This window comes from Thalassophryne amazonica, chromosome 16 (genome assembly GCF_902500255.1).
Source record: "Thalassophryne amazonica chromosome 16, fThaAma1.1, whole genome shotgun sequence".
NCBI classification, from domain to species: Eukaryota; Metazoa; Chordata; class Actinopteri; order Batrachoidiformes; family Batrachoididae; genus Thalassophryne; species Thalassophryne amazonica.
The window spans coordinates 19,033,312-19,321,669 of record NC_047118.1 but is presented as its reverse complement, the minus strand read 5'-3'; the positions used below and the strand labels follow the sequence as shown (position 1 = coordinate 19,321,669).

The following is a 288,358-nucleotide window of genomic DNA, read 5'->3' as shown; positions in this document are numbered from 1 at the left end:
AGTGTGCCCAAGCATGAAAGAGTGGTGATAGGAGCCGACTTCATGGGCATGTTGGTGAAGGGAACAGAGGTTGATGAGGAAGTAATGGGTAGATATGGTATAAAGGATAGGAATGGGGAAGGACAGATGGTAGTTGATTTTGCAAAAAGGATGGAAATGGCTGTGGTGAATACCTACTTTAAGAAAAGGGAGGAGCACAGGGTAACATATAAGAGTGGAGGAAGGTGCGCACAGGTGGACTACAGTCTTTATAGGAGATGCAAGCTAAAAGAAATCACAGACTGTAAGGTGGTAGCAGGAGAGAGTGTCACTAGACAGCACAGGATGGTTGTTTGTAGGATGACTTTAGAGGTAAAGAAGAAGAAGAGAGTGAGAGCTCAACAAAGGATCAGATGGTGGAAGCTGAAGGAGGAAGACTGTTGTGTGAAATTTAAAGAGCAGGTGAGAGAAGCACTGGTTGGAGGGGAAGCAATTTTGGACAACTGGAAAAGTACTGCAGATGTGGTGAGGGAGACAGCTAGGACAGTACTGGGTATGACATCTGGACAGTGGAAGGAAGACAAGGAGACTTGGTGGTGGAATGAAGAGGTCCAGGAAAGCATAAGGAGAAAGAGGTTGGCGAAAACGTTTTGGGATAGTCGGAGAGATGACGAAAGTAGACAGGAGTACAAGGAGATGCGGTGTAAGGCGAAAAGAGAAGTGGCAAAAGCAAAGGAAAAGGCATATTGCGAGCTGTACAAGAAGTTGAATAGTAAGGAAGGAGAAAAGGACTTGTACCGATTGGCCAGACAAAGGGACAGAGCTGGAAAGGATGTGCAGCAGGTTAGGGTGGTAAAAGATGCACATGGTAATGTGCTGACAAGTGAGGAGTGTGTGCTGAGAAGGTGGAGGGAATATTTTGAAGAGTTGATGAATAAAGAAAATGAGAGAAAAGGCTGGATGATGTGGTGAGAGTAAATCAAGAAGTACAAGAGATTAGTAAGGAAGAAGTGAGGGCTGCTATGAAGAGGATGAAGAGTGGAAAGGCAGTCGGTCCAGATGACATTCCAGTGGAGGCATGGAAATGTCTAGGAGAGATGGCAGTAGAGTTTCTAACCAGATTGTTTAATAAAATCTTGGAAAGTGAGAGCATGCCTGAGGAGTGGAGACGAAGTGTGCTGGTTCCTATTTTCAAGAACAAGGGTGATGTGCAGAGCTGCAGTAACTACAGAGGCATAAAGCTGATCAGCCACAGCATGAAGTTATGGGAAAGAGTAGTAGAAGCTAGGCTTAGAAAACAGGCGAAGATCTGTGAGCAGCAATATGGTTTCATGCCGAAAAAGAGCACTACAGATGCAATGTTTGCTCTGAGAATACTGTTGGAAAAGTACAGAGAAGGAGAGAAAGAGTTACATTGTGTGTTTGTGGACTTAGAAAAAGCTTATGATAGGGTGCCAAGAGAAGAGTTGTGGTATTGTATGAGGAAGTCTGGAGTGGCAGAGAACTATGTTAGGGTAGTGCAGGACATGTACAAGAATAGTGTGACAGCGGTGAGATGTGCAGTCGGAATGACAGACTCATTCAAGGTGGAGGTGGGATTACACCAAGGATCAGCTCTGAGTCCTTTCTTGTTTGCAGTGGTGATGGACAGGTTGACGGATGAGATCAGACAGGAGTCCCCATGGACTATGATGTTTACAGATGACATTGTGATCTGTAGTGAGAGTAGAGAGCAAGTTGAGTCTAGTCTGGAGAAGTGGAGATATGCTTTGGAGAGAAGGGGAATGAAAGTCAGTAGAAGCAAGACTGAGTACATGTGTGTGAATGAGAGGAAGCCCAGTGGAATAGTGCAGTTACAAGGAGTAGAAGTGGTGAAAGTAGATGAGTTTAAATATTGGGGTCACTGTTCAAAGTAATGGAGAGTGTGGTAGAGAGGTGAAGAAGAGAGTGCAGGCAGGGTGGAGTGGGTGGAGAAAGGTGGCAGGAGTGATTTGTGACCGAAGAATATCAGCAAGGGTGAAGGGGAAAGTTTACAAAACAGTAGTGAGACCAGCTATGTTGTATGGTTTAGAGACAGTGGCACTAACAAAAAGACAGGTGGCAGAGCTGAAGATGTTGAGATTCTCTTTGGGAGTGACAAGAATGGACAAGATTAGGAATGAACATATCAGAGGGACAGCTCAGGTGGGACGGTTTGGAGACAAAGTCAGAGAGGTGAGATTGAGATGGTTCGGACATGTGCAGAGGAGGGACCCAGGGTATATAGGGAGAAGGATGCTGAGGATGGAGCCACCAGGCAGGAAGAGAAGAGGGAGACCAAAGAGGAGGTTCATGGATGTGCTGAGGGAGGACATGCAGGTGGTTGGTGTGACAGAGGAAGATACAGAGGACAGGGTGAGATGGAAACGATTGATCTGCTGTGGCGACCCCTCACGGGAACAGTCGAAAGACAAAGAAGAAGAAGAAGAAGAAGAAATAAATAAATAAATAAAAGTAAATAAATACTGCATTCACTGACTCCACAAAGATCAGAGCTTTATCCACAAAGTTGAGGACTGTGAACCATTCCTCTCTAAAAGGACCTAAGCAGCTGGTCTTCAAAACCCCACCCAACACAAAGTCCATAAGTTAAAACAAAAACATACTTGGATAACAGGTTTAAGAACAATCATCCCTCAACTGAAAGTACCTTTGATGAACCAAAAAGCAAAATATCACAATATTTTGGTAAATTAAATGTAGAAATGCTTCTTTTTTGCTCCATGTCAAATTACCAGACATCTCAGAAGGAGAAGTGACAGCTCCGTGGTGGAACATGTATAATGCCCAGACAAGAGTTTTACATCTGAAAGGCATAAATGTAATCAAAAAGCATGGTGAAGAAATCGTGATTTGCTTGTGTTGTTATTCATGTTGTCGCTGTTATGTTTTGGTGTTGTTTTGTTTGGTTTGTCCATGAACAGGACTTACAGATTTGATGGTTAGGTAGCAAGAGGTTCCTCTAATGGAATATTACACCAGTCCTTCCTCAATGGCCACAATAAAAACAAAGCAGATCGCTTTTCCACCACTCAGATTACGTCATCTCTAAGACGGACTACAATCACCCATCATGCTCTTGGCTAAGAATCACAATACTAGTACACAGGACAAAACCTCTAATCAGAGCGTCATGGTCATTGGAGCTGGCAGTTAGAGACTGAGCAACAAAACTAAACAATACGGGATGTGAATGAGTCAAAGTCTGGAAATTCCGGTTGGATTTAATTCCTTGAGGAGCAGTAGGAACAGCATTGACGTTGTGACAAGAGCAACAATGGAGCTCCTGAGCCTGCAAAAAATGTCCTTTACAAGTTGGCAGAAGTCTTTCATGTTTTGCCAGATGATCCAGAAACTCTTTGCAGATGATGACTTCCTCCAACTGACCCACTCCAAATCAGCACGAGATCGCTGACAGAGCAGAGTCACCGGGACTGTTTTGACTACATTAGGATTAATCTCTCCCCTCGGATCACAGATCAACTCTAATACGTCCAGTCACATGTAACAACGTTGAAGGCCGCCGCCTTTTATTAATCAATTTTAATCTGTCTTCTGAAGAGGTGTTTCTGCTCATTTTGAGTCATGATTCATACATTTTTATCACTACTTCTATTCAGGATCAGGATAGGATGGGATTTTAATGCCAGCAACTGATGAATGGACCATAATGTTTAAGGTGACCAGGAGTCAGACTGAGACACTGTATGAGCCAGCTTTCGCAAAGGTTCTGTAAACCCTGTGCAGAGCAGGAGCAGAATCGTGGGTGTCTTACCAGTGAATTCTGGCATTCATCAGGGATGTATTCTGCCAGTAATGGCATGGACTGGATGTTGGGGTGCGTTGTGGAAACCACTGGGTTAGGTGCCTTTGTTGGTAGGAAAAGTTTATAGACCTTGATTTTGTGGGTGATGCTGTGCAATGCTGCGATCTCTGCAGAATCAGTGGATACCCTGATTGCAACACTGAAGAAGCAGCGTGAGGAGTCAGAGTGTCTGGGTTTGTGATTGTGCTGGATCAAGATTAAGCTCCAGTCTGTCAATGACTCCTTCGACTTGGATATCAGAAGTAAATCTGTATGTCGGGAAAATGTCAAACTTGTAGAAAGATATACTTTATATATATATATATATAAAGTATATGAATATGATATATAAATCATATATAAATCATATATAAATATGATCAATCTCTCTTTATTAGTTGGCTATGTACCACAGGCTTTTAAGGTGGCAGTAATTAAACCATTACTTAAAAAGCCATCACTTGACCCAGCTATCTTAGCTAATTATAGGCCAATCTCCAACCTTCCTTTTCTCTCAAAAATTCTTGAAAGGGTAGTTGTAAAACAGCTAACTGATCATCTGCAGAGGAATGGTCTATTTGAAGAGTTTCAGTCAGGTTTTAGAATTCATCATAGTACAGAAACAGTTCTTTTCTCCATGTAATGTGGAGTTGCGTCAGGAAGGGCATCCGGCGTAAAACTTGTGCCAATTCAACATGCAGATCCACCTTGGATTTGCTGTGGCGACCCCAAGTACAAACAAGGGAGCAGCCGAAGGGACTTACTTACTTACAGAAACAGCATTAGTGAAGGTTACAAATGATCTTCTTATGGCCTCAGACAGTGGACTCATCTCTGTGCTTGTTCTGTTAGACCTCAGTGCTGCTTTTGATACTGTTGACCATAAAATTTTATTACACAGATTAGAGCATGCCATAGGTATTAAAGGCACTGCGCTGCGGTGGTTTGAATCATATTTATCTAATAGATTACAATTTGTTCATGTAAATGGGGAATCTTCTTCACAGACTAAGGTTAATTATGGAGTTCCACAAGGTTCTGTGCTAGGACCCAATTTTATTCACTTTATACATGTTCCCTTAGGCAGTATTATTAGACGGCATTGCTTAAATTTTCATTGTTACGCAGATGATACACAGCTTTATCTATCCATGAAGCAGAGGACACACACCAATTAGCTAAACTGCAGGATTGTCTTACAGACATAAAGGACATGGATGACCTCTAATTTCCTGCTTTTAAACTCAGATAAAACTGAAGTTATTGTACTTGGCCCCACAAATCTTAGAAACATGTGTCTAACCAGATCCTTACTCTGGATGGCATTACCCTGACCTCTAGTAATACTGTGAGAAATCTTGGAGTCATTTTTGATCAGGATATGTCATTCAATGCGCATATTAAACAAATATGTAGGACTGTTTTTTTGCATTTGCGCAATATCTCTAAATTAGAAAGGTCTTGTCTCAGAGTGATGCTGAAAAACTAATTCATGCATTTATTTCCTCTAGCTGGACTATTGTAATTCTTTATTATCAGGTTGTCCTAAAAGTTCCCTGAAAAGCCTTCAGTTAATTCAAATGCTGCAGCTAGAGTGCTAACAGGGACTAGAAGGAGAGAGCATATCTCAACCCATATGGCCTCTCTTCATTGACTTCCTGTTAATTCTAGAATAGAATTTAAAATTCTTCTCTTACTTAAAGGTTTTGAATAATCAGGTCCCATCTTATCTTAGGGACCTCATAGTACCATATCACCCCAATAGAGCATTTCGCTGTTAGACTGCAGGCTTACTTGTAGTTCCTAGGGTTTGTAAGAGTAGAATGGGAGGCAGAGCCTTCAGCTTTCAGGCTCCTCTCCTGTGGAACCAGCTCCCAATTCAGATCAGGGAGACAGACACCCTCTCTACTTTTAAGATTAGGCTTAAAACTTTCCTTTTTGCTAAAGCTTATAGTTAGGGCTGGATCAGGTGACCCTGAACAATCCCTTAGTTATGCTGCTATAGACTTAGACTGCTGGGGGGTTCCCATGATGTACTGAGTGTTTCTTTCTCTTTTTGCTCTGTATGCACCACTCTGCATTTAATCATTAGTGATTGATCTCTGCTCCCCTCCACAGCATGTCTTTTTCCTGATTCTCTCCCTCAGCCCAACCAGTCCCAGCAGAAGACTGCCCCTCCTGAGCCTGGTTCTGCTGGAGGTTTCTTCCTGTTATAAAGGGAGTTTTTCCTTCCCACTGTTGCCAAGTGCTTGCTCACAGGGGGTCGTTTTGACCGTTGGGGTTTTTCTGTAATTATTGTATGGCCTTGCCTTACAATATAAGGCGCCTTGGGGCAACTGTTTGTTGTGATTTGGCGCTATATAAATAAAATTGAAAATTGAAATTGACTTTCTGTCCCTCACTCTGGGTTGTTGGCTTTTGAGATCAAGACATGCCTGGTAAGAGCTTATGGAGTCATGAGGTCTCTGGACATGTGGGAGACCACACCCCACTCTGCACTGACAGCGCTGAGGTCACCCAGGTCCATTCTTACAAATACCTGGGTGTTTACATTGATTCTAGCCTCCTGTGCGACATCCATGTGACTTCAGTCTGCAGCCGGGTTCAACAAAGATTGTACTTCCCACGCAGACTGAGAGTGTTTGGTGTTGAACAGAAAATTATGTTTATTTTTTCTCAGGCTGTTGTTGAAAGTGTTATTAGGTATGGAATGTCTGCGTTGTTCGGTAATCTGTCAGTCAAAACTAAATCAGAACTGATGCGGCTGGTGCGCATGGCACATAAAGTGATGGGAGTAAGAGAGTATCCATCATTACAGCAGATATTTGAGGAGGCTGTTATTAAACAGGCGAGGAAAATAACCCCTGACTCCTCCCATGTTCTTTACCCTCAATATGAGCTGCTTCCATCTGGACGCCGCTACCGAGTTCCATCTAAAAACAAAAAGAGATACCTAAACAGGTATAAAAACTCATTCCTCTCTATATCATTGAACCTCCTGAACTCAAACCAAAGAGCAGGTTGCTAATGTGTCACTGTGATTGTATTGTATTGTCTGGGTCTGTCTTGTCATGTCTGTACTTGGTTATTGTATTTTATGTGGCTGCCTGTGTGTCCAAGACAAATTTCCCCTTGGGGACAAATAAAAGAATCTTGAATCCTGAATCTTCCCAGGCCTCACATGGTTACTATAGTTATGATGACATTCCTCCTGGTCAGCTGACCACTGACTTTGGGTGAGTACGAAAAGTCAAAATTATTTTGAATGGTTATTAATTTCTGTTTGAAGATACACCTATGGTTCCTCTGAAACACTACATGAAATCATGTATAAAGCAGGCAAAATAAGCACTGAACATGCAACCATTTTTCTCAGTAAATATATTTCTAAAGGTGCTGTTGATATAAGATTTTCACCAGATCTTGGTAACAACCCAACTAATCCACACATGCAAAGAAACCAAACCATCGATGTCCATAAATTAAGTTATGTGTAATAATGGGAAATGACACAGGGAAAAGTATTGAACACCTGAAGAAAGGGAGGCGTAAAAAGGCATGGAAAGCCAAGGTACCAGCTGAAATCTATCAGTAATAAGAACGCAATTCTGCCCCTTGTCAGTGCAAATTAATATCAGCTGGTTCAGTCCCAAATGGCCTATAAAAAGGTTTCTTTTTTCCAAGGTGTCACACAAGAAACATCTCATGATGAGTCAAAGAAAGAGCTCTCTCAATATCTTCACAACCTCATTGTTGCAAAACATACTGATGGCACTGGTTACAGAAGGATTCTTAAACTACTGTATGTTCCAGTGACCACTATTGAGACCATAATCTGAAAGTGGAAAGAACATCATTTCACCATAAACTGGCCATGACCAGGTGCTCCTCACAAGATTACAGACAGAGGACTGAAAAAGAATGATCAGAGGAGTTGTCCAAGAGCCAAGAACCGCTTCAAAAAGACCTGAAATTAGCAGGTACAATCGTTTCAAAGAAAACAATAAGTAATGCATTCAACCACCATGGCCTGTATGCACGCTCACCATGCAAGACTCCACTGCTGAAGAAAAGGATGCTGAAGCTTGTTTCAAGTTTGCTGCACAACATTTAGACAAGCCTGTGAAATACTGGGAGAATACAGTCTGGTTAGATGAGGCCAAAATTGAACTCTTAGGATGCCAAAATACACACACCATAAATGACACTGCACAGCCCAAAACACCAACCCAACAGTGAAGTCTGGAGAAGGGAACGTCATGGTGTGGGGCTGTTTTTCAGCATCCGGCTCTTTCAAAAGTCATATAACACTTAGTGGGGAGGTGACATGTTCTGTTATTTTTATGTTCTTTTTTTATGTGTTGTTTTAAAATTTTATTTTATATGTGTTTTATTTTGTAAATTTGTGTTTTTAATGTTAAGCACTTTGGACACCAGTCGGTGCTGTAAAGCGCTTTATAAATAAATGTTGATTGATTGATTGATATGTATTATTGAAGGAAGGATGAATGTAAAAATGTACTGAGACATTCTTCATAAAAATCTGCTGCCATCCACCAGGATGATGAAGATGAAATGAGGGAGAACATTTCAACAAGACAATGACCCCAAGCACACAGTTAAGGAAACTCTCAAGTGGTTTCACAGAATGAAAATAAAGCTGCTAGAATGCCCCAGCCAATCACATCACTTGAATCCATGAGAAAATCTATGGAAAGAACTAAAGATCAGAGTTCATGGAAGAGGTCCACAGATCCTTCAAGATTTGAAGACTGTTTGTGTGGAATAATGCACCAAAATCACACCTGAGCAATGCATGCGACTACTTTCTCCATACAGGAGGTGTCTTGAAGGTATCATTACCAACAAAGACTTTTGCATGATTAGTCAATGAATTTCAAGAACCATGTTCAGTATTTTTCACTGTGTCATTCTATTTTATTCCACATGATTTAATTTCTGTTCTTATTTCTTTTTTCTTTTTTTTGTATGTATGGATTACCTGGGTTCTTACCAACATCTGGTGGAATTTTCATGTCAGTAACATTTTAAAAAATATTTACTGACAAAAATGGTGAAGTATTCAATACTTATTTTACCTGCAGTATCACCTTTCTATATGTCACATGACCTTCTGAATTAGAATGACCCTGCATGATCAAACACAAGGTCATAAGTGATTAACTCAAACACTTTAGAGCCAATATGGTGAAAAAGTTCTGTTTTGATCAAGGTTTATTTTAAATAAAACTGAACAAACGCCACAGAAGCAGAGGTAAACAAGCATGGGGAAATCCAGACGCGGCAGCACAGCACCACACTTCTGGAGCGAGGAGGAAACCGAGTACTTCATTAGTATTGTGAAAGACATGAATATAATGTCTTTTATTGATGGTAGAAAGTACAGAGGTAGCAACATTTACATGAAGGTGGCCAAAAAGTTACGTGAAGCAGGATTTGCATTAATGCCAGACCAAATCAAGCACCAGTGAAAGACGTGCGTCGCTGTTTAGATGGGGATATTCAAAATGATACCAATAACCATGTATACAGGAGTAACTCTGTCTGCTTAAGCATGTAAACGGGTTATTCCTAATGATTCAGAAACCGGAATATTGACCTTATCCCGAATATTAACAGCATGTAAACGCAGCCACTGTCACACTGCCCTCATTAAAACACAAGCATGACACAGAGGTGTACAACAGTGGTATGAGAGTTCTTACTTGACTGTAACTTTTGTTTTCCTTTAATTAGTAAACAGGTCTTTCATTCATGCCTGGACACCCGATTTCTCATTTTCCCAAATCCAACTCCCCCCTTTGACCTTCAGCATCCTTCACTGGGCCTTGGCATCTCCCTGAACATTCAGGACACGCAGCCTCCCCCCACCCGTGCAGACACACACACACACGCACATGCACACACACACATTTGAATGTGATTGACAGCGCCTTTGTTCCATTGTGCAGAGCTGTCGCCTCTGATGAAGACACATACACAGAGCGGTGGCACCGTGCACTGCACACAAACTACATGTCTGCAACCAGTTGCACCAAACAGCCTGGTGAGCACAACCAGCCTGGCTGAGGCAAAGAAGAAGACAGGATGGGTGCCTGCAGATGATGCAAACTCCACCTAAGCTGTCCAGGGTAGATTGCAGCCCTGTCCCTCAGTGGAGCGTGGAGTCCGGGGCCAATGGGCTAAAGAGGCCAGTTGGAGAGGGATGTGTCTGAGGAGGCCGTCATTAGTGCTCACCCCTCCTCAGGGATGGGAACCAGGTCACATTCTCTCACACAACACAAAGCAGGGTGTGTGTGTGTGAGGGACAAGGGGGGTCTGAGGGAGGGGCTTTGATGGGGAGAGGGCCATGACCTCTTTATATCCATCAACAGATCACTAACTTGGTCCACAGACATGCACATGCAAATGTGAGTGCATATGCAAGGGCGTGCAGACTCACAATTATACATACGTAAATTGTCCATAATGCTGATACACGCAGGCAGTATTGGGCTTTATTAACTGTACTGCAGTAAGCACGTCTCATTCTGAGAACATGAAAAGTCACAAATACATTTTAACTATATAGGGTAGAAACAAATCCTATTCAATACTCAAACAGGTGTTAGAAGAGAGGGGGAATTCCTTCACAGTGCAACTGCAGCTCTGCTCTGAGGAGCAACAATGAAACACTGCCCCCTATTGGTACACAGGGTAAAGAGTCTAAACCTCTTGCAGAGTTGTCAGTATTCAGGATACGGCAATCTGATGTTTGACCACACTTATCTGGATCTTCACCCAAATGACTGACCTCTGGCTGGCCTTGCCAGGTGAGTTCTGGAATCCGCCTAAGTGTGGGCTCCATTTGGTCCAAAACAGGTTGAAAATCAAATGTTTTGACCTTGAGCTTTGCCCAAATGAATTCTTAAAGAACAATTTTGGGGTCAACCTTTATTGACTCAAAACGATTGGTAGAATTCAGCAAAAGGATCTGGGATGAGTACAATAATAATAATAAAAACAATGACGCATTGGATGAAGTCAATTCAATTATGTGCAGGATTTCCATCTGATAAACTCAAAGCACATACATGCCAGATAATTTAATTTAGTTGGGACTACATATATTAGATGGAAATCCAATCCAATGAGTCAGTTTTTTGAGTGCAGGCCAACAAATAGGCACCCCACCTGCGTATGTGTGCCCTCTTTGGTGCAAATCAGACTGAAAATTTTGACTTTTGACTTGAATGATTGACCTTTGGCAAAGCTGACCTCTCCTGGGCAATTACCCATTTCCATATTTTTCCAAGTTTGGTGGACATCAGAGTAAATATTATAATTTGACCTTTGATCCCTGTAAAAAATTTTTTACACGTTTGGTGGGAATCAGTCAAAGTACCTGGAGAACAAACAGACTGATAAACCAAAACTTTGATCTCTGACCCAAATGACCTTTACCTTTCCCAAAACAAACCCCTTCATGGAAATTCTGGGTAGCACAGTTGTTGTGTGGGCCGCCCGAAGAGGAGGTACTGCTGGCCCAACGCCAAAGGGCGCCCTGCCTGAAGGCGGGCTTCAGGCACCAGAGGGCGCAGCCACCGCCAGGAACTTGAGTTGACAGCTGTCACTTATCACCTCATCACACCTCACCCATAAAAGCCTGGAGAAGACACCACATCTTTGCCGAGAAATCGTCAAACCGTTCAGGTAGACACTCAGCCGTTGTGTAATTCAGCTAAGTTGTGACCTATTTTGCATCTGAGCTGGTAGCTGTTGAACTGTGCTTTTGAGTTTGCAGCTCTTTCCACTGTCTGCCGAGTTGGAGGGAGTTGGTAAGAGTTGGCGTTCCCGCTCTACACTCTTACACTCGTTGAGTGGAGGCTGCACGTGTAACTCAAGGAAGTAGTGAGATCAGGAGGTGGTGTTTTCTCCAAAAGGATTTACCTGCTGACTGTTTTACTGGGTGTGTACACACACACCCACTATTAACTGTTTCTGTTTCCTGCCAGCAGTACCCGATCTGACAGCTGGAGACGGTGGCCACCTGGGGACTCAGGACTTGGCGGCTCCGGGGTGTTCCAGATCCATTGGCGGTGGAAATCGTGTGGGTCCCGACTCTTCTCTGGACGAGCGTCTCCTATCCTCGAGCCTGCCAACACGACACCAACTTCATAATTGACTGTAGTATTGAGTGGTATCTGTATCCGTTGTGCACTTTTCACATTAAATTGTTACTTTGTATTTCCATTGAGCATTCATTTACGCCCCCTGTTGTGGGTCCGTGTCATCACACTTTTCACAACAACAGTGGCTTAGTGGTTAGCACTGTTGCTTCACAGAAAGAAGGTCATGGGTTTTATTCCCACCTGTGGTCTTTCTGAGTGGAGTTTGCATGTTCTCCCCATGTTTGTGTGGGTTTCCTCCGGGTGCTTCCGCTTCCTCCCACATACTGACACATGCAGGTTAGGTGGATTGTAAACTTTACAATTGTCCAGGTCCCCCTTGCAAAAGAGATCTTGATCTCAGTGGGACTGACCTGGTTAAATAAAGGTTAAAAAAAAAAAAATTCTGGGGTAAACTTACATGCACACAGCAAGTGTGGTGACAAATGGCCAAAGAACAGAGGGGTCATGGAACAAACAAAAATACAATGGTTTCTCAAATTATAGTACGATGATTTGTTGCATTTTTCCAAAAACTGATATTTTATTTTTGATATATCCTTAAAAGGAAAACATCTCATTGTAACTTAGAAATTACTTTATTTCTAAATCAACTTGTTAGAATCCAAAAAGAAAAGTCTGACATACTCCACAAACCTTTAAAACCAAATATTCAGTTCAAGAAAGAAAAGAAATCAAAGTATGATTTAACAGCAGTTATGACAATGAGAACACTGTGGTAAGGCACACATTCAAAAAAGGGCATCTTTTTGATTCATGTTCTAAACCCTGTGAGCCTGACCGCATATTGTACTTAAATAAGCTACAAATTACACTTTCTCTGTGATTCTACTCTCTGTAACTGAGTTAATTTTTTTGTGCTTGTCGTCTGTCCGTTGGGACTCAAACATTATCTTCTCATAAACATCTATCCACTTCCAGTTCAATTCCACCCTAGATAAGCAAAAAACAAAACAAAAACAACAAAATGAACACTAAGGCACGGCCTTCTCGGTAAGACACGTTATGTACACCACCACCAGGCGTGTGTGCAACCCTGCATGCAACATCTCCGTGACAACCCTGTGCAATCGTGCAAGTTGCCGGGCAAAGCTTATCATGGCAGTGTCTCTGAATTTAAAGACAGTTCCTCGCTGCAGGCTCTCGTCTACTTGCTTCGCCCACAGCCGCAGTGACAGATGTAAGGAGCGGGTGGTGTTGGCAAAGGGAGGAAAGAGGCGGGCGAGCGCCCCGTTCAGTTGGGTGAGATGGTGCGTCTACGCAGGCAGCTGCACGTCAGACACTTGAGGATGCTCATGGCGATGTGCATTAGAGGCCCGAAGTTGAAGAGAAGGTTGTAGAAGGTGTTGACAGACAGGCCGCCAGTCTCGTCTGCGTATTTTAAGGCCACGATGGGTGTGTACAGGCTGTTGGTCAGGTTTCTGAAACGAGGGCTGCTTGATTCAATAACCTTTTTTGTGCACTGTGGGGAGGAAAAGAATAATAATGATTGAGTTCAGTGAAATAGATGCAAACTAAGCAATGAGTCCTTACATTAAATAGGTCCATATTAAACACCTATTAGGTAAAACAGTAAGTCCCTGCAGCTGCTCTCTTGTTTTCACCACAGAAGATGAGGTGGATCTGCATGTTGATTTGGCACAAGTTTTACACCAGATGCCCTTCTTGACACAACTCCAAATTACATGGAGTGAGGGGTGGGGTATGAACTGGGAGACTTCCACACTAAAAACAAGCGCAGTTAACCGCATGACAGACACTGACAAAGACAATCTGTCCTAAAATCAACCCATTTTAAAATCTTTTAAGATAAACCTTTCACTTCATGTCACCTTCAATGGAAAGGCGCTGCTGCAGACAGAAACAGAGAGTTCCCTCATAAGAGTTGCAACATGAGACTAGTAGTCAGAATTTGAGCATAAATATGTAAATGTTTCTGGAACAAGCTAAATTTTTCAGGGGAGATTCAGAAATATGGCAAATGGACTGCATTTATAGAGCGCTTTTCCATCTGCATCAGAAGCTCAAAGCACTTTCCAATTATGCCTCACATTCACATAGACATACTCATACAACAATGTCAGGGTGGTGCCATGGAAAGAGCTCACTACACACTGGGAGCACCTAGGCCAATGGTGTCCAAAGTATTCCAGAAAGGGCCAAGAGAGTGTGTTTTCTGACTCCAGCAGGTGATTTCAATGATGAACTCATCCCATGTGCTCAAAGTGATGTTAATCAGTGAAATCACCTGCTAGAGGCAGTGGTTGCAAAGAAAACCTGCACCCTCTTGGCCCTTTCTGTAATACTTTTGAAACCATTGACCTAGGGGATTAAGGATCTCGCCCAAGGTGATTTTTCGGTCTAGCTGGGTTTTGAACCGAGGTTCTTCTGGTCTGAAGCCCGATGCTTAATCACTAGACCATGTCCTCCCCGAAATATGTGTAGAATCACATACTAAAAGTCCTCAAAAAGGCTCCTTGTCTTTTTTTGCTAGATCCAAGATGGCATCCAAAATGGACACCATTTCACTTTTTGGATAATGTTTGTATCTTTGCTTTTGAAAAAGGTTAAAGGGCTAATCTGAGTGTTTAAATGTCTGCATTAAGGCATGTTTACAGTGATTATCCAGACGTTTTAAGTATTGGAAATGTCTGAAAGTAAGACGGTGGCCATATTGGAATCCAAAATGGCTGCAGTGTTAGTTTTTTAATGAATTTGTCAATGTTTGAAACACAGCCATTGAGGATACATTTCTACAACACACACCACATATTAAATTTCCTTCACTCTTCATCAGTGCATCCTCGTAAGATTGTGCTAAGCCATTGAGGATACATTTCTACAACACACACCACATATTAAATTTCCTTCACTCTTCATCAGTGCATCCTCGTAAGATTGTGCTACAAGTGTTGCATTTCATTGTTGACTGTTGTTTCTGCAACGCTTGTGTTTGCAGAAAGTGCCTGCATGTTTTGTCCCACAATTGTGTGCACTTTGGTGGACAAACCCCAAATTGCATATTCATGACAGCAAATGCACTAAATTGACAAAATGTATTGGTGGATTTGCAAGTGCAATGGTGTTTATGCATGTTTTAACACATGCAAACCTTTAGTAAATCAGACACTAATACTCCCATCACACATACACCGATTGAGGCCGAATTGCCTCAGAATGACACATCCGGCCACAATGAGGAAATATTGAGGTGCGGTTTGAAGGCCAACAGACGGCAGTCTGTGAGCATCTACATATTTGGTCCCATTCGCTCGACTGTCCCGAGTGTATTGCACTTGTTCAAAACACTCTTGGCACCACTGAGATATGACGCACATCTGACGGCGGTCTACATGCAGTTTTTGTGTCATCTGATTGCAGTCTACATATTCTGACAGTATCAAAACAGCATTTGAAATAATCTGATCACGGTTGATTGAGCTCTGAGATTGATCGGTCACAGCAAAGCCTGCCGACATGTTGTGCCACGGATGTACATCTCGACTGGACCCCGGCCAGGGAGGGCAAAGGAAATGTTGGTATGTAATATCGTATGTGGCACACATTCATCACATACAGTGTGTGTCAGGCACGGAGCTGAACGGATCTGACCGCTGTAATATACATATTATTACCTGATCACCATCTAAACTCTGAAGGAGGTGTGACGTGGCACTATATTGTTAGGCCATGGCAACATTATTAAACATGAAACTCACCTCCAGCACGAAACCAGGACAGCGCAGAGCGCACGGTGCACAGGATCCAAACCCTAGCCTGTGGTGAAAAGCCTCTCACCCGGCTGCTGTGTGCTGCAAATAACCACGCAAAAATTAAATCCCATGTGATAATCCAACCGACATCACGGTGTACAGACTTGCGTTGTGCTCCTGAAATAAGCAACAAAAGAAAAAAGAAACTAAAGTTTGCTGGAAAGGCTGCGTCTGACGCATGGTGTGACTGCTGCAAACTTTCAGCAAAGGTGTCCACACGTGTGCTGTGCACTCGCACGCAGGTGCTGGAATGATCACTCAGCTGTGTGTGTGTGTGTTCATAGCGGCTGCATGAGCCACTAAGCGTGCGTGTGGAGTGTATGTGCATGCATGCCACTGGACACCTTTGCTGAAAGTTTGTGGGCAGTGGGCCAAGCAGTCACACCATGTATCAAACGCAGCTTTGACACATATGGCGTGAGTCCGGGCCATATGTTGGCTGTACTCTGATGTTCAGTACCGGCAGGGACTGTGCAAAGTTAGGAACACAGCGCTCCCTCCCACTCCGGTCCCATGTTTGCCATCCAGATGTTTGGACATCAGGCAGTCTTCAGTGCCATCTGACAGCAGTCTGTGTCATCTAACTGTTGTCTACATACGCTTTGGATGCCATCGTGCAGGTGTAGACGATGGAGTCCGGCTGCGTTCTGACACGGATGACAAGCCTGTTTCCCTCCCGACTGTGTCCGATTATGGCAATTTTTGCCATTTCGGCCTGGTTCCTGCACATTCTTGCTATGTGTGACGGGGGCTTAAGAGTTCCTGCAAACATTGTCAGTGGGTGTGTCTTACAGGGTGACCTGTATCACCCATCACAGGACTGTAAAATGAGACCTTTCAGAACCAGTGAAGCTTCCGTGTACACAGATGCAGACGAGAAGTTTGAAGATGTTTAAAAATCCATATGAATAAATCATATTTAACCGTAAAAGGAAAATGATCACAGATTTTGCCAAACATGACCCCTTTAATTAGGACAGCATTCATTCACCTTGGCTATATCCTCCGGTGTCTGTCCCATAGCTTCAAATATGTCGATGGAGGATGGCAGGTATACGTCTTTGAAATAACGAACGGTGTCTGCGTCCGCTCCTGGATACTCCATCTTAGCCACATTGTCCATCATCTTTGTCTCAAACTCAGTGTGCACTGGGCCGGGTTCAATCATGGACAACCTGAGAGGCGGGGACACATGGACTGAGAAGGACTGAGAATAATCAAATGTAAACACGGATTTGAAGTTTTGTTAAAATTCAAATTTATTAAAATATCATATTTGAGTCCAACAGACACCTTCACTTCATTTATTTGATGTACAAGGTACTGTAATGCTGTAATGGCAAATATTGATCCATTTGCCTTCCCCAACATGTCTTGGTCAACCAAGGAAAAGACATTTTACCTGGAGGCCTATTTCAGCAACAAATAATACCATTTGGAGCATAATTTTGAAAGAACGTGACCTTTATGCAAAATGACCAAGATAACTGAAACTTTGGGAAATGATCGTACACAGACTGAAGTTTATGTCCTACAAAATTTAAGTCCTACAAAGGATTTATTACAATTTTTATGGGATCTGTTTTTTTATTGGGGGGGGTCACTCTGTGTGTTTAATGAATTAAACGGGCAATTAACCCTATAATGCCTGACCCACAAAATGTATGTCTCAAACATGACACATACAGGGTCACATATAGGGTAGAATAAATTAATAACACAAAACATTGTATGCTAATCTACACTATTTTAATGTTGCTGTTGGACAACATGAGACATCTATCAAATTTAATACATTGTTGTAGATATTATCATTACTCTGTTTATAATAGTAGAACAATCAAACACAATAAATGTTTTAGGACTTTTGATATTCATTGCACCTCCACAGGCCGCAACTGGCCATCAAATTAAATTATACTTGTTTACATGTACATTCTTGCTTTTGTCTCAGTGAGGGGAAGTAATGTCAGTAGTTAGGTAGCTCATGGTGCATTTGTCTCAGTCACTTGTATGTGACTGACTGTGCGGCATGTGTGTTTTTATTTGTGTGTGAACTCTTGCCCAACTATGCCTCTGGTTGGCTACCATGAAACGTTACTCTTCTTAAGGCCCCCTGACACTTGCACAAATTTGATCCGTGCACTTGCATGCATGTCGTCGTGACGATCCCACCCGCTGTGTTCCCAGTTGGATGCCGTGCTTTGTTCCAGTGCGCTGGACGCTGTATATATAAAATAATTATTCCGTAGCGGATTAATCATTTTCTCTGCCAGTTGGTTGTTGAAAACAGCTCTAATCGCTTCCTGAATCAAAGAGGACCGCTCCAGCAGCAGCTGTTCGTACGCGCATGCTGAATGAGCTGGAGAAAGTATTTGGAGCCATCTAAAAAGGTAATTATTTGTCATGTTTACATTGTCATGGCTTGGTAAAACAGTTGTATGTTCTTTCCTTCTTGTGTGCAGCTGTTAAAGTATGTTTATGATGGATTTAACATCTCATTATAATCCTTCAGATGAGCTGCGCTCTGATGCGGTGCAGTGACGCAACTACTCACACTGTTCACTTCTTCTTTACTCAACTTGGCGAGCTGTATGTAGTGTTGGCGAACAGATGGTGCAATGTTGCATGACATTTATGCGTGAAAGATTTTTTTTGAACATTTCAAAATTCTCTTTGGCAATTGCACACCCCGGCACCCCTCTCATGATCAGCCTATACCCGTTAAAGACGAGTATGCTCTCCTGCACGAGGCAGTGCGTACAAGTGTGTGCATCAAAGTCGTGCAAGTGTCAGGGGACCTTTAGCCAATCACCATCACTTATGTGGTTGTCTCGCCCCGTCCCTCCCCACCCCCCTCACCAAAGAAAAGAACAAACAAACAAATAAACAAAACAAATAAAAAACTGCGGATGAAAACGGCTTCAATGATCTTAATTATATAGTGTATAGTCATGCACTGCATATTATTGTCAGTAAGGGCCAACGGCATTGTAACGATGGAAACAGTAATTAGTTAGTTACCTGTTACAAAAAAAAATGCCGTTGGTGATGCAGTTGATTTTAATTCTGTTATTCCCATCAGTGGTTGGGACGGACCGGTAGTCTGCCTGGGTAGATCCCACCCAGGACAGTATGCAATATCTTATAACAACGTCCCATAAAAAATGGATGAAAGTTGATTTTTATGGGGTTGTTTTCTGCCGTTGGAGTGGCACCGCCAACATTTACAATTTCACACTTAAGGCCCACAAATCCAGTCACAAAATCAATCTGAAATGTTAGAAAAACTAATTAAAAATTATCAAAAAATTCTAAATAAAAAAAATCCAACATCTGCATGTTTATTTAGTTAGATTTGAAACATTTTCAATAATTTTATTGCAAACAACCAAGCAAACAAGCAACACGACAGCAGAGGGAAAACCCACCTGATGTTGAATTTCATCAGTTGCACAGCCATACTCTCACAGAATCCTTCCATGGCAAACTTCGATGCAGTGTAAACGTCATTGAATACGACTCCTAAAGTAAGAAGAGAAAAGCAAACATTTCACTGCGTTAAAGACCAATTAACTGTAATAAACTAACAACTGGTCAATGCATGATTTACTGCACACATAACGGTTTAAGATACCATGTAACAGATAGATTACCTCTCACCTCAGAAACTGTAGTTGACCTGTCTGTGACTAGCTTATTAAATACTGTTCAACTTGTACTATTTAGCCCCACCCACCTAACACTTCAAACAAACACATAAATCTTTGTAACTTCAGATATAGTAGGCTGAAGACTGCAAAAATAAATAAACAAATAAATAAAATCAGTCTTATTCATATACTATTAGAAATACTATTCTCATCAGCACAGTTGAGCATAGGGGGGCCCTATGCTGTGATTTAACCAGCATAGGGGGGCTTTTCTGTTTTTGTTTTTTTTAAAGGACATGTTGCACATAATTTAACATCCCACTTAGCAACGCAGTGTTTCTCAAAATGCAGGAAATAGTGTTTCAAAGAAACCTAAAAAAAAAAATAAATAAATAAAAAAACTGGGGGGGCAGACCCTCCTACAATACACTTGCTATGCTCCTTGCACAGCTATGCCCCACTAAGTTCCCCCCTATGCTGTGAGAAAATCCTGGTGAGAACCCCGTATTTTTGCATTGTGTCACAAATGCTGCTTTGTGATGTCACGCTCTCTGGTGACGGTGAAAGAGAAGAGAACATTGGACAAACTGCTGGACATTATGGACAATGCCAGTCATCCTTTGCACACCGTCATCAGCAACCAGAGGAGCATCTTCAGCCACAGACTGCTCCTTCCCAAGTGCAGGGAAGAAACATCAGTAAAGAATCTCATTCATCCGGGTAAATGATATTTAACAGAGTAGTTCGTTGGTGTAGAAAATTGGTGAAAAGCCTGGACCTGCAGGACAACCACCTCCAACACAGGCAGGGACGTAAACTATGATAGAATATAGAGAAGACACGATCATCCGAAGACCATGATCTAGCATAGTCTTTTGCACCAGTATGGACTCCCAAAATATCCCAAAATTTCCTGTATAGTCTATTGTGTCAGTAGCATGGCCCAAGCAGATGGTCACCTCTTTGAGTCTGGTCTGCTTGAGGTTTCTTCCTCAAATCATCAGAGGGAGTTTTTCCTTATCACTGACACCTGTGTGCTTGCTCTAGGGGTTGGGTTAGACCTTACTTGTGTCAAGCACCTTGAAGCAACTTTGTTGTGATTTGGTGCCATATAAATTAAATAAACTGAAAAAAAAAAAACCAACAGACTGAAAAATTCCTTTGGCTGTACAACTCCTCACTTGGGGGGAGGAGGAATAACAGGAAGACAGGGGACAGGAATGAGAGAAGCAGTTGTATTCAGTAGACCAGTAGTTCTGGTATTTATATTTGTATTTACTTTTTGCAAATTGTTTCTTATCTCTACTTTTGATACTCTGTGTGCTTATAACCCTGTGTGCTGCTGTCCAATGCTGTTGGAACCTCAATTTCCCTGAGACAGTCTTCCCAAGGGATTAATAAAGTTCCATCTAATCTAATCTAATATTTTACAAATGCTAAAACCAGGCATGCTGCAGGGTTTACAGCTTACACGTGGTGATTTTCAGAGTTTTTAGAGAGTCTGTACTTTGTTACTTGTGTGAGTGTACAATCCTCTGCTTTTTTGAAGTGACACGAGCCAAATCCGAAGAAACAGTGGTCTAAATGCTTAGATACAGTTTGCAGGTTGGCAACATACCCTGAAGACCCATGACGCTGCTCATGACGATAATGTGTCCCGAGCGCCGTTTCTTCATGTCCGGCATCACCTCTTTAATCATGCGGACCACGCCAAAGAAGTTGGTTTCAAATACTCTTTTCATCTCGTCTATCGTGATGCTTTCCACAGGTCCGAGCAAGCCCACGCCGGCGTTGTTGACTGAAACACAGCGGCAGAGACACAGCACTGTTTAAAGAACCACAAACATGATTATATAAAAACATGAGGTGTCTGTCGTCAATCTGACAAAATGACCCCCCCCCCCCCGCGGTAGTAAATCATTTGTGATGGAACACCTGAATTAGCAAACTGGTCAAACTCAGAAAACTTAATTTACAAATACAATATAATGTATGTTAAAGATGCAGCAAAAATCTAATTATCTCCTATTTCAGGCATCAGACTGGAATTATTTTCCCACATGTGCATGGTCACATGGCGTGATATTAGTGTGTGAAATTTCATCAAAATCCTTGATATGTTGTGCTACCACTGTGTGAAATTTAACTGAACTTCACAAACTGATTTAGGAGGAGTTCCAGATACAATGTCAATATAATTATATGGTGCATTAATTAAACACAAAACTCCAATTATCTCCCCTTGAACAGATCGGACCTGAATTATTTTCCTTCATAGGCCATTGGCCAGCATAGTCCTGCATGCACCCACCCCACCCCCCCACCCCCCTATCAATTTGGTATCATTAGAAAGCTTAGGATGTCAAGATTACAAAAAAAAAAAACTAAAAAAAAAAAACAACTGGTAACAGTCAAAATACTGGACCTCACTGTGACATATAAGCACTTTTATTGACCTACCCTCACTAAATGATCATGTCCCATTATGACATTTGTTATTTTCTTTCTGCACAACATTAAGAGTTACCACGTCATCATGTTTTAAGCAAATGGGACAGATAAGACACCAAATGAAAGTTGTCTTTATAAAGATTTGACTACATTTTGAATTATGTGCACAGCTTTCTTGTTCAGATCAGAGGGTTTGCATTCATACAAACCCCCATGTTGAAAGTTGTAATGACATACTCTTGACCTACTTCATGTGTGGCCTCTTCTGCTACTTGCAGGCATCCTTTGACAGTTTTGCATTCTGTAATACGGTCCTTAATGACAGGGTAGTAATCCAATGATGTCATAGTGAGTCCTAGTAATTTACTGCCACCACTTATTTTTGTAATCTAGACATCCTAAACTTTGTAATGATACCAAATTCATAGGGTTGTGGGGGGTAGCACATGGGACCATGCAGGCCCATTGCCTATCAAGCATATCTTTATGTGGTGTGCTACCATTATGTAACATTTCACTGATATCCATAAAACAGTTTAGGAGAAGTTATGCGTATGACGTCAGTATTATATTATCAATTAAATCAGTTACATTAAATAAAATAAATCATCAGTTAAAGATAAAGGTCTGATTTCATTGGTGCTCCAGCACCAATGGGTTGTGGTACCCATTGGTGCCTGTGCTTATCTCTGGTTTCCTTAGCATGACTCCACATAGATGTGATGCCAGTCTGGTGCGGGTTACTTCACCAGTCAAGGCAAGACACCATTTTACAGCAGATAAGCTGTCTTATCCAAGAAGAAAGACGAGTAGCATGACCAGGATTCAAATTCGGTGCTACATGTTGGTAGCCCAACGCCTGATCCAACTGATGCCTTGACTCTTCAAGAAGTAAATCCAACAAGTAAGGAAGATGTCAGAAAATAATTATTATCATTCATTCACATCTTCATATGGTGTGAAATTCCACTGAAATCCACTCAATAACTTGGGGATGAATGGCAGTTACAAGACTCGTGGACACATGAACAGACAGACGGTTGGACAGCATGTTTCCTATATACTCGGGGGGGGGGGGGGGGGTATGACAGTCTCAAAATGGTACAAAGTGAAAACCACTGTTCTCACTTGTTTGGAATCTTTTTTACACAAACAGAAGTCAAAGTGTACAGATGTATTACTTCCTGTTGCCACCAGATGGCAGGACATGACAATAATAGAGATGTGTGACATACCAAAGGGTCTGGAACATAATGGTGAAGAGGAATGTGATGCTGGATTTAGATTAAAAACATTTATCAAGATTTAACATTTATATACACAAGTCACCTCTTCATGAGTTATTAAATCAACACTGCAAATGTGACAAATGCAAATGAAGCAAAAGGGGATCATAAAACATATATTGGGATTCATGACCTACAAAACACATTTATTTTTTTAATTTAATTTTTTTTTTAATCAAACTGCGAGGATTTGTTAATTTATCTTCAGACTGCAGGTTTAATGCCACGACTTTATGCTCCAAATAGAACAAACAGACAAACGTGTCAGTGCTACAGGCTTCAGCGAACCACCGTCTGTTTTGCTCTCCAGTCTGTCTGTAGCACAAATGATCTCCTCGTTGGAATTTCAAGACTTTTCTAATCTTCTTCTCCCACTTACACTCATTATCAGAGTAGAATGTGAAACGGTGGAGGACAATGCTGCAGCAGAGCCACGTGATTGCAGCCCTTTACAATGTGATGTACTGCTGAATGCGGGCACTTTTCGTCAATGTGTGAAATTACTGTTTAATGTCAGTTTACAGCTAACTGGAGCTCAAGAGCTTTTGGGTGAGTGTAAAGGCTTCGAGGACAGGCATGAAAAATTCTAAATATTTTGTTTTAATATTTTTTCACATGGAGAAATCTGAAGCATTAAGCTCAGAGAACTGGTGATAAATTAAACAAGGATAAATCTAAAATAATCAGTATAGAATTATGACCTTGGACAGTGAAGATTTTGCAGTGTTATTTTCCCGCCGGTTCTTTCTGTAACAGTGCCCTTCACAAAGTACAAACTCAAACTATTCTGCACTTTTAAACTTATTCAAAGTCACAGTGAAAAAGAATATCAGGCCTGGATTCTGCAGAACTTCTCTCACAGACGAGATCTGCCCTTACAGAATCCTGAACAATGGACACAAACAGTTTTAAAACATTTCATAGGTGTGACATAGGCAGACCTTATTTTGGAAATTCCTTTCCTTATTGGCCCCCGTGGGCACTCGAGGGAGGTCCAAACCCCTGCCCGAGACCCGCGCAGTAACAGAACATATATGATTTATAATGTAACCTAACTCTCTTTGCCCTAAATGGTAAAAAACATTAAATTCGGTTTGACATGCACATACCAACAGAGAGAACAAAGGAAAGTAAGAATACATTCCTAAGTAAGATAACTTCGTTAATACCAAAACAAGCACAGAAAACAAATAAAGAAAGCATAATTGAACACACAAATACGAGGTCTGTTAGAAAAGTATCAGACCTTTTTATTTTTTGCAAAAACTATATGGATTTGAATCATGTGCACTTACATCAGCCAAGCTTGAACCTTCGTGCACATGCGTGAGTTTTTTCACGCCTGTCAGTTGCGTCATTCGCCTGTGGGCAGGCTTTGAGTGACCACTGGTCCACCCCTGTCTTCGGATTTTCATTGTCAGGAAAATGTCTGAACGGCTGGAGCAGCGCTGCTTCAAATTTTTCAAGAAACTGTGTGAGACAGCCAGGTGGAAACCATTCGGAAAATTCAGATGGCTTTCAGTGAAAATCCTATGGGCATCACACAGATGAAGGAGCATTACAACCGGATTAAAGATGGCCCACAGCGGCTGAGGGCATGCCGCGCTCCGGGCAGCCATCAACAGGCTGAAATGACCAGATCATTTCCAAAGTGAAGGCTGTGTTGATCCGTGACGTCGTGTGACTACCAGAGAAATGGCAGAAAAGGTGGACATCAGCCATTTTTCGTCAGATTCCACTGTTACAGGAGATTTTGTAATGAAAGACGTGCGGAGGCATTCGCGCGTCGGGACAAAGCCGCAATGGCGGAGAACAAAAGCAAGTCTGTGTTGGAAGTCTCACGGGACATGTTGTGACATGCCCAGCTCTCCACAATTTCTCAGATACTCACTCGACTGAAGCCACCAAAAGCCACCAAAAGCCGTCTGAATCTTCTGAATGGTGGTAGACCTAACGGCATTGCGGCTTCGTCCCGACGCGCAAATGCCTCTGCATGTCTTTCATTACAAAAGCTCCTGTAACAGTGGAATCTGACGAAAAATGGCTGATGTCCACCTTTTCTGCCATTTCTCTGGTAGTCACACGACGTCCCGGATCAACACAGCCTTCACTTTGGAAATGATCTGGTCATTTCAGCCTGTCAATGGCCGCTCGAAGCGCGGCACCTGTGTGATGCCCATAGGATTTTCACTGACAGCCATCTGAATTTTCCAAATGGTTTCCACCTGGCTGTCTCACACAGTTTCTTGAAAAATTGTGATGCAGCGCTGCTCCAGCCGTTCAGACATTTTCCTGACAATGAAAATCCGATGAGAGGGGTGGACCAGTGCTCACTCAAAGCCTGCCCACAGGCGAATGATGCAACCGACAGGCGTGAAAAAACTCACGCATGCGCACGAAGGTTCAAGCTTGGCTGATGCAAGCGCACATGATTCAAATTCATATAGTTTTTGCAAAAAATAAAAAGGTCTGTTACTTTTCTAACAGACCTCGTATATCTAACACACAGGTTCTCTCCAGGTGTTATGGGTCCCTCACACTTCCAAAGATGTACAGGTTAACCTCCAGTCACACAGCACTAATGAAGGACAATGAAACCAAAACGAAACAAGAAATCTGGACTTTCGTTCACCTTTGGAGGCATCATTTAACTTTCGTCCAGCTTCGTTCCTGCAGCTTGTGCTTCGTCAGAATTTTTAAAGTGTTGAAAAATTTGAACAAATACCAATGACAACCTCAATTCGCCCGTATTTCTTTTTGTGTTCGTTCTTGACAGTTTCTTATAGTTTCCTTAGTTTTTCGTCCAACTTCGTTCAACCTTTCAAGTCCGACGTACTGAATGAAGGTTGACAATATCTGAACGAATCAACAACTAAAGCTTCGATGAACTGAATGAAACATCCTTGTATCGCTAATGAATCGTCCATGTCTGGGATGAAAAAGCAGTATTTTCATAGAGAAACAATAGCGTTAAGTTTTATCAACTACTTTAACTATTTACACATGTTCCAGCCATTTGTGGCTGGCCCGCATGTGCACACACGTTGTTGATGTGAAGACAAACAAAACTGCTCACCTGTTGTCAAGACAACCAAATCCCGCACCTGCAAGTACTGCGGACATGAGGACAAGGTTGGCTGCTCTCGGTTTTCTACTCACTTTCGGTCACATCATCGCGAATGTTTTGTTTTGATTTTGTTTAAAGTGTCGAGGTTGACGTTCGCTTCATTTTTCTTTGTTAGTTTCAGTTTTGTTTTGTTCCTTTCTTCGCTATTGATTTGTAGGCTTTTCGGTGATGGAAAAGATGCAGGATCTTTCGACTTTTTATCCTTCATCTAGCTATCGTTGTGACCGGGCCCTTTTAAGTGAACTGACGACTTTAAATTGACTGTGAGTGTGAATGTGTTTGTCTGTCTTTTTATATGTGTCGGCCCTGTGATAGAATGGCAGCCTGTCCAGGGTGTCGCTCTCACCCAGTGACTGCTGGGAAAGGCTCCAGCACCCCGGTGACCCATAACTAGCTTCAGAAAATGGATGGATGGATAGTATACTATAGGTACCCTGACACGAGCATGTTTTCGATTCACGACACAGGTCGTGATGTGTCATGCTGGAGAGTAAACTCATCATTAACTGGCGCAGACAGGATGCCAGAGGGGCGCCGGTGCGTGCTACTGCGCAGAGAGAATTTTGAAATGTTCAAAAGAAACCTTTCACTGACAATTGTCGTGCTATGTGGTGCAATCTAATCTCCAGCACGATGTGCAGCTTGTCAAGTGGAGTGAACAAGAAGTGAAAAGAGCGAGTGGTGATGTCAGTGGACTTGGACTGGCTGCACACAAGAAGGAAAGAACACGCAACTGTTTTATCAAGCCATGACAATGTAAACAAGTCAAATAATTACCTTTTGAGACAGCTCAAAATGCTTTCTGCGGCTTGTTAGCACAAACGCAAAGCACAAACGGCTCCAGCTGCAGCCTCCTCTGTGATTCAGGAAGTGATTAGAGCCATTTTCAACGGCCAATTTGCAGAAAAAAAAAGATTAATCCACCATGAAATAATTATTTTATATATGCAGCGTCTAGTGCAGTGTGCGTGGCAGCCGGTAGAACAAAGAACAACGTCTAGCTGTGAACACAGCGGGTGGGATCGTCACGACACAGGTGGTGCTGTTGCATGAATCAAAAACATGCTTGTGTCAGGGCACCTTATGTTCAGCATGAGATGTGCTTTCAGAAAGGTGCTGTCAGATGACTGCTGGTAACAACCCCCCCTCACACACACACACACACACACACGCAACCTCCCCCCAGCCGATTCGTACCCTGTTAAAATCACTTCCAGAAAACACTTCAAAGAAGAATGACTGTGGAGGAAAGCTATGATCAAAGACAAATGATGTGGAAACATTGAGCTGGCAACAGCAATAATGCAACAGAAACTCAGCTCAAATGTTCCCCAATATGCGCCTGAAAACTGCTGCAGCCCAGCTACCACATGCACACAATGCAGCTGATGTACTGCGGTCAATCGGGTAAATTATTTTTCCACAAAGCATGCGGCTTTGGTCAGTCCAGTTTGGTCAAGCGTGCACTCAGTGTACGTGCTGCACACGTTTATTGTCTTCGGCGCGTTTATTCAGATTAGATGTTATCAGCTTGGTTGTGGAAAATAATCACATTTACAAGATGTTTTGGTGCACGCTGACAAGCATGTTGTTCAGGGAACAGCAGAGTCAGTTTACTTACATTAGTTACATTATGTGTAAATCTGATTCAATCCACCAAATCTTCAAAACTATCAAAAGGTACAAACATCCTGTACGGATTCAAGCATGTCTGTCCACACGGAAGACGGCTCAGGTTCGCACTCACTCAGGATATCAATGTGTCGGTCCTTCACGCTGTTGACACACTGCTTCACCGACTCGTCACTGCACACGTCTAGCTGAAGCAACATCAGTGTTTTCCCGTATGCATCTCCGGCTGCCTCCACAAGCTTGTCCTTCTTCTTCAGGTCACGCATGGTGGCAATGACTGTTGGGTAAGAAAGACAAAAAAAAAAAATAGAAGTGAAAAAGCATCGCTTTCACAAAATGACTCATCAGTGCAATGGTTTGTGTAGCAGCACAGTGGCGGCGCCAGGAAATTTTTGTTGGGGGGGGCTGAGGTAAACATTGGAGGGGCTCCACAAAATGTTGTCGAAATGAACAATATATAGTAAATTGCTTTATAAATACCAAGGTATATGTTTTAGTCACCCGTGCTCCTCTAAAATGTGGTATCAATGCACACATCACTTAGAATGATTGCAAGTTCAGTAATCTTGCACATTCATGTACAAACTGAATTCATTGAAATGGTGCTCAAGACAATGCATGGAATCAACCTTACACAAATCATCTATATCAAAGATTTATTGCCAATGTAACACTGAGGTTTTGGCCGAACAACGATATACAGCTTCTGTATATTCTGTGTTAGTGCGCGGCTGCGGCCGACATGCTTGATGAATTCCTGCACAAAAAGTAGTTCCCAGATAATTGTGATATATTCCTGTGAGATAATAAGTATATCTCATCTAAATCAATTCTAAAATTTACCACTAATAAAATTATAAAGGTAAGTGAAGTTTTAAGAGTGGCCGTAATAAATATTTAGGAAACCTAAATTTTTGGAGTATGGAGTTAAACTTGTGTCATTAATACTTACAAATGCACAGAGGGTGATTTACAAATATCCTTTGATTTGTACACGTGCTTTGTGATCCACAAACACAAATTTCTGATTTGTAACTTGTGTGTGGGTTTTTACAAATAAATGTTTATTTGCAAAACTGAAAATTCTGTTTGTGAAGGGTGATTCAGCATTGGTGGATCACCGAACACACACATTCATCACTCAGCTCAGTTACGCAATATTGAGACATTCTCAGTGCAAAACTGCAGTTGAGATCCACGAATACGTCAGTCGCTATTCACATTATTGGGGGGGGGGGGGGGGGCCCTTGGCTCATTATTGGGGGAGCTTAAGCCCCCCTGGCGCCACACACTGTAGCAGCAATATAAACTACTTCTCCACAAACTATCAAAAAGTAAAAAAACACTCAAAGAAAACACAGAGAGATGAGAGTACAGGGGAGGATTTGTTTTTTATAAGAAAATGCAAAATTTCAGCTGCACTTTGCCAGAAAGCAAATGGGAAATCCAAGCCTACATTTGATCTGTTTTACAGTCTCTCTCTATTAAACTCCAACATGAATTTGTTAATGAAGATGCAACAGGAAAATGTTGAACCATTCCTAGATTCACAGAAGCCTATAATTCTCTCACAGCTTTCATGGGTGTCTTAGTGGCTTCGTTCACTAGTCTCCTTCCAGCATGGTCACTGAGGTTTAGAAAACTGCCTACTTATCACAGATTTACTGTTCAGTACCATATTGTTTGTATTTCTTAACGACTGATGTAAATGAAGTCTATATTCTGTGAGACTTGGAAATCTTCATGTATCCATCCACTGAACTGTCTCAAGAAAACTGCCCATCCCAACTTTTTTGGGAATGTGTCGCAGGCCTTAAAGGCAGGAATGGATGTATATTTACGTCCCCCGAGGATGTAACAAAATCATCCATGTTTATTTATTTGTCTGTCTGTCTGTTAGCAGGATTGCATCAAAACTACTGCAAGGATTTTGATGAAATTTTCACCACAGATAGATAATAGGCCATGGAAGACTCCACTGAATTTTGGAGGTGATCTGGATCCAGATTCTGGATCACGATTTCAATTTGTACGCTTCCCTTTGTCGGATTTTGAGTATTACGTCAAAACTACTTAATGGATTTTCACCAAATTTTCACCACACACTGGTGTTAAGTCCCGGTCACACGGCACTAACGAAGGACACCAAAGCCAAAACAAAACAAGAAATCTGGACTTACGTTGACATCGCTTAACAGTCATCCAGCATTGTTCCTGTAGCTGCGTTTCCTCAGGATTTTTAAAGTGTTAAAAAATACGAACGAATCCTAGCATTTTGCTTTCTGTCTTGATGGTTCCTTGACAGTTGCGTAGTTTCCGTAAAGTCAGCATTCCATTTGACTGTCGTCCAACTTCGTCCAACCTCCCAAGTCCGACGTCTTACACGAATGCTGATGATATCTGCATGCGGTAACAACATTTTATCAACTACTGGAACTATTTACACCCGTTCCAGCTGTTTGTGGCTGGCCTGCACACCTTGTTGTCAAGCCAACCAAACCTCGCACCTGCAAGTGCTGTGGACATGAGGACAGGGCTGGCTGTGCTCAGTCTGAAACGCGCTGTCAGTCACATCTTCATAAATGTTTGGTTTTGATTTCATTTAAAGCATCAAGGTCAACGTTCACTTCATTTTCCTTTTATTAGTTTCAGTTTTGTTACGTTCCTTTTTCTGCTCTTGATTTGCACGCTTTTCAGTGATGAGAAAAGTACAGGATCATTCATCCACCTTTCCTCGACGATTTGTGACTTTGTAACTTTTTTCCTTTGTTCAGCTTTCTTCGTGTGCCATGTGACCGGCCTTGGAAGACTCCATTAAATTTTGGAGGTGATCTGGGTCCGTAACCGGATTCTGGATGAAGAATTCACTTTGTAGACTTTTAAAGATTATGCCAAAACTACTTCACCTGAACCATCCCTTAGTTATGCTGCTATAGACTTAGACTGCTGGGGGGTTCCCATGATGCACTGAGTGTTTCTTTTTATTCACCTCTTTTTGCTCTGTATGCACCACTCTGCATTTAATCATTAGTGATCGATCTCTGCTCCCCTCCACAGCATGTCTTTTTCCTGGTTCTCTCCCTCAGCCCCAACCAGTCCCAGCAGAAGACTGCCCCTCCCTGAGCCTAGTTCTGCTGGAGGTTTCTTCCTGTTAAAAGGGAGTTTTTCCTTCCCACTGTCGCCAAGTGCTTGCTCATAGGGGGTCATTTTGATTGTTGGGGTTTTTCTGTAATTCATCATCATCATCATCAAACTTTATTTCAGACACAAGGTCCATAGTAACACAAAAGAACATACAAAAAAAACAAACAACAACAATAAAAAGACCAATTTCATCCATGGCCATATAAACTGATACGCCAATGTTTCCACAGCCTAGAAGAAAACCTGACCGAGCTCTGTACAGGACTGGTCAGGATATGAATGATACTGTTTACACAATCTGTAAATCTGCACATACATCTGTACATGAAGTTTCTAAGCACAGCAGCGCAAGTTGGAACACTAACATTTACAAACATTTGACTGGCACTACTCCATCTCGGCACCTTAAGCAGTATACTCATGCCATCATTGTATGCAACCTGACGTTTGTGCATACTGCTTTGTTTGAAATGCCGCCACAAATGGGCACTGTACACTGAAGTGCAATATGCTTTAAAGAGTGAAATTTTAACAGATACAGAGCACATAGAGAACTTACGAGCAAGTTGGGGCAACTGTTTGTTGTGATTTGGCGCTATATAAATAAAATTGATTTGATTTGATTTGATACGACATCACAATGTAAAACAAAGAGCAGGAAGACACTATCTTGTTTCAGCTTGTGAATTACATATCAGATTGCACCATCTTGATCAATCAGACTATTCTGGATCAGTGTGCAATTACTGTTGTGGAATCCAGATCCAGGTAAAGTCCGGGTCACGATGTGAATCACATATCTTGTCAATCCTTGGCGGACATCAGAAATCTCTGTTTGCTCTTGTTCCAAATTAAATGAAGTTGGCCACACAAAACATCAAATATCTTGGAATCAGACTGTCTTTTTTATTTTTTGTTGGATTTCATATCTATCCATCCATTTTCTATACCGGGTTACTGGTGCTGGAGCCTCTCCCAGCAGTCATAGGACGTTTTTTTAAATTTGTGGTTGTACATCGGTTGAGGGGTCTGTGTATTGATGAAGATGTACATATTACCTTTAAACTGATTTTCAATTCATATTGGTTGTTACATCCCTGAAGAGCTACATAAACTAAAAAAAATAATGCAGTGACCATTTTTCTGTACATTATTTTAAAGAAAATGCCTACCGATGGAGTATACAGCATTGTTCTGTTCATCTGGATCTATGAGATAACTGTTGAATAACTTCCTTAATGCAGAGTTGTGACAGAATCACACAAATGACCACGCCTGTCAGAGCTGGTTTCCTTTGAACTGTGCGGGCTGAGTGCCCTGACACTTGCACGACTTCGATCCGCGCACTTGCACGCACATCGTCCCACCCACGTCCTGAGCCTCTGATAGCGACTGTCGGCTCATCGTTGGCTCGTCTTGGTTGCGTTCTTCTACACTGTGCGTTGTGTTTATTTGGCGAGGTGGTGTTATCTTCCACAGAACAGAAACCGACTGTTGCACAATGGCAGTAAACAGACACTTATTCACACGTTCATCTGAATCTACATCAGGCTTGACAGAAAAAGAAAGACAAATGTTCACCTGACTGCTGCATTGGATACGGAATATTAAAAAAGCCGCTAAGGCCGGCCGTTTGAAACATTGTTTCACTACAGTCAAATTAATGGCATTAATTAAATGCCATTAATTCTAATTGTGTTTACTCTCATGACTGGAGACTACGTGTCCACAAAGCAACTTAGAGATTTACGTTTTGGAAGAGGATGGAACAAGTGAGCCATTGTTGTTTGGGCTCCTGCAGGAATTACTCTTGGGCAGCTTAGACATTCTTGAATGAACTGCACTGCAGAACACAGTGATCTTGTTTTAATGTTGAGCTTATTTCTTTTTTTTCCTTCTGCAGTGCTGCTAATGTAAGGACAAAACAATATTAGTCTCCATTGGATTTCCTTAAGTATTCAGAAATACAGCATATCAGCTCCATTTCTCACAGTTGGCCTCTTTGAAAGCAGGTTAACCGGCGCTAAGTGAGCAGAAAAGCACTTTAGTTTTGCTCATCTATTTCACATTCCCAACAGATCCCACTGACCCCTAAAAGAACACTTTAACGAACCACTTCACCGTGTATTCCATTGTGCCAAAAGGCTTTAAAGGCATCCTCGGAAACATTACCAGTAATGATTTTGCTTTTTTAACGTTCAAATAAACAGCTTCCAACTGACTGCTAGCAACCCGAGTCTGCATTTAGGCCTATTTAAAGCTACAGTGTGTAGAATTTAAGGTCATTTATTGGCAAAGTAGAAAATAGCATTCATAATCATGCCCTCACCACAATGTTTTTTTTTGCAGCACACTCAGTTCATATTCAAATATGAATGCTTCCACACAATGAATAATTTCTTGAAGCAGTTTTGTTATTTAGGGTTTCGAGTGTTTCAAAATGGACTGTCGTTTTCAAAACCAACAAATAGCCACTTTACCATCAGTGCGGTTTTATCATTTCAAAGCAATGAACTATTTTCCAAAACATTTTATTTATTTAGCCTTTCAAACAATTTAAAACAGTATTTTTTTTCAGACCCAACTGTGCATTTTAAAAAATATATATTTTTTGAAACATGAAATTATTTTCATGAAGCAACTGTTTCACTTAATGTTTCAAGCATTGCATAACAGTGGGCGTTCCTGTCTTTTCTGGAGGATTAAACATTTCAAAACACTGAATAATATTCAAAAGCAATAATTTAATTTAGCAGGTTTGAGTACTTTGAAGCACTGAAGCATTTTAAAAATATGCTTGTTTCATTTAGTGTTAGTAGTGTTTCAAAACAGTGAATCATTTATGATGCAAATCTTGTTTTTGGGCATTTCAAAACTGCATTGCTTTCTAAAGGAATTATTTCATTGACCGCTTTGCACAATTCAAAACAGTTGCTTGATTTCTACAAGTGGGTTTTTTTTTTAAAGCTTTTCAAGACACTAAATTGCTTTCAAAAGGAACCTTTTCATTTAGGTTAAAAAAAAAACATGAAAAAAATCATTTTAAAATCATTTTTCCATAAGCACTTAAGCTTATTCAAAACAGTGAATCATTTTCTTAAACAATTGTTGTTAGTTTTCATGCATTTCAAAACAGTATTTTTCTGAAATAATTGGTTCATTTAGAATTTCAAAACACTGAATAAATTTCCGAAGGAACTGTTTCATATACTTTTTGAACATTTAAAACAATTAATTACTTTCTAATACAGCCCAACTGAAGTATTGTTTGACTGACAATATCAGTCAATATGAGCCTTTCACAAAAATATTGGTAATGGTGTAACGTTTGCTGATAAGAAAACATTTATTTAACTAAATAAACACAGCAGAAAAGCACTTGGGCTGTTGGAAATGGTGTCATTACTTAGTTTGCCCAGCAAAGGGCACTCTAACAGCATTGCTTACAAAGCTCTCAACCATGGCTGGGACCCCATCACCCCTTGGTCACACTAGTTACAAGAGACAGAGGCAAAGAGACCAGCTGCTGTTCATTTTAAAACAAAGTGGCCATTTTACAGTGACAAGAGGCAAGTGGTCATTATGCCGTTAGTTAGGTGGGGCCAAAACAGGCAAGAAGTCTGTTTCATGTAAATGCTGAGCGATCAAGACACGATGACTGCCAATTTGAGTGGAGGCAGTGTGACGGTAGTATGATGCACTTTGGTTAGTTGCTGGTGATATTTATAGTTATTTATAATATAGTTTATGTTTAGACTCCAAAAAAAGAACAACAACAACAAAAATGATATTCTTTGTCACAAGGGGTTGATAATGAAATGTGAAGAATCATTGATATTTTCAATGTTCCTTGTTCTCAAGACCAGGCACCTAAGTGGCTCTACTCTACTCTTTTCTACTCTCCTATTTTACTCTTCCTTTTTAGATATACCTTTGTATACTGGCATAGTTCCACCTTAGAACTGGAGTATAATATATAAGATATACCTTACTGAATTTTCATATATATAATATATTTTTACTCCTGAATATTGGTTTTGTATTGGCCGCCAAAATTCCATATTGGTCAGGCTCTACTTTCTAAAGTGATAACATTAGTTGATTATCCGGTTATCACCAAACTTGGTGTAGGTATAATACATAGTGCTCCTAAGGAGCCCATTTTCTTTGAGGCCAAAAGGCCAAATTCACTGGAACCCTTTGTAAAACCTGGTAAATGCAATAACTTATTTTCTTATTGCCTGAATGCCACTAAACTTACTATGTGTGCTCGGCATGGTGACCCTAAGAAGCACACTGATTTTGAGGTCAATATCACTGAACTGTACTTTGTATAAGCCTTCTGTTGCAAAGCATCACGTGGCAACTGCATAAGCTTATCAATGTTTGCCCAGGGCACTGTGGGTTAGAGCAGACTGTGTTTTATTAAGTGCTTCAAGTGTTTCAAAACAGTGAATCATTTTCTCAAGCAACTGGCACATTGGGTTCAAAGTATCAAAAAAAACAACACTAATTTATAGAGAATCCTGACCCAAAAGTCACCTCTCTAGCCACATCTGTGCCATCACATGAATGTTTGTCATACAAATTTCACTAAGATGTGTGAATAAGTGTTGATAAGTGAATGAGTGAGTGTTGAGAATGTGGAGACAGAGAATCCGGAGTCGTGCCATGAATGATGTCAGAGGGGACAGACAGTGTCAGAGTTGGACACCAAAACTCTACTAAGCACAGACAAAGCTTCCAAACAAGGCCCTCGCTTCAGAGTACACCCCGGCTTGTACAGGTCTCAAACTTTGTCCCCCTTTCAGTGCTCGCTCCAGTGAGGGGACTAAAGCCGCATTAGACACGGCGCTGAACCGGCGCAGGCGGGTAACAGAAGGCGCTTTGTGCTCCAGAAGTCACTTGAAAGAGGACTGACGAGGCTCTTTTTAGGCAAAACGACATCCTCTCCCGCAAACAGCGCTTTCATGATAATATCTGAACTGGAGGAGCGACTGGATCCCGATCGTCTCTCTCTCTCTCTCTCTCTCTCACACACACACACACACACACACACACACACACACACACACACACACACACACACACACACACACACACACACACACACACACACACACACACACACACACACACACACACACAAGCTACGGATCCGCTATCGTAGCGTTTAGCAGTTTGAGTGCGCACTGCGCCAAAACACGCAGAGCTGCGCAGGAAACTCAACCAAACTTTGTGCGTAAAAAAGGACGATCGGCGCTTTGTAAACAAGGCGCAAAGAACCTGAGTGATCAAACAAAGTGCAGACAGAACGAGAGACGAGGGGAGAGACCGTGGAGTTTACCGTGGTACCGCTTCTTTTCATCTTTGGCCAGCGTGACGGCGATACGCAGTCCGATCCCGGATGAGCAGCCGGTGATCAGCACGACTCTCTGCCCGCCGTTCGCCATGGCGCTGTGCTGTTCGGAGGTCCTCCTGCGCTGCGGATGGTGGCTGCTGCCGAGGGGACCCACCGATCAGCAGACTTTAAAACCGAAAAGCCATGTGAGCGTCGAATTCGGTCACATGTTCCATAAAAAGCGAAAGACGTGGCACGGCGGGCACCCGCTGCAGACGTGATTAGAAAAAAAAGATCAGTCCGGCAAAATCAAATTTACTGTGCATATAAAACAAACAAAAAACCATGCGTGCCGACGTGCACGCACGCACGTGCGTGTGGCAGAAGGGGCAGTGCTTATATATGTTGTTGAAGTAGTATATCATGTTATATAACATGTGCACACTGAAAAAAAAAAAGCTGGGGAACCAAATTATGAAATCTATGTAGATTCTACAACCTATTATTTTGGCTTTGATATTTTTATTTCATTTTTATAATTTCCTAAAGATTTCTTTTTGTCTGAATTTAAAGAGGATGATTTTAGAAATTTTAACACAGGGCACCCTGTGTATATATATATATATATATATATACACACACACACACACACTAGCTGTCTCTTTCCACAATGCAACTAAAATCGATTTAAGTGTTTTAATTGGAAAGTAAAATTTCAAACGTCACAACTAATTAGTGCACTCCTCAGTTAATTAATTCTCACAGTTTTTTGTTTGAATAGAAAGATTTTACTTATACTTATTAATACTACTGCTGCTGCTACTACTACTACAATGATTATTATTGTATTGTATTGTGAGTAATAGCATTGATGCTGTCCATTAACTGAAAGGTTGTTGGATTGAATCCACGATATCCTGATTGCTGAAAAGTCGTCGAGCAAGGCACTTTACCCCAAAATGGTCAACTTTGGGGTTCATCAGCTGCACACAGAGGTCTTTAAAATAGAGAAAGAACAAGACTATTATGGGTTCTTTCTATTTCCAAGTCCCCAAACACGTGTTTAAAAACGTGTTTATATGTTAAAGTGATGTTGAATTGTTTCTGAGGCAGTTTGTATATGACGTCATGTTAAAAGTACTTTAATACACTACATAATACCGCCATCTGGTGGTAAGAAAAATTGTAGCAGGCATAACGACCAAGACTAATGCAATTACAATGTTTCTGTAAAACACACACACACACACACACATATCTATAAATTGCACATTTAAAATCTACATATTAAAAATGTAAATTCAAAGAGTTTGTGTGTCTGTTTAGTGTCTCCAGCATGCTGTCAACACGAGACTTCTCCATGACTTCATGTGTTAATTAACAAACCCTGCTCTGGTTCCTAAAGGGTCAAAGTACCTCTGATAAGATCTCAGAACTGACTTGCTTCTTTTTCTTTGGCCAAAGGTCACAGTCCTACAGTCAGTGTGTGTCGTGTCAGGACCTGCATTTGTGTCGCAACCACATCCAAACTGGAAAGTGGATGAGACGACTGTACGTTTCTGCCTGTAAAACGATCAGCAGATGACTTTAAAACACAGTTAATCATTAAAGGATCTGTTGGGGTTGTGACATACACTCATCTCCGTTAACGTTTATCATTTTTGAGTCCGTATTACAGTAAAACCTGTCAGATTCTTACATCCTACACTGAAAAAATAAAGAGAATTACATTCAAAAATTCTTTTGAACGTGCTTGAGGAATGTGATTCCATTCAACTAGTCACACCACAGTTAAAGGGGAACTATGGAACTTTTCAAGGTTGTATTTTTCGACATTTTAGGGTTCATCTTTTCACTCAGGACAAAAACGATATTAATGGGCATATTATTGATGATCCGGCACGCAAACAACATCAAGGGCTCAGTCGCTAATTAATGTAAGGTCACAGGGCAAGCTAAAAATACTACTTCTTGTTATTACTGAACAGGTGAAAAATGTCAATAGAACTGTCTGGTAGCATGGAGAGGATACCTACAGAGTTAAACATGGGTGTGGCTGTCTCAATAAATGAAAAAAAAAAAAAATTAAGATGACAGATTCTACAGTAAGCTAATTTCTTTAATTAGCCTCCTATGGGTCATGGGTTTGATTCCCACCTGTGGCCTTTCTGTGTGGAGTTTGCATGTTCTCCCTGTGTTTGCGTGGGTTTCCTCCCACATTTTAAGACATGCAGGTTAGATGAATTGGAAACTTTATAACTGTCCAGGTCTCCCTTGCAAAAGAGGTCTCGATCTCAGTGGGGCTAAACTGGTTAAATAAAGGTGTAAATAAATACATAAATAAACAAGTCGAATACCGATGAGGGGGATGGGTCTTACAGAACAAATTCCTGTGTGTCTAGTGATGACAAAAAGCAGCCCACTGAGAGTGTGTTTAGCTTGCTATGTGTCATTATAATAATTACCTCATTAGCCTGTGACGGCGCCTACGTTCTAAATAAATAATGTGTTGATTAATTTCCTTTTTATACCAAGTGAAAAGATGACTCCCAAAATGTCTAAAAATAGAACCTAGCATGTAATATGTTGAAATACACCTTTAATTCTTAAGAAGATGGAATTTATTATTTTATACTAAACTGTGTTTTCATCAAGTAAAATACAGCAATTATCCAACTTAGTTTTTTGGGTTAAAGAAAAAGTTTTTGTATTAGATGTACACCGATCAGCCATAACATTGTGACCACTAACAGGTAAAGTAAATAACATCTCGTTACAGTGGTGGTCTGTGAGTGGGATACTTTAGATTAGATTAGATTAAGTTAGCTAGAACTTTAAAGATCCCTTGGGAAGACTCCCTCGGGAAATTGAGTTTCCAGCAGCACTGTATTGCAGCACACAGGGTAAGAAGTGCACCGAGTATCAAAAGTAAAAGTAAAAAAGGAAACTGGGAAAAATGGGAATTGAGTGATTTTTACAAGATCCAAACTGTGATGGTATGACGACTGGGCCAAGGCATCCCCAAAAGCTGCAGCTCTTGTGGGATGTTCTCGGTCTATAGTGGTCAGTACCTACCAAAAGTGGTCCAAGGAAGGAAAATCAAGCTTCTGTGGGATGTGCTAGACAAACAAGTTCAATCTAGTTGCTTGGATTTTACAATTTTTGACAACCAGTGCATGGACATGACAAGAGAAAATGTGCAGTCAGAGGATAGCCTCTAGCTGTAAACTTACCTTAGCCCAAACTTCATCTCAGGGTGATATGAGGTCACATCATCTCTGTTCATCTCTGTCACAACATTAAAAGAAGAGATTCTTCTGCAGATATGATATACATATTTTAAGAAGACCCCCGATATGATGTAAAAAAAAAAAAAAAAGGGTCAATATTTAGCCAGCAGGAAGGTGTCAGAGATAGATTTAGCCTTGGTGACCCACATTTCACCAAGTTTGAGCCACATCAGATCAGAATGCTTTGAGATATTTTGTTTACACAGATATGTCTTTTTTCTAAAATTGTATCACTGTATCATTATTGTTACTATTAGCATTATTGTTGTTGCTATTATTATTATTATTATTAAGTTTCGACTTCTTCTCACTCCTTTTTGAACTAACTTTAATTTTATGTTGTCTGTTGTTTATTTTTTCTTTTGTTATGTTCAATATAAATCTTCTTCAATTCAATTCAATCCATTTAAATACAGATCCAAAAACAATATTCCCCACCTGCACTGCCATGTGCACAAAGTAAGTCCTATACAGGCCAGTGCTGTACCTATGAAGGCCCTGATGCTCATCGGGCTGGTGCGTGTCCCCAGATGAGAGTAAACAACTTGCACTGGATGGGATGCCACCCCATCACAGGTCACTTCCCCAGTCACATTCTGGTATCCATTTACAGCTGGGTGGAAAGAAACAATACAGACTAAGTGTCTTGTTCAAAGACATAGGTAGTGTAGAATCAAAGATAGTTAGCTTGTGTAGAACATCCTTCAGCTATGACCCATTTATTCACTGGAGAAATAAAGTCATAATTTTCATTGTCACTATGATACAACTTTTTACAGTTTTGGCTTTCATCTTCATATTCAAAATGCATGATGGAACTTCGTTATATCTGTTCATCTTACAAGAGAATAAAATTTAGTCAAGATCAACTTGTTAAGCACTTATCTTGCATTTATTTTATTAGCCAAATGATAATGTGGCCCCCAGCTAAACCACTCTATCTCTGGATGATATGGTGCAGTGGAATAAGGTGAAGGCCGTTCCTGGTGTGCTTCACGTGGATAGTGTGGATAGAAATGAGACGGAGTGCAGGTCAGGCAGTGGTCATGGCATGTGGCTTCCCACCTACTGCTGTGGAATTTCAAAAGATTGAAGCTTAAGAGTAGACATGAAGAGAGAGGAGGGGATACAAGCCTGTGCATGCTTTTTCATGCCATGTTTTAGCTGTAAATACTCCTCTTTTTTTGCTTTCTCTACGCTTCCTTTACCCTGATGAACTTCCTCCACAGAACTTTCACCTGTTTCCCCTGGCACCTCATCACATTCTCCAGCTGTGTCCTGGTTCCAAATCATTCCATAAGCTGTATGGAAAACCAAGTTCACAAAAGCTGCTCACCGACAGCTGACACCGCCATCGCACTTCTGCAGCTTAATGCTTAATTTCCCGTGTACTTACTGTAAAGATTCATGAACTGATACTCGTCGAACTTTCCCCCTGATTTTCTAAACCATTCGGTATGTGTTTATAATTAAAAATGGAGCACATAATTTGATAGATATTCTGTTCAAGATGTACATCATGCATGAGATTATTTGGTATTGCAAAAAAAAAAAAAAGTTGAAAGTTTCAAACAGCTTGTATCACATTTCTCATTGCTTTGAAATATATAATTTTTAAAATTCAGTTATCTTTATATTGTGTTAGTTATGTATTCAGTTAACTTTGTTAGCTTCAGTTAGCTTTGTATGTACGTTTTGGATTCAGTTCAGTTAGTTTTATGTTCTGTAAACCATAGATTGCTATAAGCTAGTTTTATACTCATGGACTTTGTAGTCATTTAGTGTTAGCTTTATGCTTTGTATTTAGTAATTTTAATATTAATGTAGCTTTAGGTTCCGTTAGTTTTATGTTTTGTTAACTATTAAGCTAGCTTTACACTTCATGGACTTTCTATTCATTTAGTGTTAGCTTGACACTTTGTATTTAGTTATTTTAGTATTAATTTAGTTTTATGTTCAGTTAGTTTTATGTTGTGATAACTTTACACTTCATGGACTTTGTAATCATTTCATGTTAGCTTTATGCTTTGTACTTAGTTATTTAAACATTAAATCAGTTTTAAGTTCAGTTAGTGTTATGCTTTGTAAACTATATTAAGCTAGGTTTACACTTCATGGACTGCAGTAATTTAGTGTTAGCTTGATACTTGGTATTTGGTTATTTTAGTATTTATTTAGCTTTATGTTCAGTTAGTTTTATGTTCTGATAACTTTACACTTCATGGACTTTTTTTTGTAATTTCATGTTAGCTTTATGCATTGTATTTAGTTATTTAAACATTAAATTTGTTTACGTTCAGTTAGTTTTATGCTTTGTAAGCGATATTAAGGTAGTTTTACACTTCATGGACTTTGCAGTAATTTAGTGTTAGCTTGATACTTGGTATTTGGTTATTTTAGTATTTATTTAGCTTTAAGTTCAGTTAGTTTTATGTTCTGATAACTTTACACTTCATGGACTTTTTATAGTAATTTCATGTTAGCTTTATGCGTTGTATTTAGTTATTTAATCATTAAATTAGTTTTAAGTTCAGTTAGTTTTCTGTTTTGTAAACTATATTAAGCTAGTTTTACACTTCATGGACTTTGCAGTAACTTAGTGTTAGCTTGATACTTGGTATTTCATTATTTTAATATTTATTTAGCTTTATGTTCATTTAGTTTTATGTTCTGATAACTTTACACTTCATGGACTTTTTATAGTAATTTCATGTTAGCTTTATGCATTGTATTTAGTTATTTAATCATTAAATGAGTTTTAAGTTCAGTTAGTTTTCTGTTTTGTAAACTATATTAAGCTAGGTTTACACTTCATGGACTTTGCAGTAACTTAGTGTTAGCTTGATACTTGGTATTTCGTTATTTTAATATTTATTTAGCTTTATGTTCAGTTAGTTTTACGTTCTGATACCTTTACACTTCATGGACTTTGAAGTCATTTAGTTTTAGCTTGATGCTTTATATTTAGTTACTTTAGTATTAATTTAGCTTTATGTTCAGTTAGTTTTATATTCAGTTACACAGCTTTATGTTCAGTGAGTTTTATATTCTAATAACATTACACTTCATGGATTGTATAATCATTTAGTGTTAGCTTGATACTTTGTATTTAGATATTTTAGTATTAATTTAGCTTTATGTTCAGCTAGGTTTATGTTCTGATAACGTTACACTCAATGGAATTTGTAGTCATTTAGTGTTAGCTTGATGCTTTTTAAAATTTAGCTTTATATTTAGTTTTATATTCAATTTGTATCAGGTTAGCTTTATGCTTAATTAATTTTCTATTCAGTTGACGCTAGTTTCAGCTAGCTTTATATTCAGTTAGGTTTATGTTCATTTAACAGTTTTAAGTTAGCTTTGTGCTTTATTAACTTTTTACTCAAATAATCCTCGCATGAATTAGTTTTATATTCAGTTACACAGTTTTATGTTTAGTTAGCAGAATTCTGAGTTTTACATTCGGTTGTACAGGCACTTAGCTTTAAATTTTAAAATAATTTGTTTTAGCTAACGTTACCTTCAGTTAGTCCAGTTGTATTCACTTAGTTTTATATGAGTTATTGAACCAGTTAGTGTCATTCATTCATTTTCTACACACACGTATAAGGGTCACTTTGCTGGAGCCTGTCCCACTGATCATTGGGGTTAGTGTTAGGTTGGACGCTGCCATAGACTTTACATAATCTGCATGTCTTTGGAACTGGGAGGAAGCTGGAGCACCCGGAAGGACACCACGCAAACACAGGGGGAACATGCAAACTCCATACAGAAAGGACCAGGTTGGAAGCAAACCTGGGACCTTCTTACTGTGAGTCAACAATGCTAACCACTAAACCACTGTGCTGCCCCAGTGAGCATTATATTTAGTTCATTTTAGACTTAGTTCGCCTTGTATTTGTTGTTTAATCTTAGATCAGTTAATGTTATATTAGCTTTATATTCCATTATATTTATGTTAATGCAGCTTTATGATCAAATAACATTATAATCAGGTACTTTTAGATTCAGTTAGCCATTGACTTGGTTGCGGCCACGTCACTGCCAGTTTACTTCTGCGTCTGGTGTGAAAATACGCGGCTGTCGACGTGTTTTATCATGGAGACACATTGTCTATTTGGGAGTGGTACTTACTCTTGAATTCCAGATTTAAGTGATTATTTGTTTGAATTTAGTTATATTTCTGTTGTTGGGACCTTAGTGTGGCCTTCAACTATTCAGAGGGCTTGGATAATATCACCTGGGAGTGATATAAAACCAAATTAGCAGCAGCAGGACTGGGATCTTGTCTGTAACAACTCTAAGATGGATGATGGAAAAACGATCCTACACAATGGCTGGATGTTCAATATCCTGGTATTTACTCCTACCTCATAAACACTTCCAGGTATTTTTGTATTTTATATCATTTATGTCATGTATGCATTGTGAATTGCTGCTCTGCTCCAGGAGGGACCATGCTGCTGATTATTTTCCCCAAAGTAACACGCTACTGATCAATGTGATGCATAATCCTTTTGGTGTCTCGTGATGGATTTGAATTTTCTTTTTCGCTTTGTTGGTACAATCCACTGCCTCGCATTGCCCAGGCATTAAAGAAAAACAAATAACTAGTGAAAATGAAAAAACTGGCAACAACTTACACCCCAGGCCAGCCAGCATTGATAAGTACGCTGCTAAGAGCCCAGACGGATGTGCGACCTAGTCAATACAAATTTAATTAATGCCAAAATGTCATTTCCATAGGCCTACACATACACCTCGATCTGATCATGTAATAAATGCCAGTGTAAATTTGAATAACTTTCCTTTTATATTTTCAATCTAAAAACATTTAAATTGTATTCTTCCAATTTTTGCATTATATTTTAACCCAAAGCAGATACAGATAATAAAAAGAAAAGCAAATAAGAGAAAACATTTAAAGATAAGGAAAAATATTCTAAACTTAGAATAAATAACTGTAAAATTCTACAGCATGGGGCTAATCTGACTGATGCCACTGGAGGACTCAGGCTGTGTGAATGTCTGAATGTGTGCTACAGGAGGGGTGCTTTCTGCGCTTTTGCGTGTAGTCTGCAAAGAAGGCGTGGAATGCAAACTTCATGAGAACAGATGCCAAGAAAGGAATGAAGGGAAAGGGTAGCTGGAGGTCGGTAGGTGTGAGAGAGACTTAAAATCAGAAAGAATGGATCTGAACATTACACAAGGAGTGTGCTGGGAAAGTGCTGAGGCAGGGTTCTGAGGCCAACAGAGAACATCAAGTGAGAGAACAACAACAAGAACAGTAAGTGAGAGACATTGTGCAACAAGAAGGCCACACACACTGTTTCATAAAGAAGACTAAAACTGCACATGTTAAAAATGACGATGCAGCATTTCAGAGCTTAAGTACATGAGTTTCGATGTGAATTATTTATCATGGCAAAAATGAAAGTGTGATATTTCTTCTTTCAGCTGCTTCAATTAGCGGTCATCATCTGTCTCCATCTTACCGTATCCTCTGCGTCATTTCTCTCACACCAACCTGCCTCTCCTGACTCACCACATCCATAAACCTCCTCTATGGCCTCCTTCTTCCTGCCTCCTCAGCATCCTTCTCCCTGTATACCCTGGGTTCCTCCCCTGAACATCTCCAAAACATCTCAATCTCACCTCTCTGACTTTTTCTCCAAGCTGTCCTATTTACACTGTCCCGCTGATGTTTGTTCCTAATCCTGTCCATCCTTGTCACAAAAAAAATCACAGGATCTTCAGCTACACCTCCTCTCTTTTTGTTAGTGCCTCTGCCTCGAAGCCATACAGCATAGATGATCTCAATATTGCCTTGTAAACTTTCCCCTTCACTCTTGCAGATATCCTTCTATCACAAATCCTGCCACTCTTCTCCACCCACCCTGCACTGTCTTCTTCACCTCTCTACCACACTCTCCATTACTCTGAACAGTTGATCCCAAATTCTTAAACTCAACTTTACTCGTGCATCCTCACTATTCCATCGTGTATTCATGTTGCATCATTATGAAATGAGTGGCCGGCTTCACTCAACACAAAATAACCATATTCTCACCCAGGCCCACCAAGGAAAACCTTGTGGAGCCGCCACTGATTATTCTGCAGAACATCTATCTATATGTTTCGCTTTCACGTCACTGTGAAGAGCATTTATAAACTTAATTGTACTGCTACTTAGAGATCAAAATACAATTGTGTTTTGTGCTGAAATTATGCAGACAAATCACACAGCAGAGTAAGTGTGAGTTTGATCAAAGGTTGTGTTTACTCACTTATTTAGGCAGTTTATTTACCTGACGTGGGCCTTAGATGTTAATTAGTTTAGCCCCCCTTCATCTCTAATGATGATAATTACCACCAGACTGGCAGCCCCAGCTTTACTGGCCCCTAGTTAGGAAATTTAATTACCGCAGCTGCAAGTTGCTATTTGATAAAACATGCACCCACACAGACACGCACCAGCATCCAGCTCAGATCTGGTTTTAAGGGCTAATTTGCTTGTTTACATCGAAACATCACCACATAGTGACGACGAGAGACTTAGTAAATCCATGTGCAGATGCATTCTTGTAAGACAGAGATGTTGAGGAGAAGTGATGATGAAACAGCTCCATGGTTCTGCAACCATGTTAATACTAATACTGCAAGATGCATTTTAAATTGGTGTAACAACAGTATTGTCTGCAGATACTCAAGCAAAAGTCTCCACTTTTTCAGCGACTGTTTTATTTCCCCTTTAGGACTGTATCGTTGATCAGGATGTCAGTGGGGCGAGGTGGTGCAGAGGAAAACTGCGACACTGAAGGATGATTCACGTGATTCAAGAAGATTAATCATATTCCACAACCCTGAAGATAGTTAGATTTTTAAGATTGCTTTAGGCTTTAGGTGAATTTACTACACAGAGAAGCATAACAAATGTTCAATAAATGAAAGAAATTGATTGGTTTTCTGACCCCCCAAACCCCCCAATAAAGCAAAACTGCACATTTTAGAGTGGCCTTTTATTGTGGCCAGCCTAAGGCACACCAGTGCAATAATCATGCTGCCTAATCAGCATCTTGACATGCTACACCTGTGAGGTGGGATGGACAGCCCAGTCTCACGTTTTTTTTTTTCGTCTTCCTGTTACAAAATTATTCAAATTTTCATGACGGGTTTTTTCTTTAAACTCACTATTACTAGCCCTACTCCTACCCCCAACCCTAACCTTAACCATAAACTAACCCTACTCCTTCCCCTAACCCTAATCATAACCTCCCCGACCCCCCCGCCGCACTTTTAATTACGTGCAGCCGTCACAGAATGAATTAGAATGAATTTGTGCTGCCAAGACAAACATTTTGCACTTTTATATGATGAACCAATTCATTAATGTATATTTCGTGCTGCTGAATCACGACAATCCGTGAGACTGGGTTGGGGATGGATTATCTTGGCAAAGGAGAAGTGCTCACTAACACAGATTTAGATTTGTCAACAATATTTGAGAGAAATAGGTCTCTTGTGCATATAGATCTTTGAGTTTAGCTCATGAAAAATGGGAACAAACACAAAAGTGTTGCATTTATATTTTTGTTCAGTGTATGTTTTTCCGCGACTCTGACATTTGATGAGTTGTGTCCAAAATGACACCATCTTATCCTTGACAGTCACATAACACTTCCATCATGGTTCATTCATAGTGGCTCCAATTTTTATTTTTAGTTTTTGTTAAACACCATATGCATGTGACGTTTGGTGCAAATCAGAATGAAACGCTTAAATTTTGACCTTTGCTAAATTTGATCTCACCAAAAGCAATTCTGCTAGGAGACTCAAGGGGTTAAGGAAAAAAAGTCAGTACAGAGTTGTAAATTTGGTTTGGCGTTAGTCCCTGGACGTGGCAGTGAAATGAGCTGAGATTGGTGGCAGCAGGGCGGCGGAGGGAGCATCGGCCAAAGAACTGAAAACAACAGCGAGAAGTGAGTGAGACATTGAAGGTTTAAAAGGACATGCATGCATCCTATTGGTTTGTGGTGATAATTAATGGTGGCATCTGTTTAGGAATAGATGCTTGCCTGGAGACAATTAGCTGATTGAGCGAGAGACTGAAATGTGAGTCTTCTGGTAAAATTTTCACTGTGCTGCATTTCCAGAACCCATCTCCATATGTGTGCCGAGTTTGGCGCAAACTGGAGTGAAAAACCTAGATTTTGACCTTTGACACCAATGACTTTTGGTAGGTTTGGCTTCAGAACCTGTCTCCATGTTTTTACCACATTTGGACATCAGAGTGAAAAATCTAAGTCTGACCTTTGACCCAATTACCTTAAGCTTTGCTAAAATAAACCCTTTAAAGGAAGTGTCCTTCAATCACATACTAAGTTTGGTGGAAATCAGGCCAAAGACCTGGGAGGAGTACGGACAGACAGTCAGAGAGACAGTCAGACAGACATACAAGCAGACAGACAGTTAGAGAGACAGACAAGCACAGTCGGTGGTGACACAGCGCCCCTGCTGGTACTTTTGTGCAGTAACAGACAGACAAACAAGCTTGTTGGATCTTGGCAAAGGATATTATTTTGCTCATGTAGTTGTGGGAAGACAATAATGAAAAAAATTTCTCAACCAATGTTTAAATTCATACATAAGTTATTATTATTATTATTATTATTATTATTATTATGTAGTTAGTCGTATCTTCTTTTCTAAACACAAGTTATTATTATTATTATTATTATTATTATTATTATTTTGTAGTTAGTCATATCTTCTTTTCTAAACATAACTTATTATTATTATTATGATGATTTTGTAGTTAGTCGTATCTTCTTTTCTAAACATAAGTTATTATTATTATTATGATTTTGTAGTTAGCCGTATCTTCTTTTCTAAACATAAGTTATTATTATTATTATGATGATTTTGTAGTTAGTCGTATCTTCTTTTCTAAACATAAGTTATTATTATTATTATGATGATTTTGTAGTTAGTCGTATCTTCTTTTCTAAACATAAGTTATTATTATTATTATGATTTTGTAGTTAGTCGTATCTTCTTTTTTAAACATAAGTTATTATTATTATTATTATTATGATTTTGTAGTTAGCCGTATCTTCTTTTCTAAACATAAGTTATTATTATTATTATTATGATTTTGTAGTTAGTCGTATCTTCTTTTTTAAACATAAGTTATTATTATTATTATTATGATTTTGTAGTTAGTCGTATCTTCTTTTCTAAACATCAGATGCCTATTTCCTATCAGTTGTCATGTCCTGACATATTTAACAGCATAAAAAGATGATCAGGTCATCTCTAAATCTTTGTGTTCATCAGGTCCTCTTAAAGATTAATAAGGCTTCATTATGTTTCACCGGGCCTACAATAAGGTAATGACAGATTACTTCGCTCAGCCTCCTCCTGCTTCTATGGCTAAACGATAAGAACTCTCCACTGTCATTAATCCCTGCCTGACCTGAAGCAGGACGGCGAGATACTTAGTTTGGAACATTTAACATATCTGTCAAAAAACGTCAATCTCCGAAACCATCAGTGTGATTTATGTCAGTCCAGGGAAGTAGTAAATAAATAAATAAATAAGAGTGAGATGAGAAATTAAAGCCATAAAAACACAAACTAAGCCGTCTTCATCCCGAACAGCAAAAACATTTTGTTTTTTCTATCGAAACACTCAAATGGATGACATTTTCCAAGCAATATGAGATTGGAGTCATATTTATATCCCACGAGTGAGATTAAATTAATAAATAAACACACTAAATGCTTGCAGACTTGACCCCAAAGCCAAACCAGCGACTGAGGTGCTGTTGTTGGTGGAGGAAAGGTTTATTGTCCTTGACTTCGCGAACAATTCTGTGACCTTTGTGGAAATGATGGATACTCTGATTGCAGCACTTGAGAAGCTGAATGAGGAGTCAGAGTGTCTGGATTTGAGATTATCCCGAATCAACACAAAGATCCAGGCTTTTGATGACTTCCTGGACTCGGCCATCAGAAGTGTATCTGTACGTGGTGAAAGAGTTGAACTTATAGAGACGCTCACTCACCTCTGCAGTGACATTCTGGATTCCATTCTGCCATTTGAGCACTTCATTATAACATGAAAGATTATTCCCTCTCATAATCATTATCTCCTGAAAACCCGAATAAAAGCTGACAAACTGATCAGAGCTGACTGACTTTGGAATCTGTTCTCAGTGGAAATAATGTCATAATGTCATTTATGTTCTTGAGTTGTTCAAAGTGTGTGCCTGTGTAGATTGTTTCAGGTTTTTGTCCTTGATGGAAAACCCATCATTCCACATTAATATATGCAATTACATTTTTTTATATTAATTGAGTGGTATAAATATTAATGAAACATTGACTTTCTTAAGGTTCTGTGAATAGACGTGAAAATATTTCTCACCCAGAGCTCAGAATATTCACTGGACTCTTAACAACTAGCTGCTAAAAGCTGTAAGGAATGTGGCCCGACTCAGGCTGGCTAAGGTGGTACTGAGAACAGAGATGGGGTCAGGAGGTCAACGCTTATCTACAGAATCAACGTCAGACAGTACAGTTATCTCAGGCTTCATGTCAAACCATTTTCTGGCTGTATCTCCTTTCTTTCTTTGGAAAATCTTTACAAGAATGGTTAAATTATTGCAGGAAGTGTGATTTTTTTATTTTTATTTTGTAGGATTCGTTCTCAAAGCATTTGTGGCTCGTGTTTTTTTTTTTGTGGCTCATGTTTTTTTATGGCTGAAGCATCACAAAATAAAAGCGATCTGAGATTTCTGACATCTGCCAAGCGTTGACAAGAACTCAAAATAAAAGATATGTGATTCAAATCATGATCCGGAGCTTGCCCGGATCCGGATTCCACAACAAAATGCAATAATTGCACACTGATCCAGAATGATCCGACTGAGCAAGATGTTGCAATCTGATATTTTAATTCACAAGCTGAAACAAAATAGTGTCTTCCTGATTTTGGTTTTACATTATGATGTATCACTGAAGTAGTTTTGATGTAATCCTTAAAAGTCTACAAAGTGAAATCCTGATCCAGAATCCAGATCCAGATCCATATCACCTCCAAATTTTAGTGGAGTCTTTCCAAGCCTAACACCAATGTGTGGTGAAAATTTGGTGAAAATCCGTTAAGTCTGTTTTTTTTTTTTTTTAATAATCAAAAAATCTGACAGTGAAGCATACAAATTGAAATCCTGATCCAGAATCCAGACCCAGATCACCTCCAAAATTCAGTGGAGTCTTCAATGGCCTAATATCTGTCTGTGGAGAAACTTTGGTGAGAATCTGTGAAGTAGTTTTGATATAGGCCTTCAAAGCTTATATAAAGTATTATTATTATTATTATTAAGTATTATTAGACGGTATTGCTTAAATTTTCATTGTTACGCAGATGATACCCAGCTTTATCTATCCATGAAGCCAGAGGATACGCACCAATTAGCTAAACTGCAGGATTGTCTTACAGACATAAAGACATGGATGACCTCTAATTTCCTGCTTTTAAACTCAGATAAAACTGAAGTTATTGTACTTGGCCCCACAAATCTTAGAAGCATGGTGTCTAACCAAATCGTTACTCTGGATGGCATTTCCCTGATCTCTAGTAATACTGTGAGAAATCTTGGAGTTATTTTTGATCAGGATATGTCATTCAAAGCGCATATTAAACAAATATGTAGGACTGCTTTTTTGCATTTACGCAATATCTCTAAAATCAGAAAGGTCTTGTCTCAGAGTGATGCTGAAAAACTAATTCATGCATTTGTTTCCTCTAGGCTGGACTATTGTAATTCATTATTATCAGGTTGTCCTAAAAGTTCCCTAAAAAGCCTTCAGTTGGTTCAGAATGCTGCAGCTAGAGTACTGACGGGGACTAGCAGGAGAGAGCATATCTCACCCGTGTTGGCCTCCCTTCATTGGCTTCCTGTTAATGCTAGAATAGAATTTAAAATTCTTCTTCTTACTTATAAGGTTTTGAATAATCAGGTCCCATCTTATCTTAGGGACCTCGTAGTACCATATTACCCCATTAGAGCGCTTCGCTCTCAGACTGCGGGCTTACTTGTAGTTCCTAGGGTTTGTAAGAGTAGAATGGGAGGCAGAGCCTTCAGCTTTCAGGCTCCTCTCCTGTGGAACCAGCTCCCAATTCAGATCAGGGAGACAGATACCCTCTCTACTTTTAAGATTAGGCTTAAAACTTTCCTTTTCGCTAAGGCTTATAGTTAGGGCTGGATCGGGTGACCCTGGACCATCCCTTGGTTATGTTGCTTTAGACGTAGACTGTGTTTCATAATTATTGTATGGCCTTGCCTTGCAATGTGGAGCGCCTTGGGGCAACTGTTTGTTGTGATTTGGCGCTATACAAGAAAAAAGTTGATTGAAGTTGATTGATAAAGTGAAATCTTGATCAGGAATCCGGATCCAGATCACCTCCAAAATTTTATGGTGTCTTCCATGACATAATATCTATGTGTGGTGAAAATTTTGTCAAAATTCATACAGTAATTTTGACGTAATCCTGCTAACAGACAATGATTTTATTACATCCTTGGTGGATGCAACAAAAGTAAGCATTTTTAAAGCTACAGTGTGCAGAATTTAGTGTCATTTTAGTAGTGAAGTTGCAGATTGCATTATACTCACTTCTTTGGCTGCTGGGATTCGAGCTCCTGATAAGCAATATCACTCAAAAAACTGACTCATTAGATTGGATTTTCATCAAATAAATATATGTAGTTCCAACTAAATGAAATGAAATTATTTTGCATGGATGTGCTTTTTTGAGTTGGGGCTAGATATATTTATTAGATGGAAATCCTGCACTTAATTGAATTGCGTTCATCCAATGAGTCATTTTGTTGACTGTACATATGATTCTCCATTTCACAAAAAATGAAGACTCTAAAACTTGTTAACCTGCACTCACATCCAGTAGACAGTGTAAAGTGAGCAACCAGTGATTCCTCTTCTTTTTATTTTAGTCTTCCGGCCGTGCTGCAAACATAGACTGTGTATCCATCAGACGAAGCCTCCGTGACGTCACCTGTAGGTCTTCTAAAGAGAAGGTTTGAAGCTCAAACAGGGCGGCTCTTGGATTCGCCATGTTGGCATTGCTTACTCCACCCACATACTGGCCAAGACAAAAATGGGTGAAGAGGTGGCGCATGGGCACGACCTGATGTAACCTGGGCGGGATGAATGAAGCTTCAACATTTACCCATCTGAGAGTTACCGAATAAGTTAAAACAGATTAAGATTGGTTCAGGTGTTTTATTAAAACATGTTTTTGCAGACTGGGCAGTGGTTTTCATGACGGGTGGCTTGGGTTTGGATAGTAAAAACTATAACTGGCTTATTACCTCAGTAAACATACAGCAAGTGTGAAGTTTATGTCACCAAGTTACCAAGACTTGCTAACAGCGCTAACAGTGCTAACATAAAAATTAAATGACATAAGAATTTCACTTGACAGAAATACTCAACAGAAATACTGGAGAACAGATAATTAACTATCTACAGAGACCAAAACCCCTTTTTGGAAACATTTATTTCTGCTCTGAGTTGGACATTTTAACATGGACGTCTATGGAAATAGCCACAATTGGCCAGTCAAGGAACTGCAACACCCCCCCCCCCCCCCCCCCCCCCCCCCACACACACACACAGAGTTTTCATTGAGGGAAACTAGCTGTGGAAAACCACAGCCGTGTCACAAAGGGTACTACAGTGGAGTGGGCCTCACCCCACTTAAGTGCAGTACATTCATCAGCCACCAGAGGGCCGCAGCTCACACTTTGGGATTCACTGCTCAAGAAACCATTGATAATTACTCCAATTAATCAAAGTATTCACAAGTGGTATTTAAAAGCGTTGCTCAGATGGAAGCTGCCATAGAATAAATTTGACTTTGGCATATTTGACAGTCAGTAAAAAAAAAGCAAAACACCTGTGACAGCTGTTCAACAAAATATTATGAAGGTCGGCAAATTAGCAGACTGTTTCTAATTTCTGCTGTTTCCGTTTTGCTCCCGGCAACTGTTTTATAATTAATTGTGCAGAGATAAATAACAGGTTTAGTCCGGTGTGCTGATCTCTGAACTAACTACGGTAACTAGTCTTGTCCTATCAGCAGACTGTGACCTTTCACCTGAGGTGATTCAGCTTCCAGCCTCTCAGTGGATGAGATGCAGTTTGAAGAAGTGCATGCAAAACTGGGCTGATCTCACAGATAACCCCCCCCCCCCCCGTAATCTGACTCCTGAAACTGAGCGGGTCTGAGGCCTTACTATCGATCACTGTGAAGTTCAAGACTCTGTTTTTTTTTTGTCCTCTTCAGGTGCAAATAAATCAACCAAAGCTGCCATCCTGACGGGTAAAATTCAACAGAACCTAAAAAACATGTGCAATTCATCGAGGTATGTCTTCTATATACATTCCAATTCTAAGGTAGAACTCTACTAGCGTACACGAAAGTATATCTAAATATTTAAAAAAAAAAGAGTACGAGGTCTGTGAGAAAAGTATCGTACCTTTTTATTTTTTTCAAAAACTATATGGATTTGATTCATATGTTTTTACGTCAGCCAAGCTTGAATCTTCGTGCGCATGCGTGAGTTTTTCCACGCCTGTCGGTTGCGTCATTCACCTGTGAGCACGCCTTGTGGGAGGAGTGGTCCACCCCTCTCGTCGTTGTTTCATTGCGAGGAAATGGCGGAATGATTTGGGCTTTTTTTCCATCAAAATTTTTTCAGAAACTGTTAGAGACAAGCAGCTGGAAACCATTCGAAAAATTTATCTGGCTTTCGGTGAAAATTTTACGGGCTTCACAGAGAATAAGGACTGTTACTACAGCTTTAAGGATAGTAGAACCACTTAGGTGCCTGGTTTTGAGAACGAGGGATGGTAGGTTTTCTTGTGCATCACTAATTTGTCATTTTGGTGATTTATTTATTTATTTTTTTGGTGAAACGTTTCATTCAAAGATTTTGAGCTATTGCAGCTTCTATAATACAGGTCTCTCACATTTCAGCTACAGGACCAGGACCCAAGAGTGTTTAACTCAGTTTCATGTATTGTATTGTGAGATTTTCTTTTTCAAAAGGGAAAATGCTAAATACAGTCTATCCTGCCCTTATTTATTTTGGACTTAGCCTGCTTGGCCATTTGAATGTGTCAGAAATATATTTTTTCATAATATTGTCCTCTTCGACGATCACAGGGCAGTTGTTTTTTGCCCAGTAACATGAAGTTAAAAGACAAACAACCCCCTGTATTTTCTGCACTATAAGTTACACTTGAATAGTTGCACCTGTCAAAAACAAAAACAAAACCAAAAAGCCCTTGGGCTTTATTTTTAGATGTGAGATCCATGTTTGTCTGCTCAGTATTTTATTAAAAACACCTGAAATAATACGGATTGTTGTGTGGTGAACATCTTAACAGCTCATAAGACGTCCCTGCTACAGTATTTGAGCTGAGTGAAATTCACGTCTGATTTAATGTTGTATGCTAATGCCGTTAGCACTTTTAGCAGCTGTAGGTAGCCTCATCCATTAAGCTTCATTAATACACGGCCACTGACAAAATATGCGGCTTATAACTTTTAACCCACACCAAAGAGAACTGTATGTGGCCTCTATGTATGTGTATGCATGCATGCATGCATGCATGCATGCATGCGTGCGTGCACTTTCAAACACGGAGAAACTGGGGAGAGCTGACATTAACCGTTTGGTATGCTTATGTATGTTGGGTCAAGGATGAACGGCCCTAAAACAGGACGTTGATAGGATTAATATTTTTGTAGAAACTACAGATATTACATAACAACAGTGAACAATGGACATTGATAATTACATTCTGGACTCACACGCCATTCCAAATCATTATAGAAACTTTACATAATTTATTGTACCCTATATATATATATATATATATATATATATATATATATATATATATATATATATATATATATATATATACGAGGTCTGTCAATAAAGTATAGGTCCTTTTAATTTTTTTCAAAAACTATATGGATTTCATTCATATGTTTTTATGTCAGACATGCTTGAACCCTCGTGCGCATGCGTGAGTTTTTCCACGCCTGTCGGTGACGTCATTCGCCTGTGAGCACTCCTTGTGGGAGGACTCGTCCAGCCCCTCGTCGGAATTCCTTTGTCTGAGAAGTTGCTGAGAGACTGGCGCTTTGTTTGATCAAAATTTTTTCTCAACCTGTGAGACACATCGAAGTGGACACGGTTCGAAAAATTAAGCTGGTTTTCGGTGAAAATTTTAACGGCTGATGAGAGATTTTGAGGTGATACTGTCGCTTTAAGGACTTCCCACGGTACGAGACGTCGCGCAGCGCTCTCAGGTGCCGTCGTCAGCCTGTTTCAAGTTGAAAACCTCCACATTTCAGGCTCTATTGATCCAGGACGTCGTGAGAGAACAGAGAAGTTTCAGAAGAAGTCGGTTTCAGCATTTTATCCGGATATTCCACTGTTAAAGGAGATTTTTTTAATGAAAGACGTGCGGCCGGATTGCAGCGTCGGCTCGCAGCCGCTGCGACGCTCCGCCACAGGAAAAACACCTCTGTTGGAAGCCTTAAGGACAAGTTGGAACATGTCCAGCTGTTAAACAATTTCTCATATACTCACTCCACTGAAAGCCATCAAAAGCTGCCTGGATTTTAACAAATGGTTATCAACACGGAGGTGTTTTTCCTGTGCCGCCGCACCGCGCCGGCTGCGTCCCAACGCGCGGACCCGCCCGCACGTCTTTCATTAAAAAAATCTCCTTTAACACTGGAATATCCGGATAAAATGCTGAAACCGACTTCTTCTGAAACTTCTCTGTTCTCTCACAACGTCCTGGATCAATAGAGCCTGAAATGTGGAGGTTTTCAGCTTGAAACAGGCTGACGACGGCACCTGAGAGCGCTGCGCGACGTCTTGCACCGTGGGAAGTCCTTAAAGCGACAGTATCACCTCAAAATCTATCATCAGCCGTTACAATTTTCACCGAAAACCAGCTTAATTTTTCGAACCATGTCCACTTCGATGTGTCTCACAGGTTTAGAAAAAATTTTGATCAAACAAAGCGCCAGTCTCTCAGCAACTTCTCAGACAAAGGAATTCCAACGAGGGGCTGGACGACTCCTCCCACAAGGAGTGCTCACAGGCGAATGACGTCACCGACAGGCGTGGAAAAACTCACGCATGCGCACGAGGGTTCAAGCATGTCTGACGTAAAAACATATGAATGAAATCCATATAGTTTTTGAAAAAAATAAAAAGGACCTATACTTTATTGACAGACCTCGTATATATATATATATATATATATATATATATATATATATATATATATATATATATATATATATATATATATATATATATATATATATATATATATATATATATATATATATATATATATACATTTGTGACTTGGCGGAGGTGTACCCTCTACTAGATGTTTCTGAGTGCTCATTTTTATCAAGTTTGTGACCAATGCTGACAAAAGCATTGGTCAAGACAGATCATTTAGGAATGATTGATTTTCATTGAGACTAAAATAAAAGAAGTGAGATTTGGGGAACTCCTGATATAAAGGTGATTTATAAGGGTGGTTTCCAGGACTCGGTCCTCCTCAATATGGGAGTGAAGAGGAGGAGGAGGAGGAGAGAGGGAGGGAGTGATGGTGAGAGGGAGAAATTGAATGAGGGGGGACGGAGCGACCATGAGAGGAGCCTTCACACTAAACTTGGTGGAAGGAAAGACTGAGTTCTGCTCCTTCTTTCTAAGCATGGCAGCTTAAAGTTCCTGCAGACGGAGACACGGAGGCGCAAACGCGTGGAAAGATGGATAGTTTAAGGAGCAGGACGTGCACGAGGACGCAACTGTTTCTTTTAATGCTGTTGCACTTCAGCACGACGCAGGCTGGTAAAGTAGATGAACACATGCTGCCATATAATAATAATAATAATAATAGTAATGATAGTAAAGATTTGCGTGGGGCGTGACTGTGAAGCTGAAACGCAAATAGCTTCAGTGATGCGCTTATATTTTTCATATGTTCACCTTCAGAGTGTCAGATCTGTCGTGATCATCGTGAAAGTGCACTTTTTAAACTCTGTTAAATCTTGTTTCTGTGATACCGCTGCTTGCACCCACGAGTGGCTTCAGGCGTAAAACATCTGCACTTATGTAACCTACACGCATTCATTATCCTTATATGCACGCGGAACGCGTTTTGATTGACTGTTTCCGGCGTCGGATCGCATTTTACCTACTTTTTTTTAATCCCTATATGGATGCGCTTCGTGCGTCAGGACGCACCAAAGCCTTTCGGAAGGTTGTGACGTCACGCTTGCGTTTGCTTGTGAGCAGCGTCGGTTTGCTGTGAAGTGGTTTGATGTTGGTTTGAGAACGCCTGAACTAGTAGATTAAAATTCCTGTCATACATCAACGCTTTTGTGCACACACATAAGTGCCAGTGCTGTTTTTTTTTTTTTTTTTTTTTTTTAAAGAAAATCATGATCATGTTGGCACCTGTTTTATTTTATTGGAGGCTGTTGGTGACCCTGCCATGCTGATTTGTGCTGGATTTGTAGCTGTTTGTTAGTTAATGCACTCCAGCACATTTTGCAGTCATTTGAAGACTTTGTGGCAACAGTGTGCACTGCTGGTGGAAAAATGTAACATGCTGGAAAAAAATAAATGAGGAGTCATATTGTGCACAATATATCTTTCATAATTGCAGGATGAGTTCACTTATTCGAACACTTAACAACCAAGCCTCTGAGTTACTCATCTTTTGCGAGAAAACCTTTAAAAAATGTTTGTTTTAGGGAAGGAATGAATGACCGCGAATGGGGCAAACTTCACTGGTAAAAGTAAGTCCCTTTGGCTGTTCTCTTGTTTTCACCCAGAGTCGCCGCTGCAGATCCGCAGTGGATGTACATGTTGATTTGGCACAAGTTTTACAGCAGATGCAACTCCAAATTACATGAAGAACAGGCTGGGGTGGCCTTGAATCACCTTCCACATTGGAAAAAAGCACATTTAACCACTTGGCCACCACCTACGGAACCCTTTACGGGAGTTACAACAACAACAACAATAATAAATTACTTCCAACATAGCAATAAAATAATGTTATCAACCAGCTTTGTAACATCTTAATAAATCCAGCCAGCTCGATGTATTTTTTCCATGTATAGAGGTTTATAACAACACTGCAGCCGTCTTAGAATTTAGCTCCGTTCTGTTTGTTTACCACGAATGTGACACCAAGTAAATAGTTCTGATAAAAATTTAATGTAACCAGCAAAAGCCAAGATAAGTCAGTGGTTCTTAATCATTTTTTTCTGAGGGCACCCCCCACCCCCACACACAGCTTGCTCATTCAAGTGCACTCAAACACATGCACGTAAGCAACCCCCAATGAATAAAGTGATTCATTCCGAAACATAAAAAAGGACATGATACTCCATGCCCCCCCCCCCCCCCCCTTTTTTCCTGTTTGGCTTATCCAAAGGAAAAAAATGATTGTCAAGTAAGTGTGTTGTTCTGACTGTTTAACACATTAAACCTCTAATTTTGACAACTTCAAAGTCCACAAAACCTCCTGCACCCCCTGTGAGCTTTGGCACTGCCCCAAGGTGAGGCGTCGGGTGGGGTGGTGTGGGGGTGGGGATGGGGAGCTCAGCCAGCAGGTTGTGAACTGCAGTCTGTGGTTGGGAATCAGGGCCATATGTAATCTCAAAAGCAAGAACATATTAATAACTATACCAAATAATTTTCAGATTTGAAAGCACTTGATTTTAGTTCATTTATGGTAGTAAATGGACTGCATTTATATAGCGCTTTTCCATCTGCATCAGACGCTCAAAGTGCTTTACAATTATGCCTCACATTCACCCCGATGTCAGGGTGCTGCCATACAAGGCGCCGACTACACACCGGGAGCAATAGGGGATTAAAGGCCTTGCCCAAGGGCCCTGAGTGATTTTCCAGTCAGGCGGGGATTTGAACCCATGATCTTCTGGATTTGAGCCCAACACCTTAACCACTAGACCATCACCTCCCCTACTAGGGGAGGTAGTACTGCAAGTTCCTCTTTTACACTCATGTAGTTCCTCTAAAATGACGGAAGGTGCCCTTTTGCCAGATTTGAGGATTCACAATAAACATCCTCAACATCCGCAAACTTGGCAGCACGGTGGCTTAGTGGTTAGCACTGTTGCCTCACAGGAAGAAGGTCATGGGAGTGATTCCCACCTGTATATATATATATATATATATATATATCAGGTTTTTTTCATCGCTCTTGCTTTAAGTGTATATATATATATATATATCAGGTTTTTTTCATCGCTCTTGCTTTAAGTGGAAATAAGCTGCTGCTTGAAATGCACTGTCAGAAGGTGTGTCGCAGAGTACAAATCAGCCCAGTGGCTCTGTAATTTTAAATTTAACTTAAACAGTGAAGCATGGTGGTGCAAGCATCATGATATGGGCATGTTTCTCCTACTATGGTGTTGGGCCTATATATCGCATACCAGGTATCATGGATCAGTTTGGGTGTCAAAATACTTGAAGAGGTCATGTTGCCTTATGGTGAAGAGGACATGCCCTTGACATGCCAGTTGAGACTTTTCAAAGCAAACTTAAGACTAACCTATATCACCTCTGAGGGTTGTGAGGTATGTTTTGTTTCATGTTTTGGTGTCCTCCTTTGTAATTTTTCTGATCTTAAGTGTTATGTTTCGGACGCGGTCGGAGCACCGACCCAGCATTTGAAAGGACCCAGCATAAAATAAGCAGAGCACGGTTCAAAAGGTAACAGAATTTAATAAACATAACAGTGAGTGAAGTGCTAAACAACTAAAAAGTCCACGGTCTGGTGAGGTGGAAACACGGCGCCGCTCTCAACAGCGCAAACGGTCCGGAGCCACAGCAGTTCGGACCCAGGGACCCCGCCGACACCCCCCAGGTGGCCGCGACAAACCAAGTCTGTGAAGAAAGAAAACATGGAGGTGAGTCCAACTCCACACAAAGAGACACAACTCAAAGGTGCACGCAATCAGCAAACACTTCCTGGCTTAAATTTATACATCAGCTTCTCACCCTGCAGGCACGGAACAACTCAGTTCAAATCTCCACTGCAGCAGAAGCTGATTAGACAATTAGCATAACATGACAGCTCGATACAACAAGGTGTGAGGGACACCAAATCCACTGTCATTACTTCATAAAAGTCACCAAAACCAAATTACCTCAGGAAGTGTGCTGAAGAGAGTGAGACCTCACCCAATCCTCCTTCACAGACTGTGGCGTCAAACCTGGAGTGGTCTCTGCGTCCGTGATGGTGAGATTGTTCTCCTGACGTCGATCTCACACGTCTGCTCACAAGGTCGAGTCTCTGGCAATCACACACTGTGCATTCAAGGTTTAAATGCAGCAATCTCTGATCAAGACCGAATACACCACAGCTGTGAGTCCTGATGACCTGCACGTGAAAACAAGCCTCAGGTGTTCAGGGTGAGGTCCTAATGCTCAGCCACTCAGTCCTGAATGCGTACCACCTGGTGGGAGAAACAGAAAACAAAAACCAAGCCAGCCAAACACCCCAGCCCACAACATTAAGTTTTTATCTTTTATGTTGTGTATTATTATATGGTTTTAACATTTTATGGGCTGTGTTGTAGACTGAAAAAAAAAATGATGCTTTGGATCAACTTTAAAAAAATTGATGTAATTTGTTACAGCTAATTTTTTTAGTTTTTCACAATGTATATTTATGATTTGGTAAAGTGATTCTAGCAGATTTAAACTGGAAACCACAATTTTCCGTTAGATCAATGTAAATATGTACTTTGAATGAAGTGCACTGATGTTTCACTTTTTTCAGTGTACAGCACTTTGAAAGAAATTTATAACTGAATTATTATTATTATTATGTACTCTAACAACAGGACCAAGAAATGTCATGGGCTCATTTTCCATTCTGTTGTGTAATTGGCTATGTTTACATGCCGTTAATATTCGGGATAAGGTCAATATTCCGGTTTCTGAATCATTAGGAATAACCCGTTTACATGCTTAAGCAGACAGAGTTACTCCTGTGTACATGGTCATTGGTATCATTTGGAATATCCCCATCTAAACAGTGATGAATGTCTTCCACCGGTGCTTGATTTGGTCTGGCGTTCGTGCAAATCCTCCTTCGCGTAACTTTTCGGCCACCTTCTTGTAAATGTTACTCTCTCGGTACTTTCTACCATCAATAAAAGACATTATATTCATGTCTTTCACGATACTAATTAAGTGCTCCATGCTGCCGCGTCTGGATTTCCCCATGCTTGTTTACCTCTGTATCTGTGGTGTCCAGTGGGTTGCGCACGCCGCATACAAGTAGTTGCCGTACTCAAAAGACCAAGATTCCTTGCGGATAGGACATGTGAAGAACACAAAATAATGTTCCTTTCTATGGGGATATTCCGTTGCGCGTTTATATGACCTGATATTCGGGTTAGAAAAGGAGTAACCCAGGGGTCATATTCGGGTTTTTAAAAAAAATGGAATATGAGCATATTCGGGTTTTTGCGGGTGTTTACATGGCCGTGTGCAACCTGGTTATTGCTAATATTCCGGTTATGAAAGGGTTATGAAAGGGTTATTGGCTGCATGTATAGTCATTCACAAAAACCTGAAATATATTGCCCCAAGTGATGAAACACAGTGACCTCTCTAATGTGAAGTGTGAAGATGAGATGATTTAATAGTCTCTGAAATGTGCTGGAGCCAATACGTCAGTAAGAGATATTTGAGCATGTGTTTATCTGAGCCCGCGATGGCTTGTGTGCATGTGTGCCGCGTGTGTTCCATTGACAGAGTATTTCCTCACATGCTTTTTATGTGTCTATGTGGAAGAGATGAGAGAGGACTTTGTCGTGATGTTTTCTGTCAGGAAGTGAGATATTTTCTGCACACGTCTACACTTTTAGTTTCAGTTTGGGTTCCTCTATTCTTTTACTTCAGCAGTTTTTTAAAATTCCCCTTCTTTATCTGGTTCAATCAAAGGTTGAGAAATGGGGGAGTGTGTGTGTCTTTTATTTATCTTTTCTCTTTATTTACATCAGCACCCTCCCCTTCCTTCTACCTCATCTGTGACTGAGGAAATGGTGTGTTCAGCCCCCTTGCCGTGTTCCGTTTGATCCAGCCTCCTTGCCAGTCCTATACCAGACTCCCAACGGATGACAAAAAGTCTTGTTCTCCTTTGATCTTCTAAAAAAATTAGTGGCAAATGTAAGTAAATGAAAAAATGGAGCTGAATTTAGCAGGGCATAGAACAGGAGAAGAGGCTTTTTTTTTTTTTTTTTTTTTGCATATTGCAGCTCTCGTAGATTCCTCAGTTGCAGGAATTGAAGTTTCTGTCCTCACACTAAGGACCAGAGCTCTTGATGTCGGCCTCTGGCTTGGCAATGCTGATCATGTGTTCTCCACATTTGTTGATTTAAAATGTTGGGGATTAAGCCAAATCTATAATACGCAGAACTGTATGCTTGAACGCTTTCACAGTTCAGTCAGACAACTCACATTTAAAGAATATTTACTGCAGCAGCAAACCATAGTTTGAGTTCGGTGTCTCGGATCCGAAGTCATCTCTCCCCACAGATGCTTGTTTGCGATATCGGAAAGTTATGAATAGATACATTTCCACAGGTGGATGTTGGGGTGTAGGTGGGGCTGAGCAGCAGTGATGTGGATGCAGCAGTGGCAGCCTTTGATAGGAAGAAGGGGAGTTGGGAAATTTGCATCTTAAATAGCCCGCCCAATTTGGAGGGAGTGTTTAGTGCATTGTGTAGACAGTAGGAAGTATGTTGTAATGATGTGGTAATTATGTGGCGTGAGGCATGTGAGTGTTCGCAGAGCAGCTTGAGTTGTTCACCTGAACCGGCTCACAGGCTTGTACTATTTCAGCAGCACACATCTGGCTTGCAGGAACTCCCTTCCTTCCCATCCCTTCCCCTCAGGGTTCTCTGTATTAGTGTTTTTGAACATTGGATGCTTCCAACAGCTGAGTGTGGGAGGAGTTGGAGATGTTTCCTGTGGAATTGTAATGAGCAGACATCAGAGGAGCTGACTTATTATTGTATCCCACTCAGAAAAGTTTTAGTCACAGCTAAGAGGACACAGTAACTAGTTTCCCACCAAAAACATCTGCATTGTTGAAATCCGCAGTGCACAGCAGAACTTTTGTCTCTCTTTGTTCACATTGTGTAATTCTGCCCACTTGCACTCATAACAATTGGCTAATAGTTAGAAGGTACTGATCTTTGTTTTGTGGTACATCAAGTGTGTAATTTCTCCCGGCTCTTTATGTAATTTACTGCCTCTTTCCAAGAACCAAACCATTGTAGTCCTCATTTTGGATTTATTAAAGGTCACAATGAAAACCGGACCAGGACCCTCACAGACAATGTTCATCTTGTGAAAGGCCCCTAAAATGAGTCATACAACACTTTTTATACCATGTGGACGTCACAGTGGGTGTGGTTTAGTCTCACATTTCTAATGTTACTGGCTCTCACCAACAGGGGGAGCTCTCCCTGTATCTGACACTTGCACATGCGTGTTGAAAGTGAAACTTAACTCTGTTTCAATTTCAATTTCAATTTCAATTTTATTTGTATAGCGCCAAATCACAACAGTTGCCCCAAGGTGCTTTATATTGCAAGGCAAAAGCCATACAGTAATCACAGAAAAACCCCAACGGTCAAAACGACCCCCCTATGAGCAAGCACTTGGCGACAGTGGGAAGGAAAAACTCCCTTTTAACAGGAAGAAACCTCCAGCAGAACCAGGCTCAGGGAGGGGCAGTCTTCTGCTGGGACTGGTTGGGGCTGAGGGAGAGAACCAGGAAAAAGACATGCTGTGGAGGGGAGCAGAGATCAATCACTAATGATTAAAAGCAGAGTGGTGCATACTGAGCAAAAAGAGGTGAATAAAAAGAAACACTGGGTGCATCATGGGAAACCCCCCAGCAGTCTAAGTCTATAGCAGCATAACTAAGGGATGGTTCAGCGTCACCTGATCCAGCCCTAACTATAAGCTTTAGCAAAAAGGAAAGTTTTAAGCCTAGTGGTGGTGGCCAAGTGGTTAATGCACTTGGTTTCAGTGCAGAAGGTTCCAGGTTCAAATCCCACCCCTGCCACATTTCTCCATATAATGTGGAGTTGCGTCAGGAAGGGCATCCGGCGTAAAACCTGTGCCAATTCAACATGCAGATCCACCTTGGATTTGCTGTGGTGACCCCGAGTGAAAACAAGGGAGCAGCTGAAGGGACTACTACTTAAAAGTAGAGAGGGTGTCTGTCTCCCTGATCCGAATTGGGAGCTGGTTCCAAAGGAGAGGAGCCTGAAAGCTGAAGCTGTTGAAACGTTAAACCAGGTCTAACAACCTTTCAAACAGATAGCACAGACAAACACTTTTTTTTGTGCTCCCGTCACGAAATAAGTCAAATTTTCGTCTTTTTTTTAAATTCACTATTATTAACCCTGCTCCTACCCCCAACCCTAACCTTAACCATAACCTAACCCTACTCCTTCCTCCAACTCTTACCATAACCACTGACCCCCCCCCCCCCCCGCTGCACTTTTAATTTTGTGCAGTCATCACAGAATGAATTAGAATGAATTCGTCATCACAATATAACAAACCAATAGATTAATGTATATTTCATGCTGATGAATCACGACTTGCTGTGAGACTAGGTTGCACAGATTACACAAATTGTGATTAAAGTCTCCATTTGAGGCATAAAGGAGCAATTAGTATGTGCATATTACACATCTGTAGCAAATCTTTGATTAAATTCTGATCATTCTGGTGTCACACACTATAATGTTTTTTTGACTTAAAATTTATCTTGTGTCCTAAGAGTACATACCTCTGTCAAGGTCTAACAGACTTGGTTTTAATCGATCTTAAAGCCCCCATCACACATAGCAAGAATGTGCAAGAAACAGCCTGACAAATACTGCCATAATCGGACGCAGTCGGGAGGGAAAGAGGCGTGGTCAGCAGTGTCAGAACACATCCAGACAACATCATCCACATCTGCATGATGGCATCCAAAGTGTATGTAGACAACAGGTAGATGACACAGACTGCTGTCAGACGGCCATAAACGGTGCTGAAGACTACTTGATGTCCAAATGTCGAGATGGCAAACACGGGACTGGAGTGGGAGGGAATGCCATGCCCTTTGCACAGTCCCTGCCAGTACTGAACATCGGAGTACAACCAACGTATGGACCAGACTCACACCATATGTGTCCAAGCCGGCATCTGTGCGGTCACTCACTCATGCAATCACACCTCCGCTCGTACTCTTCTTTCTAGCGCTACTGATCATAGTAGCGCTAGTACTGATCATGCATGCATAGAGCAGAGGTGCTGGACTGACAACATGATCGCTGTGTGTGTGTTCATAACGGCTTAATTGGCCACTATGCATGCGCGTGTGTGCGTGGTGCGCACCCTTGTCAGCTATACTGGACACTGCTGGCAGTGAGCCATGCTATCCCATGCGTCAGACGCAGCCTTTCCAGGGAACTTTAATTTCTTTTTTTGTGTTTTGGCTCACCTCAGCAGCACAATGCAACTCTGTACACCGCGATGGTTGGATTATCACATGGGATTTATTTTTGCGTGGTTGATACAGCACACAGCACCAGAGTGAGAGGATTTTAACCACAGGTTGTGGTCCCGGTCCATGCCCACCCTGTGCTGTCAAACACTCCTGGGCCATTGTTGGAGGTGAGATTCATGTTTATTAATGTTGTCATGGCCTGGCAAAATAGTTCCATGTATATCTCCTACAGAGTTAGAAGGTGATCAAGTAATAATATGTATATTACAGCAGTGAGATCCATTCAGCTCCAAGCCTGATGCATGCAATGACGCATTACTGCGTATGAGATCACGGACAGGTGCAGCTGCCCGTGGTATATACAGATATGATGGACAAAATATGTCACATTATTTGCATCGATTTTGTGAAACTTTTTTTTTAATACACATTTTTTTTCTCGTCTGTATCGGTTTTGTGTTTATTTATCTGATTGCTCTTGTTTACTTGTGAGGATTTCTGCAACAGATAATTGGACCAGATGTTTTTAATTTGCTTGATTGTCTTCAGCTGGGAGCAATCAATGATTTTGGCAATATTTAGACAGGTGCGTGGCACCGAATATACAGTCTGACCAAGGGCACTTGCCCGAAACATTACTTGATTTTTTCTGCTTAATAAAATTTTTTCTGACTGAGAGCGCTGTGGCTGTGCAGCTCATTTTGATTTTTTTACATTATTTGCATCACCCATGGGAAGGAATGGACATTTATCTGTACTGTAAGGTCTATTATGGGTATAACAGCCTGTTCAGATTTGCAGCGGTGTGCACCGCGCAGTGGCACACAGTGCTTTTGGTTTGATTGCATGCTGTTCACACTCACTGTACATGATGAATGCATGCCACATACATGTTTTTACATATCAACATTTCCTTTGGCCTCCCTGGCTGGGGTCCATTGGATGTGAACATACGTGGTACACCATGTCGGCAGGCTTTGCTGTGACTGATCAATCTCAGAGCTCAATCAACCATTTTCAGATCATTTCCGATGCTGTTTTGATGCCGTCAGAATATGTAGACTGCGATCAGATGATGCAAAAACTGCACATAGACCACTGTCAGATGTGCGTTCCATCTTGATAGCGCCAAGAGTGTTTTGAACATGTGCAATACACTTGGGACAGCCGACCAAATATGTAGACTGCTCAGAGACTGCTGTCTGCTGGTCTTCAGGCCACACCTCAATACGTCCCGATTGTGGCCGGATGTGTCATTCTGACTCCATTCGGCCTCAATTAGCATATGTGTAATGCGGATATAACTGTTCTGAAATATTTTGGTGGCAATGCTTTTCCATAGTACTACACAGACACTCATCATCCGCTTAGTCCAATTAAGGATCGTAGGGGCCTGGAACCTATCCCAGCAGTCATAGAGCATGAGGCAGGGTACACCCAGGACAGGACGCCAGTTTAGGAAAAAAAAAAACCTTCGATCTTATCAAATTCTGACATTTGAGAGTGGGGTTAATTCTATGTTGTACAGAGGATTGGCTTTTGTAAATGATTGTAGTCAACAGTGTGCATTGCCTGCCCAGTTCAGCGTCTTGAGGGGCAGATGTTCCCTCCAAGGGCCAAGCAGCAATTGGCCAGTTGATCCATCATGCTGTAAACAAACTTAAACAGAACAAATTGTGGAGACTTGGAAAAAAAAAGTGGTCCTCGTGAGAACTGGACAGAAATGCATAACTAGATCCAACCAGATCCTGCAGATGGGATGAACTTCAATACCAAAAGCATAAGTCACAGTGACCCTAAGCCAATGAAAAAGGACACCACTACTAACCCATCTTCACTCTGGACATGCTCAGCCATGCTGACAGCTGCAGGGTCCAGCTTTGTCAATGTTTTTCAATAGCAGACACTAAAATAATTGAAATGAGATCATCAGTACAAGTCTTAAAATGTGAGATGAACACGCAAAGTACATAACACGTGCACAAGAGGTTCATATCCATAAAAATGTATATTAGCAGTAAATTAGAAGTTTACAAGAATTACATATGGTGTGCTGCATAGAAGATGTACATAACATATTCACAAGATCCACACAAAATGTACACAAGATGTACTGTACATATGTTGATTATAAGAGGTGCGAAAGACATACATAAGATGGTCATAAGATGTCACACTGCCATATCTGAATTAGTTTGTGAGATATGTACATTAATGTATTTTAGACAATGGCCTCTGATTTGACCTTGTCTTTGGACCAATGACCTTGGCATGACGTGTGTTACGAGAGGGTGGTCCATAGTGTTTATCCAAGTATGATTGAAAACGCTGTTGAAAAACTGACATCCATGTCCAAAGTAGAGGTTTTTCATCTACCCCATGCAAGGATGCTCTCGCACCACATGTACAGTGTGTAAACTATTGTGTGGCACTGTAATAGAGGGCAGCTACACCCATATATGAGAAACCAAAGCCCTATGAAGAACAAGGATGGCTGAAAAGTAGGAGATCATATAGAGCCCCCATTCGTCATGCAGTGGTGGGCACAGTTCCGCTAATCTGCTAACCATCGAAGCTAATGTTTTCATTATCAGATTAGCTTTTCAGGTAACTTTGGAAACCATCATCAGACTAATTATCTTCCAATAAGTTTTGGTCAAATAATTTTTAGACTGTTAACATATTTTTGGAGGTGTATTGAATAAAGCTTTACAGTTACAAACATTTATTAAGTTTAAAATCAGTTGAGTACCAGCCTGTTAAATGTTTTGTAGTAGATGTGCAGTTCTATACTCTGCAAACAGAGGAAAGCTGGTTCCAGAAGAAGCTGCTCTATTCTCTGTAGGCAAAGGAGAACTGGTCACAGAAAACAAAAACAAACAAACAATCATTTCTTTTTACCCCATACTGATACACTGGCAATATCACTCAGTAGAGCTGCGTGTCGTCAGTAGAGCTGCGTGTCGTCAGAGCGAGTGGCAAAAAGTTTGTACCTGAGTTTTCTGAGGTGGTGTTTGTAGTTGCCATCTGCCACGCCGGTGTTTGCCAACCCGGACAGTGGGAATACCACCTCAACCGGCAACTTAGCCCCGCGACTGGACAGCAACAACGTCCGAGGCCTGCCCAACGTGGTGAATTCACTGAGGCCGCGCGCTGCGTCATTAAAGCCGCGCGTCACGAGTGCCGCTTCCCCGAGGCCTCGTGCAGCCACCGCGGATCCATCAGCGCGGAAACACCGAGGCCGCGCGGCACCAGCGCAGTGCAGATCCATCCTGGTGACAAACAACGCAGGCTGTTAACATCGGCGATCGTCAAGCTGCTCATAAGCCGACCATGGGGCCTAAGAAGGTTCTGACAGCGGAGGAAGGTGACGATATTAAAAAATCTCTGGACTTTCTATCAGAGGAGATTTCTGTTGTGAAGCAGCAACAGAAATCAATCATGGATCTGGTGGAGGAGGTGAAGGCATTACGGCTCCAGAACGCCGAGAAAGACCGGCATCTGGTGCAGCTGGAAAATAGAGTGGCTGAATTGGAGCAGTACACCAGAATCAACGACGTCATCATCACAGGTCTTCACATCAAACCACGGTCCTACGCACGGGCGGTAAAAGATGAGAGCGGAGGGGAGCCCAGTGAACAGGAGGTCAGCTCTGTGGAAAAACAGGTTACTGATTTCCTCCTATCTAAAGGTATAGAAATGGATTTCAATAACATTGAAGCGTGCCACCCTCTGCCCCGGAGAAATGACAGTGATAAACGAACCGTCATCATGAGATTCATCAACAGAAAACACAAGACAGCACTGTTAAAACAAGGAAGAAAACTGAAAGGGACAAACATATTCATCAATGAACATCTCACCAAACGGAATGCCGACATCGCCAGGAAAGCACGCTTCTTAAAGAAACAGGGAAAAATCCAGCACATATGGACTTCAAACTGTAAAATATTCATCAAACTGAATGGATCACCAGAACAAGCAAAAGTCATGGCAATAAGGAACATCGAGGAGCTGGACAAATATGAACAATAGGTATGAGGACTCAAACACACACACACCAGTTTTATTTGTTATTATCTATCGTCCACCTGGTCGTTACTGTGAGTTTCTCTGTGCATTTTCAGACCTTTTGTCTGACTTAGTGCTTAGCTCAGATAAGATAATTATAGTGGGCGATTTTAACATCCACACAGATGCTGAGAATGACAGCCTCAACACTTCATTTAATCTATTATTAGACTCTATTGGCTTTGCTCAAAAAGTAAATGAGTCCACCCACCACTTTAATCATATCTTAGATCTTGTTCTGACTTATGGTATGGAAATAGAAGACTTAACAGTATTCCCTGAAAACTCCCTTCTGTCTGATCATTTCTTAATAACATTTACATTTACTCTGATGGACTACCCAGCAGTGGGGAATAAGTTTCATTACACTAGAAGTCTTTCAGAAAGCGCTGTAACTAGGTTTAAGGATATGATTCCTTCTTTATGTTCTCTAATGCCTTATACCAACACAGTGCAGAGTAGCTACCTAAACTCTGTAAGGGAGATAGAGTATCTCGTCAATAGTTTTACATCCTCATTGAAGACAACTTTGGATGCTGTAGCTCCTCTGAAAAAGAGAGCTTTAAATCAGAAGTGTCTGACTCCGTGGTATAACTCACAAACTCGTAGCTTAAAGCAGATAACCCGTAAGTTGGAGAGGAAATGGCGTCTCACTAATTTAGAAGATCTTCACTTAGCCTGGAAAAAGAGTCTGTTGCTCTATAAAAAAGCCCTCCGTAAAGCTAGGACATCTTTCTACTCATCACTAATTGAAGAAAATAAGAACAACCCCAGGTTTCTTTTCAGCACTGTAGCCAGGCTGACAAAGAGTCAGAGCTCTATTGAACTGAGTATTCCATTAACTTTAACTAGTAATGACTTCATGACTTTCTTTGCTAACAAAATTTTAACTATTAGAGGAAAAATTACTCATAACCATCCCAAAGACGTATCGTTATCTTTGGCTGCTTTCAGTGATGCCGGTATTTGGTTAGCCTCTTTCTCTCCGATTGTTCTGTCTGAGTTATTCTCATTAGTTACTTCATCCAAACCATCAACATGTTTATTAGACCCCATTCCTACCAGGCTGCTCAAGGAAGCCCTACCATTATTTAATGTTTCGATCTTAAATATGATCAATCTATCTTTGTTAGTTGGCTATGTACCACAGGCTTTTAAGGTGGCAGTAATTAAACCATTACTTAAAAAGCCATCACTTGACCCAGCTATCTTAGCTAATTATAGGCCAATCTCCAACCTTCCTTTTCTCTCAAAAATTCTTGAAAGGGTAGTTGTAAAACAGCTAACTGATCATCTGCAGAGGAATGGTCTATTTGAAGAGTTTCAGTCAGGTTTTAGAATTCATCATAGTACAGAAACAGCATTAGTGAAGGTTACAAATGATCTTCTTATGGCCTCGGACAGTGGACTCATCTCTGTGCTTGTTCTGTTAGACCTCAGTGCTGCTTTTGATACTGTTGACCATAAAATTGTATTACAGAGATTAGAGCATGCCATAGGTATTAAAGGCACTGTGCTGCGGTGGTTTGAATCATATTTGTCTAATAGATTACAATTTGTTCATGTAAATGGGGAATCTTCTTCACAGACTAAAGTTAATTATGGAGTTCCACAAGGTTCTGTGCTAGGACCAATTTTATTCACTTTATACATGCTTCCCTTAGGCAGTATTATTAGACGGTATTGCTTAAATTTTCATTGTTACGCAGATGATACCCAGCTTTATCTATCCATGAAGCCAGAGGACACACACCAATTAGCTAAACTGCAGGACTGTCTTACAGACATAAAGACATGGATGACCTCTAATTTCCTGCTTTTAAACTCAGATAAAACTGAAGTTATTGTACTTGGCCCCACAAATCTTAGAAACATGGTGTCTAACCAGATCCTTACTCTGGATGGCATTACCCTGACCTCTAGTAATACTGTGAGAAATCTTGGAGTCATTTTTGATCAGGATATGTCATTCAAAGCGCATATTAAACAAATATGTAGGACTGCTTTTTTGCATTTACGCAATATCTCTAAAATCAGAAAGGTCTTGTCTCAGAGTGATGCTGAAAAACTAATTCATGCATTTATTTCCTCTAGGCTGGACTATTGTAATTCATTATTATCAGGTTGTCCTAAAAGTTCCCTAAAAAGCCTTCAGTTAATTCAAAATGCTGCAGCTAGAGTACTGACGGGGACTAGAAGGAGAGAGCATATCTCACCCATATTGGCCTCTCTTCATTGGCTTCCTGTTAATTCTAGAATAGAATTTAAAATTCTTCTTCTTACTTATAAGGTTTTGAATAATCAGGTCCCATCTTATCTTAGGGACCTCGTAGTACCAAGTAAGCCTGCAGTCTGAGAGCGAAGCGCTCTAATGGGGTAATATGATAAGTCCACTGTCCAAAGCCATAAGAAGATCATTTGTAACCTTCACTAATGCTGTTTCTGTACTATGATGAATTCTAAAACCTGACTGAAACTCTTCAAATAGACCATTCCTCTGCAGGTGATCAGTTAGCTGTTTTACAACTACCCTCTCAAGAATCTTTGAGAGAAAAGGAAGGTTGGAGATTGGCCTATAATTAGCTAAGATAGCTGGGTCAAGTGATGGCTTTTTAAGTAATGGTTTAATTACTGCCACCTTAAAAGCCTGTGGTACATAGCCAACTAACAAAGATAGATTGATCATATTTAAGATTGAAGCATTAAATAATGGTAGGACTTCCTTGAGCAGCCTGGCAGGAATGGGGTCTAATAAACATGTTGATAGTTTGGATGAAGTAACTAATGAAAATAACTCAGACAGAACAATCGGAGAGAAAGAGTCTAACCAAATACCGGCATCACTGAAAGCAGCCAAAGATAACGATACATCTTTGGGATGGTTATGAGTAATTTTTTCTCTAATAGTCAAAATTGTGTTAGCAAAGAAAGTCATGAAGTCATTACTAGTTAAAGTTAATGGAATACTCAGCTCAATAGAGCTCTGACTCTTTGTCAGCCTGGCTACAGTGCTGAAAAGAAACCTGGGGTTGTTCTTATTTTCTTCAATTAGTGATGAGTAGAAAGATGTCCTAGCTTTACGGAGGGCTTTTTTATAGAGCAACAAACTCTTTTTCCAGGCTAAGTGAAGATCTTCTAAATTAGTGAGACGCCATTTCCTCTCCAGCTTACGGGTTATCTGCTTTAAGCTACGAGTTTGTGAGTTATACCACGGAGTCAGACACTTCTGATTTAAAGCTCTCTTTTTCAGAGGAGCTACAGCATCCAAAGTTGTCTTCAATGAGGATGTAAAACTATTGACGAGATACTCTAACTCCCTTACAGAGTTTAGGTAGCTACTCTGCTCTGTGTTGGTATATGACATTAGAGAACATAAAGAAGGAATCATATCCTTAAACCTAGTTACAGCGCTTTCTGAAAGACTTCTAGTGTAATGAAACTTATTCCCCACTGCAGGGTAGTCCATCAGAGTAAATGTAAATGTTATTAAGAAATGATCAGACAGAAGGGAGTTTTCAGGGAATACTGTTAAGTCTTCTATTTCCATACCATAAGTCAGAACAAGATCTAAGATATGATTAAAGTGGTGGGTGGACTCATTTACTTTTTGAGCAAAGCCAATAGAGTCTAATAATAGATTAAATGCAGTGTTGAGGCTGTCATTCTCAGCATCTGTGTGGATGTTAAAATCGCCCACTATAATTATCTTATCTGAGCTAAGCACTAAGTCAGACAAAAGGTCTGAAAATTCACAGAGAAACTCACAGTAACGACCAGGTGGACGAAAGATAATAACAAATAAAACTGGTTTTTGGGACTTCCAATTTGGATGGACAAGACTAAGAGACAAGCTTTCAAATGAATTAAAGCTCTGTCTAGGTTTTTGATTAATTAATAAGCTGGAATGGAAGATTGCTGCTAATCCTCCGCCCCGGCCCGTGCTACGAGCATTCTGACAGTTAGTGTGACTCGGGGGTGTTGACTCATTTAAACTAACATATTCATCCTGCTGTAACCAGGTTTCTGTTAGGCAGAATAAATCAATACGTTGATCAATTATTATATCATTTACCAACAGGGACTTAGAAGAGAGAGACCTAATGTTTAATAGACCACATTTAACTGTTTTAGTCTGTGGTGCAGTTGAAGGAGCTATATTATTTTTTCTTTTTGAATTTTTATACTTAAATAGATTTTTGCTGGTTATTGGTGGTCTGGGAGCAGGCACCGTCTCTACGGGGATGGGGTAATGAGGGGATGGCAGGGGGAGAGAAGCTGCAGAGAGGTGTATAAGACCACAGCTCTGCCTCCTGGTCCCAACGCTAGACAGTCACAGTTTGGAGGATCCAAGAAAATTGGCCAGATTTCTAGAAATGAGAGCTGCTCCATCCAAAGTGGGATGGATGCCGTCTCTCCTAACAAGACCAGGTTTTCCCCAGAAGCTTTGCCAATTATCTATGAAGCCCACCTCATTTTTTGGACACCACTCAGACAGCCAGCAATTCAAGGAGAACATGCGGCTAAACATGTCACTCCCGGTCTGATTGGGGAGGGGCCCAGAGAAAACAACAGAGTCCGACATTGTTTTTGCAAAGTTACACACCGATTTAATGTTAATTTTAGTGACCTCCGATTGGCGTAACCGAGTGTCATTACTGCCGACGTGAATTACAATCTTACCAAATTTACGCTTAGCCTTAGCCAGCAATTTCAAATGTCCTTCGATGTCGCCTGCTCTGGCCCCCGGAAGACAATTGACAAAGGTTGCTGGTGTCGCTAACTTCACATTTCTCAAAACAGAGTCGCCAATAACCAGAGTTTGATCCTCGGCGAGTGTATCGTCGAGTGGGGAAAAACTGTTAGAGATGTGAACGGGTTGGCGGTGTACACGGGGCTTCTGTTTAGGGCTAGAACTCCGCCAGTATCAGTGATATCAGTGATCAGTTGCCAGTTTTCTCAGTCTTTGCATTGGTGGGTTGTTGTATGTATCGAAGCAATATCAAATTCATGAGTAGAAAAGTAACACCTGAAACAATTGATAATTTAAGGGAGGATTTATCAAGTCAGAATAGGTCAGATGTTTTTGTTGATGATGTTGACAGGTCATATGATGCTTTCATTTCCATTTTTTCCAGTTTGTATAATAAACACTGTCCATTTGTTGACAAAATATATAGAAATCAATATAGCAACAAACCATGGATAACTAAGGGGCTTCAGAGGGCATGTAAAAAGAAAAATGTATTATATAAACAATTCATAAAACTACGAACTAAGGAAGCTGAAAGTAAGTATAAAACATATAAGAATAAGTTAATCAATATCATGAGACTCAGTAAAAAATACATTATAATGAGTTACTTTTCAAAAATAGAAATAACATCAAAAACACATGGAACATATTAAATGAAATAGTAAAAAAGAATAGATTAACTAGAGATTATCCTTCATTTTTTCAGAGTAACAACTACATCATGATTGATAACGATGAGTCTATTGCTGAACACTTTAATGAATACTTCGTTAATGTGGGTAAAAATCTTGCCAGTAAAATTGACTCATCAACTAATAACCTCTGGGTAAATAATTCAACGTTTAACAAATCTGTTTCAATGTTCATTGGTGGTACTCATGAAAGGGAAATACTTGATCTGGTTCATGGTTCAAAAAGTAAGAAATCGACTGATTTTAATAATTTGGATATGGCTTTATTAAAAAAAGTTATTGATTGTATAGTAAAACCGTTCAATTATATTTGCAATATGTCACTAAGTACTGGTAAATTTCCTTCTCAAATGAAAATAGCCAAAGTAATTCCTCTGTTTAAAACTGGTGACAAACACACATTTTCTAATTATAGACCTATATCACTCCTGCCACAATTTTCCAAAATTTTGGAAAAAATATTTGCTAAAAGATGAAATGATTATTTACTGAAGCATAACATCATTTGTGAAGAACAATATGGATTCAGAAGGTCTCAAACTACATCACATGCTTTGATGGACTTTGTGGAAAGTATAGCAACTGCAATTGACAATAAACAATACACAATAGGTGTTTTTTTTTTTATTTACAGAAAGCGTTTGACACAATTAACCATGGAATACTATTCATTAAACTGCAGAAATATGGAATCAGAGGTCTGGCATATGAATGGATAGCTAGTTATTTACAAGGCAGATTTCAGTATGTTCAATTCATTAATACAAATTCTGAACTCAGGGATGTCACATGTGGGGTGCCGCAGGGCTCAGTGCTGGGTCCTTTGTTGTTTATAATCTATATAAATGATATAAGTTGGGTGTCGAGTTCACTGAGATGTGTCCTTTTTGCGGATGATACAACTGTGTTCTGTAGCGGTGAATATCTGGAACAGCTTCTGGACATAGTGGAGAAAGAACTGGAAACATTTAAGGTTTGGTTTGACGCTAATAAGTTGTCACTCAACCTTGGGAAAACTAAATGTATTATATTTGGAAATAAACAGGCACCCAAATGTAAAAATTTAACTATAAACAATAAGGAAATTGAGTTAGTAACAGAGAATAAATTTTTAGGTGTTATAATTGATAATAAACTTAGCTGGAAACCACATATAAATTATGTGAAATCAAAATTGTCAAAAACTATAGCCATTTTGTATAAGGCCAAAGACCTACTGCCGCAAGAAGGATTACTTACTTTATATCATTCTCTGATGGTACCATATATGACATATTGTGTTGAGTCATGGGGAAACACTTACAAATCAAATACCAATCCAATATTCCTTTTGCAAAAACGAGCCATACGAATCATCTGCAATAAACAATATCGTGAACCAACTCATTCTCTATTTGTGTCTTTAAATTTATTAAAATTCATAGATTTGGTCGATTACATTACAATTCAAACTTTATTTCGAGCGAAAAACCAAGCCTTACCGAGACATGTCCAGAGTCTGTTCCGATTGAGGGAATCCAGATATAGTTTAAGAGGTTGTGCAATTTTTATGAAACCACCAGTAAGAACAAATGTAAAGGGTTTTTGTGTGTCTGTGATTGGGGTGAGGAAATGGAACAAATGGAACAAACAGAGGTTAGAATGAGTAGTACCTTAGTAAGATTTAAGAAACTACTCAAAAAGAACATTATGTCTAAGTATCATAAAGAAGCAAATATAATTTGATTTATATGGAATGTTCAATTTATAAGTGGGACTTATTGTATATTTGAATGTGTGGGTATGTATATGCGTATGTAGATATATAGATATGGGTAGATGTATATGTATATGTATATAAGTGACTGTGTATATGTATGTATATATTTATGTTTGTAAAGTATATACGTATGTATATAGGTATATATGGCACAGCCCAAGCAGAGGGTCACCCCCAAGAGCCTGGTCTGCTTGAGGTTTCTTCCTTATAGGGAGTTTTTTCCTCACCACAGTTGCCTAGTGCTTGCTCTGGGGGTTGGTAAGGTTAGTCCTTACTGGCGTAAAGTGCCTTGATTCGACTTTCTTGTGATCTGGTACTATATAAATATAATTATAAGTGAATAGTATATTGATGTGTATGTCTGTGTGTCGACATGTAGTAGTGAATTTGTATTTATGTAAATATGACTGTTTAGAATTGTTGGACTTGTACTAGCAGGGGTGGGCGCTAATAAGCTTTGCTTCAGCCCACACCCTTTCGGACTCACTAGTTTTGTCTGTGTTTGTTTGTGGAATTGTTCATTTTTTTCTATTTGAATATTTTGTGTGCCGAATAAAAAAAACTTTGTCACTTTGTCACTTTGTCACCCAAGTCATCCAGAGGCATACCGTTTTAATTTATGGTTAAAATTTTAATCAAACTAATTTCGGACAAGTTATTTAAATTAACATCATGTCTGAAGGTTTATAAAGTGAAAATATCAGCTATGTGTTTTAGTTTTAAAGTAATGCACTAATTTTGAAGGTTGTAGTGTGGACATGCTGCGTCCAGGTGCATTATGGGTAATCTCACAACAATCACGACAGGAGAAATGCATTTCAGATGCTCTGATCAGGCTCCACACGGACAACAGCATTAAACTCCTTGTATATTGTGCCTAAAACACTCGTGAATATATTCTCTGGGTTTATAGACATTGTTATTGTGTTTCTTTTATGTAAAAACGCCAGAAGAAGCCCAGGTTGCTTCTCCATTATTTTCAATTGGAATCATTGCAGTCGATTCCTGTTTGCTGTTTAGAGTTATGCTTATGTCAAACACTATCTTTCGTCTTTGTTCCAGAGTAATATATATAAGATGTCTGAAATTCAGTTTGCGTTTACGAAATTCCATGCATCTTAAATGTAGCAGACACGGATTATCTGGAATTTTGTTTTGGCAAGTTTTCGCGGCCTCTTCTGCCATCTACTGGCTGGCAGTGTTCATGGCAGTATGAGCGTCTGGACGCCAGTAGATGGCAGTGCTCTATTTATTTTGACCCCAGTTATATCAGAAGGTTGTCACATAACAACTTGACTTTTTGGCTTTTTTCAAATAGCTTTTTTTTTGCAAATAAAAAGGGCATATTTTACAAAAGCACATTTATATGTAAACACCAACACATACCTCACATTAACGTGTTGGTTTTTACATAGAATGAATGAGTCAACCTATCAGTGTTAGCGAAGGCACATTTTACCCATAATCCCTTTGGTATCTGTCTGTGTTTGTTACAAAACTTCAGAATTAGTGCATTATTTAAAATTAAAAGATATATGTTATATTGTAACTTTGTACAAATGACAGACTTGACATTAATGGAGTTATTCTAGCTGTATTAATTTTATTTATAAATCAAAACCATAGGTCAGCACTGCTTTATTTTCCAAGACCTCCGCCTCACAGCGACACTGCTATTGAGTTGAGAGCTGAGCTTTGCTGCTCCTCTCAGTTGCTGCACCGTTGGAAGCTATGTAGTAAACAGGAGCACTCAAAGACAGAAGTGTTGGCTCATTGTTTGCGTATGTGGTCGCCTTTAATGCTACCAGAAGTGATCGTGGTGTTAAAACTCAAAATCAGCTTGTTAGTAGTTGCAAGTGTACCGGAGACAATACTGGAAGTTATCGGTTAGGTGTAGCTTCCAATAAATTTTTGGGTGGTTTATTGGTTTAGCTTTATAAAAGATAACTTTTCAGTTAGCTGATTATCTGTTATCAAAGCTAACTTTTTGGTTAGCTGTGCCCACCACTGTGGTCATGTAGACCAGCTCTACTCCCTATGATTATAGATTTACTTGACATGGCTTATCAAGAAACTGTTGAAGAGGAGCTAATGAGGAAGAGCTTCAAGGGGGTTTCAGTTACTATAATGAGCTTCTGGAATATTGAGAAAAGTAGTAGTTTGTCTTTAGACTGACAGTACAAATCAAATCAAATCAAATCAATTTTATTTATATAGCACCAAATCACAACAAACAGTTGCCCCAAGGCGCTTTATATTGTAAGGCAAGGCCATACAATAATTACGGAAAAACCCCAATGGTCAAAACAACCCCCTGTGAGCAAGCACTTGGCAACAGTGGGAAGGAAAAACTCCCTTTTAACAGGAAGAAACCTCCAGCAGAACCAGGCTCAGGGAGGGGCAGTCTTCTGCTGGGACTGGTTGGGGCTGAGGGAGAGAACCAGGAAAAAGACATGCTGTGGAGGGGAGCAGAGATCAATCACTAATGATTAAATACAGAGTGGTGCATACAGAGCAAAAAGAGAAAGAAACACTCAGTGCATCATGGGAACCCCCCAGCAGTCTAAGTCTGTAGCAGCATAACTAAGGGATGGTTCAGGGTCACCTGATCCAGCCCTAACTATAAGCTTTAGCAAAAAGGAAAGTTTTAAGCCTAATCTTAAAAGTAGAGAGGGTGTCTGTCTCCCTGATCTGAATTGGGAGCTGGTTCCACAGGAGAGGAGCCTGAAAGCTGAAGGCTCTGCCTCCCATTCTACTCTTACAAACCCTAGGAACTACAAGTAAGCCTGCAGTCTGAGAGCGAAGCGCTCTATTGGGGTGATATGGTACTATGAGGTCCCTAAGATAAGATGGGACCTGATTATTCAAAACCTTATAAGTAAGAAGAATTTTAAATTCTATTCTAGAATTAACAGGAAGCCAATGAAGAGAGGCCAATATGGGTGAGATATGCTCTCTCCTTCTAGTCCCTGTCAGTACTCTAGCTGCAGCATTTTGAATTAACTGAAGGCTTTTCAGGGAACTTTTAGGACAACCTGATAATAATGAATTACAATAGTCCAGCCTAGAGGAAATAAATGCATGAATTAGTTTTTCAGCATCACTCTGAGACAAGACCTTTCTAATTTTAGAGATATTGCGCAAATGCAAAAAAGCAGTCCTACATATTTGTTTAATATGCGCATTGAATGACATATCCTGATCAAAAATGACTCCAAGATTTCTCACAGTATTACTAGAGGTCAGGGTAATGCCATCCAGAGTAAGGATCTGGTTAGACACCATGTTTCTAAGATTTGTGGGGCCAAGTACAATAACTTCAGTTTTATCTGAGTTTAAAAGCAGGAAATTAGAGGTCATCCATGTCTTTATGTCTGTAAGACAATCCTGCAGTTTAGCTAATTGGTGTGTGTCCTCTGGCTTCATGGATAGATAAAGCTGGGTATCATCTGCGTAACAATGAAAATTTAAGCAATGCCGTCTAATAATACTGCCTAAGGGAAACATGTATAAAGTGAATAAAATTGGTCCTAGCACAGAACCTTGTGGAACTCCATAATTAACCTTAGTCTGTGAAGAAGAAGATTCCCCATTTACATGAACAAATTGTAATCTATTAGATAAATATGATTCAAACCACCGCAGCGCAGTGCCTTTAATGCCTATGGCAGTACACCTAGGAGCTGTTGAAAGAGTTGAAGGCATTGAGGGTGGTGTTTTCCTCACATGATGTAAAACTTGTATTTGTACATTTGCAAATGTTTTGATTAATTTCACAGGCCAAAATTGCATGAAAAATGTGTTTGTTTGCTTCTCTATGTTGAATAGTTCAGAACATATGAACACTTGCAGTCTATATCCCAGGCCTGGGGAAAACTGAAAATAACTACCAAATGAACCCCATGGGACATTTTGTGACAATGGGAACATCCATAATTTTTAATTAGAGTCCTTCAGTAACCACAGTTGCATCAGCATTGCTGCCGGATGTCAGCCCCACCTTCATCCCAACATCCACCTGTGGGGCTCCGACTGGGGGAAATGTGTATATCTAATCTAATCATCACTCCTCAGTATAGTGAATAATAATCTCCAGGAAGTGAGGCTGGAGTCCAGACTCTTGACTCAAACTATGTGCTGCTGACTGTTGCAATAAATACTTTCAAATGTGAGTTGTCTCACTGAAATAGATTCTGTCCTTCAAAATATGTTAAAAAGTCATTCCTAGGAAGCTTCTTCATACAAGAGACTAAATTCTTGACACAACTGAAAGCAGACCTAACCACATTAAATACTGTATCTCACTTTGAATGCTTCAAGCCCAACAAATACCGCTGTTCCCTTTTCCACTTTATTTTTGAAGTCCTGTCTGGTGTGTTTCTCCTTTGTTTTATTAAACTGTTCCAACGTAGGGGAGTGCACTGTTTGACAGATGAAATGATACAATGATTCAATGAGAAGGCAGAGACAGAAAGTGCTGTGGCTAGAATTACTGAGCTACAGTTCCTGTTTTAAGGGTCTGTGCATGTATTCATGTGCTTATCTTATTTGATTGCTGATTAATTTTAGTTGTCCTTGTCAGTTCAGTCCTCACCTCATTGATTTCTTTTCCATGCACAGCGATGACCCAGACAAAAGTTCACACTATGACTAATTGGATTAAAACTGTTCTCTGTGAAGCCTGGACCAGACTGTGTCTGGCTTTATTCTGCCACTTTCAATTAATCTGTCATCAGTTTCTCATCATTAATTCATTTACGTTTATGTGTACAGCGCCAAATCACAACGTAAGTCACCCCAAGGTGCTACACACAAGCCAGGTTTAAACCACTGAGCCAGCACAAAGGCAACAGTGTTAATTAAAGAAAAAACTCCCTCAGGTGTAAATTCATTCATCATTCATTCATTTCCTACTGCATATCTAGGTCCACATCATGGCTTGATTGATATTAGGATGACCAGACTCCGGGAGGTGACCATCTGCTTTGGCTATACTGACAAGAACAAAACACAAGTACAATATAGTGCAGCAGATAAGTGAAACAATCACACAAATGGTGATAAAAGCATCAAATTCGGCAGAAATACTCCTTAGACACTCCTCTTTTGAAAAAAAAACGATTGGCCACTTGACTTTTCAGTCGGTGGTCAGGTAGGGGTCAATTGAAGAATTACACAGAGGTCAAAATTAAAAGATGCTCCAATCATATTGAAAAATATTCCACATTATTTGCCTGATCATAAAGATTCCAAAAAGGTATAGTTTGGACTATCTGTGACTGAATTCTATGGAGTTACGGGATAAAAACAGCAAGAATGGTGACAAAGGTCAGTGTCATTTTGTACAGGTGTCAAAAGTTAAAGTTGCTCCAATTTTGGTAAAAAGTGATGCAAATTATTTGTTGAGCTAATAGGATTAATAAATGGAATAGTTTTGACAGTGTTGAATGCTTGGTCTCCAAAGTAAAGGTCAAACAAGGTCTACATCTATTGGATTCTATGACATGTGACATATGTTACCCCATAATGTGATAAGTAAGAATGATACATGGTTCAAACGATTCCTTTTTAAAACTGTGTTAACTCAACTAGTAATTTGCATCACCTTTTACCAAAATGCAGGATTCCCCTCTAAATATTCTCTTTTCCAGTGCACTAATAAGGAATTCTCAAAGGCAGAGACACAAATGTTACAACGAAGCAACTACACTCAACAAAAATATAAACGCAACACTTTTGGTTTTGCTCCCATTTTGTATGAGATGAACTCAAAGACCTAAATCTTTTTCCACATACACAATATCACCATTTCCCTCAAATATTGTTCACAAACCAGTCTAAATCTTTGATAGTGAGCACTTCTCCTTTGCTGAGATAATCCATCCCACCTCACAGGTGTGCCATACCAAGATGCTGATTAGACACCATGATTAGTGCACAGGTGTGCCTTAGACTGGCCACAATAAAAGGCCACTCTGAAAGGTGCAGTTTTATCACACAGCACAATGCCACAGATGTCGCAAGATTTGAAGGAGCGTGCAGTTGGCATGCTAACAGCAGGAATGTCAACCAGAGCTGTTGCTCGTGTATTGAATGTTCATGTCTCTACCATAAGCCGTCTCCAAAGGCGTTTCAGAGAATTTGGCAGTACATCCAACCAGCCTCACAACCGCAGACCACGTGTAACCACACCAGCCCAGGACCTCCACATCCAGCATGTTCACCTCCAAGATCGTCTGAGACCAGCCACTCGGACAGCTGCTGAAACAATCGGTTTGCATAACCAAAGAATTTCTGAGTGGACACTATTCGAGTGGACACTATTCGATAAATTAAGATGGTTTTCGGTGAAAAGTTTAACGGCTGATGAGAGATTATGGGGTGTTTCTGTCGCAGTAAGGACTTCCCACGGAGCGGGACGTCGCTTCAGAGAAGATTCAGAACAGGCCAGCATGAGGACTTTATGCGGACATTCCACTGTTTAAGGACATTTTTTAATGAAAGATGTGCGCGCAAATTCGCCGAGTCGTCTCGGAAACGACTGTGTGCACCGCGACAGGAAAAACACCTCCGTGTTGAAAACCATTTGTAAAATTCAGGTGGCTTTTGATGGCTTTCAACAAGTGAGTAACTGAGAAATTGTTTAACAGCTTGGGCATGTTCCAACTTACCCGTTAAGGTTTCCAACGGAGGTGTTTTTCCTGTCGCGACCCCCCGCGGTCGGGTCCGGCCCGACATGCGACTCTGCCCGCACGTTCTTTCATTACAAAATGTCCGTTAAGAATGGAATGTCCGAATAAACTCCTCATGCCAGCTTCTTCTGAAAGTTCTCTGTTCTCTGACGACTTCCTGGGTCAACAGAGCCTGAAATGTGAAAGTTTTCAACTTGAAACGGCGAGACGCTGCCGCCTCGAAGCGCAGATCGCCGTCAGGTACCGTGGGCCATCCTTACGGCGACACTACCAGACCAAAATCTCTCATCAGCCGTTAAAATTTTTACCGAAAACCAGCTGAATTTATCGAATGGTGTCCACTCAGTTGTGCCTTACAGTTTTTGAAAAAATTTTTATCAAACAAAGCAGCAGTCTCTGAGCCATTCCTAAACAATGAAAAAACAACGAGAGGGTGGGCCACTCCTCACTCAAAGACTGCCCACAGGCGAATGACGTAACCGACAGGCGTGAAAAAACTCTCGCATACCCACGAGGGTTCAAGCATGTCTGATGCAATCACACATGATTCAAATCCATATGGTTTTTGAAAAAAATAATAAGGTCCGTTACTTTTATCACAGACCTCGTATATGTAATATATTCATATTAACGGTACAAGTAGTTAAGTTATCAGCACCACACAATAGAAAAACATCATTGACCTTTTCATTTAGGCTAAAAGATAATGTTAGCCAGGGGCTGTGAGCATGGACCGGGCCGCCGGGCCACCCGCCCTTGACCGCCACCCAATCCTCTCTGCACCTGACCCCCATGGCCCCCTCTGCAGGTGGTGAACCCACAGGAGGGCGGGCCCACGTTGCTCTTTCGTTCATTATTTTATGGACAGAATTTCTAGGTGCAGCCAGGGTGTAGAGGGGGTCTGGTTTGGGAACCACAGAATCTCGTCTCTGCTGTTTGCGGACAATGTGGTTCTGTTGGCTTTGTCAAAACAGGACCTTCAGTGTGCACTGGGGCGGTTTGCAGCCGAGTGTGAAGCATCCGGGATGAAAATCAGCACCTCCAAATCCGAGGCCATGATTCTCGACCGGAAAAAGGTGCTTTGCCCTCTTCAGGTCAGTGGAGTGTCCTTGCCTCAAGTGGAGGAGTTTAAGTATCTCGGGGTCTTGTTCACGAGTGAGGGACGGATGGAGCATGAGATCGATAGATGGATCGGTGCAGCATCTGCAGTGATGTGGTCGCTGTATCAGACCGTCGTGGTGAAGAGAGAACTGAGTAGGGGGGCAAAGCTCTCGATTTACCGATCGATCTACGTTCCGATCCTCACCTATGGTCATGAGATTTGGCTCATGACCGAAAGAACGAGATCACGAGTACGAGCGGCCGAGATGAGTTTCCTCCGCAGGGTGGCTGGGTGCTCCCTTCGAGATAGGGTGAGGAGGTCGGTCACTCGGGAGGAGCTTGGAGTCGAGCTGCTGCTCCTCCATGTCGAAAGGAGTCAGTTGAGGTGGCTCGGGCATCTTTTCCGGATGCCCCCTGGACGCCTCGCTGGAGAGGTGTTCCGGGCACATCCCATTGGGAGGAGGCCCCGGGGAAGACCCAGGACACGCTGGAGGGACTACATCTCTCGGCTGGCTTGGGAACACCTTGGGGTTCCCCCAGAGGAGCTGGGGGAGGTATGTGTGGATCGGGAGGTCTGGGCGTCTTTGCTTGAGCTGCGGCCCCCACGACCCGACTCCGGATAAAGCGGAAGAAAATGGATGGATGGATGGATGGATAATGTTAGCCAAGTTCTATTGTTTTATAGCCTAAGCAGTTGATCAAACTATAAAAACATATTTGCAGAGCTCTATGAAGTAATCGCATGAATACACTTTTTCCAGAAGTACGATTCTGAATGTTCAAAGCTTCTGAATGCACCATTAGTTTTGACTTGTTTTTTGGCTCCAAAACCCTGAAAAACAGAACTAAAGAGCTTAAAATTTAATATGTAGTACCATAAACATGAGCAGCACGGTGGGTTAGTAGTTAGCACTGTTGCCTCACAGCAAGAAGGTCATGAGATCGATTCCCACCTGTGGCCTTTCTGTGTGGAGCTTGCATGTTCTCCTCGTGTTTGCATGGGTTCTGTCCGGATGCTCCGGCTTCCTCCCACATCCAAGACACGCAGGTGGATTGGAAACTTTAAATTGTCCATAGGTGTGTGCGTGGGTGTGGATGTGTTTCTTTGTCTGTATGTGGCCCTGTGACAGACTGACATCCTGTCCGGGGTGTACTCCACCTCACACCCTGTGACTGTGGGGATAGGCTCCAGCCCCCCATGACCCTTAGTTGGCGTAAGTGGTTGAAGATGTGTGTGTGTGTGTGTATTCATGCATTTACTCTAGCTTGACCTCTTGCTTCTCAATGTGATACAGGGCATCTGGAAAGTATTCACAGCACTTCACTTTTTTCCACATTTTGTTATGTTACAGCCTTTATCCAAAATGGAGGACATTCATTCCCCCCTCCCCCTTTAAATTCTACTCACAACACTCCATAATGTCAACATGAAAAAGATTTTCTGAACTGCTTGCAAAGGCACATGTCATTCTGCCTGCAGTTTGCCAAAATGCACCTGAAGGACTGTCAGGCTATGAAAAACAAAATTCTCTGGTCTGATGAGAGAAAGATTGAACTCTTTGACGTGAATCTCAGGCGTCATGTTTGGAGGAAACCAGGCACCATCCCTACAGTGAAGCATGGTGGTGGCAGCATCATGCTGTGGGGATGTTTTTCAGTGGCAGGAACTGGGAGACTAGTCAGGATTGAGGGAAAGATGAATGCAGCAATGTATAGAGACATTCTGTATGAAAACCTGCTCCAGAGCGCTCTTGACCTCAGACTGGGCTGACGGTTCATCTTTCAGCAGGACAATGGCCCTAAACACACAGCCAAGACATCAAAGGAGTGGCTCCAGGACAACTCTGTCAATGTCCTTGTGTGGTCCACCCAGAACCCAGACCTGAATCCGATTGAACATCTCTAGAGAGATCTAAATATGGCTCTGCACGACGCTCCCCATCCAACCTGATGGAGCTTGAGAAGAGCTGCAAGAGGAATGGACAAAACTGCCCCAAGATAGGTGCACCAAGCTTGTGGCATGATATTCAAGAAGACTTGAGGCTGTAATTGCTGCCAAAGGTGCATCAACAAAGTAAGGGTTTGTGCTCTGATGTGCACTGTCAACTGTGGGACCTTATATGCAGACAGATGTGTGTGTCTTTCCAAATCATGTCCAATCAACTGAATTTACCCCAGGTGGACTCCAATTAAGCTGAAGAAACATCTCTAGGATAATCAGTGGAAACAGGATGCACCTGAGCTTAATTATGAGCTTCATGGCAAAGGCTGTGAATACCTATGTAAATAAGGCTGTAACATAACAAAATGTGTAAAAAAGTGAAGTGTTGTGAATATTTTATGGATGCACTGTACTCGTTGTCTTCACTCCATGTGTCAGTTTCTCTTAACATATAAGCTCCAACAGGAACAAATGTATGATTTATAGTTTAAAAGTGTTGTTGATTGTTAAACTTTATAAAAAAAAATTGTTAGCTGATTTAAACTTCATTCATTCATTTTCTATATACATTTATTTAATGTAGCTAAGTTTAGTGGAAGCTAGTTGGTCTGCCAATGTTAAATTCAAATGTTAATCCACAAACTGTTTGCTTTGCTAATTAGCTGTTGGCTGAACTGTGCCCAACACTGACAGGAAAATCCAGTAGCCTCACATAGACTCAACTCATCCCAGTCCTTGATGGATCTTGAATGGATAGATGGATGGACGGATCCCTCAGACCTGCCACTGACCAGCACAGACTCCCAAAAGGCACCTGTGTTCCCCTGCAACTCTTCTGCTCGTTAAAGGTGGGCAATACCAGGAATTTTGGTATACCAAGTAAATACAGGCCCAGTGTCGCTGATATCGATACCGCTACTTTTTTATATTTAAGATTCTTAGATCCAAAGGGTCCAAAAGACCTAGGATAGAATTTCGCCAAACATTGTACGTGACAACAAAATACTTTATCACAATCAACATTTTTGTTTAAAAAAATATCACTTAACACAACTTAAAACAAAATCTAATGAGGTAGAGGGCTGACAAACCACAATACAAGGGTACGCTGCTCCGTGTTGTGTGACACAGCGCAGTGCTGCTCTTACAGAGAGTAGGCTTTGATGAATCTGTGTGCGCAGCAGTCAGTGCGTGCAGGAGAGAAAAAAAGCTTGAGTATCGATCTTTTTACATGAGGATTGTTCAATATCAATACCAGCGTTGGTATCGATATTATCGATAATAGGATCGATCTGCCCACCTCTACTGCTCGTGCCTCAAACGCAGTGAGAAGAATGTCCTGCAGGTGGTGCCTCATCAGATTTGCATAAAAGAAAACATCATTCTTTGGAAAAGCTTCCTCCGAAATGGAGAAAGGATGAGATGCTTTCTGGATGTATGTATGTTTGATGAACACATGGCCAGCATGTGCGAATCCATCTTCATCTCATTTACTGATATGCCATCTGATTAGTTTTTTGAATGTCAGTTGAATTCCTCCAAACTTCTCCAGGCGTGGTCCACAAAACGATGGGAAATTCTGTTTGCCCAGATTCATTTTGGCTTAATTTGTTGTTAAAATTCCCCGTTTCCCATGCATAATAGCTTCTGACAGTGTGGTATTGTGTGTGTGTGTGTGTGTGTGTGTGTGTGTGTGTGTGTGTGTGTGTGTGTGTGTGTGTGTGTGTGTGTGTGTGTGTGTGTGTGTGTGTGTGTGTGTGTGTGTGGTATTTACAGGCTGTAATGGAAGTGTAGGTGGTGTGAGTCATAAAAATGGTCTTCAGAGACATTTGCTGTAGAAAAACAGAGAACACATTATGCCCATGGATGACCGATGTGGTGCTGCGCGGGACAGCCGCGGGGCATGCAGCATGTCACAGAGCTCAGGAAAATACAGATGGAGGCTGTTTGCTGGCATTTCCACTGGATAGTACATAATCTGGGAGTGGGGTGGTCTGCTGCTGATGGCCTTTCTGTCAGGGAGACTGTGGACAGGACTGCTGTGGAGCAGACGTGGTTGTTTTCCTGAGGAAATTGCAAAAACGTTACAGATCTATGCATGGTGTGTATGTTTATAGCTCATTTGTTTATATGTGTAGTTCTGAGGGAAACAAAGTCAGCCACAGAGATCTCCTGGGCCCGCTCCCACACATAAACAAGAATGTCAAAGGCCATCGCTGTATGAAGTCCATCATCAGCATTCCAAAGCCGGCTTTGTTTACCATTGGGGGAATTACATCACTTGCTATTACATTCCTTTTCTATGGGTGACGCTAGTTGACAAGCAATAAAGAAAATGGTATCGACAGGTGGAGCAATAATCTTAAACTGTAAATACATTGAATAAACCCTCTATGACATCATCCATAGGTTTTCTGAAGAACGATTGTAAAGCTCAAATGAGGCAGTTCCAAATGTCGTCCCCTTGGCAGTGCCTGACTCTGCCTACTTCCCAAACACCCCATAAATGGGTCAAGAGATGGAGTGCTGGTAACACCGGCATGATGAATGCAGCCTGAACAAGCCTCTATCTCATATATACCAAACACGCTCAAGCTAACAGGCTAATCTCGCTGTGGGTGTCTTGATGAACCCATGCTTTTGTGGACTGGGTAGTGGTTTTCACACAGGGTGGCTTGGCTATTAAAAATTATGACAACACTATTGCCCCAGTACCTGTGAAGTAACAGTAGTGCTAATTTAACCTATTTGTGCAGTCGTGGTAAACGGTGCTAGCATAGAAAGTAAATATTGCTAAAATTTCACTCAACAGAAATACTGGAGCACTGACTTCTTTGATGATCCATTAGTTGAATCAACCACAAAATAAGCCATATTATCTTAGATATTTTTAATAAAATACACAGAAAGGATAAACGTTGATGAGTCCACAGCAGGTAGCAGCCACTGTTAGCATGGCGTTGGACTCCAAATGTTGTCACTCAAACCCTAGCTATTTATATATAACTTTAGTACTAAACACAGCTTAACCAGATTTTGTACACGTACAAGCAAACACACACACACACACAGCAGGTAAAGTAAGTACTGAACATGCCACCATTTTTCTCAGTAAATATATTTCTAAAGATGCTATTGACATGAACATTTCACCAGATGTCTGTAACAACCAACTTAATCCACATCTACCAAGAAACCAAAACAAATAATGACACAGGGAAAAGTATTGAACCCCCCCCCCCCCCCCCTTTTTTTAAATTTATTTAATTCTTTGTACAAAAGCCTTTGTTGGTAATGAAGCTTCAAGACACCTCTTGTGTGAAGAAACTAGTCAGGTGTGATTTTGGTCCATTCTTCCACACAAACAGTCTTCAAATCTTGAAGGTTCTGCGGACCTCTTGTATGAGCTCTGATCTTTAGTTCTTTCCATAAATTTTCTGTTGGATTCAAGTCAGGTGATTGGCTGGGACATTCTAGCAGCTTTGTTTTCATTCTCTGAAACCACCTGAGAGTTTCCTTGGCTGTGTTTGGGATCATTGTCTTGGTGAAATGTTCTCCCTCATTTCATTTTCATCATCCTGTTAGATGCAGCAGATTTTTATCAAGAATGTGCATTTTTCCATTCAGCCTGTCTCAATAATACATATGAAATTTGCTAGTGACAACTGCTGAAAAACAGCCCCCAACACCATGATGTTCCCACCTCCAGACTTTACTGTTGGTATGGTGTTTTTGAGGGAACGTGGAGTGCCATTTGACCTCCTGTTTTTTTATGGCATCCAAAGAGTTCAATTTTGGTCTCATCTGATTAGACTATATTTTCCCAGTATTTCACAGGCTTGTGTAAATGTTGTGCAGCAAACTTTAAAAAGCTTTTTCTTCAGCAATGGAGTCTTGTGTGGTGAGCGTGCATACAGGTCAAGGTGGTGATCACATTACTTATTGATTTCTTTGCTAATTCCAGGTCTTTCTGAAGCCCTCCACAAGTGGCCGTTGGCTCTTGGACAACTGTTCTGATGATTGTTTTTGCTCCTCTGTCAGAAATCTTGCAAGTGGCACCTGGCCCTTTACAGTGAAATGATGTTCTTCCCACTTTCAGATTATGGCCCCAACAGTGCTCACCGGAACATTCACAAGTTTAGAAATCCTTCTGTAACAAATGCCATCAGCATGTTTGGCAACAAGGTTGCACAGATCTTAAGAGAGCGCTTTGCTTTTACCCATCATGAGATGTTTCTTATGCAATACCTGAGACACCTTTTTACAGGCCATCAGTTGAGACTGAACCACCTGATATTAATTTTCACTGACAAGGGGCAGGACTGCTTTCTAATTACTTATAGATTTCAGCTGGTGTCTTGGCATTCAATATATTTTTGCACCTCCCTTTCTTCAGGTGTTCAATACTTATTTCCTGTGTCGTTTCACATTATTACACATAAATTCATTTATGGACATCTATAGTTTGCTTTGTTTGCATCTATGGATTACTTGGGTTGTTACCGACAAGTGGTGAAAATTTCATGTCAGTAGTACCTTTAGAAATATATTTACTGAGAAAAATGGTGACGTGTTCAACACTTATTTTTTTCCGCTGGATTATGAATCAATCAATCAATCAATTTTATTTATATAGTGCCAAATCACAACAAAAAGTTGCCCCAAGGCGCCTTATATTGTAAGGCAAGGCCATACAATAATTACGTAAAAACCCCAACGGTCAAAACGACCCCCTGTGAGCAAGCACTTGGCGACAGTGGGAAGGAAAAACTCCCTTTTAACAGGAAGAAACCTCCAGCAGAACCAGGCTCAGGGAGGGGCAGTCTTCTGCTGGGACTGGTTGGGGCTGAGGGAGAGAACCAGGAAAAAGACATGCTGTGGAGGGGAGCAGAGATCAATCACTAATGATTAAATGCAGAGTGGTGCATACAGAGCAAAAAGAGAAAGAAACACTCAGTGCATCATGGGAACCCCCCAGCAGTCTAAGTCTATAGCAGCATAACTAAGGGATGGTTCAGGGTCACCTGATCCAGCCCTAACTATAAGCTTTAGCAAAAAGGAAAGTTTTAAGCCTAATCTTAAAAGTAGAGAGGGTGTCTGTCTCCCTGATCTGAATTGGGAGCTGGTTCCACAGGAGAGGAGCCTGAAAGCTGAAGGCTCTGCCTCCCATTCTACTCTTACAAACCCTAGGAACTACAAGTAAGCCTAAGATTTGTGGGGCCAAGTACAATAGCTTCAGTTTTATCTGAGTTTAAAAGCAGGAAATTAGAGGTCATCCATGTCTTTATGTCTGTAAGACAATCCTGCAGTTTAGCTAATTGGTGTGTGTCCTCTGGCTTCATGGATAGATAAAGCTGGGTATCATCTGCGTAACAATGAAAATTTAAGCAATGCCGTCTAATAATACTGCCTAAGGGAAGCATGTATAAAGTGAATAAAATTGGTCCTAGCACAGAACCTTGTGGAACTCCATAATTAACCTTAGTCTGTGAAGAAGATTCCCCATTTACATGAACAAATTGTAATCTATTAGATAAATAGGAGGCTGTGCAAGACGGCGCTCCTTTTCATCTGAGACCGCTGCAACGTGTTGAGTGAGAGGTGGAGGTGGCATTCCCACCATTGTTACTGGGTGCTCACACACCCACCCTTTGACTGTCTGCTTTCTGCCAGCAGTACCAGATCCGACACGCCGGGAAGGTGGCCACCTGGGGGACTCCGGGACTTGGTGGCTCCAGTATTCCTCAGGTTCAGGTGGCGGTGGAAATCGTGTGGTTCCGGTTCGTTCCCAGACGGGCGTCTCCTATCGTCGAGCCTGCCCACACGACACCTTTATTAATTGACTGTTGCACATTCTGAATCTGCTGTGTTTGATTGATTGTGACATTCACAACAGTAAAGTGTTATAATTTGTCTCCTTCCATTGTCCGTTCATTTACGCCCCCTGTTGTGGGTCCGTGTCACTACACTTTCCCAACAAAGAGTCAAGCTTTCAAATTAATTAAAGCTCTGTCTGGGTTTTTGATTAATTAATAAGCTGGAATGGAAGATTGTTGCTAATCCTCCGCCTCGGCCCGTGCTACGAGCATTCTGGCAGTTAGTGTGACTCGGGGGTGTTGACTCATTTAAACTAACATATTCATCCTGCTGTAACCAGGTTTCTGTAAGGCAGAATAAATAAATATGTTGATCAATTATTATATCATTTACTAACAGGGACTTAGAAGAGAGAGACCTAATGTTTAATAGACCACATTTAACTGTTTTAGTCTGTGGTGCAGTTGAAGGTGCTATATTATTTTTTGTTTTTTAATTTTTATGCTTCAATAGATTTTTGCTGGTTATTGGTGGTCTGGGAGCAGGCACCGTCTCTACAGGGATGGGGTAATGAGGGGATGGCAGGGGGAGAGCTGCAGAGAGGTGTGTAAGACTACAACTCTGCTTCCTGGTCCCAACCCTGGATAGTCACGGTTGACTTGCACAAATGCATGATTCTTTTGGTATACGAGTATAAGTTGCACCTGAGTATAACTCAAGTTTTACAAGTCTGGGAGGCCCTGTGACTTATACTCAGGTGTGATTTATATTCTGAAAAATCGCCAATTTGTTATTCATAATAACCATGATAGTAACTATGTATACAGGTCTTTCACAGGAGTAAAAGCACTAAACAAAATAAACTCCAATAATAAATGAATAAATTCCAATAATAAAAAGTACACTGCAACAATGCACAAAAATCCCAAATTATTGAGCTGATAATACAGAGAAAAGGTGCGACTTATACTCCAGTGTGACTTACAGTTGTATGTAAAAGTTTGGGCACCCCTGATTATTTCCATGATTTTCCTTTATAAATCATTAGTTGTTTGGATCAACAATTTCAGTTAAATATATCACATAGCAGACAAACAGTGATATTTGAGAAGTGAAATGAAGTTTATAGGATTTACAGAAAGTGTGCAATTATTTTTTAAACAAAATTAGGCAGGTGCATAAATTTGGGCACCCCAACAGAAAAAAATACATCAATATTTAGTAGATCCTGCTTTTGCAGAAATAACAGCCTCTAAAAGCTTCCTATAGCTTGCAATGAGACTCTGGATTCTGGTTGAAGGTACTTTGGACCATTCTTCTTTACAAAACATCTCAGGTTTGTTGGTTTCTGCGCATGGACAGCCCGCTTAAAATCACGCCACAGATTTTCAATAATATTCAGGTCGGGGACTGAGATGGCCATTCTAGAACATTGTACTTGTTCCTCTGCATGAATGCCTTAGTAGATTTTGAGCAGAGTTTTGGGTCATTGTCTTGTTGAAAGATGCAGCCCCGGCGCAACTTCAACTTTGTCACTGATTCTTGAACATTGTTCTCAAGAATCTGCTGATATTGACTGGAATCCATGTGACCCTCAGCTTTAACAAGATTCCCAGTACCTGCACTGGCAACACAGCCCCACAACATGATGGAACCACCTCCAAATTTTACTGTCGGTAGCAAGCGTTTTTCTTGAAATGTTGTGTTCTTTTTCAGTCATGCATACCGCCCCTTGTTATGTCCAAATAACTCAATTTTAGTTTCATCAGTCCACAGCACCTTATTTCAAAATGAAGCTGGCTTGTCCAAATGTGCTTTGGCATACCTCAAGCGACTCTGTTTGTGGCGTGTACGCAGAAAAGGCTTCCTCTGCATTACAGCATCTCCTTGTGCAAAGTGCGTTGTATAGTTGAACGATGCACAGAGACACTATCTGCAGTAAGATCATGTTGTAGGTCTTTGGAGCAGGTCTGTGGGTTGGCTATGACTGTTCTCACCATCCTTTGGTTCACCTTATCTGAGATTTTTCTTGGCCTGCCACTTCGGGCCTTAGCTAGTACTGTGCCTGCGGTCTTCCATTTCCTCACTATGTTCCTCACAGTGGAAATTGACAGTTGAAATCTCTGAGATAGCTTTTTGTATCCTTCCCCTAAACCATGATGTTGAACAATCTTTGTTTTCAGGTCATTTGAGAGTGTTTAAAGGCTCCCATGTTGCCACTCATTAGAAGAAATGAAAAGAGGAGAAACATATGCAAATGGCCACCTTAAATACCTTTTCTCATGATTGGATTCACCTGTGTAAGGAGGTCAAGGGTCAGTGAGCTTACCAAACCAATTTTGTGTTCCAATCATTAGTGCTAAATGTATTCAAATCAATAAACTGACAAGGGTACCCAAATGTATGCACCTGCCTAATATTGTTTAAATAATTATTGCACACTTTCTGTAAATACTAGAAACATCATTTCACTTCTCAAATATCACTGTGTTTGTCTGCTATATGATATATTTAACTGAAATTTCTGATCCAGACAACCAATGATTTATAAAGGAAATCATGATCATGAAAATTATCAGGGGTGCCCAAACTTTTCCATACAACTGTATATATGGGTTTTCCACTTCAACAGGCCCTTTTTCTTGACAGGTGCAACTTATACTCTGGAAAATATGGTATATATAAAATTGTTGTAAGATCAGTTCAATGGCCTTACAGGATCAGTGCTAAATATTTCTACCACTGCTTTGCCAGACTTTACTAACTTTTGCCAATTTCGAAATTCTGTGTGCTATCCCAAATATGATGTCCTTTCACCTTCGAGAGGACAGAGGACATATGCTGGCAAAGTAACACCATAAGTTCTGAGACATGCCTTCAGCAAGAAGTTGATCCACTTTCACGCTTTTGTCTGGAAGTAAAATATTTTGACAGGTGAGGTGTGAACATTAAGGCAGAGCTTAATGAGATACAAGCAAAACCTGCTCAGGACACTCAGTACTACAGGACAGGCAGAAGAAGCAGCAAAAATTGGCACTGCTCGACATGACGGAAATAAATCCAAAGCAGAAAATAAATATCTTCTTTATTGATTGCTGCATAGTTCCATACTTCATGTGGCAACCTGCCATTATTCAGTGTTTTTTATTACTTTATTGTAATATTTTATTTGGCTCTTTCTTTCTGTCCACCCAGTTTTGTGATTTTGAGGTAATGTTTCATACTTTAACCCAGTACAGAGTTTCCTAGTGCCTGCCTTGGTAACAAGTTGTCAGTTATTTTGCACACATGGGTGTGGGATCCACTGTACTGTTCATTGCGAAAACAGTTTATTTTTGGAGGAATTTCTGCTGTTTGACTCAGATTTCTCTCTGAGGCACTGTTGCATATTTAGCCCCCCCCACTGTCTTGAAAAGGTCAGGGGTCAGTGCTCTCTTGCCTTTGAGCATGTATAGGATTGGTCAACAGCTATTTTTGAAACAGTCAATTAAGCACAATTTGGACTTCTTCTGTTCACAAGTTGCTTCGACACATCATGACATTCTTCAAATGGAATCTAACAGAATAGAGACATCTGTAGGCTACTGAAAAGTCACTTGTGTTTTGAGGCCGTTTTGTCAGGTGCTGACATGGATGTGCTCACAGGAATTCAAGTGTAATAATTACAACTATGCTGCTTCAATTTGGAACGTTATTCAGACTCTTCCAAACATCACTGCCTTTTGACCTCTAAATCTCCTGGTGCATGAGAATGTATGCGAGAGGGTTGGAGGAATGATAGCTCGATAAAATGCTCGACATCGAGCAAGAATGTGAAAAAGAGAGAAAGTTTTAAATACAAACGGTCAACTTCTCCTTCCCAGAGGAGGTTGATTTGCTGTCTGACATTAAACAAGACCACAAGAGCGTGAAGAAGACCTTGGAAATAAATGAGGGGACTATGGTGTCAGGTGTGGGGCTGGTTGTTAATTTTTGGTGACATTCAAATGTAGTCTATTCAGTCCTATTAACCAGAAAACTGATGCTGCCATTTTTTTCAGATTACCTTTGACCTTTACATAGCTGTGAAATTTGAAATTGCCTAAATCATATTGAAAACCATACAAAATATGAGAAAAGCATGGTTCGACCTATCTGTAATGTATAATTCTTGTATTTTAAATTAAAAGGTCATTGTGAGTGTTTAGATCTGAAAATTGCTGTGATTTGTAAAAACTGATCTCAAATTGTCTTGCAAAATCAACTTAAATGTAAAATGATATATACCATCTATGATACCTCATTACACATAAAAAACATTGCAAAATAGGTCGCAGTCAGTTTTGTCCAGGTGGCACTGACACCTTTCATCCTGTCAGATTCAGATTCAATCATTTATTGTCATTGCCACAAAGTACAACGAAATTACGTCTGGAGCATCCACATGTGTAGTTAAAAAGAGCAACCAGTGCAATAACTAACCCCTAAATACCCCATGTAACATTTATAACATCTGTACAGTGACATTTAACAGCAATATAAAAAACAAGATATTGATAAAATGCATTAAAAAGTAAGAACAGACCAAATAAATAAATATAAAAACGGTGACACTGTGCAGCAATGCAGAAACCAGTTCAATACTATTAATTGATGGCTATAATCCACAGAAGGAGGGACATAGGGGGAAGAGGGCACTTTCCAAATAAATAAATAATAATAACAATGTGCAACAATGCAAAACCAGTTCAGTGCTACTACAATTGATTATGAACTCAATGCAAATGATATAGTTATAGTCTGTGGGAGGGAGGCGGGGGGGGGGGGGCAGTGTTCAATAATCTGACAGCTTGCGGATACAGGCTATTGGCCAGTCTAGATGTTCTGGCCTTTACGGCCCTATACCTTCTTCCTGAAGGCAACAGATGGAAAAGCGATAAGCAGGATGGTGCTGATCTCGCAGAATATTACGCACTCTATTAAGACAGTGAGTGGGATAAATAGTGTTAATCTCTGTCACACCCAAGAACTTAAAACTGCTAACCCTCTCCACCGCATCAGTGCCAATGAAGAGAGGTTGATGGTCATTATGCCCCTTCTTACAAAAATCCACAACTATTTCTTTAGTCTTTTTGGTGTTTAGCGCTAAATTGTTGTCCTGGCACCAAGACACCAAATGTTGCACCTCAGACCTGTAGTGTGTCTCATTGTCAATGGTGATAAGTCCGAGCACTGTGGTGTCATCGGCAAATTTGACAATGAGATTGAACAGGGAGGTGACACAGCAGTCATGGGTAAACAGAGTATAGAGCAGGGGACTCAAAACACATCCTTGAGGGACCCCGGTGTTAGTAACAAGGGTAGAGGAGATGTTTTTCCCCACTCTAACACTCTGTGTGCGATTAGTTAAAAAGTCCACAATCCAATTGCACAGGATGGAATTGAGACCCAGCTGATGGAGTTTGGACTGCAGTTTAAACGGCCGGATAGTATTAAAGGCCGAACTGTAGTCCACAATGAGGAGCCGTGCATAGCTGTTCCTATGCTCCAGGTGCTCCAATAACGTGTGCAGAACCATAGCAATGGCATCCTCAGTTGAGCGGTTCTCTCTGTAAGCAAATTGGTATGGATCCATTTACGGTGATATTGCAGCTTTAATGTATTTGATAACCAGTCTCTCCAGACATTTGGCAGGAATGGATGTAAGTGCCACAGGTCTGTAATCATTGAGACATGTGACATTAGACTGCTTCAGAAGAGGAACAATTATAGCTGTCCTGAAGCAAGCCGGGACCAGAGCGCAGGACAGCGAGATATTGTAAATAGAGGTGAAAATGTCTGCCAACTCTGTCACCTCTGCAATGAAACACCCTAGAAGGGTCAAACAATCTAACTTCCAGTGGGTATGTTAGGTGAACAATTTGCATCTAATTTTATGAAAATCTGAGCAATTTTTACAATTTACAATTACACAGGCTGGTGTCCTGTCCAGGGTGTACCCCCCATCTTGCCCTATGAATGCTGGGGTACAATTCAGGCTCAGCGCCTGGGAGTTTTTAACCCTTAGAGCCCTAATGATGCTCTCCTGCATACTGGTCAACTTTTCATCAGTCATAGATCATATCTTTACTCTTTGTTTGAGACATATATGTGCCTTACATTCAGAAAGGTGAGATCATTCTAAACATTTTGATATGCAACACATGGGCATTATACTAAAAGAAGGTACCTTAAAATGGGAATTTCTTAAGATATCGTAAAATCAAGAAGATTCCCTTTGGGCTCTAGGGTTTGTTTAGCATCTGATTGCATGGAATATTAGGCTGTGCCCGAGCTTATAGACATGGTTTCCATTTGTGTGTGCATCCATCTGTGCTCCTGTGGCCTTCGATCAAATTGTCACAAACTGAAGATATTTGGTAAATAAAATCATGTCACAATCCTTTTACCTAAGTTCTGACGGTATCAACCATTAGGGCTCCTTGACACATAGCATGATTGAGGCAGAATGGCGCACGAAGGAGGAGTCAAATGGCACTCCTGGGAAATCTGAGCCGCACTTGAACGCTTCGTACAACAGTTACCGCATTCATTCGGGCATGAAACATGCACTCTATATTCGCGTGGTGGTTGTGCAAGAAGCCCATTCGAACAGTGGGCAAAACAGCCCAGTCTCACGTTTTTTTGTTTTTTTTTGTGCTCCTGTGATGAAATGAGTCAAATTTTTGTGATGGTTTTTTTTTTTAAACTCACTATTCCTAACCATACTCCTACCCCCGACCCTAACCTTAACCATAACCTAATCTTACTCTTTCCTCCCACCCTAACCATAACCACCCCGACCGACCGACCCCCCCCCCCCCCCCCCCCCCGCTTCACATTTAATTTCGTGCAGCCATCACGGAATGAATTAGAATGAATTCGTGCTGCTGTGACGAATATGAGGCACTTTTCGTCACAATATCACAAACGAATAGATTAATGTACATTTCGTGCTGCCGAACCACGACTTGCCCTGAGAGCAGGTTGGGCAAGATGAGGTCACACTGCAATCTAATTGTGTTCGCAGTATTTGAATGGCATGTCGTACGCAGGATGGATATATTGTGCAGTGGCTTAGCAGCTGCACAAAATCATTGGCATATCGAACCGTGGCTGAATGACACGATTGGGGCAGCCTTCACAACAGCGCCCGAAAGTTGTCGAATGCATTCAACCCATTCTTGGCCAGAGTTGGCTGGAGTCCAGGTGCCACCCATGAGCATCCAACATCACTCGTGGGGCACTTAGAAAAGGCGGGGCCATTCGCGCTACCAGCATGAGAGTAAAGAGCAGGTGACCACTTTTGACCTGGCTGTGTGAATAGCACCACATGTTCTAAATGCCCCACAAGTGTGCCATTATCAAGCAACACACATCATACAAGGCTCCCCCTGCAACACATGTGGCGTGCGAGTGTGACACACCCCCCCAAACACAGATGTCGTGAGGAATGTGATGTCCCCCCCACGCCATGTTCCAACATTTTCAGGTGCAGCTGACGTGGCTGGAGTACGATCGCTGTCCAGCGCAGTGTGCATCAGGATAGCTGTAATGTCCAGCTGGAACAGCTGCCCGCGGTGTACTCGCAACTCAGCTGGAGGGCATATATCGTGCCATCGATAACATGAACAACACTCCAAGCAATGCACATGTGTGGGCGAGCCCTCATGCTCTCCTGACATGCTGATAATTACGTACAGACAATATCACATGGGGACTGGCCAGCCCTGTCTGAGCGTGCACAGCACAGTGTGAACTTTGTTATCAGCTGGCCACCCAGGCTAATGAACCTTCCACCATGTACACTATACTTCACATGACAGACAGAAAGAGTGGAAAATAAATACAACATGGGGAAAGGTGTGAATTCATTCATTTCACTTTGCTCATCGCGTGGTGGTCAGTTTCAGCTGACAGCGGCTCAGTGCACATGATGTGTTAAATTAAAAACACAGAGAACAGGACAATTAATTCAATACATACAACAATAACTACATACATAATTACATAGCAAATACATAAAATAATCACAGAACACAGGAACAGAGAGTGAGACTTTTGTCTTTGAGCTGAGTTCGTTCGGCAAGGTGGGCGTGTCCATGCCAGCCACTGCTGTTGGGATGTGTGGATCCGTAAGTCACAGCTGGAGAACACACCACTGTGAGGTGCGTGCATGGACATGCTGTTCTCACATGGAAATACATAAAAACACATATCACCTTTGCAACGGGCTGGAACTACCGCATCAGCGCACACATCAGGAGGCTGTGCCATGTGAAAAGCTCCATGTGATCATGTGCACCACTACAGTTTTGGTGCTGTTAGATCTTAGTGCTGCGTTTGATACTGTGGATCATCAATATTTGACTCAATAGGCTGGAGAATCACTTTGGAATTACTGAAACTGCCCTTGCGTGTTTGATGTCATATCTGTCCAGTCGTTCTCATTGTGTTTTGTACAATAACACTACCTCTGATCTTAGGGACATGAAGTGTGGAGTTCCGCAGGGATCTGTTTTAGGCCCCCTCCTTTTTTCCCTTTATGTAGCACCCCTTGGGAATATACTGCAGCATTTTGGGATTGCCTTTCATTGCAATGCTGATGATACTCAACTGTACATGCCGATAACTGCTGGTAATCTTATTCACATAAAATCTTTAGAAAATTGCCTTGCATCAATGAGAAGTTGGATGTCTAGTAACCTCTTACTTTTCAACTCTGATAAAACTGAAATGATGGTTCTTGGTACAGCAAGACGATGCTGATGCTGAGACTCTGATACATGCATTTATCTCTTCCAGATTGGACTATTGCAATGCTTTATTTTCTGGTTTACCACAGTCCAGCACTAGGGGTCTTCAACTGGTTCAAAATTCTGCTGCCAGACTTTTGACACGAAGCAGAAGGTTCGACCACATTACACCCATTTTGACATCCCATCTCTGGTTTCTTGTCTCTTTGAGATCAGACTTTAAGGTGTTGTTACTGGCCTATAAAATTGTTCACGGACTGGCACCTCCCTACCTGGCCGACCTGGTTGAGCCCTATGTACCGGCTTGGACCTTGTGTTCACAGGGTACAGGACTGTTGTGTGTCCCTAGGGTGAACAAAAAGTCGGCAGGTCACAGATCCATTTCCTATTGTGCCCCGGCTCTGTGGAATGATCTACCCACGCATATATGACAGTCAGACTCTGGATTGGATTAGATTTTTAAATCTAAATTGAAGCCACATCTTTTTTCGCTGTTTTATTCCTAGTATTTTATGTTATTGCATGTCTTCTTTTATTCTTTTTACTTATTTATGTTTTAAATTCTTTTACTGTGTTTTTTAATCTTTTAATTCATTTTGTTTTGCTGTTTTAAGTTGTGTTGTGTGGAGCACCTTGAGGCAACCTCATCATGAATTGGCGCTATATAAATGAATAAATTTGATTTGATTTGATTTGTGTACATTCAGCTGGCACTCTGAATGTCACGTCACCCACGTCAGCTATCGTCCACATTATACAGTGACCTTCAGCGTGCTGCTCGCTGGACACGTGGGCCGACTGGACACGCAGTGCCAGCAGATGTGGACATGATAAGAGCACACTGCTTCATTAATGTCATTTCATGACTTGACGTCTATGACCATGGGTCATATACAGAGGAACAGAAGGATCATACTTGTATTGTCCATTCGATAAGAGGGATTAAATATTAGAAAATGCAGTGTTTTTTTTTCTGGTGTGTGTTTTTTTCCTCACAGCAGCGGCACGATGTGGTGATGTGGTGGGCCCGAAGGGGGATTATGTCGTGGCAATTTCCATCTGTCTGTCTCTCTGTCTGTCCATCCATCCTTCCCATAAAGGGTATAAACGTTCTGAAATCAACTCCTCTCAAGTCCTTGTTATAGGATGGTTATACTCATATTATCATATCGTTGTTGTTGAGCCCATTTTACCAGCATTATGGCTTTTGATTAACAAACCTAGACTCTGTCAGTTTCATGAGTGGGTGCCTGCATTCAGAAATGAACTATCACATACCTTGAAATGTTAACAGAATGCACTTGTACCAAAGCAGCATTTGGCAACAGAGGATACTGTGCCCTCAGAGGACAATGAAGATGATTAAGATACTACATCGGTATTCTAAAACGTTGCGTAAAACTAAATTTACATGCATTATTGCTGATGAAAAAGAGTAGACTAAAATGTTTTGCATAGAATAAAAACTGAAATAAAATCTCTCCATTTTTGTCAACAGGCTCTTACGCTTTGAAAATGTTTCCAAAATGTGTTGCATTCAGCAGAGTTCGCGCTGACGTCCTTCTGATGCAGAATTAAGGCTGGATGCAAATATAAGATGTACCGTGGGTGTATTTGCGAAAGCACGGGATGCCCGCGCATTCAAAATTTCGAAAATAAGTTTTTAAAATAGCGTTGTCTCCATTTTGTCCTCCCCCCGGTCTGCAGGAAGTGTCATCCTGCTGTGTGTTTGAGCATAGATCTGTAAAGGCCACTAGGGTGGACACCAGCATCCAGACAGTTAACTAACATTTTTTTCAAACTCAAAACCTAAAAGCCAAAATGTTTATGTTTAATAACTGTGCATTTAAGAAGACAATGGCACTAAATTACATTACACATCAGGGGAATAGCAAATAAATAATAAATGTACTGCAGAATAAATTCATCTGACGCCAATGACAGTTTACATTTACACTTAAAGTGTCTGATCAGCTCTCTGAGACTCAGATTAAATATACTATGTGTAGATTTTTTTAACACAGCAGCAAATACTACATCCATCCAATATCAATTTGTTTTTAACATTATTTATGACTAATATATAACAAATGACATGAACTATTAAAAAAAGATAATGACACATGAAGTCTACATCATATTTAAATTAAATTGGCTCAAGTTGTGGTCCCTACAATAGATAAAAACATTACAAGTCTTGAATTATTTATTTTATTTTATTCTGCTTTGCTTTAACAAATTTCCAGTCAATTTTGAATGTGCAAATAGAATTACTACATCCAACAAATGTTTCATTTCAAAAGAGCTGTACTCCTACAGTGCTGTGGATTTATGAGATGGGAAGCCTTGAGGATTTAAAAATTTGGGAGAAAACACCACAAACCTTCAATAATTCAACAAATGTATTTTGTCTGGTAATGATAACATTTGTTATTTCAAATGTGTGAAACACTATATTGACTGAAATGGTCAGAAATAATCTAATGTGTTTTGTTTTATCAAAAACACTAAAATCTCTCAACTGAAATGAGACTAAAATACATTGAGTTGTCTTTTGACTAAAACCTGACTAAATTAACAGATGTTTAGTTGACTAAAACATGAGTAAATAAAAAATGGTAAGTGAATGACTAAATATGACTAAAACTACAAAGGACATTTGACAAAAACTAAGACAAAATAAAAAATAAAACAGGTGAAAAAAAATAACACTAAGATCCACCTCAGATCTGTTATGGAGACCCCAAGTGAAAAATCCATGGGAACAGACAAAGAAACCTTTAGTGTTATTGCCAAATAAACCAAATCAAATCATAGGATACACATCCCCAATGTGCTGCTGGACATAGCAGGGTCATGGAGAAGAGGCTGGTCCAGAGTGTGGAGATGCGCTGCAAAAGGATCCAGCAGGGACATCCTTCTGCAAGTCAGTGAGTGAGTTATCCACACTTTCGTTCCAGTATCCCTGCCCCCTGTAGTTCTTCATCACTACATTGGTACCAGCTGGAAGTCCTCAGATCTGCACGTGAACATCACAGGTGTCGTGGATTGTCCTGATAGAGAGCCGCACGAGAATGCAACAGGTGCAGCCAATCATCGTAACAGAGGAGAGAGACTCTTCTGCAGCACATTTTCCTCAGAGAACAGCCCCAAATCACCTGGGAAGGAAAATAAACACAAAACAACCCAACCTCGTCCAGCCAACCCCCCAACACACAACAAAAATGTTTATATCACCAACTGATAACAAGGACTTGTACCATGCTTCCCAAAGTTCCTACTAAAAATGTGATTGGAGTTGATTTCAGAACACAGACAACAACTCACAACTGGTAGTGTCTAGGTTTGTTAATCAAGGGCCATAACTCTCCCAAAATGTGTAAATCTTGAACAATATTACAATATGTGTATTATCAACCTATAATAAGGATTTGTACCAACCAAGTTACATGAAATGCCATCCAAAACTGTGAGAGGAGTAGATTTCTGAATGCAAGCACTCAAGTGTGAACCTGATGGAGTCTAGCTTTGTAAATCAAGGTCCATAATTCTGGTAAAAATGAGCCCAACTCCAATGATATTAAAATGGTTATATCACCAACTGATAACAAGGACTTGTACCATACTTCCCAAAGTTCCTACTAAAAATGTGATTGGAGTTGATTTCAGAACACAGGCAACAACCCATGGAACTGGTAGTGTCTAGGTTTGTTAACCAAGGGCCATAACTCTCCCAAAATGTGTAAATCTTGAACAATATTACAATATGTGTATTATCAACCTTTAATAAGGATTTGTACCAGGTACATGAAATTCCATCTAAAAGTGTGAGAGGAGTAGATTTCTGAATGCAAGCACTCAAGTGTGAACCTGATGGAGTCTAGCTTTGTAAATCAAGGTCCATAACTCGGGTAAAAATGAGCCCAACTCCAATGATATTAAAATGTACATATCACCACCTAATAACAAGGACTTGTGCCAAGTTTTCCAAAATTCCTACTAAAAATGTGAGAGGAGTGTTGTGTAGGCCGCCAGAAGAGGAGGTACTGCGGGGATTTAACCCTTCAAGCCCCAGCACTAGTGGACACAGGGTCAGAAGGGAATCTGCTAGACAGCAGATGGGCAAGGGAGGTAGGGCTCCCTCTGGTGGCGCTTCCTTCGCCATTGCAGGTGCAGGCACTAGATGGCACCCTCCTCCCTTTACTCACACACAAGACACAACCAGTAACTCTGGTGGTGTCTGGAAACCATCGGGAGGAGATTGAGTTTTTTGTAACTCCTTCTACCTCCCGCGTGATTTTGGGCATCCCATGGATGTTGAAGCACAATCCCCGGATTGATTGGCCGTCTGGGGTGGTGGTTCAGTGGAGCGAAACCTGCCATCGGGTGTGTTTAGGATCCTCGGTTCCTCCCAGTTTACAGGCTAAGGAGGAGGTCAAAGTCCCTCCCAATCTGACGGCAGTGCCGGTTGAGTACCACGATCTTGCTGACGTCTTCAGCAAGGATCTGGCACTCACCCTTCCCCCGCACCGTCCGTACGATTGTGCCATTGATTTGGTTCCAGGCGCTGAGTTCCCATCCAGCAGGCTGTACAACCTCTCACAACCTGAGCGCGAATCAATGGAGACCTACATCCGGGGCTCATTAGCTGCCGGGCTGATCCGGAACTCCACCTCCCCGATGGGGGCAGGTTTCTTCTTTGTGGGCAAGAAAGATGGCGGACTCCGTCCATGCATTGATTACAGGGGGCTGAATGAGATTATGGTTCGCAATCGATACCCGTTGCCATTGTTGGATTCCGTGTTCACCCCCCTGCATGGAGCCAAAATCTTTACTAAGCTGGATCTTAGAAATGCGTATCACCTGGTTCGGATCCAGAAGGGAGACGAATGGAAGACGGCATTTAACACCCCGTTAGGTCACTTTGAGTACCTGGTCATGCCGTTCAGCCTCACCAATGCCCCCGTGACGTTCCAAGCCATGGTTAATGACGTCTTGCGGGACTTCCTGCACCGATTCGTCTTCGTATATCTGGACGATATTCTCATCTTTTCTCCGGATCCTGAGACCCATGTCCAGTATGTATGTCAGGTCCTGCAGCGGTTGTTAGAGAACCGACTGTTTGTGAAGGGCGAGAAGTGCGAGTTTCACCGCACGTCTTTGTCCTTCCTGGGGTTTATCATCTCCTCTAACTCCGTCGCCCCTGATCCGGCCAAGGTTGCGGCGGTGAGAGATTGGCCCCAACCAACAAGCCGTAGGAAGCTGCAACAGTTCCACGGCTTCGCTAATTTCTATAGGAGGTTCATTAAGGGCTACAGTCAGGTAGTTAGCCCCCTGACAGCCCTGACCTCTCCAAAAGTCCCCTTCACCTGGTCGGATCGGTGCGAAGCCGCGTTCAAGGAGTTGAAACGACGGTTCTCTACTGCGCCAGTTTTGGTGCAGCCCGACCCTAGCCGCCAGTTCATGGTTGAAGTGGACGCCTCTGACTCAGGGATAGGAGCCGTGCTGTCCCAGAGCGGAGAGACCGATAAGGTTCTTCACCCGTGTGCCTACTTTTCTCGCAGGTTGACTCCGGCTGAGAACTCCTTGCGGTGAAGGAGGCTCTTGAGGAGTGGAGACACCTGTTGGAGGGAGCGTCTGTGCCGTTCACGGTTTTCACTGACCATCGGAACCTGGAGTATATCAGGACCGCCAAGCGGCTGAACCGCAGGCAAGCCCGCTGGTCACTGTTCTTCGGGCGTTTTGACTTCCGGATCACCTATCGCCCCGGGACCAAGAACCAGAGGTCGGATGCCTTGTCCCGGGTACACGAAGAGGAGGTCAAAACTGCACTGTCGGATCCACCGGAGCCCATCCTGCCGGAGTCCACTATCGTGGCCACCCTCACCTGGGACATGGAGAAGACCATCCGGGAGGCCCTGGCACGGAGCCCGGACCCAGGAACAGGTCCGAAGAACCGTTTATACATCCCACCAGAGGCCACAGCTGCAGTCTTGGACTTCTGTCACGGTTCCAAGCTCTCCTGTCATCCAGGGGTGCGAAGGACCGTGGCAGTTGTCCGGCAGCGCTTCTGGTGGGCGTCTATGGAGGCCGACGTCCGGGAGTATATCCAGGCCTGCACCACCTGTGCCAGGGGCAAGGCAGACCATAAAAGGTCCCAAGGACTTCTCCAGCCATTACCGGTGCCTCATCGCCCCTGGTCCCACATCGGCCTGGATTTCGTCACGGGCCTCCCGCCGTCCCAGGGCAACACCACCATCTTCACGATAGTGGACCGATTCTCCAAGGCAGCCCACTTCGTGGCCCTCCCGAAGCTCCCAACAGCCCAGGAGACAGCAGACCTCCTGGTCCACCACGTCATCTGTCTGCATGGGATACCCACCGACATCGTCTCTGACCGTGGTCCCCAGTTCTCCTCACACGTCTGGAGGAGCTTCTGCAGGGAACTGGGGGCCACCGTGAGTCTCTCGTCCAGGTACCATCCACAGACGAACGGACAGGCAGAGCGCGCCAACCAGGAACTGGAACAGACCCTCCGCTGCGTAACATCCGCGCACCCGATGGCCTGGAGTAACCATCTGGCCTGGATCGAGTATGCGCATAACAGCCAGGTGTCTTCTGCCACCGGCCTCTCCCCATTTGAGGTGTGTTTGGGGTACCAGCCCCCATTATTTCCCGTGGTGGAGGGAGAGGTCGGTGTGCCCTCGGTCCGGGCCCATCTTCGGAGGTGCCGTCGGGTGTGGCGCACCGCCCGTTCTGCCTTGTTGTAAGCCCGGACGAGGGCCAAGACCCATGCAGACCGCCGGCGGTCCCCGGCCCCTGCATACCAGCCCGGGCAGGAGGTGTGGTTGTCAACGAAGGACATCCCCCTGCAAGTACAGTCTCCAAAATTGATGGACAGGTTCATCTGCCCCTTCCGTATCCTCAAAGTCCTCAGCCCTGCCGCGGTGAAGCTCCAGCTCCCAGCTTCACTGCGGATCCACCCGGTCTTCCATGTTTCCAGGATCAAACCTCATCACACCTCACCCCTCTGTGCTCCCGGTCCGGCGCCGCCTCCTGCCCGGATCATTGATGGGGAGCCGGCTTGGACAGTGCGCCGGCTCCTGGATGTCCGTCGAATGGGCCGGGGGTTCCAATATCTGGTGGACTGGGAAGGGTATGGACCCGAAGTCCCTCCCAATCTGACGGCAGTGCCGGTTGAGTACCACGATCTTGCTGACGTCTTCAGCAAGGATCTGGCACTCACCCTTCCCCCGCACCATCCGTACGATTGTGCCATTGATTTGGTTCCAGGCGCTGAGTTCCCATCCAGCAGGCTGTACAACCTCTCACGACCTGAGCGCGAATCAATGGAGACCTACATCCGGGGCTCATTAGCTGCCGGGCTGATCCGGAACTCCACCTCCCCGATGGGGGCAGGTTTCTTCTTTGTGGGCAAGAAAGATGGCGGACTCCGTCCATGCATTGATTACAGGGGGCTGAATGAGATTACGGTTCGCAATCGATACCCGTTGCCATTGTTGGATTCCGTGTTCACCCCCCTGCATGGAGCCAAAATCTTTACTAAGCTGGATCTTAGAAATGTGTATCACCTGGTTCGGATCCGGAAGGGAGACGAATGGAAGACGGCATTTAACACCCCGTTAGGTCACTTTGAGTACCTGGTCATGCCGTTCGGCCTCACCAATGCCCCCGTGACGTTCCAAGCCTTGGTTAATGACGTCTTGCGGGACTTCCTGCACCGATTCGTCTTCGTATATCTGGACGATATTCTCATCTTTTCTCCGGATCCTGAGACCCATGTCCAGCATGTATGTCAGGTCCTGCAGCGGTTGTTAGAGAACCGACTGTTTGTGAAGGGCGAGAAGTGCGAGTTTCACCGCACGTCTTTGTCCTTCCTGGGGTTTATCATCTCCTCTAACTCCGTCGCCCCTGATCCGGCCAAGGTTGCGGCGGTGAGAGATTGGCCCCAACCAACAAGCCGTAGGAAGCTGCAACAGTTCCTCGGCTTCGCTAATTTCTATAGGAGGTTCATTAAGGGCTACAGTCAGGTAGTTAGCCCCCTGACAGCCCTGACCTCTCCAAAAGTCCCCTTCACCTGGTCGGATCGGTGCAAAGCCACGTTCAAGGAGTTGAAATGACGGTTCTCTACTGCGCCAGTTTTGGTGCAGCCCGACCCTAGCCGCCAGTTCATGGTTGAAGTGGACGCCTCTGACTCAGGGATAGGAGCCATGCTGTCCCAGAGCGGAGAGACTGATAAGGTTCTTCACCCGTGTGCCTACTTTTCTCGCAGGTTGACTCCGGCTGAGAACTCCTTGCGGTGAAGGAGGCTCTTGAGGAGTGGAGACACCTGTTGGAGGGAGCGTCTGTGCCGTTCACGGTTTTCACTGACCATCGGAACCTGGAGTATATCAGGACCGCCAAGCGGCTGAACCGCAGGCAAGCCCGCTGGTCACTGTTCTTCGGGCGTTTTGACTTCCGGATCACCTATCGCCCCGGGACCAAGAACCAGAGGTCGGATGCCTTGTCCCGGGTACACGAAGAGGAGGTCAAAACTGCACTGTCGGATCCACCGGAGCCCATCCTGCCGGAGTCCACTATCGTGGCCACCCTCACCTGGGACATGGAGAAGACCATCCGGGAGGCCCTGGCACGGAGCCCGGACCCAGGAACAGGTCCGAAGAACCGTTTATACGTCCCACCAGAGGCCACAGCTGCAGTCTTGGACTTCTGTCACGGTTCCAAGCTCTCCTGTCATCCAGGGGTGCGAAGGACCGTGGCAGTTGTCCGGCAGCGCTTCTGGTGGGCGTCTATGGAGGCCGATGTCCGGGAGTATATCCAGGCCTGCACCACCTGTGCCAGGGGCAAGGCAGACCATAAAAGGTCCCAAGGACTTCTCCAGCCATTACCGGTGCCTCATCGCCCCTGGTCCCACATCGGCCTGGATTTCGTCACGGCCCTCCCGCCGTCCCAGGGCAACACCACCATCTTCACGATAGTGGACCGATTCTCCAAGGCGGCCCACTTCGTGGCCCTCCCGAAGCTCCCAACAGCCCAGGAGACAGCAGACCTCCTGGTCCACCACGTCATCCGTCTGCATGGGATACCCACCGACATCGTCTCTGACCGTGGTCCCCAGTTCTCCTCACACGTCTGGAGGAGCTTCTGCAGGGAACTGGGGGCCACCGTGAGTCTCTCGTCCAGGTACCATCCACAGACGAACGGACAGGCAGAGCGCGCCAACCAGGAACTGGAACAGACCCTCCGCTGCGTAACATCCGCGCACCCGATGGCCTGGAGTAACCATCTGGCCTGGATCGAGTATGCGCATAACAGCCAGGTGTCTTCTGCCACCGGCCTCTCCCCATTTGAGGTGTGTTTGGGGTTACCAGCCCCCATTATTTCCCATGGTGGAGGGAGAGGTCGGTGTGCCCTCGGTCCGGGCCCATCTTCTGAGGTGCCGTCGGGTGTGGCGCACCGCCCGTTCTGCCTTGTTGTAGCCCGGACGAGGGCCAAGACCCATGCAGACCGCCGGCGGTCCCCGGCCCCTGCATACCAGCCCGGGCAGGAGGTGTGGTTGTCAACGAAGGACATCCCCTGCAAGTACAGTCTCCAAAATTGATGGACAGGTTCATCGGCCCCTTCCGTATCCTCAAAGTCCTCAGCCCTGCCGCGGTGAAGCTCCAGCTCCCAGCTTCACTGCGGATCCACCCGGTCTTCCATGTTTCCAGGATCAATCCTCACCACACCTCACCCCTCTGTGCTCCCGGTCCGGCGCCGCCTCCTGCCCGGATCATTGACGGGGAGCCGGCTTGGACAGTGCGCCGGCTCCTGGATGTCCGTCGAATGGGCCGGGGGTTCCAATATCTGGTGGACTGGGAAGGGTATGGACCCGAAGAACGCTCCTGGGTGAAGAGGAGCTTCATCCTGGATCCGGCCCTCCTGGCCGACTTCTACCGCCGACACCCCGACAAACCTGGTCGGGCGCCAGGGGGCGCCCGTTGAGGGGGGGGGTCCTGTTGTGTGGGCCGCCAGAAGAGGAGGTACTGCTGGCCCACCACCAGAGGGCGCCCTGCCTGAAGTGCGGGCTTCAGGCACGAGAGGGCGCTGCCGCCACGGACACAGCCGGGAGTGACAGCTGTTACTCATTACTTCCTGACAGCTGTCACTCATTCTTCATCACCTCACTCCATAAAACCCAGACGTCATCTCCACCTCATCGCCGAGATATCGTACTTCATTGAAGGTAATATCCTCAGCCGTTTTGTGTTACAATATATCTGTATATTGTGAGTGTTTGCAGGAGTACCGGTTCCTCTTTCTGTGGAAGCTGAGTGAGTGCAGGACGGCACTCTTTTCCCCTGAGGAATCACTGCGGTACTCATCACATATTGAGTGAGAGGTGGAGGTGGCATTCCCACCGTTGTTGTTGCTGGGTGTACACACACCCACACTTGACTGTCTTTGTTCTCGCCAGCAGTACTAGATCCGACAGTCGGAGACGGTGATCACCTGGGAATTCGGGACTTGGCGGCTCCAGTATTCACCAGGTTCGGTGGTGGCGGAAATTGTGTGGTTCCGGCCCTTCTCAGGACAGATGTCTTCTATCCTCAAGCCTGCCCACACGTCACCTTTGTAATTTGACTGTAATCATATTCTGAGATTGTCTGTATATTCGTTGTGCACATTTCACAACATTAAATTGTTCCTTTTTGGCTCATCTATTGACCGGTCATTTGCGCCCCCTGTTGTGGGTCCGTGTCACTACACTTTCACAACAAGGAGTTGATTTCAGAATGCAGGCACCAACTCATGGAATTGGCAGAGTCTAGGTTTGTTAACCAAGGGCCATAACTCTCCCAAAATGTGTCAAACTTTTACAATGTTACAGTTTGTATATTATCAGCCTATAACAAGGATTTGGACCAAGTTACATGAAATTCCATGTAAAAGTGTGAGAGGAGTTGATTTCAAAATGCAGGCAACCACTCATGAAACTGGTGGAGTCTAGATTTGTTAATCAAGGGCCATCTGGTAAAATGTGCCCAATTCAACCGATATGATAATATGTGTATTACCAAGCTATCACAAGGACTTGTACCATGTTTCAGGAATTTCCTCCTGAAAATGTGAGAGGAGTTGAATTCAGAACACTCATACCCTCTTTGGGATGGACAGACGGACACACACAAATGGACGGAAATCACCACAACATGATCCCGTTTTAGGACTTCGGTCAGCAGGGGAATAAAAATGATTTAATAAAAACTTGTAAGCCTGACACAGTGGACCTGAATATGGTACAAATAAGTGTGATAGTTCAAGTACAAATCACTTCTTGATTTGAAGTGGAGCCAGTAACACAATTATTTTTAGGTATGACATTTATGCTTGCACCACTAAAGTGAAATTCCGCATCTGTCTCACCATATCCTGATGGAGGAAGCACAAGGCAGGATGGTCATTTACAGGAAATGGTTTTGCAGTTTTACTTTCCAGAAATGGTTCCACTATTTGAGGGATCTATTCTCTGAAAGCCGAGTATTCCTTTAACTTTAACTAGTTATGACTTCATGACTTTCTTTGCTAATAAAATTTTAACTATTAGAGAAAAAATTACTCATAACCATCCCAAAGACGTATCGTTATCTTTGGCTGCTTTCAGTGATGCCGGTATTTGGTTAGACTCTTTCTCTCTGATTGTTCTGTCCTCCAAACCATCAACATGTCTATTAGACCCCATTCCTACCAGGCTGCTCAAGGAAGCCCTACCATTAATTAATGCTTCGATCTTAAATATGATCAGTCTATCTTTATTAGTTGGCTATGTACCACAGGCTTTTAAGGTGGCAGTAATTAAACCATTACTTAAAAAGCCATCACTTGACCCAGCTATCTTAGCTAATTATAGGCCAATCTCCAGCCTTCCTTTTCTCTCAAAAATTCTTGAAAGGGTAGTGTGTAAAACAGCTAACTGATCATCTGCAGAGGATGGTCTATTTGAAGAGTTTCAGTCAGGTTTTAGAATTCATCATAGTACAGAAACAGCATTAGTGAAGGTTACAAATGATCTTCTTATGGCCTCAGACAGTGGACTCATCTCTGTGCTTGTTCTGTTAGACCTCAGTGCTGCTTTTGATACTGTTGACCATAAAATTTTATTACAGAGATTAGAGCATGCCATAGGTATTAAAGGCACTGCGCTGCGGTGGTTTGAATCATATTTATCTAATAGATTACAATTTGTTCATGTAAATGGAGAATCTTCTTCACAGACTAAGGTTAATTATGGAGTTCCACAAGGTTCTGTGCTAGGACCAATTTTATTCACTTTATACATGTTTCCCTTAGGCAGTATTATTAGACGGCATTGCTTAAATTTTCATTGTACGCAGATGATACCCAGCTTTATCTATCCATGAAGCCCAGTGGACACCACCAATTAGCTAAACTGCAGGATTGTCTTACAGACATAAAGACATGGATGACCTCTAATTTCCTGCTTTTAAACTCAGATAAAACTGAAGTTATTGTACTTGGCCCCACAAATCTTAGAAACATGGTGTCTAACCAGATCCTTACTCTGGATGGTATTACCCTGACCTCTAGTAATACTGTGAGAAATCTTGGAGTCATTTTTGATCAGGATATGTCATTCAATGCGCATGATCAGGATATGTCATTCAATGCGCATATTAAACAAATATGTAGGACTGCTTTTTTGCATTTGCGCAATATCTCTAAAATTAGAAAGGTCTTGTCTCAGAGTGATGCTGAAAAACTAATTCATTGATTTATTTCCTCTAGGCTGGACTATTGTAATTCATTATTATCAGGTTGTCCTAAAAGTTCCCTGAAAAGCCTTCAGTTAATTCAAAATTCTGCAGCTAGAGTGCTAACAGGGACTAGAAGGAGAGAGCATATCTCACCCATATTGGCCTCTCTTCATTGGCTTCCTGTTAATTCTAGAATAGAATTTAAAATTCTTCTTCTTACTTATAAAGTTTTGAATAATCAGGTCCCATCTTATCTTAGGGACCTCATAGTACCATATCACCCCAATAGAGTGCTTCGCTCTCAGACTGCAGGCTTACTTGTAGTTCCTAGGGTTTGTAAGAGTAGAATGTGAGGCAGAGCCTGTTGTGTGGGCCGCTGAAGAGGAGGTACTGCTGGCCCACCACCACCAGAGGGCACCCGGCCTGGAGTGCGGGCTCCAGGCACCAGAGGGCGCTGCCGCCTCACAGGAGCAGCCAGGGTGACAGCTGACGCTCATCATCTTTGACAGCTGTCACCATTCATCTGGATCAGTGTTGGTATATCAGCCAGACGACATCTCCACCTCTTTGCCGAGATATCGTTCTACCTTGAAGGTAACGTACCTCAGCTGACTGTGAGACAGTATCCTTTTGTTACTCAAGCGTTGTATTGTGAACTACTTTTCCAACGAGAGGTGGAGGTAGCTTTCCTGCCATACGGATTGCTGGGTGCAAACGCGCCCTCATTTAACTGCTTTTTGTTCCTCGCCAGCAGTACCAGATCCGACACGCGGAGGCAGTGGCCACCTGGGAGTTCGGGACTTGGCGGCTCCAGTATTCCCGGGGTCTGGTGGCGGAGGAAATCGTGTGGTTCCGGTTCTGCTTTGGACAGGTGTCTCCTATCTTCGAGCCTGCCCACACGACACCTTTATGATTTGACTCCTGTCTAGTATTGTAATCTGTTGTATTGGTTGTGCACATTCGCAACAGTAAATTGTTGTTATTTGACCTGCTCCATTGTCTGTTCATTTGCGCCCCCTGTGTGGGTCCGTGTACCTACACTTTCACAACAGAGCCTTCACTTTCACAACAGAGCCTTCAGCTTTCAGGCTCCTCTCCGATACGATCACACGTATGTAAATGAATGATTCACCCTGTAACCGCCCATGCTTGTCTCAGTAAAACGCTGCAAAGTTGAGGACCTCTTCAGAATAAGCTGCACAGCAGGTTCTGTTGAGCTCTTCCCCTTTGCGCAAAGCCACAAAAAGAAATTTCTCTGTCTGTTTCCCTTGAGTCATTTTTTGTATGTGCAGGTAAAAAAGGGGTTAAACCTGACAGGATGTTACTTCAGTAACACCTTGTGACTGACACCTAATGGTCTGAAGTAAACATCATAATCATCACATCCCCCTTTCTTTTAAGTGAATATTTTGATTGCCAGCCCCAATCTGATTTGTTGGCATATCCAGGTTGTATCTATATTGATTTTTTGTTAGTCAGAACAGCAAAAACAAACAAACAAACAAACAAACAAACAAAAAAAAAACACATGAAAGGTGATTTTCCCCAATTTGACTTCAAGACCACATATATAGGTGGTTTCAAATCTCGATTGCTGTCGAATTTCTGCAGATGCATTTCAGTTTGAACAGTCTGATTGCTTCAAAGTGTCTTTCGTGTCACCTATAGGACTCCCCTTGCACCGCCCCTCACAGCGACTGCCACTTTGATCTGTCCCTGCTCTGGTCAATTTTCAATGTTCAGGACTCAGCATTGGCAGATACTCAATGTTGAATGGCTTGGATTGAGACTGACAACAAAAAGATGACTGGGACATTCCTACAAATGATACCGTATCAACACTGAGACAATATCAGTATCAGTATCTGTACATCTTATTACTGTGCTTAGGATCCAGAGGGTGACCTCACAGCTGCTTGAAATGAACGACCTCTGCTCTTTAAATATATTACATTATAAAATGTCACGGTACATTTCTGAAGGTGATGTCTGGGCAGCACTAAACTGTCTCCATATGTTTAATTAACAAGGGGAATAAAAGTCGAACTCTGTATGTGTGCAGAAAGCTGCAGGAGGTAATTTGGGTTTAGGATCCTCATTTTGGTTGCACGGAATGCTAAGTGCCAAGTTGCCTCGAAACAGCAGCTGGTGGGAGACCGGCTGCACGCACAGCTCTGATCCTGGCTTATGCTCATGGCAGCACTTTATCAACAGAACATCTAATAACATAACCGGCAGACAGCAAATAAAGCACAGGCTCATTGTAATGAGAGAGAGGCAGCAGGGGGAGAGTCCTTGTATCTGCAGGGACGGGCGGTTGCTACACTTAACTGCAAAAAGCGTATTACAATGCTGCATGAGTTTGCACTACAAATAAATCTCCATCCCCGTGATGTTCACTAAAGGAATAAAATTGTTTAGAAAATGTGCACGAATAAAGACTCTTGATATGAGTGCAATTTTCCCTTTTGTTGTCTTGTTTCCAGATATTTGCACTCATTTCAGAAAATTGATGCAAAAGTGTCAAACATTGGCACGTTTTTTTGGTCTTATTTTCTGGGAAATTGGTTTTTGAAGGCTGAATACTAAAAGACAAGCTCACACAAATGTTTTAGCTGTGAAGATATTTGAGTAACTAATGTTGGCTTTTTTAATATGCATGAAAGGTTGTGAGTTTGATAAATACAACACAGACAGAATGTTGGTCGCTGGTGCACACTGAGCCGTGTGCAGGTGTCAGCTGTCAGATGTGCAGCAGCAGGATTACGGGTGAGCTCGTGTACCTTCCCTATCCCATAATAACATGCACCGAAGCCACCTGCCACCGCATCTCAGAGGAGCTGATTCTTCCGACTATGAGGAAGCAGGAAGCCTATGTACTTGAAGATCAGTTTCCAAACTCTCTAAACCCTGTCCTTCAGCTTGGTCACAACCGGCACTTAAAGAAACCAGACAACAAAGCGCTGTCACATTGGCACGATTTTATAAAACCAGCACAGCTAAAATCATTTTGCTGTCTTCTGGGAAAATAGCTTCTCATTTAAAACTGTACGGCCTTTCAAATTTCACAAAACAGGCAAATGCAGTTTCTACTGAAATCCAAGCATTATTATCCATATTATAGTAGCCAAGTGGCCTCTGTGTGCATGTATGTGTTTGTGCATGCGGCTTCAATCATGGAGAAACTCGGAAGAGCTGACATTTGCCATTTGGTATGCTTATGTATTTTTGGTCAAGGATGAATATTGTGAAAATGGAAAGTTGATAGAATCCATATTCTTGGAGAAATTAGCAATTTTAGCTAACCAGCAAACAATGGACATTGTGCAATGCACTATGGGAGTTTTTGGGTTTTAAATGTTGCTTTCTTGTGGTTCATGTTAGTGGTAACAGGTGTTTTAGTGTTATTGATTTATTGCGTTTTGTAGTTCAATTGGTTTAGTCAGTTTAGTTACGTTTCATGTTGCCGTTACCATGAGTGAAAGGTGTAGTGCATTTGGTGGTGTGTAAAAATAGAAACACCTGCTTGCAGTGGAATGCAGAAAAGACAAAAAGCTGATCTGACCCAGTTGTTTGATGTACTGTATGCTCCTGGGGTGTGCAAGCTAACATTCGTAAGATGTCTTGTAAATCACTTCAGAGGTGTTATGTGGTTTAAAAACAAACAAATTTTGAGATTTAGAAATGTTTCTTTCTCACTAACCTTTACAAAATATATGAGAAACATATTAGATGTATACAGAAATAATTTTCCACCAAAGTGGTTTATTTTGTTCGAAGGAGCAATCAGCTGACTTCACGTTGCCTTCCTTTACTCCAATTGATAGTTACTGTGTCCTTCCCAGCACCCCTTTTGCAGATCAGGGGGAGCCCATCCCACGTGATTTATGATGTTGCCAGATTGCTTGAATTTCTCCCCATCAGGGGTTAAATTCCTAAATTGTTTTCAGACAGTGCAAAGTTTGATAATATTGGTACTATAATATGAGGAATCCCTTATTTAAATGCTAAGGAATAAAATTATAGTGGTCCCAAATGAAATTCCTTTTAGGACTTAAATCTTAAAAAAACTCAAAGGCCACATAGCTTTCATATCTGAATGAGTATAAAAGGGATGTTTTGCTTATGAAAATATGTAATTGATCTACAGAATTGTACTATAGAACAGGACTGAGTTTGCTACTGTGCAATACACATAACCTAAAAATACTTACATGTTATCTAAGTTGAGAAGCTACAGTAGCTGATAATGGTATAAATATTGTATCTTAGTTGGTCAACAGTCAGCTTCTTGTTTTGAATATAGCCAGTGAAACATTTTGATTCAAAGCTTCAAAGCCTGCTTTAAGATTCTAAAGAGGTGCTTCTTGTTGACAATTGCTTCTGATTTTCTGATGTTGTGCAATATTTGCAAAAGCACACAGACGAAATAAGACAAAAATAGCTGAAAGTTGAACTTGGTACACAAAAGCTGAGTGAGTTGTCCATTGTCCAATAAAATTAAATAAAAAAAACATGAAAAACCATGCCAGTTGGTCTTGGACACACAGAACCGCTTCTCTGAGGACATGATTGTACAACGCTGACATTCTTCTATATGGCTCATTGACACTTTTAATGATTAGTCCAGCATTTGCAGATGGAGAGTGAAAAATGGCTTATTGCTGACCAGCGGTGAGGTCCGCCTGTCTAAACTGAGCGATCAGGGGGGAAGGACCTTAGTCAGGGAGGTGACCAAGAACCCGATGGTCACTCTGTCAGAACTCCAGCATTCGTCTGTGGAGAGAAGAGAACCTTGCAGAAGGACAACCATCTCTGCACCAATCAGGCCTGTATGGTAGAGAGCCAGATGGAAGACACTCGAAGGCACATGGCAGCTCACTTGGAGATTGGCAGAAGGCACCTGAAGGACTGTCAGACCATGAGAAACAAAATTCTCTGGTCCGATGAGACAAAGATTGAACTCTTTGGTGTGAATGTCAGGAGTCATGTTTGGAGGAAACCAGGCACCATCCCTACAGTGAAGCATGGTGGTGGCAGCATCATGCTGTGGGGATGTTTTTCAGTGGCAGAAACTGGGAGACTAGTCAGGATTGAGGGAAAGATGAATGCAGCAAAGTACAGAGACATCCTGGATGAAAACCTGCTCCAGAGCGCTCTTGACCTCAGACTGGGGTGACGGTTCATCTTTCAGCAGGACAGTGACCCTAAACACACAGCCAAGATATCAAGGAGTGGCTTCAGGACAACTCTGTGAATGTCCTTGAGTGGCCCAGCCATAGCCCAGACCTGAATCTGATTGAACATCTCTGAAGAGATCTGAAAATGGCTGTGCACTGATGCTCCCCATCCAACCTGATGGAGCTTGAGAGGTGCTGCAAAGAAGAATGGGCAAAACTGCCCAAAACAGAGGTGCACCAAGCTTGTGGCATCACATTCAAGTAGACCTGAGGCTTTAATTGATGCCAAAGGTGCATCAACAAAGTATTGAGCAAAGGGTGTGAATACTTATTTACGCATGATTCCTTAGTGTTTTTTTTATTTGTAATACATTTACAAAAATTTTCAAAATCCTTTTTCATGTTGTCATTATGGGGTGCTGTGAGTAGAATATTGAGGGGAAAAAATAATTTACTCCATTTTGAAATAAGGCTGTAACATAACAAAATGTGTAAAAAGTGAAGCGCTGTGAATACTTTCTGGATGCACAGTAAATGCACTGATTTGGCTGTATTGTGTTTTTTCTTTGCAGTCTGTATTTTGTATGTTGTCTCTCTAAATTATTTGTTTTTAAACTTCACATGATGAAACACTCTACTTCTCAACCTTGACAAAATGCAGTTGTTGCTAAGTGACAGATGTGTGAATGATGTGATTTTAGTGATATTGCCCAGAGGCATGCTGACTGCATAGTGTCCGTGAACGCTGGGGATTTCTAAATACAGCATCAGGTTTCTGTTCTCCTCTGTGCAGATGGCTCAGTTTTCTCTCTCTCTTTGTGTCCTCAGTGGACCCCGTCGATGTTCTGCGAGCGCTGGAGCTGTCAGAGGTTATGGAGGGTGTGTCCTTGGAGGCTGGTCTCTGCAGAAGCAGGATTGGTGTGGAAGAGGCGGACCTGGCCTACAGGATAGACAAAAAGATCCAACTTAGTGCTCCGACCAAGCAGCTCTTCCCTGGTAGTGGCCTCCCCCTTCTTCATATTCCAAAAGTAGATTTCAATCTGCTTCTATGTCTTATTCCGGTGCTTACATGGGCAATATCTCTTTTTTCCATCTTGTATCGCCAACAGGTGGTTGCTGAATATTCTAAGATCATATGCTCCCTACTGTGCTTAACATCTTTGATCTGCTCCTTTTGCTGACTTTGCTTCTTCCAGATTCACATTTTCCTGAGGATTTCTCTTTGATGACGACAGTGCGTGCCAAGAAGGATTCCCAGGTCTTCCTGCTGTCAATCTATAATGACCAAGGGGTGCAGCAGCTTGGGCTTGAGGTGGGATGGTCTCCTGTCTTCCTGTATGAGGACCAGCAGGGAAACCCCACACCAGAAATGTACCCCATTTTCAACAAGATCAACCTGGCAGATGGAAAGTGGGTTCTTCTGATGGCTTATACCTCTTGATTAGAGCTGATTTTATTGACTATGCCACATTGTGGAGTACATTATCATACATGTCAACCCCTTTGAGGGTCCACCTGTATAACCAAGTGAGAAAATCCATAAAATCAACACAAAATCCTTATAACCTCCAAATTGCAACAAAATCAGTTTTATTACAGTACACACAACCGCATAGCAGTATCACATAACTGAGTTTTTATCCACAAATTATGAGTTGCCGCAATGACATTAAAGTCAGGATCATTAGTATTTCCTCCACAGTTGAATTTCAAACAATAGCGATCTAGTATTCATGCGTCAGGCTGAATTTTATCGAACTGAATGTGTCAAATTTAGTTATTTTTTTACAGAAACAAGAACTGTCTGTCACTAATGGAAATACATTAATAAAATCATGAAAAATAAATTGAATAAAATAAATAAATATGAAATCGGTCACTGGATCCTTAAACTTTGGACATAGTAAACTCTTCATGGTGGATCCTTGATCTCTGGACATAAATAGGAATAAACAAAATCTGTAGTTTTTGTCAAAAGCATTTCCTTTCAGACATTATTGTCATGAATATCTTTCCATACGTCTGAGCTCGCTGTGCTTCACTTCAGCTTCAGTTTAATTCATAAAGAATGCAGGACGTCTCATTTTGGGAAGAAAAAAACGTTTTAGTGGATTGTAGTTTCGTGTCTGTAATACAACGTTTTAAAGAGGTGTCATTTTATTTAAAGCGGCAATTCGTTTGGAAGTTATTAATTCCGACCGGACTCAGCAGACAACAGAACGGAGGACGATTCTCGCTTCTTGACTACAACAAGACAAGAGTACCAATTAGTGACTTTAATCCACACAAAAGACTCATGATATTTTAATGGCTTTGAGAGGAGTTAAGAAGCGGACTTGCTGTTTCTGAAGAGCAGCGAATCAAAGAACCAACGAGCTAGTGGATCCAAGCATTGCTTCATTTGGTTCACGCATCAAAGTGGAGTCGCGCTGCAGAAATGGTTGATTACAGAGCTGCTGCAAACCAAACCCTGAATATCTGTAAGACTTTATTTGTACGTCCGTATGACTTTGAAACTTGGAAAAATCCATATAATTTACGGACAATCCGTATAGGTTGACATGTATGCATTACAGCAATTACCAGCGACATTCTCTATTTTATATTAAAAGGGACAAATGCTAAATAGCTCCACTAAATGCTAGGTTTCAGGTCTATGCCATTTCAACAAAAGCCTAAACAAGGCTGAGTATACATATATCTTATCCTGACTGCTGAACTTGATCTTTGAACCCTTCCAAGGAGATTAGATTTTTGTTGCCCTTTTTCAACCATCAGTCTTCAACCATCAACCACAACTATCAGCCAGATCCTGACCTTTGATCCTGATTGCTGAGCTAATCACCAGTCCTGATAACAGGATCAGATATAGCAATGGTAAGCTCTGCCCCTTGATTTGGATCCCAACCAAAATTTAATCACCTACCTGCTTCTCTACTAAATTTTATAGAAACCTGTTAATCTGCTTTTGAGATTTCCTGCTAACAGCCAATGAAAAGATCAAGCAAGAAAACCACAAAGTGAGTTCTAAGGTCTAACAGAGGTCTTTCTATAAAGCTTTATCAACATTCTGACAGAGGTATTTGTTAGATAAAATGTACTGTACAAACATGTTATCATTTATTATCTTTTGTTACATCTGCTTGTTTATACTGTTCCTTTGTATCTTAAATTCTGTAAACTGTTTCTCTCAGATATTCCCAGATAGATAGCACAGCTGCAGGTCAGCCTGTTTGCGGTTTGACATTTAGCAAGCTTCAGCAAAACCACTCACTCTGTACCTAAGATCAGAATGTTTCAGTTGATTGCATACATATCTGCACGACTAATAGCACATGTTGTAACCACACGCCTGTGGACTCATGTAGCCCCCACCCTTATCTTTGTTTTTTACATACAATAAAAGAGCCTCGCGGAGGATGTCACAGTTGGAGAACTGCACATAGTAAGCTCTGCTGCATCTCCCCTTTGCAAAGCTTACTAAAGATATCTCAACTCTGTCTTAGTTCTTGTCTCAAGTGTCATTTCTTGTATGTCCAGGCGAGGTCAAACCTGACAGTATTTCTTCTGGACTTTTGAAGATCTAATTCCTGACCTTTGATCCTGATTACTCCAACAAGATCCAACTTGTTGTTCTTTGATCCTGCTTGCTGTGCTTTGATTCCTATCTTTGATACTGATTGCTGACCTTTGATGTGTGATCTTGGATCTTGATCACTGATCTTTGAACCTCAAAGGGTTATGGTTTTATCACTCTTTGTTTATCTTGCTTTGATCCTGTAACTGGAACCAAAGGAACCAGGATCAAAGAACAGAGCCCAAAGTTCAGTGCTATGAGCTGTCTCTTGAGCAGAATCAATTAAGCATTATAAGTTACTCAGTTACAGGTTGTAACTGTTGTGACCAGTCCAGTCACTTTTACTTTAAGTTCTACAGTTCCTCTGTGTCACTGTGTTACAGTTACTCTCATGTTATACAGTTACTGTTCTTAGCTACCGTTACCTACTGTCCCGCAAGTGACAGACAGACTGGCAGGATGATTATGAATAGTGACGAAAGATCAAAGCTCAAGGATCAAAGACTAGCTCTGCCTCTTGATCAGGATTAAAGGAGCCAGAAGCAAAGATCAAACATAGGCTCAGGATCAATGATAAAATCTTTAAGATCAAAGGCAGGATCTGCACAAAAATTTTATGAGGTTTTCCTTGGCCTGAGGTTTATCTGTCCATCAGATTTAATTGGAATCTGTTCCTTTTGAGACAAACTGCTGAATGACTGACAACAATGAAAACATAACCTCCAGTGCACGGGTAACAAATAAACAAACAAACGAATGAGAAATAGCAATGAAACATAACTTCCTTGGTGAAGGTCATGAATCACATTTATATGCTTAAAAGTACATCTGGTTTGCTTGAGTTGCAATAAAAGTGAACTTTTTTAATCTCCTTGTATTACTGATACTGTTCGGCAGATAAAATAATTCTATTACTGCTTTTTAAAAAAAACAAAAAAAACAATCGACACCTACATGGTTCTACTGTGAAAAACATCATCTTAAAATCTGTTTGTTCTTTCAGCTGGCACAGGATCGCTTACAGTGTACATGGCAAGTCTGTGACGCTCTATTTGGACTGCCAGAGGACACAAACCCTGGATCTGTTGCGAGGGGATAACGCGGTGATCAGCACAGATGGTGTCATCGTGTTTGGAACACGGCTGCTGGACGAGGAAGTGTTTGAGGTAGTCTTTTACTCGAGTATGAATAGTTTAAAATGTGCACTTTTTTCTTTTGTAAAAACTTTTTACAGTATAACCTAAGAGTTTTATTTTGTAAATGTGGTGAAAGAAACAACTCAAGCGTCAAATTACAAATCTCAATTTCCACAATGTCATGGTTGACATTTTGGGTCACTTCCTGTGCTGCTGTTATTTTGGGGTTCCTGCTCCTGGTGTGTTTCTGTAGCTTGCTTCCTGTGTTTCCTCTCAGCTGTTCCTCATTGTTCTAACTACTCTCTGGTAGATACATTGTAGGTACATTGCTCTCTCACTCGTCGCCATAACATCTAGCATTCACACCATTCTTCTAGCGTTATTTCTCCGTGTTTTGTGTTTGATTTCTAGCTGCTGACTCTTACTTACCTGGTGGTTTCTGAATTTAGTTTGCCATTTTGGACACTGTCGCTTCTCATATTGGTTTAATTCACTTAGTTTGCCAGATTTCCTAGACCCTTCAAGGATACCTTTGCACAGTGATTGGTTACTCTGTGCACCCTGACCACTCATTTGTTCATTTATTCCTGTGGATTGTTCTGCTGCTGGACTGTAAATAAAGACTTGGCTATTGCAAGATAGCGTGGTTCTCTGCATTTGAATCCCCTGCCATGTTACAATCATCACAGTGTGTTCTACCCAAGTCAGACCCCGCAGAGAATGATACAGTCTGGAATGCACTGATTGGGCGGTCTTATAACTATGTGGTTAAGAACAGTTCCTGATTGGCTTAACATAAGCTATTCAAGACCTGCAGGCATCTCAGGAAGCCCCAGGAAGTAAAACAGCTGACTGACCAGAACAAATGGTGAACTCAAAGGCAGCTCATGGAAGGTCCCACACCACTGTCTGCTATAAGCCATGCCTCCTACCAACTAATTCTTGCAATGGAAATCCAGGTAATTACCTATAGGTTAGCACAGGATTTTTTGGAGACAATGAGAAAAGACTCTCAGCGTGGTGCTTCCAGACTAGAGCGTCTTGAATTACTCCATCTGTTTCCAGACTCTTGCACTAGACAATGGCTAGAACATGGTTGTCCTCCAAGACACCACCTTGAATGGGCTCACTGTTTGCATCAAAGATCATCAGGCGTCCCCGGGAAATCTCAAAGAAATTTGACATTGTGTTTTTGACCTCAGAGTTGACCAGCATCTCCATGACCAGAAGAACAAACATCTACAAGCTGCTCTGGGCCGATGGTGATGCGCTCCTCCTCTGGTTGTTTCCCAACCTTCTCCACCAAGTTGCCAGGTCCAATGTTGTTTGCTCCAGAAGGACCTATGCGGGTTGGATGTTTTCAGTTGACACTTGAAGAACAACAACAGTGGATGATGATGTTTTTTTTGTTTTTTTTGCATTTACTCTGCTGCATCTGGCCATTTCTATGTAGAGTGTCTGCTGAAAGTCCAGGCTCACCAGTAGATGCAGGGTGTCTGGTGAGCCACTCATCTGGCATCTCCCCCACACCATGCCCAACTGTCACCATGGTTCTGCAAAAGATGAGAGCTTTATTGACCACATCTATCCATCACCTTGGAAATCATGAAGCAACCTCTCCATGTGAAAGGATGGCTACTATCTCTCTTGACACATAGGACTGTTTCTATGTGCCTCTCCATGCCAAGTAACCACAGTGAACATTTATACGTTTATGGCATGTACTCTATAGAATTCTATAGTTCTTGTTTGCCCTTGGCTTAAACTTCATGTGCCACATATATAGAATGGTCTTCAGGAAGGATCTCTAACTGGTCAACTAGGTGTTTTAATAATTGCATTGAAATTGATTTTGCATTTATGAGTTCCATTTACCAGCAGCCAGCAGTTCCCCCGCTGGACCTCTCCAGCATCCTGCCTGTGTATATGGAGCTCATCAAGGTCATCATTAACAACTGCTTCCTTGACTTCCTGCCTAATACATTGCCTCCCAAGGGTCGCTTCTACTTATTGTCTGCTCCTGAGCTTCAGGTGTTGAAAGATTACATCAACAGACTAGCCTCAGTGTCATCCATCCTTCATCACCTCCAGTTCAGGCCATATTATTCTTTGTAGAGACAAAGCACAAGGACAAGACTCTACAGTCATAGTCATCAGTAACATAGCAGTAAGAACAGGTACCCTGTCCTTCTCCTCTCAGCCTCTACTCATTCTGGAGCTAGAAGATGAGGTTGTGGCACCCTCAGTCCATGCCCCTATTTACCATTGTCACCTCAGGTGGCAAAAAGCCCACTGGGATTTCAGAGTTCAGCCAACAGTCACCATTTAGTTGTCCCTCACCATGACCTGGGACAACACGTCGGACTCTCAACACAGTTTGCTTCTTTGGATACCATGTTTGAAGCTGAATCCTTGGGTTATCATTTGCTTCTGAAATTTTAGGGTTCTGAATCCTTCTGTTATGTCTGGCACTGCCCCATTCTTGTTGTGTGCACCTCACATTTTACGTTTCCTCAGCTAAGCCTCTTAATTCCAGTCCTTTTGCCCCCGGTTAGCTCTCCATCTACCATCCAGATAGTGGACAGGTCCCTGGCCTCCACAGACAAGTATGTCCTTATTCTGGGCCATGGAGGTCTGATTCGTCATTTCTGCTTTGAGTGGGAGGGGTATGGCAGTGAGGAATTCCGGCCAGCAGTATTCTAGATCTCACCCTTAATTGTGAATGGTGGCATCCCTTGGGTGGAGGGTGGTGCTGTCATGGTTTGCATTTTTTGGTCATTTGCTGCTCCTAGTGTGTCTCTGTAGCTTGCTTCCTGGCTTTGAGCTGTTCCTCACTGTTCTAAGTACTCTTTTCCATGCATTTAAACCCTGCTTGCTGTCTCACTTCTCACCAGAATGTTGAATATTCATGCCGGCCTTCGAGCAATTTTTCTCTGTGCTCTGTGTTTGATTTATAGCTAACGTCGTGTGTTTTCCTTGTGGTTATTGAGTGCCTGCTATTTTGGGCACCATTGCTGGATGCATTGCTCTACTGGGTTTTGAAGAGTTAGCTTAGCTTCCCGGACTGGCCTCTTTGCTCAACTCTTCATAGATCCCTTTGCACGTTGATTGGTTACTCTGTGTACTTTGTCTGCTAACCTGTTATCAAAATTGCTCATTTGCTTTTGTGGACTGTGGACGACTACAGTGGAGCACTGTGGACTGTTCTGCTGCTGCTGGACTGTAAATAGGGACTGTGGGTGTTGCCTGATGGTGCCGTTCTCCTGTCCTATACCATGTTACATTCATCACACATGAATCCATCCTAACCCAGCATGGGCTGGGATAAGCTGGTGCACTGCATAACATCAAGCGTTGTAAAATGCATTAATTGTAAAGTGGCTTATTTAGCAACACTAAAAATTTAACTGCAATGTTGAGATCACTCCGTTATTGATACTTTAGGAAACTTTAGGAATTCAAGAATTTGAACCAAAATTAAGTTTTAACAAAAATTCTCAACAATTGTTAACAAAAAAATCAAATTTGAAATGTGCAAAAAAAAATTTATTCCAACAAAATTCAAACATGATTTTTTTTTCTCATTTACTGAATAACCAAATCAAACATCTTTTACCAAGAAACAAAGAAACAACTTAATTAAAATTAAACAAAAATAAATAATAAAACAACAACTACGAGGTCTATTAGAAAAGTATCCGACCTTATTATTTTTTCAAAAACCATATGGATTTGAATCACGTGTGATTGCATCAGACAAGCTTGAACCCTCTTGCGCATGCGTGAGTTTTTCCACGCGTGTCGGTTGCGTCATTCGCCTGTGAGCAGGCTTTGAGTGAGGAGTGGTCCACCCCCTCGGCGGATTTTCATTGTCAGGAAATGGCAGAATGATTTGAGGCTTTTTTTCCATCAGAATTTTTTCAGAAACTGTTAGAGACTGGCAGCTGGAAACCATTCGAAAAATTTATCTGGCTTTCGGTGAAAATTTTACGGGCTTCACAGAGAATAAGGACTGTTACTGACAGCTGCTGATGAACATTCAGTCATAATTTAATTAAATACTCAAACCCCATTTTCACAGAAAAAGCAGGAAAAATCAAAAAGTTATTACTTCATTTTATCACTTGAGGAAAAAATTAATATTTTAAAGTACAAATTGGTCACACATTTTACTTATTTATATTTATTGATAAATATTAGATATTATTATCGCTTGCAAGGGGCATTGCTGGGCTGGTAGCATAGATTTACCTTTATGCTATCTGTCGGTACCTGCCCGCAGTAACAGGCGGGTATCCCAATCTCTGTCCATGCCCTCGGCAAATATCGGTTATTTTGGGCGACTGGGCATGGACGCCGTGCCTCTGAAAATGCATACAACCCCCCAAAAGCATGTTATTGTATTATTAATCGACTTTCCAGCATGAAATAGTGACGATCTGAAGCCCCATCCCCTCAGGTTATATGCCAGCCAGTGGAGCAAAGAGATGAAAAGAAAAACCAAAAGTACAGTGACCTGACAGTCTTTCCGTCCATCCCTCCCTCACCGCTCAAAGAATTCTCCACAAGCATGCTTTAAACTCTAAAGTAATGCAGCTGGGGGGGTTGTTATCACTCCCTGTTGGTGTAGTAAAGAGACAGCACGTCTTTCTTCACTTAACCAAACACAAAACAGATGTCTTAGATAGCAAGTGCATATTGTCAGTAGGAGCCTCCTGACTGTGGCCACACACTGTCCTTAAATTATTATCAAGCTTACACATTCCATATCTATAAACCAAATTCTACTCCCCACCCCTAGTCCTCAGCAGGATTTTTAAAATGATTCTAAACCCATTTATACTCCACTTAAGGAACATGCCCCTTTTGAAGCAAATAAAATATTTCCCCTCACTCCAAGCTACCATTTGCATGCCTTATTTATTATCTTACGCAAGAGTGGTGATGATGACTAATATCCTTCATATGGTAACTATGAGCCACATGCCTGTGTGTTGTCTGTGTTTCTGGATTGAGTGATATTTCTTGGATGGGGCTATGAAGAGTAATGCAAGACATAATTCATGTTTTAGATCGGGAGTGCCCAAATTCTTTCCTATGAAGGGCCAAAAATGAATCTGGGTTTAGGGCCAAGAGACACAAATCAGTTTTATCAAATCAATGTTATGTTATTTGAAATAAAAACCTAAATATCAGTATAATAAAAATATAATAAAAATACTGCTCTACAATCTCCTTGCAGTATTTTATTAATGTGCAGGCTCAGAAATCATAAAAAAAATCCATATGCTTCTTTTTACACAACATATTTCAAAGGAGAGAGACCTTCCAGACAGAATGGCATGGAAGGTGCTTTGGAAAATGAAGTTGAAAATAGCTGTAATGCTCACCTTTGTAATGAAAATTTGCTTAATAATTTATGAAAATGACAGCACACAGGAGCAAATTAGTACTGGATATTATGTTTACAATATTTAAGTTATAGACCACAAAATGCCCCCAGGTAAATGGACTGCATTTATATAGCGCTTTTCCATCTGCATCAGACGCTCAAAGCTCTTTACAATTATGCCTCACATTCACCCCGATGTCAAGGTGCTGCCATACAAGGCACTCACTACACACCGGGAGCAATAGGGGATTAAAGGCCTCGCCCAAGGGCCCTTAGTGATTTTCCAGTCAGGCAGGGATTTGAACCCATGATCTTCTGGACTCAAGCCCAACACCTTAACCACTAGACCATCACCTGCCCTAGACATTGCACAAAATTCTTTAATGAAGTAGTGAGGGCAAAACAGGCCTCATGAATGACTTGGTGGTTCTTTTTTCCTGAGCCCATCAGGGGTCAGTGTTCATTCACAAAACATTTGACTGTCACATGAACTCCACAGCTCCCCACAATTTGTACATGTAAAATTATAGCCAGATATGGAACCGCAGAGAGTCAGAAAAGACTGTCGTGTCATGATAGGCAACAGATAAGCCAAGTCAAAGGCAGGCCGTGCCAAATATCTTTATATCTTTAAGATAAGATCAACTTTATTTATCCCCCCAAAAATATTTTGCCAGAGTACCGACAACAGTGAAGGGTTTTTTTTAACAATAAGTACAGCAAATTTATATGAAATGATTCGAAGACATTTGCATAAGATGTTTGATAATTTTGCACATGACTCTGTGTATCTGAATAACTCTGTTCATTATGTATTCATCCTACAGAAGGGGGAGGAATTATAGAGTCTGATTGCAATAGGTAGTGTAATTTCTACCCCAGTTCTTTTTGTAATTTACTGCCCCTTACCAAAAACCAAACCATTATTTTACTCATTTTGAGTTTATTGAAGGTCATGTGAAAACCAGGCCTGGTGACCCTCACAGACTTTGTGTACAATGTGGGCATTTACAGTGGGTGTGGTTTAGTCTCACATTACTAATGTTACTGTCTCTCACCAACAGGGAGAGCCCTCTCTTTATCTGCAACCCGTACATGCGTGGTGGAAGTGAAACCCAACTCTTGCTGAAACTTTAAACTACGTTCCAGACACTTTCAAACAGACAACCAAAGCAAACACATGATCAATAACATAAAATAAGGAATTAGTGCAGGTATTATCTAACAGTAGGAAAGACCTCCTGTGGTGTTCTGTGGTGCACCTTGGTGGTCTCAGTCTACGGCTGTAGGTCCTCTGACAGGACATCAGTGTGGCATGCAGGGGGTGGGAGGTGTTGTCCAGGATGCTGAACAGTTTCCTCAGCATCCTCCTCTCTAACACCTGCACCACAGACTCCAGCTCAACCCCCAGGACAGAGCCAGCTCTCCTGTTGGGCTTGTTGAGTCTGTTTGTTAGACTCTTATATACACATATTGCATGGACTGGGTGTTGGGTATTGTTGTGGAAACCAGCTACTTTGTTGTTTTTGTTGGCGAGGAACGTTTTACTGACCTTGAATTCAGTGATGACACTGTGATCTTTGCAGAATCAATTAATACTGTGATTGCTGTACTTGAGAACCTGAGTGAGGAATGAGAGTGTCTGGTTTTGCAATTGTCCTTATCAAGACTAAGGTCCAGGCTTTCAATGACTTCCTGGACTCGTCACCAAGAAGTGTATCTGTATGTGGTGAAAGAGTCAAATTTGTGGAGATGAGTCCTCAGGCTTAATATTGAGAGATGCATATGAAGAGAATTTCAGTGATATCAGAATTATTGCTGTAGGACGAAGGTGCAAGTCTGTAGATTCCTGGTGCTTTCTGTCTTACTGTATTAGTTGTGACACTTGGACACTAACCAAGGATGACTGGATGGCTTTGGTTCTCAGTCCCTTTGGAGGATCTTTGGGTGAAGTGGAAAATAAACTGCATCAAATGACCGGTTACAGTCAGGTCCATACGTAATTGGACATTAGCACAATTTTTGTAATTGTGCCTCTTCACCAAGCCTCTCCAACCCTGCTCCTGGAGGGCACCTGTCATGCATATTTTCCATGTCTACCTGCTGTAGTCACATCTTGCCAGTTAACATAGGTGTTTCCCAACTCTTGATTGGCTAAGCACACCTGACTGAGTAATTAGCTGTGGGTGGAGTTGAGAGAGTTGTAAAACATGCTGGGCAGGTGGTCTCCAAGAGCAGGGTTGGAGAGGCCTGCTCTACACCATCATGTACTTGTAGCATAGATTGTTATCTTTAATTACCGGAGTAAACAAAAATATTGGATTAGCCACATTGGATTATAGATATTTGTACACATAATTCCTCCATTTTCAGAACCTATGACTTATTGCCAAAGCAAACTTTATTTACATCAGTCAGTCTCAACAAAAATATAAACGCAACACTTTTGGTTTTGCTCCCATTTTGTATGAGATGAACTCAAAGATCTAAAACTTTTTCCACATACACAATATCACCATTTCCCTCAAATATTGTTCACAAACCAGTCAAAATCTGTGATAGTGAGCACTTCTCCTTTGCTGAGATAATCCATCCCACCTCACAGGTGTGCCATACCAAGATGCTGATTAGACACCATGATTAGTGCACAGGTGTGCCTTAGACTGCCCACAATAAAAGGCCACTCTGAAAGGTGCAGTTTTGTTTTATTGGGGGGGGGATACCAGTCAGTATGTGGTGTGACCACCATTTGCCTCATGCAGTGCAACACATCTCCTTCGCATAGAGTTGATCAGGTTGTCAATTGTGGCCTGTGGAATGTTGGTCCACTCCTCTTCAATGGCTATGCGAAGTTGCGACGACGAACTGGAGTCAGGTCGAGACCCCCATGAGGACGACGAGCATGCAGATGAGCTTCCCTGAGACGGTTTCTGACAGTTTGTGCAGAAATTCTTTGGTTATGCAAACCAATTGTTTCAGCAGCTGTCCGAGTGGCTGGTCTCAGACGATCTTGGAGGTGAACATGCTGGATGTGGAGGTCCTGGGCTGGTGTGGTTACACGTGGTCTGCGGTTGTGAGGCTGGTTGGATGTACTGCCAAATTCTCTGAAACACCTTTGGAGATGGCTTATGGTAGAGAAATGAACATTCAATACACGAGCAACAGCTCTGGTTGACATTCCTGCTGTCAGCATGCCAATTGCACGCTCCCTCAAATCTTGCGACATCTGTGGCATTGTGCTGTGTGATAAAACTGCACCTTTCAGAGTGGCCTTTTATTGTGGACAGTCTAAGGCACACCTGTGCACTAATCATGGTGTCTAATCAGCATCTTGGTATGGCACATCTGTGAGGTGGGATGGATTATCTCAGCAAAGGAGAAGTGCTCACTATCACAGATTTAGACTGGTTTGTGAACAATATTTGAGGGAAATGGTGATATTGTGTATGTGGAAAAAGTTTTAGATCTTTGAGTTCATCTCATACAAAATGGGAGCAAAACCAAAAGTGTTGCGTTTATATTTTAGTATATATATATATATATATATATATATATATATATATATATATATATATATATATATATATATATATATATATATATATATATGAAATCATGAGACACTTGAACATGGGTGTTACATCATTGGAGTGTGGCTGGTACCGGGGGAGGAGTGATTGAACAGACTGACCTCTGGGCCTCTGTTCCCAGGCCCTGGTTCTGGGGGTGGGGGCCATTGTTCCGGGCCAGTTTTCCAGCAGTTCTCCCATGCTCAGCGTGGGAGCTCTGGGACTGTGGTCAGCCACAAATGCCTCTATTGCTTCCAGATTGCCGACAGATGCCTGCAGACTTTTGGTGTTTAATCTCAACAATCTGCTTGCATTTGTGCTAAACCACACATCAAACCATCTACAAGGACAGCTGTGCTCTGTCTTGGTCTTTGTATGTTATGTACATGCATCTAACGCCCTGACTTCCTGACAAAGCCAAGACTGCGTGCATTTGTTTGGAAAGTCAGGTACATTATGTCTCCGTGAGTACTGGAAGTAACAAATATTGTTGTCTTGCTGACATACACATGTAAAGCAGTTACCTCAGTGGATAAGGAGCTGTCCTCCCAGTGTATAAACCTGGGTTCGAATCCTGCTGTTGCTAAATGTCTGTGTCCTTGGACACGGCAGTTAATCTGCATTGGTTCAGTCCACCTAACTTTACATGGGTAACCACTTTAGCTGGGAAAAGTAACCTACATTGGACTGGCATGCTGTTGGGGGTGGGGGTCATAGACTCTCATTCATTTCATGCTATGAATCCTCAGATAAGCACAATCACCAATGGGCTTCACGCCCTATATGGGACTTACTTCTTTGTGACAAACATACTGATGTTCTGACTGTTTATTCATGTTGTTAAAGATGAGTCAGACAAGCACATTAAAGTTTTTGGAAGCTTGCAGGAGTTTGTGGTTAGCGGTGAGTGTCTGTTACGTTCAAGACCCTCAGCATGTGCCTGCACTGTTTGCAACCTTTGGATACTTTTTCACCCACACCAGCTGAGACTCACAGAAGATAACCTTTATTTATAAAGAAAGAGTTAGAGAGAAGTCTGAGGCTTGTTAGCTGGGATTTTGTGAACCGTGTGTCCTCCCTAGACGTCCATAACTCGTACTAAATGGAGAATTTAGGACAATTTACTTTGGGTTGTATCTTCATTATAGTGCACAGAGTACACAGCGTTTTTTTTTTTCTAGTTTCCAGGTGTTGCAGATTTGGTGTTCATGCCAAGCGGCCATGTTTATTGGTGCACTCATGTACATGTTGATCTAATGCCCTCCCTTTCATGAACCAAAAAATAAAAATCTCTGCAGAATGCTGATTCTGCACCCTTTATTCAACAAGTGACTCAGCTAGATGCATTCATACCAGACTATGATTCAGTAAGGTGTAGCCGCAGACTTTTCAAATGTTCTCTGTTACTTGTCATCATAACATCATAGCATCACATTCAAGATTGTACAATACAAGTTGAAATGAATTAAAAACAGGTTAGAAAGTTTCTTTTCTCTGTTGTAACAAATGAACCAAAATGCAAGAAATGGCCCCTAAAAATTCAAAAATTTCTTGGGGTCTCTCTCCCCAAGTCACACCTTACTTGCTTGCAAATTCACGCCCCACGATGGAGTTGAAGTCATGACTCTGTGCATGAGGGGCACATGCTCTAAAAAGGAAGCTAAAACCCAAGTCTTCTAGTGTCGCTAGTGTTGCTAGGATGTCTTTCTCATGTCGGGGAGTAGGATTTACTCACTGCACAACACCTACTGGCTGCCATTACACCAACATCAACCTGGTCTTTTGTCCAGCGCAGAGTACGTATGGTATTTAAATGGTGCAATACATAGACATGCCTTACATAACCCGGTAAACAACATACTCAATGCAAAGGGAGTTTTCCTTCCCACTGTTGCCAAGTGCTTGCTCATAGGGGGTCGTTTTGACCGTTGGGGTTTTTCTGTAATTATATGGCTTTTGCCTTACAATATAAAGCGCCTTGGGGCGACTGTTTGTTGTGATTTGGCGCTATATAAATAAAATTGATTTGATTTGCACAGAACATGAAACTGAAATGAAAATAACCACTAAACACAATCCAACACTCATGGAAAAAACACAAATCTTCAGCTTATTGCTTCACCTCAGGGAGTTTTGGTGGCTGCTTTCAACTGGTGCACTCTGACAGGTTGATGTACATCCCTTAATATGCCAGGTAATTACAGATAATGTTCTCATTTATGTCATGTTACTCACAACATTTCTTTGACTAATTTGGAGGATAAATCAAACCCCCTTACATCTTGTACCCTATTTTGGACTCTGATTACACATCCATTTAATAGCAAAGTGGAGACGAACACACCCTAAATCTCCTTGTGGCACGTGTTGTACTCCTTCAAGGTACTTTTGCCATAAAGTACTATGAAAAGTCCCTAGATGTTGAGCAGGACTTCACTCATGCAAAGAAGAAAACCAGGAAAATGTGAAACTTGCTGCCTTTGATCTCAAATCCTCCTGACTACAGGACATATATATATATATATATATATATATATATATATATACTTCTGCATTGACACTGGCGTTTGGCCTAAACAGGCAGAAAAAGAACACCAACTCAACAACAACTCCTTTCATGTTAGAGAACAAATAACCACAAATGATCATTTCATTCCAGTCATACTCAGTTTCACAACTTCAAATATGCTTTGCTTATGAACTGCGTTTGTTGACGGATAAAGTAAAAATGACATGATTTGATTTGATTTCCTTCACATTTGTTCAAGCTGAATCAAAGTGATCATAATGGATGACAATTACTACAACATCAAACACTTAATCTGTTTAATTTAAAACAAATAACTCCAATATGTTGGCCTGTCAGTCACTTACATATATTTTTTATCAGTAATGTAATGTAGTCCCTGTAAGACATCATGCCTTGGAGCCAGTTTGTCGATGTTGTTTTGGTTTCATTATACAGAATATATATTTATAATACATTATAATGATTATTTTCAATGGTGAAGTGTAAATTAGCGTTAAAGCATATTATTAAGATGTCTAAGAGAAGATTTATATGGTCGGCAGCTGGGTGTTGGTGGGATGGGAAGTCAGGTCAGGTTTGGATGGCTCTGCTGGTTCCATGGCTTGCCTCATCCAGCACACCATAGAACCACCCTAGGTCCTGTTTGGCAACCACCCACACAGGCTACCACTCCATCTCCACTTCAGGACGTAGCCACCTATCTACCACAGGTGATACACGGGCGTCCCCTTGGATTCTGCCAGCTGCTGATGTCCTTGAGACTGAGGCACCTTGACTCGATGATGCTTGGCAAACTGCACCACATGGCCATAAGCTGACATTCCCCATAAATGGGAAGCAAAAGGTTGTAATAGCAGCTCAGAGAGAATAACAAGGAAGCAATAAAATTAATCTTCTGTAGCAGTTATGTTTGATGGTCCCGTTGTCCTTTTTGGGCATTTCTCCAGATTCATTGTCCTGACTGTGCTGAATGTTTCTGTTTTCTTTCTGCTTCCTCTGCGTGACTCCTTGACATGACATCCATCTGCCTTTCTGTTTGCTCACTGCTTGATTTTTTAGGGAGATATCCAGCAGCTACTGATTCTGGAGGACCCCCAGGCAGCAGCTAACTACTGTGTAAACTACATACCAGACTGCGACTCTGCTTTGGCCTACAACAGTTATGACGTGAACCACAAAGAGGTCAGTACTGACACCAAAATGGAAACGATAACACCTGAAGAAACAGAAATAATACTGACAAGACATGAAATAAGACATAACAGTAAACTGCATTATTGGCCTGTATTCATACTTGTAATGAACTCTTATGATACTATAACTTGTAACATAACTTATAATTATCTTTTAGATGGACAACCCAGAGGCATTATTTTTTTTTTTTTTATGATTTTGGTGTTAAATGCTTTCCAACACTCAAAACCTTCTTTCTTCTGAATTACATTATCATAAACATTTGGTATTCACCTATAATTCTTTATGTTTGTGTATGTTTAGCTCTATTTCACTGAGGTCAAAAGTCACAACAGGAATTCCAGTTCATTTTTAAGAAAAATGTTCAGTTGGATCAAAAGAAACTTGTTTAATCATGTTAAATGTCAAATGTTTAACTAGCTCAAATAGAAATTTGGGGTTACAGACCAATTTAACCTCAAGATGTCCCTCCTAGCCTCAGCAGTTACTGAGTTCTGAGTAGTGGATAATTTCTGTTGTTGTTGCTTTTGGCCTTTTCCATGATAATACTTCAGTTTCTGACAGTGTTCCTTAAGAGCCGATTGCAGTTTGCACCTTGAAAATAATTGAGCCACTCAGAGGTAATGTAAAGATACTGGCCTTTAAAATTCAGGGGTATAAAAGAAAAACAAAACAAAATTTTCCAGGAAGTTGCAAATTTTAGATTTCAAAGAAAGCTGAAACTATAAATTATATATATATATTTAAAGCTTATAATACTGGGAATATTACAAAAGCATTATAACAAAAACTTTGATTTCTTTGATTAGCTTAATTTAAAACTCATTGCTCTGAATATGACATCAAAATAATATCATACAACCAGCGTGTTTTGATATATGGCATAATATCAATGAAAACACATACATATTTGATTTCATTTTGAATTTGATGTCATTTCAAATTTAATTTTTTTAAGTTAAATTTGTTTTTTAACCACCACCACCACCATCGAGGTCACCGAGGTGGTTAGAAAGCTCCTCGGTGGCAAGGCTCCTGGGGTGGATGAAATCCGTCCTGAGTACCTTAAGTCTCTGGATGTTGTGGGACTGTCTTGGCTGACATGCCTCTGCAACATCGCGTGGCGATTGGGGACAGTGCCTCTGGATTGGCAGACCGGGGTGGTGGTCCCTCTGTTTAAGAAGGGGGACCGGAGGGTGTGTTCCAACTATAGGGGGATCACACTCCTCAGCCTCCCTGGTAAGGTCTATTCCAGAGTACTGGAGAGGAGAATTCGACCGATGGTCGAACCTCGGATTCAGGAGGAGCAGTGTGGTTTTCGTCCTGGTCGCGGCACACTGGACCAGCTCTACATGCTCCATCGGGTGCTCGAGGGTTCATGGGAGTTCGCCCAACCAGTCCACATGTGTTTTGTGGATCTGGAGAAGGCGTTTGACCGTGTCCCTCAGGGCACCCTATAGGGGCTCCGGGAGTACGGGGTCCGGGGTCCTTTGCTAAGGGCTATCCGGTCCCTGTACAACCGCAGCAGGAGCTTGGTTCGCATTGCCGGTAGTAAGTCAAACCCATTTCCAGTGCACGTTGGCCTCCGCCAGGGCTGCCCTTTGTCACTGGTTCTGTTCGTTATTTTTATGGACAGAATTTCTAGGCACAGCCAGGGTGTAGAGGGGGTCTGGTTTGGGAACCATAGAATCTCATCTCTGCTGTTTGCGGACGATGTGGTTCTGTTGGCTTCATCAAATCAGGACCTTCAGCGTGCACTGGGGCGGTTTGCAGCCGAGTGTGAAGCGTCCGGGATGAAAATCAGCACCTCCAAATCTGAGGCCATGGTTCTCGACTGGAAAAAAGTGCTTTGCCCTCTTCAGGTCGGTGGAGTGTCCTTGCCTCAAGTGGAGGAATTTAAGTATCTCGGGGTCTTGTTCACGAGTGAGGGACGGATGGAGCGTGAGATCGATAGACGGATCGGTGCAGCATCTGCAGTGATGCGGTCGCTGTATCGGACTGTCGTGGTGAAGAGAGAGCTGAGTAGGGGGGCAAAGCTCTCGATTTACCGATCGATCTATGTTCCGATCCCCACCTATGGTCATGAGATTTGGCTCATGACCGAAAGAACGAGATTGCGAGTACAAGCGGCCGAGATGAGTTTCCTCCACAGGGTGGCTGGGCACTCCCTTAGAGATAGGGTGAGGAGCTCGGTCACTCGGGAGGAGCTCGGAGTCAAGCCGCTGCTCCTCCATGTTGAAAGGAGTCAGTTGAGGTGGCTCGGGCATCTTTTCCGGATGCCCCCTGGACGCCTCGCCGGAGAGGTGTTCCGGGCACGTCCCATTGGGAGGAGGCCCCGGGGAAGACCCAGGACACGCTGGAGGGACTACATCTCTCAGCTGGCTTGGGAACGCCTTGGGGTTCCCCCGGAGGAGCTGGGAGAGGTGTGTGTGGATCGGGAGGTCTGGGCGGCTTTGCTTGAGCTGCTGCCCCCGCGACCTGACTCCGGATAAAGCAGAAGAAAATGGATGGATGAATGGATGGATTTGTTTTTTAAAAACATCCTTCCACTGATGTAGTTTTTAAAGATTTTTTCCTTTATCTGAATTTATGAGTGCAGTTTATACAATGCCTAAATAGATCCTTGTCATTTGATTGGTGTTTTGTATGTCATGTGATATGGAACATTCGTACCATTTGCCATTGTGTTCCATTTACTGTGCAAGTTTGGTTCTATTTAGCATGCAGTTTTGGTGCTATATGTTTTGTGCTATTGCACGCTGCGACTCTGCACGGTCACACTACTGGTGGCAGTGCTTAGCTTAAAAACAAACAGTGGCCTGACACAGTGCCCAGACTTGCTGGGTAACCAGTGGTGGGCACAGCTAACCAAAAAGTTAGCTTCGATAACTGCTAATCAGCTAACTGAAAAGTTATCTTTTATAACGCAAAACCGATAAACCACCAAAACATTTATCGGAAGCTACAGCTAACCGCTAACTTTCAGTATCGTCTCCGGTACACTCTAAGCTACTAACAAGTCAATTTTGAGCTTATACACCGCCAACACTTCTGATAGAATCAAAGGCGATCACAAACCTAAACAGTCATTTACCTTAACAGCATACCGGGCGCCAGTAGATGGCAGTGTTCTGCGCATTTTGACCCCGGTTATATCACATGGTTGTCGACCTGAATCACAACTTAACAGACTTTTCTGTTTTGCAAATGTCTTTTTTTTTTTTTTACAAATGAAAAAAATGACATATTTTACAGAACACATTTATTTGTAAACACCAACATACGTTACATTCACTTGTGTTGGTTTTTACATAGAATGAATAAATCAACCAATCAGTATGAGCGGAGGCTCAGTGTACCCATAACCCCTTTGGACATCAGTGTGTTAATGTTCAAATCTTCAGAATTAGTGCTATATTTTTACTTTGTACATTTTAAGAGTTGAAGTTAATGTAGTTATTCTATCCAGATGAATTTGATTTATAAATCAAAACCATAAGTCCAATCTGCTTTCCTTTTCAAGACGTCTGCCTCACGGCTGGACCGCTGTATGTTGTCAAGGGGTAATGACGCAGCTGCCTCACTGCTAATTAGCAGTTAGTGGATTAGCGGAACTGTGGCCACCACTGTGGGCAGCCAACAGGAAACCTGGATGCGCAGAGGGGGTTCGAGAGTGAGTTGGGGGGTCCTGACAAAATAGTGTTTGCTGGAGGCAGAGCTGCGCAGGCAGGGTTGGCTCCGCCGGAGCTTGGAGCTTATGGGGGCCACTGGGGCAAATCAGGTTCTGTCAGATGACACCCGGGTGAGATGGGGCATCTCAGTCTTATTACTGAGCTTTGGCGGACACCACAGGACTCGGAAGAGTGTAAGTCCCTTTTCTTTTGTTTATAATTAATAAAATATCAAATGGCAAGGATCTATTTTAGGTGTTATATAAAACAAATAATGAATTTTTTTTACTTGTACAATGAAAGAATATTTCATGAGGAGAAAGACAGAATATTCTATTCAACGAGTTGCATATTCCCGTTAGAAATCCTGCAGCATTGCCAACACCGTTTGTATCGGCTTTGACCAATAAAACAGGCCTGCAGAAATGCATGTTTCACAGCCGACTATTAAAGGCATCACAAACATACATAAAAATAGAGCTCTGTGTCCCCTAGGCTCACCAAAAACCGCGTCATTATTTGATTTACAAGCAGACAGCACCTGTAGACAAATGTAGTGTGTGTAGACTGTGAGTAAAAGACATTGAGAGATTAAAAGAGATTAGTCCAAGAGTCTTCTTTCAAATGCAGCCAGCAGTGGTGCGCACTTAAGGTCATGTTTTCTTTTGGCAGAGGACACACACAGAGCCAAGAGCTGATTACTCAAATATAACAGCACTCATCTCCTCAGGCTTCTATGGAATCAATCAGGAGTATAATTAGTGTCTATTTTTTGGCTGTGAGCGGAGCAGAGGCAGTGAGCTGTGTGATTGTGTGGCTGTGTGCAGTTTTGCAGAACACTACAGTAATATTGTGTATGCCTGTGCCATGTTTGTGAATGCGTATGTGTGTGTGTGCGTGCGTGCATGTGTCTGTCAGTGATGATGCTCTGGGAAGGGTTTATTAAATAACGTATCAGGCCAGGTTGAGACACATCCAACTGGCCTGTGTGGAACAACAGCTGAGCAATTTATTCCGAATCCAGAACACATCAGCATCTGTCACTCCACTGACCTACTTCCCACTATTCCCTCTTTCACATTGACATCGTTTACACATGGGTCTAAATCATGTCACCCGTGTTTGTCACAGATTTGACCCCTCAAGTATCATTTTCTGGCACAGGCTATTTGAGTCACATTTGTCCGGATGCTGAGGCAAGCCATATTTGTGCCTTTGCCTGAGCACACTAAGAATGACCATTTCCACAAGATCATGGACCTCATAAGTGTCTTCTGGAAACAACAGTTTAAAACGTTGAGAAAACCTAAAGGAGAAGTTTGTCTTTTTTCAATTTCGGCTCTATTTTTAGATGCTTTGGGATTCATCTTTTCACTCAGAACAAAAATAAATAATCTGCACACTATGTATAGAATGCAAACACTGTCACAGTAAGCATAACCTTTTGGACAGGGACAAAAACAACTTGGAATAAACTGTTTCTTGCCACCACGATGAGGCAAAAATCCCATTAGAAGTGTCTGGATGCACAGACCACTTCAATCTGGACCTAAACCTTCACACATTTACCTCACAAAATGTAAATAAACTTTTTAAAATGATCAATTATATAGTTAGCCTTACCTTAGCCTAGCGGTCTTCCTGTGTTGCTGCTCTCCAGTGTAACGCTACTCGCACACAGAAGGTGTGTGCGTGGCATGTAAGTTGCAAATACTGGTGTACTATTGTCACCTCACACAAGCCTGCGCTCACCAACAATACCGACTACTGTCCACATGTGCGTGGTGTGTGACCGCTGCGTTCAGTGGTGCTTAACATCGCACATCGTCTGCTGCTTCTTGACCAGTGTTTCATCAACTTTGTCTCTATTTTCTTGGATTTTTATCATGGATTTGGAGTTTCTGAACAACCTGGTGCTTTCCAGCCTGTCTCATAGATTGGTGTGTGCATGGCTTGTGTGTGGAGACAACGTGGCCTGTAATAGGAAACCTCGTGAGGAGTAGAGTTGTGTGGCGAATGTTTTGAACATGCACAACCATGTTGAGTTGTGTAATGGGTTTGTTGCAAGCAGTGGCTTGTTTGTGACATTTAATGGCGAGGTGTGTAGTGAGTGCTACATGCACCTCACATAATATAGTATAATTGGACATTTTAAAATGTTCATTTGCATTTAGTGAGGTAAATGTGTGCACGGCTATTGTCTCATGGAAACGGTTGATGCAAAGATTACATTGACAAATGTAAAATTTAAGGCAACCAGGTGCGGTGGGGTTTTGTATTCAAAGAGATTTGTTGCATTTTGAATGTTGAGTGTATGTGTACAATGTTGTGTCTTGAAAATTGAAATAGTAAATGGACTACATGTTTATACATCAGTATTCCATCTCAGTGGAATACTAGTGGCTCAAGCCCATTACAATGATGAGTAACATTTACAGTGCATCCGGAAAGTATTCACGACACTTCACTTTTTATGTTACAGCCTTATTCCAAAATGGATGAAATTCATTTTTTTCCTCAAAATTCTACACACAATATCCCATAATGACAATGTGAAAAAAAGTTTTGAGATTTTTGCAAATTTATAAAAAAAAAAACTAAGAAGTCACACAGACATAAATAGTCACAACCTTTGCCATGAAGCTCAAAATTGAGCTCAGGTGTATCCTGTTTTCACTGATCATCCTTAAGATGTTTCTACAGCTTAATCGGAGTCAACCTGGGGTAAATTCAGTTGATTGGACATGATTTGGAAAGGCACACACCTGTCTACATCCCACAGTTGACAGTGCATGTCAGAGCACAAACCAAGCATGAAGTCCAAGGAAGCAAAGGCAATAAAACACAACAATGTGGTGGGTGAAGAGCGAGAGAGGAGAAGCTTAAATACTGACTGAAATGAGCAGGGGATGATAAACAGGTGTGAAGGAAATATCCAGAGCAGGGAGTGGAAAGCAGAAGGGAAACACCCACCACCAAGCACCCAAGTGACAGACACGAGAAAGCAGTGAAAGGAAAACCAAGCAGAAAAATAACAGAAAAACAACATTCACATCAAAAGTCCCAATCCTGACCAAAATGCAATATAGAAGAAAAACAAGAGCAAGATGTGTCACAACCAATAGAGCAAATATACAGAACAATTTTGAATAAAACAAAATCTGTAAATCAATGAACATATTTAGGAAATTGGTAAAATAATGTAATAAGTAAAGGGAAATAAATGATGCTTCAATGGCAGTTTCAACAGAAAAGAAAATAAAATGCTTCAATTGGTAGCATATATATGAATTTCATCCAGTTTACAGTGAAAACGTGACATGAATATTACATGTTAAATTGATTTGGATCAACCTAATTCTTCTGAGTGGTAACAATTGAAGCACTTTTTTTTTTTTACATTGGTGCAAATTCAACACTCAATTGATCCAAGTCTCAACCAAATAGAAACCTTACATGGTTAGTAAGTTATTAGTTCATGTATCATTAGTTCATTTACATTGAACTTGAGATGGTGAGCTGATTTGAAAAGTAATTTATTTTGGTCAAATTGAACATTTTACCCTGTCAATAATTATTAACCTAAGATGACCCAACGCCTGCCTTTGAACTGAGTAAAGTTACAACACCTGCACATTTGATTAGTTTTCTTAACTTTTGTTATTTTTAAACAGTCTAATAATTTCTGTACTCCATTTTCAACATTCAGAACTGTGTTTTTTCCTCCTCGCTCACTCTTTTTGAAAAAGAGCTTCCAACTTCCTTCTGACACCGTGATCCAAACGGAGGAGCCAGATGAACCAAAGAGCAGCTCCAGTAAGGATAAGAAAGGCAATAAAAACAAAAAGAGGGAACGGGGCTCCAAAGGCAAAGGCAAAGGCAAAGGCAAAGGCAAGAAGGGCTCCAGGAAGAAGAAACCAGAAGAGGAGAATCTGGAGGATGAATTCCTCGGGGTGTCCTCCACGCCGGATCAGTATCTATCCAAAGACCATTTACTGTCCACAGACCTTACTGCAATGAAGAGCAGACAAACATCAGCTGTTCCCATTGAGGTTTTCGACAAAGTCCTTATGGAGACACCCACGCATGGACCTGACTCCACAACTGAGGCCCTCACTGTGACGTCCAGTGCGTCGACTGGTTTGAAGGTTACCGAGGAGGTAGAGAAGTTGACCTGTAGATACCCATCCCCTCCCCTCATATTAACTGATCCCTACCTCCTAATCGTAGAGAGCACATCCTTCCCCTCCAGCCGCTTCTCACCATCACTAACCAGTAGCACGAGCTTCACCGCACCCCAACCCAAGCACACGGAGAACTGCATCTGAGAGTCCATTTAATTTGATTGTCTGTAGAACATGTCAAATGTCCGTCATTCCCAACTCGTCCACAGAGCCACACTTGTGATGTTTTGTTGCTGTGTTGTTGCACTGGAAAACCTGTTGAGTTACTTAAACTCGAACAGTTTAAGGAAACCTTAAATTGTTAAAATACCTCAAATGATTTAAGCATCAAAAACTTTGTTTTCATAATTAAGTAGAAATAAGTCAGGGCCCTGTTTCCTAATGGTGAATTAGGAGTTAAGAGCGATTTCTATAATTTCTTCAAATGCCTTATTTATTTGTACATTTCCAGCTATAAGAAAAAATGCACATTGTTAAGTTTCGTCAGGGGCAGCTGTTGGTGCTGCTGATCACATGTGGAACAAACAAGACAAACAAACAAAAAAGACAGCACACAACATAAATGTTGCATATAATAATAATAATAATAATAATAATAATAACAGTTCTATAGAGCTTTATGTGCCATATGCAGTTGGAGCGTTAATTGTGTTTTTATTTTGCACTAAAAGTAACTTTAAGGAATTAAATGTGATTGTTTAGCTGTTGTTGATGATGTGTCTCCTTAAGGAAAAATTAAGCTTCACATCAAACAATAATAAGGTTCATAAATTTATGACTGCAGAACTTTATATGCTATCAGTTGTTTTTGTTATTACATCTTCATTCCATATTATCTAAATATGTAAATATTATCTAATATATTAAAAAAACAAAAATAATGCAAACGCAGCAGTCGGTTTGGATATGAGGATACAAGAAATCAAAGACAATGATCCAGAAAAGATTAATGAGAAAAGCAGCATGTCATGTTCATAAATACAATATACTGGAAATATCTCTGCAATACATCTTACAAGCATCGATATAGAATATAATCGAATGAGAGAAAATTATAAATTCTGAAGCTGATAAACATTCATTCTGGTGGAGCTTTGATCTCTATTGTTTTTACTGTGATCAAGGGAAATGCAGCCATGAACAAGAATGCATTGTAAGATGTAAAACACAGCAACAATCTCTCTCTCTCTCTGTCTGTCTTCCTTTTTTAATCATCCAATTCACTGTCCTCTGAATCTTCTTCTCTGCAACCAATCACCTGCAAGTCCTCCCTCACCTCATCCGTCAACCTTCTCTTTCTGCTTCCTCTTCTCCTTTTGCCTAGCAGCATCACCCTCAGCATCCTTCTCTGGATATACCCCACATTCCTCCTACACTCTAATAAAAAATGAACCACTTTCTCAACAAGAAAAAGTGATGTAACAATTTGCATAGATTTTTTTAAAAGTTATTTCAGCTTAACTAGAGACGTCTTGTGGCATTAACTCAGTTGAAAGTTGAAATAACTAAGTTAAAACAATTTTTAAAAAATCTATGCAAATTGTTACATCAATTTTTCTCATTGAGACTGCAGCTATTTTAGAGTGTGTGCACATACACAAACTATCTGTCCCTCTCTTGTTCTCACTTTGTGTATGTCTGTATATCTGAAAACCACCACTCAGGGAATTAGTGTTATTAACAAAGCTTTAGATCTAAAATCTACCAAAATGAACATAGACAAATGATCAATAATGTAGTTTTTGGCTCCACCTGAAAATTCTGGAGCCTTTCGGGGTTTTGACATAAACCTACTGTCAAATTAACAAATCTATTAAATTACCATACTTTTGTTCTATACCTCTCAAATTTAAGAACCATTCTTCAAACATATTAACCTTAAAATGCTTTTGGGAAATGGGGCCCTGGTTGATCAGGGGTAAATTAATTATTTAAAGTACATCATGTTAATAGTTACACTTGGGATGACAAACTATTTTCTTCTACATACATAGTTTTATTTATTTATTTATATTATTATAACATTATTATATTATTATATTATTCATTTATTTATAAATGTAGGTAACTGAGGCACAGATGTTTTAAAGCACACTGATGTGATGTGAATGTGTCACATACATCAATGTTTTACCTTCATCAGGTTTCAATGCTTCTGTCACCTCCGTCGTGTTTAAAATTTATAAATTATTCACTGTACTCGCTGCCATTCATCCATATAAACCCATCCGTGTACTGAATTACTGTCACACACTGTAATTAATGGCGCATTTGTCAGCCTGTATCACAAATTTCCACAGCGCTCATGTAACATCCACCTGTTCTGCTAACATTTATCACACGCTTTGTGTTACAAAGTGTGCTTTGACCTGTAAATGCTGTGCGCTAATGACAAGTACCAAACGAGCGGCGCTATAACTCATGTGTCTGTCTGCAGGAGGACGCGCCGGTGCAACAGCCGGTGGAGGAGTACGGAGCGGAAGTTTACGCCGATCTTTATGCTGATCTCTCAGTTTCTACAGTAACAGTCGGACCAAATGTTTCTGACTATGAGGTAGGTGACATGCAACTAAAAATGACAGGTTCACCTCAGCACAGTGATACTGACAGGTGGCTTTTTGTATTGTTCATTCCTTCACAGATGCTCCAGTACGATGAGAAAAATGACACAAATTTTGAGTATGAGGAGTACGAAACATATGAGGATGACTTTGGGTTTGCCGAACGAGAAGGAGCACAGACGTGGCACAGGGAGGTAAATTTCAAGGTGACCTCGTGCATCAAGTGAGTGACCATGCCTTCAAGTGTTTTCTCACACTCGCACCTCTTCACGTGTTTGTCAGGTCGGCGTCAGAGCAGAGAAAGGCCAGAAGGGAGAGCCGGCTGTTATCGAACCGGTGAGCTGCAGCGCTGTGCAATAAAAAGTGCAGCAGCTTTGGTGGCAGTTAAGAATGTGTTCTCCTGATGGTCTGGTTGTTCTGCTGAACTGTTAAAAAAAAAAGTCAGATGATAAGGAGCAAAACCTTTAAAATTAAACATTGAAATTCAGGACGCGATAAGAGAAAAAATCTTAAATTTACATGAATTTTCATTAAAGGTTTTACACAGAAACACTTTTATTTTACTGTTCCTCTTCCCCCAAATGATCATGATCAAAAACCTTTGGCATTAAAAGTTCAACAACTTCAAAAGTGCAACAAAAATGTTAAACTGTTAAACACAGACACAAACCTTGATATAATGAGATGCATATTAATTACAGATAATTATTGTCATTTGACATATGATTTAAGAAAGTGGGGAAAATGTGTAATTAATTTTGTAATTTTTATGTTAAAAATTAGGAAAAATATAAATTTGTCATTATAACTCCTAAAGTAACAGTTGGTTTATTAATTCACAGGTAATGACTGCGTTTCACTGTTGTGTATACAGTTAAAATAAAACAGAAAGCAGTGTAAAAAAAATCATTATTTTTGGTTAAATTATCTCTCCCTCCTTTTTTAAAAACAGTGTCTATCTCTGCTTATTTCCAGGGTATGTTAGTGTCAGGGCCTCCAGGTCTGCCGGGACCAGAGGTGAGTTTTCTATTCTAGTAAAACAAAATCAAATTTTGGGCAATGCCTTGTCTTGATGTGACACAAGCAGCAGATTATTATTCTGACGGGTGCCACCAAATTTGAATTAATGGCGTTATTGGATAAAGTTTTGACGTAGTACTCCTGACGTGACCTGTGATGCGACTGCAAAATGTGCAGTCAAACTGTGCACTCAACCCCATAAAGGCACAATCATTTTATTCAGATGTTAAGATGCTTTCAAAAATAATGTTAATTTTACTGTAAACCTAAGATGTAGTACTGCAATATTCTTTAATTTAGAGAAAACCAGTTTCAACATTGTGTTTATACACTACCAGTCAAACATTTTGGCACACTTTCCCAATCAGATGCATGGGAAAAATACTCAGTGTATATATTTGGAAATTGACAAAACTTGAATTTTAGCTGTCAAACACATCATGTTAGAGTTGAAAGCAAATGATTGATGTGAGCACTGAGACTGAACTGTCATCTTCAGTTTGAGTGCAATTACTTACAAATCTGACAAACTTTGCAGGGACTACAGAATGTGTGTGTGTGCACAGTAAATTCACCAGTGTTAAAGTAACACCGCCAGTGTACATATGTTAATTTAACACTGTCAGTGTTAGTTTTATACTGGTGATTTTACTCTGTGTGTGTGTGTGGATTTGAACTATTTCACAACCAGGAGTGTGTTATTCCCTCATGATGTCACTGACAAACCAGCCCGTAAAAAGCAGAGAGCAGGGCTTCCCAGTTTAGGGCCCACGGCCCACATTTGGAAGCCACCTCTTTGGTTCAGCCCGCCATGGCAAGTGACAAGATCACTGCTATATTATTCATTCATTCATTTTCTGCCGCTTATCTGGGTCCAGGTTGCGATGGCAGAAATTGGAGTAGCTCATCCTACACTTCCCTCAGTTTGGCCACATTCATTAACTCTTCCCGGAGGATCTCGAGGTGTTCCCAAGCCAACTGGGAAATATAATCAATCCAGCGTGTCCTGGGTCTTTTCCCTCCCTTTTTGTGGTGAAGAGGTTTGGGTGCTCCAATCAATCAACTTTCAATCAATCAACTTTTTTCTTATATAGCGCCAAATCACAACAAACAGTTGCCCCAAGGCGCTCCATATTGTAAGGCAAGGCCATACAATAATTATGAAAAACCCCAACGGTCAAAACGACCCCCTATGAGCAAGCACTTGGCCACAGTGGGAAGGAAAAACTCCCTTTTAACAGGAAGAAACCTCCAGCAGAACCAGGCTCAGGGAGGGGCAGTCTTCTGCTGAGACTGGTTGGGGCTGAGGGAAAGAACCAGGAAAAAGACATGCCGAGAAGGGGGGCAGAGATCGATCACTAATGATTAAATGCAGAGTGATGCATACGGAGCAAAAAGAGAACGAAACAGTGCATCATGGGAACCCCCCACAGTCTACGTCTAAAGCAACATAACCAAGGGATGGTCCAGGGTCACCCGATCCAGCCCTAACTATAAGCCTTAGCGAAAAGGAAAGTTTTAAGCCTAATCTTAAAAGTAGAGAGGGTATCTGTCTCCCTGATCTGAATTGGGAGCTGGTTCCACAGGAGAGGAGCCTGAAAGCTGAAGGCTCTGCCTCCCATTCTACTCTTACAAACCCTAGGAACTACAAGTAAGCCCGCAGTCTGAGAGCGAAGCGCTCTAATGGGGTAATATGATACTACGAGGTCCCTAAGATAAGATGGGACCTGATTATTCAAAACCTTATAAGTAAGAAGAAGAATTTTAAATTCTATTCTAGAATTAACAGGAAGCCAATGAAGAGAGGCCAACACGGGTGAGATATGCTCTCTCCTGCTAGTCCACGTCAGTACTCTAGCTGCAGCATTCTGAACCAACTGAAGGCTTTTTAGGGAACTTTTAGGACAACCTGATAATAATGAATTACAATAGTCCAGCCTAGAGGAAATGAATGCATGAATTAGTTTTTCAGCATCACTCTGAGACAAGACCTTTCTGATTTTAGAGATATTGCGTAAATGCAAAAAGGCAGTCCTACATATTTGTTTAATATGCGCTTTGAATGACATATCCTGATCAAAAATGACTCCAAGATTTCTCACAGTATTACTAGAGATCAGGGAATGCCATCCAGAGTAACGATCTGGTTAGACACCATGCTTCTAAGATTTGTGGGGCCAAGTACAATAACTTCAGTTTTATCTGAGTTTAAAAGCAGGAAATTAGAGGTCATCCATGTCTTTATGTCTGTAAGACAATCCTGCAGTTTAGCTAATTGGTGTGTATCCTCTGGCTTCATGGATAGATAAAGCTGGGTATCATCTGCGTAACAATGAAAATTTAAGCAATACCGTCTAATAATACTGCCTAAGGGAAGCATGTATAAAGTGAATAAAATTGGTCCTAGCACAGAACCTTGTGGAACTCCATAATTAACTTTAGTCTGTGAAGAAGATTCCCCATTTACATGAACAAACTGTAATCTATTAGACAAATATGATTCAAACCACCGCAGCGCAGTGGCTTTAATACCTATGACATGCTCTAATCTCTGTAATAAAATTTTATGGTCAACAGTATCAAAAGCAGCACTGAGGTCCAACAGAACAAGCACAGAGATAAGTCCACTGTCCGAAGCCATAAGAAGATCATTTGTAACCTTCACTAATGCTGTTTCTGTACTATGATGAATTCTAAAACCTGACTGAAACTCTTCAAATAGACCATTCCTCTGCAGGTGATCAGTTAGCTGTTTTACAACTACCCTCTCAAGAATCTTTGAGAGAAAAGGAAGGTTGGAGATTGGCCTATAATTAGCTAAGATAGCTGGGTCAAGTGATGGCTTTTTAAGTAATGGTTTAATTACTGCCACCTTAAAGGCCTGTGGTACATAACCAACTAACAAAGATAGATTGATCATATTTAAGATTGAAGCATTAAATAATGGTAGGACTTCCTTGAGCAGCCTGGCAGGAATGGGGTCTAATAAACATGTTGATGGTTTGGATGAAGTAACTAATGAAAATAACTCAGACAGAACAATCGGAGAGAAAGAGTCTAACCAAATACCGGCATCACTGAAAGCAGCCAAAGATAACGATACATCTTTGGGATGGTTATGAGTGCTGAAAAGAAACCTGGGGTTGTTCTTATTTTCTTCAATTAGTGATGAGTAGAAAGATGTCCTAGCTTTACGGAGGGCTTTTTTATAGAGCAACAAACTCTTTTTCCAGGCTAAGTGAAGATCTTCTAAATTAGTGAGACGCCATTTCCTCTCCAACTTACGGGTTATCTGCTTTAAGCTACGAGTTTGTGAGTTATACCACGGAGTCAGACACTTCTGATTTAAAGCTCTCTTTTTCAGAGGAGCTACAGCATCCAAAGTTGTCTTCAATGAGGATGTAAAACTATTGACGAGATACTCTAACTCCCTTACAGAGTTTAGGTAGCTACTCTGCTCTGTGTTGGTATATGACATTAGAGAACATAAAGAAGGAATCATATCCTTAAACCTAGTTACAGCGCTTTCTGAAAGACTTCTAGTGTAATGAAACTTATTCCCCACTGCAGGGTAGTCCATCAGGGTAAATGTAAATATTATTAAAAAATGATCAGACAGAAGGGAGTTTTCAGGGAATACTGTTAAGTCTTCTATTTCCATACCATAAGTCAGAACAAGATCTAAAATATGATTAAAGTGGTGGGTGGACTCATTTACTTTTTGAGCAAAGCCGATAGAGTCTAATAATAGATTAAATGCAGTGTTGAGGCTGTCATTCTCAACATCTGTGTGGATGTTAAAATCGCCCACTATAATTATCTTATCTGAGCTAAGCACTAAGTCAGACAAAAGGTCTGAAAATTCACAGAGAAACTCACAGTAACGACCAGGTGGACAATAGATAATAACAAATAAAACTGGTTTTTGGGACTTCCAATTTGGATGGACAAGACTAAGAGACAAGCTTTCAAATGAATTAAAGCTCTGTCTAGGTTTTTGATTAATTAATAAGCTGGAATGGAAGATTGCTGCTAATCCTCCGCCCCGGCCCGTGCTACGAGCATTCTGACAGTTAGTGTGACTCGGGGGTGTTGACTCATTTAAACTAACATATTCATCCTGCTGTAACCAGGTTTCTGTTAGGCAGAATAAATCAATACGTTGATCAATTATTATATCATTTACCAACAGGGACTTAGAAGAGAGAGACCTAATGTTTAATAGACCACATTTAACTGTTTTAGTCTGTGGTGCAATTGAAGGTGCTATATTATTTTTTCTTTTTGAATTTTTATGCTTAAATAGATTTTTGCTGGTTATTGGTGGTCTGGGAGCAGGCACCGTCTCTACGGGGATGGGGTAATGAGGGGATGGCAGGGGGAGAGAAGCTGCAGAGAGGTGTATAAGACCACAGCTCTGCCTCCTGGTCCCAACGCTAGACAGTCACAGTTTGGAGGATCCAAAAAAATTGGCCAGATTTCTAGAAATGAGAGCTGCTCCCTCTAAAGTGGGATGGATGCCGTCTCTCCTAACAAGACCAGGTTTTCCCCAAAAGCTTTGCCAATTATCAATGAAGCCCACCTCATTTTTTGGACACCACTCAGACAGCCAGCAATTCAAGGAGAACATGCGGCTAAACATGTCACTCCCGGTCTGATTGGGGAGGGGCCCAGAGAAAACAACAGAGTCCGACATTGTTTTTGCAAAGTTACACACCGATTTAATGTTAATTTTAGTGACCTCCGATTGGCGTAACCGAGTGTCATTACTGCCGACGTGAATTACAATCTTACCAAATTTACGCTTAGCCTTAGCCAGCAATTTCAAATGTCCTTCGATGTCGCCTGCTCTGGCCCCCGGAAGACAATTGACAATGGTTGCTGGTGTCGCTAACTTCACATTTCTCAAAACAGAGTCGCCAATAACCAGAGTTTGATCCTCGGCGAGTGTATCGTCGAGTGGGGAAAAATGGTTAGAGATGTGAACGGGTTGACGGTGTACACGGGGCTTCTGTTTAGGGCTACGCTTCCTCCTCACAGTCACCCAGTCAGCCTGCTTTCCCGACTGCACGGGATCTGCCAGGGGGGAACTAACGGCGGCTAAGCTACCTTGGTCCGCACCGACTACAGGGGCCTGGCTAGCTGTAGAATTTTCCACGGTGCAGAGCCGAGCCTCCAATTCGCCCAGCCTGGCCTTCAAAGCTACGAATAAGCTGCACTTATTACAAGTACCGTTACTGCTAAAGGAGGCCGAGGAATAACTAAACATTTCACACCCAGAGCAGAAAAGTACGGGAGAGACAGGAGAAGCCGCCATGCTAAATCGGCTAAGAGCTAGTAGCTGCGCTAAGCTAGCGGATTCCCAAAAACACACAAAGTGAATAATGTGCAAATAATCCAGAGGTGATTCAGCAGAAGGAGTGCCCCAATCAAGGCACCAAACAGGCCATGAAGCAGCACAGGCAACGCACGACAACAGCGAACGCACGACAACGGTGCTAAAATAAAATAAAAATTAAAAAAAAAATAAAAAAATAAAAACGAAAGCGTTAGCAAGCTAGTTAGCTTGCCAACGCTAATGAAAGTTAGCTGATAAAAGTGCTCCGTCGCGATGTTTCGACCGTTAGAGGTCTTCCTTAGGCGTTGGAGCACAGTAAAAAAGTTAAAAAAAGGTAAAAAAGTCTTGAAAAAGACTGTTAGTTCAAGTCCAAAGCAGCAGGTAGCAGTCTCTGTGTAAACAGTCCCAACAGAGAGCCAGCGGATGGACACAGAGTCCAATGAGCCTCTGAGCTATGTTGACTGGAGCATTAGCTCCTGTTAGAGCCCCAGGTGAGGAGACAGACAAAGGGTGTTCCAAGAAGACCCTTTATGATGAACACTAGTAAAGAGAGCGTCACTCCACCCAAATTAGGGAAACCAGGACCTCCTCCTGCAGCCAGGTCTGGGGGGTTGGGGGGCTGATGGCTGGGTCTACAACCATGGGGCTCAGTCAGGGTCACCTCCATGTGGTCTCACCACCCGCAAGGAGAGACTAAATGATCTGGTGCACTGTTCTACAGGAAGTTAGCACGGACAGAAGCCCACATGATCTACTGTATTATTCATTCTGCTTATCCAGGTTCAGGTCCAGTAAACCAAGCAGTTGCTATATTATATCATATTATATTGTATAACTGTTAAGCAGAGTAAAGTGCAGTGTTTTTGATGATTTAAAAATGACTTTAGATTGTAATTCATATGACATCAACTTTTGTTTTTGGCCTGTAATCCACCCACCTTAATTCATGGCCCTTCAAAGGAAAGAATTTGGGCACTTCTGGTCTGGAAATCTGTTTGGTGTTCAGTGGATTTGAAGCAAATTAAGAAATCACAGTTTAATAAATCTGCTGATTGTCCTCCAATGCTGAATGACAAAAACAATGCCAGTGAGAGAATCCACCACCATACCCATGAAGACTGGAGCAGTTACAACCATCAGTGGTTGTGATTAGAGTGCTGTATCTTTGCAAGTTACAGCTTTGTGAAAGACTCGCACAGAGAAATAAAACATAACCCTCAGCATGTGGCAACTTCGAGGCTCGATCAGTGGTGCTCAGTCCTGGTCCTTAAGGACCCCAAACCTGCACATTTTCTTCCTCTGTCTGTTCTCCCCACAGCTGATTGGCTCAGTCAGGTGTGTGTTGGTGCTTGATTGGCTGACCTCCCTTGAACACATCAATCAGCTTTTTTGTGCATGTTTCTTTTTGCAGGGTTCTGCTGGCCCACCTGGACCGATGGGCCCTCCGGGGCCCAGAGGAGATCCTGGTGAATTGGTGAGTTCCAGTGTTTGGCTGTGAGTTGATTTGACTTTAGTTTGACCTCATCTCCTGACAGCAGAGCTCAGAACAGAATCTGCTGAAATTTACAGGTATAAATATTTTTTTCGACCCCAGTCTCACGTTTTTTTTTTTTTGTTTTTTTTTGTGCGCCTGTCACGAAATTAGTCAATTTTCGTGATGGTTTTTTTTTTTAACTCACTATTACTAACCCTACTCCTACGCCCAACCCTAACCTTCACCATAACCTAATACTACAACATGAAAATACAGACATATTCTTATGCTGTAAAACAGGTGAGTTTAATGATTTCTTTAAGGATTTCATACAAGGACGTTAGTCTAACTTGTTGGTTCAGACAGATCACCAATAAGGTGCCCTTGAGCAAGGAGCAAGTGCCTCCTGGTGTGAAGTTGGGCACATTGCATGGCAACATGCTCACACCAGTGTGTGAGTGAATGTGAGATTTGCTGCAGACTGATATGTGATGTTCCATTAGAAGAAGGCTGTATGTATCTCGAAAAGCCCATCTTCAGAACATTATTGGTTTTTCCTCTTCAAGGAGACAAAAGATGCTTCTTCATACATTTCAACAGTTTTCTTGAAATCTAGCTCCAAAATGGCCCCCAACATGGCTGCCACTGGGAAGATATGAAATGTTCCCTCCTCATGGGTGATGATGTTAGTTTTGGTTTGGTGAAGTGGTCTCACGTGTTTTTCGAGATATAATCCACTATGTCCTTGCCACTGATGTCCATGTGCTTACTCAGGGGGCCGGTAAGTTTCAACTTTGCCTTTATGGAATACCCCGGGGTTACTTATGCTGTGATTAGACGCTACATAAATAAATGGAATAGAATTGATTGATTATTCATCGTCCTGCGTCAGGGTCATTTCAGGGCCAAGGTTAAAAAAAAAAGGTCAGATGCAAAGATTTTGACCTTTCTCCGTTCTTAGAGGAGCTGCATTAACAAGATGCCGCCCCTTTTCCTCAACATCGCATATCTCAATCCCAAATGAAGGCCATTTTAAGGGTCTAAATTAAATGTGAGGTGCAAAACAGCACAGCGCCTCCTATCCTTATACACTGCTCCAAAAAATGAAAGGAAAACACATCAGATCTCAATGGGTGAAAAAATCACACTGGATATCTTTCCTGATATGAACTGGGAATGACGTTCCTGTTATTTTAGGAATGAAAGGATGCCACATTGTTTGAGGCACATGAAAATTGACAACCTACAGAGGACTGAATTCAAAGACACCCCGAAACTCACAGTGAAAAAATGATGCAGCAGGCTTGTTCATCCTACTGTAGAGGAAGCCGGGGCACAGTGGATCAGAAGTGTTGTTTTGTGGCAGCATAAACATATCATGCATAGGTTTAAGTCATTCTATTGTGGATTTAATACAGCGTTATTGTTTATAAGGCTGTGTTATTTATGTCTCCCCAAGTATAATTTACAGGTGATTAAAATCGATTTAAAATTTTTTGATTCACTGTTCTCCGGACACTAATTCACAGTGAATCAACTTAGAATATAATGAAAAAAACACAATTATAAAGATTTCTTCAAAATTATTAAATATATGATGATGCATATACAAACTATAATCCAGCAAACCAGCTATGTGTGAGTGTCTTATATACGTAGTGATATAGGTCCTTTAGAAACTATTATAAATACAACTGTCATAATTTCTGTTAAAATGTGAAAACAGTTGTTTATGTACATAAATTATAGAAATAAATCATGGAAAAATAAATGTATAAGCTTCAACAAGTAATATTTGTCATCCACTTGATACTGGGGCTTAGTAAATCACTTTCTAGACTGATGCACTGTGCCCCGGGTGCAAGTGACACACATGTGTCATGTTATCAAATAGCTGGAGAAGACATAACACATGCTCATCAGTTGGATGAGGTAGTCTTCTAACTAATAACAATTTTTTGGGCCACCTTTCACCCGTTGTGAGAAATAAATACAAAGACACTTACATCCACCAAATTTACTTTTGATAGAAAAAAAACTGACTTCACTTGCCACTTAGTTTTACCCTTAGTGTATCCAAAAACAAAACACTAATTTACAAGGTGGGTGTCTTTATGCATAAAAATATAGCACAACTGCTGCAAATATATATGTAGTTTTGCAGATATAGTGACTGATTCACTGTGCTTCGTGATTCACGTGCCCCGGTTTGCCCTACTATTGTACAATTTTTGTTGCTGTAACAAGTGATTTTCCCCATTGTGAAATCAGTAAAGTTCATCTTATAACGTCTTAGAGGTGTTTTATTGGATTTAGGTCAGGCGAATGTGGGGGCCACTCAATGGTATCAATTCCTTTTATCCTCCAGGAACTAGAGGAACTGGCATTGTTTTGCACCAGGAGGAACCCAGGACACACTGCACTAGCGTAGGGTCTGACAGTGGGTCTAAGGATTTCATCCTGATACCTAACAGCAGTCAGGGTGATGTTGTCTAGCTTGTATTAGTCTGTGTGTCCTTCCAGGGTCATACCTCTCCAGACCATCACTGACCCACCACCAAACGGGTCATGCTGAATGATGTTGCAGGCAGTATAGCATTCTCCACAGTATCGCCAGACCCTTTGACGTCTGTCACATGTGCTCAGATTGAACCTGTTCTCATCTGTGAAAAGCACAGGGCATCAGTGGCGGACCTGCCAATTCTGGAGTTCTATGGCAAATGCCAGTTGAGCTTCACAGTGCCAGCCAGTGAGCACAGAGCCCTCTACAGGATGTCAGACCCTCAGGACACCCTCATGAAGTCTGTTTCTGGTTGTTTGGTCAGAGACCTTCACACCAGTGGCCTGCTGGAGGTCATTTTGTAGGGCTCTGGTAGTGCTCACCCTGTTTGTTCTTGCACAAAGGAGCAGATACTGATCCTGCTGATGGGTTAAGGACCTTCTACAGCCCTGTCCAACTCTCCTAGAGTAATGGCCTGTCTCCTGGAATCTCCTCCATGCTCTTGACTGTGCCGGGAAACACAGCAAACCTTCTGCCAATGGCACGTATTAACGTGCCATCCTGGAGGAGGTGGACTACCTGTGCACCCTCTGTAAGGTCCAGGTACCACAGCATGCTACCAGTAGTGACACCGACTCTAACTAAATGCAAAACTAGTGAAAAATCAGTCAGAAAACAACAAAGCATTCATTAACACCAAAGCAGCTGAACCTGACTAATATCTCCCTCTGCTTCTGAACTGACCACATCAATATCCCAGACGTGTAATTGACTTGATGCTGTACACTGATTAAAAAGGGTTCCTTTAATTTTTTTGAGCAGTGTATAATCACATCATATTTCAGGTTATTGTCATGAAAAACCGGTGGTAAAAACCTATGAAAAGTGAATAGTCCACATATTCTGATGTCACTGATGATGTCACACAGCAGATTTTATGGCTCACAGGCTCCACATGGACCTGTTTAAAAATAGTTTTATTGTGCATTTAACAGAATTTTCACATTTTTATTTTTGACAGGTGGGGGTTGGGGTGCCTGGTTTTGAATTGTTGTATTAATTCAAATTAATTAAATGTCATATTACAAATATATTTCTCTAGACTTTTTTTTCTGGGAAAGGGATGTCTGGAAATGCTTGATTGTGGATTTGATTTTTGGAATACATGGTTGTTGTTCCTCTATCTCACATGCACACGCTCACTGTCCATCTTATCTCTTACAGGGTCCTCCAGGACGTCCAGGTCTTGCAGGGGTTGATGGGATACCGGGTCCTCCAGGCACACTTTTGATGCTACCGGTAAGACTTTCAAAGCACTACACACACACACACACACACACACACACACACACACACACACACACACACACACACACACACACACACACACACACACACACACACACCAAAAATGTTTTTGGTTTTTTTTCCGGTGTGGTGTAGTAGAAGGGCCACAAGGGGGCGTAATTCAGCTTAATTTCCATTTGGGGAATCCTGCAGTGGGAAGTGACTCTTCCATTTAACTTTTTTTCCAGTTCCAGAGTGAAAGGGATTCCCTGAAAGGTCCTGTGGTGTCTCCACAAGAGTCTCAGGCGCACGCGATCCTGCAGCAGGCGAAGGTGAAGATCACAGAAACACTGACACTCAGTGGACGAACACTGAATGTTTCTTTGATCTCATTATCTATTATTCAAAACAATATCCAGCTCACTTCAAGAGACACTTTGCCGTTTGGATTCACATATTGTCCATTTGTGTTTTTCTCCAAGCTGTCACTGACGGGGCCTTCAGGTCCAATGGGTCTTGCAGGGCGAGCGGGCCCAGTGGTAAAGGACTTCACTGACCTTGAACAAATTTGCATCAACTCTCAAGGCGACCTGTGACCTTTAACCTCAGCCTCACATGCTCAGTGAACAAGCACAAGCTGTCTGCTTCCCAGCCTCATCATTATGCATGCCCCGTATATTCAAATCACTTCTGCAATCTGTTCTTGTTTTTGAAAGCAGTCACTGTGGGCTTCCAAAGACGCACAGTTATTTAACATAATTTTGCTCTTAGCCCATTTGTATCTTTGTTTTTGTGTTGAATAGGGAGTGATTATTTTGCATCGTTTGCTGTTGTTTTGCAGGGTGTTCCAGGCACCAGTGGATTAAAAGGGGACAGAGGCGAGACGGGCCCTCCTGTAGGACTCAAATTATCATTTTAATCTTCTATCTAATCATTGATTCCTCTTTGTCCCCCATAGTTTACTCCTGTACACATTTTCTCCTTTTATCACTTTCTTATCCAGGGCCCGCGGGGGTTACCCGGCCCTGCTGGAATTAACGGAAAGCCTGGGAAGAGGGTGAGGCACTTTGATTGTTGATACAATGAAAGTTGCTGTATTGAGATCTTTCAAAAAAGAACATGGACTGGACAAACCCTCTTTGAGCCACCTGTAGGTTTATATGAAGGATAAATGTGGTGGCGTATGTCACCATCTTGGCAGTGCTAGACTCTAACTCTCAGTTTTCCCATGAATGGGTAAACGGGTGAAGCATAGGCAAGATTGACATGACCAAAAAGATGGGATGAATACAGCCCAAAGCCGCCCAAATTTACAAAGTCAGTGACGGCTAACAGGCTAGGTTACCTGCATTTAGAAAACTGATTAATGCATATTTTCGGGGGACTAAACAATGATTCTTATCATCGGTGGCCTGGGTGCGGGTGTTAAAAACTGTGACGTGCAATTGCTGCTACGCTCACTGGCCACTTTATTAGGAACACCTGTTCATTGCTTGTTGACACAAATAGCTAATCAGCCAATCACATGGTGGTAACTCAGTGCACTTAGGCATCTAGATGTGGTGAAGACGACTTGCTGAAGTTCAAACTGAGCATCAGAACAGGTAAGAAAAGGGGATTTATGTGACTTTGAACGTGGCATGGTTGTTGGTGTCACGGGCTGGTTTGAGTATTTCAGGAACTGTTGATCTGCTGGGATTTTCACGCGCAACCTTCTCTAGGATTTACAGAGAATGGTCCAAAAAAGAGAAGATATCCAGTGAGCGGCAGTCGTGTGCACGAAAATGCCTTGTTGATGTCAGAGGTCAGAGGAGAATGGGCAACTGCATGATGTCATCATATCAATATGGACCAACATCTCTGAGGACTGTTTCCATCACCTTGTTGAATCTATGCCACAAAGAACTAAGGCAGTTCTGAAAGCAAAAGGGGGTCCAACCCAGTACTAGCAAGGTGTATCTAATAAAGTGGCCAGTGAGTGTATAACCGTGGCACTATCACATTACCATGCAAGCTATCGATACCTGTTAATTTGTGTGACTGGTGCTAACTAAAATTTCACTGTACTGAGATGGTCTGTTAGTACAATTAACTGCACAGACTGCCATATTATCTCAGACATTTATTATAAAATACTCAGAAAGCACAATGTGGTGAAGTCCAAAGCAGCTAGCTGTGTCTTCTAGCAGGATCCTCAACTCAGCACACTACCTGTCAATCAAAGCAACAACACCCCCTAATTATTCATAACTTTCCAACTTAAAATATCTTAAACAGATGAGTTAGATAACAATTCACCACCCGTACAGCTGTCACCAGTGAGGAGACCAAAACTATTTTTCATATCAGGCTGCAGCAAATGTTTTCTTTCTGTTGTAAAGTTTGAGATTTTAACATAGGCTTCTATGGAGATCATTTTTAGATACAGCCTCAAGTGGGAATTCAAGGAATTTCAGGTGTTGGCATTTTTGCGTTGGCATCATTTTTCAGTACAGGAGGTTTATGCTCACCCACAGGACCTACTGTTGTGTGTTGGGGGGCTTGGCTGGACACTGTTTTGTGGTTTTTGTGTTTGTTTTCCTTCCCAGGTGGTTTGGGACTGTTCTCTGGGTAAATTGTGCTGCAGAAGAGTCTCTCACCTCTGATACAAGGATTTGCTGCACCTGTGGCATTCACGTGCAGCGCTTACTCAGGACAATCTGCTGCACCTGTGGCATTCACGTGCAGAGTAAGGACTTTCAGCTGGTGTCAATAGAGAAATGAGGAGCTGCATTTAAGCCAGCGGTGATGAGTGCTGGCTGCCGGAGAATTCAACTTTTCACAGCTCAAAACAACGTTGTGTCGACCGTTTGGGGACGCTGAGGGTCGTTCCAGAGCCTGACTGTACGTCTGTGAAGGAGGACGAGGGTGAGAGGCAAATGCTGTCAGCACACGTCAGAGGTGATTTTCTTGGAATGTTTATCTATGAAACTAATGTGGCAATTTTGCGTAGCTAAATTTAAATACTAAAAGTCAGTGTCTTGTTTGCTCCTCGCGGCGGTGGCGTGCGGAGTGATAATCCTCCACCAGCTGCGAGCAGCAGTTCTTTTAAATAACGCTGAGATCAAACTGAACGTGTTGCTGATAAGTAAGCCTCTAATAGTTTTCTGATATTTATATTAAAGGATATCACCTTTGTTTCCTCCTCACAGAGTATAGTCCGGGAAAGGCCACCTGGGGGGGTGTCAGCGGAGATCCTGAGTCCTAAATGTTCGGGCTCCGGTCAGTCCAGGCGCAGAGAGAGCACACCGCCTGTTTAGCCACCACCAGATGTATTTTTATTTTGACGTTTATGTACAGCACGACAGGGTGATAAATAAATTTGTTTCTTTGGAACTGCTTCTAGTTATTTTATGCTGGGTTCCGTCGGGCCTTGGATCGCCCTTTTTAACTTGCGCTCCCACATAATAGAATTCTCCGGTCATACCAGTATGGACCCAGCGACAGAAGCAGTTCCGTTTCAAGAAAAGGTCCAGAAACACCTGGAAATGATCTGGGAGCAGGTACAGCACCTTTCAATCCAAATTAAGCAAACTGACGCTCGTGTAACGGAGCTCATAGCGCAACCTGCTCCGCTTTCCACGGCTGCAGCTTCGGTTCCATCGCGTTCTGCGCAGACAAGATTGTCGTCCAACGATTTGGCTCTCGAATCGGTTATTTGCCATCCGGAGCCCTATTCAGGAAACGTAGAGGCTTGTGCTCCATTTCTTATGCAGTGTTCTTTAGTGTTTGCTCAGCGACCGGCGTCTTTCTCGTCTGAGAGTAGCCGAGTCGCATATGTTACAAATTTGTTGCGTGGTGATGCCCTGGTGTGGGTAACCGCGCTGTGGAGCAATAAATCACCACTGCTGGAGTCTTTTGATGATTTTTCTCGTGAGTTTCGTTTGGTTTTTGATCATCCGGTTGAAACGAAAACCAAGATCCAACGATTGCTGAATCTCCGACAGGGGCGACGAAGTGCAGCTGATTATTCCGTGGACTTTCGAATCTTTTCAGCACAGTCCGGTTGGAACGCGATTGCTGTAAAAGGGGTGTTCGTAGATGGGTTAAATTAATCTCTGAAGGACGAGCTGGCGGTCCGTGACGAACCCAAGGAGTTAGATGATCTAATATCCTTGGTTATTCGTCTGGATGATCGGATTAGGGAGCGTGGACGTGAGAGAGGGCGTGGGTCTGAGCGGGGTTTTGTGTCTTGGGGCTTTTCCCGACACAGGTCCGGACCGCCTTTTCGTCGTTCCACTGAATCTCCTCCGACGAGACCTCTAGCTCCTCCTGTGGACGAACTAATGCAACTAGGCAGAGTTAGAGCAGCCACAGTGCCCCGGTCAGGTGAGCGACGGGAGACATGATTGGTCACTGTCCAGGTGTTTTTTGGAGAATAGTGTGGGAATTTGTTTAGGTTGTTGTTGTTTGTGAAAGGTTTAAATTGTAGCACTTGAAGTGGTCTGGTGGAATGAATGGCTGGCTGATCGGGGGTACGTTTTTGGACTCAGGTAAGCGTGAGTTTTTATTATTTATAGTTGTTTAATTTTTGTTAGTGCAGTGGGTCGTTTTGTTTTGTTTTTTTTTATTTCCCTGTCCTCTAACCCCAACCTCACACACTTCTGTACCGTTCCTCTTTAGTGTTGTGGGGTGGTGCAGGTTGGTTACTGGGCATTCCCATGAGGACCTCTGCACCTGGGGGGGTCCAGGGCTTTTTTTTGGATTTAGTTAATTCCCAGTTCCACTCCAGCCTCGGTGAGCCTCTGACCGTTCGCCATTGGCGTCACTGAGGTGTAGGGCAGTGGGGATATACTCCAGTCTGAGCGGTGGGGCCGATCAGTGCTGTACGCCTTTTCCGCTGCCCACCCCTCCCGGTAGGCTGGAGTATAGTCAGGGGGTCGACGCCGGCCGTCTTGCCGGTTTTCCCCTGCCCTTGGGGGTGGAGCTGGGTTGCGTTTTTCCTGTTGTCTTCCCCGGCTCAGTAGTCCTGAGCCGATTGCCACGACGTGTCTGCCGATAGACTCTGGGGGTGTTCCGGGGTCTTTTGGGGTGCTGGGGAGGTCAACGGGGCTTCCTGTTGTTTTTGTTTGTTCCTGGGATGGTTTTTGGGAATCCCTGGGGGTTTGGGGTTTTTGTTTCCCCTTGTTTCCCCCCGGGGTTTGATGGGACGGTCCTCTGGGGGGAAGGTTGGCTGTGGGGCCGACCGACCGTGTTAGGCTGGGGTGGGGTTCCTGGGTTGTGGGGGTGTCTCCTGGGGTTTGATGGGACGGTCCTCTGGGGGGGAGGTTGGCTGTGGGGCCGACCGGCCGTGTTAGGCTGGGGTGGGGTTCCTGGATTGTGGGGGTGTCTCCTGGGGTTTGATGGAACGGTCCTCTGGGGGACGTTAAGGCTCCCGTGTATTCCTGGGGATTCCTGGATGGCTCCTGCCGTGGTTGTTGCTCCTGGGGTTGACGATGATGTCCCCTGGGGGAAGTCGGGCTCCACATGTTGTGGGAGGGTGTTGTTGTTTTTTTCTTTTGATCTGTGTTCTAATGTGTTGGGGGGTTTTTGTTGGGGTTTTTGGGCTTGTATGTTTTTCGTTTCTCCCCGGGGTTTGATGGGACGGTCCCCTGGGGAGGTGTTGGGGTGGGTGTTATTTTTTATTTTTTGTGTTTTTCCCCGGTGTGCTTCCCTGGGGTGTGTTAGTGGTTTTCTCTGGGGGGGGGGATGCTGGGGGCTTTTTCTGTGTTTTTGTTTTTATGTATGGGTTGTGTTGGGACTCTTTTGGTGTTTTTTGGGGGTGTTTTTGTTTTGTTGCCAGCCGGCCTTCCAGCCACATCTCCTGGCCCTGTTGCTTGCTGTGGACTCTGGGAGCATCGTCACTGCCTGCCTCCTGTTTTTGACCCCGATGAGAGGGCCGGTTTTCGGGTCAGGTCTGTGCGGTCGCCGGGAGGCTTCCCGTTGACGGGGGGGGGGGGGGACACACTGTTTTGTGGTTTTTGTTTGTCTTCCTTCCCAGGTGGTTTGGGACTGTTCTCTGGGTAAATTGTGCTGCAGAAGAGTTTCTCACCTCTGATACAAGGATTTGCTGCACCTGTGGCATTCACGTGCAGCGCTTACTCAGGACAATCTGCTGCATCTGTGGCATTCACGTGCAGAGTAAGGACTTTCAGCTGGTGTCAATAGAGAAATGAGGAGCTGCATTTAAGCCAGCGGTGATGAGTGCTGGCTGCCGGAGAATTCAACTTTTCACAGCTCAAAACAACGTTGTGTCGACCGTTTGGGGACGCTGAGGGTCGCTCCAGAGCCTGACCATACGTCTGTGAAGGAGGACGAGGGTGAGAGGCAAATGCTGTCAGCACACGTCAGAGGTGATTTTCTTGGAATGTTTATCTATGAAAATAATGTGGCAATTTTGCGTAGCTAAATTTAAATACTAAAAGTCAGTGTCTTGTTTGCTCCTCGCGGCGGTGGCATGCGGAGTGATAATCCTCCACCGGCTGCGAGCAGCAGTTCTTTTAAATAACGCTGAGATCAAAATGAACGTGTTGCTGATAAGTAAGCCTCTAATAGTTTTCTGATATTTATATTAAAGGATATCACCTTTGTTTCCTCCTCACAGAGTATAGTCCGGGAAAGGCCACCTGGGGGGGTGTCGGCAGAGATCCTGAGTCCTAAACGTTCGGGCTCCGGTCAGTCCAGGCGCAGAGAGAGCGCGCCGCCTGTTTAGCCACCACCAGATGTATTTTTATTTTGACGTTTATGTACAGCATGACAGGGTGATAAATAATTTTGTTTCTTTGGAACTGCTTCTAGTTATTTTATGCTGAGTTCCGTCGGGCCTTGGATCGCCCTTTTAACTTGCGCCCCCACATAATACCTACTGTAAATTAATGGACTGTGCTTTTCTTAGGGCCATGCAGGAATGGACGGAGGTCGAGGAGCTCCAGGTGATACTGGCCCTAAGGTAAGCTCCCTGAGATCTCACTGTACTGCACAGCAGTAGGAATAATCTCATTAAAAAACATTCAGTCACTCACTGCGTATTTTCACTGCAGTTGAGGCTGATGTTTCTGCAAATGCTGCATCTCAATTTGTTACTAACAGTTTTTGAGTTTCTTGGAATCAGGGACACATAGTCAGGTCCTTAAAATTTTTTGATAATGCCCCCCCCCCGAACACTATCACAGTGAAGTTGGTATAAAACAGTTAAGATGTGCTTGTTTAGGAAGTACAGCTATTTTCCATGTTTGACACAGATTCATGCTAACCGATGTTGATTCAGTGATGCAATAAAATATATTTGTGTGTGGCCTTGAAATTTAATCAGTTCTGTTCAAAACTGAGCCACTTTATCCTTGACGAGCACACAACCCTTCCATCCATAGCATCCACATCCTTAATCCATATTAGCTCCACACTGTTTTAAATTGTTTTGAAGGTTGACTGTTCACCCAAGGCCAAACGTCAAAAAAATAATAGAACAGTGCTGTATCACTTCATATTAGTGTTTAATAGCAACTATAGGTGTCTTTTCAGTCAAATTCTTGAAAATTCTAAATATCCCCAAACCATTCATTCATTCATTCATCTTCTACCGCTTAGTCCAACTAAGGGTCGCGGGGGGCTGGAGCCTATCCCAGCAGTCATAGAGCACGAGGTGGGATACACTCTGGACAGGACGCCAGTCTGTCGCAGGGCCACAAACACAGACACACCCACACACACACCTACCGACAATTTAAAGATCCCAATCCACCTAACCTGCATGTCTTTGGATGTGGGAGGAAACCGGAGCACCCGGAGGAAACCCACGCAAACACAGATAGAACATGCAAACTCCACACAGAAAGGCCACGGGAATTGAACCCACGACCTTCTCACTGTGAGGCTACAGTGCTAACCACTAATCCACCATGCTGCCCTGTCCTTTAACCAGTTTTTTTTTTTTTTTATCAAAATCATCTTTCTTTGTCCTTGACTGAACCTCAATCATTTCACCAAGTTTGGTTCAAATCAGGTCAAAGCTCTTTAAATGATTTTGTTCATATAAGGAGGAAGACACAGGAGCTAAATAAATAAGGAAATAAAGGAAAACAAACAAAAAATTTAAATCCACACATGCACTACAGCTGCACATCAAATCAAATCAATTTTATTTATATAGCGCCAAATCACAACAAACAGTTGCCCCAAGGCACCTTATATTGTAAGGCAAGGCCATACAATAATTACGGAAAAGCCCCAACGGTCAAAATGACCCCCTGTGAGCAAGCACTTGGCAACAGTGGGAAGGAAAAACTCCCTTTTAACAGGAAGAAACCTCCAGCAGAACCAGGCTCAGGGAGGGGCAGTCTTCTGCTGGGACTGGTTGGGGCTGAGGGAGAGAACCAGGAAAAAGACATGCTGTGGAGGGGAGCAGAGATCAATCACTAATGATTAAATGCAGAGTGGTGCATACAGAGCAAAAAGAGAAAGAAACACTCAGTGCATCATGGGAACCCCCCAGCAGTCTAAGTCTATAGCAGCATAACTAAGGGATGGTTCAGGGTCACCTGATCCAGCCCTAACTATAAGCTTTAGCAAAAAGGAACGTTTTAAGCCTAATCTTAAAAGTAGATCTGAATTGGGAGCTGGTTCCACAGGAGAGGAGCCTGAAAGCTGAAGGCTCTGCCTCCCATTCTACTCTTACAAACCCTAGGAACTACAAGTAAGCCTGCAGTCTGAGAGCGAAGCGCTCTATTGGGGTGATATGGTACTATGAGGTCCCTAAGATAAGATGGGACCTGATTATTCAAAACCTTATAAGTAAGAAGAAGAATTTTAAATTCTATTCTAGAATTAACAGGAAGCCAATGAAGAGAGGCCAATATGGGTGAGATATGCGCTCTCCTTCTAGTCCCTGTTAGCACTCTAGCTGCAGCATTTTGAATTAACTGAAGGCTTTTCAGGGAACTTTTAGGACAACCTGATAATAATGAATTACAATAGTCCAGCCTAGAGGAAATAAATGCATGAATTAGTTTTTCAGTATCACTCTGAGACAAGACCTTTCTAATTTTAGAGATATTGCGCAAATGCAAAAAAGCAGTCCTACATATTTGTTTAATATGCGCATTGAATGACATATCCTGATCAAAAATGACTCCAAGATTTCTCACAGTATTACTAGAGGTCAGGGTAATGCCATCCAGAGTAAGGATCTGGTTAGACACCATGTTTCTAAGATTTGTGGGGCCAAGTACAATAACTTCAGTTTTATCTGAGTTTAAAAGCAGGAAATTAGAGGTCATCCATGTCTTTATGTCTGTAAGACAATCCTGCAGTTTAGCTAATTGGTGTGTGTCCTCTGGCTTCATGGATAGATAAAGCTGGGTATCATCTGCGTAACAATGAAAATTTAAGCAATACCGTCTAATAATACTGCCTAAGGGAAACATGTATAAAGTGAATAAAATTGGTCCTAGCACAGAACCTTGTGGAACTCCATAATTAACCTTAGTCTGTGAAGATTCCCCATTTACATGAACAAATTGTAATCTATTAGATAAATATGATTCAAACCAGCACAGTGCCTTTAATACCTATGACATGCTCTAATCTCTGTAATAAAACTTTATGGTCAACAGTATCAAAAGCAGCACTGAGGTCTAACAGAACAAGCACAGAGATGAGTCCACTGTCTGAGGCCATAAGATCATTTGTAACCTTCACTAATGCTGTTTCTGTACTATGATGAATTCTAAAACCTGACTGAAACCCTTCAAATAGACCATTCCTCTGCAGATGATCAGTTAGCTGTTTTACAACTACCCTTTCAAGAATTTTTGAGAGAAAAGGAAGGTTGGAGATTGGCCTATAATTAGCTAAGATAGCTGGGTCAAGTGATGGCTTTTTAAGTAATGGTTTAATTACTGCCACCTTAAAAGGCACATGTGGCACATGAGGCAAAGTGGCACATGTGTACTACTACTATGAATAACAATAACAGCAATAATAATAATAACAATAATAATAATAAAAAGAAGAATTGTGATGCTCATCATCATCATCATCATGACACTATTATTTTTTTGTTTTGAAAGCACTACTATGGCCATGGGTGATAAAATGTTAAAACTGTAATTCTTTGAGGTCTCCTGTAATTTATACCAAAATGATTTTGTTTTTCATTCCATTTTTACAGCTGCTTTATTGTTGACTAATCATTGGCGCCTCTGTGTTGTCTTATATCAGGCAAAGAACTTGCACCTACAAAATAAACAAAACAAAATGAAACAAACGTTTTTGAAATATATATTTAAACTTTTGTTATTTTTTATTTGTTCAGGGATTACTTTTTTTAAACAGATTATAAGGTAAATGTTTGTAGAGGTCCTGTTTGAGTTGCTGTTGAGCCATAGATGAAGGAAAACCAGCAAATCCATATTTCGTTTTGCACTTTAATTCAAATTGTGCTCTTTGAAAGCACTCTTAAAGAATGCGAGAAGCATCGAGGCTTCTGCTGGGAGAAGTAATCCACCCTGCTTCACTGATACATGCAGTACACCGACGGCAGTATGAGTAAAGTCAGCAACACCAAAAGCTTAGCGCATAAGCACGAGGCTTGGATGGCACAGACTGCGTGCATGTATCAATATTGTAATAGCGAAAACTGACATCATAAAGAGCGCCGTGAAGAAGTGAACGAATAGGATTATGTGTTCTCACTCAGTCGGGGGCTTGCAGCTGATCTGTGAGCCCTGTGGCTGAGAAACATGAACGAAGCAGCTGATGCGGATCATCAGCCGCTGATGCGAAGCGCCAACGCCACACACACTCCGTCGGGATAACAAACTATTTCCACTTGCATGTTTTAGCCTTTAGGAATCCCATCAGTCTGCAGCTTATTACATGTAATGACAGCAATGCAACTCAATACGTCGCAGCTGCAGGAAGAGCTTAGTTAATAAATCAGGTTCCCCTGGTGCCGGTTCTGACAGAACAGCAGAATCTTTATCAGTCAGAGCAGCATTTTAGCAGAAGTACAGCGGAAGCACACAGATGGGACGCTCTGCCAGGGGAGACTTTTACTACAATCCTGCTAATGTTTGCACATCACCATATGTGTGTGTCTCAGTGTTTAAACGCCTGCTTCTCTATTACTTCTCAGGGTGACAGGGGCTTTGACGGCCTGCCAGGTCTCTCAGGAAACAAGGGGGACAAAGTGAGTTCCATTTTCCTAACTTGACCTTGTCAGCGTATTTATTTGCCCAGTCAGACACTAACAAGGTAACACGGCACGCATGATTGGTCACACATCATATGGCAGGTGTTAATTTGCATATTATGATCATGGTGATTGCTCTGATTATTATTATTATTATTATAATTTTTGTTACTATGATGGCATCATGCAACATTTAAAGAGGTGCTACACTGTTGTGAAAGAAGAGTGTTTAAGAACACGATGATGTGTGTATTACAGGGGGACAGAGGGAAGCCCGGTGTTCACGGGCCTCACGGACAGCCTGGAGAAAAGGTGAGTCCTTCTCCTTGCTTTTAAACACATGTTAAAGCTGCATTATGTAGGATTTAGTGTCATCTAGTGTTGAGGTTGCACATTGCATTTTGCAGTTGCCAGTCTTAATTTTGCTTTGCTTCATTGGTGACCAGGATTCATGCTCTCTTGGCTTCGCTTGTGATAATTTTTCAATTTCAATTTATTTTCATTTATATAGCACCAAATCACAACAGAGTCGCCTGAAGGTGCTTCACACAAGTAATGTCTAACCTTACTGACCCCACGAGCAGCAGTTGTAAGGAAAAAACTCCCTCTGAGGAAGAAACCTCAAGCAGACCAGACTCAAAGGGGTGACCCTCTGCTTAGTAATATATATGATCTTCCATTTCATAAAATGAGGGGTCTTAAACTTGTTAGCCTGCATTAGTAACCAGTAGACAGTGCATAGGCGAGCAACCACTAATTACTCTTGATTTTTCTTCAGTCTTCCAACCGTACTTCAAAAATATGAAAGGCAAAGTGTGTCCCTTTTCAGCTACTATAGCAAAATGGCAGCCTCCCATGCCGATATGAAGGGCTCATTCTGAGTTTATGAAAATACATGGATTCATTGTGAAGATTCACAGTTAACTAGGTCAACCATCTGCTCATTACAGTATAATTATCTTTTAAAATCCAACCCCTCGTATGCGTCATGACAACTGGCTAATGGATCAATTAGGGGACTTCCTGTTGGGGTGAAATACAGTGGGGACCTTTTGTACCCAGTGGCCGCCATGCTAAGCAATAAAGTCCCAACAGGAACTCTGAACATGAGATGACTAACGGAGCTCTGGTGGAACAAGAAGTCCTCAACGGCGGATCAGGCAGAGGAGGTGATGGCTTGTTACCCAAAGGCTGTGAAGACGGATGAAGGCTGCAGCAGGTCCTCAGACCCCAATCGTGACCCATTGGACCACGCTAAGGATCTGTCAAGGATCATGTGTTTGTCAGGGTGCTGTGGCATTCCCACTTCAACAAACCCAAGTACAGGTGTCTCTAGATAGACCCTGGATGTAGATTTTCTTGATATTCAACATCCCATCCGGGAATCAATCAAGAGACGATATTCCTCGCCACTGAGTGATTGCCATGATAAATTATCTGACAAATCCACCGGGTAGGTTGAGCAGCATCAACTGGACTTGTTTAGTTCCTTGAAAATGTTTCACTCTTCATCCAGAAACAAACTGATGAAGCTTGCTTGCTAAGGGACAGTATAAGAAAAAAGACCAGGGTAAAATTAACAGTAGAAATATCTGAGGAATCCATATTCAGGTAGGTTGAGTCAGGTCAACTGGATTTATTTATTACCTTGAAAATGTTTCGCTCTTCATCCAGAAAGGAACTGATTAAGCATTGTTGGAAGACAGCAATCCTGTGGTGATGGATTTTTTCAAATCAGCCCTCCTGCTATGCAGTATGTCTGTGTCCTTGAACAAGACACTTAGTCAGCATTGTTTCAGTCCATCTAGCTGTAAATGGGTACCAGCTTTGGCTGGGGTATCATGGCTACCATTCCCCCTGGATGGGACAGCAGTCTGACTGCCATCCCATCCAGGGGGAATGGAAGTCATGATGCTACAGAATCTGGAGAAATGCACTGACACCACTGGACCTGTGTAGGACTTCCTCTTTCTCACATTCACTCATGCCACTTGCACATCAGGATTAACCTTGCTAATGGACACCTTAGTGAGCTTCCTGTCTGATATACAATTCAACCAATGATCGTCTGGTCAAAAGCCTACCTCTCAACCTCCAGGTCACCAACTCAATACATTAATTTTAATCCAATGAAATGGTGAAATTTCCTGATAATTTGCTGAGTGATCCATGTGAAAGACTTTTTCCTTTTAACAGATAATTTGTGTATGTTTGATTAAAAACTGTCACATCTACATTTGTAAAACTTAGAAAAAACTACATATTACTGAAGTGAAGCTTAAATTGAACAAGATGTGATGTGATCAAACTTCAGTATGTTGAACATACAGTACAGCCAGTAACATGTCAAGAAAAACATGCCATGAGTCTTCCATGTCCTAATACTGTATCTATCTGTGGTGCAAATTTGGTGAGAATCTGTGAAGTAGTTTTGACGTAATCCTTCAAAGCCTATATAAAGTGAAACTTGATCCAGAATCCGAATCACCTCGAAAATTTAATGGAGTCTTCCCAGGCCCAGTATGTATATATGGTGAAAATTTGTTAAGAATATTTGAAGTAATTTTGACTTAATCCTTCAAAAATTATATAATGGAAAATTTGACCAAGAATCGAGTTCTGGATCACCTCTCAAATTTAATGGAGTCTTACATGGCCTAATATGTATCTGTGGTTCAGATTTGGTGAGAATCCATGCAGTAGTTTTGATGTAATGCTGCTAAAAGTAATCTTGATCCAGATTCTAGATCCGGATCACTTCTGAAATTTAATGGATTGTTCCATCGCCTAATCTTTGTCTATGGTGAAAATTTCATTGAAATCTGTGCAGTAGTTTTGAATAATCTTGCAAACATATAGACAGACAGACAGACGAAAAACAAATAAACTGAAAATTCATGAAGCTCAATTTCATTTAAAGTACATTAAACATCATAATGTTCATCAATGCCTTGTCATTGTTGAAATAAAAATCTCTGGCAGTCAATTAAATACTGTATGTAACGTTATTTTTTAATATGTATTTAGTCTCCAATCAGCACCACGGATAGCTCACCATAAGAAGCACCCTGGAGCATCCACGTGCTTTTGCTGTGTTCTTAATTCAGTTTGTGAATTCAGTTACATCTCTTTTAAAACTCCAACACCACCACCACATTATTTAATACAGTTTAAATTTTTAATATTACAGATTTTATTCAGAATATCATCATTTTAAAATAATCAGGTAAGGTTAGATTGCATTCATGAAGCACCTTGGGGTGACTTATGCAGTGATTTGACGCTATATAATTAAATAAATTGAATTGAATTATTTATCTATTTTCAAATGAATCGTCTAATATTATCTGTAATATTATATGTAAATTCCTTTTTGTTTTCAAACTTGAAATATTTTCTGATGGATTAATATTTAATTTCTAAATTATTTTACGCTTCCTATTTCAACTGCCCATTAAACTGTCAAAAATATAATTACTGTACAATTTATGCTGTTCATTAAAAGATTAATCTATTTTACATTTTTAATCTCTATTTTTATTGTACAGTTATAATTAATTAAATGTTTTACTAATTCAATGATACTTGTGGCACTGTTCTTTTTGTCTTATTAAAATGGAAAATTATTTATTAGTAATTTATTCCAGTTGTTTCAAAACAAATACTTTATTTTGCAATCAAATTTATTAATACCTGTTTTTATTGTACAACTGTTAATTAATAAAATTCTTTATTACTATTTCAGTGACACTTGTGGCCATGTTTAGTTGTAATTCATTCTTTTGAGTTAATGATTAAGCAGTTCATTTGTACATAGATTTATTCATGACTGTTTAATTGTACAGTTTAGTTCTTAATGAATTAAGTTGTTTATTATTAGTTTAATGACATTCATGGGCCTCCATACCATGCTTAATATATTTGGAAAATGTTTAAAAAAAACAGAAGAAGATGTTTGCTTCTCAAAAACAGTTTTAATTTTTAAGACCGATTGTTGTCAGGTAACAGTGCCGTGATCCATTAATTTTTGTAAATGGATGTGTTCCCATCAGAAACACTGAAAGTGCTTTACAATGTTGCCTCAAATTAGTACAGCAGCTAACACAATATTTGCAGAGGAATCCTACAAATGGTGATACAAGCACCAAATTCAGCACAAGTACTCTTTAGACAATACTCTTTTGAAAAAACTGACTGGCCACTTCAATTTTCAATTGGCGGCCAGGTAAGAGTCAGTTGAAGAATTACACAGGGGTCAAAATTTTAAAATGCTCTATTCATATTGAAAACTATATCACATTATTTGTCTAAACATGAAGTTTCGAAAAAGGTATAATTTGGACTATCTGTAACTAAATGTTAAGGAGTTATGGGGTAAAAACAGCAAGAATGGTGACAAAGGTCAATTTCAGTTTGTCCAGGGGTCAAAAGATAAAGTTGCTTCAATTTTGGTAAAAAGTGATGCAAATTATTAAAATGGAATAGTTTGCATCATGTGTCATGCTTAGTTATCATGTTATGGGGTAACATATGTGACATGTCATTGAATCCAATGGAAATCAGCATTTTTTAACCTTTACTTTGGAAACCAAACATTCAGCACAGTCAAAAGTATTCAATTTATTAATGCTGTTACTTCAACCAATAGTTTGCATCACTTTTTAATTTTTTTTTTTTACCAAATTAGAGCAACTTCGATTTTTGTTCCCTGCACAAACTGAAATTGACCTTTGTCACCATTGTTAGGGCCCCTTCACACATAACACGATTGAAGCCGAATAGCGCACGAAGGAGAAACTGCATGATATTCATGAAAAATCGGCACTGCCTCCAATGCCTCATACACCTGTTGCTACAATTAGTCACGCACACCAGCGGCTGAAAGACAGAATGCCCTGTGAGAGCCCATTTGATCCCCCTCACAGCAGGTGTCGGCCAAATTCCAGGTGACTTTTAGGAATCTTTATGATCAGACAAATAATGTGGTATAGTTTTCAATATAATTGGAGAATTTTAAAATTTTGACCCCTGTGTAATTCCTCACTTGACCCCTACCTGGGTGCCTATTGAAAAGTCAAGTAGCCAGTGGGTATTTTCAAAAGAGCAGTGTCTAAGGAGTATTTGTGCCACATTTGGTGCTTGCATCACCACTTGTTTCAGTTATCTCAAGTTTCAAGTTTATTCGGTTCAAGGAAAAGAACCTTGCAACAAAATGAAATAAAACAAAATAAATAAAACTGATTTCTTAGCCAATGAACCCATGCAACCGAAAGGGTGTAGTTAGAAGCAAAGCTTATATACACCTACCCCTTTTACATCAGCAACTTTTACTTATCACAACAAAACCAACAAAACCAACAAAAGTGAGCAGAACAGCAAAACACAGACATCTTAAAATAATTAATAAACTCAAATTCCTCATCACAGGCACGCATCGCATAATCTATCTATCTATCTATCTATCTATCTATCTATCTATCTATCTATCTATCTATCTATCTATCTATCTATCTATCTATCTATATATATATATATATATATATATATATATATATATATATATATATATATATAATATAAAATCAATAACATAATTGTCCATACTTTAACCAACAGTTATATAGTCCTTCAAGCATGAATTGTATTTTCAGAGAATTTAGACAATTTTCACATATTCAGAAAACATCAGTTCCTTATATTGGCGTTTAAACTGATTAACATTTGGACATTGCTTGAGTTCCTTCGCCAGATTATTCCATATTTTTGGGCCACAAGTAGAAACAAGAAACTTTCCTGGTCGTTCGAGCGCCAGCAATTTTAAAATGATACAAGCCCCTTAAATTTTATTCTCCCTTTCTCTCCTTGAAAAATTCATGAATTCTGAGGGGCAGTTGCTTATTTTTCACTTCATACATTAATTGCACAATCTTAAACGTAATCATATTGTGAAGTTTTAATATTTTAGATTTAATAAACAATGAATTGGTGTGATCTTGATAACCTACATTGTGAATCATTCTTAAAGCTCTTTTTTGAAGAATGAATGATGATTGCAATGTGGTTTTATAGTTATTGCCCCATACTTCAGCACAGTAAGCCAAGTAGGGAGCAACCAGTGAACAATACAGAGTAGGAAGTGCTTTGCAGTCAAGTACATGCCTTACCTTATTTAGTACTGCAATACTTTTTGACACTTTCTTTTGAATATGTTAAATATGAACTTTCCAATTCATTCTTTCATCAATAATTACACCTAAGAACTTATTTTCTTTGGCACGCTCTAAGATTACCCCTTGTATATTTAGCTGAATTTATGTCTTTATTGGAATTCTTAAATAACATTTAGTTTTTTTGCAATCAAATGCTGCACTATATTCACCCATTCTCTCTCTCTCTTTCTCTCTTACACACATATCAGGTTTATGCTATACAAGGCACTCTATTGCACACTGGGAGCAACTTGGAGATTAAGGACCTTGCCAATAGGCTGTTCTTGATTTCTTTTTGCCTGAAGGGAATGTGATCTGGGGATCCTGTGGTCACAAGGTCACCGCTTCAACCACAAGACTAAACATCATTAAAACAGGCTGTAAAACCTAAAATGCAAAAGTCTGACTGTCTTGAGGCTGTGTCAAGATGGGATACATCCACACAGGCAGGCAGTGATGTTTGAGACGGTGTGCTGTTAATCCTTACTGCAAGACAGCTGAGTTTTATCTGTCAGGCAGTGAATTTCTTTAATGAGCTCCTTTCACAGATTATGTCTGTGGGGTTATAAATGACATAAATTTACTGGAGTGTTTGAAATTCATGTGTTGAATCTGTTTCCTTTTTTTTATTATTATTATTGTAGGGACCTGTAGGACCACAAGGTCCAAGAGGGCAACCAGGAGAACCTGTGAGCGATCACACACACACACACTGGCATCAATGTCACAGTACATTTCTACATACATAGAGCACTGTGTATAATCTTTAAAAGAGTCACAGTGTACATGTATATGGTAACATACATCACAAGCAAAGAGACACTATAGTATACAACCAAGCCACCTCCAGAAAATGATGTGAGTGAAGGTATCGTGGCCTTTTTCTGTGCCTGTTGCTATGAATATGCACAGTGTTTAAATTGCTGCTTCTCACCACAGCCCCTGTCTCTTCAAAAGAGGAAGCATCTCTGTTTCTGTCACATCATTTGGAAATGTGTTCCATTCGATATGAGAAGGTAGAAACATCCAGAACTGTGAACCAGGCCATATCAAAATTCCACTACTATGTGAGACTTCCAGAAGTGCCTAAGCTTTTGCACAGATTCAGAATTATTGTTCCAATTTCCAGACTTTTTATGTAATGCAGATAAATTTAACTCTAACTTCAAACCTAAGAAAGGAATTTGCGAGCTTTCCTCAGCAGCTGAGACATCATGGACACCAATGACTTACAGACCTTGCCTTCGCAGACGATGCTGTGATTTTGGCAGAATCATTGTATACCCTGATTGCAGCACTTCAGAAAATGAGAGGAGAGTTGGAATGTCTGAGTTTGTGATTATCTTGCATCAGGCCTAAGGTCCAGGCTTTGAATTGCTTCCTGGACACAACTATCAGAAGTTGACACAAAGCAAAAGGTTTGACCACATTACACCCATTTTGGCATCTCTTCACTGGCTTCCTATCCCTGTGAGATCAGATTTTAAGGTTCTGCTACTAGTCCATAAAATTGTTCACAGACTGGCACCTCCCTACCTAGCTGACCCAATTAAACCCTACATACCGGCCTGGGCTTTGCATTCTCAGAGTGCAGGACTACTTTGTGTCCCTAGGGTGAATAAAAAGTCTGCGGGTCACAGAGCTTTCTCTTATCATGCCCCTGTTCTGTGGAATGATCTCCCTGCATCAATAAAACAGTCAGATTCTGTGGAGCTTTCAAGTCCAGACTTAAGACGCACTTGTTTTCCCTTTCATATGGCTAGTATACTGGCATAGTATAGCTCTATGGTTTTTACTCTTAATTCATTTTATTAGGAAATGGAGTGTGCCGCGGCCTGAACTTTACCTAAATTCTGGGTCTTTTAGTGAAGTTTAGCGCTAGTGGCCGGCGATTACCTTAGTATTTCCTGTTTTTCTTGTTGTTTAATGCTGACAAATTATACAGTATTTCTTGTCTTTCTGATGTCTGATTCTGTTTTTTCTCTTTGTTTAAGGTGCAGCTCCATCCAGAGATGGGTGTGGTATTTGTGCTGGAGACCCTCCTGTCCTGTGCACAAACAGCATTTCCTGTATATTCGTTTTGTGAATTGTTGTGTGAATTGTTCTGTAATTTATGTCTGTAGCATGGCCCAAGCAGAGGGTCACCCCTTTGTGTCTGGTCTGCTTGAGGTTTCTTCCTCAGAGTTTTTCTTTACCGCTGCTGCTCTGGGGGTTAGTAAGGTTAGACCTTACTTGTGTAAAGCGCCATGAGGCAACTCTTTTGTGATTTGGCACTATATAAATGAAAATAAATTGAAAAACTGAAATTGTGTATCTAACGCCAGTAAAAGTGTTGCATTTGTAGAGACATTTGCTTATCTCAGCAGTGACAATCATTTCTTTGGGGTGTTGATCTTTCAGATGAAGTGATGCCTGGGAAGAGCTTATGGAGTTATAAGATCACTGGACACGGTTGTTTGGGGATGCTATGTTTGTAGGAGCAAAGGTCTCAGTCTTTGTGGTCCTGATGCTTCCTATCTTACTGTTTGGTTGTAAGACCAGTGACCTAAGGTGAAGGATGATGTCTTTGGTGCTAGTTCCCTTTGGACAATCCATGAGCATGACTGGAATGGAGTATCACTTCCATTGTGAGGAATTATTGACTTTGAATTTTTGGCTATGTGGGACATGATCCAGCACCCAGGTGTCTCAGTGCTGAGGACCACGGCAGCTGGAAAAGAGGATGTTCACATTTCACCAAGCTGCAGCAAAAAGATGGTCTGTTTTGAGAGGTAAGGATGGATGGGTTGTCTTCCTGGGTGGTTGCCATCCAGGCCCCAAGGTGGTTCTGTAGGCAGCATCAGTGCACATTCCTAACCCGGAGCAAAGCATCTCCTGAGTTTGTCCACATTCACATACTACATCTCAAAAGTCTAAAACTAGCCATTTCAGGATCAAGTTTTGCTTGTAACAGGAGAATTTCTACATGCACAGCAATAGATTTGTGACTTTGTAAATGTTTAATGTGAAACTTCAACCTTATTCTACTTCCATGGGTAGACAAAAAAGAAATTCTGAAGAATGTGTCCACTTCAGTGGTTCCCTTCATTAAAATCTCAAGGGTATGTTGGAAGGACGTGCTGTTCTCTGTTGAAACAAGGCCCTCCCATTACTGGATTCTGAAGTCACATTCACAACATTCAAGCTTGAAAAACCTTCAATGACCAGCTCAAAGGAAAAGTTTCAAACATGAAAAATCTCATCAGTATATACAGTATAGAAAAACAATGCAAACCGAGGGAATCATAGTTTACAAGATGCAGCAAAAAGTCCAAAATCAAAAGAAAAGCATCAGAGGACTGGTGTATACATACTGTGTGGTCAACACACCACATTATAACTACACAAGTATCTACTGTATGCATGTGTCTGTAATGGTGTTTTTGACTATGCATTTCTTCATCATATGACTTCTCTGTAACTTTATGATGAATTCATACTTATTAATGAATCACAAGTATTTTGCTGATCAACATATGCTTTAGATAATCCATAAAGACTTCTTGGATATTGGGATATACAAAAAAGGTGTTTTTCCTTTGAATAAAATACTCCAAGATCTAACCACCTCTTGATAGTTGGGACGTTGTGTAAAATGTTAATAAAAACAATACAATGATTTGCACTATATTCAGTTGAATACACCACAATGACAGGATATTTAATGTTCAAACTGATAAACTTTAAGGTTTTTGTGCAAATATTTGCTCATTTTGAAATCGATGCCTGCAACACGTTTCAAAAAAGCTGGGACAGTGGTATGTTTACCACTGTGTTACATCACCCTTCCTTCTAACAACATGCAATAAGCATTTAGGAACTGAGGACACTAATTATGAGTGTCATGATTGGGTATAAAAGGAGCATCCCCAAAAGGCTCATCCATTCACAAGCAAAGATGGGGTGAGGATTACCACTTTGTCAACAACTGAATGAAAAAAAATAGTCCAACAGTTTAAGAACAATGTTTCTCAATGTTCAATTGCAAGGAATTTAGGGATTCCATCATCTACAGCCCATAATATAATCAGAAGATTCAGAGAATCTGGAGAACTTTCTACACGTAAGCGGCAAGGCCAAAAACCAACATTGAATGCCTGTGACTTTTGATCCTTCAGGTGGCACTGCATTAAAACTGACACTGTGTAAAGGATCTTACCGCGTGTGAACACTTCAGAAAACCATTGTCAGTTAACACAGTTCGTCGCTACATCTACAAGTGCGAGTTAAAACTCTACCATGCAAAGTGCCATACATCAACAACATCCAGAAACACCGCCGCCTTGTCTGGGCTCAAGCTCATTTGAAATGGACAGACGCAAAGTGGAAAAGTGTGATGTGGTCTGATGAGTCCACATTTCAAATTGTTTTTGGAAATCATGGATGTTGTGTCCTCTGGACAAAAAGGGAAAAACAACATCCAGATTGTTACCAGCGCAGAGTTCAAACCCCAGCATCTGTGATGGTATGGGGGTGTGTTAGTGCCCATGGCATGGACAACTTACACATCTGTGATGGCACCATCAATGCTGAAAGGTACATCCAGGTTTTGTAGCAACACATGGTGCCATCCAAGCAACGTCTTTTTTAGGGACGTCCCTTTTTATTTCAGCAAGACAATGCCAAGCCACATTCTGCACGTGTTAGAACAGCGTGGCTTTGTAGTAAAAGAGTGCAGGTGCTAGATTGGCCTGCCTGCAGTCCAGACCTGTCGCCCATTGAAAATGTGTGGTGCATTATGGAGCGCAAAATACGACAATGGAGACCCCGGACTGTTGAACAACTGAAGTCGTACATCAAGCAAGAATGGGAAAGAATTCCACCTACAAAGATTCAACAATTAGTGTCCTCAGTTCCCAAAAGCTTATTGAGCTTTGTAATAAGGAAAGGTGATGTAACACAGTGGTAAACATACCACTGTCCCAGCTTTTTTGAAACACGTTGCAGGCATCCATTTCAAAATGAGCAAATATTTGCACAAAACAATAAAGTCTATCAGTTTGAACATTAAATATCTTGCCTCTGTGGTGTATTCAATTGAGTATAGGTTGAAGAGGATTTGCAAATCATTGTATTATGTTTTTATTTACATTTTACACAATGTCCCAACTTTATTGGAATTGGGGTTGTGTGTATATATATATATATATATATATATATATATATATATATATATATATATATATATATATATATATATAAAATATTCCCAACAAGTTTGATCAGTCTAGGCTTCTTGGTTGTTGAAATATACAAAAGAGGTGTTTTTTGGGCCATGTTTTCCTTAATATTGACCTTTGACCAAACTACTCCAAAATGTTTTCATCTCTTGATAGCTATCCAAGTAATATCCCCACCATGTTCTATCCATCTAGGCTTCTTGGTTGTTGAGATATGTAAAAAAAGAATTTTTTGGGGGGCCATGTTTTCTTTGACTTTGACCTTTAACCAAACTGCTCCAAAGTCTAGTAACCTCTAGTCACCAATCCAAATAATATTCCCATCAAGTGTGAATTAAATCAATCCATCAATTTTTGAGTTATTGCGTGTACACAGATGCATAGACCTGCACACATCAGTCAAAACAATACCGTGCTATCGCTGCTTTGCCTACACACTATGTGAAATAAATGAATAATTATGTAAAACATCCTCTGGAAACAGTTAATGTGCAGGTGAAACCCATGTATGTGCATTGCAATGTGGTAATATGTTCGGACAATATATCCTGTCTTTAAATTCCATCCTACACATTCCTATTGGCACATACGTAGTAGGTTTTGGAAAAAAATCTACCATTTTCTGTCTGTCTCACTGGTGAATGATAGGTTGGTTATGAGTCACCTTCTGTCTTTCTCCCAGTGCACGAAGGTTGGGGCACTGTGGGGTTCTGTCTCTCTAAATGGATCACCCAGTGCAGGAAAAAAAAATCGAGTGCAATATGAGGCATGTTTGGCAAGCTGTGTTAAACTACGAAGAACCAGGAAAGGAGAGGAGGCGGCTGTTAAGATGAGTGAGAGGGAGTGAGAGACAGAGAGAGACAGAAATTTGGTTTGTGGTTAAAGAGATAAAAAAAAGATGGAAAGACAAACAAGCGAGCTGAGAGAGGCTAGATAAAACTCCTGGCCTGAATGATTATATTTCCATATAAATCACTTCCCAGGAGATCTCAGATGTGGCTTTGGAACAGGTGGCTTGGCCGGCCTACAAAGAGGGCAGCTTTGAAAGACACAGCCACACATCCATAATCCTGAACGGTCTTGAAGACTGTCACGTTTAAAAGCACACACGTGAGCAGTAAAATTTATCATCTGTCGCCGCTGGTTTTCACTCGCTCCCCTCCTTTGGTCTGATTTATGATTTAGTATTCCGCGCTCACTCCCCCCTCATCACCACTGCAGGTTAGATGCTGACTGTTTGCTGTGTTTTGTCTCCAGGGTCCTCGGGGTCTCGTTGGGCCGAGGGGGCCACATGGCCCACCTGGACAAACGGTAAGTCAACATGGCCTTGATGACGAGATCTGAGGCGTTCCGCTTCTTTGAGTCTATTAAAAGGTTCTCTGGTGCCAAATATCAATAGGCAGCTGTGGAATAATAAGGAAACTAATCAACAATTTATCTTTTTAATGAAGCGCTGACATTTCGTGCAGCTTTCCTGACGTGTTGTATGTGTGCAGGGCATTCGAGGAAGTGATGGAGAACAAGGGCCAAAGGGCAACATGGTCAGTTCTGCAACTTTTATTTACACATTATCTCATCCAGATACAGTACTTTTACAAACTGCAAGTGACTATGCTGTTTTTTTAAACTTGAAAAGCATTTTGTAGAGTGTGTTCCTCTTAAAGGTCTGATTCCCTCCCTATGTGGTCAAATGTAATGGCCTCTTCACACTATGATGTGAACTGGCCCGACAGCAGATTCTCAAAAATCTCTGTGAAACACCACGAAGGCCCAATCCCAGGGTCCAAATTTCCTGTGTGGAGGGCGATGGCCGCTGACTTACTATAGAATATAGTTCAGCTTTCGTTGTCGGAGGGTAGGTGCATTGGTAGCGCACTCTGCTGAGTAGTAGTGCATCTTGGCGGAGCTAATCACTGACTCAGTGTTTGTAATGAAACTCTGCAATTGCATCACTTGCTGCTGGTGCATCTTTGAGAAATGTTCTACATATTCCTCCACATTTCTACATATTTCTTTATGCCCAAGGGATCTAGAGGAGGTTGTGCGCCCTGCAAAGCCTCTGATGTTAGCCAGTGGAGGCTGTGAGAGAATGAGTAGATAAATGAATGCATTTGCAGTGGTTACTAGGGTAAGCATATGCACACTGGAGTTAGTCAGTGAGTCAGACTGTATCTGCAAAATTTGTGCCAGTACATGTTAAAAAAATATAACTCAATGCTAAAATACCCTCGGCAGTGTGAGCATTGTGTTCTTTATAATTTGCAGTTGTTTAATTAATTATTAATATCCTATTGTCAGAGTAAAATTTACTCTGCCAGGATAACATTTGGTCCCAGTCCAAACAGAGTTAAATATATTGCATCACAGTGCAAAATCTCCTTTATCACAGTGTAAAATCAGCTCTTATTGGAGTAGAAACACTTGATTTGACAAGATGGTAGAACTGATTTCACTCTATAATAGAGTATATTTTACTCTATTTCTATGTCACTATCTGGCTTTTTGAGGGCTGGTGACCACAGCTGGCGACAGGACAAAATGAAACACTCAGTCTGCGAGTCATAACCACAATATTAAGAGAAAAAGCAGAGAAACGAGTGACGGACATCACCCTGCTGGGAGAAGCTTTTTTCAGTGACTGTTCAGAATGAGGCTGAGCTGAAGCCGCCGGTGTTCAGGCCAGCGACCCAGTTAGAGACACACAGCACCTGATGTGATTGAACAGACACACTCAATCTGAAATTCTACACTTTTGGATATATGCGCACACCCAGTTTGAGCAACGGAACTTCTCCAAATTTGTCTGAGGTGAAAGTAATCTAAAAATAAAACATGACAATTGATGATTAGTGCACTGCTGAAGTTTTATCAGCTAACTTTAGCCCAGCCTTTAGCTGCAGGATGTTGAATCAGTCACTGACGAGTTGAGTGAACATTTTATATATGTAAATTGTTCAATCTGTTTTTATTTTTACCAAATAAAGCTACACATTTTTAATGGTTAGTGCTCTAGCAACAAGAAAAGTCAACTTTAAATAACAGATTTTTTATTTTAATTTTTTTAAACTATTGGCTAACTAACTAACTGCACACATTGGTCCAGAACAGCGTGGGGGCACACAGACTCTGATAACTGAATAATAGCTGATATTGCTAAATGCCACTTGTGATGACACTCCAGGTGGAGCTCACAGCAGAAAAACACGATTGGTTAACTTTAACATTATGAACCTGAAAGCTTGCAGAGGAATACACGGCTGGTTAGAGCCTGGAAGCTCACAGCGGAAATGCACAACAACTTGACATTAGCTCCATGAACGGCGATGGGACACCAAACTAAGATAACTTAACAGCCAACATTAAAACCAGGTTACTGGCTGGGTGCACTGTACAACAACTGCAGGAACCCGGTGGAAACCTGGTAGCAACCCAGAGATTCTGGCTGTGAATCAGTAGAAGATCCGAGGTTAAATGCTGGTGCTGATGAGGCAGGATGACAATCAGCTGTTAGGACGCCACTCTTGACAGATCCCATGTGCTGCCTTGACAGCACGGGTGGAGCCTTGACGTCACCCACAGCCGATGCCACCATCCAAGCAGAAGACTGCTACAGTCAGCTTCACCTCAGCGCCACCTAGAAAGACAGACAGGGCAGGAACCAGGACATACCCTGACAGGGCCATCCTATAGGCCAGGGGTGTTCAACTTCAGTCCTTGATGGCCGGTGTCCTGCAACTTTTAGATGTACCCCTGGTCCAACACACCTGAATCAAATGGTTTAATTACCTCCTCAGTATGTAGTGAAGTTCTCCAGAGTGCTGCTAATGAGCTCATTAACTGACTCAGGTGTGTTAAAACAGCGAGACATCTAAAAGTTGCAGGACACCGGCCCTCGAGGACTGGAGCTGAAGACCCCTGCTATAGGCGAGGGAAGCCGCTATCCATACAGTGTATATAAGGCAATCGCAGTGTTGTGCTGGAATAACGTTATATTTTTCTGAACACCTACCTTGATCGCATCATCAACTCCACTGGAATTGTGCACAAATGCAAAATTGGAAAAATTGTGTCACTACACAAAAACATACCTAACTGTAAGTCATTAATAATACATTTAACGAGTGTATAATTAGACGATTGATACTCCACTGGGAGGTAATGAGCTAATTTGTTTTTAGTAGTGTTTGGTTCTTATACAGATCAGTGAGGATGAAGTGGAATTTCTTCTAACACAGGTTTTACATTCAGAATGTGTGGATATTATGGTGATGCAAATATGCTGACATATGCAGTTATGATAATTAGGGTACTAAATGCATAATCTGTGCCAACAGCCATAACTCAGCAATACTCAATAGCAGAATTCATATTCAGAATGTATACAACCCCTGGCAAAAATTATGGAATCACCGGCCTCAGAGGATGTTCATTCAGTTGTTTAATTTTGTAGAAAAAAAGCAGATCACAGACATGACACAAAACTAAAGTCATTTCAAATGGCAACTTTCTGGCTTTAAGAAACACTATAAGAAATCAAGAAAAAAAGATTGTGGCAGTCAGTAACGGTTACTTTTTTAGACCAAGCAGAGGAAAAAAATATGGAATCACTCAATTCTGAGGAAAAAATTATGGAATCACCCTGTAAATTTTCATCCCCCAAATTAACACCTGCATCAAATCAGATCTGCTCATTGACATTGACCCTATGCCATGACATTGACCCTATGTGTCTTTTTGCAAGGAATGTTTTTGCAGTTTTTGCTCTATGGCAAGATGCATTATCATCTTGAAAAATGATTTCATCATCCCCAAACATCCTTTCAATTGTCCAAAATATCAACATAAACTTGTGCATTTATTGATGATGTAATGACAGCCATCTCCCCAGTGCCTTTACCTGACATGCAGCCCCATATCATCAATGACTGTGGAAATGTACATGTTCTCTTCAGGCAATCATCTTTATAAATCTCATTGGAAAGGCACCAAACAAAAGTTCCAGCATCATCACCTTGCCCAATGCAGATTCGAGATTCATCACTGATTATGACTTTCATTCAGTCATCCACAGTCCACAATTGCTTTTCCTTAGCCCATTGTAACCTTGTTTTTTTCTGTTTAGGTGTTAATGATGCTTTTCGTTTAGCTTTTCTGTATGTAAATCCCATTTCCTTTAGGCAGTTTCTTACAGTTCGGTCACAGACGTTGACTCCAGTTTCCTCCAATTCGTTCCTCATTTGTTTTGTTGTACATTTTTCAATTTTTGAGACATATTGCTTTACGTTTTCTGTCTTGATGCTTTGATGTCTTCCTTGGTCTACCAGTATGTTTGCCTTTAACAACCTTCCCATGTTGTTTGTATTTGGTCCAGAGTTTAGACACAGCTGACTGTGAACAACCAACATCTTTTGCAACACTGCGTGATGATTTACTCTCTTTTAAGAGTTTGATAATCCTCTCCTTTGTTTCAATTGACATCTCTCATGTTGGAGCCATGATTCATGTCAGTCCACTTGGTGCAACAGCTCTCCAAGGTGTGTTCACTCCTTTTTAGATGCAGACTAACGAGCAGATCTGATATGATGCAGGTGTTAGTTTTGGGGATGAAAATTTACAGGGTGATTCTATAATTTTTTCCTCAGAATTGAGTGATTCCATTTTTTTTTCCTCTGCTTGGTCTAAAAAAGTAACCATTACTGACTGCCACAATCTTTTTTTTCTTGATTTCTTATAGTGTTTCTTAAAGCCAGAAAGTTGCCATTTGAAATGACTTCAGTTTTGTGTCATGTCTGTGATCTGCTTTTTTTCTACAAAATTAAACAACTGAATGTACATCCTCCGAGGCCGGTGATTCCATAATTTTTGCCAGGGGTTGTATATAAGATTTTGATGCAGCTCTGATGTTGTATATGCATATAAATATTAGAGCTCTGTATACAAACGTTACAATTCCATTACAATTTTAGTGTGTCTAAAACCTGGTAGGACATATGGCAATACAACTGCCTCATAAACATTTTAACATGCCCAAGTGTGTATCATCATCTTTTTATGAGGAATTAACATTTAAATTAGCACTGTTTTCCTTTTTACATGTTTAAAGTGGTTTGTCTAAACCATTAAAGGATCTGCTTGTCTTTATCTGCTTCATGTATATGAATCAGTTTCTTTGTTAATCTCACAAATAAACAGTTTGCGTTGAAGGGTATGAATGTGTTGATAGAGTTTGACCACCAGTGTTCATTCTTCCCAGGGTTTACTTGGAGAAATAGGGCCCCCAGGCCAACAGGGAAATCCAGGAGCACAGGTACTATGGCGACACTCAAACTATCACATTGGTCCAAGTATGTTTTTTCCTGCCTTGGAAACACATCTAAATGGTAAATGGACTGCATCCATATAGCACTTTTCCATCTGCATCAGATGCTCAAAGCGCTTTACAAATAATGCCTCACGTTCTCCCCGATGTGAGGCACACTCACTACATACTGGAAGCAATAGGGGATTAAAGACCTTGCCTAAGGGCCCTTAGTGATTTTCCAGTCAGGTTGGGATTTGAAGCAAGGAGCTTCTGGTCTCAAGCCCAACACCTTAACCACTGAAAAATATAGGGTAATTTGATAATGTCCCTCCACTATTTTATTTCAATCAGAGGACCATGTCATTATTCATAGGTTAAACTACATCATGAGAGATTTTATTTGAATAAAGACAGCATCAGAATCACACCACACTGCGATTTTGCATCAGCCTTTTTCCTTGGTCTGAAAGAATGTGGGCCTTCATTTTCCCCATGTTCTGCAACCAGACACTTCTCCCCAGACTCCACAACAGGGATTGTTTTTTTTTTAATCTACATGTCTTCTGTTGCACGTCCTTGTGATTCAGAGGATTTTCATATTTTTTGGCTTTTTGGACTTTAAACCTGTTTGAGAATACAAGCCAATGATGTCTTTCTTAGCTCATGAACAGACCTCTTTTGGGGGATGTTATTTTGAAAGTCAAGTCAAGTCTGGGAGATTGTGCTTCGCCACATCATGACTCCACAGAACTGCCTTGGGTCCTGGATGGCAAAGACCCAGGGAGACAGTTGTTCCATCCATCCCCGCATTTCTAAAATAAGCCATCTATCTGTTAGGCATCCCTTTGGCCTACCCCAGCCACTGAGGTCCTCAATGCTCAGGCACAGATGTGTGGATTATGCATTGAGAAATGCACCACATAGACAAAATGTCAAAGCAAGTTATACTCCTCATCTTAATCTCCCTAATTAACCACTCATTTGACATAAAGTCATTCCAGCGTAACCCAAGGATCCTCCAAAGACACCTGGTACACCCAGTCAGCACCTTGGGTCACTGGTTAGCACCAAACTGGTTAGCACCAAACCCAACTATACAGTAAGACAGGAAACATCAGAACCTTAACCCTCTGGGGCCGATGCCGTCATATACGATGGCTAAGACCAAGCTTTACTAAATTATAAATAACTTTTGAATGATATGAGATAGAAACTTTTTATGCAAAAAAGTTAACTCCACGGACTTTTGAGCCAGCCATCGGCCATCTTTGTACTCCTCATAGAAGCTGTGTGATGACGTGCGCAATGTGAGTGTCCAATCGAAATTGGTTCACCGTCACATGGTTTTCCAAAAATCCAATCGTAGGGCAGATTTACCTCACGTGAAAAGCCAAAGATTGTTTTCAGGAGTGATGTGTTACTAGTTGGCCCATTTGAATAGCCCCCTGGGTGCTCTAATGAGTACATACTATTAGTACATACTCAGTGCGCCCTGCGCCATTACGCACAGCGAAAGTGAAAGCAGGAGCAGATGGACAGCCTCTGATGACAATCTCACGTGCTCAAACAAAGAGTGTGTAACTATCAGGATTGCTCCACTAGTTTGCATGTGAATGTTACTGGATAACTCTGTTGCTTTCTCTGCGTAAAGCACCATATCAATGGACAACAAAACGCATAGACCATTTTGTATATATTGTTCAAAATGTGCATTTGTGTTTTATTGTTTGAACCTTTTTGTTGTTCAGTCTTTCACACAAGACCTCAAATTACCTTTATAAAGTGTCAAAACAGTTGTTTATTATAGTTTGCTGTGTGTTTTGAATAAATGTGTGTGGAAAATTATTTTTCGCTTTATTTTTTTCCTTGACTATTTTTGATTGTAAACCTTTATTACACTTATAAAACACAACAAAAACATATATATTCTCAAAGCACAGGTTGTCCTGAAAAAAAAGAGACATAAAACTTGATTGTGGGATGCAGAGAGAGCTGTTAACAGCAATAATAAATCATTTATGCCAGGCGAGTGAACTGTCCAAAAAATGCCCTCGGACCCCAGAGGGTTAAAGAATTTAACCTTTGTTCTCCTGCGAAGACTTGAGCATCCCCAAACACCTCTGTCCAGAGAGCTCATGACTCCATAAGCTCTTCCCAAACATCTCTCAATCTCAAAGGCTGAGGATCTAGAGACATTAAGGGCATTAATGGTACATTACAATACATTACAGTCTACATGACGGTAGTCAAAGAAATTCCAATTACATAAAAACATATTAATCATGCACACATTAACCCAGCATGCACACAGCAAGCCATTCATGACTCCTACACATATACACTACATGCACACGTAGGCACACGCAGGCTATAGAGAAAACGTAGCTTGTAGCTTCATCCATTGGCTTTGTGACACTGAAACTGATGGTTCCTTTTTCTTCAGGGCTTGTCTGGACCTCAGGGTCCCATTGGATTGCCAGGAGAGAAGGTAGGGATTGTGCTCCTCACTTAACTTAAGAATTAAAGCTGTAACTTTGTGACCCCCTGTCATCACATGATAAAGGAAGGTTGGCTGAGTAGGATGGTATGACCCAAACTCTTCTCACTCTTATTCAGACAAGACAGAGTTAGACAGGAAATCAATACCCAAGAAACACACACAGGAGCCTAACAGACAAGAGGAACAGCTTCAAAGAAGTAAAAAGTGGATTTATTCATAAACACAGTGTGTTGGGAAAAGGCAAAGTAAGGACAGTATTGTGGTCTCCAAGGAATGATCTGTGATGTTGTGAATGTCAACATCACCTTTGTGTGTCTCAGGGTCCTCAGGGAAAACAAGGCATGGAGGGACTGCCTGGTATTGACGGGCCACCTGTAAGTACACACCTACACACATGCATGTCCCAGACAGAATTACGCACACACAGATCCATGCATAATGTTGCACACACACACACACACACACACACACACACACACACACACACACACACACACACACACACACACACTGCAGAAACAAATTTCATACTATGCCAAAAAAAAAACAAAAAAAAAAAAACAAAACAAAAACCGCACACACAAAAGTTATAGAATTCCTGCACAGCTGTATTCACGTAGTGCTTCTCCATGTGGTGTAGGTGCTCATAGCGCTTTACAAAGATGCATCATATTCACCAATTCACACACATACTCACACACTTATATCAGCATGCTGCCACAGAAGGTGCTCTACTGCACACTGGGAGCAACTTGAGGATTAGGAACTTTGCAAAAGAAACCTCACATTTACCTCTGATTTGAACCAAGAACCTACTTCTTACAAGCCATGTCTCTAACATCTAGACCATCACCTCCCATAATTAATTTCCATAAATTATTTAATTAAAGCTGACTACAAATTGAAATTCATTATTTACTTTCAGCTCTAATAATTCTATATGGCCCCTAAATGTATTTCATGTAAAAGGGAACTTGCAAGATTGTTTTTTATCTGAACGGGTGACCATTTAAATAAATGAGACATATGTTATAATCACAATAAGCTACGTACCTTCAGGGGATATATTTAAAAATAAAAACTCCCTATAGAATGGTATTCATGTGGATGCAAATATTTAAACAAAGTAATTATTTAATCATATACATAATATTCGTATATTCTAATTAAGTCTGCCACATTGCTGTGACAAATAGAGTGATGCAGGATGTAGACATAAACAAGTAAGCAGTTTGTCATTTAAAAAAGAAAGTGTTCTGATATCTGGCATTAATCTTGTTTTTGATCACAGACAAATGCATTTCTCTTAAAACCTTTAACATGATATTTTTTGCAAAGGGTTGCTGCTAGTTTTCTGCTTTCTTGGTGACCGATTGTCTTCTAAAATATCCATCCATGGGGTGATGTAATATTAGATTTAAAGCAGCTTTAAATCCATCTGATTCCTGTTTTCCTGCTTCAGGGCCACCCGGGAAGAGAGGGCCTCGCAGGAGAGAAAGGTGACCAGGTGCGTAACTGCTTCCAGCTTATGTACTGAAGAATCACAGCAGGATGTGATTCAAGCAGCACCCGTCTGCTTCCAATGTACATTCACTAACACACCACAGGCGGGATAATGAGCAGGTTTGACTGCAGCCCCACATCCTGCTTCCTATAACACACACACAAAACTGATTGCTAATGGAACGCTGTCTCTTTGCATGATGGGAATGGACAAAATATTTTGTATACAATACAATATTAATGCTTACTAAAGAAAAAAAAATTATAGTCAGTGGCATAAGTAACTGAACATTGAGAGAATTTTTGTATGGATATAATTATAGCCAAGGGGCCTCTGTGTGTGTGCGAAAGTATGGCATCCAGCACGGCGAAACTGGGGAGACATTTGTCGTTTGGTGTGCTTATGTATTTTGAGTTAAGGATGAACCCTGCAAAAATTAAAAGTTGATTGGACAAATATTTTTTGAGAAATTAATGATCTTATCTAAACAGTAAACAATGGACATTGTGCTGCAATGCAACATGGGGGTTCAGGGTTTTAAATGTTGTTATTGTGGTTCATGTTAATTTAACAGTGTTGTAAGTATTATTAATTTGTTTTGTTTTTGTCCTTCAATTGGTCAGTTTAGTTAAGTGTTATGTTGCTGTTACCATGAGTGACTTAAGTCTCATGCTCCCGGTACCATAAATGAAAAGTGTAGTGCTTTTAATGTCTTTGGCCACAGGCTCTGTTTGTCAAATTAAAAGCACCTGCTTACAGCAGAATGCAGAAAAGACAAAAAGCTCTGCAAGTGTGTGTGTGTGTTTGTGTGTGTGTGTGTGTGTGAACACACACACACACACACACATACACACGGGGGACAGCTGACATTTGCTGTTTGGTATGTTTATGTGTTTTGGGTCAAGGATGAACTGCGCTAAAACTGAACATTGATAGGACTAATATTTTTAAAGAAGCTACATATATTAGCTAACACCATTGAACAATGGACATTGATATTTGCATTCTGGACTCACATGCCAGCAGGGGGTGGTAAATCATCAATATATTAAAAGTGTGAGTGCGTGTGTGCGTTTATTTAGTAAGTTCAATGTAAGTACATAAAATGGTTGTAAATACATTAAGAATACATGGATGACACAAGAAAGTGAAAACACTTATTTCCATTGTGGTCCATTTAAAAATCAAATGACAAAATAAAAATAATAATAATATATGAGTGAAGCGTTGCACGGCGGTGTGAAGCTCACTCATGGTACAGGGCGTTCTAAATAGGAAATGCCAAAATACATATCCACAGTAAAACAGCAACTGTCCAAACGTCAAACACCTCCTGGATTGACAGATGAGATCCCATGAAATCTTGCGGGAACTCAGTGGCAAGCTCACACTCAAACAGGAAGTGCCAATTCTCAGTCACAGTGAAACAGGAAATGTCCAATGTTGAACACTTCCTGGCATGGGTGGAGCTAGAGCGGAGGTTGGGGTTTCACTGGACTCCCCTGAAATCTCATGCATTTATTTCCTCTAGGCTGGACTATTGTAATTCATTATTATCAGGTTGTCCTAAAAGTTCCCTAAAAAGCCTTCAGTTAATTCAAAATGCTGCAGCTAGAGTACTGACGGGGACTAGAAGGAGAGAGCATATCTCACCCATATTGGCCTCTCTTCATTGGCTTCCTGTTAATTCTAGAATAGAATTTAAAATTCTTCTTCTTACTTATAAGGTTTTGAATAATCAGGTCCCATCTTATCTTAGGGACCTCGTAGTACCATATCACCCCAATAGAGCACTTCGCTCTCAGACTGCAGGCTTACTTGTAGTTCCTAGGGTTTGTAAGAGTAGAATGGGAGGCAGAGCCTTCAGCTTTCAGGCTCCTCTCCTGTGGAACCAGCTCCCAATTCAGATCAGGGAGACAGACACCCTCTCTACTTTTAAGATTAGGCTTAAAACTTTCCTTTTTGCTAAAGCTTATAGTTAGGGCTGGATCAGGTGACCCTGAACCATCCCTTAGTTATGCTGCTATAGACGTAGACTGCTGGGGGGTTCCCATGATGCACTGTTTCTTTCTCTTTTTGCTCTGTATGCACCACTCTGCATTTAATCATTAGTGATCGATCTCTGCTCCCCTCCACAGCATGTCTTTTTCCTGGTTCTCTCCCTCAGCCCCAACCAGTCCCAGCAGAAGACTGCCCCTCCCTGAGCCTGGTTCTGCTGGAGGTTTCTTCCTGTTAAAAGGGAGTTTTTCCTTCCCACTGTAGCCAAGTGCTTGCTCACAGGGGGTCGTTTTGACCGTTGGGGTTTTACATAATTATTGTATGGCCTTGCCTTACAATATAAAGCGCCTTGGGGCAACTGTTTGTTGTGATTTGGCGCTATATAAAAAAATTGATTGATTGAAATCTGATTGGACACAGATGATTGACATGTCATGGCACCACACGTCTGGTTGAAAGACCTGCATTTTCAAATCAGTGATTCACACTGACTGCTAGTTTCCTCCTGTCCAGTAGTTAGTGCTGTGTACCACAAAAAGTTATAATCTACCTTAGTAGAAGAAGAAAAATGTTTGCTTCAGATTTGAACTGAACACGTCGTTTGAACTATGGACTTCTAATCACACCAAACTTATACTGGTGAATATACACGTTTAAACTAACAGATAGCAGCTGGTTCATGCTGTGTTGGCTTATTAGTGCAGCAGATAACTGAAACAATCCTTCAAATGGAGATACAAGCATCAAATTCAGCAGAAATACAGCTGGAGCAAAATTAATGGAGCAACATTAACTTTTGACCCCTGTACAAACTGAAACTGACCTTTGTCACCATTCTTGCTGCTTTTACCTCATAACATTCAGTCACAGATTGTCCAAACTATACCTTTTTGGAATCTTTGGCCCAATCTCAATTCTCTTTTGTACCCCTTCCCCTTGGCCCTACCCCTACACCTACCCCATTTAAAACAAGGGGTAAGGTGAAGGGGTATGCCTTTGCCCTATGAATTGAGACACCCCACTGCCTTACAGGGAAAAAAAAAAACACTGCCTGTCTCAAACTGCCATCTTCACTGTTTGTCAACATGGCAACCAAAGCATAACTTGTTGCTTTGTTTATTTTCTCGCCTTTCTGCGCAATAAATCATGTCGGAGAATGTTGTGGTATTAATAATTAATTGAATTAATTAGTAATTTCTAATAATAATAATAATTAATAGCATTAATAATTAATTAATTAATTAATTCATGCTAATAATACTAAGAATAATTAATCATTAATAATAGTAATAAATAATATTAATTGATTAATCATTAATTGATTGATTAGTAATTAATTAGTAATTAAAAGGAATAAACACTTGAAATATATCAGTGTGTGGAATGAATGTATACATTATACAAGTTTCACTTTTTGAATGGAATTACTGAAATAAATCAACTTTTTCATGATATTCTAATTATATGACCATCACCCGTATGTATGTTATGGGGCTGCATCTAGTTCTGTTAACCTTATATTTCTTTGTCAAATTTTTTGCATCCAGCAATTTTTCCTTTAGAAATTTCCTTGACAAAAATAATAGCAGTCTATTAGGACATCAGGTTACGTGTTACACATATACACATGTGTGTATATATTTTCCAACTTACTCCCATTGATGAAACTTCTCATTTTCTGCCTGAAAGCTTATTAGGAGACGAGTGTTCTCAGGGCACACACGTTACAGACCTTGAAATCCAACAGCAGGGATTGCTTTTATCCAAAGATTTATGAACATACAAATTAACGTGCATCTTTTATCATGATTTTCTCCATTGTGAGGTATAAAAGTGTCTTATCGTAGCGTTTGTGTGTTATATGCATTATAACACCTCAGCACACAAGCCAAGTTCCAGTATTCTTCAGAAGGACAATATACGCAACATGTATCCAGCAGCATACACGTTGCTGTCATAGGCAATTGACTGTAACGTTTTTTGTCAAGTTATAACTTTCTAAACAGCTCAATTTGTAATGAAAGCCGCTTACATTTGTGCGGCTCTTTCGGCGCCATGTTTGTTTCTTTGGAGACAGCGGTACGCTCCTCCTACCCCTCCAAACGGAGTGAATCTGGATGCACATTCCGTTTGGAGGGGTTTGAAGCCCTCCGCCTACCCCTCCGCCTCATTTCAAAAACAGAATTGAGACACCCCTCTGTCTCTCGTGCCCGCACAAAAAGGAGGGTAAGGGGTAAGGGGAAGGGCAGAGGGGTAGAATTGAGATTCAGCCTATTTATGATCAGGCAAATAATGTGGTGTAGTTTTCTCTATGATTGGAGCATCTTTTAATTTTGACCCCTGTGTAATTCTTCAATTGACCCCTACCTGGCTGCCTATTGAACATTCAAGTGGCCAATCAGTTTTTTTTAAGACTTGATGTCTATGGGTTATTTGTGCCACATTTGATGCTTGTATCACCATTTGCAGGATTCCACTCTAAATATTCTCTTATCTGCTGCACTATATATGAGATGTAAGATGCTGCTCCTCAGTGTTTCTCAGTTGCCCTCGAAAGTATTGGAACACGGTATTTCACACATTTTGTTTATTCTCAATTGCCCTCGAAAGTATTGGAACACGGTATTTCACACATTTGAGTTTGTTTATTCCATTTCAAATACAATTTTTTTTTCTAAAATTATCTTCCTTAACTCAAACTGAAAGCAAAGCTCTACAACTTGATATAAATTAATTAAAAATATAAAATCCAGCTTCCTGATGAAGTGGTGTAGAGGAGGATTTTCTTAAAAAGAAGACCTGAACATTCAACTACAATTTGCCAGAAAGTACATTTGAGATGAAAGCCTAGATTTGATGTTTTGGTGAAAGAAACTTTTGTATTTCTTCATAACTGATGTAAATAAAGTCCAAGACATACAGTGACTTAGAAATGTTCATGTTTCCATCCCCTGACTTGTCTAAAGAAAACTGGCAATAAAACTGATTATTATTTAAAGGTTTTATCAAGTTTTCAGTTTCAGTTTGAGGAAGATAATAAATTTTTATTCTTTATTTTTTTATATTTCTTGTATTTGAAATGGCATAAACAAATTAAAATGCATTAGGATGCATTAGGATTTTGGCAATGCATTCAGGACTCGACGCACATTAGTGGAAATACCCTGGCTCTGGTTCTCACACGTGATATTGCTGTCACGAATATTGACATCATGCCTCTTACATCTGTGGTCTCTGATCACTCACTTATTAAGTTTATAGTTTCGCTGCCGTGTTTAGTAGAACAACAACCTTATTTATCATTACGGCAATGCATCAACTCCTCAACTAAGACTGAACTCGAAGCAAGACTGCCTGATGTCTTAGCTTCACATTTGACAAATACCCAGTCAGTAGACAGACTTGTGGATAGTTTAAACTCAGTGCTCAAAACTACACTCGACATGATTGCGCCACCTTTGTTAAAACCGCGCTCCCCCAAATCACAGTCACCTTAGTTCAATGATTACCTGCGTGACCTCAAGCATAAGGCAAGAGGTCTAGAACGGAAATGACGTAGTTCAAAATTAGAAGTATTCTACCTTGCGTGGCGTGATGCTATCTTAGACTATAAGCATGCATTATTGGCTACAAAGTGGACCTATTACTCTGATTTGATCAACAAAAACAACACAACATAACTCAAAGTTCTTGTTCGACACGGTGGCAACACTTATTCATGGACAACCACCTGTAGTTCAGTCTCCTTTTACAGCACAAGATTTCCTAGATTACTTTGAGAAGAAAATAGAAGACATTAGGTTAAACATATCCCAGCATGCCTTAACCCAGCCATTACACCCTGCTATTGAGGTGGGTGCCATTACTGAGGTATTTCCTAGATTTTCAGAATTTGATAGTATCTCACAAGGCTGACGAAACTTGTAGCGTCTACAAAAAGCACAACCTGCTTATTTGATTCTATACCAACAAAACTGTTCAAGGATCTGTGGCCCACTCTTGGGCCGACTGTGTTGGAAATGATTAATCTTCCTTTAACTTCTGGATCTGTTCCTAAATGTTTCAAATCTGCAGTGATTAAACCATTACTTAAAAAACCTAATCTTGACCCTATAGTGTATTGAAAAACTATCAGCCGATATCAAATCTATCATTTTGCTCATGGCAAAGATGTCACGCCAGCTCGTGGACTATCTTACTGAGAATAATCTCTTTGAGCCACTGCAGTCTGCTTTTAGAAAATATCATTCCACTGAGATGGCTCTCACTAAAGTGGTGAATGATCTTCTGCTTACAATGGATTCAGACACCACTACGGTTGTGGTGCTGTTTGATCTCAGTGCTGTATTTGATACCGTGGATCATCATATTCTACTTGATAGGCTGGAAAATCATTTTGGGATTACTGGGAGTGCCCTTGCATGGCTGACGTCATACTTGACCAGTCGTTCTCACTGTGTTTTGTACAGTAACACTACCTCCAACCTTAGTGAGATGAAATTTGGGGTTCCACAGGGGTCCATCTTAGGCCCCTTGCTTTTCTCCCTTTATACTGTATAGCACCCCTTGGGCATATATTGTGGTGTTTTGGGATTACCTTTCACTGCTATGCTGATGATACTCTGTTATACATGCCGATAACTGCTGGTAATCTTGTTCACATAAAATCCTTAGAAGATTGCCTTGCATCAGTGAGAAGTTGGATGTCTAGAAACTTCCTACTTTTAAACCCTGATACGACTGAAATGATGGTTCCTGGTTCAGTGAGACATCGGCATCTATTTTACCAGTTAACAGTCAGCCTAGGCTCATGTGTCATACATCACACTGACAAAGTGAGGAACCTTGGGCTAGTTTTTGATCCTTTGACCTCCACATTAGAAATATTACGAGGACTGCCTTCGTCCACCTGCAATATATAGCGAAGAGTTGTCCCATCCTGTCTATGGCTGATGCTGAGACCCTGATCCATGCGTTTATCTCTTCTAGATTGGACTACTGCAATGTTCTATTTTCTGGCTCACTGCAGTCTTGCATTAAGGGTCTCCACTTGGTTCAAAATGCTGCAGCCAGACCTTTGACAGGAAGCAGAAAGTTTGACCACATTACACCTATTTTGGTGTCTCTTCACTGGCTTCCTGTCCCAGTGAGATCAGATTTTAAGGTTCTGCTACTAGTCTATAAAATTGTTCATGGGCTGGCACCTCTGTACTTAGCTGACCTAATTAAACCTTACATACCGGCCCGGGCTTTGCGTTCTCAGGGTGCAGGACTAATTTGTGTCCCTAGGGTGAATAAGAAGTCTGCAGGTCATAGAGCTTTCTCTTATCGTGCCCCTGTTCTGCGGAATGATCTCCCTGCACCAATAAACATTCAGATTCTGTGGAGACTTTCAAGTCCAGACTTAAGACGCACTTATTTTCCCTTTCATATGGGTAGTACACTGGTATAATTTTGTTTTACTCTTTTTACTCTTTTAATTCATTTTATTAATAAACGGAGTGTGCCGCGGCCTCAACTTACCTCATTTCTGGGTCTTTTAGTGAAGCTTAGGGCTAGTGGCCAGCGATCACCTTAGTATTTCTTCTGTTTTTCTTGTTGATTAATGCTGGCAAATTATACTGTATTTGCTGTCTTTCTGATGCCTGATTCTGTTTTTCTCTCTGTTTAAGGTGCAGCTCCATCCAGAGATGGGTGTGGTATTTGTGCTGGTGACCCTCCTGTCCTGTGCACCAACAGCATTTCCTGTTTATTTGTTTTGTGAATTGTTGTGTGAATTGTTCTGTAATTTATGTCTGTAGCATGGCTCAAGCAGAGGGTCACCCCTTTGAGTCTGGTCTGCTCTGTTGTGATTTGGCGCTATATAAATGAAGAGTGTAAAATGAGTGTGGTATTATTACTTTTTTGTTTAAGAATGTTTCATTTTTACTGTTGCTGCACTTTGTGTCAAATCATAGTCATATCGTATATCATATTGATATGAAAAATATGTATACTAAGGTACACCTAAATATCTTAAAAAAAAAGAAAAAAAAAAAAGAGTAGAGCCACTTAGGTGCCTGTTCTTGAGAACCAGGGATGGTAGGTTGAAAAGCTTTTTTATCCCATGGGAACTCTCCCTACCCACCTAAGCGGCTCAAGAATATGGACAGCATGTATATAAGTGACATTTACATGACAAACAATCACAGACTACAACACTGGTTGTATTTCTTCGTGACCAATGAAAATTAAGTCCCATAATGCAGTCAGTGACTTGGAAATGTTCATGTATCCATCCTCTGACTTGTTGAAAGGAAACTGGCTATAAAAGTGGCAATTTGCAATAAGAATAATATTTTTAGTTGTCCAATTATTTGTGGTCTCTGAAAACTGAGGGATTAGGTTAGAAAATGGCTGTAATTCTTAAATAATATAATAATTTATTTTCTAAGAACTGCCTCATGTTAAAAAGAAAAGTTTACACTACAAGCACATCCTGACTGTTTCATTTCAACTACATTGTGACGGTGTGTCGTGGCAAAATTACAAAAAAAAAAAAAAAAAAAAAATGTCCATAAGTATTTGGATAGTGACACTAATATGGTTTACTAATATGAATCGTTTTTGTTTAAAAGGTAGGTACAAAGTGATTATAATGGCATTTTAATTTTCCCACAGAAGTCAAACCCAAAGGCTCATGGGTATTTTAATTTGCCCCTGTCTCAATCACACAATGTTATGATGTCATCACAATAGGGCAGCGCAGTCTCGTTTGAATCCTGCGTGATACCATGGGATTTGACCACTTATGGGGACAGCCGCTGCCGTTGTGCAATATATACACAGCATAACTTCACATGGAAAAATGCTGTACTGTTTTGTTTTCGGCTGCAATCACCAAAGCAGTTGCGAAAAGTGTTTTTTTTTTCAGTTCCCAGTGGAGAATGGAAGACAAGGCAAATGTGAGAGGTCGTGTCAGTAAGTGTTAGCCTACACAACTAACCAGAGTAGCTGCGTTCTCTCGCTTGCAAAACCACCTCGACGTGTTTGAGCTCCGGGTCATAAACAAACCAACACATGTCCACTTTTCCACCGCATCGTCATTTTTTTCTTTGTATTTTCACTTTGTTTGTGTGTAATTTGCCCAAAAACTCAAAGAAAGTGCTGTCCCCGGAAGTTGAGTAATTATGCCATATTTTAACCCTTTAGCACCCGCCCTCAAACGAGACTGCGCTGCCCAATTACACCCACATCTCATGTCCCCCCCCAACAGAGACTCAGAAATAGTGTTCTTTGTTCTAATTTTTCAGGGTTTACCCGGGGCACCAGGGCCTGTTGGATACCCAGGGACCCGCGGAGTTAAGGTGAGGAATAACAACATCATTATCTCATGTCTCTCAGCCACTGAGGTCTTTACTCCCTTAAACATTTCATTCTGTGTGTGTGTGAGTGTGTCTACATGTGACAGACAAGTTGTTTGAGTCTTTGATTGACAGTTGACAATGTGTCAAAAACAAACAAAAAATGTCGAGAGGGAAGAAGAATTGATGGACGGGAGTAATATCAGTCAGACCTGTATGGATGTGTTTTGGGGATGGAGAAACACTCTGTTTTGTAATGATGTGTCATTCTGCTCACTGTTTGATGAGGTCATGTTCACGAGTCTTGTTCTGGGGTCGGTTGATTGATTGGCTCGACGTCCTTTAGGGGAAACGTGGCATTGTTGGATTTGATTAGTACAAAGTGAGCAAGGTCAATAACTGGTCAATAACAGAGCAATGTTCAGTCAAGAAAAAAATCAATACATGCCTACCATATAACTCATTCTAGAATTTTTATGACTTTCTTCTTCTGCGTTTCTTGAGTCAGTTCAGTGAAACATGGATATTCTTTATTTAAGGGTGAGTGGTGTTGGATTTTTCTGCAATGGAATTGTTTTCACAGGGTGCAGATGGAGTTCGAGGACTCAAAGGCAGCAAAGGGGAGAAGGTAAGGTTTCTAAAGCTCCAGTTTGTTGTATTAGTGTGAAAAAAAGTCATGTCAAAGCAATCTCACATGTTGTCTCTGAATTACAGGGTGAAGATGGATTTCCAGGGTTCAAAGGTGACATGGGTGCCAAGGGAGACTGGGTGAGAGAAAAACCTCCTCAGTATTTGCTGCAAGATATTTCCTCCATGAAGGGCATGAAGGTGTTTCTGGCCTGTTTATTTGACTGGTAGCAGCAGGTTTTACAAAACGTTGGGGAGGGGTGGAGCCAATTTCTCAAAAATTCCTTACATGATTATTGTCAAGCTTGATAGAAGGATGAGGCATGGACCAAGGAATTAGGGTAGACATATATCAGTGACACATGCAACTTAATTCTTTGTGATTCAGTGATGCTATAATATAATATATCATTCAATGTTCCTTTGCATTTGATCAAGAGTAGACAGTTTGATCTTTCAAGGTCATAAGGTCAATCAATCTTGAGGTGATATATGACTTCATACTACAACCCCAATTCCAATGAAGTTGGGACGTTGTGTAAAATGTAAATAAAACAGAATACAATGATTTGCAAATCCTCTTCAACCTATATTCAATTGAATACATCACAAAGACAAGACATTTAATGTTCAAATTGATAAACTTTATTGTTTTTGTGCAAATATTTTCTCATTTTGAAATGGATGCCTGCAACACATTTCAAAAAAGCTGGGACAGTGGTATGTTTACCACTGTGTTATCACCTTTCCTTCTAACAACACTCAATAAGTGTTTGGAAACTGAGGACTCTAATTGTTGAAGCTTTGTAGGTGGAATTCATTCAACACACATTTTCAATGGGCTACAGGTCTGGACTGCAGGCAGGCCAGTCTAGTACCCGCACTCTTTTACTATGAAGCCACGCTGTTGTAACACGTGCAGAATGTGGCTTGGCATTGTCTTGCTGAAATAAGCAGGCACGTCCCTGAAAAAGACGTTGCTTGGATGGCAGCATGTGTTGCTCCAAAACCTGGATGCACCTTTCAGCACTGATGGTGCCATCACAGATGTGTAAGTTGTCCATGCCATGGGCACTAACACACCCCCATACATCACAGATGCTGGCTTTTGAACTTTGAGCTGGTAACAATCTGGATGGTCCTTTTTCCTCTTTCGTCCGGAGGACACGTCGTCCATGATTTCTAAAAACAGTTTGAAATGTGGACTCATCAGACCACAGCACACTTTTCCACTTTGCATCTGTCCATTTTAAATGAGCTCAGGCCCAAAGAAGGCAGCGGCGTTTCTGGATGTTGTTGATGTATGGCTTTCACTTTGCATGGTAGAGTTTTAACTTGCACTAGTACATGTAGTGACAAACTGTGTTAACTGACAATGGTTTTCTGAAGTGTTCATGAGCCCACAGGGCAGGAGACTTCAATGCAAAACTGGAAATTAGAGCAGGACAATACCAACAAAAAGAAAGTAGAAACAGGAGAACCCTAAAAAACCTACTAAAAGAAGCAGACTGCAAGGCAATCAACCTCAAATCTGAAACAGGCCTGTGGACAAGAGAGAACAGACACAACGATGAAAAATCTGTAATAGACTACATAATAGCATGTGAAGAAATGGAACAAAGAACATCAAGAGTAGAAGTTGATGAAGTAGGAACCCTCAGACCCAAAAACAAACATGGGGAGACAGACCACAACACGATAGCAGCTTGCATCCAAATACCAGAGACCAGCTGAAGAACAAAAAGAATTAAAAGATCGAACCTAGATAATGAAGAAGGTTAGAAGGAATACAACAAAAAAGAGCAATAAAGGAAGCCCTAAAAGAGATGACAGGACAAAGAACAATAAGCATAAACCAACAAAAAAGATGAAAAGACCAGGAAACAAAAGGCCTGTGGGAGGAAGTGTGAGAGAAAAGGAAAATTTTCCAGAAGGCCTGCAAAGAGGAAAAAAGGAAGCATTAGAGAGCTACTATGAAGCACAAAGGAAACTAAGAAAGGCAACGGATGAGGAATATAAAACCTGAACAAAATTATTACCAGCAGAGACCCAAGAAACGAGATATGGAAAATTAGGAAAAAGTTAGCCAAGAAGGGACAGGCAGAATACAACTACATCACAGAGGACAACAGAGAAATCACTAATGAGGAAGAAACCAAATCCCACATAGCAAACTACTATGAGGACCTATATTAAGCAAGAGAAGGTAAACCGGAGTATGAGGTGTGGACCAATAGAATATCGGCAGAGGTTGAGAGAGTTACAAACCAACTAAGACCGCAAAACATACCAAAAATAGACCTCGAAGAGATGGTGCAGGTAAAGAGGAAACTAAAACGGAAAAAGGCATGGGACCAGATAACATACCAAATTAAATATTCATAAATGCAACAAATGACACTATGAAAATATACTGTACAATGCTTAACCAAACGGCACATACAAACAAAATCCCCGATGAATGGAGGAATGGCCATATTATAAGCATATACAAAGGCAAAGGTAAAAAAGGCAAATGTGCCAATGAAAGGGGGATTACCCTCAGCAGGAACATAGGAACATTTTATGAAAGAATCCTACACCATAGAATAAAACCCCTGATACAAATCAGTGAACTACAGGGAGGTGGCAAGGAAAACATAGGAACTGCAGACCACATTTTACTATTAAACCACCTGATTGACAACAAAAAACTAAGATACATAATGTTCCTGGATGTGACCAAAGCATATGATAAAGCCTGGGCAGATGCCCTGATGTACACACTCTACAATAACGAACTAAGAGATAAAATATGGCTAAAAATAAAAGGAGCTCAACGAAAACCTGAAAGCCTCAATAATGACCAGATATGGACTTACAAGACAAATACAAATCAAAGACAGCATCAGACAAGGAGGAGTGTTGTCAGTCATAATGTACACACTACTAATAGACAAAATAGACAAAGAGATCCTGAATAACAACCTTGGCATAGAGACAGGTACAGAAGAAAAAATAGGATGCCTACTATGGATGGACGACATAGCCCTCATATCAGAGACAGCCAAGGAAATGCAAACAATGCTAAACATAACAAACGATCTAGCAAATAGGTACCACATAGAATTTGGGGAAGGAAAAAAGCAAAGTTATGACAATAGGGAAACCAAAAGATGATACAAATTTCTACATAGGACCCAAGAAACTGGAAAAATCTGTAAATTACAAACACCTAGGGAAAATAATCAACAATAACAACAACCAAACCGACCAAATAGAACAAGCAAAAAAGAAAGAAGAAGGAGCCTTACAAATCATCCTACAAATAGCAGGAAGCCCGGATCTAAAAGGAATAGAAATGAGAGTTATCTGGCAACTTGTGGAATCATGCATAATCCCAATAATTGTGTACGCAGGAGAATCAGTGGCAACAACAAAAAAGGAGGGAAAAATGAGGAACCAAATCTTGGACAATATATTAAAATGGCTCCTAATACTACCAACAACAACACCGAGAGAAATCATGTATGCAGAAACAGGGCTCTGGGATATAGACCATATAATACAAAAAAAAACAAGGTCAACTTCCAAAAAAGTATAATCAACAACAACAGTAAACCATGGAAAAGGGAAGTCAACAAGATTAGGGAAAAACCGCAAATAACGGATCAAACAAGCAAAGGAGATTTAAAAAGGAAATAGGTGAACAGCTAATGAAGAATATTAAAGAACAAGGAGAGATCAAATCAAAGGTAAAACACTACATTGAAAACGTAAAAACGTTGGAAATAGGAAACCCTACCTGGACAAACTAAACAGGATGGAAGCACACAGCATCATGATGGCAAGAACAAGAATGCTGGCAGTAAAATGCAACTATAGGAATAAATATGCCAATGTATCCTGTAGGTTCTGCAATGCTGAGGAGGAAACCCAAAAACATATACTAGAAGAATGCCAGCAAATCAATAGGCAAGAGTACCCGAATGTAACAACTGAGGATATCTTTGAAGAGGATGCAACCAAACTAAGAGAAACTGCAAAAGCTCTTCAATTGAGGAAAATCTAAAATACTAATGTGCTGCTCCCCCCTCAAAATGGTAGGGTAGCACCCAGCAGACCTGGGAATGCACACGAGACGAGACGAGAAGTTAAGATCCTTTACACAATGATTTTGGTTTATAATGCAGTGCCGCCTGAGGGATCGAAGGTCATGGGCATTCAATGTTGGTTTTCGGCCTTGCCTCTTATGTGTTGAAAGTTCTCCAGATTCTCTGAATCTTCTGATTATACAACCCCTGGCAAAAATTATGGAATCACCGACCTTGGAGGATGTTCATTCAGTTGTTTAATTTTGTAGAAAAAAAGCAGATCACAGACATGACACAAAACTAAAGTCATTTTCAAACTTTCTGGCTTTAAGAAACACTATAAAAAAATCAAGAAAAAAAATTGTGGCAGTCAGTAACGGTTACTTTTTTAGACCAAGCAGAGGGAAAAAAATATGGACTCACTCAATTCTGAGGAATAAATTATGGAATCACCCTGTAAATCTTCATCCCCAAAACTAACACCTGCCTCAAGTCAGATCTGCTCGTTAGTCTGCATGTAAAAAGGAGTGATCACACCTTGGAGAGCTGTTGCATTAAATGGACTGACATGAATCATGGCTCCAAAACGAGAGATGTCAATTGAAACAAAGGAGAGGATTATCAAACTCTTAAAAGAGGGTAAATCATCATGCAATGTTGCAAAAGATGTTGGTTGTTCACAGTCAGCTGTGTCTAAACTCTGGACCAAATACAAACAACATGGGAAGGTTGTTAAAGGCAAACATACTGGTAGACCAAGGAAGACATCAAAGTGTCAAGACAGAAAACTTAAAGCAATATGTCTAAAAAATCGAAAATGCACAACAAAACAAATGAGGAACGAATGGGAGGAAACTGGAGTCAACGTCTGTGACCAAACTGTAAGAAACCGCCTAAACGAAATGGGATTTACATACAGAAAAGCTAAATGAAAGTCATCATTAACACCTAAACAGAAAAAAACAAGGCTACAATGGGCTAAGGAAAAGCAATCGTGGACTGTGGATGACTGGATGAAAGTCATATTCAGTGATGAATCTCGAATCTGCATTGGGCAAGGTGATGATGCTGGAACTTTTGTTTGGTGCCGTTCCAATGAGATTCATAAAGATGACTGCCTGAAGAGAACATGTAAATTTCCACAGTCATTGATGATATGGGGCTGCATGTCAGGTAAAGGCACTGGGGAGATGGCTGTCATTACATCATCAATAAATGCACAAGTTTACGTTGATATTTTGGACACTTTTCTTATCCTATCAATTGAAAGGATGTTTGGGGATGATGAAATCATTTTTCAAGATGATAATGCATCTTGCCATAGAGCAAAAACTGTGAAAACATTCCTTGCAGAAAGACACATAGGGTCAATGTCATGGCCTGTAAATAGTCCGGATCTTAATCCAATTGAAAATCTTTGGTGGAGTTGAAGAAAATGGTCCATGACAAGGCTCCAACCTGCAAAACTGATCTGGCAACAGCAATCAGAGAAAGTTGGAGCCAGATTGATGAAGAGTACTGTTTGTCACTCATTAAGTCCATGCCTCAGAGACTGCAAGCTGTTATAAAAGCCAGAGGTGGTGCAACAAAATACTAGTGATGTGTTGGAGCGTTCTTTTGTTTTTCATGATTCCATCATTTTTTCCTCAGAATTGAGTGATTCCATATTTTTTTCCCTCTGCTTGGTCTAAAAAGTAACTGTTACTGACTGCCACAATTTTTTTTCCTGATTTCTTATAGTGTTTCTTAAAGCCAGAAAGTTGCCATTTGAAATGACTTTAGTTTTGTGTCATGTCTGTGATCTGCTTTTTTTTCTACAAAATTAAACAACTGAATGAACATCCTCCGACGCCGGTGATTCCATAATTTTTGCCAGGTGTTGTATTATGGACTGTAGATGATGGAATCCCTAAATTCCTTGCAATTGAACATTGAGAAACATTGTTCTTAAACTGTTGGACTATTTTTTCACTCAGTTAACAAAGTGGTGATCCTCACCCCATCTCTGCTTGTGAATGGCTGAGCCTTTTGGGGATGCTCCTTTTAAACCCAATCATGACACTCATCTGTTTCCAAACAAGTGTTCTTTCAGCATTCATCAACTTTCCCAGTCTTTTGCTGACTCGTCCCAACTTTTTTTAAACGTGTTGCAGGCATCCATTTCAAAATGAACAAATATTTGCACAAAAACAATAAAGTTTATTAGTTTGAACATTAAATATCTTGTCTTTGTGCTGTATTCAATTGAATATAGGTTGAAGAGGATTTGAAAATCATTGTATTCTGTTTTTAATTACATTTTACACAACATCCGAAGTTCATTGGAATTGGGGTTGTAGTATTGGCATATCTTTAACTAATTCTACAAATACCCATTCTAAATATCCCCTATACATAAGCGCTGGGCTATTTTGCTTTTTTTTTTTAAATCTTGGCCTGTGACCTTGAATTTTAACCACTTTTGTCTCAAAAAAATATCACTTTTATTGTTGGTTGATCCACATTCATTCTACTTGGTTTGGTCAAAATCAGATGAAAACACTGTTATTTTGTTCACACAAAAAGACAAAGAACATCCAAGTACAATAACCCTGCACCACAGCACATGGGTGTATTTTTTTTTTATCTTGGCCCGTGACCTTGAATTTTAACCACTTTTAATGCAAAATAAAATCACTTCATCGTTTGGTGGTCCTCATTCATTCTACTTGGTTTGGTCTAAATTACATGAAAACACTAAGTTATTTTGTTTACACAGAGACAGACCCAAAGAACACCCAAATACAATCCTCCTGCACCACTGAACGTGGGTGTAATAATAAAAATATATTGAAACATATGGAATGAATCTTTATAGGACTGAAGCTCCATTTGTAATTTCACCTTCTGCTCTTATTCCTGACTTTAGGGTGATAATGGACCTCCAGGTCCCCGTGGAGAGGATGGGCAAGAGGGATTAAAAGGCCAAGCAGGACTCATGGGAGAACCTGGAGGCCTTGGGATAGCCGGTGAGAAGGTACTCTAATAACAGGTTTTATTTGCATTTCATGAAAGGATTTGACCCACATGTTGAGAGATGAATTTATATTATAAAGTATTTATCATTCAGTTGCTGCAGCTATAGTAATGTAGAGGTCATCATGAGTCCAAATGTGGTAACATTGACCCATGCAGTGCTTACCTGAAACCAGAATAGCATAAATTAATTTATAAAATAAATTGAACTCCAAACCTCATCTGATGTTAATAGGACCCGACCTAAAATGGCCCAAGAATAATTGCAACCAATTTAAAATGCCAGAATAAAGCCTGATTGAAGAGAACACACACGCACAGGCGTATGGGTAATATGTAATGATGCTTTGCTCATTAACAAATTTAACCCTCTTGGGCCGATGCCGTCGTATATGATGGCTGGGACCAAGCTTTACTAAATTATAAATAACTTTTTAATGATATTAGATAGAAGCGTACTTTTGTTTTTGCTGAAAAGTTAACTCCGTGGACTTTCGATCCACCGTTGGCCATCTTTGTACTTCTCATAGAAGCTGTGTGATGACGTGCGCAATGTGAATGTCCAATCGGAATTGGTTCACTGTCACACGGTTTTCCAAAATCCAATCGTAGGGCAGATTTACCTCACATGACAAACCAAAGATTGTTTTCAGGAGTGATATCTTACTGGTTGGCCCATCTGAATAGTCCCCTAACTCCTCCAATGTGCCCTGCTCCATTACGCACAGCGAAAGTGAAAGCAGATGGAGAGCCTCGCATGACAATCTCATGTGTGCAAACAAAGAGTGTGTAACTATCAGGATTGCTCCACTAGTTTGCATTTGAATGTTACTGGATTACTCTGTGGCTCTCTCCCTCTGGCATAAAGCACTGTTTACCATATCAATGAGGTGAGGGAGGGGCCGCTCCTCAGACTGGAGAATAAACGCATAGACCATTTTGTATATATTGTTCAAAATGTGCATTTGTGTTTATTGTTTGAACTTTTTTGCTGTACAGTCTTTCACACAAGACCTCAAATTACCTTTATAAAGTGTCAAAACAGTTGTTTATTATAGTTTTCTGTGTGTTTTGAATAAACGTGTGTGGAAAATTATTTTTCGCTTTACTTTTCCTTTGTTATTTTTGATTGTAAACCTTTATTACGCTTATAAAACACAACAAAAGCATATATATTATGAAAGAACAGGTTGTCCTAAAAAAAAAAAGAGACATAAAACTTGATTGTGGGATGCAGGGAGAGCTGTTAACAGTGATAAAAAAAAACATTTATGCCAGGCGAGTGAACTATCCAAAAAATGCCCTCGGACCCCAGAGGGTTAAGATATTAAACAGTGGAGGTACTGGCCTGACTGGTGGCTGCCGACTCTACCTGTGAACATCCAAAATATAAAACTACATTTGTCAGGCCACAAGTTCATACTGCATGTGATTAATTTGCTCTTTCTCTACAATATCTGACGAGGTTGATGAGCTGTTTCTCCATCCACTCACAAGGAGACACACCCTTTGATCAAATTCTACACTTTTTCTACATACTTGCTGAGTGCTAGCCTGGCTCTTATCTGTACTGTCCCTGCTCTCACTGTGACCCTATAAGTTGGCTTTGTCCAAGGTTTCGGTTGTCACCCAAATCGTCTCTTCCTCACTGAAATATGTCCCTCTTAGTTCACTTCATACAAACAACACCTTGAGCTCAGTGTCCTACTATTCACGTTGTCCTTGCACTGACAGGGAATGTGATCTAATCCTTCTGTTCAAGCAGCCATGCAGAAATGAGTGACCCAGTGCAACATAATGAGATCTGAACCAGACTTAATTGTTTAGACTGCATGTTTGGACCTGATCAGGTCTCGGGCCATCGGGTTCTTGGTGACCTGTGAAGACCTCCAGCAATTAAGCCAATTAAAACAGACATTTTGCCACCTCAGTTATAAGAAACCATTGTTATAAACAACTTTGTCAAAGTATTTGAAACAGAACTTATGGGATTTAATGCACATTTTTCTTATATGTGGTTGCAGCCTGCTCACATGCCAACACTGCTGTCCAACCATTGTGCATGCTGATGCAGTTATGTGATCATCTGTCATCACTATAATGATTATTAATATACTCTGTGGTACTGATGCATATATCACCAACACGGAAACATTAAACAAGCACAATCCCATGGAGAAATCCACTGAAATCTGACCAAAATTCTCCAAAATAAAAATACTTGAAATATATATTTGTAAAAAAAAAAAAAAGGAATTCATGAAGTATATAAAATATCCCAAATTACAATAGCTCACTATATTTGTGGGTTTCTTTAGTCATAATATTTTTGAAATGAGTCGATAAATAAAACAGATTTTGTTGTGATCACAGCCAATAAATGTGGCTATTATCTGTCAAATCATCAGTCTTTCCTGAGAGCAATTATTGGGAAAATACTGAAAAACATGTTTCAAGGCCTTTCTAAATTATATATATTTAATCCAGTTGCAGTTCATAATTGGTAAATGTTGTCATTGTGTTGCAGTACTGCTTCTTCATTTCACAGTCACAGTCTTTATATCATATGTTTTGTAACTGGCTTGGTGCAAGCTTGGCATTAGATGCAATGTCAAGGCACTGACATCACACCTAACATTGGTACAAGGCGAGCGCCTCTGTTGTGAGCAACAGGATCTATCAACTTCTTAAAAAAATAATAAATAAATTGTGTGTATATATATATATATATATATATATATATATATATATATATATATACATATCAATCAATCAATCAATTTTTTTATATAGCGCCAAATCACAACAAACAGTTGCCCCAAGGCGCTTTATATTGTAAGGCAAGGCCATACAATAATTATGTAAAACCCCAACGGTCAAAACGACCCCCTGTGAGCAAGCACTTGGCTACAGTGGGAAGGAAAAACTCCCTTTTAACAGGAAGAAACCTCCAGCAGAACCAGGCTCAGGGAGGGGCAGTCCTCTGCTGGGACTGGTTGGGGCTGAGGGAGAGAACCAGGAAAAAGACATGCTGTGGAGGGGAGCAGAGATCGATCACTAATGATTAAATGCAGAGTGGTGCATACAGAGCAAAAAGAGAAAGAAACAGTGCATCATGGGAACCCCCAGGCAGTCTACATCTATAGCAGCATAACTAAGGGATGGTTCAGGGTCACCTGATCCAGCCCTAACTATAAGCTTTAGCAAAAAGGAAAGTTTTAAGCCTAATCTTAAAAGTAGAGAGGGTGTCTGTCTCCCTGATCTGAATTGGGAGCTGGTTCCACAGGAGAGGAGCCTGAAAGCTGAAGGCTCAGCCTCACATTCTACTCTTACAAACCCTAGGAACTACAAGTAAGCCTGCAGTCTGACAGCGAAGCGCTCTATTGGGGTGATATGGTACTACGAGGTCCCTAAGATAAGATGGGACCTGATTATTCAAAACCTTATAAGTAAGAAGAAGAATTTTAAATTCTATTCTAGAATTAACAGGAAGCCAATGAAGAGAGGCCAATATGGATGAGATATGCTCTCTCCTTCTAGTCCCCGTCAGTACTCTAGCTGCAGCATTTTGAATTAACTGAAGGCTTTTTAGGGAACTTTTAGGACAACCTGATAATAATGAATTACAATAGTCCAGCCTAGAGGAAATAAATGCATGAATTAGTATATACATACATACATAAGTGTAATACATATACACACACACACACACACACACACACACACACACACACACACACACACACACACACACACACACACACACACACACACACACACACACACTTGCATTCATGATGGATTTAATCATTCATGTGTCTGGAAAACCCACTAGTGTTACCCTTGTGTGAGGCTAGTGGCTAATGTTAGCATGAAAACTCACTAGCATCACGTAACACAATGCTAAAAGGCATATATTAGCATGAGTTGAATGTCTCTATCATGAGCAATGAGCTTTATAGCTCATTTATAAAAAACATATTTAGAGTTGCTATTTTGTTTTGAAAAATCACACTGCCCATCTTTAGGTGAATTTACATGTTGCCTGAAAAAAATTACAATTTCACTATGTGTGGTTTTTTGTGTGTTTTTGCCTGGACAGTTAAACATAACAGACACACAGGTTTGGGCCACAGAGAATTATGGTATAGCTGGTTTTCTGATCTGTCCTGCTTTTATATTTTCTCTGTTTTTTGAAGGGTAACCTTGGTGTGCCTGGATTGCCAGGATACCTGGGAAGACAAGGGCCAAAGGTGACTTAACACTGATGAACAATCACACCACTTAATGCGTCTTCTGTTCCCTTAACGGTTTGAACATAAATGATTTATGTCTTTGGCTGGGCTGTTTTTTTTTTTTTGTCTGATTAAAAATAAAGTATGATAAATGGCTTTTAAAAAAAGAGGCTATTTTATTAATAGTTCATTAGTGACATTGATTCATTAAGTGTTGATGGATGGCACATTTAAGACTGTGTTGGGCTCATGGATTAGATTTGCTTTAATTCGATACAGTGGTTAATTATGCGTTAATAAGACATTGGGGGTTGATGTGTGATAATGGAAGGCTTTGGCTGATTAACCTCGACGTGTTTCGCCAGGGTTCACTCGGCTTTCCAGGTCTGGCCGGCGTCCCTGGAGAGAAAGGACGAAGGGTGAGGATTCAAGACATTTTAGTCCCCATCGCTTTCACATTGGGTCTGTTATAAAATGCAGGGTGCAGTGCCTGAATGATAAATAATTAATGATTATCATGCAGGGTCCAGCTGGTCAGCCGGGACCCAGTGGTCAGAGAGGCATGAATGTAAGTAAAACGATTAAACCGCACCACGTATGCATCATTTGTTTTTGTTTTTTAAAGCTTTATTTGCTTGCAGCAGCTAATTACCCCATTGATTGGCTTCATGTTGTCGGAGTATAGTACAGTGTGATGTCTCTGAAGTGTTCTTACATCATCACTCATTCATTTTCTACTTCCAGATGTGTTGTGCATGTGCTAATAAAGCTGTTTTTTATTTTTCACAAGGGACCCAAAGGTGGGAGAGGAGCAAAGGGGCCAACAGGAAAGCCTGGAGAAAAGGTGTGTTTGGGCACAAATAAACTCACTTTCCAACAAATACAAAGACAAGCATGTGTACAGATGTAAGGACAATAAGCCTGGCTGACTCGTAAAGTGACATGAATGTGCAGTCCTTGCTGGAAGTGGTTGTTGTTGATATCTGCACGTTGACAGGCCATCTGGTGTGGTGAGGAGCTACTGTTTAGCAAAGGAGGCTTCAGTTTGCACTCACGCTCATATAACATCTTGGAAAAAGATGCAAGAATAGAGAAAAAAATTCAGTAGCTGTTAGACCCCGTCACACAAAGGGCGATTGAGGCCGAATGGTGTCAGAATGACACTTCCGCCCACAGTCGGGAAGTACTGAGGTGCAGTCTGAAGACTGACGGATGGCCGTCTGCATAGTTGGTCCCATTCGCGCGGCTGTCCTGAGTGTGTTGCACAGTTCAAAACACTCTTGGTCTATGTGCAGTTTGTGCTCCATCTGATCGCAATCTACATATTCTGACGATATCATAACAGCATTTGAAACAATCTGATTGCGGTTGATTGAGCTCTGAGATAGATCGACCAGGGCAAAGCCTGCCAGCATGTTGTGCCATGTATGTCCACCTCAACTGGACTCCAGCCAGGGAGGGCAAAGGAAATGCTGATATGTAATCACATGTGTGGCACACATTCATCAATGTGAACAGCTCGCTATCAAACTGAAAGCATTGTGTACCACTGCAGGTGGCGCAGACAGGGCTGCAAAAGGTGTCCAGTGGCTAACAGCTGTGCATGCACATGCACGTGCTACCTGTGCGCACCTGTAGTGGCTCATTCAGCAGTTATGAACACACACACACTGAGTGATCATGACATCATTTCCAGCCCAGTCTCACTTTTTTTTTCGTGCTCCCGTCATGAAATGATTCAAATTTCTGTGACGGGGATTTTTTTTAACTCACTATTACTAACCCTACTCCTACCCCCAACCCTAACCATAACCCCACCGCTTCACTTTTAATTTCGTGCAGCCATCACAGAATGTATTAGAATGAATTTGTGCTGCCGTCACGAAAATGAGGCGCTTTTCGTGACAATATCATGAACCAATAGATTAATGAATACGAGGTCTGTTAGAAAAGTATCTGACCTTTTTATTTTTTCAAAAACCTGATGGATTTGAATCGCGTGCGCTTGCATGAGCCAACCTTGAACCTTCGTGCGCATGCATGAATTTTTTCACGCCTGTCGATTGCGTCATTTGCTTGTAAGCAGCCTTTGTGTGAGGATGGGTGTAGTCTCTCGTCATTTTTTCATTCCAAGGAAAAAGACGGAACGACTGGAGCAGCGCCGCATCAAATTTTGCCAGAAACTGGGTGACAGCCAGGTGGAAACTATTCTGATTATTTAGACAGCTTTCAGTGACTATCCTATGGGCATCACACAAATTAAGGAGCAGTACAACCGGTTTAAAGACGGCCGCACAACTGTGGAGAGCGAGCCACGCTCCAGGTGGCCATCAACATGCTGAAATGATCAGATCATTTCCAAAGCGAATGCTGTGGTGATGCAGGACCATCGTGTGACTATCCGAGAAATTGCGGAAGAGGTGGACATCAGCACTTTTTCGGCACATTCCAATTTGGCCATGAAAAGAGTTGCATCGAAATTCATGCCGATGACTTCAGCACAAAGCTGATGGAGGAGCAAAAGTGCCTTCGTGTTGAAGTCTCACAGGACATGTTGTGACATGCCCACCTCTTCCACCATTCGGAAGATTCAGACAGCTTTCGGTGGCTTTTCAGTCGTGTGACTGTCCGAGAAATTGTGGAAGAGGTGGGCATGTCTTGTGAGACTTCAACACGAAGGTGCTTTTGGAAATGATCTGGTCATTTCAGCATGTTGATGGCCGCCCGGAGCGCAGCTCGCTCTCCACCGTTGTGCGCAGTGCTTAATTTGTAAAGTGGGAGGTCCCAGAGTGCAGAGGATGGGTGGCTCCAGTGCAGAAAAAAAAAGAAAGTCGGGGGGGGGGACTTGCGAACAACGCTGTGCTCCACACTGAAAATAAACTGGGCATGTATTGTAGGCCTAATAACACTAGTCACACCAAATCCGGATAGAGTACAAATTCCTGTTTAATGATGTACAGTGGTCCCTCGTTTATCGCGGGAGTTATGTTCTAAAAATAACCCGCGATAAACGAAATCCGCGTAGTCAGCGCTATTTTTTACACTTATTATAGATGTTTTAAGGCTGTAAAACCCCTCACTACACACTTTTCTCAAACAGGCATTAACATTTTCTCACTTTTCTCTCTTGTGTAAACACTCTCTTTCTTCTGTGCGAGAAGATTATAAACAGACACACGCAGAACACAATGCGCGGCTCTCCCTTCACTCAGTGCCTCTGGGGGTACGGATGCGGGACCCGCAAAGAATCCAAGTCCTCTCTCGGTGGCCACGGAGCTCTGCGGTTGCGGTCAACATCCAGATCAAAACAGCGAGCGTAGCCTCTGGACCTGTTGCCAGATTTGGCGGAATTCCGCACAGCAGGCGGTGATTTTTTTTAATTTTTTATTAGTTATTATTTATTATTTAGTCAAGAGAGGTGGCGGATCACGGATCCAGTATAAACAGCTGGCGGAGCCAACGTCAGGTTCCGGAGCGCGTGTCCGAGGTTCCGGAGCGCGCTCTGGTTTGCTCCCCCTCAAATTAAGCCCTGGTTGCGCGGACGTCTTTAAACCAGTTGTACCGCTCCTTAATCTGTGTGATGCCCATAGGATAGTCACCGAAAGCCGTCTGAATAATCCGAATGGTTTCCACCTGGCTGTCGCCCAGTTTCTGGCAAAATTTGATGCGGCGCTGCTCCAGTTGATCCGTCTTTTTCCTTGGAATGAAAAAATGCAGAGACTCCACCCATCCTCACACAAGGGCTGCTTACAAGCAAATGTCGCAATCGACAGGCGTGAAAAAATTCACGCATGCGCACGAAGGTTCAAGGTTGGCTCATGCAAGCACATGTGATTCAAATGCATCAGGTTTTTGAAAAAAATAAAAAGGTCCGATACTTTTCTAACAGACCTCGTATTTCTTGCTGCTGAATCACGACACGCTGTGAGACTGGGTTGGCACTTGAAGATGTGAGTGACCACACCGGTGGTGGCTTGGACACTTATGCCGTGAGTCCGGTCCATACGCTGGTTGTACTCCAGTGTCCAGTACCGGCAGGGCCTGTGCAAAAGGAGGACACAGTGCTGCCTCCCACTCCAGACGTTTGGACATTAGGCAGTCTTCAGCCCGTTTTCTGGTCATCTGACAGCAGTCTGTGTTGTCTAACTGTTGTCTAAATACTCTTTGGATGCGATCATGCAGGTGTGGACGAGGTAGACTGGACGGGATCCACCCACAGTCTTACACACCTCTTTACCTCCCGGCTGTGTCTGGATCATGGCCATTTTTGCCATATTGGCCTGGTTCCTGCGCATTCTTACTATGTGACAGGGGCCTTATTATTGTAACTTCTTTTTTCAGGGTTCTGCTGGACAAGAAGGACCTCAGGGCTCCCATGGAGAACAGGTAATCTTACAACCCGAGGACTGGGGTCATAAAATCTTTTCTTGGAGATTACCTGCCCTGTATGTTTTCCATCCCTGCACTAGAATACTCAGTATGCACTAATGTCTATTAGGAACCTTAACTGTTATTGTAGTATTTACTAGAAATAAGCAAACAAATAGTACGGAGACAATTCAGGCGTACTACATCACCACCATATTTCCTGACCTTTGGCCTGGATGTTTATAACTGACACATATGTATACCACATATGCCATAAAAATTTATATTTTTCAAATGGCAAATTTTTGAAATTTGTGTTACTTAATAAATGTATATTTGTACACCATGCTGCTACCGTTGTCATGTATGCCCACTATCTTCTTTGCATTCTTCTGGAACCTTCTTCTTCAATTACCAGGCACCAGTTGCTTCATGAGTTAGTCCATTTGCATGCTATGGCGTTAGTAACTCTAGGGATTATGACATTCTGCTTTTTGCCTACTACATACCGAGTTAGTATGAGTATTTGGATGTAGAACATACCTACCTACTGCTACCACAGCTGATTAGTCATGTCTGGTGTTTCCTCACTCTTAATTGAGTGATCACACCTGACTTCATTGGGTGGACTGGGGAAAAGTCAGAAAACATGTAAGGCATGTGATCTCCAGGAATAGGATTGGTGAACCCTGCCCTAGGACAATACATGACAGTGTGTTCATAGGATTTTGGTTGTAAAACAATTTTGGCATCACAGATCTAGGAAAAGTATTTGAATCTGAGATCAGGTTTGATGCCAATGTGGAGTTGATTGCCTCACTTTAGCATCTGTGATAAGATTTTATGTGAATGAATGAATGAATGAGTTTATTCGACACACAATTCAACAACAACAACAAAAACAAATTCATAACAAAACAACTTTACAAAGATCCCGTGTGGCCGAAAGGGTGAGAGCAGAAGCAAAGCTTATAAATACCCACCCCTTATACTAAAAATATAACAAATATATACACATATGCACAAACACAATTTCATAAATACATATCTACACAATCACCTATATATATATATATACACACACACACACACACACACACATATATATTACATACATAAATACATGTACATACATACGCACACACGATGACAGTACCAAAAAGAAAAAAAAAATGTGCAAAGTTAGAAGTTAGTCAATACACTCACATTTACAAAATTAAGACAAACACTGGCACACAACACACAAACCCAAAAGTAATAACAAATCAATAGACCTACGTCTTCAACTAGGTCTATTGCAAGCAATTTTGTTATTATTCTTGTAATGCCTTTTAAAGCCTACTAAAGTACCAAGTACTTTAATATTGTCAGGACAGTAGTTCCAGATGTTAACACCTTTAACAGAAACACAATGAATTTTGCAGTTGTTCGGATCCTTGATTTCTCAAAAAATAAAATTCCCCTCAAATTATAACGGGGGTCCCTTGGTTTAAACAGATCCTGGACATGTTGTGGCAGCAGTTTATTTTAACTTTGGATTGTAACGTAATCAACCAAGTCCCAGAATATTAGAATATGTAAACAAGCAAACAATGGATTTGTTGGCTCGCAATGTGATTTGTTACAGATAATTCTTACAGTTTTTCCTTTGCAACAAAAATATTGGATTGTATTAGTTTTATATGTAATTCCCCATATTTCGATATAGTAGATCATATATGGAATGAGCAATGAATGATATAAAATAGTTAAAGAGTGCTGGGAAATGAAATCTTGTGCTTTATGCAGAATGTCACTTTTATCAACCATTTATTTAGTCTTTAACTTTTTCACCTATTTGCTGTTTTTTTTTTTTTTTGAGTTATCAGTGAAGGACAAGAGTAGCTTGAACAGCATTGTGAAAGTTTGCTGTAAGATAATTGGAGTTCAGGAAAGAGAACTTATGTTCCCTTTGGGAGAGACAGAGGGTTGTGAAAGCAAAAGGAATTATTAGCCAACCTGGCCATGTTTTGCCCACTTAATTCTCAGTGATGCCCCCAGGCCGGCATTACACTGCACCTCTTACATGAACAAATCACTACTTCAAGTCTTTCATTTCATTCCTTCTGCTATGAGGCTATTAAATGCCAGCAGCAGCAATTTCAGACGACTGGTACACTCCCGTGGACTGAGATGTCTTTTAATTTATATTAGTTCTTATTTAAATGACCTGCACATAAATGTTCCTATTTTATTGATTGATTGTTTGTTGATACTAATATATTGTGTTTGACGTATAACCACTTTAGCTGTCAGTTTTGTGGTTGTGCGGTCTTTCTAAGCTGCAAATGAATTGCCCTTTTTGTAATCAATAAAGTGGTCTGAACTGAAGTGAACAGAGCAGTCTCATAAGTTGGCGCTAGATGATGATCAAGTATTATAACTTGTCCTTTATTATTGTTTTCTAGGGGCCGAGGGGGCCACAGGGAAGAAATGGTGAACCAGGACCTAAAGGGCCTAATGTGAGTGGATTAAGATACAGGAGTTTATTATTGTTCAGCAAAAAAGACCAAATAAAGTTGTCGTATCTACTTACCTTTGCTGTTTGTTGGCTTTATTGCACTGATATGAGAAAATGTGTCCATTTAAGGGTCCAACTGGAAAAGATGGATTACCAGGTCATCCTGGCCAGCGAGGGGAACCAGTGAGTCACATTTAATTTAATAATAACACTGTGTATACTCTTTTTTTTTAAAGTATGCCCTTGAACACTACCTTGAAATAAAGCTATGACATCAGCAGTGAATTATTGAAGTTTCATAATAAGACCAAATTGAGAGGTTTAAGCCAAATAGACTAAAACACCATGCATGTAGACCACAAATACATTCTGTGCATCCATCACTTGTCTTGTTCCTCAGGGCTTCCAAGGAAAGACCGGACCTCCTGGGCCTCCGGGTGTCGTTGGACCACAGGTAGGAGAAAAAATGTCAATAATATATACGGATTCTTACAAACAAGTGATACTGTCAACCTCTTCAGAATGCATATATGTACAGTATATGAAAATTCAGTAAGGTATATCTTATATATTATATTCCAGTTCTAAGGTGGAACTATGCCAGTATACAAAGGTATATCTAAAAAGGAAGAGTAAAATAGGAGAGTAGAAAAGAGTAGAGTAGAGCCACTTAGGTGCCTGGTCTTGAGAACCAGGGATGGTAGGTTAAAAAGCTTTTTTATCCCATGGGAACTCTCCCTACCCACCCAAGCAGCTCAAGAAAAAGGTATATATAATACAATAAGTAATAAGACATAAGAAGGATAAGACATCACAGGAGAAGATTGTTATCAAACACAAAGGAACCAACTATTTTGTAAGCTACGATGAACGTTGCTAAAGCCGACTAGATAAGCTAATGTTAGCTGTTAGGTATTATGTTAGGGGTGCAATGGTACACCTCCTTCACAGTTTGTTTTTTTGTTTTTACCCAAGGCCATCAAATATGGTCATTCGGTATTGTGAAGACTGCGTCCAACCGTGTGTCCGTCTGTGCTCAACATAAGTCCAGTCCTATTACTGCCACGGTCTTGAAATTCACAGGGAACATTCTTGGGACAGAGACTTTGGACAAGCTTAAAGATGGCTAACCTTGACATATTTTCAGAGGTATTTTAAGAGGTTAAAATGTCACATTCTGTTTTAATCGGTCCCATTTTTTTAAATTATTATTTTTCCCCTCCACATCTGGGAGGGCAATGCCCCAGTGTCTCCTATGGGCCAGCCGCCACTGCTAATAACACCTCTGAATGTATTTACAAGACTTTTCACAGGTGTTAGCAAGGTGACTTCACAGGCTCATAGCTAGCTACAAAACTTTCATTTGTGTGTAAATATATCCTCTTTGTCACATATTATATAAAAGCTGGGGGAAAATAAGCAATTCTAAAACTGAAAACACTGTTTTTGTAACCTCATAACACCTCTTTACAAGGCATTTTATGCCATTAGCCTGCACGCTAACTTCTGCTAACTCAAAGCTAACTTTTTATGGAGTTAAATTTGTCTCATTAACACCAGCAAATGCACGGAGGGTGATCTACAAATATTCAATGATTTGTACAACTTCTGCTCTTGTCAAAAACATATGTACATGCACACGCAAAGCTTCCTGCAGATGCTGTTAAAACATAAATATTGTTTTTGATTAATTGATTGATAGAGGGGCTTTAATGAACATGTACAAATTGTATGTAAGACAATAAGGTCTTAATAATTAATTAAACAACTGCAAATTATAAAGAACACAATGCTTACACAGCCGAGAGGATTTTAGCATTGCATTATATTTATGGTTTGTTGATGTACCACAGACTGGAAGTACCAAAGTCCAAGTGGATACACCACCAAAGTCCTAACACCTCAATTATCTGTATTTATAACAATAAAAAAATATAGTCATAGGAGTTCTAGGAGTATGCAGTTCAGAGTGGTGAGATCAGGAACTTGATCTGCAAACCCACACTTCATTGACATAAAAAATTTAAATATTCTACCTCAAGTTAGCTGACTGAACACACTTGATGATTTAATGATGTCACATATGATCTGATCACGTAGTCTGATGATGTTGTGCTCTTCAACTGTTTTCAGGGCAAATCTGGCGAGACTGGTCCACCTGGAGATCGAGGCCACCCAGGCTCACCAGGACCACCTGGAGAGCATGGTTTACCTGGAACGACTGGAAAGGAGGGTTCCAAGGTGAGAAGTCTTAATCATAATGTCAGACCTGTAATCACTTACCAACATCACCGTGTTGTTGTTTTATAGTATTAGATAAAGAAGACTCTCTCAACTCTGCCTGAATACCCGATCTTATCACCTTCTCCTCTAATTTGCTAATAAATAACAGAGGAAGCCTTGCGGTGTGGAGTGTCTGATGGCTCATAAAAGATAAATGCTCCTTCTTGGTGTGATTTGCTAGTCTGTGTGATTTATGAGTATCAGCACCTGCTTCCTGAAGGATACTTGCTACATATCTAATCAGGTGTGTACGTGTGGTTTCCAGGGAGACCTGGGTCCACCAGGTGCTCCTGGGAAGAGTGGTCCTTCTGGGCTGCAAGGCTTCAGAGGCAGTCGAGGCACTCCTGGTCCGACGGTAATGCAAACGTCATCAAGAGTGTTTCATCATCAAAAATAGAGAGCACACAAACCAGCTAAGTGTTATAACGTATAGTACTGTTGGTAATTGTGTGCAGGGTCCTGCGGGTCTAAAGGGAGGTGAGGGCCTACGTGGTGTTGCAGGACTGATTGTAAGTCTGACTTTGTGAAATTGTACTGGAGCGTCCTTTAGAGTGTTATATTGGACACATGGACATCAGTGTTGCCACAGTTACTTTGAAAAAGTAATCCAATTACTGATTACTCCTTGATAAAGTAACTTAGTTACTTTACTGATTACTAAATTGTAAAAGTAACTTAGATTACTAGTTACTTTTTTAGTTACTTTCCCCAGCTGTCGACAACAACCCTCTGCCACCTCAACATGACAATGATACTTGTTTTGCCAAAACTCACCTTATAGTCACCCTTTCTTGACTTCAATGAAAATAAATATGAAAATAATATTTATAATAAAATAAATAATAAATACTTGTTTTATAAAAAGTAAAATAAAGACCTCTTTCTTGACCTCATATTTAACTGTTGACAGCACTGTAACAGTAAAACTTGCAGTTTCTAACCTACATTGTTTATAAATGTAACTATTAAATTCTTTGTAACATTTTTCTAACATTTAAATTCTCTCTAAACATTTTAATTGTCAAAATTAGTATTATTTTAAGTAGTATTAGTAATTGTAGTAAAAAAAAAAAACGGCTTAAAAAACTGGACCTTTAATCTAGGGGTGTTGTGGGGGGGCACATCCCTGCCCCACGCCCCTATTCCATCTAGATTTGCCACTGCTTTGGCGTTTGAGCACAAAGAATGGATAACGTTTATTTATGCAGAAAACATGACCAGATTTACAGGTAAGAAAGATTTATTGCATTTTCACATCATGTTGTCCTCAGAAAGAGAGTTTAGGTGCATTTGAGTGGAAAATAGTGTTAGTTGTTGATGCGTCGTGGAGGATCAGCTGTTTTTAGCAGCAGATACGGAGCAGCTCAGCTCAGAATTCTAAATAAAGGAGAAAAAAAGTATAAAAATGTCTTTGTGAAGCTCAGTGCAGGTGTGCTGTTGTCACCGTGCTTTAAGAGGTGAGGACGAGTCGTAGCTGCTGCAGAAAACCGCGGATGAAAAGCTCACAGCTCGCTTAAAGTGAGCAGTTCAGTCGAACCCCGACCCCCTGCCCACGGACCAAGTTTAATGCTGCTATCGACCCACAATGCAAAAATAATAGTAACGCACAGTGACTTGGAGAAGTAACAATCTGATTACTGATTTGGAAAGATTAACGCGTTAGATTACTCGTTACTAAAAAAGTAGTTAGATTAGAGTAACGCGTTACCGGCATCACTGATGGACATCCTGTAGGAAGTAAGAAGCTGTTTCCATGGTGATCCTTGATCGTGACCACTGTACCAAATGTAAACGGCAACCATGTGACACACTCGCATCACCTCTCCATCTCCCTGTCATTTCCAGGGTGCCACTGGAGAGAGGGGTCCTGCAGGGCCGGCTGGTGGTATTGGTCAGCCTGGACGAGCTGGTGTCGCCGGCCCTCCTGGGCCAATGGGAGAAAAGGGCGAGCCGGTAAGATTCGGAGTGTTGCTGATTTGTTTCTCAGGCAACCGTGTCTGCTAGCACACAGTGTACCATCGTCTCCCACCACTGGGCGGTAAACAACACATGCTCTGAATTCAGTATGTGTCATTATGGGACAGACAGCAGGGGAGCTGTTCGAGAGAAAATATGTGCATGTGATCACTTGTGCTTTTAATGCAGCCTTCCTCCTCATGTGCTCCACAGGGGGATAAGGGCCCTACAGGGCCGGCTGGGAATGATGGGGAACCAGGATCTATAGGGTTGCCAGGTCCTGCAGGACCTCCTGGGCCTCCAGGAGAGGATGGAGACAAGGTAGACACAAATAAGTGGATGTAGGTGTTTGCACTTGATCATCAATGTCAAAAATTGAAATTGTGTGTATGTGTGCGTTTGCTGCCATAGGGAGAGACAGGGGGGACGGGGCAGAAGGGCAGCAAAGGAGACAAAGGAGAAGCTGTGAGTATGAATTTTAAGTGAGCTGTGCCAACATGACATCATTACCGCTTATCAGCAGGAGGTAGAGGACAAATGAAACTTATAATTGATTCAGGAACATTCACTGTAGTAGCCATTTATCTGAGTGGTGCATTTTTAACGGTTTAACATTGTTTTTCTTGGGTGAATTTGCACTGAATGTTCCTTTGGTCATCCAGGGACCCCCAGGACCTGTGGGACGTCAAGGACCTGTGGGCCCGCCAGGACAGCCAGTGTGTTGCACTAACTCAGAATACACTACTTTATCATTGTGTCATATCTTCATAAGAGAGTAGCATTAGCTTGGTGGATGCTGACCTGCGTGTGCTTCAGGGTGCAGATGGTGACCCAGGGCCACGTGGACAGCAGGGCATGCATGGGCCCAAAGGAGATGAAGGTTTGAGGGGTTTCAAAGGTGGTGAAGGGCCCACTGGACTCCAGGTAGGAATTTTTGTCACAAGCTTTATTTCCAAGGTTCAATTCTCATCTTATTTGTATAATGTGGTTGGCAACTTGTTCCATGCATGAGAATCTTCTGCTCAACACATCTGCATTTGTAGGGAATGCCTGGACTACCTGGAGAGAAAGGGGAGAGTGGTCACGTTGGATCACTGGTGAGTACTGTTCAGTATTCTCAGTGCATCCAAAAATGATCTCAAGTTCATTGCTATGGTCCTGCATCACTCTCAAACTGGGTTTCAACACAGCCCGTGTGGCGTCTTGAATAACAAATATGACTTCAGGCACAAATCAGTACTTTATGTGTACCATTCTAGGCCAAGTTGGCATGTCCAGGCCTTGACTCTGATATAAAATATTACTATTTGATTCAACTCAATTAACATCAGTTTATTTATACAGCACCAAATCATACGTCATCTCAAAGAGCTACACACAAGTAACATCTAAACCCTACCCACCAATCAGCAAGCACTTAGGCAACAATGATAAGAAAAAACAGAATAGGTGTTCTTTAGATATCTTGCTAACAAACATAAAAACAGAGTTACATAGGGACCAAGATGATCACAAGCGCATGCCTCTGGCAACATTGCTAACAATAGCAATGGGAATAATTACAATTTCAGTTGGTTGTTACTGTAATTACATTTATCACAGAGGACTGTTGGAGAAATATAGCTAATATTTATTCATGTGTGGATTTAGAATGATGATGGACTGGGCTAAAGAATTATGAACTAGAACTCTTCAATTGAGGCTTTTCAGGTTTCAAATCCCGCAAAATCTCGGAGAGTTCGCCGCGCTGTGAAATCTCAGTAACATTGAGAACTGCACTGAGACGCTCTGATCACGCTGTATTTTAACCGCTGCGCACGGACCACACCATTTACATCGCAACATAAAACTATTCTTATATTGTGCCTAAAACTCTCGTGAATATATTCTCTGGGTTTATAGATGTTGTTATTGCATTTGTTTTATGTAAACATGCGAGAATCACAGACTGTCTCTCCGTTATTTTCAATAGGAGCTACTGTGAGCTACAATCGCTTCCTGTTCATGTCGTTCTGGGAGAAAGTGAAGTTTGCTCTTTAACGTCTTGATTACTGTTCTTTATTGTCCTCTTTGTTCCAGACTAATATATATATAATATGTCTGAAATTCGGTTTGCGATTATTAAAGTCCACGCAGATTAAACGTAACAGACATGGATTATTTGTTATAATTGTTTTAGCAAGTTTTCAGGGTATCATGCAGCAGTCTCTTATTAACGTGACAAAAAGCATAAAAAAAATTACATTTTCGTAGTATAAGATTCATTTACAACTGTCATCGTGTAGATTCTCTATGTTGTTCTGACTGCAGCGACTCTCTCGCATGCAAGGGATTATGGGATACGTGAAAACCCCGAATGTAATTTCACTTGACACATATTAGTTACACAAATTCCCATTCCATTAGTGAGCACTGCTGTATCTATATCTATCTATATGAGGTCTGTTAGAAAAGTATCCGACCTTTTTTATTTTTTCAAAAACCTGATGGATTTGAATCACGTGTGCTTGCATGAGCCAACCTTGAACCTTTGTGCGCATGCGTGATTTTTTTCACGCCTGTCGGTTGCGTCATTTGCTTGTAAGCAGCCTTTGTGTGAGGATGGGTGGAGTCTCTCGTCGTTTTTTCTTTGCAAGGAAATGGCGGAACGACTGGAGCAAGCGCGACTGCATCAAATTTTGCCAGAAACTGGGTGACAGCCAGGTGGAAACCATTCGGATTATTCAGACAGCTTTCGGTGACGATCCTATGAGCATCACACAGATTAAGGAGCGGTACAACCGGTTTAAAGACAGCCGCACAATGCACAATGGTGGAGAGCGTGCTCGCGCTCCAGTCGGCCATAAACACGCTGAAATGACCGGATCATTTCCAAAGTGAACGCTGTGATAATGTGGGACCATCATGTGACTATCCGAGAAATTGCGGAAGAGGTGGACATCAGCACTTTTTCGGCACATTCCACTGTGACAGAAGATTTTGCCATGAAAAGAGTTGCAGCAAAATTCATCGGCACGAAGCTGATGGCGCAGCAAAAGTGCCTCCGTGTTGAAGCCTCACAGGACATGCTGGGACATGCCCAGCTCTTCCACCATTCGGAAGATTCAGATGGCTTTCAGTGGCTTTTCAGTCGTGTGACTATCCGAGAAATTGTGGAAGAGCTGGGCATGTCACAACATGTCCTGTAAGTCTTCAACACGGAGGCGCTTTTGTTCCGCCATCAGCTTCGTGCCGATGAATTTTGCTGCAACTCTTTTCATGGCAAAATCTTCTGTCACAGTGGAATGTGCCGAAAAAGTGCTGATGTCCACCTCTTCCGCAATTTCTCGGATAGTCACACGATGGTCCCACATCACCACAGAGTTCACTTTGGAATGATCTGGTCATTTCAGCATGTTGATGGCCGCCGTTGTGCGGCCATCTTTAAACCGGCTGTACTGCTCCTTAATCTGTGTGATGCCCATAGGATCGTCACCGAAAGCCATCTGAATAATCCGAATGGTTTCCACCTGGCTGTCACCCAGTTTCTGGCAAAATTTAATGCAGTCACGCTGCTCCAGTCGTTCCGCCATTTTCCTTGCAAAGAAAATCCGACAAGAGACGCCACCCATCCTCACACAAAGGCTGCTAACCAGCAAATGACGCAATCGACAGGCGTGAAAAAATTCACGCATGCGCACGAAGGTTCAAGGTTGGCTCATGCAAGCACATGTGATTCAAATCCATCATGTTTTTGAAAAAAATAAAAAGGTCGGATACTTTTCTAACAGACCTCGTATTGAACGAATTCTCAAAAATTCATTACTTTGTCAAAAAACAAAACAAAAACATTATTTCTTTCATATATGACAGTGTTATGTAGGATCGTATCGTTTATCAACTGACAAAGTTTGATCCGGATCTGATCCAGATTACAGATTTTGTTGCCATTTAAATTTAACATTGAAAACCCCATTTAATGGATATTTTACATTATATTTCAATCAACCGTACCCCAATCACTCTCATATTTGAAAGTAAGGTGCAGACTTGACCCTCACTATCGCCTGACAAAGTTTGATCCGAATCTGATTGGGACTGTGGATTTTGTGGACATTTGAATGTAACATTGAAAAGTCCATTTGGTGTACATTTTGCATTATATCACGACCAAAAGAGTCTCAGTCACTCTCATTTTTCTGTTATGGATTTAACTACACCACCAAAATTGGGTGAAGCTTCCAATTTTCTACCTGTTGGTCTATTTTCCAATTATCAGTCAGAAACCAAGTGCTAAAAAGCAATGACAACCAATGTTCTGTGAAAATTATCTGAAAAAGAATTCAGAAACTGAAAAAGTAAAAAAAACAAAAAACAACAAAAAAAAAAAAACCCTGGCAACACCACAATAAAAGCTTTGATTCAAGTGCATGAACTAAATACATACTCTTCACATTTGATCACTTCTAATTAGCATATGAAAACTCACTTCTAACAGGACTTTGACCTTGAAACTTTTTTCCAAGGAAAAAATTGGTGGAATTGGAAACTACTGTTGGCGGAGGTTTGTGCTCTATGGGTGCAGTGTTTTTTTTTTGTCTCTAAGCAAAAAAAATATTGCTTTGACTGCACCAACAGATATGAGTTTTTTTTCAGATATGAGTTAACAAATGTACATATGGGCTCATAAATATCTGGACAATGATTTTTTTTATTATTATTATTATTTTTGGTAATTTTGCACTTTGGACCAGTGTTGCCACAGTTACTTTGAAAAAGTAACTTAGTTACTTTACTGATTACTCAATTGTAAAAGTAACTTAGTTACTTTACTGATTACTCAATTGTAAAAGTAACTAAGTTAGATTACTAGTTACTTTTTTAGTTACTTTTCCCAGCTGCCGACAACAACCCTCTGCCACCTCAACATGACAATGATACCTGTTTTGCCAAAACTCACTTTATAGTCACCCTTTCTTGACTTCAATGAAAATAAATACTTGTTTTATAAAAAGTAAAATAAAGACCTCTTTCTTGACGTCATATTTAACTGTTGACAGCACTGTAACAGTTAAACTTGCAATTTCGAGCCTACATTGTTTATAAAGGTAACTATTAAATTCTAACATTTTTCTAACATTTAAATTCTCTCTAAACATTTTACTTGTCGAAATTATTATTATTTTAAGCAATATTAGTTGTAGTAAAAAACAGCTTCAAAACTGTACCTTTAATCTAAGGGTGTTGTGGGGGAGGGGGCACATCCTTGCCCCACGCCCCCATTCCATCTAGATTCGCCCCTGCTTTGGTGTTTGAGCACAAAGAATGGATAACATTTATTTATGCAGAAAACATGACCAGATTTACAGGTAAGAAAGTTTTATTGCGTTTTCACATCATGTGGTCCTCAGAAAGAGAGTTTAGGTGCATTTGAGTGGAAAATAGTGTTAGTTGTTGACGCGTCGCGGAGGATCAGCTGTTTTTAACGACCAGATACAGAGCGGCTCAGCTCAGAATTCTAAATAAAGGAGGAAAAAAAGTATAAAAATGTCTTTGTAAAGTTCAGTGCAGGTGTGCTGATCACCGCGCTTTAAGAGGTGAGGACGAGTCGAGCAGCTGCAAAAAAACCGCGGATTAAAAGCTCACAGCTCGCTTAAAGTGGGCAGTTCAGTCGAACCCCGACCTCCTGCCCACAGACCAAGTTTAATGCTGCTATCGACCCACAATGAAAAATAATAGTAACGCACAGTGACATGAAGAAGTAACTTTAATCTGATTACTGATTTGGAAAGATTAACGCGTTAGATTACTCGTTACTAAAAAAAGTGGTCAGATTAGAGTAAGTAACGCGTTACCGGCATCACTGCTTTGGACCAGCTCAAATGAAACAAGATGTGATTTTAGTGCATATTTTCAGTTTCAATTCAATGGGATTTAACAAAAATATTACATTAACATGAACTGCAGACATATATACACTAACTACATATATACATATGTAATACAGTAATACGTAATACACTATATACGTATATAGACGCATTAATATATATATATACACACACACACATATACCAGGTCTGTCCATAAAGTATAGGTCCTTTTTATTTTTTTCAAAAACTATATGGATTTCATTCATATGTTTTTACGTCAGACATGCTTGAACCCTCATGCGCATGCGTGAGTTTTTCCACGCCTGTCGGTGACGTCATTCGCCTGTGAGCACTCCTTGTGGGAGGAGTCGTCCAGCCCCTCGTCGGAATTCCTTTGTCTGAGAAGTTGCTGAGAGACTGGCGCTTTGTTTGATCAAAATTTTTTCTAAACCTGTGAGACACATCGAAGTGGACACGGATCGAAAAATGAAGCTGGTTTTCAGTGAAAATTTTAACGGCTGATGAGAGATTTTGAGGTGATACTGTCGCTTTAAGGACTTCCCACGCAGTGGGACGTCACGCAGTGCTCTCAGGCGCCGTCGTCAGCCTGTTTCAAGCTGAAAACCTCCACATTTCAGGCTCTATTGATCCAGGACGTCGTGAGAGAACAGAGAAGTTTCAGAAGAAGTCGGTTTCAGCATTTTATCCGTATATTCCACTGTTAAAGGACTATCCGAGAAATTGTGGAAGAGCTGGGCATGTCACAACATGTCCTGTAAGTCTTCAACACGGAGGCGCTTTTGTTCCACCATCAGCTTCGTGCCGATGAATTTCGCTGCAACTCTTTTCATGGCAAAATCTTCTGTCACAGTGGAATGTGCCGAAAAAGTGCTGATGTCCACCTCTTCCGCAATTTCTCGGATAGTCACACGATGGTCCCACATCACCACAGAGTTCACTTTGGAATGATCTGGTCATTTCAGCATGTTGATGGCCGCCGTTGTGCGGCCATCTTTAAACCGGCTGTACTGCTCCTTAATCTGTGTGATGCCCATAGGATCGTCACCGAAAGCCATCTGAATAATCCGAATGGTTTCCACCTGGCTGTCACCCAGTTTCTGGCAAAATTTTATGCAGTCACGCTGCTCCAGTCGTTCCGCCATTTTCCTTGCAAAGAAAATACGACAAGAGACGCCACCCATCCTCACACAAAGGCTGCTAACCAGCAAATGACGCAATCGACAGGCGTGAAAAAATTCACGCATGCGCACGAAGGTTCAAGGTTGGCTCATGCAAGCACATGTGATTCAAATCCATCAGGTTTTTGAAAAAAATAAAAAGGTCGGATACTTTTCTAACAGACCTCGTATTGAACGAATTCTCAAAAATTCATTACTTTGTCAAAAAACAAAACAAAAACATTATTTCTTTCATATATGACAGTGTTATGTAGGATCGTATCGTTTATCAACTGACAAAGTTTGATCCGGATCTGATCCAGATTACAGATTTTGTTGCCATTTAAATTTAACATTGAAAACCCCATTTAATGGATATTTTACATTATATTTCAATCAACCGTACCCCAATCACTCTCATATTTGAAAGTAAGGTGCAGACTTGACCCTCACTATCGCCTGACAAAGTTTGATCCGAATCTGATTGGGACTGTGGATTTTGTGGACATTTGAATGTAACATTGAAAAGTCCATTTGGTGTACATTTTGCATTATATCACGACCAAAAGAGTCTCAGTCACTCTCATTTTTCTGTTATGGATTTAACTACACCACCAAAATTGGGTGAAGCTTCCAATTTTCTACCTGTTGGTCTATTTTCCAATTATCAGTCAGAAACCAAGTGCTAAAAAGCAATGACAACCAATGTTCTGTGAAAATTATCTGAAAAAGAATTCAGAAACTGAAAAAGTAAAAAAAACAAAAAACAACAAAAAAAAAAAAACCCTGGCAACACCACAATAAAAGCTTTGATTCAAGTGCATGAACTAAATACATACTCTTCACATTTGATCACTTCTAATTAGCATATGAAAACTCACTTCTAACAGGACTTTGACCTTGAAACTTTTTTCCAAGGAAAAAATTGGTGGAATTGGAAACTACTGTTGGCGGAGGTTTGTGCTCTATGGGTGCAGTGTTTTTTTTTGTCTCTAAGCAAAAAAAATATTGCTTTGACTGCACCAACACAGTCTTTTCAGATATGAGTTAACAAATGTACATATGGGCTCATAAATATCTGGACAATGATTTTTTTTATTATTATTATTATTTTTGGTAATTTTGCACTTTGGACCAGTGTTGCCACAGTTACTTTGAAAAAGTAACTTAGTTACTTTACTGATTACTCAATTGTAAAAGTAACTTAGTTACTTTACTGATTACTCAATTGTAAAAGTAACTAAGTTAGATTACTAGTTACTTTTTTAGTTACTTTTCCCAGCTGCCGACAACAACCCTCTGCCACCTCAACATGACAATGATACCTGTTTTGCCAAAACTCACTTTATAGTCACCCTTTCTTGACTTCAATGAAAATAAATACTTGTTTTATAAAAAGTAAAATAAAGACCTCTTTCTTGACGTCATATTTAACTGTTGACAGCACTGTAACAGTTAAACTTGCAATTTCGAGCCTACATTGTTTATAAAGGTAACTATTAAATTCTAACATTTTTCTAACATTTAAATTCTCTCTAAACATTTTACTTGTCGAAATTATTATTATTTTAAGCAATATTAGTTGTAGTAAAAAACGGCTTCAAAACTGTACCTTTAATCTAAGGGTGTTGTGGGGGAGGGGGCACATCCTTGCCCCACGCCCCCATTCCATCTAGATTCGCCCCTGCTTTGGTGTTTGAGCACAAAGAATGGATAACATTTATTTATGCAGAAAACATGACCAGATTTACAGGTAAGAAAGTTTTATTGCGTTTTCACATCATGTGGTCCTCAGAAAGAGAGTTTAGGTGCATTTGAGTGGAAAATAGTGTTAGTTGTTGACGCGTCGCGGAGGATCAGCTGTTTTTAACGACCAGATACAGAGCGGCTCAGCTCAGAATTCTAAATAAAGGAGGAAAAAAAGTATAAAAATGTCTTTGTAAAGTTCAGTGCAGGTGTGCTGATCACCGCGCTTTAAGAGGTGAGGACGAGTCGAGCAGCTGCAAAAAACCGCGGATTAAAAGCTCACAGCTCGCTTAAAGTGGGCAGTTCAGTCGAACCCCGACCTCCTGCCCACAGACCAAGTTTAATGCTGCTATCGACCCACAATGAAAAATAATAGTAACGCACAGTGACATGAAGAAGTAACTTTAATCTGATTACTGATTTGGAAAGATTAACGCGTTAGATTACTCGTTACTAAAAAAAGTGGTCAGATTAGAGTAAGTAACGCGTTACCGGCATCACTGCTTTGGACCAGCTCAAATGAAACAAGATGTGATTTTAGTGCATATTTTCAGTTTCAATTCAATGGGATTTAACAAAAATATTACATTAACATGAACTGCAGACATATATACACTAACTACATATATACATATGTAATACAGTAATACGTAATACACTATATACGTATATAGACGCATTAATATATATATATATATATATATATATATATATATATATATATATATATATATATATATATATATATATATATATATATATATATATATATATATATATATATATATATATATATACACACACACACATATACCAGGTCTGTCCATAAAGTATAGGTCCTTTTTATTTTTTTCAAAAACTATATGGATTTCATTCATATGTTTTTACGTCAGACATGCTTGAACCCTCATGCGCATGCGTGAGTTTTTCCACGCCTGTCGGTGACGTCATTCGCCTGTGAGCACTCCTTGTGGGAGGAGTCGTCCAGCCCCTCGTCGGAATTCCTTTGTCTGAGAAGTTGCTGAGAGACTGGCGCTTTGTTTGATCAAAATTTTTTCTAAACCTGTGAGACACATCGAAGTGGACACGGATCGAAAAATGAAGCTGGTTTTCAGTGAAAATTTTAACGGCTGATGAGAGATTTTGAGGTGATACTGTCGCTTTAAGGACTTCCCACGCAGTGGGACGTCACGCAGTGCTCTCAGGCGCCGTCGTCAGCCTGTTTCAAGCTGAAAACCTCCACATTTCAGGCTCTATTGATCCAGGACGTCGTGAGAGAACAGAGAAGTTTCAGAAGAAGTCGGTTTCAGCATTTTATCCGTATATTCCACTGTTAAAGGAGATTTTTTTAATGAAAGACGTGCAGACGGATTGCAGCGTCGGCTCGCAGCCGCCGCGACGCTCCGCCACAGGAAAAACACCTCCATTGGAAGCCTTAAGGACAAGTTGGAACATGTCCAGCTGTTAAACAATTTCTCATATACTCACTCCACTGAAAGCCATCAAAAGCCGCCTGGATTTTACAAACGGTTATCAACACGGAGGTGTTTTTCCTGTGCCGCCGCACCGCGCCGGCTGCGTCCCAATGCGCGGACCCGTCCGCACGTCTTTCATTAAAAAAATCTCCTTTAACAGTGGAATATCCGGATAAAATGCTGAAACCGACTTCTTCTGAAACTTCTCTGTTCTCTCACGACGTCCTGGACCAATAGAGCCTAAAATGTGGAGGTTTTCAGCTTGAAACAGGCTGACGACGGCGCCTGGGAGTGCTGCGCGACGTCTCGCACCGTGGGAAGTCCTTAAAGCGACAGTATCACCTTAAAATCTCTCATCAGCCGTTAAAATTTTCACCGAAAACCATCTTAATTTTTCGATCCGTGTCCACTTCGATGTGTCTCACAGGTTTAGAAAAAATTTTGATCAAACAAAGTGCCAGTCTCTCAGCAACTTCTCAGACAAAGGAATTCCGACGAGGGGCTGGACGACTCCTCCCACAAGGAGTGCTCACAGGTGGATGACGTCACAGACAGGCGTGGAAAAACTCACGCATGCGCACGAGGGTTCAAGCATGTCTGAAGTAAAAACATATGAATGAAATCCATATAGTTTTTGAAAAAAATAAAAAGGACCTATACTTTATTGACAGCCCTCGTATATATATATATATATATTTTTTTTTTTTATTTTTTTTTTGTGTGTGTGTGTTTTTGCTTTTAACTGTAACTTTTTATTTATTAAATTATTTTAACTTGCCTGTTTTTGTTGTGTACAGCGCTTTGGATGTTGGTGCATTTTAAAGTGCTTTATAAATAAATTGAGATTGAGATACACACACACACACACACACACACACACACATATATACACACATATACATACACAGCTTCTACATTTCCAGAGGCCAGAAGTAATAAGGATTATTGCTAATACAAATAGTCACTTTTACATCCGGTTTCCCAGCCCTGACTATTTCTCATGGATTACTTGAATCACAATGACATAATATAATCTACTCTACTCATCCTTTGATTTCAACAAACCAAACTCTTTTCTTCAATGCAAAGTAACGCAAGGTGCCAAAGAAAGACAGGCCCAGAGGAAGACAAGGTGGTCCTGTGTGTAAAACGGAAGCCATCGACTTTAAAACGACAAAGAGCAGAAGAGTGACAGAAAGAAGGCAGTGAAGCAGCGGAGTGGAAGGAAGAGGCATGACGCTGATTGTGAGCAGGAAGATGGTGTGACAGCTGCGAATCAGATTAGCCTCAGCCTCGGCTGTCTAATGAGCATCCTCCTTTGTGACAGTCATCTCGCAACGCTGTCAACCGTGAACACGTGCTCAACAAGATTCTCTATAGCCTCTCATTTTCACAGCCAGATTATGGAGGGGAAGCATCAAAATGGAAGCAATATGAGAGCGAGTGAGAGAGAGAGAGAGAGAGAGATGCTCATGAGTCATTGGGGAAGTTTTGTTCATGTGTACTTGTCGTGGATCACAGCATTCTCCCCTCCAAAGCTCAAGTATGACTGTGCCAGAAGGATGTGTTTCCTCCCATCCCGCGGTGTCTCTCTGGGCATATTGTCTGTGTTCCTGTCATTCCTGTACGAGGCTCACTGCAAGACTTCACAGCGATTCAGCACGCTGCTCACTATCTACTCGGCTGGAACAGTATCCGAGCCTAGTTAGGATTAATTGCTTGACATTCTCTTGAGCCGCACAGAAGAATCAAATCACACATCGGCTACGCGGCTCAGAGTCGATTGAGCTCGCACATCACAGGCTAGAGGTTTATTATTAATAAAAGAGAATAAGGGACAGGGGTGGCAAAAGAGAGAAAGATTCAGAGCCTGCGTCATATTGAGGGTAATGACCTGTCTGGACATCTTCATCATGTCACTAACGTAATGACCGCAGATACTGGGGCCATTGCATAAGCAACCCACTGATGTCTAAATCTCATTTAATTTAGGAGGCAGCAGAGAACCCTTACGTCATATTTGGTGTGTTTTATTGGTGCTTTGTATTCTTATTGTCTGGAGTGAGGTCATAATGAAATAATGAAAACATTACTTTCCTCTCAGGGCCCTCCAGGACAGCATGGTCCACGAGGCCCCCCGGGACCCACTGGTGCAGAGGTACAATACCTTTTCTTTTTTTTTTTTAATCACCGTTTTCACATGATGTATTTAGAATTACATTAATATTATGTTTAGAGAAGAGGATGATTGGGCTGGAAGAAATGCACACGCTCACAAACATGCAGAAATAAAAAAGGTAATTCAGTCTAGTGGAGGCTTTGGAGTTTATATTCTGGTGTAACTCTTATTTACAAGAAGCTGGTCATATGCCAGAAAAATCAACAAATGGATTTTGTTGTTTGCCAATGTGTTTGTTGTGTTAAGAATATTGTTTAGTCAGATAAAATATTCCTTAAAAAAAAAAAACAACAACCCTTGTTTGGGTGGATCCCTCTGATTACAAGGCCTCTGTTCTAATTGCTCTAACCACCGCTTCCCCAAAGGTCAACTATTAACTCTGCAAAGCATTAGAGGTTTCAGGAATCCTGTCCCTGTACTCTTTTATCCTGGTTTACATATCTCATAGCATATCTCACCCATATTGGCCTCTCTTCATTGGCTTCCTGTTAATTCTAGAATAGAATTTAAAATTCTTCTTCTTACTTATAAGGTTTTCAATAATCAGGTCCCATCTTATCTTGGGGACCTCACAGTACCATATCACCCCAATAGAGCGCTTCACTCTCAGACTGCAGGCTTACTTGTAGTTCCTAGGGTTTGTAAGAGTAGAATGGGAGGCAGAGCCTTCAGCTTTCAGGCTCCTCTCCTCTGGAACCAGCTCCCAATTCAGATCAGGGAGACAGACACCCTCTCTACTTTTAAGATTAGGCTTAAAACATTCCTTTTTGAAAAAGCTTATAGTTAGGGCTGGATCAGGTGACCCTGAACCATCCCTTAGTTATGCTGCTATAGACTTAGACTGCTGGGGGGTTCCCATGATGCACTGAGTGTTTCTTTCTCTTTTTGCTCTGTATGCACCACTCTGCATTTAATCATTAGTGATCGATCTCTGCTCCCCTCCACAGCATGTCTTTTTCCTGGTTCTCTCCCTCAGCCCCAACCAGTCCCAGCAGAAGACTGCCCCTCCCTGAGCCTGGTTCTGCTGGAGGTTTCTTCCTGTTAAAAGGGAGTTTTTCCTTCCCACTGTCGCCAAGTGCTTGCTCACAGGGGGTCGTTTTGACCGTTGGGGTTTTTCCGTAATTATTGTATGGCCTTGCCTTACAATATAAGGCGCCTTGGGGCAACTGTTTGTTGTGATTTGGCGCTATATAAATAAAATTGATTGATTGATTGATTGGTTTACCACCATCTCTGCAGCCCACACCTTCGTGCTGTCTGTGACACAACTGGGCTGAATCATCTGATTATTCTACCCCCTGTTTGTCTCATCATTTGATACTGTGTGCATAATACCTGCATGCTGCACTAGCTTTCTGCCAGATCATTGTGCTTTTGTTGATTTCCAGCTGTTCTCACCCTGTAGTGCAGCAGATAACAGAATATTTACAGAGGACTCCTTCAAATGGTGATACCAGCACCAAAGTTGGCACAAATACTCCTTAAACATTATTCTTTTGAAGAAGAAGAAAAAACAAGAGTTATGAGGTAAAAACAGCAAGAATGGTAACAAAGGTCAGCTTTAGTCTGTACAGGGGTCAGAAGTTAAATTTGCTCCAAATATTGTATAAAGTGATGCAAATTATTGGTTGAGTTAATAGGGTTTTAAAAAGTTTGCACCATGTTTCATGCTCAGTTGTCACGTTACAGGGTATCATATGCCACTGAATCCAATGGATGTCAACGTTGTTTGATGTTTACCTTGCAGACCAAGCATTTAACACAGTCAAAACTATTCCATTTATTAATCTTATTAGTTCAACCAATAATTTGCACCACTTTTTTTTAACCAAAATCTGACCCCTGTACAAACTGAAAATGACCTTTGTCACAATTCTTAATGTTTTTACCCCATAATTACAAAACATTCAATCATAGACTGTTCAAACTATACCTTTTTGGAATATTTATGTTCAGACAAATAATGTGGTGTAGCTTTCAATATGTTTTGAAACATTTTTATATTTTGACCCTTGTGCAATTCTTCAATTGACCCCTACCTGGCTGCCTATCGAAAATTCAAGTGGATACTCAGTTTTTTCAACAGAGTAATTAAGGAGTATGTGTACCAATTTTGGTGCTTGTTGCCAGAAATGAACAATTGTTACAATTATCTGCTTCACTTCTCTGTGACTCTAAGCCTTCCTGTACATTGGTAGACTGTTTGCTCATTTGGATCTAATTCTGCCTCAGTTTGGATTCTGCTCACCTGAGATGTTCCTGTCTGGCAGAACTTTGACCATTTCCAGTCTGAAGCTCTCTGACTGATCTGCACAGTATTAATGCAAGACTAGTCCTCCACGTGTGTCTCTGCTGCTGACTTCATCCATTAATCCCAACAACAGGAGGATCTTAAATTGGTGTCTATACCTACATCTTTGTATGTCAAGTCCTTTGCAATATCATAAAGTTAGTTTTTGAAATCCAAACAAAGTAATGAAGGAAAAGATATAGAATTACATCCGGGTTGCTCTCAAAATATGATCAAGTCCTTCCTTGATAAAATCTATTCTCTACCTCTTGGGTTATTTTGTAAAGAAGCAGTGCCGGCATGGGTGGCTGCCAGATCTCAGCTTTGGAACGAAAGAAACTGACAAACAAGCTCAGGAAATTTTAAAGTATGACAATTAGAACTACTCTCTGCAAGTCAGACAGGTATAGGTATACAGTATTGTATAAAGTACCGGAAAATCACACTTAAGTAAAAGTACAGCTACCCATTAAAAAATGACTTTGGTAAAAGTTCAAGTAACCGATTGAAATGCTACTCAAGTAAAAGTCTTAAAGTATCTAGTATTTATTGTACTTAAGTATGACAAGTAATGTACAACTAAATGTACTCAAGTATTGAAAGTAAAAGTACAAATAAATGTTAATAATCAAAAACGGACTGATTTTTTTTTATATATTACAAAGTTTATCTAGGCTACTCACTAGGTGTTCACAGGAAACAGTTATTTATTTCTATATGTATTTATTTATTTTCATTGTTACATGGTTTTATCTTTTCTGTTGTGTTTTGTTTCATTAGGTTCTTTTTGTCTCTTTCTCTAAAATTGTATTGTAAAAAAATGTACAAAAAATTACAATTTGACTCTTTTATGACAACGGATGCTGAGCCATTAATTATACAGAAAACAAATCAACACAAACGTGCTGATGTGAACAGCTTAATGCTAACTTTAACAATGAAAACTCCATAGACATGCTAACGCATTAGCATCGGTCCCGTTTTTAAGTTATAAAATACATCTATCAACTGTTTCAGAAGACCATAACAGGTCGGTTTAACATAAAAATATTAAATATTACTCACAGGGTTTTAGCGGGGAAAAATTAGGATAAAGCGAAATAAAACAATGAATCCACGAATCGTAGATCGAAGCACTGCTTCGATCTGCGAATCACTGCTTCGATTGGTTCAAGGTTCCAAGCAAAGCCGTGCTGCAGAAAAGTTGATTACAGACCCGCTGCAATGTAGAGAAATTATCATTTTCCTGACAAACTCCCCCCAAGTCCGCAACTGCAAAAAAAGCCTACCGGACATGACTTTTTTCGTGTGTGTTTGTGGTTTTTTTTTTTTGTTTTTTTTTGTAACGAGTAACGGCATGGTGCATAGAAAATGTATCGGAGTAGAAGTATGCAATTAAGGTCGTAAATGTAGTGAAGTAAAAGTGAAAGTAAGCTGAATTAAAAAAAACTCAAGTAAAGTACAAAGTCTCCCAAAATGTACTTAAGTACAGTAGTGAAGTATTTTTACTTCGTTACTATACAACACTGTAGGTATATTACATAACAAAACTATTTCTCTATTGAACAGGTGCATCAATAACCTAGTTTAACCATTTATCCTTATTATATGCTCTTTTAATTTGGAGGCATAAAAGATTGCCCTTCTTCATTAATGTAATGATTCCTTCTTTGGATTTTACAGGATACCTGTCTAGGCTTTTGTCAAACCATAGGAAAACACAAACAGGACATTCAACATAAACTCCATTCATGTTGTCTGGTGAAACAAAATATTTACACGTTGAAACCACGTGACAACATCGCCATGGCTAAGTCTCAGGAAATCATGAGTGGTAGAGTGAATCTGGTCTGTTTAAAAAAAAACAACAACAACCTGTGCAGACTATAGATCATATTTCACTTCATGAATTCAACATTATGTAATACACAATGAAATAATGACATTAAACTTGATTAAAACACAAACACACACAAAAAGAGAGACAATGGAACTCTGTAGCTTACATTTCCATGACGGAAGCACAAAAATCAAGAAAAAAAAATTACAAAATCAATAAGTAAACAAAATTTTCTGAACAACTGACAGTGGTATATGAAGCCACCTGAATGATGGAGGAAAATCATGACACAGCTGTGACATAGTGCAACCAAACCTGGTAGAATCAAGGGGTACACAATTGATGCACAGTTGATAGCAAGTGGCAATATCATGAAGACAACAGTATTTAAATCAGGATTTTCAGTGTGTTAATGGCTGTAAGCACAAAATGAAATTAAATCAGCCTCTTAAGTTACTGGACGCAGGTGCAAGGCACATCTTTAATCACATGGGATATACATGGAAGACAACTTTGTACCCTAACAGCAGGATATTTTATTGATTTGTCTAATGCTGTCTATATTATATTTACTAGTGTTTGTCTCATCTGTTGATAAAGCTGATTGCACTCAGTGCTGTTACTACGTCCTTTGACAGGCTGTTCCAGTCTCCTTAGAAATGAGAATTTCCTCAAATGCAGATGTGACCTTCTTTTAAATAATTTCTTGCTGTGACCCTGTTATTTTCTGATACTGGTAGATCAGGAGTACATTCTCTTGCAGTGTACACCTTGTGCTTTGTTACACAAGAACTCTACAACATAGCTGAGTTCATGCACTGACAATTAAAAACAAAAAAGAAAATCTATTTCAGGCATGTCATTTTTGTTTCATCCATGATGATTAAGCAAACTGGCTTTTGATTTGTTTTATTTGGCAATAAAATACATGTATGTAAAAACTGCAGAGGAGAATTAAAAGTGTAAAACGTTTGTTTTCTATGGTGAATAATTATGATTCATTCTGCCGGTAGAATGCACACAGACAGATTTGTGTACAGTTTTCTGTCCACTGGCAGAATGCACAGTAATTATTCACTGGTTTGTAAAATACCATGGATGTAACAAGAACTAAATGTCTGAAATAAGAGATCATTTTATATGTTTGTTTGTTTATTGTAACAGCCACCATGTGAGTGTATTCAAGTGATCTGTATCCTTTGCACACAGAGTCTGTGTGGGGCCCAATGTCCCACACAGACTCTGATATGTGGGTGTGTATTTAGGAACAGCAATCTGTCAAGCACAATTATTTAACACCAAGGTTTCAAACGTGCACCTGATAAATTTCATTTTGACCTTGATAAAATAGTACTGAATGTGTAAACATCACCCATTTCTATATTTCCTCCTACAATTTTTTTTTTTTTTTTGCACAGTCGGGTGGACAAACCTGAAATTGCATACTAAGGCAACCAGTTTAAACTGACAATACGCACTATTTTGCAGTTCTGTCAGAAACTCAGTTTGCAGGTGTAATTGCGAGTACAGTGGTGTTTGTGCACGCTTTTCCATCTAGTTTCTCTTCACATAAATGCCTTTGCTTGAAAACATCTTCCTGCTGCACAACTTCCACTGCTTTTGAAAATTGAATTATTTAACAGTATCAGACTATTATGCCTGCTAGAGTTATATTTACGGCTCTATTAATCATTAAGAGGTATCATCCCTTATAGGTGGTTGTATTTAACCCTTGTGATGGTGGTATCTCTGTACAGTCTGCACTGGTCCATTATTCAGCAGTGACCTGCACACAGCCGCCGCTCCCTCATAAGATGCACGGTGATGCTAAGATGACAGCATCCATGAACAGACTATAATACAGGAAAAGTGGAAAAAGAGTGAATTTTGGGGCATTTTGAGCATGGCGTGTGACAGCAGGAAGTCCGTGGCTCTACTCATCCCTCATGTTTGTGCACTCTGCTGAAAATAGGCTTTTACTGGGTTCCATTCCAGAGAGTGAGCAGCGCATACAGTCATGCATGCACCTGCGCAAGAACATACACACATTGGAACAGAGTGACTGAGGGGAAATGACATCCACCCGACTGTGTGACTCAGAGCAAACCTGGCATTCTGTTTTCCCCCCATTGTGCTGTGATAACTCTTTTCCAGTTTCAGCACTGCTGACAAACAAGCAAACAAAAAATGCTGCAGCAAGAAGTAGGTTTAACCCTCAAGCGACCAAACTATTTTAGCAACTAATATGACCCCTTTGACTTTATATTGGAATACTTTTATATAAATGATTGTTTTAGGGATCTTCATATTTATTTCACTCTTTAATATATTTGTCTATCACCCTTTTCATTCTCACTCTGGGCATCAAGAATCAGTCTCAGTGCTTGTGCAGCTTTAAATCTTGTTATTGTAAATCTGTTGGCCATGCTGCCCTGCAAAACAGTAAAATATAATAATTAGAGTTGACAAATTACAATAAATGGAATGGTAAATGGACTGCATTTATATAGCGCTTTTCCATCTGCATCAGACGCCCAAAGCGCTTTACAATTATGCCTCACGTTCACCCCGATGTCAGGGTGCTGCCATACAAGGCACTCACTACACACTGGGAGCAATAGGGGATTAAAGGTCTTGCCCAAGGGCCCTTAGTGATTTTCCAGTCAGGCTGGGACAATACCATTTGAAGCTATAATGTTGAAAATCTCATAGATCTGGGGTCACAGCACAAGTGTGGATTGTACTTGCCACACGGAACAGCCGATCCTTGCAAAATTCTATGAACAAATGCAGGACAAATAAATTGACAAATTCATGGTAGGATTTTTTTTCTGATTAAAATTAGAAAATTGGTGCACAAAAATATATGCCTAGGGTCATAAATGACCCCACTCAGTCGCTTGAGAGTTAAAAAAAAAAAAAAAAAAAATCAAGCCAACATCTTAAGCCTTTGTGTGTGTTGTGATATTTTAGAGTTAAATCTGGTTGTTTTCATCTTGCCACAGGGCTTTCCTGGAATGCCTGGTGGAGTCGGTCAGCCTGGACCTGTTGGAGAGAAGGTCAGCATGTCCGATTAGCAGCTAGAATTTCGTGTAGGGTGTAATTGCATGAGGGGGTTTTCATCTTCTTAAATGCACCTTCTAATCCAGGGTGAGGATGGAGAAGCTGGAGACCCGGGGCCTGCTGGAAAGACCGGTGTCACTGTAAGTCATGTCTGTTCCCACTTTCCTTCTGTCTCACTCATAGTTGTCCTTTCCCAGTTTTTCCCTCTCTTCACCTTTCAGGAAGCTGTCATTTTATTTTTTTTCTTGTAGGGCGTTAAAGGCGATGTTGGCGAGAAAGGTGACTCGGGACCTGCTGGTGCATCAGGTCCTACAGGAGTCCGAGGAACACCGGGCGATGATGGACCCAAAGGCAGCCTTGTGAGTCTCTCTGAGTCAGTCAAAGTCACTGTGTTTTGTTCCTTGCTCTGATTTTCAGGTCAGTTTGTACATATATGACTATTTTAAACTACAGGGGCCCATTGGATTCCCTGGAGATGCAGGACCCCCTGGAGAACATGGTATCAATGTGAGTAACGTTGTTTACTTTGTCCTATTTAATGATGTTATTTTGTAATTTCTCTTAAATTCTAACATCCTTTTAATCCAGGGGGAAGATGGTCAACCAGGGCCTAAAGGAGATATTGGTGAACCTGGCAAAGCTGTGAGTGCTATTAACTCGTTGCTCTCTTTACTCTTTTCTGTAGCCTTTCTAGCATAACAAGGTTTTGTCTTTTGCCATTAACTAGGCATTGGTCTATGTTTTTTGTTTTGTTCTGGTGCAAATGCTTTTATTTATCAATCATTTTTGTGCTCTGAAGGGGCCACCGGGAGCTTCTGGGGAACCAGGCCCCACAGGCCCCCCTGGGCGAAGGGTGAGCGAAAACACTTTGCATATTGTAGCACTTTTACCTCCCACCAATACAATTCCAGCTTCAAAGCGGACTTATACCCCAGTCTCCTTGTACATTTGGAATTCTATCAGGAAGGGCTTCAGGCAATAAAGCTTTGCCAAATCAACATGCGGAACCTTACTGAGTCCACTGTTGTGACCCTGAGCAAAATGGGAACAGCCAAAAGAATCACATACTGTATATGTGATATGGGTATTGACTTTTATAGTTTCACCTATAACCTACTGTGTTTTATTCCACAAGGGGCACACGGGAGCTGCAGGAAAGGAAGGGAAAGAAGGAATAAAGGGAGCCAAGGTAAGAATGAGAATCAGTACTGAGTTCAGTTATGTGGTGTCTTTCAGCTATTCTTTCTTTAGGCTTCCAATAGTTTGTCTGTCTTTTTTCCAAAGGGAACTACAGGTACACATGGCCCGCCCGGAAAGACAGGCCCAACGGGACCTCAAGGACAGCCAGGGAAGCCTGGTCCAGAAGGTCTACCAGGCATCCCGGGCCCCGCGGTGAGTCCACACTGCAAAATGGTCTTCGAGTTTGATGTAATATTGAGTCATTATGAAGACCAGCTATTAAAGTGCACAACATCCTGTTTTGGTTCACATTTAATCACTGTTTGACATTCTATAAACTGATGTCATATCTGTTTATTCTACAGGGAGAGCAAGGGTTAAATGGACCACCAGGACAATCTGGACCACCAGGGCCATTGGTAAGATTAAATGTGTCAAATACTGAGGGTTAACAAATTGGGAGCAGGAGTCCCACATTTTTCCTTCTCACAGATATTACAGATCTAAATTCAACTCATTCTACTAGTGCAATCAGAGCAATTTCTTTCTGACAGGGTCCACCAGGACTTCCAGGACTAAAAGGAGACCCGGGATATAAGGGCGATAAAGTGAGTACTTAAGCCAAGACAGACCTTGAGAGAACATACAGCATCAGTATAAACCCTAGGTATCAACTTTGATGAGCCACTTCTTTTTCTGCAGGGTCATGGTGGTTTGCTAGGTTTAATTGGCCCAACAGGAGAACCTGGGGAGAAGGGAGACCAAGGTCTCCCAGGAAGCCAGGGTTTGCAAGGAACTAAAGGAGACGAGGTACACGTAGCGGCCACATGATTTATCTAGAAAGGTTTTAGACATTAGGTACAGATTAGCTCTGCATGATGCATTGTTTTAGTATTGATATTGTGGTTTGTAGATGTGCAATATGCTAAGAGTGCATTAGAATGCGTTAAAATGTCAAATGTTACTAAATCTTTTGGGCCACATGTTGTTCCACTAATAAAATAAAAGATCTGTGCCAAATTATTATTATTATTATAATCGGACATTGTTTAAGACTCCCCCACAAAGCAACAATTTTCCCCAAACAAGCAAAAAGGGGAGATGACTTCCAGTAACCAATCAACCACCACTTTTTGTGATTAGGAGCCATCACATGTACCTGTAAAAGAAAAATAATGGCATCAGAGTCTTCTCCCGTTAGGGTGACATTGCCTTGCCAGCAGAGGGAGAGGAAAATGTGTCACTCTGGGGGACCTCTAAATCTTATCTGATTGAGTTCAAATTTGATCTGCACCTATAAAACCCCAAGTGGAAAAAAAACATGTGGCCCGGAGTCTCTCACAACTTTTATTTTTTCCACTATAGAACATGAACAGCCCTAGAGTGCGCGGTATTAAATTAGGCAAAATAAATGAACCATGCACGGTTTTCTGAGAGGGAAGGAGGGTGGCAGAAAAACCAAGTACTGTGTGTTGTTCTAATCAAATCAAAAAATTACAGAAGGAACATTTCCCCTGACTGTAGGTAATGTTTCACAGTTTTGCTCTTGACTGCAGTGGAGCACAGCGTACTTATAAAGATGGTGGTGATTTCCTGAATGGGCACCATTCTAAAATTATTTAAAGGTAGAAATATTGTTGTGGACTGTGGATATAGCTTCATCTTAATCCCAGTGAGGGGTGTACCTGTCAGAAAAGTCTTTCACCTTACAGGTGATGCAGTGGTGCACATCAGCCGCTGTATATCTGCTTTTTGGTTAAAGTATCGACTGGGGATATAGTTGTAGGCATCATCCATTTGTCCAAACTGAAATTTGCCATTATAGCTCCGAGGCAGGCAGCACAGAGGCTTAGTGGTTAGAGCTGTTGCTTCACAGCAAAGAGGAGGTCGTGGGTTCGCTTACCGCCTGTGTCTGTTTGGAGTTTGCATGCTCTCCCCGTGTTCAGGTAGGTTCCTTTCTGGATGATCCAGCTTCCTCCCACTTCTAAAGCCATGCAGGTTAGGTGAATCGAACACTTTACAATTGACGGTAGGCGTGGGTGCGAGTGTGGATGTTTGTCTTGTGGCCATGAGATAGAGTGGCGTCCTGCCCAGGGTGTACCCCACCTCATGCTCTGTGACTGCTGGGATAGGCTCGAGCCCCCCTGTGGCCTTTGATTGGAGTATGCGGGTATAGAAAATGGATGGATGGATGGATATTGCCAAGAACTTCCTGTTAAAAGGGAATTTTTCCTTCCCACTGTCGCCACGTGCTTGCTCACAGGGGGTCGTTTTGACCGTTGGGGTTTTTCTGTAATTACTGTATGGCTTTTACCTTGCAATATAAAGCGCCTTGGGGGAACTGTTGTTGTGATTTGGCGCTATATAAATAAAAGTGATTTGATTTGAAGAACGTTAGGCCCAAACTAATCAAAGCTGGTACATGGATGATCCCAGTGGTTAAATTGATCACCATAAGAATTGTGACCTGATTTGCATGGTGATAAGGTCACATGGTCTATGAATGCCAAATCATATTTTGGCAAATTATCTTATGTGAGCTAAGCACAAAAAATAAAAAATAAATAAAATGACACAACCAAACATGGCTCCAAGGCACTCGAAAGTTATCAGATAACCGTACTATTTAGGTAATGAATTCATGCCAGAGCTGGGTGGAGGGGTTGCCAGTTCACAGTTTGTTCAGTTGTCAGAAGTGAGATCAAATATTCCTAAATGCTCCACAGGTCTTCCCACCTGTCCAACAATATTATGGGGTAAAGAGATGCGTCAGGGAAATATGACTGTCAAATATGGAGAGCTTCATCTGTGTACAGTAATTTTTCAATTTGATCCATAATGCCAACTTCACAAATAAGTTGTTCCTTTTTTCCCCAAAGGTAACAGAAATGTTTTCTAGTTGAGTGTAATGATGCATCTAAGTGAATAATCAATTTTTTTCAATCTCACAATATATCCATGCATCCATTTCCTATACCCGCTTACTCTAATTAAGGGTCACATGGGGGGCTGGAGCCTATCTCATCAGTCATAGGGTGTGAGGCGGGGTACACCCTGGACAGGACGGCAGTCTGTCACAGCGCCGCATATAGACAGATACAATCACTCTGGCAAACACACACCTATGGACAATTTAAAGTTTCCAGTTCACCTAACCTGCATGTCTTTGGATGTGGGAGGAAGTCGGATCACCTGGAGAGAATCCATGCAAATGCGGCAAGAACATGCAAACACACACAAAACAACAGAAAAAAACACAGAAAGGGCACAGGTGGGAATCAATCCCACAACCTGCTTGCTGTGAACCAACAGTGCTAACCACTAAGCCACTGTGCTGCCTTATCACAATACAACCCCTGGCAAAAATTATGGAATCACCGGCCTCGGAGGATGTTCATTCAGTTGTTTAATTTGGTAGAAAAAAAGCAGATCACAGACATGACACAAAACTAAAGTCATTTCAAATGGCAACTTTCTGGCTTTAAGAAACACTATAAGAAATCAGTAAAAAAAATTGTGGCAGTCAGTAACGGTTACTTTTTTAGACCAAGGAGAGGGAAAAAAATATGGAATCACTCAATTCTGAGGAAAAAATGATGGAATCATGAAAAACAAAAGAACGCTCCAACACATCACTAGTATTTTGTTGCACCACCTCTGGCTTTTATAACAGCTTGCAGTCTCTGAGGCATGGACTTAATGAGTGACAAACAGTACTCTTCATCAATCTGGCTCCAACTTTCTCTGATTGCTGTTGCCAGATCAGCTTTGCAGGTTGGAGCTTTGTCATGGACCATTTTCTTCAACTTCCACCAAAGATTTTCAATTGGATTAAGATCCGGACTATTTGCAGGCCATGACATTGACCCTATGTGTCATTTTGCAAGGAATGTTTTCACAGTTTTTGCTCTATGGCAAGATGCATTATCATCTTGAAAAATGATTTCATCATCCCCAAACATCCTTTCAATTGACGGGATAAGAAAAGTGTCCAAAATATCAACGTAAACTTGTGCATTTATTGATGATGTAATGACAACCATCTCCCCAGTGCCTTTACCTGACATGCAGCCCCATATCATCAATGACTGTGGAAATTTACATGTTCTCTTCAGGCAGTCATCTTTATAAATCTCATTGGAATGGCACCAAACAAAAGTTCCAGCATCATCACCTTGCCCAATGCAGATTCGAGATTCATCACTGAATATGACTTTCATCCAGTCATCGACAGTCCACAATTGCTTTTCCTTAGCCCATTGTAACCTTGTTTTTTTTCTGTTTAGGTGTTAATGATGGCTTTCGTTTAGCTTTTCTGTATGTAAATCCCATTTCCTTTAGGCAGTTTCTTACAGTTCAGTCACAGACGTTGACTCCAGTTTCCTCTCATTCGTTCCTCATTTGTTTTGTTGTGCATTTTCGATTTTTGAGACATATTGCTTTAAGTTTTCTGTCTTGACACTTTGATGTCTTCCTTGGTCTACCAGTATGTTTGCCTTTAACAATCAATCAATCAATCAATCAATTTTTTTATATAGCGCCAAATCACAACAAACAGTTGCCCCAAGGCGCTTTATATTGTAAGGCAAGGCCATACAATAATTATGTAAAACCCCAACGGTCAAAACGACCCCCTGTGAGCAAGCACTTGGCTACAGTGGGAAGGAAAAACTCCCTTTTAACAGGAAGAAACCTCCAGCAGAACCAGGCTCAGGGAGGGGCAGTCTTCTGCTGGGACTGGTTGGGGCTGAGGGAGAGAACCAGGAAAAAGACATGCTGTGGAGGGGAGCAGAGATCGATCACTAATGATTAAATGCAGAGTGGTGCATACAGAGCAAAAAGAGAAAGAAACAGTGCATCATGGGAACCCCCCAGCAGTCTACGTCTATAGCAGCATAACTAAGGGATGGTTCAGGGTCACCTGATCCAGCCCTAACTATAAGCTTTAGCAAAAAGGAAAGTTTTAAGCCTAATCTTAAAAGTAGAGAGGGTGTCTGTCTCCCTGATCTGAATTGGGAGCTGGTTCCACAGGAGAGGAGCCTGAAAGCTGAAGGCTCTGCCTCCCATTCTACTCTTACAAACCCTAGGAACTACAAGTAAGCCTGCAGTCTGAGAGCGAAGCGCTCTATTGGGGTGATATGGTACTACGAGGTCCCTAAGATAAGATGGGACCTGATTATTCAAAACCTTATAAGTAAGAAGAAGAATTTTAAATTCTATTCTAGAATTAACAGGAAGCCAATGAAGAGAGGCCAATATGGGTGAGATATGCTCTCTCCTTCTAGTCCCCGTCAGTACTCTAGCTGCAGCATTTTGAATTAACTGAAGGCTTTTTAGGGAACTTTTAGGACAACCTGATAATAATGAATTACAATAGTCCAGCCTAGAGGAAATAAATGCATGAATTAGTTTTTCAGCATCACTCTGAGACAAGACCTTTCTGATTTTAGAGATATTGCGTAAATGCAAAAAGGCAGTCCTACATATTTGTTTAATATGCGCTTTGAATGACATATCCTGATCAAAAATGACCCCAAGATTTCTCACAGTATTACTAGAGGTCAGGGTAATGCCATCCAGAGTAAGGATCTGGTTAGACACCATGTTTCTAAGATTTGTGGGGCCAAGTACAATAACTTCAGTTTTATCTGAGTTTAAAAGCAGGAAATTAGAGGTCATCCATGTCTTTATGTCTGTAAGACAATCCTGCAGTTTAGCTAATTGGTGTGTGTCCTCTGGCTTCATGGATAGATAAAGCTGGGTATCATCTGCGTAACAATGAAAATTTAAGCAATACCGTCTAATAATACTGCCTAAGGGAAGCATGTATAAAGTGAATAAAATTGGTCCTAGCACAGAACCTTGTGGAACTCCATAATTAACTTTAGTCTGTGAAGAAGATTCCCCATTTACATGAACAAATTGTAATCTATTAGACAAATATGATTCAAACCACTGCAGCGCAGTGCCTTTAATACCTATGGCATGCTCTAATCTCTGTAATAAAATTTTATGGTCAACAGTATCAAAAGCAGCACTGAGGTCTAACAGAACAAGCACAGAGATGAGTCCACTGTCCGAGGCCATAAGAAGATCATTTGTAACCTTCACTAATGCTGTTTCTGTACTATGATGAATTCTAAAACCTGACTGAAACTCTTCAAATAGACCATTCCTCTGCAGATGATCAGTTAGCTGTTTTACAACTACCCTTTCAAGAATTTTTGAGAGAAAAGGAAGGTTGGAGATTGGCCTATAATTAGCTAAGATAGCTGGGTCAAGTGATGGCTTTTTAAGTAATGGTTTAATTACTGCCACCTTAAAAGCCTGTGGTACATAGCCAACTAACAAAGATAGATTGATCATATTTAAGATCGAAGCATTAAATAATGGTAGGGCTTCCTTGAGCAGCCTGGTAGGAATGGGGTCTAATAAACATGTTGATGGTTTGGATGAAGTAACTAATGAGAATAACTCAGACAGAACAATCGGAGAGAAAGAGTCTAACCAAATACCGGCATCACTGAAAGCAGCCAAAGATAACGATACGTCTTTGGGGTGGTTATGAGTAATTTTATCTCTAATAGTTAAAATTTTGTTAGCAAAGAAAGTCATGAAGTCATTACTAGTTAAAGTTAATGGAATACTCAGCTCAATAGAGCTCTGACTCTTTGTCAGCCTGGCTACAGTGCTGAAAAGAAACCTGGGGTTGTTCTTATTTTCTTCAATTAGTGATGAGTAGAAAGATGTCCTAGCTTTACGGAGGGCTTTTTTATAGAGCAACAGACTCTTTTTCCAGGCTAAGTGAAGATCTTCTAAATTAGTGAGACGCCATTTCCTCTCCAACTTACGGGTTATCTGCTTTAAGCTACGAGTTTGTGAGTTATACCACGGAGTCAGACACTTCTGATTTAAAGCTCTCTTTTTCAGAGGAGCTACAGCATCCAAAGTTGTCTTCAATGAGGATGTAAAACTATTGACGAGATACTCTATCTCCCTTACAGAGTTTAGGTAGCTACTCTGCACTGTGTTGGTATATGGCATTAGAGAACATAAAGAAGGAATCATATCCTTAAACCTAGTTACAGCGCTTTCTGAAAGACTTCTAGTGTAATGAAACTTATTCCCCACTGCTGTGTAGTCCATCAGAGTAAATGTAAATGTTATTAAGAAATGATCAGACAGAAGGGAGTTTTCAGGGAATACTGTTAAGTCTTCTATTTCCATACCATAAGTCAGAACAAGATCTAAGATATGATTAAAGTGGTGGGTGGACTCATTTACTTTTTGAGCAAAGCCAATAGAGTCTAATAATAGATTAAATGCAGTGTTGAGGCTGTCATTCTCAGCATCTGTGTGGATGTTAAAATCGCCCACTATAATTATCTTATCTGAGCTAAGCACTAAGTCAGACAAAAGGTCTGAAAATTCACAGAGAAACTCACAGTAACAGTAACAACCTTCCCATGTTGTTTGTATTTGGTCCAGAGTTTAGACAGAGCTGACTGTGAACAACCAACATCTTTTGCAACATTGCGTGATGATTTACCCTCTTTTAAGAGTTTGATAATCCTCTCCTTTGTTTCAATTGACATCTCTCGTGTTGGAGCCATGATTCATGTCAGTCCACTTATTGCAACAGCTCTCCAAGGTGTGATCACTCCTTTTTAGATGCAGACTAACGAGCAGATCTGATTTGATGCAGGTGTTAGTTTTGGGGATGAAAATTTACAGGGTGATTCCATAATTTATTCCTCAGAATTGAGTGAGTCCATATTTTTTTTCCCTCTGCTTGGTCTAAAAAAGTAACCTTTACTGACTGCCACAATTTTTTTTTCCTGATTTCTTATAGTGTTTCTTAAAGCCAGAAAGTTGCCATTTGAAATGACTTTAGTTTTGTGTCATGTCTGTGATGTGCTTTTTTTTCTACAAAATTAAACATCCTCCGAGGCCGATGATTCCATAATTTTTGCCAGGGGTTGTATACGTTACCTTAAAAAAAAAAACCCAAACCCTGAAATACTGCAATATGATTTTTCTTCTTCAAACATCATCCGACACTACTAGAGACTATATAGGTCAGTTATAACATGCTTTCCCCTATTATCCAGGGTGTGGCTGGCTCTCCTGGTCCAAGAGGCCCACCGGGACCACCTGGACTGACGGTACGTGACACTGCTGACGATGAATGGCAGTCTTACACCTTCCTCACATGAACTGCATTTTGTTAATGTAGGATTTTCTCCATAGTATGTAGCTGTTGTTATTATTAGAAACCAATTTTAGTTCATCCTTTTACAATGATTCTGAAGGTGCAAAAGAAACAGAAGCAACAGAGATACTAAGTATCTTGTTAAGCAATGGAAGGAGAGTTTTATGCACCGTCTCCCATCCCAATCTCTCAACTTGGTTTGATATAATGTGAAGTTGCTCAGTAATTAAACAATGAATACTTATTTAGTCAAGATATAAAACAAGCTGATTCAGAAAATGGATGGATAATATTCTGATCTCATGGATTCACCCAATAGTTTATCCACAAAGAGCTAAGCATAAGTCCCACAGAGCAGATAACTCCAAGTGTTACACAAAAAGTTGCTTAGTGTTTATTCAACTTGCACAGTGTTAAAATGAAACTAATTCCTTGGGTTATATCATTCTCACCATTTTCAAATTAAAGCTCCAGTTTCTATTGTGTTAAAATTTTTATCATTTTTTTTATAGTTGTAAATTTATTACACTTGCAGTGTTACTTTGTGATGAATGATCATGTACTATTAAAACTACAGAAAGTACTTTAAAAAATAGTGTTGTTTTGAAGAATTCCATATTTAGAAATCCACATTTCATCCATTTTTCTAACAACCTAGAATCTTGGATCTACAGACAACCAAGCAGACTGTTGGACTGTGGCGAAAGATGCTATTTATCCCTGTCATTACTGATTGTGGTGAAATCAGTCAGTCAGTCATAAAACATCACAGATGATAAATAAGTTAAATTTTGTTCAGCTGTGATTAAAGTTTCAACTTGAAGTTGCAGTCAAAGCACTTTTAACTCTTATTATCTGGAAGATTGAGGCAATCAGAAAACGTTTTAATCTTCATCAGAGCTTTGTGATGTCATAAGGCAATAACGAACATTTTAATAAAAAATAAAACTTAGAAATGTTATTAATCTTCATCAGAGCTTTGTGATGTAATAAGGCAATAACGAACATTTTAATAAAAAACTAAAACTTAGAAATTGTATTAATCTTCAGTGCTTTTGTGATGTAATAAGGCAATATGAACATTTTAATAAAAAAATAAATTTATTTTATTAATCTTCGTCAGAGTTTTGTGATGTCATAAGGCAATAATGAACATTTTGATAAAAAATAAAACTTAATTTTGTTAATCTTCATCAGAGCTTTGTGATGACATGAACATTTTAATAAAAAAAATAAAACTTATCTCTGTGCTATAAGAACTAAACCCCTTTGACATTTTCAGCCTCAGCAAATAAACATCAAACAGGGGCGGTTACATTATCTGCATCCTTATCTGAGACAATAGTGTTGTTATTCCCCATGCAAAATTCCAGAATTGTTCGGATGTGGCAGAAGCATACGGTCTCTGAGAACTCATCCAGATCTTTCTGCTCACTTTATTCCTCCTCTGTGGTCGTAGGGTGCAGTTGGTGAGAAAGGATCCAAGGGAGACCCAGTAAGTCCAGTCATATGTCTTATTATACCACTTTGCCATTCCTGCACAACAGAGCTTGGTTAGCAGCTGTTCGAACATATGCCGTAGGAAAAGTGCGTTTGTTTGCTGAGACACACTTATGCAGAATGAGACACTGTGTTTACTGTGTTTCTTTGGAGCTAAAGGCCTTCTGCACAGCTGTGTGTGTGTGTTCCTTTGGGCTCTTTTAATAGGATTTGGTTCTGGTGTCTGCAATATTTTAAAAACCACTACAGTGTGTCTTGTGAGCCAAGGCTTTGACCAGAGAGTGCTGATGCACATAGCTGGGTAATCCTATCAAGCAGCAGCCATATCTCTTGGATAAAGCCTGGATTTAGCCAAGTTGTGTGAGAGATGCTCCAGGTGAGAGATGATTGATACAAAGTTTTGTTCTCTTGGGGATGCACTGGTAGGCCAGGGTTTAGATAGCCAACCTTATTCCTTCTACCCCAAACCAAGAACTTTAGCACATGCCTTCTTGATCCCCATTTCCTGTATGGCAAATCCAGAACTCTCTTTAAAATAACGTTTCCTTTCTACCAGGGTATCATTGGTCCCAAAGGAGATCCAGGTCCCGCTGGCCCCCCTGGACCACCAGTGAGTACTTTGATCAGTTTACATCAAAGTTTGAGAAAGTTAAAGTGCCTTATCTTCTACCCAGCACAAAGCAAATCAGGTGAGGTTGGGCAGTGGTATATTACTGATCACTGAGTGGCATCACAATGTGGCACCAGCATCATGACCCCCCCGACTACAGGTGAGAACCGTTAACTCGCACACGCTAAGTCTCAATTCGGCTTTACTTGCGGTCAAGTTGTGGAGCCCGACAATTTAGACTACCTATGAAAGTCAATATTGATTTGACCATTTTTGGGAGGGATCATCAGTGTGGACAATTCTGCACGATGATTTCTTCTTCGTCCTCCGGCTGCTGCAGGTCAGCAAATAGAGCGGACGATTCTGTGCGGAAGATACCTGACGATTCAGAAAGAGTTTTGACTCTTTTTAGATCCTTACTGCCGGTTCAGATTGGGCTGGAATATATACACATGCTACACACACTCCCGCCACATGTTCCAAACCCACTCCAGATGAAGAAATCATCGTCCAGAATCTTCCACGCTGACGAAGCCGTCATCGCTGACCTGGAGCAGCCGAAGGAGGAAGGAAATGATCCCAAACCCACTCCAGATGAAGAAATCATCACTATCCAGGAAGGAATCATGTTTCAAATAGTCAAAACTATTATAATATGGCAAGGTAAGCTGATTTTAAGTTCTTTTGGTCAACTTCTTTAACTCGCAGTCCAATTTTGTGGACCCCAACTCGTGTGAGTAAAGGGGCTCACCTGTGCTACCCTACTACACACACTACACATGAGTTCTGAATTCCCCCTGCTGTAATCTGAATATTTGTTTGTCTCTGGGATTCCCCAGAGATCAAATCGAGCACTGATGAATATGTACTTTAAGCAGTGCCAGCTAGTGAAGGATGAGGGTTTTTTTTTTATTTGTACGTGGAACAGCTGAGATGTACTGCATACAGGGTGAAACAAGGCCTGCAGTTCGAGGGCGCTCCAGCAGAATTACATGAGGGAAGAAATACTGTGCTGTCTGGTGGCCATGACGATGTCCAACTCAGTGATCAATTTTAACAAAAAAATAATTCATCTGAGAATTCAAGAGCGGCTCCTCTGCATAGGGATGCACCAGGAGCTCTGCCTCTTTAATAATAATAAAAAAGTAAAGAAACTTTGCCTCACTTTTGCTGGATGTTGAGGAGGATTAAGCCGCTCTGAATGCAGGTGACAGCTGCTTGGGAAAATCAGCTGAACTGTGCTGTTACTCAGCCCAGTACAGTAAACTGTTAAATTAGTGAATTAAGATTAATAGGCACTGTGGTGGCTAAGTGATTAGTGAAGTCGCTTCCAAAACAGAAATTTCCCAGTTCAAGACCATCCGTGTCTGTTCTCCACGTCCACGCTGATCCACTTTAGCAACCTCGAGCAAAAAGGAAGAAACCAAAGGATCTTATTTGCATGCAAATTAGCATTAGTAAATAGTAATTAATTTATGAGGAAGCATATTAAAGAGCATCATATAGAGGATGTGCAAAGTACAGCCCCTCCCCCAGATTTCATCCAACACCACGTTTCACCGCACACATTGTGATTTGCAAATTGCAGACTTTTCTGTGCACCGATGAGCATGCTGATCTTAAAATGAAGTGTGATCAGGTGCAGTACTGGTGGAACACTATCAAGAGGATGCCGAAGGCAATTTCAGCACAGATCGAATCAGTGTTCAGGTTATGGCACAATATTCTTACAATATGAGCCTTGCATCAGCAGGTTCACAAATGAAAACAACCGCTAAAATAAAAGTAAATATTCTTGCAAATTTAAAAAAAAGCTTCATGTTGCTGCTTCACTGTTTCACCTCAGGGAGCTTTGGTGGCTGCTGTCCACTGTGACTAACTCTGCAGAAATAATCTCACTTGAGTCTACTGTCTAAATAGGAGTAGTAGCTCTTAAAGAGGATGACAGATGACACTCCGATTGGTTTATTTCATGTTGTGCATCAACACACCCATGACTAATTAAGAGAATAAATACAACTCTTGCACCTGTGCCCTACATTTGTACACATTAATGCCATGTTGGACATGCCCCAAATGCAGTGTCACGATGTGCTTCACGTCGTCTGCCACTAATCATGAAGATGTGGTCCAAAATGCCCTTTTTCTTCTTTCTCACATCTCTGTGTTGCCTACAGCAACCTAATGTGTCCTCATATTATACATCACAAAACAGGCTGGACTTGCCCCAAATGTGTTAGCGCAATGTGCTTTTGGCCCTTTTCTATAGATTTTTGAAAATAGGGCCCTGAATGCCTTTCTGTTCTTGCTCACATCTCTGTTACTCACAGGGACTTCCTGCAACATTCATCCAGCCACTGCCCATCAGAGAGGGCAGGAGGAAGAGGAGGGGGCACTCTGATAGGGATGAAGAAGCAGCACCAACCAGGGAGCAAGATTTGGAACTGGACATGGAAGAGTTTGGTCAGGCAGACCAACCTCTAGAAGATCCAGAAGGAATGGAAGAAGTCTTTGCTTCACTTATTTCAATGAAAACTGAGGTGGAGCTGATGAGGAGGCCACTGGGAACCTTTGAGAGCCCTGCACGCACCTGCAAAGAGCTCCTGATGGTCCAGCCTGACTACAAAGATGGTGACATGCTCATGTTTTGCAATATCCTATATATCAAAGCACTTTATGTGTGTGGTTCTGTGACACTGTATGTGTGTCTGCAGCAGAGGCGTGGCTTTCTGTCTGCATGAGCCAGTACCTCACTTAATGGAAAAAGTGCAACATTCACTTCTTTGAGTGATCCATTAGGACATTAATCAATCAGATCAAATCAAATATATTTTATTGCCCCTGCAGGCAAATTTTTCTCTGGCAAAAAGTGATTCAGCAGAGCAAAGCAAAGTGACAGATACAATACAAAAGCAAAAGACAGATAAAAAAAATGCAGTTAAAATGATTAAATCCTACCTTAAAACAACCTTTAAAAAAATTGACCACACAAGCACCCATATTATTACAGATATTTGTCATAAAATGCTTACAGAGGAGTCATTCCCTCATACTAATGTTAGCTGTTAGCATTATGCTGTGTAAAATATGACCTTACTTACAACACACGTGAAAGATTAAATCCATCATGAATCACCTTGGTCACGTCATCAGCCACAGTGTGAAAAGAAACGTACTTATTCACTCGCTCTCACTCACCTTCAACCATTTACTCCAATTAAGGGTCGCGGGGGGCTGGAGCCTATCCCAGCAGTCATAGGGCATGAGGTGGGGTACACCCTGGACAGGACGCCACATTCACATGCACACGTATGGACAATTTAAAGTTTCCAATCCACCTAACCTGCATGTCTTTAAATGTGGGAGGAAACCAGAGCACCTGGAGGGAACCCACACAAACATGGGGAGAACATGCAAACTCCACACAGAAAGGCCACAGGTGGGAATTGATCCCACGACCTTCATGCTGTGAGGCAACAGTGCTAACCACTAATCCAACATGCTACCCTGCAGGTTATATGCCAGATGTTTTTTTCTGACGCAACTCCACATTACATGTGGAAATGTGGCAGGAATGGGGTTTGAACCCAGAAACTTCCGCACTGAAACCAAGCACACTAACCACTCGGCCACCGCCCCTAATCTTACTTATCAATTATTAATAAAAATAAAACTTCTTCTTTGCATTCAGGTGCTGACTGCAAACCAGCTTTTGAGGTACACGTCTCCACTTACTGTATTGGAGTGCGTGGAATCATGTCATTAATCATTCTAAGTTAATACAATACAGAACGTGAAACAATAAAATCCATCCATCCTTTATACTAATGGTCATGGGGGAAGCGGAGAGGGGGGTAGCTGGAGCCTATTCCTTCAGCCATAGGGCATGAGGCAGAATACACCCTGGACAGGAAACCAGTCTATTGCATTTAGGCACCAGGTGGGAAGTGATCCCACGACCTGTTGTTATGACGCAACAGTGTTAACCACTAAGCTACTGTGCTGCCCCAAAACAATAAAATAAAAAATAAAATAAAATAATCAAAACTAAATATCTTAAAACTATTAGGAAACAGCACAAGTTTGACAGTTTTAGCACAATCATACAGTACGTTTAAAAGACTGGACAAGAACACTGAGTGCTGTAGTTTATTTGTAGCCGAAAACCACAGCGTCGATGTGCTGATTCCAACAACGTGCTTACATTTTATTTATTTATTTAAAACAAAACAAAACAATGCTTACAGCTCTGCAACTCTTCACTTGGGCAAAGACGTACCTCTGCAAGTACATTCAGTGCAAGATACATGGATTCCATTGACTTCTTTATCGCCATCTTTCCTCGCTGCACATTCCAGGAGACTACTGGATTGATCCTAACCAAGGTTGTAACCGGGACTCCATCAAAGTCTACTGTAACTTCACTGCTGACGGAGAGACCTGTCTCTACCCAGACAGCAGGATTGAGATGGTAAGTCTCCAATCTCTTGCTGTCAGCTTGCACAAAGCTGACCTCGTCATATTTCATCAGAGAACAAATCGCTTCTTATATCCCTTGAACCTGAAATTTTAGTCAACACCATTTCTCTTTCTCTCTGTGTGCCTAGGTGAAATTAGCAGCATGGAGCAAAGAGAAGCCTGGCAGCTGGTTCAGCCAGTACAGGAAAGGGAAGCAGGTATCAAAATCAGAGCTGATCTCCTGCAATTAGTCACAGCGGGCTGCAAATTCCAGACACATTTTTTCAGCTAAATTGCTGATCTGGCTTGAGAGTGTTTGAATATTACTCATGCATAAGATTGCGGCGCAACCTCATTGCATTTATAGGCTCACATAAATGTATAGACTTTATTAATTTTTTTTTTTTGCATGTGGATTTATGTGAATGTGCTTGCAGGATAATTAAGTGTTCTAGTCCTTGTACGATGACTCGGCCCTGTCAGCAGCTGCTCTCAGCAGTCACTATGACTCATGCAAAGTTCATTTACAAAGTTCAGAGCAGCACATCCGCAGCCATGGCCTTTAAAGTGCACATGATCATAGGTCTCGTGACCCTCTCAGAAAATCGCAGTCATGCCGCCACATGTGTAAATCACTGGCTCTTTCAAAGTACTTGGCTTTGGTCACTTTATTGCACTTTCTTCTCCTCACTTTGTCATTAAAAGTCTGTTACACAGTTGTTACTTTTCACCTTGGCTTTGGCAAAATCCTTTCACATAAATGCAAGACACCTTAAAATATTTGTGTACATGTTTCTGTGCTTTCAAAGGAGCTATGTTGTGCAAAATCATTTTTAAATATCTCAGTATAGTACACTGAATAAATAACCAACTTAATTGAATTTTTTAATTTGGTAATACCTGAATGAATCAAGTTCTTTGAAATTAAGATAAGTTAAATTAACGTGTTAATTCAATTAATTTCAAAGAACTTGATTCATTCAGGTGTTACCATTTGACACATTGATCTGAGGTGGATCTGCATGCTGATTTGGCATGTTTTACACTGTATGCCCTCCCTGATGCAACTTCACATTACATGGAGAAGAGGCAGGGTGGTGTTTAAACCAGGAATCTTCCGCACTGAAACCAAGTGTACTAAACACTTGGCCACCCCCGCCAAAACAGAATACAATCTGCTTTGTATTTTAATTTTAGTCTTTAATTGTAGCCTGGCATCAAAATACCTGAACAGCCAAATCCATGTTCAAGCAGAAATGATGTGCAACTCCACATCAATCAATCAACTTTTTTCTTGTATAGCGCCAAATCACAACAAACAGTTGCCCCAAGGCGCTCCACATTGCAAGGCAAGGCCATACAATAATTATGAAACACAGTCTACGTCTAAAGCAACATAACCAAGGGATGGTCCAGGGTCACCCGATCCAGCCCTAACTATAAGCCTTAGCGAAAAGGAAAGTTTTAAGCCTAATCTTAAAAGTAGAGAGGGTATCTGTCTCCCTGATCTGAATTGGGAGCTGGTTCCACAGGAGAGGAGCCTGAAAGCTGAAGGCTCTGCCTCCCATTCTACTCTTACAAACCCTAGGAACTACAAGTAAGCCCGCAGTCTGAGAGCGAAGCGCTCTAATGGGGTAATATGGTACTACGAGGTCCCTAAGATAAGATGGGACCTGATTATTCAAAACCTTATAAGTAAGAAGAAGAATTTTAAATTCTATTCTAGCATTAACAGGAAGCCAATGAAGGGAGGCCAACACGGGTGAGATATGCTCTCTCCTGCTAGTCCCCGTCAGTACTCTAGCTGCAGCATTCTGAACCAACTGAAGGCTTTTTAGGGAACTTTTAGGACAACCTGATAATAATGAATTACAATAGTCCAGCCTAGAGGAAATAAATGCATGAATTAGTTTTTCAGCATCACTCTGAGACAAGACCTTTCTGATTTTAGAGATATTGCGTAAATGCAAAAAGGCAGTCCTACATATTTGTTTAATATGCGCTTTGAATGACATATCCTGATCAAAAATAACTCCAAGATTTCTCACAGTATTACTAGAGATCAGGGAAATGCCATCCAGAGTAACGATCTGGTTAGACACCATGCTTCTAAGATTTGTGGGGCCAAGTACAATAACTTCAGTTTTATCTGAGTTTAAAAGCAGGAAATTAGAGGTCATCCATGTCTTTATGTCTGTAAGACAATCCTGCAGTTTAGCTAATTGGTGCGTATCCTCTGGCTTCATGGATAGATAAAGCTGGGTATCATCTGCGTAACAATGAAAATTTAAGCAATACCGTCTAATAATACTGCCCAAGGGAAGCATGTATAAAGTGAATAAAATTGGTCCTAGCACAGAACCTTGTGGAACTCCATAATTAACTTTAGTCTGTGAAGAAGATTCCCCATTTACATGAACAAACTGTAATCTATTAGACAAATATGATTCAAACCACTGCAGCGCAATGCCTTTAATACCTATGACATGCTCTAATCTCTGTAATAAAATTTTATGGTCAACAGCATCAAAAGCAGCACTGAGGTCCAACAGAACAAGCACAGAGATAAGTCCACTGTCCGAAGCCATAAGAAGATCATTTGTAACCTTCACTAATGCTGTTTCTGTACTATGATGAATTCTAAAACCTGACTGAAACTCTTCAAATAGACCATTCCTCTGCAGGTGATCAGTTAGCTGTTTTACAACTACCCTCTCAAGAATCTTTGAGAGAAAAGGAAGGTTGGAGATTGGCCTATAATTAGCTAAGATAGCTGGGTCAAGTGATGGCTTTTTAAGTAATGGTTTAATTACTGCCACCTTAAAGGCCTGTGGTACATAACCAACTAACAAAGATAGATTGATCATATTTAAGATTAAAGCATTAAATAATGGTAGGACTTCCTTGAGCAGCCTGGCAGGAATGGGGTCTAATAAGCATGTTGATGGTTTGGATGAAGTAACTAATGAAAATAACTCAGACAGAACAATCGGAGAGAAAGAGTCTAACCAAATACCGGCATCACTGAAAGCAGCCAAAGATAACGATACATCTTTGGGATGGTTATGAGTAATTTTTTCTCTAATAGTCAAAATTTTGTTAGCAAAGAAAGTCATGAAGTCATTACTAGTTAAAGTTAAAGGAATACTCGGCTCAATAGAGCTCTGACTCTTTGTCAGCCTGGCTACAGTGCTGAAAAGAAACCTGGGGTTGTTCTTATTTTCTTCAATTAGTGATGAGTAGAAAGATGTCCTAGCTTCACGAAGGGCTTTCTTATAGAGCAACAAACTCTTTTTCCAGGCTAAGTGAAGATCTTCTAAATTAGTGAGACGCCATTTCCTCTCCAACTTACGGGTTATCTGCTTTAAGCTACGAGTTTGTGAGTTATACCACGGAGTCAGACACTTCTGATTTAAAGCTCTCTTTTTCAGAGGAGCTACAGCATCCAAAGTTGTCTTCAATGAGGATGTAAAACTATTGACAAGATACTCTAACTCCCTTACAGAGTTTAGGTAGCTACTCTGCTCTGTGTTGGTATATGACATTAGAGAACATAAAGAAGGAATCATATCCTTAAACCTAGTTACAGCGCTAGTAATGTAACCTAGTTACATTACGTGGAGAACAGGCAAGGGTGGTGTTTCAACCTTCCGCACTAGAAATAAGCAGACTAACTGCTTGGTCATCACCCCTGCCAAAAAAAAAGTTGCCTGAAAAAGTGGTCTAAAACAGCTTCTTTTAGACTTCCGTGACGCAAATTGCAGAAATCTATATGTGCTTCCGCTCCTGTAGATTTTGTTTGTACCTACCAAAAAACAAACAAACAAACAAACAAAACCCTCAAACTCTAAGAAAATGCAGCATTCATTCATTTTCTATCTCAGCTTACTCCAATTAAGGGTCACAGTGTCATGGTAAGAGGTGGCTTGGCACCAGTGTTACCAGATGTACGATAATTATCGTATTTGTACGATAGCTTTGCCCTCTGTATGATGTACGATCAATAATGGGAAAAAATCCAAAATGTATGATAATTTCAGTTGGTTGCCCATGCACTCAGGCGGCATCAAAGACACACCACACACAGGGCTGCTGCTAGCTTTGGCCGGCCCAGGACAAAGTCATTTGAAAGCCCACCCCCTCTCCATACAAAGTAATGAGTTCCCAATTCTCTGCCCTGCCCCTCCCTCCCTGGGCCCGAGACAACTGACCTGTAATGTAGACTGTTTTGGCTGCACATACGTAGCTTAGCCCACCCCCACCCCCGTCACCATCACTACACACACACACACACACACACACACACACACACACACACACACACACACACACACACACACACACACACACACACACACACACACACAACTTTTGAGCCTAGCAGCTAGTCTGGTAATTAACATGTTTGTGTCCCTTCACAGAAAAAAAAAAATCTTTCTAGTCTGGTAGTGCATTTGCGTTCTTTTTGTGCCATAGTTTCGATATTGTGAATTACTGTTTAAAAATGTGACATAATATTCTTTGGAAATTAAAAAACCCCCCCGCTAAAATAGCTATGTTGTATGCGTTTTGTTTGTGTACGATAATTTCTCATAAAATACGATAATTTTGAGGTTTTGGTACGATAGTTGCATATTTCCTATCTGGCAACACTGCTTGGCACTAAAAACAGTAGGATGCCAATGCAGACTCACAGACATGAAGGTTTGGAGTGAATTAAAGGCTTTATCTTGTAAACTAGCAGGAGATTCGGTACACAGGATTACAGTCAGTGAGGCAGAGGTATCAGGCAAGGTACAAGCTGAGGCGTGAAACACATGGTGTTGAGGCGTACCAAAGGCAGAGACAGAGGCAGGGTCAAAAACAAGCAGAGTTCAGGGTACGGCAAAGCAGAGGTCGGAACAAACAAGCAAGGTCAAAAATTACAAAACAACCAGGACTTGGACATGAGGCTGGAATGTGAAATAAATTCAACAATCTGGCAAGGAACTGTGGGACTATGAGGGCTTATATAATGGGCAGGGTAATCAGGGTGTGAAATGAGGAACGGGTGTAAGGAAGGTTCTGGAAGAGGGGTGACTCAGGAACAGTGCAAAGGCAAGTGCAAGAGTGTGAAGTGACACAAAAAAACAAAGCAGACCAAAGCAAGAGAAACAGGTGGCAGAAAAAACCAACAGTGCAAAACATGACATGCCCAAAGACCAACAATAAGTGACGTGAACAAAACAAAGGGGCAACCATTATAATACAGTACATACAAAAAATGATAATAAAATGGCAACACAAACAACAGACTAAACAGAAAATAAATGAACAGAAAACAAAACCAGAGACTACAGAATACAGACAATGCAATGAATGACTACTCAAAAAATAAATGATAACCAGAGATTGAAACCTGTGACCAAATCATCAAAGAAATAAACAGAACCAAACTGAGACTTAAATGATCAAGTATAATCATATGAAAAATAAAACAGAATCCTCAGAGAAAGTCTGGATATGGGCAGGGGATAAACCCAGACATGAACCCTGGGCCGGGGCAGAACCTGACAGACGGGGGCTGGAGCCTATCCAAGCAGTCATAGGGTAAGAGGCAGAGAAACAACTGGACAGAATGCCAATCTGTTACAGGGCCACATATAGATAAACACCTTCACACAGACAGTGTTAAAGTTTTAGAATTCACCTACATATCTTTGGAAGGGGAAGCACCCATAGGGAGCTGACACGAACACAGGGACAACATGCAAACTCCACACAGAAAGGTCCAGGTGGGAAGTGAACCCAGGAACTTCTTGATGTGAGGCAACAGTGTTAACCACGAACTCACCATGTCACCTGTCTATGTGGAAAGTTCTTGTAAGTTTCTAGTCCACACCAATTTCAAACAAACCTATGAGTGCAAATAATTTTAACCGGAGGCCCAGTGTACATATTTTACCAAGGAATAGTGTTTATAATTGTGATCTATAATTGCTAATGGTCTTCTTTAGGAGAAGCTTGAGAATTGCAGTTTTCAAGGACTGTGGAAAATAGCCTGATAGAGGAGATTATCCATAGGAAATCTCATGCATGGCATGAAAATGGGTCTTAAAAAAGTTAATAAAGGATCAAGACAGCAGGTAGAATGTTTTAGCTGCAGCAAATTTTTCTTTCCAGTATTTTCTATTCAACTCTTTTAAATTCTGTCATGTTATCTAAGTTTGTACTGTGGACTTTGATGAAAGGTAAGAAGATGTTTTTCGTGTGTTAGGATTCTCTGGCTAATGGCTAACCTTGCGTATTTGTGTCATCCAGTTCTCCTACAATGACAGGGATGGGAACCCTGTGCACGTGGTACAGCTGACCTTTCTGAAACTTCTCAGTGCCACGGCCAAGCAGAGCTTCACCTACACCTGCCAAAACTCTGCAGGTTGGTTTGACAACACGTCAAACTCCTACCAACACGCCCTGCGCTTCAGAGGCAGCAATGACGAGGAGCTGACACAAGCCAAAAGCCCCTTCATTACAGCAGTGCACGATGGATGCCAGGTCAGTGGACAACTATTTGGACAAAAAGGAAATAGTCTCGGTGTCTTTGAATTCATGAAGACATGAATTTGGCAAAACATACGCTAATGAAAGGCATTCACACTCTCAACCACACAATATAAATGTACAAGTAAATATACATATGACTGTAATGCTGTTTTTATATACAAAATAATAATATGACTGTGTGATTTCATTTTGAAGCCATTCATCACAGTCATTCACAAATATTTTGCTGATCAGTATATGCTTTAGATCATCCATCCAGGCTTTTTTGTTGTTGAAATATACAATAAAGGAGGTTTTTGGACCACGTTTTCCTTTGGCCATTGACCAGACTACTTCAAAATGTAATCATCTCTACATATCTATCCAAGTAATACCCCCTGTTGTGTTGTATAGTAACGAAGTAAAAATACTTCACTACTGTACTTAAGTACGTTTTGGGAGACTTTGTAATTTACTTGAGTTTTTTAAATTCAGATTACTTTCACTTTTACTTCACTACATTTCCGACCTTAATTGCATACTTCTACTCCAATACATTTTCTATGCACCATGCTGTTACTCGTTACAAAAAAAACAAAAAACACAAACACACACGAAAAAAGTCATGTTTTCACCCAGAGACACCACTCATTACTAGTGACTGCAATGAACTCAGGCCGATTTGTCACAAGGCATGATAGGTAGGCTTTTTTGCAGTTGTGCACTTGGGGGGTGTTTGTCAGGAAAATGATAATTTCTCTACATTGATTACAGACCTGCAGCGGGTCTGTAATCAACTTTTCTGCAGCGCAGCTTTGCTTTGAACCTTTGCTTTTTTTATTTCGCTTTATCGTAATTTTTTTCCCGCTAAAACCCTGAAGAGTATATGTCTGAGTAATATTTAATATTTTTATGTTAAACCGACCTGTTATGGTCTTCTGAAACAGTTGATAGATGTATTTTATAACTTAAAAATGGGACTGATGCTAACGCGCTAGCATGTCTATGGCGTTTTCAATGTTAAAGTTAGCATTAAGCTGTTCGCATCAGTACGTTTGTGTTGATTTGTTTTCTGTATAATTAATGGCTCAGCATTCGTTGTCGTAAAAGAGTCAAATTGTAATTTTTTTAATTTATTTTTATTCATATATTATAGCAACAACAATAATAGTCTACATAATAGACAATAATAGTCAATAATATTAGACTAATAATGTTACAATACAATTTTAGAGAAAGAGACAAAAAGAACCTAATGAAACAAAACAACAGAAAAGATAAAACCACGTAACAATGAAAATAAATAAATACATATAGAAATAAATAACTGTTTCCTGTGAACACCTAGTGAGTAGCCTACTCTCGTTTAGGTTTTGAAACCTTGTTTTTGAAGTGTTTTTGTGTGATGTGTACAATTTTCAGTATTTTGACTAATACAAGTACTACCAGTCATTTACAAGCCTAGATAAACTTTTATTAAAAAAAACCAGTCCGTTTTTTGATTATTAACATTTACTTGTACTTTTACTTTCAATACTTGAGTACATTTAGTTGTACATTACTTGTCATACTTAAGTACAATAAATACTAGATACTTTAAGACTTTTAATTGAGTAGCATTTCAATCGGTTACTTGAACTTCTACCAAAGTCATTTTTTAATGGGTATCTGTACTTTTACTTAAGTGTGATTTTCCGGTACTTTATACAACACTGCCCCCCCCCCCCCCCCCCCCCCATATATATGTATGTATGTATGTATGTGTGTGTGTGTGTGTGTGTGTGTGAGAAAGGGGGTTTCAGACACGACCCAACAACCCCAAAATCTAATCAGCTCCAAATTTCTACCCAAGTAATATTCCCACCAACTTTGAAGGAAATCGATCCCAACAGATTTTTGAATTATCTTGTCCACAGATGCACACACACACACACACACACACACACACACCACCCTGCTTCGCCAGCAAACTCTGTAATAACACCCTTATTCTTCTTTTGCAGTCACGGAGCGGTCAGGAAAGGACTGTCCTAGAAATCGAGCCCCCTTCAGCGGAGTTGCTTCCTCTCATAGATGTGGCTCCAGTAGACTTTGGCAACAACAACCAAAAGTTTGGATTCCAAGTTGGACGTGTGTGCTTCAACGGTTAACATTGAGCCAAATACAAACAAAGACCTGTGACATCAAGGTTTTTTTTAAACCAAAAAAAATTGACTTTTTTATCACTGCCCAAACTGATATTTATTATATTCCTGTATGTGGTGGGTTTGTGGTCTTTTAAAACTCTTCAGCAGCCAATTAAATTGATTCTATGACTTTAAAACCATAAGAGGAATAACCAAAAGGAAATATTCCAGTTTGATATATTTAATTTGAAGAAGGTTTGCTTCCTTTTCTTCCTGCTCCAGCGTGCTGTTCTACAAGTATGAAGAGCATACCACTTAAACATACCAGATGGTTCAGGAATGGAGTCTGTCATCAATCAGCTGAGTGCAACTTGCCTGAAAAGTATTTGCAACCTCATTTAACAAGGTCATTTATCGTGGCTCAGGCCAAAAACAGAGAGATGGAGAGAAAAAAGAAACTGTCTGTCTTTCTCATTTTGCATGCTCCAGTTTCACTATAATGACAACTGCATTGGAAACTAGTGTAGCACATTAATTCCACACAAGCACCAAAATTAATTTCCTGTGTCCAGGAGTGATAAATTGTCCTTTTTACCCTTCAACTGTAGTTTGCTCAGTGAATTAACTTGATTGCTATTCAACAGACATAGCTACTTATTGAACGCTACACTTACTTGAAGGGATAAGGCTGTTTTCTTTATTGGAGTGCTTCCCTCCACAGGCTTGATAATAGGCTTTTGCAGCCCAGTGTTTCCACAGGCGGGTGCTCTTAAGTGTCTACTGCGATATATACTGTACCTGTGCATATGTTACAAAGTTTAAAAGGCATCAATGGAATTAGAGGATGTTGATTAAAATGAACATTTCCTGCAGTTTTATCGTAGATGTAATCACATCCTTGTTTCTTCTCTATTCAGACGTTTTTATGTTTAAAAGGTTAAGTATTAGTCCATTAGCTGGGGGGTCAATCGTGATATTTTCAGAAATAAAACAATAATTCTTCTTGTGATTTTATATATATATATATATATATATATATATATATATATATATATATATATATATATATATATATATACGAGGGCTGTCAATAAAGTAACGGTCCTTTTTATTTTTTTCAAAAACTATATGGATTTCATTCATATGTTTTTACGTCAGACATGCTTGAACCCTCGTGCGCATGCGTGAGTTTTTCCACGCCTGTCGGTGACGTCATTCACCTGTGAGCACTCCTTGTGTGAGGAGTCGTCCAGCCCCTCGTCGGAATTCCTTTGTCTGAGAAGTTGCTGAGAGACTGGCGCGTTGTTTGATCAAAATTTTTTCTAAACCTGTGAGACACATCGAAGTGGACACGGTTCGAAAAATTAAGCTGGTTTTCAGTGAAAATTTTAACGGCTGATGAGAGATTTTGAGGTGAGACTGTCGCTTTAAGGACTTTTCACGGTGCGAGATGTCGCGCAGCGCTCTCAGGCGGCGTCATCAGCCTGTTTCAAGCTGAAAACCTCCACATTTCAGGCTCTATTGATCTAGGACGTCGTGAGAGAACAGAGAAGTTTCAGAAGAAGTCGGTTTCAGCATTTTATCCAGATATTGCACTGTTAAAGGAGATTTTTTTAATGAAAGACGTGCGGACAGGTCCGCGCGTCGGGACGCAGCCGCCGCGACGCTCCGCCACAGGAAAAACACCTCTGTTGAAAGCCTTAAGGACAAGTTGGAACATGTCCTGCCTGTTAAACAATTTCTCATATACTCACTCCACTGAAAGCCATCAAAAGCCGCCTGGATTTTACAAATGGTTATCAACACGGAGGTGTTTTTCCTGTGCCGCCTGGCATGGAAACTGATTTGTCTGTGGAGAAGGTGCTGGCTGAAGAGTCCTCACCCTCATCAACATCATGTGTAGCACCTGTGACTGGTGCTCACATGCAACCTTAAAGACTTTCAGCTGAAGCAGATAATTGGATGGCGTTCTGCATTTAAGTCATGTGTGATTCAAGCAGAACTGCCGGGAACTCGACCTTGTGATGTCCGTTTGTGAGACGCTGAGGACCGCGCCTGGGTTTGACACATCGAGCCCGTGAAGCAAGGAAGGGTGAGGACACATGCTGTCAGCACACATCAAAGGTGATTAAGTGTTTGACTAATTGTTGATAGTAACTTGGTGTTTTGTTACGCAGTATACTGGAATTGTGATGAGAATTGTGCAGTTTGCTTCTCACTGCTGTGGCGTGCGGATAAGTGATCCTCCACTTGTTGTGAGAAGCTGCTCATTTGCATAAAGTTAAAAAATACAGACCTGAATGTGTTGCTGATAGCGTGTGTCTTTTGAAAGATATTGTTGTAACTGCTGACTTACCTCACCTCTTCTTTGCTTCACAGAGAGTCAGTTTGTCGTGTCCACCTGGGGGGTGTTTGTCTGGTGGTAGTGGGTCCAGAAACGCCGGGCTTCTATCCTTTTGGGCGCTTAAGAGCGTGCCAACAGTCACTCCACCAGAAGGACGTTGTTTCAGTTTTGTACACATTATTATGCACAGGTGAAAAATAAATTGTTTCTGTTGTTGGAACCGCTTTCTGGTTATTTTTAGCGCTGGGTTCTGTCTGACGCAGGTCCGCTCCTCAACTCGCGTCGACACATAACAAATGAGTAGGAAAAAATTCAAATCTATAGCTCAATTTGTTGTTAATATGTATTAATTTGAAATAGGGTACCCTGTACATTTTCATTGCAAGACCACATTTTGTGAATGTGGCTTGTGCAGTGAGTGTAAAAACTTGATGACAACACACAAAAAAGATGCCACTGCTACATTGCTATTATCCCTTATCATAAACTAGGGATATATGTCTTGCCAAAAATCACTGAGGATTACTGGCCTCACTGGTACCGATGGCTGATATTTCAGGGTCTGGCTCTTGGACTACATGCATTGCTGTTCACTTGACACATGTTCATTTTCAGTGGTGCTAAAACGTGATTATGTTGTTTTTATGTATGCCAAAGTGTTTGCATCTCTCTGTCTGCAGGATTAAAGGGCTAGTGAGGCAGAGATTTATTGGTCTATCAGCTGCACCCCCAGAGCCTGGAGACTAGCCTGCTGTTCGTTTGTTTTTTGCACGTCTTCTGGCTGATCGTGCCAATTTCACAAAGCCAGTGAAAGGTGGTTAGAGACAGTATATTTGATTACTTCAGAGGGAAACTCACTGGGTTTATTCTAATGTCTTTGGACAGTAAATCCAATATGTACAAGTAAAGACAACGGGTTCCATCTACTTAAATTGGAGTGTTAAGCCTGCAGTTGTTGTCCTCACATGACAAATCATTGATATTTTATTATGGACAAGCACATGATGTGTAGAAAAGGCATAATGCCAAAAAAGGTAAAGAAAAACAGTAAAAAAAAAAACAGAAATAATTATGGAAACACAAAAATACATAAACAATAAATCTGAAATATAAAAAGAAAAAATACATGAAAGAATAATTCAGCATTTTTTATTTTCACATTTATTTGTCCTGTTATTTCTGTATTTTTTGTGTTATATTTAAATAGATAGAATTTTCAATTTATATGATTTCATATATTTATTTTTATGTTTTTTCCCTTGAATTTTCTCTGCCCCCTCACACACACACTGACAGTAAGATGATCATGCACTTGTGGGCGGGGCTTACTGTACAGACTGAGTAGCTGATTGGTCAGTGCCACAATATGATTTGAACAGCGCACTATCAAAATGCACCCAGCTCAAGACACTATGGTCTTCAATTTAACTTTGTTTGCAATTTTTTTTGTTTAAACGCTTTACGTTTGTGTCTGGTCAAAAAGGTTTGTTGTGTTTTTCTGTACTGAGCCACAGTCACTTGACATATTTTGCATGGTGCCTTTCTAAAAATGATCATTGTGTTTAAAGCTGGAGTGCTGCCACAAAACAGACTGCCGGCTGCTTGGGGAACAAAAATATTGTTGGCTTCCCACAGAAGTAAAACATGAGTAAAACCTGATTAAAACTTTGGATTAATTATTTAAAAACATGACATTTCTGAAGCTGCCCACAGGTAGAGTATCGATTCACTCTGTCGTGCAGCTCTCAGTCACATAACTGAATCTGTTTACATGGTTTTATAATTTTACATAATAAAGTCTATGATTAAAGGAATTTTGTTAACTCCCCAGCCTGGCAGGAAGCCGCCCCCACAACCATTCAGTTGTCATTGCTTGTCCCCTGTAAGCCAAATTGTTAATATGGAAAAGAAAAAAGAAAATGAAAATACATATATTTAAAAATAATAAATGCATTAAGTATATTTCAAAATATATTAAAAACACAAAAATGCATATAAAATGATAAATATATATTTAAAATATATGGAAATTAATGTATATAGAAATAAGTGAATTGAAATGTGAAAATAAAATGAAATGCTCTTATTTTTTATACTCTTAAATTTTTTTATGCTTCCCCAATTATATTTGTTTATTCCTCTTCATATTTCACCATTCCAATGATATTCTTCTTAATGTTTCATTTATACTTCTTTACAATTCAAAATTATTTCTTTATTCTTTTCTTCATTTAATGATATTTAGGCACACTGACTATTGCATAATGAAAATTTTAGGTTTCTTCTAAAATGTGGCATCTATTTTCTTTTATTCTAGTTTATTTTATTTTAATTTTTGGAGGGCTGTAAATCTTAAAATGTCCTTGTGTCGTATTAATGTTACTATGGGTGCTTTTCTCGAGTTGTTCAAGTGCTCGCTCTCCGAGGAGCAACTCAGTTTTAAGTGACATAACTACTACTGTTTACCTAGTTTTCAGGCAGAAAGTTTTATATTAACAAATTAAAACTGAGCTGTGAAATACATGTGATGCATTTTTTTGGTTGGTTTCCTTTTCTGTCCTTCAAGTCTATGTCTGCAGCATGAGCGATTAAGAAGTATAGACTGTGATGTTCAAATTATTTCTTCATATTTGAACATTGCAGTAATTAACTCGTCTCCCTTTGTCCCATCCTGCACCGCTCCTTTGTGTAAATGGTTTGTTGTACTAATCTTATAGACTGTACAGTTATTCTGAGGACTTAATGAGTAACAGCAACCTGTTGCCAGAATGAAAAAAAAAATGTACTTGTCAGTTGATGTGCAAATAAAACCAAAGAAATACTATTTTTGTTTTCATACAGACTTGGAATAGAATCTGCAAAAGAAAAAAAAATATCATAAAAGGGGCGCTCATTAGAATGCATACTACTGCCAAATCTCAAAATGTCCTTGTTTTGGCTGTCCTCTGTATCTTCCTCTGTCACACCAACCACCTGCATGTCCTCTCTCAGCACATCCATGAACCTCCTCTTTGGCCTCCCTCTTCTCCTCCTGCCTGGTGGCTCCATCCTCAGCATCCTTCTCCCTATATACCCTGGGTCCCTCCTCAGCACATGTAACATTCAAAGTCCCCACTCTCATTTCCACCCTTCTAGTTTTCTTCTTCTCCCGCTGTTCGTGGCAACGTTTTCCTCCTCTTCTTCGTCGTCTTCGCCCAGCAGTAGCCCAATTTCCACCGGCACCCTGTTGGGCAATAGCACCGGTGGCGGACGTTGTTAACCCGGGCCGCGACCGATCCGGTATGGGAATTCGATTCTGAGTCTGCATAGTTGGGTTGGCTTGTTTTACGCTGGATGCCCTTCCTGACACAACCCTCCTCATTTATCCGGGCTTGGGACCGGCACTCAGAATGTACTGGCTGCACACCCCATGTGGCTGAGTTATATATATATATATATATACACTCAACAAAAATATAAACGCAACACTTTTGGTTTTGCTCCCATTTTGTATGAGATGAACTCAAAGATCTAAAACTTTTTCCACATACACAATATCACCATTTCCCTCAAATATTGTTCACAAACCAGTCTAAATCTGTGACAGTGAGCACTTCTCCTTTGCTGAGATAATCCATCCCACGTCACAGGTGTGCCATACCAAGATGCTGATTAGACACCATGATTAGTGCACAGGTGTGCCTTAGACTGCCCACAATAAAAGGCCACTCTGAAAGGTGCAGTTTTATCACACAGCACAATGCCACAGATGTCGCAAGATTTGAGGGAGCGTGCAATTGGCATGCTGACAGCAGGAATGTCAACCAGAGCTGTTGCTCGTGTATTGAATGTTCATTTCTCTACCATAAGCCGTCTCCAAAGGCATTTCAGAGAATTTGGCAGTACATCCAACCAGCCTCACAACCGCAGACCACGTGTAACCACACCAGCCCAGGACCTCCACATCCAGCATGTTCACCTCCAAGATCGTCTGAGACCAGCCACTCGGACAGCGGCTGAAACAATCGGTTTGCATAACCAAAGAATTTCTGCACAAACTGTCAAAAACCGTCTCAGGGAAGCTCATCTGCATGCTCGTGGTCCTCATCGGGGTCTCGACCTGACTCCAGTTCGTCGTCGTAACCGACTTGAGTGGGCAAATGCTCACATTCGCTGGCGTTTGGCACGTTGGAGAGGTGTTCTCTTCACGGATGATGCGAAGGAGATGTGTTGCACTGCATGAGGCATATGGTGGTCACACCAGATACTGACTGGTATCCCCCCAATGACACAAAACTGCACCTTTCAGAGTGGCCTTTTATTGTGGGCAGTCTAAGGCACACCTGTGCACTAATCATGGTGTCTAATCAGCATCTTGATATGACACACCTGTGAGGTGGGATGGATTATCTCAGCAAAGGAGAAGTGCTCACTATCACAGATTTCGACTGGTTTGTGAACAATATTTGAGGGAAATGGTGATATTGTGTATGTGGAAAAGGTTTTAGATCTTTGAGTTCATCTCATACAAAATGGGAGCAAAACCAAAAGTGTTGCGTTTATATTTTTGTTGAGTATATATATATATATATATATATATATATATATATATATATATATATATATATATATATATATATAAGTTGGTGTTTTATATTCTAAATCCATTCATGTGGATCCAACTCAAAATTTAAAATGTACATTTTAACAAAAAAGCAACATATGTGTACATACAGAGCCTGCAGTAACTATAGCCTTTAAATATAAAATTCAAAAACAGTGCAATCCCAGTTCATTCACTTGTGTTTTAATATGTTTTAACAACAGGAGGGAAGAAATCAAATGGAACCTTCTAAAGAACTTGTTTCCAATCACTGGACTATGTATTGAGGCCTCATTTAGGAGAGCTCCTTATGCCTTCCTTTTGATAATAAATAAATAAATAAATAAATAAAACCTCCAAAATAAAGTTTGAAATAGATTTCGAAACATTCTGGAGCAGTGTTTTGAATTAGCCATCACTAATTTGCAGCACAGACAAAAAGTCTAACTATGACATGTTCTAGCTATTGCTTGATGCCAGTTTTACTTTCTTGTTCTGTTGTATAGTTTGTCATGAATTTACGCACATAATGTATCATTATGTCAACCCTACATATGTTAGTTAGTTACACCCCTGTCACACATAGCCAGAATCACGCAGAATGGTGTATATTTTGGGTTACTCACTGTCAAAGGTCATGTGAACAACATGCTAAGTGTTTGCCCTCTATGTTGTTTTAATATAGTGAGTTACAAGACAGATCATATCACTGACTGATTTTGAGTTATTGTCTATACACGTTGGCTGAGATAGACTTACTCACTCATGCCCGTGCCCTGTGCTGTTAAGTGTAGAGAATATGATACAAAACTGATTGCATTTATTACGTCCGCCAAGGACATAATAAAATCATCTGCATTTACTTGTCTGTCTGTTAGCAGGATAACATCAAAACTACAGCACGGATTTTGACATAATTTTCACCACAAATACATATTAGGCCATGGAAGAACCCATTAAATTTTGGAGGCGATCTGGATCGGATCTGAATTCTGGATCAAGTTTCACTTTATACAGGCTTTGGTGGATTACTCTTAGCAGGATTACACCAAAACTGCATGGATTTTGACAAAATTTTTCAACACAGATACATATTAGGCGATGGAAGACTCGATTAAATTTTGGAAGTGATCTGACAAAAGATCAGGTGTTGCAGGCCGAACGGTCCCCCCCCTAAAAATTGGTGCGCCCTGTCTCCACTGTGCATGCGTCAATTCATAGCTCAGCCGCTCTTCTGAGACAGTCTCTTCACCCAAAGCGATCAAATGAATTAATGTGATTATTAACCATCAGATGACAAGATAAAACCTCTTAAATCATTCTAAAGTCAGTCTTAAGCAGAAACGAGGTGACACTCTGTGATGCTTTGAAATGACCGACATGCAGTTAAGGCATCAGTTAGAAGCCCGTGCAGCTGCGGCGCTCTAATCGCCTTCTCCGTCTTTTATGTGGAAATGATTGTTGTACAAAAGCTTCAGATACAGTTTCATGCAAAAGTTTGGGCACCCCTGATAATTTTCATGATTTTCCTTTATAAATCATTGGTTGTTTGGATCAGCAATTATCAGCAATTTCAGTCAAATATATCATATAGCAGACGAACACACAGATATTTGAGAAGTGAAATGAAGTTTCTAGTATTTACAGAAAGTGTGCAATAATTATTTAAACAAAATTAGTCAGGTGTACCCTTGTCATTTTTTTTAATTTGAATACATTTAGCACTAATTATTGGAACACAAAATTGGTTTGGTAAGCTCATTGACCCTTGACCTCCTTACACAGGTGAATCCAATCATGAGAAAGGGTATATAAGGTGGCCCTTTGCAAATGTTTCTCCTCTTTGCATCTCTTCTAATGAGTGGCAACATGGGAGCCTCTAAACAACTCTCAAATGACCTGAAAACAAAGATTGTTCAATATCATGGTTTAGGGGAAGGACACAAAAAACTATCTCAGAGATTTCAGCTGTCAGATTCCACTGTGAGGAACATAGTGAGGAAATGGAAGACCGCAGGCACAGTACTACTTAAGGCCCAAAGTGGCAGGCCAAGAAATATCTCAGATAATGCTGCGTTTACACAAAATGACGACAAGTCACAAATGCTACGAAGTACACATTCTTGGCCACTGATCACGAATGTGATGATTCAGGGCAGAAGCGTCAGGTGTCCTCAGGAACTGCTGCAACCTGTTACCACACATTACGATTAATGGCACGTGTTGCTGGAGAATTATCAGGAACCATTACGCACGGTCAAGAATAATGTTCCGCTTTGTTGCGCGCTATTGTGCGTAACAGCGCATCGTTAAGTTCTGTCACATTGTGAACGAGGTGAATTGTGTCCACACACACACACCCATATTCATCCAACCGAATTCAGATCGCTCCAGTTTTTCAGAACTTTGTGACTACATGCGTAGTTGGGCTCTGTGCCATGGAGTGGTGCAGAGAGGAGGAGGAGGAGACGGACAGAGCCAGATGTGTGGCTTCATGCGGCTCTCGTCTCGCGTGTTTTCCCAAACATCAGGCACATGCAGCAGGTGGAACACTTGCAGGAGCACACTAAAGAGCACTGAAATGAGACTTTTAGCCGACTTGGTGTCAGCAATCAAACTGAATGTGGTGCAGCAGGGTTTAATTGTGCACGCGCTTCTTCCTCCGCCGGACTGGAGGAGGTACAGAGATGTCTGGCTGCACGCGAGTTTCCTGTCACTCCTCTGGTTCCTCTGGCTCAGACTCGTTCTCCCGCTCATCGGTTACAACAGTAGGTGGAACACCTGCCGGAGCGTCCTGAGGAGCTTCAGCAGGAACTATGGAACGACACTTGGCTGACTTCGCATCACTGTTCCTCTTCGGCATACTGCATCAAACTGAACGCTGTGGAGCCGAGTTTAATTGTGTGCACGTGACAAAAAACTGATTTGTTGTGGCGCGCAGTGAAATGTGACACCACATTACAACTCATGTCAAAACTTGATAGTTTCCGTATCACTTTGTAATAACGCGTGACAGTTGTCACTACTCATCAAGACGGATCAATACGCTCAGTTGCGACCTCCACGACATGAGACGAAATGAGGGTGATGTGTGACATTCGTGTAAGATTTTTTGACAGCCAAAAACATGCTTCACGAATATCAAGAATATCACGCACCAACACGCACTATTAAGAAACCTACAACCCCTGGCAAAAATTATGGAATCACCGGCCTCGGATGATGTTCATTCAGTTGTTTAATTTTGTAGAAAAAAAGCAGATCACAGACATGACACAAAACTAAAGTCATTTCAAATGGCAACTTTCTGGCTTTAAGAAACACTATAAGAAATCAAGGAAAAAAGATTGTGACAGTCAGTAATGGTTACTTTTTTAGACCAAGCAGAGGAAAAAAATATGGAATCATTCAATTCTGAGGAATAAATTATGGAATCACCCTGTAAATTTTCATCCTCCAAACTAACACCTGCATCAAATCAGATCTGCTCGTTGACATTGACCCTATGCCATGACATTGACCCTATGTGTCGTTTTGCAAGGAATGTTTTCACAGTTTTTGCTCTATGGGAAGATGCATTATCATCTTGAAAAATGATTTCATCATCCCCAAACATCCTTTCAATTGTCCAAAATATCAACGTAAACTTATGCATTTATTGATGATGTAATGACAGCCATCTCCCCAGTGCCTTTACCTGACATGCAGCCCCATACCATCAATGACTGTGGAAATTTACATGTTCTCTTCAGGCAGTCATCTTTATAAATCTCATTGGAACGGCACCAAACAAAAGTTCCAGCATCATCACCTTGCCCAATGCAGATTCGAGATTCATCACTGAATATGACTTTCATCCAGTCATCCACAGTCCACAATTGCTTTTCCTTAGCCCATTGTAACCTTGTTTTTTTCTGTTTAGGTGTTAATGATGGCTTTTGTTTAGCTTTTCTGTATGTAAATCCCATTTCCTTTAGGCGGTTGCTTACAGTTCGGTCACAGACGTTGACTCCAGTTTCCTCCCATTCGTTCCTCATTTGTTTTGTTGTACATTTTTCGATTTTTGAGACATATTGCTTTAAGTTTTCTGTCTTGACGCTTTGATGTCTTCCTTGGTCTACCAGTATGTTTGCCTTTAACAACCTTCCCATGTTGTTTGTATTTGGTCCAGAGTTTAGACACAGCTGACTGTGAACAACCTACATCTTCTGCAACATTGCATGATGATTTACCCTCTTTTAAGAGTTTGATAATCCTCTCCTTTGTTTCAATTGACATCTCTCATGTTGGAGCCATGATTCATGTCAGTCCACTTGGTGCAACAGCTCTCCAAGGTGTGTTCACTCCTTTTTAGATGCAGACTAACGAGCAGATCTGATATGATGCAGGTGTTAGTTTTGGGGATGAAAATTTACAGGGTGATTCCATAATTTTTTCCTCAGAATTGAGTGATTCCATATTTTCTTCCTCTGCTTGGTCTAAAAAAGTAACTGTTACTGACTGCCACAATCTTTTTTCTTGATTTCTTATAGTGTTTCTTAAAGCCAGAAAGTTGCCATTTGAAATGACTTTAGTTTTGTGTCATGTCTGTGATCTGCTTTTTTTCTACAAAATTAAACAACTGAATGAACATCCTCCGAGGCGGTGATTCCATAATTTTTGCCAGGGGTTGTATACAGATGCGTTAAGTCACGTTAAGAATGTCAGGAATGTGTCACGAATGACAGAAAAATGACATTCGTAACGCATCTTGCTCATGTGTAAACGCACCTTAAGCTGAAGTGAAGGATGGTGAGAACAGTCATAGTCAACCCACAGACCTGCTCCAAAGATCTACAACATGATCTTGCTGCAGATAGTGTCTCTGTGCATCGTTCAACTATACAGCGCCCTTTGCACAAAGAGATGCTGTATGATGCTGTAATGCAGAGGAAGCCTTTTCTGCGTACACACTACAAAGAGTCGCTTGAGGTATGCTAAAGCACATTTGGACAAGCCAGCTTCATTTTGGAATAACGTGCTATGGACTGATGAAACTAAAACTGAGTTATTTGTACATAACAAGGGGCAGTATGCATGAGTGAAAAAGAACAGCATTCCAAGAAAAATGCTTGCTACCTATAGTAAAATTTGGAGATGGTTCCATCATGCTGTGTGGCTGTGTGGCCAGTGCAGGTACTGGGAATCTTGTTAAAGTTGAGGGTCACATGGATTCCAGTCAATATCAGCAGATTCTTGAGAACAATGCTCAAGAATTAGTGACAAAGTTGAAGTTGTGCCGAGGCTGGATCTTTCAACAATACAATGACCCTAAACTCTGCTCAAAATCTACTAAGGCATTCATGCAGAGGAACAAGTACAATGTTCTGGAATGGCCATCTCAGTCCCCAGACCTGAATATTATTGAAAATCTGTGGTGTGATTTTAAGCGGGCTGTCCATGCTCAGAACCCAACAAACGTGAGATGTTTTGTAAAGAACGGTCCAAAATACCTTCAACCAGAATCCAGACTCTCATTGGAAGCTATAGAAAGAGTTTAGAGGCTGTTATTTCTGCAAGAGGAGGATCTACTAAATATTGTATTTTTTCTGTTGGGGTGCCCAAATTTATGCACCTGCCTAATTTTGTTTAAATAATTATAATAATTTAAAAATAATTTAAGCAAAAAAGAGGTGATAATCCGTGAACAGCGGATAATGACCCATGCGCAGTGAAGGCAGGGCGACCTGTTTTTTTGGGGGGAGGGGGGGTGTTCGGTCAGCAACAACCTGATTCTGGATGAAGTTTCTAATTATATAGGCTTTGAAGGATTACATCAAAAATACTTCACGGAGTCTCACCAAATTTGCACCACAGATAGATATTAGGCCACGGAAGACTCCACTGAATTTTAGAGGTGATCCATATCCGGATTGGCAAACGTTAGAAATCTCAGATTGCTCTTGTTTCAGAGTATATTTTAAAATGAGGGGTGTAGGAGGCAGTCTGAAGTGTAACACATAAACAAGGCTCTTCGTTGCTAACTAGTTCGGCAACATTCACTCAACACCATTCACCATTCACATACACAGCCGATGTAATCAACTCTGATTTACTCCCCAGTTAATTTATTTCAATTAGCCCGTGTTTCAGTCCTCAAGAGGGAAAGGAAGACGAGAGATGAGATGAAATGGAGGCGAGGGAAGAATGAAAGGATGGATGGCAAGAAGAAGAGGACAGTAATGAAATGGCTGATGACAGGAAATGCTCCCGTGGAGATTTGGGCATGTTCTGTGGCATTTGCAGTTATGGGCGTTGACTGACAGAAAAAACATCCGATAGATAATCCCATTTCTGTGTATTGGTTTAATGTAACATCCTGATGTGCATGCTTCTCCATTTTCATTCTGTGTCTGCAAGCACATCGATGTTGCCGCCACACACACACACACACAGGCTGTGTAATTGTGTTTCTCCCATGCACACACACTCCAAACACATATGCACTCTCTTTCGCGCTCTCCCCCACACAGTAAAGCACAAGGCGCTCATCCCCTTCGGGGCTCACTGCTCAAGGTGAACACCAAAGGCAGAATAAAGGTTACATGTTATTTTTCTCCTTTCTGCTCTCTTCCACTCAATTGAATTTTAACCACACTAAGCTCTTGACCTGGAAAGGTCATCTAATAGCTACTATTTCAGAATAATGATCAAGTAAAAGTACAGCTGTGACTGCCAGGCTGATATATCCACAGTTCGATGCCCTTTTCGCTCCCTCACATTCTGCCATGGAGTGTCCACTGCTGCTGTTGCGAGCTCATGTCTCCAAAGTCTTTGGCTGGAAGACAAACCTTTGCAACATGATGTGCCTACACACTGATGCATGGTTACTGTCTGCCCTGACAGCTCAACATCCTGCAGAAATTAAAGGCAAAGACTAATAATTAAGCCTTTTCTTTTGTTTTTGGTGATTATTATATTAATCCATCCAGCATCGGCCAACACCTCCTAGTCAGAAGTGTTGGCCGATGCTGATAACTATGCATGAAACTGAGATCCAAGTCTTTTGGATCCCGGTGCTTGCTGTCTTACTTTATGATTGAGAGACCTGCACACTAACCAGAAGCCTAAGACGATCACTAAATGTCTTTGGTACTAGCTCTCTTTGGACAATCCTTTGATACTGCTAGAATTACTTTGTATGAAACAAATGGTTACTCTGGGAGACTCCGATAAGAAGTATCACTTGCATTATGAGGGACAAGGGGGCGGCCATGTGTCCCATGGCTGCAGCAGCTACATGTTACTTTGAAAAGGTGGGAAAAGACCTGTTGCCCTGCCTGGGTGGCTGAGATCCAGGAGTGGCCCGATGATCTTTTGAGAACAAATTAAAAGCATTCAAGCATCTAAAATTTTTTGATGAAGAAAAATCAATTTATAAAATATTTTTGGATTATTAAAATTGAGCGTTCATAAAGTAACATCAAGTGATCAAAAGTCAACACTAGTAGAAAAGAGTTAAATGTTTTTGACAGAAAGTGCAGCTTTATTTCATGACATGTGCGCATGATATAAACTCTGTAAAAATGTTAATTTTCACATTATGGGGGTTGGAATAGCCATGAAGACTTCAGAGGTCAATGTGCATTGTACATTTTTGACAAGGGCTTTATAACCATGAACACATAGTTATAAAGCATGAATTCAGCAAATAAACTCATGTTTATGTGCTGCCAAGCACTTAAATGGTTTGGGAGCAATTTGAGATTGGGGTTTAAGTTTTTTTTTTTCTCAGGACACTAATGTGCAGTTGTTGCTGTATCAGTCCTTTCTTCATTTGTGATGAACTGACACCGGAGCTTTAGCTAGTCAGAAGCCCAGGATGAACCACCGGACAGCTGCAGGATAAGTAAAAAACAAGCAGAGGACAAAACAATAAACAAGCATGCAGTCAGTGGGAAAGCTTTCTGCCTAAGTTTTGAACATGCGCAAAACTTTGTGACAAACTTGATGGACATCAGCTGACAAGAAGCTCATTTTGCGGATGGGAAAAGGAGTTTTGTTGGACCAAAACAAATCAGCTCCTCATACATTTCCTTGATCGGTCACAGTGTGACTGGAACTTAAGCAACAACCATCAAATAAATAAATAAATAAATAAACGAACACTCTATATGAGCGTATCTTGGGCAAAGTTCAATTGTACCATGGTTGGGTTTCAGCAAGACTCTGTAACATCAGTCGACTTTACTTAATAGAGTATTAATTATTGGTTGACTCTTTTTTTATATTTGTGTCCTGACCAAGCAATCCTGACCATTTTTTATTGGTGTGGGGGTGGATGCACATTTGGTGTACATAAATATAAACCTTCCAGCTTTAAATTGCAAAAATACAACAGGCAATATTGTGTTTAGGTCAGCAATGTAGTTGATTGTTTTTATTTCCAAATACACCACTAGAAGATAAAAGACACACATCAGTAAGAATCTTCTAATTTGACTACCAAAAACATCAAGCCAAGACTAAACCACCTGAATGCAATGGTACAAATGATCGGTGGGGGATGCTCAGCACACAAATGTGCATTCTTCATCTTCGTCTGCTTTTAGGATTAGGATGCGCTCCGGAACTCTGAGGTTTTATCGTTACTATCATTCTCTGTTCTTCACTGCTTTGGTCCCCTCTGTTATCCTTTCTTGTTATTTTGGATTGAAAATATCCTTGGTTGTTTGTTGGACTGTCACTCTTTGGCCTCCCCATCTTACTGTGTAGTTATCCCTCCACAAAACTCTCTCCTGAGTGAGAAATAAACTATAATTCCACAGCTGCTGACTTTAATGAGAGGTAGACCGCTAGAATAACGACATTGGTACAGGGGAGGTTTCTTTGGTTCCAACATGAAAAACTCTGTTGGATCTACCTCAGCAGATAACAGCAGGCACTATTTTCCACACCAATGATGTGTGCATGCTAACACTCAGTTTAGCATCTTGTACTGTGAAAGTGGTTGGAAATAACAGATAGTCTTTGGTCGGCATTGCGAGTGCTGCTCGCCGTGAGGGCCAATTTATGTGCTCGTGTGAGTCTGAGCGGCTGTGCAGGATTGGTGTCATTAGTGTGCATCCCGGCACCTCCTTTTCCAGGACCCGTCTTCAGTTGCTTTATCTCGGGAAGGCAGGAGAAATCATTTCTGCAGATGCCTTTTTAAATCAAATGTGCTTATCGACAAAGCTAACATTAGTAAAACAGTTTGGAAAAACGGGAGGGCAGCAGAAATCTTTGGGTGAGTGGACAAAGATCTCGGTGACAGTTCAGAAGCTCAAAGCCCTGCGTGTCTGCAAGTGTCAGACGATTATCTGGCAGACACACACACACGCCCAATTTACCATCTGCAACAGTTCTCAGCATTCGATGCCACAACAGTAACTCTGACGTGCCATGCTCACTTAACGTAGTCCTCTGCAAGAGGAAGACTGAGTTGTCTCCAAGCTCTCATAAAGCCGCGGTAATCAGAGGCATCTTATTTCCAAGGGGGAAAAGGGACATGGAGGAAGACAGAAAGGACGAAAGAAAAATACTAACTATATAGCCAGAAAAGGAATCACCTCGAGGATTTGGAGGAGCAGCAGGTCAAACCTAAGTAAATGCATTAATTAGACTTAAATGATTTCCCATTTGTGTTTTTGTTTCTTAATATTTTTTAAAAAAAACTTTCTGTACCATGAATACACGATATGTTGAATGAAGACGAGTGTTTAATGTCATTTGTTCATTTAACTGTCCATCTTGAGCAGCACGGTGCCTTAATGGGTAGCACTGTTGCACAGCACACAAGAAGCAAGAAGGTCTTGGGATCGATCATTCCTTTTGCATGTTGCAAAAACATGATGAATGAACATATGATTGGTGGAATTCATGTTACACCAAAAACTGTGACTAAATACAACCCCAGTGTATCCTGCGCTTTACTTTGTGTTCAGTTTATGTGCCATATAAATAAAGTAGAGTTGGACATGACCCAAATGTGCTTTAGACTCTTCCCAAGATCACCAAGATAGAGCCCATACTGGTTTCAAAAAGGTCATGTTCCCTTCATTAGTATGCAAAAATCATGCACAGAACTCCCTCAAAAACCTAATCAGCTCATCTCCTTCCAAAAAGCTCCCTATGTTGTTACTAATAAGTATCTAACATATTGATCTCGAGTGAGTGTTCATAACTATGTAAATTAATGCAAATATCACAGTGGCTCACTACTCCACATAAGATACCAATCCCAGTGTGACTGGATTATGTATGCTGCCACCATAAAAAACAAGATGACACATCAAAGTATTGAATGATTAGATTTGCAGAATTGATCTTTATGAATATTAGCAAAGGAATCACAAACCATGTGTGAAATGACACAAGCCGTCGATGTGTTTTCTGTTTTTTGCGAGTGATGCACAACCACTATTATTCTGTCAATTCCTTTTATTATGGAAACTGTGTGAAAATACCTCTTCATACCAGTTCTGACAAGAAACAGCTGCTTGGGGGTTTACTATAGCCTGTCCTCATTACTCAGTAGCTGTGTTGAAACTAGCGGTGGTACGATACCACTGTCTCATGTTCAATATGATACGATATTGGAACCTTCAGTATCTGGCGATACTCATCCTAATAAATTCATAAATGCATTTGTCTGGATTGGGCAGCACGGGGCTTAGTGGTTAGCCCTTCTGCTCATGTTCTCCCTGTTTTTGTGTCGGTTCTCTCCAGGTGTTCCAGCTTCCTACCACATCCAAAGACATGCAGGTTTGGTGAATTGGTAACTTTAAACTGTCCGTAGGTGTGCATGTGGGTGTGAATGTGTTGGTCTATATGTGGCCCTGTGACAGACTGGCGTCCTGTCCAGGGTGCACCCCGCCTCGTGCCCTATTACTGCTGGGATAGGCTCCAACTGCCCGAGATCCTTAATTGGCGTGAGCGGGTGTAGAAAATGGATGGATGGATGGCACGTGTGGGTAAGAGACAGAGAGCTTGTTAAACCTCTTAAAACATAACTTTATGGCAGTTTTGAAAAAAACAAACAAAAACAATAAAATGTCAATATAAAACAAGAGTTAAATGTCAGTCCCCATGACTACTAAAACTGCAGTACTCATGAGCAGTGTTGCCAGTTACTTTGAAAAAGTAATCCAATTACTGATTACTCCTTGAAAAAGTAACTTAGTTACTTTACTGATTACTCAATTGTAAAAGTAACTAAGTTAGATTACTAGTTACTTTTTTAGTTACTTTCCCCAGCTGCCGACAACAACCCTCTGCCAACTCAACATGACAATGTTACCTGTTTTGCCAAAACTCACTTTATAGTCACCCTTTCTTGACTTCAATGAAAATAAAAACTTGTTTTATAAAAACAAGTATTATAAGTAGTATTAGTAGTTGTAGTAAAAAAAGGCTTCAAAACTGGACCTTTAATCTAGGGGTGTTGTGGGTGGGGCACATCATCCCTGCCCCACGCCCCCATTCCATCTGGATTCACCCCTGCTTTGGCGTTTGAGCACAAAGAATGGATAACATTTATTTATGCAGAAAACAGGACCAGATTTACAGGTAAGAAAGTTTTATTGTGTTTTCACATCATGTGGTCCTCAGAAAGAGAGTTTAGGGCATTTGAGTGGAAAATAGTGTTATTTGTTGATGCGTCACAGAGGCAGATCAGCCGTTTTTAACGAGCAGATACGGAGCGGCTCAGCTCAGAATTCTAAATAAAGGAGAAAAAAAGCATAAAATGTCTTTGTAAAGCTCAGTGCAGGTGTGCTGTTGTCACCGTGCTTTAAGAGGTGAGGACAAGTCGTAGCTGCTGCAGAAAACTGCGGATGAAAAGCTCACAGCTCGCTTAAAGTGGGCAGTTCAGTCGAACCCCGACCCCCTGCCTACGGACCAAGTTTAATGCTGCTATCGACCCACAATGCAAAAATAATAGTAACGCACAGTGACTTGGAGAAGTAACATTAATCTCATTACTGATTTGGAAAGATTACTGCGTTAGATTACTCGTTACTAAAAAAGTAGAGTAACACGTTACTAAGTAACACGTTACCGGCATCATTGCTCATGTGTGGCAATTATCACAAGATGACAAAACCCAACAGTTGCATTCTATCCACTAATAGAAATGCTATCATTTCACTATAGTGTCTTGTGGACATTGTGACAGTGTCTCTTAAATTTTGTGCAAATCTCTTGTGTCGGCACTGCACTAGATTGGTGACCTGTCCAGGGTGTACCCTGGCTCTCACCCAAGGATCACTGGGATAGGCTCCAGCTGCCCTGTGACCCTGAACAGGACTATATGGGTTCAGAAAATGAATGAAAGGATGTACTTTGCTAACCTAGCCATCTAACAACATTTTGAAACAAACAACCACAGATCAGAACCTAACTCAGATGTGTAATAGAAGACTCGGTGTTGGGAAGGTGT

General features: G+C 41.0%; 2 protein-coding genes across 3 annotated transcripts; one reads left to right on the top strand and one right to left on the bottom strand.

Annotated features, from left to right (window-relative positions):
* Positions 1–12,513: 12,513 nt before the first annotated feature.
* rdh8a (retinol dehydrogenase 8a) lies at positions 12,514–36,531 on the bottom strand. Its single transcript, XM_034190733.1, has 6 exons — positions 36,426–36,531; positions 28,050–28,211; positions 21,057–21,236; positions 19,217–19,310; positions 16,777–16,960; positions 12,514–13,474 (listed from the first exon to the last, which is right to left on the bottom strand). The coding sequence occupies exons 1-6, from the start codon at positions 36,529–36,531 to the stop codon at positions 13,247–13,249; spliced, it is 954 nt and encodes a 317-aa protein (XP_034046624.1). The 3' UTR covers positions 12,514–13,246.
* A 20,929-nt stretch (positions 36,532–57,460) lies between these two features.
* On the top strand, positions 57,461–269,776 carry col5a3a (collagen, type V, alpha 3a). 2 transcript variants are annotated; one of them, XM_034189959.1, is made up of 67 exons: positions 57,461–57,696; positions 120,801–120,968; positions 121,169–121,382; positions 124,553–124,715; positions 137,236–137,358; positions 144,791–145,201; positions 147,663–147,779; positions 147,867–147,980; positions 148,069–148,122; positions 148,762–148,803; positions 155,556–155,618; positions 159,343–159,417; positions 159,654–159,737; positions 159,888–159,944; positions 160,247–160,300; positions 160,409–160,462; positions 166,319–166,372; positions 170,558–170,611; positions 170,873–170,926; positions 177,468–177,512; positions 183,300–183,353; positions 183,539–183,583; positions 188,296–188,349; positions 190,787–190,831; positions 191,164–191,217; positions 192,306–192,350; positions 201,638–201,691; positions 202,272–202,316; positions 202,403–202,456; positions 209,297–209,404; positions 213,603–213,656; positions 214,004–214,057; positions 214,162–214,206; positions 214,429–214,482; positions 217,980–218,024; positions 220,454–220,507; positions 220,636–220,689; positions 220,907–220,960; positions 222,640–222,747; positions 223,055–223,144; positions 223,245–223,298; positions 224,635–224,742; positions 224,959–225,066; positions 225,157–225,210; positions 225,408–225,461; positions 225,562–225,669; positions 225,789–225,842; positions 237,101–237,154; positions 244,311–244,364; positions 244,455–244,508; positions 244,620–244,727; positions 244,822–244,875; positions 244,957–245,010; positions 245,168–245,221; positions 245,504–245,557; positions 245,653–245,760; positions 245,913–245,966; positions 246,102–246,155; positions 246,250–246,357; positions 253,659–253,712; positions 255,219–255,254; positions 255,816–255,869; positions 258,200–258,500; positions 260,228–260,340; positions 260,477–260,545; positions 266,628–266,861; positions 268,853–269,776. In XM_034189959.1, exons 1-67 carry the CDS (start codon positions 57,615–57,617, stop codon positions 268,997–268,999), a joined length of 5,610 nt encoding a protein of 1,869 aa, XP_034045850.1. In that variant the 5' UTR covers positions 57,461–57,614; the 3' UTR covers positions 269,000–269,776. The 2 variants fall into 2 exon arrangements, with proteins under 2 accessions (XP_034045850.1, XP_034045851.1); XM_034189960.1 differs by lacking the exon at positions 144,791–145,201.
* Positions 269,777–288,358: the final 18,582 nt, after the last annotated feature.

Coding starts and splice junctions, on each gene's coding strand:
- rdh8a (XM_034190733.1), bottom strand. CDS start 36,531: ATGGCGAACGGCGGGCAGAGAGTCGTGCTGATCACCGGCTGCTCATCC. Junction 28,212..36,425: donor TGAAAAGAAGCGGTACCACG/GTAAACTCCACG, acceptor CTTACCCAACAG/TCATTGCCACCATGCGTGAC. Junction 13,475..16,776: donor CACCGGAGGATATAGCCAAG/GTGAATGAATGC, acceptor TCCTCCCCACAG/TGCACAAAAAAGGTTATTGA.
- col5a3a (XM_034189959.1), top strand. CDS start 57,615: ATGGATAGTTTAAGGAGCAGGACGTGCACGAGGACGCAACTGTTTCTT. Junction 201,692..202,271: donor CAGGGACCCGCGGAGTTAAG/GTGAGGAATAAC, acceptor TTGTTTTCACAG/GGTGCAGATGGAGTTCGAGG. Junction 202,457..209,296: donor TGGGTGCCAAGGGAGACTGG/GTGAGAGAAAAA, acceptor TCCTGACTTTAG/GGTGATAATGGACCTCCAGG.